The sequence below is a fragment of the Bos indicus x Bos taurus genome, chromosome 1 (assembly GCF_003369695.1).
Source record: "Bos indicus x Bos taurus breed Angus x Brahman F1 hybrid chromosome 1, Bos_hybrid_MaternalHap_v2.0, whole genome shotgun sequence".
Taxonomy (NCBI): domain Eukaryota; kingdom Metazoa; phylum Chordata; class Mammalia; order Artiodactyla; family Bovidae; genus Bos; species Bos indicus x Bos taurus.
The window spans coordinates 66,742,149-66,974,574 of record NC_040076.1 but is presented as its reverse complement, the minus strand read 5'-3'; the positions used below and the strand labels follow the sequence as shown (position 1 = coordinate 66,974,574).

The 232,426-nt window shown below is 39.9% G+C and overlaps 3 protein-coding genes across 4 annotated transcripts; 1 reads left to right on the top strand and 2 right to left on the bottom strand.

Annotated features, from left to right (window-relative positions):
• Nucleotides 1-25,523: 25,523 nt before the first annotated feature.
• On the bottom strand, nt 25,524-114,575 carry SLC49A4 (solute carrier family 49 member 4). Its single transcript, XM_027535474.1, has 9 exons — nt 113,780-114,575; nt 103,046-103,139; nt 82,671-82,936; nt 70,572-70,701; nt 63,638-63,746; nt 53,726-53,793; nt 50,182-50,309; nt 33,396-33,578; nt 25,524-26,581 (listed from the first exon to the last, which is right to left on the bottom strand). The coding sequence occupies exons 1-9, from the start codon at nt 114,117-114,119 to the stop codon at nt 26,466-26,468; spliced, it is 1,434 nt and encodes a 477-aa protein (XP_027391275.1). The 5' UTR covers nt 114,120-114,575; the 3' UTR covers nt 25,524-26,465.
• An 859-nt stretch (nt 114,576-115,434) lies between these two features.
• Nucleotides 115,435-171,823, top strand: HSPBAP1 (HSPB1 associated protein 1). The gene is made up of 8 exons (XM_027535408.1): nt 115,435-115,711; nt 134,808-134,993; nt 147,773-147,954; nt 160,631-160,767; nt 162,090-162,261; nt 167,862-167,945; nt 170,694-170,804; nt 170,932-171,823. Exons 1-8 carry the CDS (start codon nt 115,648-115,650, stop codon nt 171,448-171,450), a joined length of 1,455 nt encoding a protein of 484 aa, XP_027391209.1. The 5' UTR covers nt 115,435-115,647; the 3' UTR covers nt 171,451-171,823.
• A 5,630-nt stretch (nt 171,824-177,453) lies between these two features.
• PARP14 (poly(ADP-ribose) polymerase family member 14) lies at nt 177,454-223,965 on the bottom strand. 2 transcript variants are annotated; one of them, XM_027535288.1, is made up of 17 exons: nt 223,442-223,965; nt 217,749-217,873; nt 216,929-216,962; nt 213,638-213,880; nt 210,934-211,170; nt 203,273-205,515; nt 201,053-201,289; nt 200,300-200,521; nt 196,969-197,047; nt 194,711-194,860; nt 194,361-194,423; nt 193,863-194,030; nt 190,071-190,277; nt 186,430-187,029; nt 184,828-184,961; nt 178,289-178,463; nt 177,454-177,947 (listed from the first exon to the last, which is right to left on the bottom strand). In XM_027535288.1, the coding sequence occupies exons 1-17, from the start codon at nt 223,632-223,634 to the stop codon at nt 177,658-177,660; spliced, it is 5,400 nt and encodes a 1,799-aa protein (XP_027391089.1). In that variant the 5' UTR covers nt 223,635-223,965; the 3' UTR covers nt 177,454-177,657. The 2 variants fall into 2 exon arrangements, with proteins under 2 accessions (XP_027391089.1, XP_027391165.1); XM_027535364.1 differs by lacking the exon at nt 186,430-187,029.
• Between the last annotated feature and the right edge of the window lie 8,461 nt (nt 223,966-232,426).

The window sequence follows — 232,426 nt, the reverse complement described above, 5'->3', positions numbered from 1 at the left end:
GTGCTGGACTAGTGCTCCCCGGTAGGGTAACCGGCAGGCACAAGGACCCCCTCCTCTTAACCAGAACTGGACCTTGGAGGGTGAAAGTTGAGTCTTGGGGCCTTGTCCTTTCTTGTCAGAAGAGAGAGTAACATTTGCTTGGTGGAGATTTATAAGAACATCATTACCTGACCATGACTGACTTGCAGAACAAAGGATCTGACACCAAGATGTTTGCTACAACTAACCACGCCTCCCTCACCTTTCCTAGAAAAGGGCTTTGCTGAAAGCTTTGAGGGAGTTTGGGGATTTTAAGGCATGAGCCACCCAGCTCCTTCTGGAGCCCTGCAGTAAACCTTTCTCTGCTCCAAATTCCAATGCTTTGATATTGTTTGGCCTCGCTGTGCAGCAGGCACGCGGACTTGCATTCAATAACATAAATGTGTACTTTTTCATCATTTAAAGCACCCCGAGCTTGTGCCTGAGCTACAGCTGTGGTTAATAGGTTACCATTATATCAATTCAGCTTGTCAACTCTGGTGACATGCACAGGGCACACCATTTAGATTTATTGTTAATAGATCACACTCACTATAAATGTCTAGCTGAATCTTGAAGTGAAATCTCTATACTTCATATGTTGAAATTCAATTAGTCGGTAGAACTATATATGCATATTTATAACTGTAAGAGTAAAATGCTCCAATTATAATGATTGTGAAAACTGCTAATTTTATGTTCAAACACAATTAAGCCCTTTAAAATTAGCAAATGAATAGGGAACAAGAATGAGAGTTTAAAAGAATATTGAGAGACAATGGTAGCTAGATAACTTTAGGAAGAACATTATAGTCTTTGTGAGCTGTGTTCTCAGTCACTAAGTCATGTCCAACTCTTTGCGACCCCCTGGACTGTAGCCCACCAGTCTCCTCTGTCCGTGGAATTTTCCAGGCAAAAACGCTGGACTGGGTTACAATTTCCTCCTCCAGGGGATCTTCCCAAACCAGGGATCGAAACCTGTGTCTCTGGCATCTCCTGCATTGGCAGGCGAATTCTTTACCACTGTACCACCTGGGAAGCCCATTAATTTCAAATAATACAAGGCAGAATAATAGAGATTTGATTAAATCATAATTCTAATATTTGCCAACTGGCTTGGTGTCTATCATTCATTATGTTAAACAAAATAATCTTTAACCATTATGTTTAAATGTTGGTATTTAATTCCATTTTGGTTATGAGCCTTTCAAGAATAAAGTCTATTTGGGAATTCACATCTTATCAAAATCGATTTTTAGAAAAGAATGTCAGTTTTTCAACTTCAACATTTTGTAGACAGAAAATATTACCAAAGTGTTTATAATATCCATGGCACATCACCTTTAATCTAGACATAATACAGAACATAAAAGGAATGGAGAAAAGAAAAAAGTCCAGGAAAATATAATATCCAAAAACATCCCTGGTTTCTCTACTGTTCTTAGTGAAGTGAGCATCTATTTAGCACCACAAAACTGTAGCTGACCACACCGAGCAATTATTAATATTCTTCCTGCACTGTGATGTCAAGTTTAAATATATAATATTAATCATTTAATTTAATTAATATAATTTTAATAGCAAAATTATAAGAATAATTGCATTCTTTGTGATGAGATTTTAGATTAATTCCTAAAATCCCAGATGTGATCACACACATCTCAGAGAGGCACACATCTCCAAGGTGCTCCCTTCTCTCTGCCCCTCATTGTAGCCCTGTGCCCCAGGTACCTGGTCAGACCCCTCTGAGGGCCCCCACCACTCCTGTTCCTTTTTTGTCATCAAACCATGTCTGCTCAATATCCAAGGTTTCCTGGGTCTCCATTCTCTTAACTGGATGAGCAGAATCCAGCTTCAGTGTGACTGGTTGACACTGCCTTATAATTAAGGCTAACCTCAATAGAAGAAAGGAGCAGACCGCAATGCCAGAGAAAGTGGCTGAGCTGGCTGGGAGGGTGGGATTCTGTAAATGGAGGGGCACACTCCACTCTCCAGCTGTTGTTCTCTTCTGCCTCCTGCCTCCTCCCAACTACCGTGCGGAGGAGATTCTCCACCCACAGGGTGTAAGACTGACTTGGCCTGTGACCTTCACCTTTAAATTTCCTTTCAGAGAAAAGAGGAGTTTGAGATGTTTGGTTTGCTGCCTGGGCCCCTCCAGGAACAGTCAATGTGGCAAGGTAAATCCACTTTCTGAGCACGGTGTCTCCGTCTCCCAGGAGCACGCCCAGAACTCAGCCAGCACTGGCCTCCACTGCTAGTTCTTTTGTGAGAGGTGGCGCGGTGGCTGTAAGTAGTAGTGAGTGGTAGCATTGCCTTTAAAAAAAAAACAACACATACTTCCTGAAAGAATTTTGAAAACTTTAGTTACACCCTTATAATTTTTACGTTGACATCTAAAAGTTTTCATCACAGCTTAAAGTGCTACAAAGGATGTAATTTCTGGCATATTGCAAATACTGCCATTTAAAAATAAAACCATTCTTTTAAATGTAACTAATAGCATCTAAGGAAGGGCTTCCCAGGTGGTGCTTGTGGTAAAGAACCCTCCTGCCAACACAGGAACCATTCTCTGAATGTCTCTATGTCTGAGACATAAGAGACGTGTGTTTGATCCCTGGGTGGGGAAGATCCCCTGGAGGAGGGCATTGCAACCCACTCCAGTATTCTTGCCTACAGATCCCATGGACAGAGGAGCCTGGCGGTCTACAGTCCATGGGGTCACAGAAAGTCAGACATGACTAAAGTGACTTAACAATAGCATCTAAAAAACAAAGCATTAAAAAAAAATACAGGAAAAACTATATTTTTAAGCTTGAAAGTCTTTTATTGTTCACACTATCATACTTCTTTGCAACTAAAACATATCTGTGAAAAGAAATGCTAGTTTTAAAAAATATAAGTTAAAAATTATTTGGGATCAAGATACCATGATTATTACTAACATCAAACATAGAGATACTTGAATTTTGACAATTATTAAATGTAAAGTTAAATTTTAGAGGGCAGCAGTTTAGAATTTATCACTAGAATGAGAAAGATTAATAGCAGAGAGATAAAGTGAGTGTGTTAGGGCTTACAAAGCATGCATCAATAATTATTGTCAAGTGCGTTATTTACAGAAGAATCCACAATATACTCCTGGTAGAATGTGGACATTGAAATCTATGGTAGGAACTTAGAACAATAGAGAAGGTGGCAATGATAACAAGGAAGTGATGATATTCATCTTTTGCTTATAATCAAGTAATGCATCAACGTAAAAGATGAATTGGAGAAGGAAATGGCAACCCACTCCAGTGTTCTTGCCTGGAGAATCCCATGGACAGAGAAGCCTGGTAGACTGCAGTCCATGGGGTCGCACAGAGTCGGACACGACTAAAGCGACTTGGCAAAAGATGAATATGGATTTATGGTATTTGGTAATGTTTTGACAAAATTTAATAAAAACCAATAAAGTGTTTAGAAGAAAGAATAGGAGAAAATCTTCATGAGCTTGGGGTAGGCAAGGATTTTATATGACACTCAAAGCACAGTGATCTCTGGTGATCTAGTGTAGCACTGCATGCTTCACTGCCTAAAGTGTGGGTGCAAACCCTGGTCAGGGAACTAAGATCCCACAAGCCACGTGGTGTGGCCAAAGGGAAAAAAAAGGAGATAATCCACTGATGAGGAGAAAACACTGGTAAATCCAGAATATATAAAGAACTATCAAGGTGCAGTAACAAGAAAACAAAGAACCCAAGAATAAATGTGCAAAAGTCTTGAAAGACCTTTCACCAGAAAAAAATGATGAATGCCAAATAAACATGTGGAAACATGCCATTTGCCATTAGAAAAAAACGTGAATTAAAACCACAGTGAGGTACCATAACAACTATTAAAATGGCTAAATTTGAAAGGACTGATCATACCAAGTGTGACGAAGATGTGGAATAAGGGAAACTCTCCTACACGCTGGCAGAATGTAAAATGGGACCACCACTTCAGAAAATAGTTTGGCAGCTTCTTAAATAAACATATATTTATTGTATAATCCAGTCATTCCACTCCTAAGTATTGACCGAGGAGACAGGAAAGTATACTTCCATACAAAGACACAAATGTTCATAGTACTTGTATTTGTAAGGGCCAAAAACCAGATACAGTCTAAATATCCATTACCAGGTGAAGGGATAAACAAATTGTGGTACATTGATACAATGGATACATTCAGCAATAAGAAGGAGCAAAATATTGATGCATGGAGCAAATGAATGAATGAATGAAAGGAACCAGAGAAAAAGAAAGAATATCTACTGTATTGTTCCATGTATATACAATTCTAGAAAATGAAACATTTGAAATGGCAGAAGGCAGATCAGTGATTGCCTAGGGATGGGATATGGTTGATAGGGCAGGTGGAGGGAAGGATGTTAAAGAGGCAACAGATAAGTTCATTTATCTTGATGGTGGCAGTGGTTTCATGGGTATGCACATGTAGCACAGAGCTTGTGTCATATACTTTAAATACCCGAGACTAACTGCATGTCTGTTCTATCTCCATAAAGCCGTTAAAAAGCGTGAATACATGCCCAAGAAAATATAAAATACTAACTTAGTTCTTAGAATGTTTCCTTTACTTGAAGGTGTACTATTTAGCTATCTGAAGTACACAGGGAAACACCTTCCTCCCCCTCCTTGAGAGGCTCTGGATTTTGCCCACAGGGAGGGCTGGGTGACAAAGGACTCTCTTAGAGCTCTTCCTCCAGCTGAGAGTGGGGAAGAGACAGGAGGAGGAGCTTCCAAAGCCCCGTGCTTCACTGCAATCTCAAACATTCTGAGATACAGTTAGGTAAGGCTGCAGCCCTGACAGGCACGCATCACATGGGAGAAGTCAGGTCCTGCCACCTTGACCGCCTCTCACTGATCTCAGCCCTGACCTTGAGTCGGCAGGTACTCTCTGATGGTCTGAGGAAAGGGAGTGCTTGGTTTCCTTAAATCTGTCACTCTGTGAAACTCTTGTGCTCGTGTGCCCTGGTCTGAAGACCCCTGACACAGAGGGATTGTCACTAACATGGGTCCCTGGACTTTTTCTTTAGTTACTAGAAATTGAGGCCAGATGAGAATTCCATGCAAGGCTTTATTGGGGTTGGTGCTGCAACACTAGGCAGTGAAAACAAGTAACAGCTGCCCTTGTGCACTCTGGGACAGGAGCAGCTTGGGTCCTTAAAGGGGTTAACAACAGGTGGGTCCATGGGCTGGTCCAGGAGACATAGCTTAGGTGGTCTGCCCACCCTCTTGGTGGTGTCATGAGTGGGGATCATGGATAGCGTACCCTGCTTTTGCTCTTGGGACCTCAGAAATGGCAGTTGGTTTGTGGCCTTTTTTGTATCTTCTTGTCCATAATTTGTCCCACCTGCGCTCTGTGCAGTTATGTTTAATCCCTTATAATTTCTTTGTATTCCATTGCCTGAGGAGATGTGTGTCCAGGGCCAAGCACTCCAGTGTAGGTCCCAGGTTCCAGCCTAACATGATGACCCTGGACTTTCGAATTCTAGACCCAGCATTTACTGTGATATGTGAGGTAGGAGAAGGCAATGGCACCCCACTCCAGTACTCTTGCTTGGAAAATCCCATGGACGGAGAAGCCTGGTAGGCTGCAGGCCATGGGGTCACTAGGAGTCAGACACGACTGAGCAACTTCACTTTCACTTTTCACTTTCCTGCATTGGAGAAGGAAATGGCAACCCACTCCAGTGTTCTTGCCTGGAGAATCCCAGGGACGGGGGAGCCTGGTGGGCTGCCGTCTATGGGGTCGCACAGAGTCGGACACGACTGAAGTGACTTAGCAGCAGCAGCAGTGAGGCAGGAACAGTGACACTTACCTTGCAGGTCTGTTGTGAAGAGTAAATTGACTCTAGAACAGGGCCTTGTACAAAGGCTGGCCATGCAAATACACTGCTCTTGGGAAAGCTCCTTTACGTGTGGGTGTGGGTGTGGGTGTGGGTGTGGGTGTGTCACACAGCCTTGCCCAGGACCTACTTCCTCCTGGTTGGAGCCCAGAGCTCTGTAGCCACAACCTGAGCTCAAATACATCCCTGGCTCATCACCTATTTGACCTTGGGCAATTTGTTCTTATGCAAAATGGAGCTAATAATAGAACCTACCCTGGGTTTGCTATGAGGGCTGAAGCCTGGAAAGTGCTTACAGCAGGATCAGGCACTTAGCAAGCACCCAAAATAGTTATCATTGTTACTGAGCTAAGCATGGGAGTTAGGTTGTTTTTGCAATCTGAGTCACTGGGATGTCAAAGTAAATATGTGTTGACTGAAAAATGCACAACATAAAAGTTTGAGAATTATGTTTTATTTGGTGAAACTTCTGGAGACTTAAGCCTGGACGACAGTTTCTCAGATAGCTCCAAGGGACAGCTCCCAAGATATAAGGGAGGAGCCAGGATATACAGGAGTTTTGCAACAAAAACCAGATAGTCAAAAGATTGTTGTTGTTTAGTCACCAAGTTGGTTCCTACTCTTTTGCAACCCCATGGACTGTGTAGCCTGCTAGGCTCCCCTGTCCATGGGATTTCCCAGGCAAGAACATTGGAGTGGGTTGCAAATTCCTCCTCCAGGGGATCTTCTCAACCCAAGGACTGAACCTGTGTCTCCAGCATTGCAGGTGGATTCTTTACTGCTGAGTCATTGGGGAAGACCTAGTCAAAAGATTACCGTTAATTAAAGAAAATCAGACATCTAAAGTTAATGAATTTAGAGTTTTTCTGTGTATGAGAAGATGCAAGAGTAGGCTTATTGAAATCATTTGTATGCACCTTAACTATCTAGGGCCAGTATCTCAATTTTCTCCATCTTGAATCCCCTCAAAGTACACAATTGGGGGCAGCTGCAGTGGCTGCTGGCTTGATGGCCACAACATCATGAGTTTACTGATATGGTAGCAAATATAAAAGTATGGAAAATATGATTCTGAGCTTCTCAAAATATACCCTAGCTTTCTTTGGGGAACAAATGATACCAGCCCAGTAAATTACGCATGAAACAGTTCTGTAAGACACCACTTCTGGAAAAAACCAAAGTCTCCCATATAGGGCCCTCCCACCTCCATTTATCTAAACTTGAGAATTTCCACCCTTCCCACCACCCCTTCTGTATGATCAGGCCACCCAAGATGGCTGTTCCCTTGCTCTCTGTACATCCCCTGCTCAACCAGTGCCTGCTTCACTCACGCCCCACTCACATGACTGACCTTCCTACATTCTTGCCCCTGGCCCCAGGTAATGATTGTTCTAATCTTTAGATCAGAACCTCTCCCACCAGACAGCTTATCAAAGGGGCGGTATGGGGCGTGCTCCCTGGCTGGTTTCCCAGGTAACCAATGGGCCAACTTGACTTCAATTCCCCTTTAATTAGTAATCTGCCCCTGCCCCGGAGCAAAGCCCACCGCCAAGTCCTGTCTGCTGTCTGCCACAAACACGGTGGGGTGTTGCTCCAGGACCTTGCTTCATACATGCAAGCTCCCCCATCCATTAAATCACTGATGTCTCTGTTGCTGACTCTGGGCCTTTTTTTCAGTCTTGAAGTTGGACAAGCACTGGGTTTGCAGGCCTGTGGGGTGCAGCCCAATACCTTCCCGCATCACTGCCTTCTTTCTGCCTCTTGCTGGAATTCAGAATTGATCAGGCCTTTAAAGATCATCAGGTCCAGTGTTTTAATGGAAGAAACAACTAATGGGTTGAATCAGGGCCCATGCCCAGGTGTGTGGTTTATGAGAAGTGAAGAAAGAACAGAAAGGAAGAGCGGCCTCCTGTTGCCTCTCCTTGTTATTTTTTCCACCTGAGCAGAATCCCTGAAATTAACTCATTTGCTGGTGGACCTTAATGGGGCTTATGACACAGGAAGAAACAGAATTTCGTCTCTGCCTCTGCTTCCTGATACACACACCCCAAAACCCTTGGAATCTCTGAAGGACATGTCTTTTGTATGGTATGGATGGCTATGGGCTGGGGGCTCCTGGATAGCCTCTGAATGGGGGGGTGGGTGGTTGCCAGGGGAACCAACCAGCTGATTAGAGGGCTGGCCCATCGGCCCCAACCTCCTGGAAAGGTTGAGCTAATCACTAAGGGCTAACGATGTACTCAATTGTGCCTGTAATGAAACCTCCATTAAAAAAACAAACAAACAAAAAAAACACCTCTAACCAAAAGGTTTAGAGAAAACACACTTCTGAGCTGGTGAACACTCAGAAGTGCTGAGAGAACAGTATGCCTAGAGGGGTCACGGAAGCTCTGTGCCCCTTCTCCCATGCCCTAGCCCACTCATCTCTTCTAGTGGCTGTTCCTAAATTGCATTCTTTTATAACAATGTAGTAATCTGGTACAGAAACTGTTTTCCTGAGTTCTGTGAGCTGTTATAGCAAATTATCAAACTTGAGGAGGGGTTATGGAAATCTCTGATTTACTTTTTTAATTGAACTATAGTTGATTTACAATACTGTGTTAGTTTTAGGTGTACAGCAAAGTGATTCCATTACACACACACACACACACACACACACATATATATATAACATTTTTATATTTATACACATAATCTTTTTCAGACTATTTTCCATTATAGGCTATTACAAGATATTGAATATAGTTCCTTGTGCTCTACAGGAAATCCTAATTGTTTAGCTATTTTAGAGATAGTGGTATGTATCTGTTAATCCCAAACTCCTAATTTATCCCTGCCCCGCTTTCCCCTTTGATAACCGAAGTTTGTTTTCTATGGCTGTGAATCTGCTGCTGTTTTGTAAATGAGTTCATTCGTGTTGTTTTTTAGATTTCACATGTAAGTGATATCACATAACACTTGCCTCTGTCTGACTTCACTTAGGGTGGTAATCTCTAGGTCCATCCATGCTGCTGCAAATGGCAATATTTCATTCTCTTTTATGGCTCAGTAATATTCCATTGTGTATGTGAATATATACACACACACCACCTCTTAAATCATCTACTGATGAACATTTAGGATGCTTCCATGTCTTGGTTATTGCAAACAGTGCTGCTACGAACAGCGGGGTGCATGTATCTTTTCAAATAGAAATTTTAATCTTTTCCAGATATGCCTAGGAGTAGGACTGCTGAATCATATGGTAACTCTGTTTTTAGTTTTTTTTTTTTTTTAAGGAATTTCCATACTGTTTTCTATAGTGGCTGCATCGATTTACATTTCCACCAACAGTGTAGGAGAGTTCCCTATTCTACACATCCTCTCCAGCATTTATCATTTGTAGACTTTTTGATTGGAGAAGGCATTGGCACCCCACTTCAGTACTCTTGCTTGGAAAATCCCATGGACAGAGGAGCCTGCTAGGGTGCAGTCCACGGGGTTGCTAAGAGTCGGACACGACTGAGCGACTTCACTTTCATTTTTCACTTTCATGCATTGGAGAAGGAAATGGCAACCTGGAGTGTTGCCTGGAGAGTCCCAGGGACGGAGGAGCCTGGTGGGCTGCCGTGTATGGGGTCACACAGAGTTGGACACGACTGAAGTGACTTAGCAGCAGTAGCAGACTTTTTGATGATGCCATTCTGACCGTTGTGGCTTGCTACCTCATTGTAATTTTGATTTGCATTTCTCTAATAATTAGGGATGTTGAATGTCTTTTCAAGTGCCTGTTGTGTGCCTTCTTTGGAGAGATGTCTGTTTAGATCTTCTGCCTATTTTTTGATTGGGGAACCTGTGATTTATATCCTTTCAAGGGTCAGAAGCAGAGGTGACAACTTGGACTTGTAACTGGAGTCTTAAAGAGGAAGGAGGAGAGGGGAACTCCTATGAGACTGAGCCCTTAACCTGTGGGGTTTACCCTATTCCAAGTGGTTATTGTCAGAGTCGAGTTCAACTGTTGGTGACTGCTGAGAATTAGAGAATTGCTTGGTGTGGAGAAATTCACACATTTGGTGTCACAAGTGAGTGTAGAGAAGAAACAAGTTTTTCTATTGTTGTTTAGTTGCTGAGTCATGTCCAACTCTTGTGACCCCAAAGACTTCCGCCCACCATGCTTCTGCTCCTCTATCCATGGGATTCTTAATACTGGAGTGGGTTGCCATGACCTCCTTCAGGGGATTTTCCTGACCCAGGAATCAAACATGTATCTCTTATGTCTCCTGCATTGGCAGGCAGGTTCTTTACCACTAGCGCCACCTGGGAAGCCCATGGGAATACTTGTCAGGAGTTAAAAGTCTTCATAACTGAACCAAGCAATTCTCCTTCTAGGTATCTTTTCTAAGAAAATAATCAGAGAGTAGAAGGAGGATAAATATGTAACAACAACTCCAGAAACAGCCTTAATGTCCAACAATAAAAGTAAATACTTTAAATTATAAAAGCTTCCCTTGTCATGGGAAAATGTCCATGATATGTTAAGGATATAAAACAAAAATACAGTTATGATCTGTTCTATACTAAAATCATTTATAGCAAGATGTAAATAAAGCATGATACTTTTCCATATCTCAAAAAATGAAGACTTTGGAACCTTCAAGAAGAGAACAGGACTATTAATATTTGATAACTACTCCAGGAAGGCTAAGAAAACCTATCCTTCCAAAGTCTAAAGGGTATGTATGATTCCAAGTTTTTCCAAGAACAGTCTCCTCACCACCTAACCTGGGAAGCGCTTGCTTTGAAACTATTAAAGTGCTTCCATGTTTTTGTGGTGACTCCAAACCTATCTTCATAGCTTTTGCTGCTTGTTCTTTTGTTTTAAATGCTGCAAAGGCAAATCCCTTTAGATCACCAGTAGACTTTTAATGCAGTGTACTTATGCAAACATTGCCACACTTCTAAACACAATCCAGTTGTGATCAACATTTTTGGGAATTAACTCCTATGACAAATTAGAGACAGTATTAAACATGTAAGGATTTCATAACTATCATCTTACTCAGAAGGTCAATACATTTTTAATTTCGAATACTGATTTTTTTTTTTTAAAGGAAGACTCTGAGAGGGATTTAAGGAAGGAAAGGAAGAAAGCAAATAACACTTACCAGGCAATCCATATGTGCCAGGTCCCTTAGGTTCATCACTTTATCCCATCATCACAAAATGCACAGGTAACCCTCTCTTTTACGTTAGCTCTCTTTTTTTTAATGGATGAGAACACAGGAGCTCCAAAAGTGCTGAAGGAATTACCAAAGTCTCGGGGCTGGTCAGTGAAGGATTGGCCCATCCTGTCCTGCTCCCAGACTTTTGTTTTGTTTTGCCACCACATCTCGCTGCCCAAATACTTAGGGAGCTTTGGCTCCACTTCTATTGCCATTTGGAGTTTGATTAAAAACAAAATGCAGACCATGTTATCACAAGTGCTTTCAATACACATTTATTTCAAAACCACAGCACAGTAACTATAATGTCAACATAACCATATTTCCACACTGAGCAGGAAATCACCATTCTCGTGTGCATCTCCCAAGAAGTGGGGGCTGGCTCAGAGGCTCCGTACTGTGAGTAATGACTAGAACCCCCATTCTGAACTAGGAGTTCTAAACCATTAAACATTTAATTACCACTCTGGCAAAGCAATGCACATTACCATTTCTAAAATGTAGCAGCACAGAGATTTTAAATGCATCTTTATTTTTCAGAGTCTTCAGTATTCACAATGTGTAAAATGAAGCGGAGTTTTAAATAAAATGCTATGCCAAAACACAGTTCCTTAAAAAGACCCGATGGAGAGGAAGGAAAATCGCATATGAATAATATTTATCAGTGCTTACAGTTGACATTAACTATAGTTTGAAAAGAATAAAAATACTCAAGACTTCAACATTCCCTTACAAAAGTATACTTGGCAATAAAATAAAAATCTATAAAACCCCAAATATTACAAAAGTAAAATGCAAAAAAAAATCTTTTTATTAAAATGTAACATATTTACATGGTAAGAATTATTTTAAACTGCACAGAACACTCAGAAGTTGCGATGAGTGTCAGAGGGGAATTTATCACACACACTCAATGTTTGGACAGTTGTATAGGCCCACCAGGTCAAAGAGCCAGGTCAGCAGATACACACATCCCCTGGCATGACAGTTCAGTGAGGGCAGATTTTAAGCCTCCTCCCTGCAACCTGTTTTTGCTGGAGAAGGCAATGACACCCCACTCCAGTACTCTTGCCTGGAAAATCCCATGGACGGAGGAGCCTGGTAGGCTACAGACCATGGGGTTGTGAAGAGTCGGACACGACTGAGCAACTTCACTTTCACTTTTCACTTTCATGCATTGGAGAAGGAAATGGCAACCCACTCCAGAGTTCTTGCCTGGAGAATCCCAGGGACGGGGGAGCCTGGTGGGCTGCTGTCTATGGGGTCGCACAGAATTTGTGCACTGTGTCTCATGCTAGGAGAACATCTTCCCAGGTGCATGGGGTGTCATGTGAGGAGGAGTACCTCCTGGCAGGAAGCCTGTGTGTTAACTGGATCTTAGTGTTGCTATTTAAAAGTCAGGTTCTGGGAGGAATCTCAAGAGATCATCTGGTCTATCCTCAGTTCTTTGGGACCGCCCCTGCCCCTTCTCTAAATTAGAACCACAGAGGCAGGGAACCTGCTGAAGCCTACTGGAGGACTCATTCACGCTGACAGTCAGAACTTCTTTGCTCAACTGCAGCCGTTTCAGCCAAAAACCATCCTCAGGGTGGACCAGATTTCAACAGGCAGAGACTCTGCTCTTCCACAGAATGAAAGGGAGTCAGGGGCCTCACTGCAGCCTGGGGCTGGGAGGAGGGTCAGGGAGAGCAGGGACGGTAATGAGACTCAACCCTCCAGGAAACCCAAGGAATGGGGGAAGATGAAGCCTCTACGGCACACCAGGACCCCAGTGTGGGTTGTGATGGCCATGGGACTATTGCTCCCATGCCAGCAGCAGCCTCTGCTCTGTGTCTGCAGCCATCCTGCCTCTGCTTGCCTTCCTGCTCTGACAGTCCTGTGTTGCAGAGCCACGAAAGCCAGAGAACTATAAATGGAGTGAGATCAGACCAGACACACTGTGCCTTGAAAACAGAGGGAGAATAAAAAAGCACTTAGGCTTTCAGATTTTTTCAGTGATTTTTGTTGGATGAACTTTCTGGTTTGCTTCCAGGAATGTGACTGAGAGGGTGGAGGCAGATGGAAAAGTCTGAATGGAGTAGGGCTTGCTGATGTCCTTTACCTGGATCTATGTCCACTTGGACCTCATGTCCTTTACTTGGATCTAAGGCCACTTGGACTACCCAAGATTTCTCTGCATCCAAGAATTGGTTTGAAAAGTAATGACTTGTACAAAGCACGTAGAATGCAAAAGGGTACTGAAGACATGAGAGACTGCAGATGTCTAGATTCCCACTGCTTTCTTGGAGAGGAACAGGAACCTTCACTCTGCCAACCAGGGCTTCCGTGAGGGTGGTTCCAGATGGTGGGCTCCCCCTTCCAGTGTTCCCACCGCCCTGGAGTGTGAAGGAGGGTGATGTGCGAAGACAGTTCCTACCTCCAGCTCCCCTGCAAGTCCTCTGCCCTGACTTGCTCTGCTTGTCTCCCCATTTTTGGACCACCTCTCTCCTGCCTCCATTCTTTAAAAGCAAAAACTTCTAAGTGCCAGGAGGATGTGGTTCTGGAACAGATGACAGGGTAGGTTGTGGAATATCCATCCTTGGAGAGCTGAAAGAGCAGCTGGTCAGACAGTGCAGGCAGGATATGCTTGGAGGCAGGAGGTTGGGTCAGATGACTCTGAGAACAAGCCGGTTTCAGGGTTCTGTATTTCAGCATCTGCTTCCACCACAACTCCTTGTCTCCACAGCTCCTCTTCCACCTTCACTCAGCAGACATATTAACAAATGCCTGCAGCCTGGCTTCTAACTCCTTCAGTGGGGTCTCCATGCTTCCATGACCCTGGCTCCCTCTTGCTAGAAGGCTTTTTCATCTGCCTGATCCCATGTCTGAACACTAGTAGATCTGAATGCTTTTGGAGCTTGGTAGTTTTCCCTAAAATTCTTCCATTTCTTTTCAAGCCATCAAGACAGATTTCTCTGTCTATCCCTTCAAAAGCTGTTTAGAGGGACTTTTTTACTCTATGACAGTTACACATAACCATATACATTGATCAGGGACAAGTATGGGTTTCTAATGGCCCAAGAAAACAGGATTTAAAACATATCTTTCCAAACAGATTTAAGATCCCATAGACAGTCATAGAAATAAGCTACAAACAGCCTTTAGGGGGTATTGCTAGCTTTGAATTACCTTTGTTATGAATGAACTCATCAGAATATGAATCTCTGTGAGGGCCAGGATGCTGTCCTATTTGTTTCTGTATCCTCAGAGCCTAGACCAGCACTCAGCATGCAGCAGAAGCCTCAAATATACTGGTTGAATTATGTGATCCAGCTTCCTCCATCCCAGCCCTCCTTCTATCTTTTTAAAAAATACAGTCTGCCTCTCCCAGCATTTAAGTGGTTAGGATGAAATCCCTGCCTGGCTTTATTTTAGAATGTTCTATTATGTTCAAATTGTATTATAAAGTACTCAGAAGCAAAAAGATCACAGTCTGCTATAAGATAAAAGAAGCAATTTTGTAAAAAAAAAAAAAAAAAATTAAATCTTAAAAAAATGAAATAAATTTCAGGATCTAGATAACAAAGAATTTACCGGTAAAGGTATACTGATAAAACAGTGAATAGGTAAGGGAATCAGTAGCTGGTTCATTAGAGTAACCTTTCCCCCAATTAGAAGGAAGGACAATTACAGGCTTCAGAATGCAGCACGGAACTGCATGTGCCTGGGGATCTTTATTAACCTTGAGTAAAAAACACAACAAACGCAAAGGGGTTTCTGCATTCTGAGATAAAAAAGGGTGAAATGTCAGGGCTAAGATATCAATCAGTGTTTTTTCCCCTGAAAAGGACAAGGGTAGCTGAATTTCTCTGGGACGTGGGGCAAGGATTCTGGGGCACAGACTGAAAGGACAGTGGGTTATGGAGGGGGATGGCTCCACTGGAGACATTTACGTCACGTACTGAAATGATTTCTCAGCAATAACTTATTGATCTGGAAGAGCAGTGCAGCATGAACTAGTGAGTTCAGGGAAGGACTGAGAGGAAAGAGACCACCCCAACACACACCCTCCATTTTAGCTGGAATCCAGCAGGACCAGACACCTGCACCGACTCTTCCAGGCCCCTTCTCCGAGTCACAGACCTTCCTTGACCTTATATATGTGAAGGTCAAGGAAGTGATTTTTGGGACTTGTGGATGCAATCTTGTAGATGAGGGAAGAATTTTCCTAATACTTAATTTTCATAAGCCTCCAAAAGATTTATTTCTGGTGAAGAGGAAAGTAAGCTTGGAGATGGAGATACTGGCAGTAAATAAACCCATCTGCAGAACTGAAACTTGCCCTTTGGAGCATCTTTGGGTTTCTGAAAGGCCTTAGAAGGCAGGACTGCACTGTGATGTCATTCAGTCGTGTCTGACTCTGTGTGACCCCATAGACTGTAGCCTACCAGGCTCCTCTGTCCATGGGATTTTCCAGGCAAGAGTACTGGAGTGGGGTGCCAGTGTGGCTTACATTTACTCACAGGTGGACACATCCGAAGGGCCCCTACAGAGCCTCCTGCCCCCAAAGCAGCCCTTCTCTCTCTCATGGGCTGATGTCCCAACTTCTATCATTAGAAACTCTTTGTTTTGGGTGTTTAGTCTTTGTTCTCTGTTGAAACTTAAATTCCTTTTAGAAAGGAAATGCACAAGGTCTTATGAGAACTGTATCTTGGTGTGCTTTTATTTGTTAAGTCTTATTTTCGGAGGAAGGTAAAGGTGCCAACAATCCTCTCAACCTTCTAAAGGAATAGTAACCCACTCACCAGACAGGGATGATGAGAAGGTTTGGGATTCCTCATGCAAAAGTTGATTCAGTGCTCCCAGAGAGATCCAGGTTCTGTAAATTCCAACCGAACAGAATACCTTCCCCTGAAACCAGTCATGGTTAATGATAGTATGAGAAAAAAAATTTAGGTTCCAGATACTCATAATTATTTGGGAAACTCTCGTTGGTTTCTTTTAATTGCTAGTTCAGGAGATTATTATTATTATTTTTTTTAATCTTTCTAAAGTGTCCTGAAAGGTGGAAACATCCCTTGTTTTTCCGATTCTCCTTCACAGGCACACACGTAATTACTCTGTATACAGAATGAATAAAAGGGTGAATGAAGGAAGAGCAGATATGTCTATGGCCTGAGAGTTTCTGTAAGTGCCTGGCACCTATAACATATGACTAATGGGACTTTCCTTATAGAAGATCCTTGTTTGTTTGAAAAGGTAATGTGTAACTGAAAGGACCAGTGGAAAGGTATTGCATGCCTGTTGTCGTTTTCTACTTTCTGTTTGGTCTGTGTGTGACCAAACAGGTGCATATCAGAAGCTATAAAACTCTTCAGCAAATAGGACCATCTACTTGACCCTTCTATTTTAGAGGTGAGGAAGCCAGGGTCCAGAGAGAACAGGTGATTTTTCCAAAGCCCCAAGGTTCTCAGCAGCTGCCCTGAAGAGAGAGACTGAGACCCAGGCCTCCAGACCCCCTGGACTTTTGGTTCATTTCCCTGAAAGCTATTGTACCCTTGTTACAATCTCAGTGAAGCCTGGTTTCCTAACATCTGGATACAGATCAGACCTGACCTGCTGAACCTCCATGCTCACCCTATAAAAGATCCGCCCAGCTTTCCTGGCAGAATCTGGCTGTTAGAGATGACACTGTTGCAGAGCAACTTACAATTCTCCAGTGCTGCAACTCTAGAAATATCAGTTCAAGGATCAACTTTACCATCTGATCTGACAGTTTGATTTCTACAGGTGCAAACTCACTGCTGACTCACAATGAATCAAACCAAACCAAAGGATGGGTTTCTGGTCTGGCCTGATTCTGGTGAGCAAATGCAGTACTCTGACCTGGCTCCTAGGATGCTATCTCAACAGCAGATGAGATTTTCTCTTATCGCATTTGATAAATTTAACAGTCCTTGGGTTTTATATATAAAGTCCTTTGGGGAAATAAACAGCACCTATAGCTTATCTTCTAGCAGAGACAAAGACAAAGCCATGTCTTCTTGTTGCTGAATGTGTGGTCTGTGTTCACGTATAGGGACTCATAAAAGGAGGACCACTGCACACACAGGTGGGTGTATGTCAGTCACTTCCTAATACTTCAATAGAAGGGAACTGAATTTCCAATAGAAGGGAACTGAACTGGAAGAGACCTCAGAGAACACCTCTGTTCACTCTGTCACTTCAGAGCTGTGGGTAAATGAAGGGACTTGCTCAGGGTCAAACAGCTGAAGATACCAGGCCTGGCAGCAAGCTGGGCCCTGGGGCTTCTAGGCCAGGGCTCTTTTTCTGTCCTCTCTAGTCTAGTTCATGATGAAATGGCTCTCTTCAATAATAGTGACAACTCAGATAATGTGGCTCGCTTCCATGCACAGTCAGAAATAAGTAGGAAGATACAATCAGAGAGGGAAAAGCTGGATGGGGAAGACAGCAGGAAAGAAAGTGACTGAACAGAGCTCAGATCTCGTCCTGCTACACTCCGATTTTACTGGTTGCTTGAAAGTTACAACAGCTAAGGGAGGTGACAAGGAAAACACATTACCAGAACCTTCATTAGCTATTATGATTATTTTTAATGGGATTGTATAGGTTGTCCTCACAACTTTCTGCTTTTCACAGCATGGCATGCTTCTGCTGAGATGGGGGCCAAGCAAACTGTCAAGAAAATCTGTTTGGATTTTGGGGGTGGGTCATTCATTTTCTTCTCTCATGAGGCATGGACCTGAGTTGGTGGCATTTAAAACTGACTATATTTCCAACAAGAAAACCAATATTGCACATTGAAATTCACCTTTTAACTTGAGAATATGATAGAGCTTGATGGCACATAACCAGATGGCACAAAACCATGAAATGTCTGTTAACCGCTGCTACGTTTGACACAGATTCGTCTTAGAGAAAAATAAGGAGCTCAGAAGCTCCTGCCTGAAGTGTTAATGCCAACATGGTCTCAAGAAATAGTTCCCAAGATGACTTGATTTTAAATCCTAAGTTTTTATACTTATGTATGTAAATGCATAGAAAATTTTCTGAAAGGACTCAGAGGGATTACTTCTGAAAAGGAGAATGGATTAACCAGCATGTGTTTGGAGGTAGACTTCACTTTATATTTTTGTATTGGGTATTTTACAATGGGTATACACTCATGTGTATTAATTTTCAAAAATTTAAAAAGAAAGAAATTTTACTTATTTCTGGTTTACACATTGATCACTTATGGAAGGAATGCTGGTCTAGGAGTCAAGTGATCTGCTAAAACTGAGCTGTGTCATGTAACCTAAGGGATTCTCTATTTACTTATTTGTAAAATGGAGTGGTTGGATTACATTATCTCTCTGATTCTACAGTTCTTCCAGGTAAACGGGAAGAAAGCCAGTCTGAACTAGAGGAAGTCTAAATTAAATGATAGTTTTGAAAGTATCATTTTCTAACATTAGTAAATCAAGTGTCTCCAAGTCATTCTTGCTGTTTTGATCAGGACTACAGAAGCCTTGCTCACAAACTAAAAGAGCTGGTGTGTGTGTGTGTGTGTGCTCAGTTGTGTCTGACTCTTTGCAACCCCAAGGACTGAAGCCCGCTGGGCTTCTTTGTCTGTGGAATTTTCCAGGCAAGAATACTGGAGTGGGTTGCCATTTCCAGGGAATCTTCCCAACCCAGGGACTGAACCATGTCACTTGCATCTCCTGCATTGACAGGTAGATTCTTTACCTCTAGCACCACCTGTGGGGAGCCCCAAGAGCACTGTACTGTAGGGCTGATCTGGTATTCCTTCTGGAGCCTCATAATGCACCAAATATAGCATGTTTAGAGCTAAAATGAACTCTGTTCGTTTTCAAGGCAAACCATTCAATATCACAGTAATCTAAGTCTACGCCCCAACCAGTAATGCTGAAGAAGCTGAACCTGAACAGTTCTATGAAGACCTACAAGACCTCCTAGAACTAACACCCAGAAAAGATGTTCTCTTCTTTATAGGGGTCTGGAACGCAAAAGTAGGAAGTCAAGAGATACCTGGAGTAACAGGCAAGTTTGGCCTTGGAGTACAAAACAAAGCAGGGCAAAGGCTAACAGAGTTTTGCCAAGAGAACGCATTGGTCATAGCAAACACCCTCTTCCAACAACACAAGAGACGACTCTACAATGGACGTCACCAGATGGTCAATACTGAAATCAGATTGATAATATTCTTTGCAGCCAAAGATGGAGAAGCTCTATACAGTCAGCAAAAACAAGACTGGGAGCTGAATGTGGCTCAGATCATGAACTCCTTATTGCTAAATTCAGACTTAAATTGAAGAAAGTAGGGAAAACCACTAGACCATTCAGGTATGACCTAAACTAAATCCCTTAAGATTATACAGTGGAAGTGACAAATAGATTCAAGGGATTAGAACTGACAGAGTGCCTGAAGAACTATGGATGGAGGTTCGTGACATTGTACAGGAAGCAGGGATCAAGACCATTCCCAAGAAAAAGAAATGCAAAAAGGCAAAATGGTTGTCTGAGGAGGCCTTACAAACAGCTGAGAAAAGAAGAGAAGCAAAATGCAAAGGAGAAAAGGAAAGATATACCCATTTAAATGAAGAGTTCCAAAGAATAGCAAGAAGAGATAAGAAAGCCTTCCTCAGTAATCAATGCAAAGAAATAGAAGAAAACAATAAAATGGGAAAGACTAGTGATCTCTTCTAGAAAACAGAGAAGGAAATGGCAACCCACTCCAGTGTTCTTGCCTGGAGAATCCCAAGGACGGGGGAGCCTGATGGGCTGCCGTCTATGGAGTCGCACAGAGTCGGACATGACTGAAGTGACTTAGCAGCAGTAGCAGCAAAGGAACATTTCATGCAAAGATGGGCACAATAAAGTACAGAAATGGTATGGACCTAACAGAAGCAGAAGATATTAAGAACACGTGGCAAGAATACAAAGAAGAACTATACAAAAGAGATCTTCACGACCCACATAACCATGATGATGTGATCACTCACCTAGAGCCAGACATCCTGGAATGTGAAGTCAAGTGGGCCTTGGGAAGCATCACTACAAACAAAGCTAGTGCAGGTGATGGAATTCCAGTTGAGCTATTTCAAATCCTGAAGGATGATGCTATGAAAGTGCTGCACTCAATACGCCAGTAAATTTGGAAAACTCAGCAGTGGCCACAGAACTGGAATAGGTCAGTTTTCATCCCAATCCCAAAGAAAGGCAAAGCTAAAGAATGTTCAAACTACCACACAATTGCACTCATCTCACATACTAGGAAAGTAATGCTCAAAATTCTCCAAGTCAGTTTTCAACAGTACGTGAACTGTGAACTTCCAGATATTCAAGCTGGATTTAGAAAAGGCAGAGGAACCAGAGATCATATTGCCAACATCTGTTTGATCATTGAAGCAAGATAGTTCCAGAAAAACATCTACTTATGCTTTATTGACTATACCAAGGCCTTTGACTATGTGGATCACAAGAAACTGTGGAAAATTCTGAAAGAGATGGGAATACCAGACCACTGTACCTGCCTCCTGAGAAATCTGTATGTAGGTCAGGAAGCAAGAGTTAGAACTGGACAGGAACAACAGACTGGTTCCAAACTGTGAAAGGAGTATGTCAAGGCTGTATATTGTCACCCTGCTTATTTAACTTATATGCAGAGTACATCATGCGAAATGCCGGGCTGGATGAAGCAGAAGCTGGAATCAAGATTGCCAAAAGAAATATCAATAACCTCAGATATGCAGATGACACCACCCTTATGGCAGAAAGCAAAGAAGAAAAAGAGAGTCTTTTGATGAAAGTGAAAGAGGAGAGTGAAAAAGTTGGCTTAAAACTCAACATTCAGAAAACTAAGATCATGGCATCCGGTCCCATCACTTCATGGCAAATAGATGAGAAAACAGTGGAAACAGTGACAGGCTTTATTTTTTGGGGCTCCAAATCACTACAGATGGTGACTGCAGCCATGAAATTAAAAGACGCTTGCTCCTTGGAAGAAAAGCTATGACCAACCTAGACAGCATATTAAAAAGCAGAGACATTACTTTGTCAACAAATGTCCGTCTAGTCAAAGCTATGGTTTTTCTAGTAGTCATGTATGGATGTGAGAGTTGGACTATAAAGAAAGCTGAGCACCAAAGAATTGATGTTTTTGAACTGTGGTGTTGGAGAAGACTCTTGAGAGTCCCTTGGACTGCAAGGAGATCCAATCAGTCAATTCTAAAGGAAATCAGTCCTGAATATTCATTGGAAGGACTGATGCTGAAGCTGAAACTCCAATACTTTGGCCACCTGATGCAAAGAACTGATTCATTTGAAAATACCCTGATGCTGGGATAGATTGAAGGAGGGAGGAGAAGGGGATGACAGAGGATGAGGTGGTTGGATGGCATCACTGACTCGATGGACACGAGTTTGAGCAAGGTCTGGGAGTTGGTGATGGACAGCAAAGCCTGGCGTGCTGCAGTCCATGAGGTTGCAGAGTTGGACACGACTGAGTGACTGAACTGAACTGACAGTTAAAATGGATTGATGTGTTTTTATCATTTCTCCAAGTATGCTGAAATGAATTCCATGTTTTGTCTCATTTTTTAGCTGTTTTTTAAAAAATTATTTCTCCCTTGTTGCATGAGCAGAACAGCCAGGGTATTGTGGTTTTATGCTCTCTTTCTGAGTGTTGGCTGAGATGCAAAGCTACTGTCTGAAGTGTACCAGGTTCAAAGGCACAAGAGAAAGACTACACGCACGAGCTTAGTCCACATTCTAAAAGTACAGCAAATAATAACTAGGGAAACTTGTGAGAGATCGTTGTAATTCCCTTCCCATTGCAGGAGAATATTCTAATTTCTAAGATCTGGCTGTGAGAAGAACTGTTAGGTTTTTCTGGATTTGCCTGTGTTCTGATCATGCTATCATCCTGTTCAGGAGAGGACAGCCTGGGTATCTGGCTTTACTACTAGCCAGGAAAGAGATTGAGTTTTTAGCTCCAGGTCTTAGGGAGGGGTTGAGGGTAAAGAAGCTTGTGCTAGGAAGTCAGCTCAAGGAAGCAGAGACCATGATGGAGCTGAGAGCAGATTCGTGCAAGTGTTCAGAAAACTGAGGTACAGGGCAGTGAGGACAAGTAAAGAGGAGCCTCAGGAAACTTTTACGTGAAACAAGGGGTTGGTGTTTCAGTCCTGACCAAAAGCAAACTAAAATTGTTTATAAAAGAAGGGTGGTTTAGGGGAGAGATTTAGGGCCATGATGGAGGATGAGCTGGCTAGATAGTATCACTGACTCAATGAACATGAATTTGAGCAAACTCCGGGAAACAGCGGAGCACAGAGGAGCCTGCATGCTACAGTCCATGGGGCCGCAGAGTCAGACATGACCTGGCGACTGAACAGCATTCCCTGTACTCTGCCCACAGCCTCTATCATTCCCATCCCCTCAGAGGTGACACTCTCAAGGGTCTCTTAAGGGCTTTGGTATTAGTCCCTGGAGGCCATCCCCTAAGTCTGAGGTTCCAACTGAACCAGGAGGTGACCTGGAAGGACATGAGTGTTCAGAGTGGCCAAGATGTCTGCCTACTGAGCAGAAACTCATCACTATCGAGCACAATGGATGCTACTAAAAATGCACCTAACTCTCCCTGTTAAGTTTTGTTACGGGATAGGCCAACACTCTCCCACCTCAGTATTGTTTATATTTCCCAACAGACTAGCAAACTGTTGATAATATGGAAATAAGCTTTTATACCATTCTTTTCTGTATGATTATAATCCTACAAAGTGGAATTCTATTTTTCCTACATTTAGAAATAGATCTGATGAAATATCCTCATAGTTTTCTATATGTTTCTTTTTCAATGGGACACTTTCTTCATATCGTAGCTTTTGCATTTGTATAGTAACAGTATTTCCTGTATTTACTTTTTCAGGGACAAATGTGAAATTATTGTGATTTTTAACATTAATTTAAAGCAAATCTACTGTGCATTTGCATTTGATCTTGTTTAAAATGAAGCTTGTACTTATTCAAACAGCAAGATGAATGCCTAGATTTTAATAAAAATAGTAAAAAAAAAAAAAGAGAGAGAATTAAAAGATGAGATGGGAATTCAATTCCTCAATTTAAAATCTCTTAGTTTGAATCTCTCATTAGAAAGGCTTCATAAAGACAAGCTTTAAGCATTCTCAATAATTAAACATGAATGTATGATCTATGTTAAAACATGGCCCTGAGGCTATATATGCTTAAATACACAAAATGGTGCTTGACTCCCTCTTGTTAGCTTATTAGCTCTGTCCTCCAGTGAAATGCATTTGTGTATCTAATTGCTCTGTATCTCCACTACATACCATATTTAAAAAATGCTTCTTCCCATAAACTGAAGTATTCTCTGATAAGCCACGGGGAACTTACACTATATTGTAACATGTCCTTACCAATTAATACTGCTACTGACTTTGTTTATGAGGACTGAATTATTCATCAGAAACTTCAGATCCTGTCACTTACTGCAGGCTAAGACTTTAGAAATGTTAGAACACCAACAGGATAGCGAGAAAGAAAATAGACAGATTTTACTTAGAATCAAGCAATCACCTCATTTTAAGGGCATTTTACTCTTAAGCCCCATCGTTTCTGAACATGAAAGTGTATTCATGAATATCCCGAAGTGTATACAAATTAAGCTCCAATTCTGTGAGGCAGAGAAAAACACTACTTTGGGAGTTAAAGATGAGGGTTATAGTTAGTTTTACTTTTGTCATTAACTAGAATTGTGACCTTTTGCAAGGCCCTTTATCTCTCTGGGACTGTTTCTATAAATTATAAAATGAGTGCTTGGATTAGTAGAGGGTTAAGATTTTTTTAATTATAAAATTAATTAGGACTCTTTAATGTTTGTTTATAAAGTGCAGGGATAACAGCTATTCTTCTGATGCATGTGAGAAATACAAAAAGTAAAAAAAAATTTTTTTTGGAAATACACAGGTTAGAAAATAATGTGTAATCCTCCCCCTACCCCTAGAGCCTTTTGGTGCTCTATCAGGTTTGGGATGTGAAATTTGATCACTTAAAAACACTGCTGCAGTTTGTGATTAGAACAATTATCTGCCGGAGGGGGTAAGCAGAAGTAAATGAGACAGACCCATCTCATCTCATGTCACATATGCTAAAAACAGTGATTGGTGCCTGGTACAACAAAGGGATTTAAAATCACCGCCCATTTGGGGTGTCTTTGAACTAATCAGTCTTTTAGGCAATACTTTTAAACGCTATTTTTCACTTTGTGTTAAAAATAGAATTAACCATAATTAAAATGCTCTGCATGAGAAGTCTTATAGCTAAATTTTATATAGGAATGCCCTGAAACACAACAAATCTCACTAAAACCAAAAGCATCATAATTCTTCCCTTGCCTTTCTAGCCTCATTCTAAACAGGAGGGGGTGGTGGTTATTTTAGCACCCGGGTCACGGCCTGGGTCTTGACTGGCTTTCAGTTATACTGAAGAATTCTGCTTTCCTTTCATTTTTAAGAAGAATTACCAAGTTAAAGGGAACTAAGCCTAGCTTTCATAGGTTTTCTTCTCTTTAGCAAGTTCCTTCAGTTCTGGCTGCTGAGTTACTAGCAGGGAGGTTATAAAGGGGGATGGTCTAAAGCTGACTGAAGACAGATGTTAAATTTGAGGATTTCCTTACTTTCCAGGTTGCACAATTTAGGATCTTAGAAGGCTGGCGGTAATAGTCTCTTCCTCTAGGACGGAGGTGAGTTAATGCATAGCCTTCAACTTATCAAGGGGGAACGGAGGGAGTATATGGGACTATGTGTGATGGTGTGCGCATGTGTGCCGGTGAGTCGATCAAATGCTGACCAGGTTCCCTTAACCTTACTTCAGCACCCCGGCTAATGGAAGGAGCTGGCTTACACTCTGCCTGTCCAGGAAAAGACAAATAAAATAGATACTTAGCTGACAAAAACTGTACTCACATCCTCAAAAAATAATAAATATATATATATATACATATACATATATATATACATACATAGTTGACAATGAAGATACGGTTTTAAGTGAGGAAAAAGGAGAAGGAATTGGAGGAAGCTGAAAACAACGAAGGTAAATATTATTTTGGACTTTTTGAGAGATTATTTGATTTTCTTGCATGAGGAGAATTATGTAAATCTGAAGAGTGGTAATACCATAACCCCACGAAAGCATATTACTTTATGTCATAGTGAAATACATGTCTAAGAGCTGTCCAATGGGTGTTATTTTTGAAAAAGCTGTCATTTACAGTAAGAAGGCAGGAAATGGCAAAATACTGCCCTCTCCAATATACTGACTCCATATAGAACTGAATATTTTATACCCTGAATGGAGATACAAGGAAGGAATTCAGAAATCACTCCACAGATTTGAAAGTTTCAAGGCTATAAATTGTTATTTTCAAATAAGGGTTATTTAATAAAATGCAACCCTGGTAAATAACAGCTGGTGCTGGATTTCCCATCCCATGCCACCACACATATATCTGCCCAAAGACACAGGATGTAATGTGGGATTTGTCATTTCATTTTTCACAAAGTGCTAAATCGGAACGGAATTACATTTTTTCATACAGCATTTAATGCAACTATATTAAACATTTAGTCACCTTCAATATAAACATTTAAGAGCCTAGTAGATGAAACTGTATTTCACAGAAACAAGGATAAGTTAAGATCGAGATACAAAGTATGCGCTCTGAGGTCACTAGAAAGCAGCTGGCCACCATAATTAAGGTGGCTGAAGCTTTCCAGTCTAATTACAAATCAGGAGTCACATAAGAAATTGCTTTATTAGAAAAAAAATGTAGTGTACATGTGGCTAATTTCTATCATTGAAACACCTCTTGGCTATTTTATAATTAAAATCTGATATAGGGTTTAAACTTCTTTAGAAGTTAGTGGCATTTCTTCCTATTCTGATATGTGGCTTAGGGAAGGAGCTATCTTTATGTGATAGGCACCCTTTATTCCTTTTCATAACTAAAATGAACCAATCAGTAGCTTAGCACTGGCACAAAACATAGAGGGAATTACCTAGGTAGTGCTTTCTGGGTAAGCCCACACTTCTAACCCGACTCCGGCACAGGTATGTCACTGATGCAGTTTTAAATCCACTATTATCACTCAAGTTCCACATTATTATGACCTAGTAGTAATTAAATTAATGTGGTCACCTATAACCTAACAAAACCTCTGAATGAAGTTTCTTTCTTCTCCTTTTGATTTTTTTTCCTGTGCAATTCCAAGCAAATGTGCAGTAGGCAGTGTTGATTTCCAGTCTCCTTTTAAACTCCTTCGAGTCTGTGCTATTAAACTGAGACAACCACATCAAGATACAGTCTGTCATAGGATTCCCTGAAGCACAGAATGAGAAGGAGACTGAGCAAACACGACCCGGGAAGGCACCAGTTGAACCAAGACAACTCTGCAAGACAAAAACATGCACTTGTAAGCATTCACGTGTCCCCAGCAGAATGCCACTTGTATGCTGGCTGCAACCTGCTTGCTTTGCATTCAAAGGCACTTAAAATAAGCACTTACAATAAATGTGCCCTGGGACGCCTGAAAACCGGCTTTCAATAAACAGTGACAAATTTGGAGTCTAAGTGATGCATGGAATATGTTACAGGGCTTTCCTGTGGATATTTTTAATCAGTATTGCTTATGACTTTTCATCAGTTTAATCCACCTTGGCTTCAGTGGCAAGACAAAACAAATCTTACTTCAAAGAAAAAAAATCAATAACCTTTAAATGTTAGTTTGTTAATTATATATAAAGTGCCCTCTCTCACCATCACTCTTATCCTTGTTTTGAAATATCTGATGGATCAGACAGACAAACAAAATCACCTGAATTAAGATAAAACTTTTATATTTTTGGGGAAAGACATACCTAACTCTCAGCAAAAAATCATACAGTAATCACAGTAAAACATATTATATATATATATATAATAAGTAAAACATTATAAAATGAATCCTAATTCGACCCTGTGAGATACTACTTGAGAATACTTTGGCTTCTTTCTAGTCTTTTTTTCCTACCATCAGAATGGTTATGTATGATGCCAATTACCAGAAAATTGACAGAAATCATCTAAACAGGCAATTCAAATAATGATGTTTTTGATTTAATGGAATTGAGAATGCGCTTCTTCAAAAATGCTCATTCATGAATTCAGAACTCTCCGACAGGCCAATCTTGGGTCTCTTGTTACCAAAACACACATGCTGCCCAGCCCACTGTGCTGTCTCTGGCTGCTTCCTCTGGCTCCAGGGGCCCTGGAGCCATGTATCTGTTCAGCTTCCTTCTATCCCGACCCCTCTGTCAGTCAGTTCTGAGGTTTTGGTGTAGAAGTGAGCAGTTTCTTGGCACAAAGAATCTGGTGGTGGTGGTGATGGAGGGTGGGTGGGGTGGTTAACTTCTCTAGTTTAATATCCATTCAGCAATTTCAATTTAAAAAACAAAAATGAAGGAAATATGTTTCCTAGTACATTTTTTCCTTTGGGCACTGCTATACATTTTATATTTTCCCTCTCTGTTTCTACAGAATGCTAATACTGCCTTAATCTTCAAAAATCATCCAAAAGATTCTATGCTGCTGCTTTAGATTAATCCATAATTCATATGGCCAAAAGAGCAATTTATGCTCAGGAATGGAAATCAGAAAACCAACCGGTAAGAAAAGGTGCTGTAACACTTTTTTTCCCCTGGAATATGTTCACAAAAGCAGCCTCCCTAACCTCTCCATTTCTACATTTTAAAAGTCAGACATGCTATTCTACAGCACGCAACAAAGATGTGTATTTCAATGGTATTTTTTACACAAAGCTGGTTTCTGTCCTTTATTTGGACTGACTATAATCTAAATACTCAGAAAGGCTGTGATCTTTGGGATCTTGTCTTTATTCTAATATTCCCTGAAATGGCATACCCAGCATTTTCTGCTTTTATATTAACCAGATAGCCTCTGGATTTCTGAAGATAATTTTAACAGGCAAAAAGAATCAGTGGAAAAATAAGAGAAAAAAAAGCAGCAAAATAGAGATAACAGCATAGCATTTATACGAAAAGTGAGCGTTTCTGACTTTAAAGTCAAATTTAAAATTTGCTTAAAGCAGTAGCTCAGGAAGTACATCACTTGACAAGAAATCTACATCAAGGACATTTTCTAAACCTTAGAGACTGTATTTCATGGGAGCTAAGGTAACACACATGTAACAACGATCAACTTGTCCTAGCTCTCATTAAACCTAGAAATTAGTCAAATATTGCCAAAGCAGACCTTTGTTTCATCAGTATTGTAAAATGATTCCTTCTACCTAGGTTTAGATGAAATTTCTAGAAATAACTTGAAAGTGCTCTTCAGTGTCATGGTTTGTTGGTTGATGTTCACTACTGCACACACCTCTCACCAAAAAGCCAAGTCCATTCTACAGTGAGTTCATCTGGCTTACCCAACTACCAGTGTTCTGAGAAATTATTGTTTAGAGAGAAGAAGGTCAGGGAGGAAAAATTCTGCATTTTCCACTGAAAACCATTCACATACACCACAGCTAAAGTGGCTCTGATGTGCAGGAAATGGCTTTGCTTAAAAGTTTGACTTGACTTGGCAGGAGTGAAGTGAACTGTGGTTCTCTGAAGTCCAGGGTCATATGACATGATTAAACCAACAGAGTCCTTTTCCGTCAAAACTGTCTTTGTATCTTTTAAAGTGAGCACGGTTTTCCAACACTCCTTCCCTTTGCCTTTCACTAGAGAGCATATAAATTCCTACTCCAAGGCTCATGATTTGCTTCTACATTTCTGCTGGTCCTTGACCATCTCCTGTGCTGCAGCCTGAGGACTCTGTCAATTTACAAATTTACAGTGAGACACATATTATGTTTCAGGGCTCTGCACAAAATGCTGAGGCTCTGTTGGGACTGAACTAATTAGGATGAACCATTCTACTTCTCACCTCATCTTTCCCTGCAGTGATGCCACACTTTCAGTTTCTACCACCTTCAACTTATTTGTCTGATTCCAAATAACTTGGAATAACACACTTTCCAAAACCAGCCTTGGCTACTTACTTTGTTGATTTAGCCAAAATATGGTGATTTAACAAAACTGTCTTCACTATATCTCAAGAGAACTAGCTGACACCATGATTTCACAGTGTAATACTCCCTTCACCCCACATTAATTACCTAATAGTTACATTAATTACACATTACCTAATAATTACTGTCACATTGTGTTTTTATTCTTAGATATAAAATTACTTCTCACTAGTACACATCTGTTGAACCTGTTCTCCTGGTAACCACCAGACAACACCTCCCTCGCAGCCTCAAATTCATGGTTGGCTACTTCAAAATGAAAGACTGAATTAAAAACCTTTAATGCTTTTAGCCAAAACTTGTTGCAGAGCTTCTAGAACAACAACAAAACCCAGACAATACAAACTACAGAACGAGCTACAAACTATAAAAATAGAACATTAGAATACATTTTAGAGCATATAAAGAATATAACAGCATTCTCAAATGGATTTTGTATGTGAAGTCATTAGGATAAAACATCACTATGCTATCTGAAATAACTCACTGAGATTTGCAAAGCAAATATTATAGAAAGCAACTCAGTTTTGCAAATATGATTATATTAAGGAGCAAGTAACGTTTTTTGAAAGTGACCCTGAAAAACCCAAGTCAGACAAACTCTAAGAAATCTTTGATAGGGTCCCAGGTTCCAAAGCAGAATCAACACAGAACAGGGGAAACTCTGTGACCTAGGGCTCCACGTAAGTCAAGTGGCATTGGTATAGGAGCCCATGTGACATTCATCATCCATGATGGCAATGGCTATAATCTGCAGGCAAATCTATACTAGAGCCTATCTTGCCAGGCAAAGCACTCTAATGTGGTCATTTTGGGTTAGTCTGTATGGCTCTGAAAAGCCACATCTGATGTAGTCATCTACCAGATAGCACATGGTGGGGAAACAAGAACTCCGCTCAGGAAGTTTAGTACTGCCTTGAGAAGTGATCTAAAAAACCACCAATCTTTATGATGATTAAAAATCAGACTCTCCAATCATGTAACTAATAGCTGAATTCTGACATATAACTAACTTCTGGGTGAGTTTTTCAAATTTAAAATGACTAAATTATGACATTCAAACACTGGTTCTAATGGAAGGGAATTTATCATATTCAACATTTAGCATACCACGTTGTGGAAATAAAAGTTTAGGAAATAATTTTACATAATTGTTTTCAGATTTGTCATTTCTGTATCATCACACCCAGGCTATAAGGCATGTTGAATTTTGCTGTGGGACTTCTGGGGGCGGAGATCAAATAAACATAAGGGAAAGAATCTCAACAGAGTTTTCATACTTCTAATAACTTTTTAGCCTTAGAAAGTTGTGGGGTGTGGGTTTGTTTGTATTCCTCACACACATTGAAAAATAAGCATATAAAAACATTTTTAAAAAAATAGAAGCCTATATGTTTAAATTCCTATCATCACCAGAAAGAAAAAAAAAATTATCCACAAAGGAAAAAATTATCCAGAAGGAAAAAAAAACATTTAGTGAGTGCCAGTCATGCCCTGGTTAAAGCTCTTTCACACTGATTTTCTCATTAACTCTAAAATGTCAAAACATACTGAGATTTTTTTTTTTGGTCCTGAAAATCATCCTGTTTGGTTAATTTTTATTTAAAGTTTTATTTTTCACAGTAGTCATGGAGTTTAGGTAGAAACCTTTAACCTCTATCTATACAGATATGTGTAAGAACATGTGATCAGAAACCAACCCAAAAGAGGGAAGCTTTCTTCCCCCAGCTAGATAAACCCTCGATCATATCAGTGAGATAGGAATTAACAGAAATGGTGCTGTTTCTAACACTGCCTATGACAAAGAAACACAAATGTCTGCTTGTATCTGGTTACCAAGAACCTGCAAAAGAAGGAGTGAGCACTGACTGACTGGAACAAATCGGAGGCTGCCACATGCAGGAATCAGGAGAACGGCAGAGACTCTCTTCCGGCTGAGCACAGTGGTAGGAATGCATTGGCCTCCTCCACAGTCAGACAGCGCAGGAGTGGTTCCTGCCTTAAACTGACCAATAAATACATGTCTCCTATATTCTATAGGTCATGTGCAAGAGGTCTGTTAAGGGTAACATGATCTGGCATCTACTGTTGATGTTTTTAAATGCTGGGAAGACACAGCAATTTCCATTCTAGAGGAGAATCCGTGCATGCTCAGCCAGGCTGTAAGGACTACTCAGCCCACCTGTGTCTGCGAGCTGGAAAACCACTGCTAAGGGCAACAGCCATCTCTGTCAACTGTGACACTACTGAAGTGGGTTAAAGCTGATAATGTAATAATTGTTAGATGATTCCATTTAGAAAACTAACTGGGGGCAAAGACTTTACCCTGACACCTGGTGATGGCATTTCCTCTAATGGAAACACACATTTCCAGGAGGACAGTGAACAGTGGTCTGACCTTATTAAGATCGCCTTCGAAAATATTACTGTCGTTCATAGGGCAAACCAAATGGATATCAAGTTTAGCAAAGCTGAAAACTTCTTTTCCTGAATTACTGATTGACAGAAATGATCTAGTTTATTGTTAATTATAGTAAGAAATTAATATAGCATTTGGATTTTGCTGTGAGGTGAAAGTGCTCTGCCAAAAGCTGTCCAAAGCTCAGGGAGATTTTATTTCATCAGCTGTTAAAGTTTCAAAAATTTGTTTTTGAGTCAATGATGTTATTGTCACTATTATTTCAATTACAAGCCTGTGAGGATTCCTGAAAATAATTAGGTTTCTTGAATTGTCACATTTCAGAGCATTTCTTATATTTGAGTCCTATAAATTAGATTCTTACATGTTCAAATTACCCATATTTACTGGTATCTGATAAGTAGTTAAGAAAACATCAACCAGAAAAAAAAAAAGGTGGTAATATTCATTTGTTTAAGATGAAATAAAATGGGACAGAAACCTCATAAAAATTAATAAAAGATTTATATTTACAACTCACAAGTACAAAATAAAAAACAAGACATGTAGAAGTATAAAATAAGTATAAATCTTTATTTTAACATGCGAAAAAGAAGCCTAAATAATTGGGCCCCTAATTTCTAAACCAGGGAGACAAAATCTGGACTGCAGAAAAGACAGTATCAGAGAAAGCCAAGCAACTGCAAAGCAGAGTCACTACAAAGCTGCCAACCCCAACACCGTGGGGTCTGCCTTCAACAAGCCCAGTGAGCTTTGCAGCTGTTCCTGCAGCAGTTCTTCCCACCCCCTCAAAAGCTATTTCATTCTCTCCTTAGGCCCTTTCTCCACTGTCTTCCCACAAGCTCATCATAGATGAACTGGCTTCTAAGCAGAAAAGTTGATGACATCAAGAAGGAACTCTCCCCGAGCAATGTGCCTGGCAGAGATGTCTGCTTCTAAGGCTTGTACACTGCCTTCTCTCCACCTCCTCTGGTCCAAGGCGAGCTCCTCCATGTGGGTTGAGGACCCTAATCCTTTCTTTTGTGAGGACCTCCCTCTTCTTCAAAGGCATACCCCTGGACTCTAACTTTAACCTTCTTTGCACATTATACCTGCACTGACCAATTCGGCAGGCACATGTAGCAATTAAATGTAAATTTAAATTAATCAAAATGAAATAAAATGAAAAACCCAGGTTGGTAACTGCATTAGCTTCGTGGGGTTAGTGACTACTGTGTTGACAGCATAGACAAAGAGCACCTCTGTAATCATAAAATGTTCATTGGACAAGCTGTCCTATACACTGGATCTGCTCTTTGAGTGACTTCTCATTATCCATAAGGCTTTAAACTACATATATATCCCTGACCTTAATTTCAACCCTATGTTAAGACAGTAGAGTCAAAGTAATTTTTTTTAAAGCAAGATATCATTGGTTCTCAATGAGAAATAGCATGTTAGAATTACCTGGAGGGTTAGGTAGAAATGCTGGGCCCCTGTCCAAGTTAATTAAATCAGAAATTCCAGGTGTGTGCGAGGGGTTAGGGTACATTACATTTAGGCTAGGATGCATTTCAAGAAAAGCAACTGAAGATATTTTCTTTTATTGGCACGTGAAAGCTCAAATAAAGTGATTTACCTTAGAACTCGTCACATAATTGTCTATACATTAGCACCACAAACCTCGCTCCTAATGGACACATTTAGATAGTAAATGAAGAGTCAAATTTCTTACCTGTGTGATAAAATGTGAGAAAAAACAAAAGTACTCCCATGAACATATTACTTAAAAAAGTGACAACTCCACAAGTAATTCCTTCTGGAACTGGGTAGACAGTTTCCACAAAAAGCTCAAAAAATATAGGTATACTGCTATTCAGGAACACTCCCAGGAGAATACAGGAGGCGTACAATGTCACTAAAATAAAAACACAAACATTTCAGTTTCACAGGAGTGGCAGTGAGTCATATCAGATGGATGTTTTGGTGTCTCTTTCATGAGTATTAACTCTGGAATTTTACCTCTTCTCAGTGGCAAGTGATGAAGTTGGATAAAGCTTCACACATCTGTCAGCTCTTCGCTCGGGTTTTGGGGAGTATATAGGAAAAGGTTTTATAGCTGGAATGATTACCAGTTTATTTGCTTTATGTTTTTGGTGGATTACTCTAAAGCACAAAAACAATTTTAACTGTTACAATTTAAAGGGTTCTTTCCCCTGAGTCACACTCCTGGCATATTGAGGGACAGATAAAATATAGCAACTTAACACAAAATCTAGACTCATTCTATAATTTTAAAGAAAACTTAAAATCTAAGAAAAGATGTAAGCGACATTAATTATTACTGAAAATTACATATTTTAAGACTGTTTAATAACAGCCTTCAAACACAAAATAAAAGTTATCTACTATGTAATTCCTGGAGAAACACTTAAAATAGAAATAGTCCTCAATTTTAGAATGAGTTTCAGGTCAAGAAATTTTTTTAAATACATGACATTTTTGGAACATAGAAAAAAAATGTCACCTAGAAATGTATAATTAATAGTGGCTGGGATCCCAGATTAGCCTATAAATAGCCTATGAACTCAATCTATAGTGAAAATTTTGAACAAGGCCACTGTTCTTATTCTTAGAGGAATGGTTAGAGAAATGTGCCCCACTCCAAATAATTATATTAATGCTACTGTCTGCATACAAATCTTCAAAAATGTTAATTTGAAGGTGAATACAGAATCAACGGGCTTTCTTGGTAGCTGGTCGGTGAAGAATCTGCCTGCAGTGCAGTAGGCCTGGGTTTGATCCCTGGGTTGGGAAGATCCCCTGGAGAAGGAAATGGCAACCCCCTCCAGTATTCTTGCCTGGAAAACCCTATGGACAGAGGAGACTGGTGGGCTACAGACCACAGTGTCACAAAAGTCAGAAACGACTTAGCGACTAAATCACAGAATCAATGAGGAAAGACAGATATCCTATTTAGAAACCTAAAACATCTCCCATTGGACTAATAAGTATATCATGTCCACTGATGATAGTGAGTAGCAATTATTTTAACCTTAAAGTTACCAGGAAAATATTTTTAATAAAAATATTTGTTAAGGAAAAAATTTCTATTGAGGAACAGAAGAAAGTGAGGGAATTACTCTAAATCTGTTATGTATTATTCATAGAACTAATATCAAATTACCAGAATTTACCATACTCAATTGCAATCATTAATAATCCCTAACGTTGTTGGAGAAGTTAAAAAAAAAATCTGCATCCACTGTTTCCTAACAGCATTTCTCTAATTAATCTCAACTCATACTTCCTCCTCCAATTACACTGGCCTTTCAGGACTAGAAGATATTTTTCACATTCTACTATCACAAATAGTTGGTGATTACTTAGGCTTTCTTTGATTAGAAGACACATGGAAATAGAGGACAAAAGGATGATGGTGAATAAAGGACACACTGCTGGCTAAAGTGATGACCAGATTAGACACAGGATTAAATGGGAAGCATCTAATAGATACAATAAACATATTTAAAACATAATGCAATTTTCAAGAGTTTCTTAAAACCCAACACCTCACACTTATTGTATGTTTGCTGGACACGGATCACACAAATCAACAACACATTCTCCTTACACATGACTCATTAGTGTACATTAGGAAATCTAGAGATGGAATATCACTGGTAGCTTTATAGAAGTGTATTCTATCTAAAAAACACTTTATACTAACTTATGGTTAGTCATGGTAATCAGAGCAGAGACCACTACTGACCCCAAAACAGATAATCCTAGATAGTAAAGATGATAAAACATTGACTATAACACAGAGAACTATATTCAATATCCTATGATAAACCATAATGGAGAAGAAGATTAAAAAAGAATGTATATATATTTATAACTGAATCACTTTGCTGTACAGCAAAAATTAACACAACAATATAAATAAACTATACTTCAATAAAAAATAAATAAATACAATGATAAAACACTGAAATAAGTGATAAGAAAATGCAAACGCTTAAGAACTGAGTGCAACTTCTAAGAAAGAGTTCACAAACCACTAATGGAATTAGCTGTTTTTAAAAAATATGCTTAAAAATAATCCCTTTGACATTTATATTTCTGAAGGAAATATACCCTCACATGCAATTTGTAATCAGGAAAATTTAAGTGTGATAACTGAAAAGTAATCATAATCTAATAAAATAATTGCATGTTGGAAAGAAAGAATGATAAGGTGAAATGAGGACACAGTCAAAGGGTCACAGTCAGTAGAGTCTTGAAAAGAGATTTGATTTTACTGATTTTTATCAAGCATGGTGTGGGGGAAAAAAGAGGCATGAGATGTCTCAGAAAAGTAGAGGCTGATGAAGCAGGGAATCCTGTCTGAAAACCACTGTGAATGAAACTGTAAACAGTTCATCTTGTAGTGGGTAATTTGGGAACATCTATCAAATAATGCACTTACTCTTTGATCCAGAAACTCCACTTCTAGGAATTTATCCCACAGCTATGCAGTACACATACATACAGAACACTCACTGCAATATTGTTTGTAGTATGAAAACATTAAAAACTAGCTTGATGTCCACCAATTGTGAGTTGGTTATTTAAAAATTTATCAAACATCCAAACAAAGGTATCCTACGCAACCATTAAAAATGAAACAACTGTATTTGCTGATGGTAATGACAGCAAAAATAAATAAATGAAAAAAGTACAGAACAGTGTAAGGTATACACACACACACACATGCACACGCACACACACACACACACATTTATTTATAAATGTATAGAATTTTCTGGAAATACCTAAGAAACTGACATTCAGGGTTGCCGCTACAGAGGGAAATTGGGGGCCATAGGATAGTAGACATTTTTCATTGTAAACCCTTTTCTGCTTTTTTGAACTTAGTTTTTACTATGTGTCTATTTTACCTATTTAATAAAATAAAAAGAGGAATGTCATTGTAAACTAATTAACTGGCAGCTGATCCAACTCCACTTTATGCAGTTTTGTTAGCTCCTTGACTCAGAAATGGTTATCAGTGTGAGAGCCGACTCACATACCTGATGTCTACATCCAGGATCCATATAATCCAGCCTTGGTCCAGGATCCTTGACATAAATATTCCCACTTCATTTATTAAAATTCTTGTTATATGTAGGATAAGTGGGCTAAGACTGCTGATATAACTTCAGAGGACAGAAATAAAAAAGAAACCAAGTACGTTCATTCAATTCTCTCATTCACAGTGTTTGCTTCTTGAATTACTATAAATATGTTGATCACGAGATTGCTTTATGCTAAATGGATTTGTGAAATAACTTGTTATCATAGAAATTAAAGAATCAAAATAATTTACACAGGAAAGGGTTAAATTAAGATCCTCATAATCAGAATGAGGGAAAACTATCTGTGTCAGGATTGATTTAATATTCTCCCCAGTATTCTGGGACATGCACAAAGTAAAAGCTGATTATTATGAGTCTGAATTTGACTTCCATTTGAATTTTCAGTTTAGAGTCTGATACAGTATCTTTACACATTAGTTTGGCAGATCCAGTGGGTGAAAGTCATCTATTAAAAGTCGGGCAGACAAGATAATTTGCTGCTCATCAGAGGGTTCAAACTACATGATCATTAAATATTTCCATGACTTTCTATAGTACTGATACTAAAATTAAAATAAACTGCCTATCAATTAAAAAGTCAAGGTAATTTAGTAGAACAAAACACAATGCTGATGCAGAATTTTTCTCCAAGAAGTTAATAAAATTTCATAGGCTTGTAATTTACATTGCCAAAAACAAAGACCTGTGTACCACCAAATAACTTCAGTTCAGTTCAGTCGCTGAGTCGTGTCCGACTCTTTGCGACCCCATGAATCGCAGCACGCCAGGCCTCCCTGTCCATCACCAACTCCCGGAGTTCACTCAAATTCACGTCCATCGAGTCGGTGATGCCATCCAGCCATCTCATCCTCTGTCGTCCCCTTCTCCTCCTGCCCCCAATCCCTCCCAGCATCAGAGTCTTTTCCAATGAGTCAACTCTTCGCATGAGGTGGCCAAAGTATTGGAGTTTCAGCTTTAGCATCATTCCTTCCAAAGAACACCCAGGACTGATCTCCTTTAGAATGGACTGGTTGGATCTCCTTGCAGTCCAAGGGACTCTCAAGGGCCTTCTCCAACACCACAGTTCAAAAGCATCAATTCTTCAGCGCTCAGCTTTCTTCACAGTCCAACTCTCACATCCATACATGACCACTAGAAAAACCACAGCCTTGACTAGACGGACCTTTGTTGGCAAAGTAATGTCTCTGCTTTTGAATATGCTATCTAGGTTGGTCATAACTTTTCTTCTAAGGAGTAAGTGTCTTTTAATTTCATGGCTGCAATCACCATCTGCAGTGATTTTGGAGCCCCCCAAAATAAAGTCTGACACTGTTTCCACTGTTTCCCCATCTGTTTTCCATGAAGTGATGGGACCAGATCCCATGATTTTCATTTTCTGAATGTTGAGCTTTAAGCCAACTTTTTCACTCTCCTCTTTCACTTTCATGAAGAGGCTTTTGAGTTCCTCTTCACTTTCTGCCATAAGGGTGGTGTCATCTGCATATCTGAGGTTATTGATATTTCTCCTGGCAATCTTGATTCTAGCTTGTGCTTCTTCCAGCCCAGTGTTTCTCATGATGTACTCTGCATATAAGTTAAATAAGCAGGGTGACAATATACAGCCTTGACGTACTCCTTTTCCTATTTGGAACCAGTCTGTTGTTCCATGTGCAGTTCTAACTGTTGCTTCCTGACTTGCATACAGGTTTCTCAAGAGGCAGGTCAGGTGGTCTGGTATTCCCATCTCTTGAAGAATTTTCCACAGTTTATTGTGATCCCACTTAAATGCATGTTTTTCAAGAATACTAAGATCATAACCCTGAAAGAACTCTTCTCTCCACCCATTTCCAATGACAAACTAAATTACTAGACTTTTGGGAAGTAAAACTATGTGTGAATACATTTTTATTAGCCAAGACACTCAAATCTTAGGTGATTAGCAGTTATAAAGCAAATCATAAAATTTCAGAGAAGAACTATTTCTACGGAACATTTAATAAGATTCTCAAGATGTCATCAAAAACAATAACAACTTCAAATCTTGGATTTATATAATTTCTGAAACACCTTTTAAAACTGCTTTTAAATATACTGTCATATTTGACCATCCTATTAACTCTTCAAGGCAGGTAAAGTAAGACAAAGTAACTGAATTTCTGAGAGTCAAAATGATTCTTTACAGAATGAGCCATCAGGGAGACCCAATGTTAGGTTAGCAGTGTTAATAACAATAGTATAATTAAATCTACAGAATCAAGTGTACTTCCCACCAAGCCACTGTATCAGACTGAAAAAAGTAGTTTTCTCTTATTTCTTTTATCCAATGGTATTGACACAAAAGGAATGCTTCTCAAATCTGTGTTCCACACAAAAAGCTGGAAGTGACTGCACAGAAGACAGATAACAGAATCAAAAACAGAGCACCAAAAGGTTACAGAAAAAAACAATGAACTTTAATCATGATAAATGTAAAATGGGCTCAAGAATTATTGCTTAGGTATATAAAAGGGAAAACTTAGCTTAAGCTTTTCTGCAAAATCATTTATCAAGTGCCTTGTATATGCAAGCAGCTATGCTGGAACAGTAAATAGGACACTAACCTCAAATCATTCCTAATCTAAAGGAATATGACGGACACCTATGGGCTCAGCAGCCATTTATACACACAGCATTAAGATAATTCTACTTCATTCTCTTTAAAAGAAGCAAAAAAGGCAAGGAGAAGCCACAGCCTCCTACCATTGGGTGCCAAGTGCAGCCATGGACAGAGGAGCCTGGTAGGCTCTAGTCTACAGGGTCAGAAAAGAGTTGAACACAATTAAAAAGACTAAACAACAACAAAAGCAGCAGGGAAAGTGCTAAATTCTAGTAATACTGTTTAAGGAGGGTCCCGACAAGCTATGGTAGGTTTAGAAGGCAGTGACTATGCTGGTTAGTGGTATGGAATCCATGTATGAGGAAAGGTTGTGAGAATTGGGGAGTGTTTAGATTAACGGCTAACGGAGACATGACCGGTATCTTCAAGTGTTCTGAGAGCTGCCAGTGGAAGTAGAATGTGGCCACGTTGCTCTGTGGGAGATGTGTTGCTCCAAATGAGTTACAGCTGGATAGGAAGAAAATTTCCTAGGATCCAGAGCTGATTAACAAGGGAGGTGTTTTTTTTTTTTGAAAAACAGTATAATCCCATTCATAAAAAGACAAAAAGGAAACCAACTGCTAAGCCCTTTGTAGAATATGCACTAGGATTTCTTTAGTATTTCTGGTGCTCACTTTATTTAGCAGATATCTATGATACTGTAATACAGCTTTCCCATGAGAGCTAAACAAGGCTTTAGCCATATACTTAAAGATGAACGTTCAGAACCCAACTTCTTAATTTTCCTGTGTTGTTGACAGAAGTGTGGGTTTTCTGGGTACAAGGGAGGTTTTCAAGCAGCTAATGCAACTCAATACCAGAAAAACAACTCAGTCAAAAAGTGGGCAGAAGACCTAAACAGACATTTCTCCAAAGAACACATACCAATAGATAATAAACACATGAAAAGATGCTCAACATAGCTCATTATTAGAGAACTGCAAATCAAAACTACAGTGAGATATTACCTAGCACTGGTCAGAATGGCCATCATCAAAAAAATCTGCAAACAATAAAAGCTGGAGAGAGTGTGGAGGAAAGGGAACCTTTTTGCACTGTTGGTGGGAATATAAATTGATGCAGCCACTATGGAGGACAGCATGGAGATTCCTTAAAAAACTAGGAATAAAACTATCATCTGACCCAACAATCCCACTATTGGGCATATACCCTGAGAAAATCATAACTGAAAAAGACACATGGACCCCAATGTTCATTGCAGCACTATTTACAATAGCTAGGACATGGAAGCAACCTGGATGTCCATTGACAGATGAATGGATGAAGAAGCTGTGGTACATATATATATATATATATATATATATATATATATATATATACAGTGGAATATTACTCAGCCATAAAAAGGAATGCATTTGAGTCAGTTCTAATGAGGCAGATGAACATAGAGTCTATTATACAGAGTAAAATAAATCAGAAAGAGAAAAGTAAATATCATACATTAACACATATATATGGACTCTAGAAAGATGGTACTGATGAACCTGTTTGCAGGGCAGCAGTGGAGACACAGACACAGAGAACAGACTTGTGGACCCAGTTGGGGGAGGAGAGGGTGGGATGAATGGAGAGAGCAGCACGGAAACATATACACTGTCATATGTAAAACAGACAGCCAGTGGGAATTTGCTGTGTGACTCAGGGAGCTCAGACTGGGGCTCTGTGACCACCTAGAGGGGTGGGATGGGGTGGAGGTCGGAGGTCGGACTAGACATTTTCCTGATTAAAAAAAGAATGACTCTGGCTAAAAAAAAAGAAACATGAATTTGCCATCACTGACTTGAAGGAGGGGACATATGTATACCGATGGCTGATTCATGTTGATGTATGGCAGAAACCAACACAATACTGTAATTATCCTTCAATTGAAAATAAAATTTTTAAAAAGGGAGGTTTTCATTAAAGTTGTGGTCATATGAACATATATCTAGGTTGTAATGGAAGAGCTCATTTATTGAATAAGTTATATCAGATGATGACTAAGGTTCATTTAAGCAGATCAATAACAAATTTAGATACATGTAGGTAGAAAGCTTAACTAGGATATTAAAAATAAAATCTTAAAGGTGCTTCATAGAGGATAATAACAGAAACTTTTTTACAGTTTTATTAAGAAGCATTATAAATATGAAACAAGGATTATAAAATAACAATATTTCAATCATAAATTATTTTAAGGAGTAGAGTCAAGAAATTTCCCTAAAGAATAGGTTTATTAACATTAATATACTTTATTGGACAAATTTTTAATATTGTGCATATGGACTGAATTTTTACTTCATGATAAATGTTAGGAAACTTAACTAGGAATTATTATAGATTAGACCTTTATTAAAAATATTTATAAAAACTAAAACTTGACATTGCAAATGAAAATACTCCTTTTGGAAATAAAGATATATATGTAAAGACACAGGGTAAACATTCAAAAGTTTGCTAACTATTGTTCCTCATACATTTTGAGCATATTGTATATATAGAATACATATGTACATTTATATATACACACATACTAATACACATTTCTATATCACTGAACTGTGCCTTTCAACTCAGCCTCACTTTTTCTTCCTAAAAATGACTGCTGTGGCCTTAATGACCCATCACTAATTTAAACATGCAATACCTGAAAGGGTTTCAAAAGAGGAGGGGGCATATTTTGCTGCAGTATTCATTCATGGTGATGGTTTTCTTTCTGCATGTTATTAATTTGTGCGTGTCTCTTGTTTAGACCCTTTGTTGGCAGAATTCAGTCCTATAAAGACTGTTATGTTTACAGTCCCTTATGGCTGGAAAGCATAGTTATTATCTTGCAGAAATGAAGCACAACTAATAATCCTCTGAAACAGTGGGCCCAGAGTAGACTGGTTGGGAAATGAGACATCATAGGTCGAGGTTTATCAGCAACTCTTAAGCTCCCAAAGAATGACATACGGTTCTGCAGAAGGCAATGTGCTATTAAATCATGGAACATGTACCATCTGGTCAAACCCTCCACCTTCAAGAAACACAGGTTCTACCTGAAGACTTGTTTCCCTTGAAAATCTCTATGGATGAATATTAATTACAAGACCTTCTTCAGTAAGAAGCATTTCGCTGAGCCTTTCATAAATCCATTCTCGTCTTTTAATCCCTGTTCTATTTTTGCCCCTTAATCAGTCACGAACATGAGTAATTCACTCTTAGTTCATAAAACTGAAAATAATAATTGACTACTTAGCCTTCTTTCTTTAAAGTTTAAAATCTCTAATTTCCATAATAATGTGCATTTCTTTAATTATGCTCATCACCCTTTCTGAGTTTTCTCATTTCCCCTCATTTTTGGGCAAGTGTTTGTTTTTATCTCTTTGCATGCTATTAAAATTGGACATAATTATCTTAACAAAGGTAAAATGCATGAAAATATATTAAGAGGATACTCTCTAGTCTATACATTTCACAGGATTTTCAATACAAACACATATATCTCCTTTCTTTAATTACCATTTGAAGTCAGCTTTTAATGGGCTATCACCCTCAAGGGATTTCTGTCTAGCTAATCATCTCCCTCTTATGCCCCCCTACCCATCATCACCACCGTGGCATTCTAGGAACTTGCATTAAAGAACCTCTCCCAAAGCATCTTCTGTTAAACAGTTAAATTACATTATTTCAACAAACTCAACACCAAAGTGCTAACATTTTTCAAAATGTCATTTTCAAAGTACTCATCTGTTCAGTGAAAAATGGCATGTGAATCGTGGCTAGCAAGGCTAGACATCTATTTCCCAGATAAGGTGAATAATGTATTTTCATAGTTTTGTTTTAGCATAAGAGTCAAGATTTTGAAACATGTCTAATCATGAGTTTATTTATTTCCCTATTACAGCTAATTCAATTAATGAAGACATAATACAATATTAAATATTGAGTTTCCCTACAGAAATATTAGGAGCATACCACTGAGAACCTTCAAGAGGATGTTTGTACATATATGAAAATAGAACACCTTGAGATAGAATGCAATAATCCAGTTTTTCTTCTGAAGAGATGGCAACAGTAATATCAAGATCAGTGAACTACAAAAAAATTGCATTAGAAGGTTCTAGCAGTAGTAGCACTTATAACACGTGGGTTGAACAAAATTAATAGCTTTTAATTTATTATGTTGTTATAATTAAGGTGTATATTTTCAAATACTTTTCACGCAGATTCTTCTGATTTATAAAAAGTAATAGTAGAAACATTAATTTTGCTAGAAATTGGGAAAAGACTAGACATTTTCCTGATTAAAAAAAGAATGACTCTGGTTTAAAAAAAAAACCATGAATTTGCCATCACTGACTTGAAATATCAGCCTAAAGGTCTAGATGTGTCTATAATTAGATTTTGTACTAAGTTCCCTTTCATCAAACCTTTTTACTTAAAAGGAATTAGGTCAGACTTTTACAAAGGCAGTAAGAAAGAGTATCTGTGACAGATTTATTCAAATTCTCCATTGTTCTATTAAAATGTGCCCTTTGACCTTCCTATAGCTAGTGCTGAATAATAAAGAGTGGCCAAGCTTCCCGACTATTATTGGCAATAAGTCATACCTATTGAGATTCAAAATGGAGATAAAATATACTTCATTCACTCATTCATTCATTACTCAGGGCTTGCGCTAGGTACTAGGGTGGAGCTGGTGTCAGAATTTATAAGGCAAAAGTCCATGCTCCATATTTCCAGGCTGATACGAAGATAAGACATATACTACGTAATTACTAATTGCTAAGTACTGGGAAAGAGAAAACAATACTCTGATAATTCAGAGAATGTATGTGAACAAACCTAGACCTTAATCCAGTGTATTTGTAAGTTAAAAATGTATCATTCGGGAGCTTCTAAGTGACATTAATAAACTGACATTTGAAAACAGGAGAATTTATTAATTCAGTGGTTAGGACATCTACCTCAAACTCAATTTCTCAATTCTAGCCTTGGTTTATTTCAGAATTCTGCTTTCCTTTCTGTCCAACATAATTATTTTTAAGGACAGAATGGGAAAATAAGTCTTGACTGGGATCAATTACATCAATTTCCTTTAAAGATTTAAAAAGATGCATAGTTTTCAAATATATTAATATATATGCTTTCTGATTATAAAAGTAAAACAAGCTTATTGTTACAAGTCCAGACAAAAAAGGAGGTGAAAACTAAATTTATAATGCTGCCATCCAGAGATTAAACTGTTAATTTTATCAGGTTAAATAGAAAATATAGGATATTCAATGAACATATACTATCTTATAATGAATATTCTACACTTAATTCAAGGAAAAATGTCTGTTAATCATGTACTCATGACTGTGTTCTTGTGAAATCTAACAGATGAATACTTGACATGCAGTATCACAAAAAACTTTTGAGTGTAATGCCATGAACAAGAAGAATTGTAAACTAAAACTGTTCCACCAGAATGTTGAATAGCTGTTAAATTTGAAACTACACCAGAATAAAAAAAAAATTTTCTGGCTCAGAATACTTGCCAAAATTGCTCAAAACTCTAATGAAGGAATGTTAGTATATTAAAAGGGTGAAGTATCCAAAAAAGATTCCTTTGGACAACTGGGATTTATAGACAAAAAAATAAACACTGAAAAGAGGGAATACTAGCAGGATGTACAGAGCAGAGGTTTCCAATCTTCCTTCTCAGCACCATTTGTATCTCAGTAATTTTTTAGTGTTGCCTCAAAGTCAAAGAAAATAGCTAACAATTCTGTTATTTACATGGTTCAGTTCAGTTCAGTTCAGTCGCTCAGTCGAGTCTGACTCTTTGCGACCCCATGAACCTCAGCACGCCAGGCCTCCCTGTCCATCTAGGCTCAAACAATTTAATAAATAAATAAATAAATATATATATGTCTTAATAATTTAGTGGCCATTAAAAAAATAATATCCACCTATTAAAAGAAATGGATTTTTATTTCATTTTTAAATAGCCACAGCTGGGTTGGTACAGTTTGGTAATGCTGGGTATATCTTATCCCACTGCCCTATTGTCACTACACTCACTCCTAAATAAATGGTTGTCTTTGAAAGATTTGATGCCTCTGATGTGCAAACTTCTGATCTTTTTATTACAGAGCATGTAAATCCAACTTGGGATATATAATATACATTAATTACATGCAGCCAAAAGGAATCATCCTCTTATACAGGGAGTCTCATGGAACATCCATGCCACTGGGTAACAGGTCCCCATAGAGCCACTCTCAGACTCTCCAAATTCCTATCCATATAAGTGCTTGTTACATTAAATAAGCCTACAGTCTACCTTTATAACAAATATTCCCATAATTAAACATATAATCTAAAAAGTAGCTGAATATTACTTGCAAATGGAATAAAAAATCTGCATTTTAAACAATCTTTTGTTAAAGCAAAGAAGCAATAACAGAGCCCTCTTGGCTTATAAAATAATCTGTCAAAGTAATTCTAAAAAGATCCTGTGGCAAGCAGAATAATGTCCCCTCCTTCCCCTAAAAGATATTCATGTGTGAGATCCTAGAATCTGTGAATATGTTATACATGGCAAAAAAGGATTCAGGCTGCAGATGGAATTAAGGATACTAATCAGCTGACTTTAAAACTGGAAGATTATCTTGGATTATCCGAGTAAACCCAATGTAATCACAAGGAGCCTTAAAAGTGGAAGAAGGAGGCAGAATATGATGTTCAGAGGGAAGGAAGGAACCAATGATGAAGGAAGGAAGGATGTGTAAGGAAGAAACAGATGATGTAGTATGAGGACCTGACCTGCTATTGCTAGCTTTACAGACAGAGGAAGGGAGCCACAAGCCAAGGAATGTGGGGAGCCTCTAGAAGTTAGAGGAGGCAAGGAAACAAATTCTTCCCTAGAGTCTGCCCACATTTTGACTTTGGCCTAGTGAGATTCAAGCTTACTTCTAACTTACAGAAATGTAAGATGATAAATTTGTGTTGTTTTTTAAAGTCACTATATTAGGGGGTATGGTTTTTCCAATAGTCATCATGGATGTGAGAGCTGGACCATAAAGAAGGCTGAAGGCCAAAGAATTGATGCTTTTGAACTATGGTGCTGGAGAAGACTCTTGAGAGTCCCTTGGACTGCAAGGAGATCAAACCAGTCAATCCTAAAGGAAATCAACCCTGAATATTTATTGGAAGGACTGATGCTGAAGCTGAAGTTCCAATACTTTGGCCAGCTGATGTGAAAAGTTGACTCACTGGAAAAGACCCTGATGCTAGGGGAAATTGAGGGCAAGAGGAGAAGGAGCGACAGAGGATGAGATGGTTGGATGGCATCACCGAATCAATGTACATGAGTTTGAGGAAACGCAGAGAGTTAGTGATGGACAGAGAAGCCTGGCATGCTGCTGTTCATGCGGTCGCAGAGTCAGACATGACTTAGTGACTGAACAACAACAACATTTGTGGTAACTTATTAATAGCAGCCATGGAAAGATTAATATAGATTCCCAAATGATACTAATAACAATCAAAAACAACTGCAGTTATAAATGTTTCAGGTCAACTGGATGAGCTAATAATATGTAAATTGCCAATATTGTATTCCTTGGCTAACCTCACCAAGAAAAAAAAGAGAGAGGACTCAAATAAATAAAATCAGAAATGAAAGAGATGTTATAATTGATATCAGAAACACGAAGGATAAGAGACTACTATGATACAATTATATGCCAACAAAATAGACAACCTAGAAGAAATGGGTAAATTCCCAGAAATACACAATCTACAAAGCCTGAATCATGATGAAATAGAAAATCTGAACAGATCAGTTGCTAGCAAAAAGGACTGGATCAATAATCAAAAACCTCAACAAACAAAAGTCCATGACCAAAAGCCTTCACTAATGAATTCTACCAAACTTTCAAAGGAGAACTAACACAATTCCTTTTCAAACTCTTCCAAAAAATAGAAGAGGGGGAAATTTCTAAATACATTTTAAAAGGCCAAAATCACCCTGATACCAAAACCAAACAAGGATGCCACAAAAAAGGAAAATTACAGACCAATATCCCTGCTGAATATAGATGAAAAAACCCTCAACAAAATATTAGTAAACCAAATTTAACAATAAATTAAAACAATCATAAACCATGGTCAAGTGGGATTTATTTGAAGAATCCAAGACTAGTTCAACATCTGCAAACCAGTTAATGTTAACCACCAGGTTAACAAAATGAGGAGTGAAAAACCATGTGGTCATCTCGAGAGAGAGAGAAAATGCACTTGACAAAATTCAACATCCATTTATGATAAAAGCTCTTAACAAAGAGGGTATAGAGGGAATGTATCTCAACATAACAAAGGCTATACATGACAAGATCACAGTTAACATCATACTCAATGGTAAAAAGCTGAAAGTTTTTCCTCTAAGATCAGGAACAAGACAAGGATGCCCACTCTCCCCACTTTTATGGGCAAGGAAAAAAAAAGGCATCCAAACAGGGAAGGAAGAAGCAAAACTGACACCATTTGCAGATGACATGATATTATACATAGAAAATCCTGAAGACGCCATCAAAAAACTGTTAGAACTAATAAATTTAGTAAAATTGTAGGCTACAAGATCAACACAAAACCTTGCATTTCTTTATACTAGTAATAAACTATCTGAAAGAGAAATGAGGAAAAAAATCCCATTTACAATTATAACAAAAGAATAAAATATCTAGGAGTAAGTTTAACCAAGGAGGTGAAAGGTCTGTATACCGAAAACTACATGACATTAATTAAAGAAATTGAAGAAGACACAATAAGTGGACAGATAGTCTGTGCTCATAGATTGGAAGAATAACTATTGATAAAACATCCATACTACCCAAAGCAATGTACACATTCAATGCAATAGCTATCAAACTTCCAATGGCATTTTTTACAGTCTAAATAGAAGAAATAATCCTAAAATTTGTCAGGAACCACAGAAGACCCTGGATAGCTAAAGCAATCTTGAAAAAAGGAACAAAGCTGGAGGCGTCACATGCCCTGATTTCAAACTGTATAACAAAGCTAGAGTAATTAAAATAGTATGGTACTGGCATAAAAATACAGACACAGATCAGTGGAACAAAACAGAGAGCCCAGAATAAAACCTGTACACTTACAGTCAATTAGTTTACAACAAAAAGGCCAGGAATATACAATGGGGAAGAACAGCCTCTTCAATAAATGATATTGGGAAAACGGTACAACCACATGCAAAAGAATGAAACTGGATCACTATCTTACACCATATGCAGAAATTAACACAAAATGAATCGGAGCCTTGAATCCATAAAACTTTGAAATCATAATTTGAATCCATAAGACCTGAAACCATAAAACTCCTAGAATATAAAAGAGACAGTAAGCTCCTTGCCACAGGTCTTGGCAATAATTTTTTGATTCTGACACCAAAAGAACAACAGTGAAAATTAACAACTGAGACTACATCAAATTGAAAAGCTCCTGCAGAGCAAAGGAAGCTATCAACAAATGAAAAGGCAACCTACTGAATGGAAGAAAATAATTGCAAACCATTTATCTGATAAGGGGCTAATATCTAAAATATACCAATAATTCATACATTTCAGTACTAAAAAACAAACAATGCAATAAAAAATGGCAGAAGATCTGAATACTCATTTTCCCAAAGAAGACATACAGATGGCCAACAGACACGTAAAAGAAACGCAGTATCATTAATCATCAGAGAAACATGGATCAAAAATCACAATGAGATATCACTCCACACCTGTCAGAATGGCTATCACCAATAAGATAAGAAATAACAAGTGTTGGTAAGGATGCGGAGAAAGGTAAACCCTTGTGTACTGTTGGTGGGGATGCAAATTAGTGCAGCCACTATGGAAAACAGTACTTAGGTTCCTCAAAAAACTAAAATTAGAACTACCATTTGATCCAGCAATCTCATTTCTTATCTGAGGAACGGATATCATTAGCTCAAAAGGATATCCACACCCCCATGTTCACTGCAGCATTATTTACAGTAGCCAAGATATGGAAGCAACCTAATCCTAACAATGGGTAAACTGTGGAATATATATGCAATAGAATATTACTCAGGCATAAAGAACAAAATCTTGCCATCTGTGACATGTTTTGATCTTGAGGATATTATGCTAAGTGAAGTAAGTCAAGATACAGAAAGACAAATACTGTATGATCTCACTTACATGTAGAATTAAAAACAAACAAAAAACCAAAAACCATAAAAAACCAAGCTCATAGAAACAGAGAACAGATTGGTGGCTGCAAGAGGTCAGGGGTGGGAGAAATAGTGAACTTTTTTTTTTTTCTGTTTTTAGTTTATATAGATTGAATTAAAAGTTTTTAAAAGCCTAAATATAAAATAAACCTATAGTTGCTCATTCAAAGAATTTTACTGGTGTGTACTTGAAACATAGCTTTTTGCCTTTGTTCATTTTCCTTCCTATTTAACAATGATGTAATGGCTATACAGAAGATAAAAATTTTTGTATTATGCTCTGATATGATTTTCCAAGCTATGTAAGCTTAGGCAAAATATTATACATTTCCATATGCAAAATACCAATGGGAATATTTTCAGTTGCTTCTTAGATGGGATTATGGTCTGACAGCTGGACAAGGGAGACCTTTTTTGTATATATAACAATTATGGAAAAAGCCCTACTGTCAGTGTATATATGCTTTTATAAACTGAAAATATTCATTCAAAATTCAAAACAGTCTGTGTTTACCTGTGGTTAAAGGCAGGTGTGTGATGCTGTTCAAACAGGTCAGGGTGAACCACGTGGATGACAGCGTAGCCCCAGAAAACAGGAGGAGCAGAATTAGTTTCAGCATACCCCTGATAAAATCTGCAAACCTGAAAAGAAACAATGTATTAATCCTAGCTGGAGTTTTAAAATACTCTTTACATGAATGACACACTTTGATTAAACAATAATATCTTGAAAAATTTCAATGCATTCTTTTAAAAGCAAGTTTTTATGTTTTTAAAAACTGATACATTTTATGTGTTTGTGTGTATGAGTATCTGTATGTGATAAGTGTTGCTCTGTGATTTTTTTTTCCTTTTACAAAACACATAAAATATGATCTCTGTTATGTATTTATTAATATAATTACAGGATAGATTCTTAGTTTTTAATTGCCACTTTTACTTTCTTTGTATATTTTTCTATAATTTCCAAACATCCTATAATGAGCACATAATGTCCTAGTCTTAGAAAATGGGCCAACATTGATAAAAACTTACAAAGACAGCTCTCCCAAAATTCAGTCACTTAGAGCCAAATATAAATCCTTACATCAGAGCCTTTGGGGTCCTTCCTATATGATCTGGTTTCTGCCTCCACTTTCCCTTTGTCTTACTATTCTTCACTCGCACAGCCCTGCTTCTGTCTCTCCTACATACTAAGGTTGTTTCCCATAGCGCCGTAGCTTCTGCCCCTGTCCTGGAATGCTGGCATCTCCAGACTGTCACGTGACTTACTCCTGCTTACTCCTTAGGTCATTCAGGTCTCAGTTCAGGAATGCTCTCCATGCTCATGGCCCTCCCCACCCCATTCTCACACTCTTGAAATATCTCTTGCTTTTGCATTTATTGTTTTTCTTCCCTATCAGACTGTAAGGTTTGTAAGAGCAAGAACATACCTCTAGAATACTGAATTTATTCTACAAAATTTGTTCATAATGTTTCATAGCACTTTAAGTTCTCAAAAATCCTGCTTTGTCTTGAATTAACATGCAACTCCTGGTAGAGATACTTTCTATTTAGTCATGACCAAAAACCTGCCCATTTGCCAAACGTTTTTCCTCATCTGCTAATGAACCACTGATTGTATAAACACAATTGTCTGGCTCTGCCTGTACACAACTTACTCTGTCCTTCAGAATTGTTTCTATTGTAGAAAAACTGATCCCATCACAAATATAACATTTACCATGTTTTCTCTTTGTTTTTGTAAAATAGATTTTAATTTCTATTGTAATGATATGACTTGCAATACTCTTTCATTTTGCACTTATTTGACATGATGTGGTTAATCACGTTTGTAAAGTGTTATCTAGACTAAAACGACTGCCTGTGAGAGCTGATGCCATCTTTTGGTGGGAAAAATGGATGCACCTTTGCCCAGTGACTTTGGTTAGTTCTCTACTATGAAAGTTGACAAAAAGAAAATTCTTATGTACTCTGAAAAATGTTTCACAGCTTGATGGAAATGCTCCTCAAGAAAATCCAAAAGCTTTGTTTTAATTCTATGTTCATTACTCTTTTGGTTTATATTAAGTGATGTGGCATGAACTTACTGGTGAGATACGCAGATGGCTGGTATGAGAGAATAAAACAGTTTTCTGGTACAACCAGTTGAGTGAAGTTGAACAGTTAGTAAGTTTTTCAGGGCCTGATCACATAAGACTAAATTGACCACTCTGGTCCACCAATTTTGGAGACCTAGTCCTTTCAAATGGGCCAATACTATCAAAGTGTACTGTTAAGACCAAAGTAGTACATTTAGTAGTAACCTTGAGTGGTGTGTGAAAATGAAAGTGTTAGTCACTCAGTTGTGTCTGACTCCTTGCAATGCCATGGACTGTAGCCTGCCAGGCTCCTCTGTCCACGGAATTCTCCAGGTAAGAATACTGGAGTAGGTTGCTAGTCCCTTCTCCAGGAGGATCTTCCCTACGCAGGGATTGAACCTGGGTCTTCTGCATTGCAGGCATACTCTTTACCATCTGAACCGCCAGGGAAGCCCAACCTTTAGTAACATAATCACACGCATGAAAAAACAACCAACCACCTAAAGCACTCACGTCTATAAGGAGATTCCATTCTAGGGACCCCAAAAAGGCTGTTTTGAATATAATTTAAAAACTTATTTTAGGCTTAGAAGATATTACAATTGACTTTGGATTCCAGAGTAAGGGTTGTACTTTTTAAAACTTCCATTTCAACAATTTAAAAACAGACATGTCCTCATTCTAATTTTTCCCTCTAGTTCTATTTCCATAAAGTTAAAATTAAGGGTTTGTAGAAAAAATACAGAGAAAGGCCCAAATAAGATGTCATTTCTGATACATAATGTGTCCCTCTTTGACTGATGTGATGCTCAGAAAAAGATTTGGTAAATCATGACTCAGTATCATTGGTTTGGAGATTAATTAGAAAAATTAGATAGGATTCTTATCAAAAGTGATAGTATCAGTGCAGTGATTTCATACAAATAGCTGTGCTCATATTTTTCTTTAGCTTTTTGATTTTATTATATTTCCTAATTTATAAAAACCTCAGAAAAAATGATTTAGAAATAAGTGTCAATTTATTCTTTTATCAGCCCAGAAACACTATGCAAACTATAAGGTCTAGTTATAGTATTATCCTGTGTCAATTATGTTTAAGTATTTAGACAGTTAGGTACTTCACATATCTTACTTGATCTCCCCAAATATGTAGCTATATTCTTCCCTTCCTGGTAAAGTTGATTACCCAATTTTGTTTTTGTTTAAATAGGATAAAATGATTTGGAAAGTGAATGAATATTATCTCACTGGAAACACCAAGAGTAGTTTTATAGGTAGCCACCTACATGAGTGACATTTTCATTCTTTTCTTTTTTTTAGAATAAATGAGATTTTCCCTTATTCTGACTCATTCTAAAAATGTGTTGTCATATTGGGTTAAGAATTAAAGAGACAAAAAAAAATAAAATAAAAAAATAAAAAATAAAAAAAAGAGACAAAAAAAAAAAAAAGAATTAAAGAGAGTTTGATGAAACTCAAAGTCTTTATGGGCATTTTTCATCAAAATGGGATAACCATAGGGTCATACCTGTCAAAAAAGACCAGAAATAAATATTTGCTAATCAGGATACTGACTTTTCATGGAAAGTTCTAGATATGCTCTTATGAATGATTCCTTTCAATTCTTTTCTACTCCCGGTAACTATCAATCTGCCTTTATTATTGTATCATCTTTCCTTGAGTCCAATTTGTAGATGCTGTTCTTTAAAAATATGGAGAGAGGAAGCTTAATACACTGGAAATACATCTCTAGTCTCCAAGAACATTTTACAGTGGACTCCTGAGAAGGTTTCTTGTAGCAGCAAATTCTACCTACTGTGTGTGGATTTTCTTATAGCCTGAACAAGTGTCCTTTTTTTGACTTTTGCCTGTTTTACTTTTCCTTAAATGTTAATGGTTATCTAGAGTAGCTGAGTTTCCCTTTGGGCTCTTTTTTTGATTGTGCTTACTCACATGTTTACCGTAAAATATTCTCACCTTGCCATAGCTATTCCAACAACACAGCCTCCAACAATGGACCAAAATCCAATCCAGCCAGCATCTACCTGTTAAGAAAGTGGCAGACACATTTAATACAAGATTATCATGTTGCAGTTTAGAAGGCATGGAAAAAATTGTCTTTAATCAGTATGTTAATAGCTAAATGGCATAAAATTTAGGAAATACTATTTAAGAAAATGAATCAGATGAAAGGATTCATGTGTGACTAGTTAATACAAACTTATCTAAATAAATACCAGGAAAGTACTAGGCAATAATTAAGTGCTAAAATGTCCGGTACAAGTCAAAAGAGAATGTATTAAGAGAACACAGATGAGTGGGGGGAAAAGAGGGTTGCGGGTGGGAGAGAGAGAGAAAACAGGTTGAGTACCTGAGGAGACAAAGAATTTGAGCTCGACTTCAAATGGACAGCTCGTTCTACTCCTGGAGAAAACATTTCCAGCCCTGTCATTTACTAGCTTTGTGACTCTGTGCAAATTAGGTCTTCCTGCCTATAACATGGACGTGAGACAATTTCCACACAAACCTTAGATCAGCAGTCAACATACAGGAAGTGCTCAATAGAGGTTAGAGCTGTGGCTGTTACCTGATGATGTTTCTCCATCATCTAATGTCTCGTCTCTTCCCTACCTTCATGGACAAACTTGCTCAGAACAATCTACAAACGCTGCCTACGTTTCCTCATCACTCATCCTCAGTTAAAGAGTAGCTTTAACTCTTACTATGACTTGGCTTCTGTTGCAACACGCACCCCATGTCTCAGTTTTCTCATTAGTAGGATGGGGATTCGGGATAGTGAGGGTTTTTCTGAGAGTTAAATAAGTTATCAATACAAACTGCCCAATACCTGTTAGTTAACAATACTTGACATTTCATGTGTTGTGAACAATACTGGTGCATTTTGTCTTTTCTCTTTCCCTATCACGGGCATCACAATTGCTTATTTTCTTATTTTGTACTTCTGGACTCCTGTAGTAGCAATCTTTTTGCCCACTATTTCCAGAATAATTATTTCAATCATTCCACTTCCCTGCTCAGAAACAGTTGTTGGCTTTCTTTGTGGTTATAGGACAAAGTTCAAACTTGCCCTGGCACTTGGGAGCTACCCAAACTAAATTCTATCTCTTATTAGTTTTTTAGTCATATTTTTCATTACAGAAGTGATAGAACTGGTCAGCTGTCCACCAAAATATATTATATCTTATCCTACCAGGGCATTTAGCTAGTTTACATGTTCTAGCCCATATTCAGCCACATGGGACCACATGACTAAGTTCTCATTAATGGAAGTGGAAAAAAGTGAGGTGTGCCATCTCTAGGCTAGAACCTAGAAGGCAACTGTATGCCTCCGCCAATGCTTTCTTTCCCTCTCTGCCAGCTGGAATACGGATAGTCAGCCATCTTCACCCATGCATATAATGACAAGGCCCTAGGAGACAGAAGAGCTTCAAAGAGGAAGCAACCTAGGTGTCTAAATCAGTGTAAGCAAGAGAGCAATCCAAACTGTGGACAACTGTTCTGGATTATTAGGCAAACTATCCTAGATACCTGTGTGAATGAGAAACTAATGTCTTCTTCAGTCTCAGAATTTTGGCATTCTTAGCCTACTCTTAGTATTACAATCAGATCAGATCAGATCAGTCGCTCAGTCGTGTCCGACTCTTTGCGACCCCATGAATCGCAGCACGCCAGGCCTCCCTGTCCATCACCACTCCCGGAGTTCACTGATACTCACGTCCATCGAGTCAGTGATGCCATCCAGCCATCTCATCCTCTGTCGTCCCCTTCTCCTCCTGCCACCAATCCCTCCCAGCATCAGTCTTTTCCAGTGAGTCAACTCTTTACATGAGGTGGCCAAAGTACTGGAGTTTCAGCTTTATTTAGCATCATTCCTTCCAAAGAAATCCCAGGGCTGATCTCCTTCAGAATGGACTGGTTGGATCTCCTTGCAGTCCAAGGGACTCTCAAGAGTCTTTTCCGACACCACAGTTCAAAAGCAGCAATTCTTCAGTGCTCAGCCTTCTTCACAGTCCAACTCTCACATCCATACATGACCACAGGAAAAACCATAGCCTTGACTAGACGGACCTTTGTTGGCAAAGTAATGTCTCTGCTTTTGAATATGCTCTCTAGGTTGGTCATAATTTTCCTTCCAAGGAGTAAGCGTTTTTTAATTTCATGGCTGCAGTCACCATCTGCAGTGATTTTGGACCCCAGAAAAATAAAGTCTGACACTGTTTCCACTGTATTACAAATTCCAAAGTATTACAATAACTTTACACAAATCTTGCTCTACCAGTGTCTGGTGCCAGAAACAAAGATAAATGTTCTCTGGAGAAAAATAACACCAGAAATTTAAATCATCTCTACAGTTTTTCTTTCATACTATTGGCATGTGGGGCAAGAGAATTCTCTGTTCTTCAGAACTGCCCCTCTTCTTGCATTTAGCGTTTATTAACACTATGGACTGAGGCCTATTATACTATGAAGTCCCTATAAACATTCTCATCTATCCTGTAGGTCACTGGGGTCCTGCATCAGGTGAAGAACACTGTGTATCTGACTATACTAACCCTGGTCCTTTCAGGCCATTTCTGCTTTCTCTATTCATGATATTTGCTTTAGTTAATAATATTCTCCCCAATAATTAATTTTTTTCTTTGCTTGAATTTAATTAATTAATTTGGGAGTATCCAAATTAATTGGAGGGTATCTATGTGTCTACCAACCCAGAAGATCTGTTCTTATTTAATTTTAAATTTCATTTTATTTAATACCTGGTATGACTCATAGTGTCTGTATCTCTTAAGAGTTTGTACAGAGAGACACTTGGAAGGGATTCTCAGGCTTTGTAACATGAATCGTAAGATCTACAAAATCAGCATCATCTGAATGGGTGCTACACTTTTTCTTCCTGAAGTTGAGTATGCTTGGAATATCTGCCATCTAGAAAAACAGGAAATTAAAAGGTTTTCTCCTTATCGTAAAGATACACTAGGTAATTTGGGTTAATTTTCTGGTTGCAAAGCAGAAAATCTGGAGTGGGAAATATGTTTGAAGGCAGTAGAGAGTCAAGAAAGTAATTCATAATTCTGGAATCATAAGATGAGAAGGAAGCCTGGGTATTTGGGGGCACTTTTTCCTTAGGAGTGTGTCTACTGATTTCAGAAAAGGTAGCTAAGGGGCTGTAAAACTACTGACAGCCTCATGAATCTAGGAAGAAAAAAAATACGAGTTTGAGGCCTGCTCTTAGGTGGCTGGCCCTTGTAGAAAACTCCAGGCTTTAGCCAGGGACTATACCTAAGAGCGACTTCACTTTCACTTTTCACTTTCCTGCATTGGAGAAGGAAATGGCAATCCACTCCAGTGTTCTCGCCGAGAATCCCAGGGACGGGGAAGCCTGGTGGGCTGCCATCTATGGGGTCGCACAGAGTCGGACACGACTGAAGCGACTTAGCAGCAGCAGCATACCTAAGAGCAGGCTTCCCTGGTGGCTTAGTTGGTAAAGAATCTGCCTGCAATGCAGGAGACCAGCGTTCAATTCCTGGGTCAGGAAGATCCCCTGGAGAAGGAAATGGCAACCCACTCCAAAATTCCTGCCTGGGAAATCTCATGGACGGAAGGAGCCTGGCAGGCTACAATCCATGCGGTCGCAAGAGTCAAATACGACTTGGCAACTAAACCACTACCATGCCTAAGAGTGGTATAAATGAGAAATGGAACTTTAAAAAAAAAGAAGAAGAAAGAAATGGAACCATATTCTGAGGGACTAAAACCTAGTTTTAAATGATCTCAATTCTTAAAACTGGATTAAGTGATCCTTAGACTCCTAAGAAAAAACATAAGTACTTTCTAGAGGAAAAGAACACCATTTCAAGCTTAAGTTATCACTACAACTTTTCATATACTATGTTGAGCACTCAGTCAAAAATAACTGAACACATAAGAAAACATGAATGAATATCACAAATATAAAGAGACCCACAAGGGATCTAGATAAAGGGATTAGGAAATATAGATTTCAAATAACTATTTTTAATAGTTTCAAAAACAATAAAAGACAAGATCAAGCATTTCTACAGAAATTTGGAAACTACGAAAAAGCATTGAATAAAAATTTTATAACTTAAGAACATAATAGTTGAAAGTAACTCATAGATGAGTTTAACAGCATATTAGAGCAGAAAACTGAAATTATAAGTTGGAAGAAAAGCTAGGTAAAATATTCAGTTTGAACAGAGAAAGGCAAAGGATAGAAAATTCAGAACAGAGAGTAAAAGACATAGGAAAGAAGTGTGAAAGTAGAACACGTATGGTTAGAATTACTGAAGGAAAAAGAAATAGAGAAAATGAAACATAAGCTTTGAAGGGACATTGGCTAAGAATTTTCTGAAACTGAAGAGACATTAAGCCATAGATTCAAGAAGTCCTACAAACCTTGAGCAGAATAAATGTGTTTCATTTTGAATTGTTTTTTTCAGTTCAGTTCAGTTCAGTTGCTCAGTTGTGTCCGACTCTGTGACCCCATGAACCGCAGCATGCTAGGCCTCCCTGTCCATCACCAACTCCCAGAGTCCACCCAAACCCATGTCCACTGAGTTGTTGATGCCATTCAACCATCTCATCCTCTGTTGTCCCCTTCTCCTCTTGCCCTCAATCTTTCCCAGCATCAGGGTCTTTTCCAAAGAGTCAGCTCTTCGCACTGGGTGGTCAAAGTATTGGAGTTTCAGCTTCAGCATCAGTCCTTCCAATGAACACCCAGGACTGATCTCCTTACTACCTATTCTTATTTTTTAAATTGAAGCATACTTGATTTACAGTATTATATGAGTTTCAGGTGATTCAGTATTTTTACGGATTATATTCCACTAAAAGTTATTGCAAAATAATGGCTCTAATTCCCTGTGCTATAAAATATATCCTGTTGATTACCTATTTTATACATAGTAGTTTGTATTTCTTAGTCCCATATCCCTAATTTGTTTCTCCCCATTTTCTTCTTCCTTTTGGTAACCACTAGTTTGTTTTCTCAGAGAAGGCTATGGCACCCCACTCCAGTACTCTTGCCTGGAAAACCCCATGGATGGAGGAGCCTGGTAGGCTGCAGTCTATGGGGTCGCCGAGGGTAGGACCTGACTGAACGACTTCACTTTCACTTTTCACTTTCATGCATTGGAGAAGGAAATGGCAACCCACTCCAGTGTTCTTGCCTGGAGAATCCCAGGGACGGGGGAGCCTGGTGGGCTGCCGTCTATGGGGTTGCACAGAGTCAGACATGACTGAAGTGACTTAGCAGCAGCAGCAGCAGTTTGTTTTCTATATGTGAGTCTGTTGCTGTTTTGCATATACATCCATTTGTAATATTTTTTTGATTCTCCATGTAAGTGATATATCTGACTTACTTCACCAAGCATAATATTCTCTAGGTATATCCATGCTGTTGCAAATGGCAGAATTAATTCTCTTTTATGGCTGAGTAATACTCCATTGTGGGCCTCCCAGCTGGCTCAGTGGTAAAGAATCTGCTTGCAAAGCAGGAGCTGCAGAAGACATGGATTTGATCCCTGGGTCTGGAAGATCCTCTGGAGGAGGCAATGGCAACCCATTCCAGTATTCTTGCCAGGATAATCCCATGGACAGAGGAGCCTGGTAGGCTACTGTCTATGGGGTCGCAAAGACTGAGTGACATGACTCAGCAACTAAGCATACACACACAGTTGAGGCTTAGATGGAATGAAAGGGTTCTGAGGACCTTGGACAGTCCTGGTAGAGGTAAAAGTTCTAATTTATAATAGATGTTAATAAGTGAAATGTACATTCTGTACCCTCTAGGATAACCACTAAATAATAAGAGACTAAAACTACCAAGCTAATAAAAGGGGAAAACAGAGTAGTAAAAAATACTTAATCCAGGAGAAAGAAGAGAAAAAGGATAGACTAGATTGGAAAAAAAGGAAACCAATAATAAGGTGGTAGATCTAGACTCAAATCTACCAATAATTGCATTAACTGCAAATGGACTAAATGTTCCAATTAAAACACAAAGATTATCAGACGGAAATGAAGGAAAAACAGTATCACAAGAAAACTAGATGGCTTTATCAGCGAAATCTACCAAATATTTACGGAAAAATAAAATCCCCACACCATCAAACTTACATAAACTCTTTCAATAACAGAAAAAGAGGAAACATTTCAGAAGTTCTTTTCTGAGACTAGCAAAATCTTGATACTAAAATTGAAATGGTAGGACAAGATAAAAAAAATTATAGACTAATCTCATTCAGGAACATAAATGCAAAAAATCCTAAACAAAATGCAAGCAAACTGAATTCAGTGATACATAAAAACTATAATAACTCACTGACAAAATGGATTTAGTACAGAAATGCAAGGTAGTTCAACATTTTATAATCAACAAATGCAATTCACCATATCTGCAGTTTAAAAGAGAAAGACCAGATGATTATCTCAGTGTTAAATTTTATTATATGTATTTTTCTCCATCTAATTGTCATTAGTTACAACTGATATGAGATGTATGCAGAGAGGTAAAAATATCTATGGATAAATAAATAAGTGAATTTAATAAGGTTGCTGGATATAAGATGAGCTATACTTCAATCATTTTCAAAAACCAGCTATATTTCTACATGCCAGCCAACAAAAAGTAAGATTTTTAAAGTTACCAATTATAATAGCTTCAGAAAACATCAAATACCTGGTAATACATCTAACAAATATATAGAAGGTGTTTTTGAGAAAAGAGATTCAGAGAGACATTAGGTAAGTAGATGAGAGATATAATGATCATGATTTTGAAGACTTACTATTACAAAAAGTTAATTCTCCAACTGACCTAGAGATTCATAAAATTCTAATCAAAATCTCAAAGAGTATTTATTCTACTACACACTAAAACTTATTATAAAACTAAAATACTTGAGACAATTTGGTATTGGCAAAGAGACAGATAAATAGACTAGAAGAAAAAATAATTTAGAAACATCCATGCACATAAGGGCATTTCATTATGACAAAGATGACACTGGAGAGTAATGGGGAAAGAACGATCTTCTCAAAAATTGGTGTTAGGTTAATGAAGAACTATCTGGGATAAAAGAAATTTAATCCCTACCTTTTAACAAGCACACAATTCAATTCTAGGTTTAAATGTGACTGGAATAACAATAAAGTTTCCAGAACAGCACTGTTCCACAGAACTTTCTATGATGATGGAAATATTCTATGTCAACACTGTCCGATATGGTACCTGTAAGTTGCATGTGGCCACGAGCACCTGAAAAGTGGTTGGTGCTATTGAGGAAGTTAATTTTTCATTTTAATTTTATTTCAACTAGTTTAAACTATTCACATTAAATAGCCACATGTAACTAGTGGCTACTGTACTGGATAAGAGAGTTCTGCACAATAATATACGGGTTGGTGCTATTGAGGAAGTTAATTTTTCATTTTAATTTTATTTCAAATAGTTTCAGTTCAGTTCAGTCGCTCAGTCATGTCCGACTCTTTGCGACCCCATGAACCGCAGCATGCTAGGCCTCCCTGTCCATCACCAACTCCCGGAGTCCATCCAAACCCATGTCCATTGAGTCGGTGATGCCACCCAACCATCTCATCTTCTGTCGCCCCCTTCTCCTCCTGCCCTCAATCTTTCCCAGCATCAGGGTCTTTTCAAATGAGTCAGCTCTTCGCATCAGGTGGCCAAAGTATTGGAGTTTCAGCTTCAACATCAGTCCTACCAATGAACACCCTGGACTGATCTCCTGTAGTATGGACTGGTTGGATCTTGCAGTCCAAAGGACTCTGAAGAGTCTTCTCCAACACCATAGTTCAAAAGCATCAATTCTTCCGTGCTCAGCTTTCTTTATAGTCCAACTCTCACATCCATACATGACCACTGGAAAAACCATAGCCTTGACTAGACGGACCTTTGTTGACAAAATGTTGTCTCTGCTTTTTAATATGCTGTCTAGGTTGGTCATAACTTTCCTTCCAAGGAGTAAGCGTCTTTTAATTTCATGGCTGCAATCACCATCTGCAGTGATTTTGGAGCCCAGAAAACTAAAGTCAGCCACTGTTTCCACTGTTTCCCCATCTATGTGCCATGAAGTGATGGGACTGGATGCCATGATCTTAAACTATTCAAATTAAATAGCCACATGTGACTAGAGGCTACTGTATTGGATAAAAGAGTTCTACATAATAATATATGGGAATAGATTTATGAATTTGGAGCAAGAGAAGATTTCTCTCACTTTCTCCTTTGCAATATCATTTCTGCCTGCTAAATCCAACACCTAGACTATCTCCAAATTGGTTTCTATTGACCACATCTTTTGTTTGTTTTTAAATAAGAACCATATTTTCCTAATTGTTTATATGTCTAATTTTAAAAAAATTGTCTACTATATGCTGTGGATGATACAATATAGAGATTCTGGATTATCTTTTCTAAGATAGTTGATTTTTGAGTTCATATGCCATTCAATTAATGGCAGATCACCTTGAACTTGTGTAAGCTCAATTTTGCACTTTACTAGTGAAGAAGATTAGAAACCAAGTTGTTTCTCAAGTTCCTTTCACTTGGCAGGCTTCAATCTCCAAATCATGTCCTCTGCAGATTTTTGTCAGGGCTTGGTTTCAGGTTTTGTTCATGGTGGGTCCAAGAACAATAGGCTTTCCTCTATTGAGGGCATGGTCCGTGATTCTAAAGTTTGTTCTTCCTGGTGTCTCAACAGAAGCCTAAGATGTTAACAAGTTGTTAATGAGGTCTTACACTCTGGCTGGGCCAGAACTCCAAGGGTCCTGCATGCTTGCCCTCTGCTATACTTGTCCTAGCTTTGCACCCCACAGCAGTCTCTGTACTAAGTCTGCGGTAGCTTTGCCTTTTACATGTGCAGTCCATTCCTCAGCCAAGCCTTCCTGGGGAGACCACTTTCACAAAGCTCTCCTCTTTACAAAGCAGTAAGAAAAAGGCAGCCAGGCAGTGGGCAAGAATCTTGAACAGGTGTGTCATAAAAAAAGGATGCCACTTAAAAAGCTGTCATGGAAGTCACTACAAGGGCATACAACTGCACAGTCATCAGCACATCTAAATTTAAAAAGATTAACACTGCCAAGTGCTGGTAATGATATGCCGCAAGGAGAAATTTCATGTACCGCTGGTAGGACTATAAACGAAAACAACTACTTTGGAGGAGTTTGGCATCATCTATCAAAGCAGGCACACCCTGTAACTAGCAATCCCATTCCTTGATAGATATCCAGTAGAAATGTATAAGGGATGAAAATATCCATACAGCACTGTTTATGACAGCCTAGATGTAGACATTCCAAAAGTTCCTCAAAAGAAAATTGGAAAAGTTGTTTATTCATGCAACGGATGAGTGTGCTAGATTTCTTCCATCTGACCTTCCTAGTCTCTCGACCCCTTCCTACCATGCTATTTGGAAGCAAGGAGAAGGAATGGACGTCATCAAGCATGTAGATGAAATGGTTATTTTTAAGGAAATGAGATACTGAGACTGAAGACAAAGTGAGGAATTAGATGTATGAATTGCCTTATATTTAATGATGGGATCTTCATCTTTATAAACCAAGAATCAAGGATCCCAAGATTTTTTCATTCTTTATTTTTCTTTTATTAGCATCATTAATCATAAGTGAAATTCCTGGTGGTTAACAAAATCCAGGAAGAAAATCAATATTGTTTATAACTATTTCATAAAGATCTTCCTTTAGCAGCAGTGGTACAGGACAATGCTTTACCTAGGCACTGAAGTCAAATGTAAGAACAGGCAGACAATGTTCAGAACTTCAGTGAACCAAAAATACCTACAAGATATAAAGAAATAAAACACTTACTTGGCTGACATGCACTGGTGTTAAAATTAAGTCCAGAACTCCAGACCAGCCAGCAAATACACCAAGTGGTATGGCATATGCTAAAGCAATCATCAAAAATCTCAAATTGCTGTAAAAGAGAAGAAAAAGAAAATATTATTACAAGTTCAAAATCTAGAATTTAAACTCTTACTCATGAAAAAGTAAGTCATTTGGAAATTGGAATACCAGAATCAGAAATAGAAAATATTTGTCAGTTTAATAAATTTAAAGTTCCTTAAATTTTTTATTTTATATTTATAAGAATAATGTTTTTTGCTCACATTATTTAAAAATGTCACTGTTTATTATATAGATGAATTACCAACAATAGTTCATAAAATGAGTAGGCACCTTCATTTTTTTTGAAAGTTCTTATTTGTAAAGATATATTACTGTTTCTTCTGATGAACAGGTGGAGGGAAAAAAAGATTAATGAACATTTAAACAAACTGTCTACATCCAAATCACAGAATGCAACTGAGCAATAAAAAGGAGTAACTACCAATACACAAAACAACCTGGATGAATCTCCAGAGAATTATGGTGGATGAAAAAAAAGCTAACTCCAAAATTTTATGTACTATATGACTCAATTTATATAACATTCCTGAAGTGACATTATGGTAATGGGAAACAGAGTAGCTGGTTGTCAGCAGCTACAGAGTGGGAGGGAAGTAGGTGTGGCTATACAAGGGCAATAGGCGGGATCCTTCTGATGATGGAAATGTACTGTATCTTTACAATACGTGTGAATTTTCTGGTTGTGATACTGCACTATAGTTTTGTAAGATGTTACCACTGGGGGAAACTGGGTAAAGGACCCATGTTATTTCTTTGTATTATTTCTTAAAACTGCATGTGGATCTACTATTATCTCAAAGTTTAATTTTAAAATGTAATAAGAGTTAGATATCATTCACAACAGCTTTTTTAAAATTTGTAAACTATAAAATATTTAGGAATAAACCAGAAAGACCCAAGATCTCTACGGGTAGAGGGGGGAACACAGGAGGGCACAGACGATGATTTAAATAAACAGAAACAGAGTCCATGCTGTCAAGTTACCACCAATTCATCTATAATTCACTGCAGTCACAATTAAAATTCCAGGTGAATTTTTAAAAGAAATCTAAGAATAAAGTTCATGTGGGAAAATAAAAGTCCTTGGAAGGCTAACTCATCCTTGAAAAATGTGAAAAAGGAAGTCTTTGTCCTACCAGATATTAAGACAAACTGCACATCCAGAGTAATAAATATAGCATGGTATTTGCTCAAGAAGAAAGAGAACAATGAAGGAAAAAAGAGACCCAAGACACAGAAACTCTACCTACAATAAAGCTGGCACTACAAAAATAAAATGGATGAGGACTGTTTAGTGAATGGTACTAGATCATTTTACAGAGAGGGAAAACCTCCCGGTATTTAACACCATATACTAACACAGAGTCTAGGTAAATCCGTAAATGTGAAAGAAAAAGATCAGGAAGTTATAAATAAGACATTCACTGAGAAAATTAGTAAACAGCTGATATAATGGGAATAGATATTTGAACTTTTAAAAATCAACAGGGAATTTATATCTAGAATATGTAAATCATTAAGAAAAAGACAGAAACTACCACTGAGACACGGGTAGAATCTATGAAGAGGAATTTACAGTAGATGAAACCTAAATGGCAAACAACTACATGAGAGTCTCAAACTTACTAACAACCAGAAAATGCATATTAAACAAAAGATAGATTTATTTTTACCCACTGGACTACTGAAAATTAGAAAGATGGATAATGCCAAGTTTGGCAAGCATATAGGAAAATGGGCATTGCTGATGAAAGTGTAGACAAGTGTAGGCATTTTTTTAGAGCAATTTGACAATACTTGGCAAATTCAGCTTAAAATAGCTGATGATCCAGCAATGCTGTGTGAGGTCTGTTTTCCAAAGAAGTCTTGTCTACAGTGACGCATATTAGGATGTCACTGCAGTGGTATCTGTGGTGACAATGAGTTGGAGGCAGAGTACACAGTGGGAATGGGTATAAAAAATGTGATGGTTTCATACCACAGAGTACAGAGAACTAGGTATACACAAAGTACAGAGATTTATCTCGAGAACAGAGCATGGCTACCACAAAATCAGAGTTATCCAGATATCATGTGCCTTCTGATGGAAGAAGACAGCAGGAGGTAGTTCTGTAAAATCAAAACCAAAACCTGAATCAGAATGCAGTTCAAGCTAACAATTTACAGGAAATACAGAGGGCAGAGGGGCAAACTACTCTACAAAGAGATGATCAACATGTTCCAGACCTTGGAGACAGAGAGCTGGCTCCTCAACAAACAATTACAAAGAAAAGAGAGGGAGATGGAAGGAAACCTAGAGATTATAAGGCATTTGAGCCAACTGCAATGCATGGTTCCAATCTAGATCCTGACTTAAACAAACAAAAAGCACTTATGACATTTATGAGACAATTGAAACACCAATTTGATAGTAGCAAACTACTGCTAAAATGTTTTCAGTGTAACAATAATAACGTATTTACGTTTAAAAGAGTTCCTATCTTTTTAACACAAACATGTTAAAATATATATGGATGAAATGATTTATCATTTGGGATTTGCTTCATGATACAGGAAGAGGGAAGTGTACAAATGAAACAATATTGGCCACAAAGTGGTAATTGTTGGTATTTGGTTATGTGGATATGGAGGTTATACTGTTCTACCTTCCTATTTCCAAAATAAAAAGTATTTTATAAAAACCACATAGTGTTTAGTGAAAAAAGCCAAACAGAATGAGATACAAAATATGTCACTGTTTAGATAAAAATAGAAGCATACAAAACAATACAAATGTTACAAAAGCACAAAGAGATACACATAAAATGCATTTGAAAGGTAGCCTAGGTAGGGAAAAGGGAATGGGAATGAGAAATATAAAGAAAAGAATGAATGAATGAATAAAAGTGTTCATGTATCCTGAAGCAAGGAACATGTTCAACTTAACACTCTTTAAGTCTAAAAGTCAAAAACAACCACCATCAAACATTAAACTGATACATAAAGAGAGAGAAATGTTTACACTAGGTCACACAGGTTATATACATCTGAAGTGATGGGAATCATGTGGACAGGAAGTAGACAATGGAAACTTTGAAGCATAACCAATGATTTTTTTTTTCCTGCCTAGACAATGGAATTAGAATCTAGAGAAGCAGTTATTCCGATTAATCTAGGAAGCGATGATTTCAGAAGTTCTTTGAAGGACCAGGGATTTGAATTACACAGGTAGGTTAGGGAAATGGACCACGGCATGTCCAAAGAAGTCCCCTGGAGAGCCCAAAGGGGCTTTAATCGAGAAGAAAGATCTTATACTTATACTCTCTAGTTTAAACAGAATAAAGATCTTGACTCTAGGGTAATTAGAAGCAAACACAAAGTGGTTTGTTGTGGTCAAAGTGATCATCATTTTAAGTTGTTTTTTCCTTCTCGAACAGAATTTTCCGTAACTCCTTACCTTAAAACCCTGCCATGACTCCTCACTTCCCACAGAATAGTTCAAATTATTAGGATGGCGTAATCTGACCTTAATCTACCTCTCTAGCTTACCTATTGCTCTCTAACCTCTAGCTTTGCATGGAGAAAAACTTGGTTAAATAGCATTAGAAAAAAACCAAACCTATCATTTTAACTCTCAACTTACAAATGTGTGCCACTGATCACAAGTCAACTGAACTAATATTATTACTTTGCCTATTATGTGGAAGGCAATTTACTAGATGCTGTAGATGTGGTTTTCAAAACTTTTTACTATATTCCAGAGTAAGAAATATTTACTTAGTGACTTAGTACACAGAGATTCAGTATGTATGTACTGAAACAAAAGTATCACTCCAAAATATGTATCATTATTACGTGTGATATAATAATAGTTTCTGTTCTATTTTATTCCTTTCTATTCTGTTTAAGAAAAAAAGGTGGTCAGCCTACTAAATTAGCTGGCTATGAATCAAAGTTTGAGAAACAGAGTTACATAGCTATGCTACCTACCATGGTAGGCACTTGTGCAATGTGGCTATTGAGCACATGAAATGTGATTAGTGCAACTGAGGAACTAATATTTAATTTTATTTCATTTTAATTAATTTAAATTCAATTTAAAAACACAGTGAAGAGAAATTTTCCATTACTTTTTGGCAGAAGTACATTCCACTTTAACTGCCGACTCTTTGCGAATCGACTGTTTGCGACCCCATGGACTGCAGCAAGCCAGGCCTCCCTGTCCATCACCAACTCCCGGAGTTCACTCAAACTCATGTCCATTGAGTCGGTGATGCCATCCAGCCATCTCATCCTCTGTCGTCCTCTTCTCCTCCTGCCCCCAATCCCTCCTAGCATCAGAGTCTTTTCCAATGAGTCAACTCTTCGCATGAAGTGGCCAAAGTACTGGAGTTTCAGCTTTAGCATCATTCCTTTCAAAGAAATCCCAGGGCTGATCTCCTTCAGAATGGACTGGTTGGATCTCCTTGCAGTCCAAGGGACTCTCAAGAGTCTTCTCCAACACCACAGTTCAAAAGCATCAATTCTTCGGTGCTCAGCTTTCTTCACAGTCCAACTCTCACATCCATACATGACCACATGAAAAACCATAGCCTTGACTAGACGGACCTTTGTTGGCAAAGTAATGTCTCTGCTTTTCAATATGCTATCTAGGTTGATCATAACTTTCCTTCCAAGGAATAAGCATCTTTTAATTTCATGGCTGCAATCACCATCTGCAGTGATTTTGGAGCTCCAAAAAATAAAATCTGACACTGTTTCCACTGTTTCCCCATATATTTCCCATGAAGTGATGGGTCCAGATGCCATGATCTTCATTTTCTGAATGTTGAGCTTTAAGCCAACTGTTTCACTCTCCTCTTTCACTTTCATCAAGAGGCTCTTTAGTTCCTCTTCACTTTCTGCCATAAGGGTGGTGTCACCTGCATATCTGAGGTTATTGATATTTCTCCCGGCAATCTTGATTCCAGCTTGTGCTTCTTCCAGCCCAGCGTTTCTCATGATGTACTCTGCATATAAGTTAAATAAGCAGGGTGACAATATACAGCCTTGACGTACTCCTTTTCCTATTTGGAACCAGTCTGTTTTTCCATGTCCAGTTCTAACTGTTGCTTCCTGACCTGCATATAGGTTTCTCAAAAGGCAGGTCAGGTGGTCTGGTATTCCCATCTCTTGAAGAATTTTCCAGTTTATTGTGATCCACAGTCAAAGGCTTTGGCATAGTCAATAAAGCAGAAAGAGATGTTTTTCCAGAACTCTCTTGCTTTTTCCATGATCCAGCAGATGTTGGCAATTTGATCTCGGGTTCCTCTGTCTTTTCTAAAACCAGCTTGAACATCTGGAAGTTCATGATTCACGTATTGCTGAAGCCTGGCTTGGAGAATTTTGAGCATTACTTTCCTAGCGTGTGAGATGACTGCAATTGTGCAGTAGTTTGAGCATTCTTTGGCATTTCCTTTCTTTGGGATTGGAATGAAAACTGACCTTTTCCAGTCCTGTAGCTACTGCCGAGCTTTCCAAACTTGCTGGCATATTGAGTGCAGCACTTTCACAGGATCATCTTTCGGGATGTGAAATAGCTCAACTGAAATTCCATCACCTCCACTAGCTTTGTTCATAGTGATGCTTCCTAAGGCCCACTTGACTTCACATTCCAGGATGTCTGGCTCTAGGTGAGTGATCACACTATCGTGATTATCTGGGTCATGAAGATCTTTTTTGTACAGTTCTGTATATTCTTGCCACCTCTTCTTAATATCTTCTGCTTCTGTTAAGTCCATAACATTTCTGTCCTTTATCGAGCCCAACTTTGCATGAAATATTCCCTTGGTAACTCTAATTTTCTTGAAGAGATCTCTAGTCTTTCCCATTCTGTTGTTTTCCTCTATTTCTTTGCATTGATCACTGAGGAAGGCTTTCTTATCTCTCCTTGCTATTCTTTGGAACTCTGCATTCAGATGGGTATATCTTTCCTTTTCTCCTTTGCTTTTTGCTTCTCTTCTTTTCACAGCTATTTGTAAGGCCTCCTCAGACAACCATTTTGCCTTTTTCCATTTCTTTTCCATGAGGATGGTCTTGTTCCCTGTCTCCTGTACAATATTGTGAACCTCAGTCCATAGTTCATCAGGCACTCTATCTATCAGATCTAGTCCCTTAAATCTATTTCTCACTTCTACTGTATAATCATAAGGGATTTGATTTAGGTCATACCTGAATGGTCTAGTGGTTTTCCCTACTTTCTTCAATTTAAGTCTGAATTTGGCAATAAGGAGTTCATGATCTGAGCCACAGTCAGCTCCTGGTCTTGTTTTTGCTGGCTATATAGAGCTTCTTTGGCTGCAAAGAATATAATCAATCTGATTTTGGTGTTGACCATCTGGTGATGTCCATTTGTAGAGTGTTCTCTTGTGTTGTTGGAAGAGGGTGTTTGCTATGACCAGTGCGTTCTCTTGGCAAAACTCTATTAGCCTTTGCCCTGCTTCATTCCGTACTCCAAGGCCAAATTTGCCTGTTACCCCAGGTGTTCCTTGACTTCCTACTTTTGCATTCTAGTCCCCTATAATGAAAAGGACATCTTTTTTGGGTGTTAGTTCTAAAAGGTCTTGTAGGTCTTCATAGAATCGTTCAACTTCAGCTTCTTCATTGTTACTGGTTGGGGCATAGGCTTGGATTACTGTGATATTGAATGGTTTGCCTTGGAAACGAAGGTTGCTCAGACGGTAAAGTGTCTGCCTACAATGTGGGAGACCTGGGTTCAATCCCTGGGTTGGAAAGATCTGCTGGAGAAGGGAATGGCAAACCACTCCAGTATTCTTGCCGCCCCCCCCGCAACCAAAAAAAAAAAAATATTTACCTTAATAATCTACAAAAGCTCCGTCGATAACTCAGCCGCTGGCTAGCTGCAGCAACACTGGGAGGAAGAGGTGGCCGAGGTGGGAAATAAGCTAGAGTTGCAGAAAATAGTAAGCAGACACCTCCAAATTCTGAAAAACGAAACAAAAAAAGTAAAATGTTAATCAGACAACACAAAAAGTTCAACATTTCAAGTATTTCTTTAACAAATATTTATTGAGCATCAATGCAGCTTTAGATATATTGTTGTTGTTGCTCAGTCACTCAGTTGTGTCCAATTCTTTGCAATCTCATGGACTGCAGTATGCGAGGCTTCCCTGTCCTTCACCATCTCCTGGAATTTGCTCAAACTCATGTCCATTGAGTCCGTGATGCCATTCAACCGTCTCGTCCTCTGTTGTCCCCTTCTCCTCCTGCCTTCAATCTTTCCCAGCATCAGGGTCTTTTCTAATGGGTCAACTCTTCCTATCAGATGGCCAAAGTACTGGAGTTTCCGCTTCAGCATCAGTCCTTCCAATGAATATTCAGGATTGCTTTTAAGACTGACTGGTTTGATATCCTTGCAGTCCAAGAGACTCTCAAGAGTCTTTTCCAACACCACAGTTCGAAAGTATCAATTCTTCAGCGCTCAGTCTTCTTTATGGTCCAATTCTAACATCTGTACATGACTACTGGAAAAACCATATCTTTGACTATGTGGACCTTTGTCAGCAAAGTAATATCTCTGCTTTTTAATACACTGTCTAGGTTAATCATAGCTCTTCTTCAAAGGAGCAAGTGTCTTTTAATTTCATGGCTTCAGTCACCATCTGCAGTGATTTTTGGAGCCCAAGAAAATAAAGTCTGTCACTGTTTCCATTGTTTCCCCATCTATTTGCCATGAAGTGATGGGACCAGGTATCATGATCTTTGTTTTCTGAATGTTGAGTTTTAAGCCCGTTTTTGACTCTCCTCTTTCACCTTTATCAAGAGACTCTTTAGTTCCTCTTCGTTTTCTGCCATAAGGGTGATGTCATCTGCATATCTGAGGTTATTAATCTCTCTCCCAACAATCTTGATTCCAGCTTGAGCTTCCTCCGGCCCAGCATTTTGCATGATGTCCTCTGCATACAAGTTAAATAAGCTGGGTGACAATATACATATATAGATATATACAGATATATCTATAAATGTATATACAGATAAATATAGATAAGCAAATAGTTATATACAGGTAAGCAAAATATAGTACTTGCCTAGACAAAACAGCTCAGTCTTGTGAGAAAGATTGATGTGCAAAGATATAACTTCCAGCAGGTAAGAAGTCATACAAGGAAATAAGTATGGCAGACTTATGGTATGGTACACTACATAAAAAGAGGACTGAAGCAGTAAACAAATGTTCCTCTATGGAGAAAGCCCATTAAAAGCCAACAGTATTATCTATAACAGAGATCTTTAAACAGGCCTAGGATGACTGTTTGATAAGCATGGCCCTCAAAAATAAAGACTAGGCTAGAAAATTGGTAAGACTAGGACAGGAAAAAGTTTATTTGATCAATGATAGGATATTCTAATGCTTTGTGTAGAACAGACTTAATATATAGGCTTTATGGAAAATCTGAACATGACAGGGAAGCATCCCCAAAAAAAGAAACCAAGGGACAGAGAGCAAAATTTAACAAACACAAGACCAGCTAATGTAGGCTATTAAACAATCAAAGGGCTTCCCTGGTGGCTCAGTGGTAAAGAGTCTGCTTGCAATGTAGGAGCCACAAGACATGCAAGTTTGATCTCTGGGTTGGGAAGATCCCCCAGAGAAGGGCATGGCAACCCACTTCAGTATTCTTGCCTGGAGAATCCCATAGACAATGCAGCCTGGTAGGCTACAGTTCACAGGGTCGTAAAGACTCAGACATGACTTAGCACACACACGCTCATGAAACAATGAAAAGTAAAATGAACATCTGATCAATCTTAGTTTGGGCACCATTATAGAAGGAAAAGTTCCTAGGAGTCCTGATCTTTCCCTCCAGAATTCTGGCACATGGAAGTCCCAGCTTTTAACTGTGCTCAATTTAGTAGAAAAGCATGACTCTAATAGAAAAGTCAGGAAACCTTGGAGTATAGACCAGTATATCCCATTAATTAACTTATAAACTGAATGAATTCCTTACTCTTTCTGAGTCAATAAAGGGAATAGACTAAGTGATTTCTAGATGTTCTTTCAGTAGGATAATTCTAAGTCTATGGCTATATTCTTAGCAAAAAGGTACAATATTTCTATAAGACACTAACCACAAACAATGTTGTTATTTTTTATCAATCTTAGGAACAAATTTAATGCATTGTTTTACTTTACAGTCCTTTTAATTATGAGTAAAAATGAATAAGCATCTTCCATATGCTTAGTGGCCATTTGTATTTCTTCTGTGATTGCCTTATTTGTATTCTTTGTCCATCTTTCTACCAGCATTTTTGTAAACAGCTTCACTGAGATATAATTCATAAGATATAGAATTCACACATTTAAAGTCCATAATTCAGTAAGTTTTACAATCATCACCACAGGTTTAAAACTTTTCCATCATCCTCCAAAGAAACTCTGTCAGTCAGTTCAGTCGCCCAGTCATGTCTGACTCTACGCGACCCCAAAAACTGCAGCACACCAGGCTTCCCTGTCCATCAGCAACTCCAAGAGCTTGCTCAAACTCATGTCCATTGAGCCAGTGGTGTCATCCAACGATCTCATCCTCTGTTGTCCCCTTCTCCTCCCGCCTTCAATCATTCCCAGCATCAGGGGCTTTTCCAATGAGTCAGCTCTTCGTATTAGGTGGCCAAAGTATTGGAGTGTCAGCCTCAACATCAGTCCTTCCAATGAATATGCAGGACTGATTTCCTTTAGGATGGACTGGTTGGATCTCTTTGCAATCCAAGGGACTCTCAAGAGTCTTCTTCAGCACCACAGTTCAAAAGCGCCAATTCTTCAGTGCTCATCTTTCTTTATAGTCCAACTCTCACATACCTACATGACTATTGGAAAAACCATACCTTTGACTAGATGGACCTTTGTTGGTAAAGTAATATCTCTGTTTTTTAATATGCTGTCTAGGTGGGTCATAGCTTTTCCTACAAGGAGCAAGTGTCTTTTAATTTCATGGCTGCAGAGCCCATCTGCAGTGATTTTGGAGCCCCCCAAAATAAAGTCTGTCACTGTTTCCATTGTTTCCCCAACTGTTTACCATGAAGGGATGGGACCAGATGCCATGATCTTAGATTTCGGAATGTTGAGTTTTAAGTCAATTTTTTCACTCTCCTCTTTCACTTTAATCAAGAAGCTCTTTAGTTCTTCTTTACTTTCTGCCATAAGGGTGGTGTCATCTGTATTATTTGAGGTTATTAATATTTCTTCCAGAAATCTTGATTCCAGCTTCTGCATCATCTGGCCCACCATTTCACATGATGTACTCTCCATATAAATTAAATAAGCAGGGTGACAATAAATAGCCTTGACATACTCCTTTCCTGATTTGGAACCAGTCTGCTGTTCCATGTCCAGTTCTAATTGTTGCTTCTTGACCTGCATACAGATTTCTCAAGAGGCAGGTATGGTGGTCTGGTATTCCCATCTCTTTCAGAATCTTCCAGTTTGTTGGTATCCACACAGTCAAAGGCTTTGGTGTAGTCAACAAAGCAGAAATATATGTTTTTCTGGAACTCTCTTACTTTTTTTATGACCCAGTGGATGTTGCCGATTTAATCTCTGGTTCCTCTGCTTTTTCTAAATCCAGCTTGAACATCTGGAATTTCACAGTTCATGTACTATTGATGCCTGGCTTGGAGAATTTTGAGCATTACTTTGCTAGTGTGTGAGATGAGTGCAACTGTGCGGTAGTTTGAACGTTCTTTGACATTGCCTTTCTTTGGGATTGGAATGAAAACTGATTGTTTCCAGTCCTGTGGCCACTGCTGAGTTTTCCAAATTTGCTGGCATATTGAGTGCAGCACTTTCACAGCATCACCTTTTAGGATTTGAAATAGCTCAACTGGAATTCCACCACCTCCACTAGCTTTATTTGTAGTGATGCTTCCTAAGGCTCACTTGACTTCACATTCCAGGATGTCTAGCTTTAGGTGAGTGATCATACCATCGTGGTTATCTGGGTCATGAAGACCTTTATTGTATAGTTCTTCTGTGTATTCTCGCCACCTCTTCTTAATATCTTCTGCTTCTGTTAGGTCCATACCATTTCTGTCCTTTATTGTGCCCATCTTTGCATGAAATACTCCCTTGGTATGTCTAATTTTCTTGAAGAGATCACTAGTCTTTCCCATTCTGTTGTTTCCTCTATTTCTTTGCATTGATCACTGAGGAAGGCTTTCTTTTCTCTTCTTGCTATTCTTTAGAACTCTGCATTCAAATGAGTATATCTTTCTTTTTCTCCTTTGCATTTCATTTCTTCTTTTCACAGCTATTTGTAAGGCCTCCAAAGACAACCATTTTGCCTTTTTTGCATTTCTTTTTCTTGGGAATGGTCTTGATCCCTGCCTCCGGTACAATGTCACGAACCTCCATTCATAGTTCTTCAAGCACTCTGTCTATCATATCTCATCCCTTGAATCTATTTCTCACTTCCACTGTATAATCGTAAGGGATTTGATTTAGGTCATACCTGAATGGTCTATGGTAGTTTGAGCATTCTTTGGCATTGCCTTTCTTTGGGATTGGAATGAAAACTGACCTTTTCCAGTCCTGTAGCCACTGCCGAGCTTTCCAAACTTGCTGGCATATTGAGTGCAGCACTTTCACAGCATCACCTTTCATGATTTGAAATAGCTCCACTGGAATTCCATCACCTCCACTAGCTTTGTTCATAGTGATGCTTTCTAAGGCCCACTCGACTTCACATTCCAGAATGTCTGGCTCTAGGTGAGTGATCACACCATCGTAATTATCTGGGTCACGAAGATCTTTTTTGTACAGTTCTTCTGTGTATTCTCGCCACCTCTTCTTAATATCTTCTGCTTCTGTTAGGTCCATACCATTTCTGTCCTTTTTCGAGCCCATCTTTTCATGAAATGTTCCCTTGGTATCTCTAATTTTCTTGAAGAGATCGCTAGTCTTTCCCATTCTGTTGTTTTCCTCTATTTCTTTGCATTGATCGCTGAGGAAGGCTTTCTTATCTCTCCTTGCTATTCTTTGGAACTCTGCATTCAAATGGGTATATCTTTCCTTTTCTTCTTTGCTTTTTGCTTCTCGTCTTTTCACAGCTATTTGTAAGGTACAAAATTCTCCAAGCCAGGCTTCAGCAATATGTGAACCATGAACTTCCAGATGTTCAAACTGATTTTAGAAAAGGCAGAGGAACCAGAGATCAAATTGCCAACATCTGCTGGATCATGGAAAAAGGAAGAGAGTTCCAGAAAAACATCTATTTCTGCTTTATTGACTATGCCAAAGCCTTTGACTGTGTGGATCACAATAAACTGTGGAAAATTCTGAAAGAGATGGGAATACCAGATCACCTGATCTGCCTCTTGAGAAACCTATATGCAGGTCAGGAAGCAACAGTTAGAACTGGGCATGGAACAACAGATTGGTTCCAAATAGGAAAAAGAGTACGTCAAGGCTGTATACTGTCACCCTGCTTATTTAACTTCTATGCAGAGTACATCATGAGAAACGCTGGGCTGGAAGAAGCACAAGCTGGAATCAAGATTGCCAGGAGAAATACCAATAACCTCAGATATGCAGATGACACCATCCTTATGGCAGAAAGTGAAGAGGAACTAAAAAGCCTCCTGATGAAAGTGAAAAAGAAGAGTGAAAAAGTTGGCTTAAAGCTCAACATTCAGAAAACTAAGATCATGGCACCTGGTCCCATCACTTCGTGGCAAATAGATGGGGAAACAGTGTCAGATTTTATTTTTCTGGGCTCCAAAATCACTGCAGATGGTGACTGCAACCATGAAATTAAAAGACGCTTACTCCTTAGAAGGAAAATTATGACCAACCTAAATAGCATATTCAAAAGCAGAGACATTACTTTGCCAACAAAGGTCCGTCTAGTCAAGGCTATGGTTTTTCCAGTGGTCATGTATCAGTGTGAGAGTTGGACTGTGAAGAAAGCCGAGCGCCAAAGATTTGATGCTTTTGAACTGTGGTGTTGGAGAAGACTCTTGAGAGTCCCTTGGACTGCAAGGAAACCCAACCAGTCCATCCTAAAGGAGATCAGTCCTGGGTGTTCACTGGAAGGACTGATGCTGAAGCTGAAACTCCAATACTTTGGCCACCTCATGCAAAGCGTTGACTCACTGGAAAAGACCCTGATGCTGGGAGGGACTGGGGATGGGAGGAGAAGGGGACGACAGAGGATGAGATGGCTGGATGTCATCACTGACGCAATGGACATGAGTTTGAGTGAACTCCGGGAGTTGGTGATGGACAGGGAAGCCTGAGGTGCTGCAATTCATGGGGTAGCAAAGAGTCGGACACGACTGAGTGACTGAACTGAATTGATACCTGAATGGTCTAGTGATTTTCTCTAGAAGAAACTAGGGATTGTGCAATAAAGAGTTCATGATCTGAGCCACAGTCAGCTTCCAGTCTTGTTTTTGCTGCCTGTATAGAGCTTCTTCATCTTTGGCTGCAAAGAACATAATCAACCTGATTTTGGTATTGCCCATCTGGTGATGTCCATGTGTAGAGTCTTCTCTTGTGTTGTTGGAAGAAGGTGTTTGATATGATCAGTGCATTGTCTTGGCAAAACTCTGTTTGCGTTTGTCCTGCTTTGTTTTGTACTCCAAAGCCAAATTTTACTCCAGGTATCTCTTGACTTCCTACTTTTGCATTCCAGTCCACTATAAAGAAGAGGACATCTTTTTTGGGTGCTAGTTCTAGAAGGTCTTTAGGACTTCATAGAACCATTCAACTTCAGCTTCTTCAGCATTACTGGTCAGGGCATAGACTTGGATTACTGTGATATTGAATAATTTCCCAGCCCTATGCAATCATTAATCTTCTTTCAATCTCTATGGATTTGAGTACTATGGACATTTCTTACAAATGGAATCTCATAATACATAGTCTTTTGTGATTGGCTTCTTTTACTTAGCTTATTGTTTTCAAGATTCACCCATGTTGGAGCAGTACTTTATTTTTTTTGCCAAACAGTATTCCATTGAATGGATATATCACATTTTAAAATCCACTTAGTTAACTGACATTTGGATTGTTTCTACTTGGTGACTATAATGAATATAGTTACTATGAATATTTGTGTACAAATCTCTGCATGGATGTATGTTTTCATCTCTTTAGGCATATACCTGGAAATGGAACTGGTGGGTCATATGGTAATCTATGTTTAACATTTTGAGAAACTGCCAAACTATTTCCAAAGTGGTTGTACCCTTTCATATTCCTACCAGCAATGTATGAGGGTTCCAATTTCTCCACTTTCTCAACACTTGTTACTGTATTTTCCATTTTATTGATTATAGTCACCCTACTAGGTTGTAAAGTTTATCTCATTACAGTTTTGATTTGCCTTTTCCTAATGACTAATGACAATGAAGATCTTTTCATGTGCTTGTTGGCCATTTGTATATCTTCTTTGGAGAAATGTTTATTTCAAGTCTTTTGCCCATTTGTTAATCAAACTGACTTTTTGTTGCTGGATTCTAAGAGTTTTTTAAAATATATTCTGGATACAAGTTCCTTATCAGATATATGATTTATAATTATTTTCTCCCATTCTGTGGGTTGTCTTGTCATTTTGTTGATGGTATCTTTAGAAGGACAAGATTTCAATTTTAACGAAATCCAATTTTTCTATTTTTCTCTTTTGCCATTTGTACTCTCGGTGTCCTTTTAAAAAAGGATTCACCTAACCCAAGTCATGAACACTTATTCCTATGTTTTTTCTAAGAGTTTATAATTTTAGTTCTTACATTTAGGTTTATGATCTATTTTGAGTTAATTTTTATACATGGGGAAAGGAATGGATTCAAATTGATTCTTTTGCATGTGGCTATCCAGTTATTTTTTGGGACTCCAAAATCAGTGCAGATGGTGATTGCAGTCATGAAATTAAAAGACGCTTACTCCTTGGAAGGAAAATTATGACCAATCTAGATAGCATATTCAAAAGCAGAGACATTACTTTGCCAATGAGGGTCCATCTAGTCAAGGCTATGGTTTTTCCAGTGGTCATGTATGGATGTGAGAGTTGGACTGTGAAGAAAGCTGAGTGCTGAAGAATTGATGCTTTTGAACTGTGATGCTGGAGAAGACTCTTGAGAGTCCTGTGGACTGCAAGGAGATCCAACCAGTCCATTCTAACGGAGATCAGTCCTGGGTGTTCATTGGAAGGACTGATGCTGAAGCTGAAACTCCAATACTTTGGCCACCTCATGCAAAGAGTCGACTCACTGGAAAAAACCCTGATGCTGGGAGGGATTGGGGGTGGGAAGAGAAGGGGACGACAGAGGATGAGATGGCTGGATGTCATCACTGACTCGATGGACATGAGTTTGAGTGAATTCCAGGAGTTGGTGATGGAAAGGGAGGCCTGGCGTGCTGCGATTCATGGGGTCGCAAAGAGTCGGACACGACTGAGAGACTGAACTGAACTGATCCAGTTATTCCAATATCACTTTTCTTTTCCCTTTGAATTGGCTTGGCACTGTTGTCAAAAGTCAATTGACTTTAATAAAAAAGTTGAAAAGTCATTTCACTATAAATGTAATGGTTTATTTTTTGGAATCTCACTTCTGTTCTGTTGATTTATATGTCTGTCATTATACCAGTATCATGCTGTCTTGATCAGTGAAGCTTTGTAGTAAGTTTTGAAACTGGGAATTGTGAATTCTCCAATGTTATTCCATTTCAAGGCTGTTTTGGCTATTCTGAGTCCCTTGCATTTCCATACAAATTTTAGGATGTTTGTCAATTTCTGTAACAAAGGCAGCTAAATATTAATTGAGATTGTATTTAATTTGTAGATACATGTGGGTAGTATCACCATCTTCAATATTAAAACTTCCAAAACATGAACAGGATGTCTTTCCATTTCCTTAGGTCTTCTTTGTTTCCAACAGTGCCTTATAGTCTTCAGAGTGCTGGTTTTATGCTTATTTTGTTAAATTTATTCCTGAATATTTTATTCTTTTTGAGGCTATTGCAAATGCACTGTTTTCCTAATTACATATTTGGACTGTTCATTACAAGTGTATCAAAATAGTTGATTTTTATATATTAATCATGCATCCTAAAACTTTTTTTTTTAGGATGAGCTTGTTCGTTTTTGCTGAATTTGTGTTTTAGATCTATTAGTCTTTTTTAGTAATTTACAAAGGATTTTTATATATTCAAGATCATGGCATTTTCAACAAAGATAGTTTTACTTCCTCCTTTCTGATCTAGACGACTTTTAGTTCTTTTTCTTACTCAGTGATCCTGTTCTCGGGGCGGGGGGGATGCATTTAGTCTTTGACCATTAAATGTGATCTTATCTATGTGTTTTTCATAGATGCCCTAATATTACTAGGTTGAGGGAGTTCCTGTCTATTTCTAATTTGGGGATGTTTTTATCTTGAAAGGGTGCTGGATTTGTCAAATGCTTTTTTTTCCCCCCATCTATTAAGATGATCACATAGCTTTTCTCCTTTATTCTATTAACATATTATATTAATTGGATTTTGAATGTTAAACCAACTTGTATTCCAGGAATACAACCCATTTGGTGGTGGTGTATAATCCTTATTATGTTACTGGACTTGGTTTGCTAGTAGTTTGTTCAGGACTTATGTGCCTATGTGTATTGGTCTACAGCTTACTTATAATGTCTTTGTTTGCAATAATTTTAGTTTAAGAATCATTAATCTCTTAAGGTCATGATTCTAAGCAAACTATTTTTTAATGGAAAGAAGGGTCATGGGACATTACCTCAGGAAAACAAATGGGAAAATATGAAAGCACTGAAGCAATAGCTGGAAGCTTTGAATAGGGATTTCTGCTTGACAGCCTTGGAATCATTAGCCAGAGGATGTAGAGCATTAATACATGCCCAGTAGTGCCTAAAATCCTTTCATTTAAAAGACACAACAACTGCCTAAGCTATCAACAAAAAGAAATGATATAACCAAAATAAAGTTCAAAATTTGTTTTACCTACTTTTGGTTTTATTATTCTTACATTTCAGCTTCTTTCTTTAAAAGGAGTGAGTCGTCTACAGGGAGCTTTATTTACCACCACCACCTCTAATTTCACTTTTATCCCCTCCACATCAGATTTCTGAGATATAAGTTCCATCATATAGCTCTCTAGTGTAGAAGTCCCTGGAGTGTGGTCTCTGCCTACAATCTGGTGAACTTCAAACACTTTACCTCTGCTTAGGAGGCTTGTGTGGCCTGACTTACCTCTCTAGCTGCATCTTTCACCACTCTTCAGCTGCTTGATTGTAGCAGGCTCTCCCCTCTTACTGGAGGTTTCTCCTCCATGGTTCTCTCTCTCTAATCTGTTCTTCCTTCTCCCCATTATATTTGGCTAACGCTCTCTCATTCCGTAGGTTCCAAATTAGATTATGTGCCTTCAGGAACTTCTATTCGACCTCCAGAATCTGGTTAGGTGCTTCTCCTCTGAGCAATCAAAGCAATTGTAGGTCTTTCATTTTAGCCCCTAGCACCTTGTTTTACAACTGCTTGTTTGTCTATATGCTTTGCGACACTAAGTTCTGTCTGGGCAGGAACTATGTTTACCTCAGTGCCTAGAACACTTAAAGATAGATAGGAGCTCAAAATATATTTGTTAAATTAATGAGCAAATACATGAACTAATACGAAGTTCATCATAATCTGCTCCTTTACCTTTTCAGTCTCATTTTCTGTCACTTGCTACCTACACCCAAACACATACTCACACTACTCTTGCCATACAAAATTACATGCAGTTCCCTGGACATACTGAGCTCTCATATACCTTGTCTGCCCTTCTATGAGGGACACCTTAACCCACGTGAACATTCAGTGAACACCTGTGAAGTTCTTAGCTTTAATTATCACATTCCTAGTGAAGTCTTCCCTGACTCTTCAACTTCTCTCCAAAGCCAGGTCAGTTAGGCTTCCCAAGCTCTGTATATCCTTATTTGTATTGTAATGATCTCATCAGTCATCTTGTCAATTCCCAGTGCTTACCATGGTGTTTGGTACATAGTGAAACACTTACAAAAAGTGTTCTGAATACAGAAAGAAATAATGAACAGGTCTACGGGGAGAGGCAATATACTTAAGATTTAAGAGTGGACTAGGGCTTGAGTCTAAAATAAAGAGAAAGGACCTAGAAAATGTTTTGAAAAGGTCAACATCCCTTATTAATAGAATAAACATACAGAGAGTAGGAAATGAAAATCATGGGTGATCTACGTTTATGAAGTTAGAGAACATGGCCAACAACAGGAAACTACAGGGAGAAAATGGACTTAACACCTACAGATAGAGGCTTAACAAATATGTATCATAGATTGTTATGTTCAGTTTTTTACACGATATCTAGAAAAGACACTAGACAAGGCGTTATACAGTTCTTAACTGTAAACGGATGGGAAGAGTAAAGTTAAGAAATAACCTTTCATGTAGCAATAATACATTTTAAACTTACTACACTTCCTAGAAAGGGTAAGTTTTAAATAGGCATCTCCATACTATATGAAAGGGAAGCACACATATGAATATGTATGGATTAGTTGGAAATGGCACCCCACTCCAGTACTCTTGCCTGAAAAATCCCATGGATGGAGGAGCCTGGTGGGCTGTAGTCCATGGGGTCACTAAGAGTCAGATATGACTGAGCGACTTCACTTTCACTTTTCAGTTTCATGTGCTGGAGAAGGAAATGGCAACCTACTCCAGTGTTCTTGCCTGGAGAATCCCAGGGATGGGGGAGCCTGGTGGGCTTCCATCTATGGGGTCGCACAGAGTCGGACACGACTGAAGCGACTTAGCAGCAGCAGCAGCAGCAGTCCTCTATTTTATAAGAAGTGATCTGGTATACAAAAAGTAGAGTGAAAATGCCAGTGATAAAAGACAAAATATAACAGGAAGAAAATAAGCTTTAAAATACCTGCGTATAATACAGTCTCTATGAGATCTTTAATGTGGGTCCTGCTATTCTCTGAAGCAAGAAGAGGTGCTGTCCCATTGGGAGCTGGGACGACAAGCGGTCCAACTAAAAACGCACAAGCTCCCCCGAGGTAGCTGAGCATCGACGCGATAGCTGTGGCAGTGGCCCGCTCGTCTGCAGAGAACCATGTTGTGGACAGGAATGGAGCTGCGTTCATTACAGTTGGACCTGCCAATCCATTTAACAGCTGTCCTCCATGGATTAGTCTGGAATCAAACAAATTAAAAGGCTGTGAGGCAGCTAAAATAGGCATCTTCTAGACAAAAAGAAGTTAGCCAACAGTGTTTACTACAGCAATAAGAATACATATCTATAAAGAACAAGAGACACCCGAAAGGTAAAGTATGGTGACTCTCTGCGAGGGAAATCAAATACACCAGTCTGATTCTCCAGGCAAGAATACTGGAGTGGGTTGCCATTTCCTCCTCCAGGGGATCTTTCTGGCCCAGAAATGGAACCTGTATCTTTTATGTCTTCTGCACTGGCAAGCAGGTTCTTTACCACTAGCGCCACCTGGAAAGCCACAAACACACCAACAACTGCATATAACCCTAATACACCGATGGTCACCCCTTAGTCATTTCACAGATACTTACTGAAGCCTGTGATCTGTGCCATGTACCAAAGTAAATACTTTCAGTAACCTTGTTTTACTTATTATCACAACATAATGTGCAAGATATTATCATCTCCATTTACTGAAATGTGAAAGCTTTGGCTTGGAAACATAAAAAAACTTGCCCAAGTGCTAACAGGCAAAGCTAAGATTCAGACCCAGGTCTGAGTCCCAATTCCATATCCTCTGAGACTGCCACTTATAGAAACCTAGTAAGTGCCTCCAGCCCTACAAATAACACAAATGAGCTCAACATTTCACATCTACGCTCTGCAGGATAATGGAAATACAAAAAAAGGAAAAATAAACATTAAAGAATCTTCTAATGGAAGAGGAACTGGTCAAGGAATCAGAGGATTTGGTCTGCACCTGACTACTTTAATGCTCCTGGGTAATATGTCTTTGTGGGATTCCATTCCTTCTCCCATAAAATGAAGAGATTAGTTTAATTTCAGTCTGCATGCCGTGAGTATTTGTTAGGTGAAGGTACTATAATTACAGATCCCTAGGTCCTTTCCAGTCTCAGACTTTAATTGCAAGGCTTAGTGAAGAGTAGTTCCTTGCTTCCATTTCATTTGTTCTTGAGCTCACCCTTCCTCATTACCATATTCTGTTCAGCGCTCTGTCCTGTTCCCTGATGAACATGGAACCTGAAAACCCTTTTCCCACACTTCTTTTTCCACCCCCAACACAAACATTCACATTTAAAAGTAGCCTTGAAGGAGAAAAGAAGTCAGAAGTTCAAAAAGCACAGACCAAAAAAGGGAAGTGAGTCAACCTCTTCTGCTTTGGAGGTAAAGGAAATGAAAGGAACAGTATACATGTCATATATATGATACTACTTTTTCTTTCTGCTCCTTTTGCTTTTTAACCACCATGTAGGTGTCAGATCTTCCTTTTAACAAGTACCACCTTGATAAAAGTTTTTTGAATGTAGAAGGGAAAATAAACAGGCATGTGGGTAAAAGTAGGGCTCTTAATGTAGAAGCATAAGTGAGTGGGAAGTAGAATATGTGAATTACGTCTGCTCAAACCTTTGTACATGTTGGAAAAGTTATTTGAAGGCAAAATAGCTTCCAGAATCATTAATATTACTAAATTTAGAGAACCAAAGACATTTAAAAATATGTTCATGTAAGGGGAACTATTTTCTAAATGACAAACACAATTAAACTGTTTATAAACCAAATACCTCCTCCAAATGCCAGAGGATCCTCAGCTGTCACACAGCAATTTCATCATAGAAATATTCTTGAAACACTGTCATTAAGTGGTTTTAATCATGACTCCCTTAATCATGACTCGTGACGGTACAACAGTCAAACAATGCATGATGGCTCATAATGGCAGCTACTGTGATGTTTAACACTTTTAATGAGGTGTTCCTGAAAGACTCATCCCATCTAGAAGGAGAAGCATTGGAATGAGCAAGTCTTATTATGCCTAAATAGGTTAAGAGTGGAAGGAGAACATGGAAAGATATCGAAAAAAAAAAAAAAAAAAAACACTTGCCTGGTGACCCCAACTCAGGGGAACCAGGCTCAGTCCCTGGTCGGGGAACTAGATCCCACATGCCACAGCCAGGAGTTCACAGGCCGCAACTCAAGATCCTGTGTGCCAGAACTAAGACCCAGTGCAGCCAAACAAATAAAGAAATATTTTTTAAAAACCACTTGATAAAACAGAATGCATCCTGAAAATTAAGGTGTAAAACTCAAATAATTGCCATGGCTCAGCTTTTGCTACCTCTCAGTGGAATCATGAAAAGATTATTTTCCAAGCAGCAAATGTACGTGTCATAGAACATGTGAGCTTGAGATAATATGAGGACCATCCTAGTCCAGTTTACTCAATGCACAGATCTGGATATTTCTAACACAGGTATACTTGCTAAAGTCGTATGGTACTAAGGACAATTCAGATGGCATATAAGTCTAAAAGGTCACCAAACTTGGGATTGCTGGGGTCTTTGTGCATCTACAACATGGATTATCAAGTGAAAAATTACAGTGAAAAACATGCTGATTTGGTGTTTAAAAATTATTCTAATTTAAATAATTGTGTGCTTTTTTGTGTGTTGTTTTTTGTGTTTTTTTTTTGCATTAAAAGTCATCATACATAAATGCACTCCTCATAAATGAGTTCAGTAGGAGAACTGGAACCTACAGGATTGGGGGTTATCTTCTGAATTCGTGGGAAATCTGGCAGGGAAATCCAGTCCCTGCTCTTCCCAGCATATTTAAATCTTCCAGAACTTAGTTCTCTTCCTTCCTGAATTTGTATCCTACAACCCCTCAGGACTTGTCACTTACTAATTGGTTATAAGCACTGCCATCTGGTGACCACGGCACAACACCAATCTGTAATGTAAAGATTTTCATGTTTGTCTGACATAGGTTTCTGTCACCTACCATTAACTTACCCTATTTTAAGAAGTTAATTTGTTTGTAAAAATATATTTAGAAATAAAATTGTTACATATATATATACACACACACACATATATATAGTTTTTCCATTTAATAGTAATGCAAAATTAGAGGTATTTTTTTCCTGAAAAAGTGCTGACCCTAAGACATAATAAAATCATACAAAACATTACCATAAATTCTTTAAAAATGACCATTAAGAAGAGGAAATAATTATAAATTCTTCAATACAAACTGTGTGTTGTTTAATTCATTCAACCAACATGTACTGAGTATTCATTGTGTATTGGGTAGGGACTGTGATAGCAATAGGTGGATGGGAATTTAAAATTAAAGTTAAAACTCTTTAAGTAGAGTAGCTGAAGTCACTTACCAGCACTATATCAGGAATATAAAGAAAAATAAGGCAATAACTAGTAAGCTTGTCAGGCCTGTGACGAGAGTAAGGCAAGTGGTCCGCCTTCCTTGTCCTCTGACCTCTGACTCTGGTCTACAACACAGGAGCTTCATAATATTCGCACATGGACCTGAAGGTCCAATCCCATCCAAGCTCCATCTATCCTCTTCCAAACAGCTGCCCCTTAGCTACCCTTTGGGCCCAGGGAGCACACCCAGGGATGCAGTTCATCCTCAGAAGAACAGACCTGGGAAAGAGGCAGTGCAGGGACTGCTGGGGTCTTGTGTAGCTAGAAAGTGGTGAGGGGCAGGGCAGACACGCCTCTTTGGCCCTACAGACTCCTCACCACATAGGGAATGGCAAAGCTGAAGGAAATCCAGAGTAGAATCCCCTCAGGCATGGAGTCTAGGGCAAGGGCTTGCTGGCACTGGCAACAACAGTGGGTACAGAAAAGGGATGGTTCGGAGGGCTGTTGTGGTGGTACAATAGGTATGGTTACAAGAATGACTAGATGTGGGGGGTGACATTCATAATTCTGTAAAAATGTCCAGTAAGTGCTTGACTACAGGTCACAGGCTAAGGAAAGAGGTCTGAGATGAGACATATGATGGGGTTGAGGAAGAAACTCTGGAGAACCATCACTTTTAAACAGTCAGAGGAAGAGGAGTCTAGAAAGACGATTGAGAAGGAGCAATTACAGAGGTAGAAAAAAAATGAAAAGCAAGAAAGGCTGGTGTCATAGTAACTAAGAAAAGGGTTTAAAAAAGTGGAAAGTGAGGGGCCAATGGTTTTAAATCAAACAGAAAGAGGGTTTAACTGAAACATAAGCTCCTCGGTAACAAGGAGGTCTTCCATGATCTGAGCAGGGGCAGTTTTAGCAGACTGTTGAGGATGGAAGTCAGACGTTAAGAAAATGGAAATTTACATTTAGACTCTTCATTACAGTTGTTAAAAACAGATGCCAGAACAAGAATTAGGTACATAAGCTTAACAGTGTGAAAAGGAAAAACACGCAGCTCAAATGAACAGTTTGAACAGAAAAGTCTCTCTGCCTTCATGTGCTGAGAGAGAAATGCAACTTGTTGTGATTGTCCTAAAGCTTTCAAGGCACTCCTGAAAGAAGATGGCTTTCAGAAATTTGTAACTATTGATCTGAGTTGGGTGTTAAAAAAAACACAGAAAAACAAAAGAGGTGTTATCCACAATTTTCTGTTAAGTAGATATCATAACTTAATGTTAATTTTTCTGGATCACCACTATGTGCTTTAGTTTTGTTTTGCAGTTATCAGCTAAGTTCCTTGTGGGTCAGGACTCTGGTTTCTAAACTCCCCAGAGTGAGAAGAGAGTGGGGATGTTCTCTAGGATCCAAGAACAAGGAACTGGGATCACGCGGTTCAAACCTCACAAGGTTCTACCACATACATCACATCAGTTCCACTTTTAGGTTTTAAAAAGCTTATAGTCAGCAAAACAAAAAACAAAATTTCCCCCAAATTTGGGAAACAAAACTTTTGGAAAAAGACACTGAGGGCGGTAAGAGCAAGGTCAAGGCTTCAGCACTGTCTCAAGTGTCGTGCACCACAGGAGGGCAGGCAGAAATTAGCAGAACGAGGACGTAGTTTTGTCTCCTGGGCAATAAGCTCGGGAGCATAAGGGAGCTTCTGAAGGAAGCGGACTGGTTAATTCGAGGGGTCTAACCCTGGCTTCCTCACCTGAAACTCTGCGCCTGATGAAGATGGGTAGTCATACATTGGTTAGGAGGCTGCAGGTGTCCTGACCTCTGCAGCTCAAGCTGTGACAGTTGTGCAAGGCTTTCCTTCATCCCAGTCTCCTCTCACTGGCCCCTTAATTTACTCCCTCTCATCTCTCCCCCTAGCCCACCGAACTTCCTTTTCTTCCCTTCTTTCTCAGGTCTTTTTTCTTGTCAATTTTGTTCTCTTTACCTAGCTTCTGCCTACTTGAGGCCTAGTTTGTGCCTTCCCCACAGGCCAGGTGGAAAACAGGGGAATTTCCTAGTGGGCTGAGAAGATTAGATCAGAGCTTTGGGAGTTTCTCCAGCACTGGTAGAATCGGGTGGTAAAGGCCAGGAAGTGGGCTAGCAGTCCAGCAGCGTCAGTACTGCTGAGCCTGGGGACCCCTGCCATGGCTGGGCTGTTTGCCTTGGTCCTGTGCACATCAAACACTGCTCCTGTTGTGGAGAGGCTGGGGCTCAGAGGGACATGGTGTAGCATTTATGCACAGCTGTATTCCTTTTCATATGATTCAATATACTATAGCTTTTCAAAGAAATGCCAACAGCTAAAGTTCAAACTGAAGACCTCTAAGTTAACGTTTTCTCACAAACTCGACATTTTAGCTTGTATGTAATGATATTTTGCATCCCAATCTTCTGCTTTCTGACATTCTGGAACAAATACCTAGGATTCTTAAATTATTTTCTACTTAGAATAATATGATGTTTCAGAATTAGAATTTTTATAGTTGGAAGAGACTTCAAACCTCAGCAAGATAACCTATCCTCTTCATTTTATAAAAAAAACCCTGAGTTCCAGAAAAGCTAATAATATATTTTAAATCACACTTATTTTATAACTTATTTATAACATTCTTTCTCCAGAAAGTATTAGTGGGGGGAGTTCCAAAGTCATACTAGCTAATGGTTAAGACAAGACCAGAAATCAAAATTAAACCTGATTTCATCAGTCCACGAATCTTTCTACTCTTCCACATGGCCTCATTCTGAAGGTTCTCTGTAACTAACAGTGATGATAAAAATCATTGATTATTGAAATAACCCAAGGTTCTCAGATCTAAAGGCATGCTGCTGCTGCTGCTGCTAAGTCACTTCAGTCGTGTCCGACTCTGTGCGACCCCAGAGACGGCAGCCCACCAGGCTCCCCCTGGGATTCTCCAGGCAAGAACACTGGAGTGGGTTGCCATTTCCTTCTCCAATGCATGAAAGTAAAAAGTGAAAGTGAAGTCGCTCAGTCGTGTCTGACTCTAGCGACCCCATGGACTGCAGCCTACCAGGCTCCTCCGTCCATGGGATTTTCCAGGCAAAAGTACTGGAGTGGGGTGCCATTGCCTTCTCCAAAAGGCATGCAGTAGCTAGCATATTTTTATTATGTGCAGAGAATCATAACTAGCACTGGGGATAACATTAAAGAGTCAACATTTTAGAAACTGAGCAGCTATTTCCTTACCGTTAAGTCCAGTACTCTTAACTTAAATTCAATGCATTTTTATGATTTAGAATCCATAAAAATACTCATCTCTAACACTTAACATGCCAGTGGTTCAGAAGCTTTCTCTCAACTTCCAATTCTTAATCATCTTTCATGAGAATAAACTCTTGTGTTAAAGAATTTCCTGGATATTGACAATGGTTCAAAGTGCTAGTAATAGCTTTCCTTTATTAGTGTAAGAAGATAATAAAAAAGGTCAGAGATGTTATGAATTAATTACAGGAAAAAGAAAGGAAGGGAGAAACAGAGTGAAATGGTGAAAAAGAATGGGCTTTCTTAAGATTTTTACCATAGCCTCAGTTTCTTTTATGAAAATCTATTTCCCTTTTGTACCCTTTAGTAATTTTGGCCAGTTATGAGTCAATTAAAAGTATCTACTGCACATCTACTATGGTCAAGGCATCTTCAGATAGACATTAAAGGTAATATAAAAATAAATACTAAAGTCTTGGCCCTAAAGAAGCTTATAATAATAACTTCTCACGAACAGTTATAGAAAGTTCATAAAAACACACGATAAAAAAGAATATTGGTTAGATATCAAAAGACATCTTCTAGCCTTAGCTAAATTTATTAACTGTATAATCTTTGGTGAACCACTTACTCTCTTTCTGTTTCAATTTCCCAAAAGGTACTTTATTTCACAGGATTATTATTAAGGCCAAATACGATAATCTCTCAGCAAGGCATGGGGGAAAAACGGACTTAGCCCTGGTCTGAGAGACCTACTACTTCCCCCTACTTGGGCTCATAACATTTTCCTTGTCTCATAACTTTTATTTTATTCTCTTAGTTTAAAAGTATACTAAATAAGTGTATAGAGAAGAAAAGAATCCATACGTTCAATAATTCAGTAACTCACATAATCACTACTAATCTTGATTTTTCAGTCTTTTTTTTTCCTTTTTTAAATGCATCTCCCACTTAAGACTTAGGCACAGGTAATCATAGATATTATATTGAAAATACAGTTTTATGTACTAAATCATTTTAACTTTATACTCTACATAAGCATTTTTTCATTTCATTCTTTACAATCATAATTGTTAATGGCTCCATTGATAGTGTATCATACAGATGTACGAAAACTCACTTGACATTTTCCTAATGTTTGTTACTTATTTGCTAATATTAATAGTGCAGTTGTGATAATCTCTGTATGAAAATATTTGCCATTTCCAAATTGTTTCCTTAGGCTCAACAGGTTGGAGGGTATGAAGATTTTCTTGTTGTTTAGTCGCTAAGTTGTGTCCAACTCTTTTGCAACCCTATGGACTATAGCTCACCAGGCTCCTCTGTCCATGGAATTTTCCAGGCAAGAATTCTGGAGTGGGTGGCCATTCCCTTCTCCAGGGGATCTTCCCGACCCAGGGATTGAAACTGTCTCCTACACTGGCAGAGGGATTCTTCAGAGCCAACAGGGAAGCCCCTTATGAAATATACTCCAAAGTTGTATTTCAGAATAGTCTGAAGTAATTTACATTCCCATCAACAGTGGTCAGCAGTGTCTGTCCCACCAGCACCGAGTACCCATATTTTAAAAATATGCACATAAAAATAAAAATATTTTTTTTCAATTTTAATAGAAAAATAAACAATACCCACACACACAAATTTGGTGTGTTAGTCTTCTATTGATGTTTTAACAAATTACCACAAATTTAGTGGTTTTAAGACAAGACTCATTTATTCTCTTACAGTTCTGTAAATCAGGAGTCCAACAGGGGTCTCACTGAGCTAAAGTCAAAGTGTGGCATGGCTGTGTTCCCTTCTGGAGGCTCTGGAGAAGAATTTGCTTCCTTGCCTCTATCAGCTTCTGCCAGATGCCAGCTTTCCTTGGTTCCTGGCCCCCTTCCTGTATCTTCAAAGCCAGCAACAGGGATTTGAGTTCTTTTCACATTGCATCTCTCTGACATCCTCTTCTATCTCTTATTTAAGGGCTTTTATGATTACACTGGGCACACCTGGATAACCCAGGATACTCTTCCTATTTTAGGGTCAGATGATTACCAAACCTAATCCCATCTATAATTGAAGCTCTCCTTTGCCATGTAACAGAATACATTCACAGGTTCTGGGTATTAGAAGGTGGACATCTTTGGGGGATGGGGTCATTATTCTGCCTACCACACTTGGTAAGGCCAAAAGGCAACTCCTTATTTTAATCTGTATTTCTTTTTTGACTACTGTTCTTTTTTTCCATTGGTATACTACAATTTTTCTTATTTTGAATGAGTGCTTAATATATTTATATATATTTATTTACCTGTTCTTGCCTTTATTTTGACAAATATTTTTCCTTTTGGCCAATTCTGTTTTAAGCTTAACAATCTGTACATTTAATTTTTTTATGGTGGATAAACGTATGCTTTATTTGAACAAACATAAAAGAGAGCTCCTAGCACATTTCAGCAACACAAAGTTGGGCAATCCAACAAAACATTAATACAGTTGGCCCTGTCTATTCACAAGTTCTGCATGCCAGATATGGAAGGCAGGCTGTTCTATACCATTTTATATAAGAGACTTGAGTGTTTACACTTAATAATTAATAAATGGCCACATCTATCAATTTTTCTCTTTATAATTTTCCTCTGTTTTTCATACTTTAGAAAAAAAATTTCTATGTAGAGATCAGATAAATATTCCTATATGTTGTTTTTCAATTAAATATTTAACCATTTAGTTCATCTGAATTTATTTTGGTGCGTGGTATGAAATGAGGATCTAATATGATCTTTTTCTCCTAAATAGACAGCCAGATTGCCTGTGGTAGAGACAATAAACTATTTCTAATTTCCTTTTAGGTACAGAACACCCCAAGTTTGTGCTAGGGTAAGTTACAGTCTGCATTTCCAAGCTCCCCTTGCAGCGAGGTGGGGCCTTATTACCAAGTCTGGGCCAATGTGATGAGAGTAGGAGGATTTCAAGGTCACTCCCATGAGAACAAAATGCTCTCCCTGGTCCCCCTCTCCGTCTTCATATAGGATGAAATGTGACTACAGTGCTGATGCATTGCTCTGGACTGTCCTGCTAAGGTCATCTCCCTAGGGGAGCAACAAGATAAAGGAACTTAGGTCCCTTTGTAGGACAGAGCTGCCTATGCCTAGGCCTCCCTGCCAACTCTGGACTATCACATTAGAAAGAAATACTATCTTGTTTGACTTACTATATTTTGAGACACCTCATTATAACAGCTTAACTGTTCCTTGATTGAGAAATTAGCTGCAGAATAGGATTTTGCATTTGGAAAGGCATAACATATTTGGCACTGGCTTAGTGGTTAGGCTGCAGGCCGAAAAGGCAGGTGATTTGTGAGATACAGCAAAACCACTGCTTGTGATTACCTAGAACTGGGTGAAAAATATCAGAAGACTACTCTGTTTCCCACCTCTTGCTGATTTTAGGATGGCACCACAAGAGAGGAGGAGGCAAACAAGTGTTGGCTGGTTTGCCAGCATAGACAGAAGGGACAAGAGCTCTGCTAAGACAGTTTCTCTTTGCCCAAGGCCTGCTATCCAAATTTAATGAGAATCTAGGAATTTGAAGCCTCAGGTTACTTCTGTATCTTTAAATGGCAGGAAATAATGTCTTTCAGAGCCTGTCTAGCAGCAAAGATCGAATTAAAGGTGTTATTTTCCAACCCAGGCCTAACTTTTTACAGACGGCATCCACGTAGCCACCATGAAATTGAGGGGAAAGGGATAAGCTGAGCACAAAAGGCGTATAGGAAAGGAGATTCAGCAGGAGTAAGAACCATAGCCTTAAGTAAAAATCTTTGGGTGTGGCTACATTTACATGAACCTACTGGATATAAGTAGCTGTTGCTGCTGCTAAGTCGCTTCAGTCGTGTCCGACTCTGTGAGACCCCACGGACTGCAGCCCACCAGGCTCCTCCATCCATGGGATTTTCCAGACAAGAGTACTGGAGTGGGGTGCCATTGCCTTCTCTGGGATATAAGTAAAGAAGAAGCCTACTAAGTGTTTGAGGGAAGTGTGTCACCAAAGACATCACAAAATGGTTCTACCAAACTTAAAGATTGCTTGATTCCTAAAGCAATCCTGAGGTCCCCAAATCAACATCAGCAAACACAAAAGACACAGCCCCTAAGAATGGCATATGTTGCAACTGCAGGTGTATTCTCTAAGAACAATGGACCCAAAAAGAGCCTTCCCAAGCTCAAAGCCAAAAATCACAGAGAACAATCAAAGGAGTTACTCCCAGAGAACCATGAAGACCTGATAGAAGCCAGAGATTCTAGTTTTCAGGCTAGATGCAGCGACTGGACAGAACTGTGGATTTTCTCCTTTGAGGAAGGACGAACATGTTTTCTGTATAGGCAGAGGGGGCACATGAAGACATTAGATAGCAGAGACTATTAACTATCTTTTTACATCCATTTCCCCTTTCTTTCGTTATAGTAGCCATGCATTTGTAGTTGTTGTTGTTGCTATTATTTCCTAAATTAATTTACAAACCAACTTTGTTACATGGGACATAGGACAAATCCTCCCACTTCTACAAAAAGAAGCCAAATATGACATTCCATGGGGAAAATGAGGCTTCCATAATCTTCAACAGGATGTACTTGCTTCTGGCTTAGATTTCCTACCCAGAAGAGCACTGCTTAATTGAGTGCTTTGTACCACTATCTCTGTTTACACTGTGATCAGTTCAGTTCAGTCACTTAGTCATGTCCGACTCTTTGTGACCCTATGGACTGCAGCACACCAGACCTCCTTGTTCATCACCATCTCCTAGAGTTTACTCAAACTCTTGTCTATTCAGTCCATGATGCCATTGAACCATCTCATCCTCTGTCGTCCCCTTCTCCTCCTACCTTCAATGTTTCCCGGCATCAGGGTCTTTTCAAATGAGTCAGTTCTTCACATCAGGTGGCCTAAGTATTGATGTTTCAGCTTCAACATCAGTCCTTCCAATGGATATTCAGGACTGATATCCTTTAGGATGGACTGGTTGGATCTCCTTGCAGTCCAAGAGACTCTCAAGTCTTCTCCAACACCACAGTTCAAAAGCATCAATTCTTCGGTGCTCAGCTTTCTTTATAGTCCAACATCCATACATGACTACTGGGAAAACCGTAGCCTTAACTAGATGGACCTTTGTTGGCAAAGTAATGTCTTTGATTTTTAATATGCTGTCTAGGTTGGTCATAACTTTTCTTCCAAGGAGTAAGCATCTTTTTATCATGGCTGCAATCACCATCTGCAGTGATTTTGGAGCCCCCTCAAAATAAAGTCTGCCACTGTTTTCACTGTTTCTCCATCTATTTGCCATGAAGTGATAGGACTGGATGCCATGATTCTTGTCTTCTGAATGTTGAGCTTTAAGCCAACTTTTTCACTCTCCTCTTTCACTTTCATCAAGAGGTTCTTTAGTTCTTCTTCACTTTCTGCCATAAGGGTGGTGTCATCTGCATATCTAAGGTTATTGATATTTCTCCTAGCAATCTTGATTCCAGCCTGTGCTTCCTCCAGCCCAGTGTTTCTCATGATGTACTCTGCATATAAGTTAAATAAGCAAGGTGACAATATACAGCCTTCACGTACTCCTTTTCCTATTTGGAACCAGTCTGTTGTTCCATGTCCAGTTCTAACTGTTGCTTTCTGACCTGCATACAGATTTCTCAGGAGGCAGGTCAGGTGGTCTGGTATTCCCATCTCTTTAAGAATTTTCCATAGTTTATTGTGATCCACACAGTCAAAGGCTCTGGCACAGTCAATAAAGCAGAAATGGATTTTTTTTCTGGAACTTTCTCACTTTTTTGATGATCGAACGAATGTTGGCAATTTGATCTCTGGTTCCTCTGCCTCTTCTAAAACCAGCTTGAACATCTGGAAGTTCATCGTTCATGTATTGTTGAAGCCTGACTTGGAGAATTTTGAGCATTACTTTACTAGTGTGCGCTGCGGCTGCTGCTAAGTCGCTTCAGTCGTGTCTGACTCTGTGAGACCCAATAGACAGCAGCCCACCAGGCTTCCCCATCCCTGGGATTCTCCAGGCAAGAATACTGGAGTGGGTTGCCATTTCCTTCTCCAATGCATGAAAGTGGAAAATGAAAGTGAAGTCACTCAGTCATGTCTGACTCTTAGCGACCCCATGGACTGCAGCCTACCAGGCTCCTCCATCCATGGGATTTTCCAGGCAAGAGTACTGGAGTGGGGTGCCATTGCCTTCTTCAACTAGCATGTGAGATGAGTGCAACTGTGCGGTAGTTTGAGCATTCTTTGGCGTTGCCTTTCTTAGGGATTGGAATGAAAACTGACCTTTTCCAGTCCTGTGATAGCTGTATCTTTTTTTTTTTTCTTTAGCATCCTTGCATTTTAACTGGGGGCATGGCTGCTGAGCTACATGTCTAGCTCCTCTTGCAGACAGGTGTGGCCATATGACTAAGTCTGTACCAGTGGGGTGTGATTAGAATTGATACATACAGCTTCCTGGTCAACACCTAAAGACGTAGTCACTTGCCCTGGACGTCCTATTTTTCCTTCCTGTGGACTGGAATGAAAGCATGATAATGAGTCAGCTTTGACCACCTGGACAGGAATATTACCACAGGGGATGTTAGAACAACAGAAAAGGAACTTGAGTCCCTGGAACAGAGCTGCCTACCTGGTCTGGGGCAGCCCATTATCTTTCAGACTGTTCTTTAGGAGAAAAATAAATTTATTTATTGAACTTGTGTATTTTTTATCTTTTTACACAGCTTAGCCTATCCTTTACAAATAAATAGACTGTCAATAAAAGTTGACTCCCAAGTTTTGATTTAAATAATGAAATCTAGGAACCAACATTTGTTAAGTATATGTATTATGTCCATTTTCTTTCATAAGTGCTTATACTTTTAATATTATTTTAGGTTAGATATATTTACAACACATATTTTTGCTAGTTTGTATTTTAATTTTACAACTTATCTTAGAAGCATGAGGGTTCAGGGTTTATATAATCAAATCTACACATCTTTCCCTTGTGATTTCTTTCATTGTTTTCACACTCAGAAAAGCAGTCTCTTATCTTTCTTTCTCTTATTCTCATTATTGAAGATCTGATGTGATCATTTTAGATTCTCTTAGTGTTTTCACTCCAAAACGTAAGATTAGCACAAGGTAAAGATATTCTCAAGCAGAGTTAAGAGTATAAAATAAAAAGTAACTCTCCTTTCCACCGCAGACTTCTAGGTTCCCAGGCTTCCTCCTTAGAAACAACCAACAGTAATGGTTTCTTTCAGCAACAGTCCTGGACAAATACATCCCTCCCACTTTTTTTCTAAGTAGGAATATATTAACATAATATTATAACTTTGTCTTTTCTCAAACTCAACAATATATCTTGGAAATATTTCCAAATCAGCACTTAACAGAACTTTTACTCCCCTTTCACAGCTACGTACTATTTCACTGTATACTTCATCATCACTACCCCTCTGCTGAAGACATTTGGGTTGTAAACAGCATTTTGCTATTACAAGCAAAACCACACAAACATGACTGTCCTTCCAAAATGATATAGCTTTATATGTGGGCTAATTTTCTAGAAGGACAACTATTGGGTTAAAGGACATGTACATTTTTAATTTAATAAATACTATAAAAATGCCCTCTAAATAGAATTCTCCAAATTACTTGTAACACCTATTTTTTCCCCTATACCTCAGGCAACACAGCACATTATCATACTTTTTCATCTTTGCTAATAATCAGACATACAGTTGCTTTTTCAATTTTCTTTAACTATGATGAAGTTGTTGCGTATCTTTTCTTAAGATTTGTATTTCAATTTCTGTAATTACTTGCTCATGTCTATCACTCATTTTCCTACTGACTTGCTATTTTTCTTATTGATTTGACGGAGTTCTTTTCAACTAAGGAAATTATCCATTTGTCTTATTGTTGCAAACATGTCAGTTTTTTTTTAAATTTTATTTTATTTTTAAACTTTACAATATTGTATTAGTTTTGCCAAATATCGAAATGAATCCACCACAGGTATACATGTGTTCTCCATCCTGAACCCTCCTTCCTCCTCCCTCCTCCCTCCCCATACCATCCCTTGGGTCGTCCCAGTGCACCAGCCCCAAGCATCCAGTATCGTGCATCGAACCTGGACTGGCAACTCGTTTCATACATGATATTACACATGTTTCAATGCCATTCTCCCAAATCTTCCCACCCTCTCCCTCTCCCACAGAGTCCATAAGACTGTTCTATATATCAGTGTCTCTTTTGCTGTCTCATACACAGGGTTATTGTTACCATCTTTCTAAATTCCATATATATGTGTTAGTATACTGTATTGGTGTTTTTCTTTCTGGCTTACTTCACTCTGTATAATAGGCTCCAGTTTCATCCACCTCATTAGAACTGATTCAAATGTATTCTTTTTAATGGCTGAGTAATACTCCATTGTGTATATGTACCACTGCTTTCTTATCCATTCATCTGCTGATGGGCATCTAGGTTGCTTCCATGTCCTGGCTATTATAAACAGTGCTGCGATGAACACTGGGGCACACGTGTCTCTTTCCCTTCTGGTTTCCTCAGTGTGTATGCCCAGCAGTGGGATTGCTGGATCATAAGGCAGTTCTATTTCCAGTTTTTTAAGGAATCTCCACACTGTTCTCCATAGTGGCTGTACTAGTTTGCATTCCCACCAACAGTGTAAGAGCGTTCCCTTTTCTCCACACCCTCTCCAGCATTTATTGCTTGTAGACTTTTGGATCACAGTTTTGGAAGTTTTGGCCACAGCAATCAGAGCAGAAAAAGAAATAAAAGGAATCCAAATTGGAAAAGAAGAAATAAAACTCACACTATTTGCAGATGACACTATCCTCTACATAGAAAACCCTAAAGACTCCACCAGAAAATTACTACAACTAATCAATGACTATAGTAAAGTTGCAGGATATAAAATCAACACACAGAAATCACTTGCATTCCTATACACTAATAATGAGAAAACAGAAAGAGAAATTAAGGAAACAATTCCATTCACCATTGCAACGGAAAGAATAAAATACTTAGGAATATATCTACCTAAAGAAACTAAAGACCTATATATAGAAAACTATAAAACACTGGTGAAAGAAATCAAAGAGGACACTAATAGATGGAGAAATATACCATGTTCATGGATTGGAGGAATCATTATAGTGAAAATGAGTATATTACCCAAAGCAATTTATAGATTCAATGCAATCCCTATCAAGCTACCAACGGTATTCTTCACAGAGCTAGAACAAATAATTTCACAATTTGTATGGAAATACAAAAATCCTCGAATAGCCAAAGCAATCTTGAGAAAGAAGAACGGAACTGGAGGAATCAACCTACCTGACTTCAGGCTCTACTACAAAGCCACAGTTATCAAGACGGTATGGTACTGGCACAAAGACAGAAATATAGATCGATGGAACAAAATAGAAAGCCCAGAGATAAATCCACGCACATATGGACACCTTATCTTTGACAAAGGAGGCAAGAATATACAATGGATTAAAGACAATCTCTTTAACAAGTGGTGCTGGGAAATCTGGTCAACCACTTGTAAAAGAATGAAACTAGAACACTTTCTAACACCATTTCACAGTTTTTAACTTTTCTTTTGACTTTGTTATATAGTGTGTATATATATATATATATATATATATATATATATATATATATGTATTTTTATAGTATTTTTAATCATGCAGATATTCTAAACTTTTATGTAGCCAAAAGTATTATACTTTTCTATGGCTTCTGAGATTTGTGTCTTAGTTGGAAGGTCTTTGCCCTTCTAAAATTAGTCTCATCTTCTAATATTTCTATGGTTCATATTTTATACTTAAATGGTTGATCCAACTGGAATTTACTTAAGTGGCAGGACAGATATAGGGCTCTTCCTCACTTTTTTTTTCAGATAGCTAAGCAGTTATCATAAAACCATTTACTAAACAACTCATTTTTTTCTGCTATGATCATTTTAAATTTAAGATTGTCAGCTGGAAAGCATTTTACAATGGAGTATATTTATAGAAAATCTACGTTTACTAGAACCATACTATTTAACTATTTATCATATGTTAGTAATCTATTATTAATGTTAATAAAAATTACACTGATTTGAAAGATAATATGTCATGGTAATTATCGGATACACCTACGATTAAAAGCAGATATAACCTACTGTAAGTTCACCTTCTGGAAGTCTGTAAATTGTTTACTGGGCATGCCATATTGCATTTCACACTATAGAGTAATGACATCTAGTATTTTTTTAATATATGATTTGCTTCCCAACCATAGAAGAAATACTTTATAGTTCATTATTCTAAGTTCCTTATTTATTTGTGGTGTTAATAAGAGAAAAGTGGCGTATCTATATGTAGATAAAAGAAATTCTGATACTATGAAGAGGTAAAACACCATTAGGAAGGTGGTATTAATAGTTGTGATTGAAGAAAGGGCTGATTAGAAAGCTGCTTCTCACATGTCTTAAGACTCATAAAAGCTAAGATACAGGAAGTAAAAGGTACAGGGTCACTATTCAGAAGGCTGGGTCAGAAGCTCAAAAAGCTTCGCGTGAAACAGGGGCACAGAAACAGATTGCTAAATACTTGTTTCAGTGCTGGCCAAATGCACAGAAGGTCTTTATCCCTTCCGGTTCAGTGTCAAGTGGGAGTCTTAAGCTTAAAAGTGGTAATTTAATAAGGCTTCTAGTCAAAAATAAGCATTCTAACTATAGCATTTTCATTGTAACAGCTGCATGTGTGTTGTTGATAATATTGCTCTAAAGAAATATTGCATGGACATAAATGAAGTCTCATTTCAAGGGGATAATATTCCCATATTCCTTATATGATAGGTGAACACACAAAGGATGAGGAATTCAATTTATACTTTCTTTTTATGAAAGGTTCAATCTCTGAGAATTCTTTCTTTCTTCTCTTTCCTATCTTTGTTTACATTTCTTTATGAGCTCTATTTATTTTTCATACCATTTTCTCCACCACAGAGTCAACTCTTTATTATTCCTATAATTTTATATTTGGAAAGGATATGAAGGGATATAAAACTAGAGAGAAGCAATAGAATAGATGGCCCAAAACAGAAGAAAAGCTACCAGAAATACTAGGAAGCATTTTTAAAGAATACTTTATTGAATTTCAGTTTATACTGAAGTTTGTACTTAAAAACTGTAGATGTTCTAAAAAAAAAAACACCTGTATATTTGAAAAAATTAAGAACATTTCAAACACAATGAAACTCATCTGTTAAAATCTCACTCAGAAGGATAGGATATGAAGACCAGCATTCCACAGAAACCCAAATGATATCTGCCTTTAAAAATATGGAACACTTATACTCTCAATTTTCTGGAAAGATAACATACTTTGAAAATCTGAAAATGAACAGCATTTACTTTGAAAATGAAAAATTCTGTTCCAAATAAAAGTCAACATCTTGTACCTAAAATCCACTCCTTCTCCTCCTGGGTCCCGTGTGTCTGTTAATGGATCAACAATGTCAGAGTCTCCAGAGTGCAACCTCAGTCATATCACCTCTGATGTCTTTCTCACATGTTCTCTCTGACATCTATGCTATCCTTTCCATTCCCACAACTTCTCAGGGTAAGACAGTCATTCTGGACTCCTCACTTCCTGTTATTCCCTTTATTCAATCCATTAGCAGGTCCTTCAAACTATAATCAGATTTGACCACTCCTCACCACAACCACTGCCACCACTATGGCTCAAGTCAGCATCATCCCTCATGTGCTTTATTGCACTGATTCCCTACCTGGTCTCCCCACTCCTGCATCCTCAATAAAGCAGCCTGTGACCATGGTTCTCTTCAGCTCACAGCTGAAGAGATTTTCTAGCTTGAAAAAAGCTGAAGTCCTTACGAGGTCTTGAAGGACCTGGTCTCACACTCCCGTCGCCACCCATGACTGGTCTCATTTCCCAGCCCTCTTCCCATAAAGTCTCTGGTTTGGCTCCAGCCCTGCCAGGCTCCCTGCCAGGTTGCTCTTCTCTTCCCATCCTTTATACTTGCCGTTCGCTCTGCCTGGAATGCTTGCCCCTTACATAACACATCATCCATCCATTCATTCCTCCAGGCTTCACCCTCAAAAGGTATCTTCCCAGTAACCATTTTTTTCCTGAAATTTTACCATCCTTTCACTTCTGTCCTATTTCAAATCCTTCTTCCCTATTTTTTTCCCACAGCACATACTATATATTTAACTTATTTATCTAGTGCATTGCCAGTCTCCCCAGCTGGAATGTAAACTGCACAAGGCAGAGATTTTCCTACCGTGTTTTCTGCTGCATTCCCCATGTGCAGAAACCAGCTTGGCACACAGGAGAAGTTCAGTGAATTTTTTCGAATAAATGAACTAATAAATGAATAAACAAATGAAACAAAAGGATGACTCCAGCTTGGAGTCATGACCATGCAGTGGTCACTGCATCCTTTCTGGTCTCCTGCTAGCACTCTTAACCCTCTGTAATCAATCCTACAGTTCAGTGCTACAGTCTTCAAATCAACAGTTTACGTAATATAGGTCTGACCCTACTGCTGCTCAGATTAAGAACCTAAGTGGCTCCCAACTGTCCAGTGAGCGATTATGGTTCTAAGGGATGGCGTCAATATCATGCATAATCAGGATACCCTTTTCTAAACTCCATCTCTACAGACTGCTTTCTTATGCTTTATTCTGTATACCAGTGTCTCTCAAACGTCAGTCATTTACGGCTCCTTGTTAATGGGGAAAATTTCCTCAACGGCTCTTCAGGTCAAATCCAAGGATCTCAGTTTGATAAACACTAAGAAACTGACATCTGGTCAATAAAAATGTTTTTTTAAATTACAGATTATTATTGGTTAAAAAATCTTTTAATATTATAACCAAAAGGAAAACAAATTTCTAAAATCTTCCTATATTCAGTATCCCTTGAGATAAATCCATATACCCCAGGTACAGAAATGCTGCTCTACAGAAAAGAAGCTCCCTGCCCGTCCCAGAAGAAACCTGTGCTTACCTGCCTCTGTGCCTTCGTTCTTGTTATTCCTCTATACCCTGGAATATCCTTCCCCTAACTATAGTTATCAAAATTCTATTTATCCTTCAATGCTTACTTTACTTATCACCTTCTTTATGAAATCTTCTTTTTGAGATCCTCAGCCAAAACTTCTCTCAGTCTCTTGTGGCAATGTTATAAATCTTCTATGGCATTATCTATTAATATATTATTCTTCCTTTTGTTATACTATTATTTTCCCATGGTTATTATAGCTCCTGGATAGCATGAAGAAGATTAACTTATTCTCTATTTATGTACACAACAATTAGTACAGTATCTTCCAATATGACAACTAATAAATGTATACTCAATTATTTACCAAGTCAGGGGAAAAAAATGCTACTATAAATATGACCCTCTGATTTTAAAAACAGAACTGTTTACTAAAAGCTTATAACCAAGCCTGGTGGGCTGCCATCTCTGGGGTCCCATAGAGTCGGACACGACTGAGCGACTTAGCAGCAGCAGCAGCAGCAAACATATATAATACACTCAAAAAATGTGGGAAAAAAATTTTAAGTTATTTATATGATTTACCTTCTTTTAAGCGTTAAGTCTGATACAGGTATGCACCTTAGACCAGTTCCCAAAACCATAAGGAAGGATGTCAGAAGCACAGTTATCCGAAGACCTAAAAGAAAACAAAAATATCTGGATTATTTTCTATTTTCTCTTCAAGTAAGTCAATGTTAAGAAGAAAGATTTTTTTACTCAATCATACTGGTATTATATTCTAACATGGCTTTTCTCTATAACTCCCAACACTGGGAAGGGAGAACTCTACATGCTGAATATGAAATGATTTTAACTTTAAGAGAAAACCTGAATGATCACATCAAGGATTGAGTAAAAAGTTCTATGAGCTCCAGTTTTTTGAAATGAATGGCTAATAATGCTTTGTTCAGATATAACACTAAAATATATAGAAAATAATTTTAAAAGATAAGATATTTTAGTTTTACATCTCAAATATAAAATTTCCAAATTTCAAAGGCAAGCTGCCCCCACAGTTTTTTTTTTTTTACATGATAGATTATTGCTTTAAATTTTCTCAAAAAATGACAAGTGGCCAATTACTTATTTTATCTTATAATCAGGATAAATTTGTTATAGGGTCTTAAGAGATAGTCCATTAGAACCCTTTGATTATTAATACAATAGTATTTAATGTTATTGATTTATCAGATGGCTTTCAACTTATAGAATGATGTTGTTTAAAAAAAAGAGAAAGCATGGTTTAGGGTTTTAGAAGATAATGTGGATCAGATAGCTCTTCCCTTTGTATCCCAAATATGATCAACTATTTTGAAAATGTGTGCCAATGGTCAGTTATGTGGATAACAGGGCAAAAGAAAATATAAAATGTAAAAACAAAGTAACCAAAAACAGATATAATAGTCTGGCTGTGGCTGAATAATATAACAAGATTCTATCTTCTTATTGTTGGAATGCTGCACTTTTCTTAGCACTAAATTAATGCTGCCTTACTGTTCTGTAGCAGCCACACCACAGAGGTGGCTCATATGGAGTATGTGGCAAAAGTAGCAACATTTCTTCCAATTTTTCCCAGACCCAACACCCTTGAAACCATTTCACAGTGAATAGACTTAAACTGTTTAATGCAAATTTTCTCTCTTTTATTTCCCCCAGAGTTTTCTTTTCTTGGCAGAAGGGAGATGGTTAAATGTTTGGTTTCCAAAGGGCTTCTCTGCTTGAAGGAAACTGAAAATCAACAAAACTATAATTATGCAGATTAAACACAGCAAGGAAAATAAACTTGAGATTCAGATCAGGCACACACACGCTACATTGAAGATAATTTGCGACATGAACTGAGTTAGCTTTATATGATCTGAATATGATTAATATAATTTGGCAGAAGGAATAACATAGAAAATTGTGCTGCTCAGGAACAAGTAATGCATACATACTGCTCATTTACTGCTTCTACTAACAACATAGATTTTAAAACCACATTACAGCCACAGGAAATAAAATATAATTAATAAAAAGTACATTCATAGTCATAAACATCCTAAACTTGCAAACTGTTGCTCTTATAAGGTCATACTGGGTGCCTTATGAGATAGTGGATAAAATTTTATCAATTTGGGTCTATAAGGCTCACATTCTACATTATGTTTATTTCTTCCTGGTATTTGGTTTGTAATTAAGGTAAATAGCCACCAAGTGGGCAGTGGGGCATTGTTTATAGCCCTAGGGTCCAATAATTGGTTTCCTATTACTACTGCTCAACACTAGCACAAAACAGTTGATATAAACTTTCAAGAATAAAGAAGTTGTGAAAAGCTGATTACATAAAGCAATCTTACTGGCACAACTTGTGGCTTTCTTATGTTTAATTGTTACCAAATATTACCCAATCCACCTCAACTGATGCTCAGTTTTGAACAGAATGTTTTCTTGCTTTCTTAATCTCATTTGAATTTTGACAAGGCAGGACTCTGTAGTTCCATGTACTCAAAAAGACAGCAACTGACTTTGGCAAGAAGTATGAATTCCCCAAGAAAAATATGCTTATGAGACATCTAGGACCTTCGCATAAATAAATCCCAAGTGATTACAGTACTAGGATGTGAGTGCAAAAACCATCTGATGAAAGGTACAGGAATAATTTTGGAAAACTGAACATGATTGATAATAAGAATAAATTCTACTCAAATATGGCATCCAGACTTTGCAGGAAGCCCCTTTCCAATGGATGATGGCGCCTTTGCTGGGAACCTACTGGGTACAGGAAGACAGTGTCCACAATCGGTGCCTAAATATCATGATACAAAATTGAGTGCCAAAAAAAAAAAATCCAGCCCCTCTCCACCACACACACACACACACATACACAGTGGATGCATGGAAATAAGTTTTATCTGGTAAAACTGTCCTTCTCAGGCTCCATCAGCTGGAGTGAAAATAAGCTCTGATTGCTCCCGGTATAGATCACTTGTCCCTATCCCCCATAACCAGAGCCTCGCCACCTGGATCTGCCTCCGAGACTATGAGGACTAATTACATTGTGCCTGTTTTTCCTGTTTACACTAGTCAAAAAAGACCCAAGATTCACAGGTCATCCTTATCCCAATATGGCTTCACACATCCTAAAATCTGACCTCATCTCTGCCAGGGCCTGAACTCCCAACATCTTTCCACTGTGCCTTCTGGAGCTCTCAGAATCTGCAGATCAGTGGAATCCCTACATTATCAAGCTCTTTCATAAACACTGTCTTCACCTTTTTACTCCTCTGAAACCTCTTCCCTGAGGACACTGCTTCCCCAGCCACTTTCAGATCACTGTTACTCTCTCCTCTCTAAATAAAGCTCGCAGTCTCTTCTCTCTTGATGCTTTGATTTTCTCTGGTTGAAGCAGTATGATAACGATGTGCCTTGCTGTAGTTTTATTCAGGCTGCAATTTGTTCTGTGTGGTTTTGTTTATGCTGTTTCTTCTACTAGGATTATTATATTTCTGGATTTAAGGATATCAACAAATTTGGAAATTTTTTTGGCATTATTTCTTCAATCTCTCCCTCCTACCCCATTTCATCTTACTCCATGCCCTCTTCCCTTCAGTTCACTTCAGATCAGTCGCTCAGTCATGTCTGACTCTTTGCGACCCCATGGACTGCAGCAAGCCAGGCCTCCCTGTCCATCACCAACTCCCGGAGTTCACTCAAACTCATGTCCATCGAGTTGGTGATGCCATCCAGCCATCTCATCCTCTGTTGTCCCCTTTTCCTCCTGCCCCCAATCCCTCCCAGCATCAGGGTCTTTTCCAATGAGTTGACTCTTCGCATGAGGTGGCCAAAGTATTGGAGTTTCAGCTTCAGCATCAGTCCTTCCAATGAACACCCAGGACTGATCTCCTTTAGAATGGACTGGCTGGATCTCCTTGCAGTCCAAGGGACTCTCAAGAGTCTTCTCCAACACCACAGTTCAAAAGCATCAATTCTTCGGCGCTCAGCTTTCTTCACAGTCCAACTCTCACATCCATACATGACCACTGGAAAAAATATAGCCTTGACTAGACAGATCTTTGTTGACAAAGCAATGTCTCTGCTTTTTAATATGCTATCTAGGTTGGTCATAACTTTCCTTCCAAGGAGTAAGCATCTTTTAATTTCATGACTGCAATCACCATCTGCAGTGATTTTGGAGCCCCCCAAAATAAAGTCTGACACTGTTTCCATTGTTTCCCCATCTTTTTGCCATGAAGTGATGGGACCAGATGCCATGATCTTAGTTTCTGGATGTTGAGGTTTAGACCAACTTTTTCACTCTCCTCTTTCACTTTCATCAAGAGGCTCTTTTGTTCTTCACTTTCTGCCATAAGGGTGGTGTCATCTGCATATCTGAGGTTATTGATATTTCTCCCGGCAATCTTGATTCCAGCTTGTGCTTCTTCCAGCCCAGCTTTTCTCATGATGTACTCTGCATATAAGTTAAATAAGCAAGGTGACAATATATAGCCACGACGTACTCCTTTTCCTATTTGGAACCAGTCTGCTGTTCCATATCCAGTTCTAACTGTTGCTTCCTGACCTGCATATAGGTTTCTCAAGAGGCAGGTCAGGTGGTCTGGTATTTCCATCTCTTTCAGAATTTTCCACAGTTTATTGTGATCCACACAGTCAAAGGCTTTGGCACAGTCAATAAAGCAGAAATAGATGTTTTTCTGGAACTCTCTTGCTTTTGCGATGATCCAGTGGATGTTGGCAATCTCTTTTCATCTGGGACTCTAATTATACATGTATTAGGCCACTTAAAACTGTACTGCTCACTGATACTAGTGGGGTTTTTTAAATCACTTTTTTCATTTGTGTTCCACTTTAGATAGTACTTATCACTCCATCTTAAAGTTTGCTATCTTTTCTTCTATAATGTTTAATCTGCAACCCACTCCAGTGTTCTTGCCTGGAGAATCCCAGGGATGGTGGAGTCTGGCGGGCTGCCATCTATGGGGTTGCACAGAGTCGGACACGACTGGAGCGCCTTAGCAGCAGCAGCAGCAGCAGAGCCTATCTAGCGTGTTTTTTCTGGTTTCAGACACAGATTACATCCTCATCTCCAGAAGTTTAACGTTGGTCTTTTTTATGCTTTCCTGTGTCTCTCCTTAACATGCTTTCATCTATCTTCTTGAACACATGTAGTATATCTATTTATAGTAGTTGCTTTGATGTCCCTGTCTATTAATTTTATCATCTGTGCCATTTCTTGGTCTGTTCTACTGATTGTTTTTCTCCTTTTGAAATGTTATATTTTCCTGTTTCTTTGCATGCTTGGTAACTTTTGATTTGGATGTCAGGCATTCTGAATTTTAACCTGTTGGGTGATAGATTTTTTTCAACTCCATTAAGCATTTTTGAACAATGTTTTGGGATATAGTTACTTTTGATCTTTTCAAGGAGTACTTTTAAGTTTTATTAGGTGGAACCAGAGCAGCCTTTAGTCTAGAGCTTGTTAGTCATTACTGCTGAGGCAGCACCCTTCTGATCATTCAGTCCAACCTCCTATGTATTATGAGGTTTCCCCATTTTGGCTGTTGGGAATGGAAACTATTCCCAGACTCGCATGAACTGTGAGAATTGTTCTGCCTGCTCCTTTCTGGTCCTTTTCTCAGACTTGAGTAGTTTCTTCATGTGTAAACTGCTAGTCAGTGCTCAGCTGAAAACCCAAGAACAACTCCCTACAAATCAAGAACTCTCTCTGTGAACTCTTTTCCTCTCTGGTATTCTTCCCTAAGAATTCTGGCTATGGTGGCCTCTTACACAGCTCAACTGTCTCCTCGACTTAGGAAAACTGTGGGGCTCTGTTTGAACTCCGTATCTTTGGGTGAAGCAATTGTAAGGATCACTGTCCTGCTGTACCTATTGTCCAATGTCTGAAAACCACTGTTTCATATACCTTGATTTTGTTTTCTGCTTTCAGTAGTTTAAGATGGAAGAATAAATCCAGTTCCTGTTACTCCATCATAGCCAGAAGAGCCATTGACCCAATTCTGACTGTCATGCTCACCACTCCCAGCTGTGACTGTCTACAGACCACCACATACCTGCCTCCACATCATTCACCCTCCAGGCTTAAACCTGTTTCGGCTCATTAATACCTCTGAGGACATTATATCTTTCACAAATCTGGTGATTTCAATGCAAGAGATGACCTTTTCAATACCCAGGCCTCTCAGTCCCCTGACTTCTTATTCCACGATCATGTCCTCTACCCTACCTTGGTTGTCCACTCTTTTGGTTAAACTCCAACCTTATCTTTACCATAACTGCATCCACAACACAATCCCAATTTCAAGCATCCCATTCTTCAACCATGACCTTCTCTCCTTCCCACTCATTCCTTCCAGTACTCTAAATTCTTCATCCACTGGGAATAACAATTTTGGAGCCTACTACTTTTTTTCATCCATCTTATATGTTTCTTTTTCTCCTTTACCTAGTTTAGAGTCCGTGGTCCATGGTTATATCACTCTCTACATAATCCTCTACTCTTTGCCTGCACTTTGTTAGTCGTACACATTTGGCAAACTGCACCTCTGGTGATCTCTCTCTTTGCCAACTCTGCCCATGCATGTGCTTGCCCAACAGAACAGGCTGGAGGGAGACACACATCCATGCTAACTGGTCATACTTGAAATCAATGCCCAGTCACTTAAAGCAGTCCCTCTGAGCTGTCCAACAATCCTACTACAATTTCCTAGTCTGCGTATTCTCTCCTTTCCTAGGAAATAGTATTACAATTTATCACATCTCTTCAATTTTCCAAGAATTGTTCTCCTAGCTTCACTGTCAGGTGGCAATATTGTTTCTTATTTTCTGAGAACTATAAACAAAGGTAACTCCCACAAGCTCCTAGCACCCACCATCTGCATCTGTAATCTATATGCTCTTATCATTTCTTCCATTACTATTGAAGAATTAGCTGTCAATACTTCTTTCTAAGGCCAACCTATCTACTTGTGCTCTTGAGGACTGCATCCCATTTTGCTTATCCAAGGATATGGCTACAGCAGTTCCTTCCCCTCCCTCTAGCATTGTCAATTTCTCCCTTTTTTCTGGATCCATCAGGACACTGTATTCCAGAGAAATGCTTTAATATCTCTTATCTTTAAAATACCTTCTAAGTAGTCATATTTCCCCCTGGCTACTCCTTCATTTCTCTGCTGCCCTTTACAGTGTGTTTAACATAAATGTCTATACTCTTGAACTTATCCCCACCACTCTAATGAGACTATTCTTTTAAAAGACACCAAAGATCTCCATGTTACTAAATCTAAGGCTCTACTCTCAGTCCTCACTAGCTCGTTCTTCCTTAGTCTCTCCAAGCTCTAAATGTTGGAATGCCCCTGGGCTGTCTTCTTCTGAAGCAACATCCCTCTCCACAGGTGACCTCACTCAGCTCCAAGACTCTAAATACCATTGCTGCTGCTGCTGCTAAGTTGCTTCAGTCATGTCCGACTCTGTGCGACCCCATAGACCGGCAGCCCACCAGGCTCCCCCGTCCCTGGGATTCTCCAGGCAAGAACACTGGAGTGGGTTGCCATTTCCTTCTCCAATGCATGAAAGTGAAAAATGAAAGTGAAGTCGCTCAGTCGTGTCAGACTCTTAGCGATCCTATGGACTGCAGCCTACCAGGTTCCTCCGTCCATGGGATGTTTCAGGCAAGAGTACTGGAGTGGGATGCCATTGCCTTCCCTGACTAAATATCATTCCAGGATGACAAAACACAAATTTATTGCTCAGGCAATAAACTGACAGTTTCAGGTCCGTTCAGTTCAGTCACTCAGTCATGTCCGACTCTTTGTGACCCCATGGACTGCAGCACGCCAGGCCTCCCTGTCCATCACCAACTCCCAGAGCTTACTCAAACTCATGTCCATCGAGTCAGTGATGCCATCCAACCATCTCATCATCTGTCGTCCCCTTCTCCTCCTGCCCTCAATCTTTCCCAGCATCAGGATCTTTTCCAATGAGTCAGCTCTTCACATCAGGTGGCCAAAGTATTGGAGTTTCAGCTTCAACATCAGTCCTTCCAATGAATATTCAGGACTGATCTCCCTTAGGATGGACTGGTTGGATCTCCTTGCAGTCCAAGGGACTCTCAAGAGTCTTCTCCAACACCACAGTTCAAAAGTATCAGTTCTTCAACTTAGCCTATCCTATATCAAATACGCATTTCAAATTCTTGATCTGCAGGCCAGATTCATGATCTACCCCCAAAATGCTCCTCCCAGAATCTTCTACATCTCAGTAAACTGCAGCTTGATTCTCCCAATTACTAATGCTAAAAAAAGTTGAGAAGAATCTTAGAATCCTCCAATTTCCTCATACTTCACCTCTGCCTATACTGGTAAGTCTACTTTCAACATGTATCTAGAATCCAACCACTTCTCAAATCCTTCACTACTTTCACCACAGTTGGAAGTCATCATGAGCCCCATCTAAGTTGGTCCATTACCCTTACAACTGGTCTCCCTGCTGTGGCTCTTGTTCTCAAGATATTAACAGAGTCATCATTTTACCCTTCTGCTCAAACCTTCCAGTAGAGTGAACCCTCCTCACATCATCACGACCAGCATTCTTACAGTGGCCTTAAGGCTCAACTCAGCTACAACTCAACTCATTTGAAATTAATGCCCAGTCACTTAAAGTAGGCCCTCTGAGCTGCCCAACAATCCTTCTACAATTTATTTCTCTACTATGTATCTTTTTCAGATATGCCTAACAAGTTTATGACCTTTGTCTTTGTCCCAAAGAGTCTTGTCCAGAATTGCCAAGGTGTGTTTCCTTTTTCCCTCAGGTCTCTGCTCACACACACATGATCAGTAAGGCCTTCCCTGACAGTCTAGAGAAAGTATCACCCAGTCACATCCCCTTTCTCCCCTGCCTGACTTCCATTTTTCTCTAAAACATTCATCACCATCTGACACACTAAGCATTTAGTTTTACTGTCCTTTGGTGCCTGGATCTCCTCATTAGAATGTAGGCTCCATGAGGGCTATGTCCCCAGAGCTCAGCACACATTTGGGTGCTATCTCCTTCTTGAAATTTTCTTCATTGGCTTCCAGGGCACACACCCCCTTCTGGCTCTTTCATTATCTCCTTGCTGGAAAATGAAAAGTGAGAGTACAAAAGCAATTTCAGGAAGATAACTGGTCTTCTACTAAGTTGGGTGGGACCCATGACCACAAGACCAGACAACTACCTCCCCTCTGGGGAGAAAGATACCCAGGGATGCCAGGAACTCACTTCTATGTATGCAAATAGGACTTGTGCAGCAGGACAGCCAACATATGAAAGCAGAACTGGCTTTTTTCTACTGAAAAGCAAGGGAATTTTAAATCTGTTTTTTGTTGCTCTAGCCAACATAAAACATAAAATAGAATTCACCATATAGTCACAGAAACGCTGAAAGAACTCCTAAAGTAACCTATTTTATAAAGAGAATGTGTGTGTGTGCTCAGTCATGTCTGATTCTTTGAGACCCCAAGGACTGTAGCCTGCTAGGCTTTTCTGCCCATGGAATTTTCCAGGCAAGAATACTAGGGTGGGTTCCCATTTCCTATTCCAAGGGATTTCCCGAGCCAGGAATCGAACCTGCATCTCCTGCATTGCAGGTGGATTCCCTGCAATGGGGAATCCCTATAAAGAAAATAGGAAGTCCCTAATTTATCTGGCCAAGAATAGTAGATGTAATTTATATATATATATATGTAATTATCATATATATATATAGTGAATATAATTATAATGAAAAGGACAAAAATTAGCATTTTTCCACCTTAAAAATATAGTTGGCTAAATTTATGGAATAATATTGAAAGATGCTCCTGATAAAAAGTTAAAAGAAACAATAAAATAGTATTTCCCCTTAAGTTATCTAACCTGGTAAAGAATGACAGAGGAATTGTCACAGATTGAAGGAGATTAACAAGAAATAACAACTAAATGTAATTAGGGACCCTCGACTGAATCTTAGAACAGGGCAAAAAAAAGAGAGAGACATTCATGGAAAACCTAGTAAAATCCAAATAAAGTCTAATGTAGTTTAAAACAAATAAATCCAAACAAAAGAAAAACCCCATTCAGTACAAGAAACTTTCTCGGCAACTAGCACATATCTCTCTGCCTGGAAGTTCCACACTTTCCAGGGCTCGATACTTTGATTGTTAGAAGGTTCTTTCCTGTATCCCTTTGGGTTACAGCTTCTTGTAACTTCACTCAGTTTAGTTCTTCCTTCTAGAACTAGGCACATTAAGTCTAATTCCTCATTTAACACATATTTATATCCTGCCTCAAGTTTGTTTTTGAAGCTTGACACACCCAATTCCTTTTATTTGACACATTATGATTCTTATACCCTTTATATTCTTGTCACACAACTTTTAAAGGACTCCACTTTGCCAATGGCCTTTCAAAAATTAATGCCCAGAACTGAACATTAGAAGCATGTCAAACTATTTCTCTTCTTTTAGATACTACACTTCTGTGCCTAAAATTGTCCTCTACTTTTTAGCAGGTACATCACATTGGCCATGAATCATTTATCCATACTTGTGTGGTATAGTTCGACGTCTTAACATTCAATCCTATGACCATTTTTCTCCTCACAGAATCACACTGGCAAGTGGGAAAGTGAGATGTTTGTCCAGAGTATTCTCTATGAAAAGAGAGTCTTCATTCAACTGTAAGCTTTATCTGAGAGTTAAAAATCTCAGCTGACACTTGCAGCTGGTCACATACACACACTTTAAAGCTGCTGTGCACCCTTTTCCAGAAACCAAAGCGTCAGGTCCTGAGTTCCCCAACAGCTCTTCCTGGGCTGGAGTCATCTATTACAGAAAGCCAACCCATTACTTCCTTGTATCTGGGCATCATCATTCTATTTTCTGACCTGTCACCCTCAACACCCCCAAACCCCTTTGAAGTCAAAGCATCAGTCATTTTTGTCAGATGTAGAAAACACACAAAGCATGTGCATGGGATGCTCTTATATCCACACATGCAGAAACTTGAACATCCAAAGGTCGCCTAATCCCTGCTGTTGTATAATGGGCCTTGATTTAAAAACAAAACAGTATCTGCAAAGAAATCTTCCCTTATTTGTCGCTTTGGGGACGGAGGGTTCCTAGTCAGGCATGGGATGCCAGCAACACTCGATCAACCTCATACAACCTCTAAGACGAAGCCGAGGGAGGCGGCTCCCCCAGGAGTAACATCATCGGCCGGGGCTCCCGGGACCCCCCTCACCTCTCTTGTCCAGAAGCCACATGAACGCGAAGCAGGGCAGGAAGCCGATGGGCCCCCACAGCACTAGGAGAGCGATGTCCCAGCTGGAGAAGCCGTAGGCCTGGCGCGCCGAATTCTGGATGGGGCCCCATGTGTTCCAGACCAGGCCCTGCGCGAACCCCAGCAGCGAAAAGAGCAGGAGCACCAACCAGCGGCGCCCATACACGCGTCCGGGACTCGGGGCTGCCGCGGGCAGTGCCGCCGCCGCCTCCCGGCTTCTCCAAGCAGCCCCCGGCGCAGGCCCGAGCCCCGGCGCTAGCAACGGCTGCCGTTCCTCCTCGCTGCTCCAGCCCGAGCCCATCTCGACGCGCGGCCCGCGGGGCCACAGCCCCGCAAGGTCCTGAGTGCCGCCGACCAGCCCCGCGCGGATACTGCCGGGCTAAGCCGCGGCCGAGGTTGCTTTGGTCGCCCTGGGCCTGCCGGCCGCGTTGCTGCGCCTGCGCCGCGCTAGCCGGCCGCGGGCGGGGAGGAGGGGCAGGAGAGACCGGAGAGGAGGGGGCTAGGGTGCGGGACCCGAGGTGCTCTGTCTCCCCGGGATGAAGAGGCAACCTGGGCGAGAGACGGAGTGGAGCCGGGGTCCCAGAGCGCGGACCGGGAGGAGCTGGAACGACCGGGAGGAGCGCCGCTGAGCCTGGGGAAAAGGGAACTCCCGGACAGGCTGTAATAAAGGAGGTTGGGCGAGGAACCTGGATTGTTGGAGGAAGTGTCCAAGTTTACGTCATGTGCCCAGTAAACTCGAAGATCTCCGGTCACTTAAGCTAATGCTTGTTTCTATATTGGGTTAATTCTCAATTCTGAAGGATTTATAACTTCAGAATTTAGAGCGGGAGATAGAATAAGACTGACGCGTAGTAGGAAGGATTGCCGCATGAAAATTGTTTTTTATGTACAGTAAGTACTGTCTTATTTAATCAGACGTTTTTTAGTGCTTTACATACCAACGAGGAAATTATAAACGAATCAATTTAGTTCATATATAGAAGATATAGATCTCTTTCTACTCCTTTGCCTGTCATTATTAGGAGAGCAATAAAGATATATTTATTAAACCTGAAAGATTTTTGCCCCCAAATGAGCTAGATCTATCTCCAGTTATTATGATTTTGACTAGATGAGTAAACGAGAAGACGGGAAGTTGTCGATCTCTTGATCAAGCAGCCAACAGTTGCATTTATTTTGATATACAAATCCAAAGGTCTGACAGCTGTCGGTTAGTGTCCTGAAAATCTAAGTCGCGATACGGCTTGATCAGGGTTGGAAATGAGTCACAATGAACGCAATTAAAGCACGTTAGCCTGAGGCTCACATTCCCGGCAGCCACGAAAACCAGGTGGAGTCTTGTTGCTGCCAGAGGGCAAGAGAGATGGGGAAGAGAAGCGTGAACTCTCTTATCCAAGGCTGTTAAGAGTGCCTGCACAATAAAGCAAACGCAGAGCCACCTTCCACTGCCTTGAGCGCCACAAAAAACCAAACCATCCCCTGAAACTCCAATACCGTTGGGAGGAGGAAAGTGCCAAGGCGAAAACGAAGGACCTGACTAGGAAACGAGGAGAAGCAGAAGCGAAGCCAAGAAACGTCTTCAGTAAAAGAAGACAACCGTTTGAAGAAGGTAAGAAGGGCCACAACCGAGACCACGTGCATACATATCAAGCGCCCCTGAATCAAAACAAACCTGCGTAGCCCCGCCCATTCCCCGTCACGTGACGTCCACGCTCTTGCAGCTTCCGGAAGAGCCCAGTAGCAACCGCTTCACCGCCAGAGTTTTGGTCTATCTCAGACCGGTACCCGCTCCGTTTCTCTTTTGGTTTGGGCTGAGCCCGCGGCTTGCCATGGCAGCACGCCCCGGGGCGATCACTAATGCGGACTCTGCATCTGGAGGTGGAGAGGAGGAAGGTAGGTACTAGGCGGGTCAGACCAAGAGGTTGTGACCCTCTGTCTTGTTGACACCTCTCATATGACCGTTTGTCTCTACGGCCTAGCAGTAAACTATGAGTAAAAGTATTTATTTTCTAATAAACGTGATTTTGTTCCAGTTGTGGCACCCAGCTTTTAGATCGACTGTTCCAGTTTCCCTCCATCCTACAAGTGTTGTTTCACCCATGAGGATGTTGTGAATGTTATCAGTGGATTGAACCACACTTGAGACACATGGAGTTATCTTGGACTTTTGTGAACAGGATTATGATTTCAGTGGAATCCTGCTTTAGAGAACGAATGTGAGCCTGAGATCCCTATTAGGATTTATTGAATGATTGCTCCATGCCTGGCACTGTTCTGGGTACTGCCACGGGATCCAGAGACATTTGACTGTATATAACAATGGCTTTTCCCAGTTGAGTAGAGGGGTCTGGAAGGGCAAAAGAGTGACTAATGCTTGGTAAAATGAATACTGTCAGTAATGCATACTGAGTGAGGATTGTCATCAGGAGAGATGCCAGTGGGGGAAAGATAAATACTTCAAGGAGGGAATAGTTTGAGGTGGACCTTTATGATTTGATGAAATAGTGACAAACTTAGGTGGTTATGCTGGGGTGGGGGGTGGTGTGAGTCGTGGGAAGACAGGGAGCAGAAAAGCATAAGATGGATATGATTGATGATCAAATAGTCATGTTTGTCTAGAGGAAGAGATGACCATTGCAAGCAGAAGCAGCAAATTACAACTCCTTACTATCTGACCACAATCTCCTGCCTTTATAACTCCCTTGTTTATGTTACCCCAAAGAGACAATTCCTGAGCTTCATCTGTACCTTCAGTCCATTGTTACATTTTCTGTCCAACTGTATGCCCTTATCTAGTTTGGAGTGCATGTCATAGTTTATTATTCTGATCTTTCTCTTGAAAATACACTTTTCTCTTGTCCTTGCTTGCCTTTTACTCCTCTGACAAAACCTATATTCTGGATGAACCCAAACTTTTGCCCTCTGCACTTGCACCTATATTGCTGAACTTTGCTGTGAAAAGCCCTGGGCAAGTTGATGTGATGTTATAAAATGAAAATAGTCAACCTCTTGAGTATTCACTCAGCATGAACCTGAGACCTTGTCATCCTCTATTCTTGTAGTAACCTTGTTTTCTTTTATCAGTGAAGATTCTCCAACTCTATATATCCTCTTTTCATCTCTTCATCACTCTGAGCTGATGACTTTGCAAGTCAGGCCAGCTCTGCATCTGATCTGCTCTTTTCCTCCTTCACTATCACACTGTTGTCCAAATCATCCACAATTCTCATCTAAACCACTACTGTATCTTCAGGCCATGTGTCCCCATTTCTTCTCTTGTGCCCCTCCAATCCCTTCTCTATTCGGTGGCAAAAGTGACACTGTCTTACTTAAAAGTCTTCAATGAAATCCACTGCAGTAAGAACTTAGATTAAAATCCAAACTCCTAACCATGACCTACAAAAATCTTTGATCTGGACTCTGCTGATGTCTCTAGGAGCACCTCTTGTCACTCATCACCTCTTCTGCTCTTACCTGCTTTTCATATAACTGGCTTCTTAGTCTTCATATTTTAAGGTATGTCACCACCTGAAACCTTACCATATTAACCCATCTAAAACAGTTATTTCAGTTTTCCCCTGATCCCTAAGTGTGTTTGTGTTCTGTAATACAGCATCCTGCTTCCTGCACTTAGCATAATCTGTAACTACTTGTTTATTATTGTGTCTTCCCTTAGACCTTAAGCACCTTGAGGGCAGTACATATATCTGTTTTAGTCACAATGTTGCCCAACTAGAAATACAATGTCAGGCTCCTGAAAGTGAAAAGAAAGTGAAGTCCCTCAGTCATGTCTGACTCTCTGCGGCCCCATGGACTGTAGCCTACCAGGCTCCTCCATCCATAGGATTCTCCAGGAAAGAATACTGGAGTGAATTGCCGTTTCCTTTCCAGGAGAGCTTCCTGACCCAGGGATTGAACCTCGGTCTCCTGCATTGGAGGCAGACACTTTACCCTCTGAGCCACCAGGGAATGTCTACAATGTCAGACTCCTAGTGAGCTCTTAATACCTATTTGTTGAGTGAACGAGTAAGGGAATCCAGAGGCAAACCCAGAGGCAGAAGGAGAAAGAGCCACTCAGAGTCCAGGAACTCAAAGTTGGTGTAAGAAATGTTAAGAGACAGAGATCCTGAAGGCACCTTATACCAAATTAGGGACTCTGGACTTTGTGACAGAAGCTTTTAAGGAGCTTTAGGTAGGGGATCACTGCTTTAAGGAAGATCACTGCAGCTAAAGGATGGAGGATAGATTGGAGGTAGAAACACTGAAGGAAAGGTACTTAAATCTCCTTAGCCACAGCATTCTCCTCTGTAAAATGCATAACTGTTGTGAAAATTAAAGATACTTGTAGATCATCTAGCATAAATGTCTGACAGGAATTACATATTCAACAATATGTAGTTTTTTCTTGGGGAAAAAAAAAGTGCTGGCATTGGTGACTGACTGATATTCAAAGAGTTTGGAGGTGTCTCTGAAATTTTCTAGCCTGAATAACTACATGTGAATTAGGAACCTGAAGTAAAAGGAGGTGGTTGGGAGCACTGTTGAGTTTTAGTGTGCATGCTTAGAGTTTAGGTTTAGAATGGTGACGTGAAAGATGTCAAGCATGTTGCTGGGAAGGAGGAAGTTCTTATTGTTTATTCAAATACCACAAATTCACCCTTCTAAAGTTTTTCAGTATGTTCACAAAGTTGTGCAGCCATCACTAATGTAATTCCAGAACGTTTTCATCATACCAAAAAGAAACGTAGTTCCCATTGGCAGTCACTCCCTATGCACCCTCTCTCCATTCCCTGGCAGTCACTAATGTACTCTGGCTCTGTGGATTTGCCTATTCTGGGCATTCCATATAAACTTGGAATCATACAACAGGTGTCTTTTTGTGTCTGGCTTCTTTCACACAGCATGTTTTCAAGGTTCATCTGTGTTGTAGCATGTGTCAATACTTCATTACTTGCTGTGGCTGAACACTGTTCTGTAGTATGGATACGCCACACTTTGCATATCCATTCATCAGTGGGCATTGTTTTGTTTACACTTTGGGGCTTCTATGAATAATGCTGCTATGAACATTTGTTTACAAGGTTCTGTGTGAACATATGTTTTCCGTTTCTCTTGGGCGTATATCTGAGTGGAATTGTTGGGCTATCTGGTGATTCCATATTTAACGATTTGAGGAAACTTGTCATTCTTAATCTTGAAGTCCTAAGGAGGGAAATAAATCTGATTAAAGTATGGATTTGCTCCCCTGAAAAATGTAGCACGTGTACACATTTTTGCAGGTGACTTCAAATATTTGTATTAAAGGATCGATTCTCTGAATCCCATCTGTGGAGCTTTCAACCCTATTTTTAAACTGTCATCTGCCCCAGAAAACACCACTTTGGGGTGACTGCCTATTACCATTACAAGTAAATGGGCAGAATCCTCCTGAAAGAGAAGACTTTGCTTTCAGTTAGATAATGCTTGTGTGAATAAAGCGTAAGCAAAATACAGACATTCAATAAATGCATGTGAAAGGTTCACTATGTTTAGTATAGTAACAAGTATTGTGGGGGGTCATAGAAAAGTTAGTTTTTGAGCAAACTTACTACCACTCCATTATCAAAAAATATTTGAATGTCACTGTAAATGGGAGACTCTTCCATCTGGGGAGACTCTTCCATCTGGGGAGACTGAAGACAGTTCCTGCCCTAAAACAGCCTATAAATATAATTTGGGGGGAAGAACACAGATAAAAAGACTTGAAGGATAATGCATATTCACACCACAGGAGGCACATTACATGCTTTGCGGGTGAGAGGAGAATGAATACGAGTTGTATTGGTCTGTGCTTCTGTGCATAACTTGAAGGTTTGTTATACAGTCCTCACTCTGCACGCAGCCTTGGGTGCCACAGGCCCACTCTTAGAAGACTTGAGCACCTAAGAATTTTAGAATCCTCAGGGTTCCTGGAACCAATCCCCCTCACAAACTGAGGGACAGCTGTAGTGTGAATATGGAAATGAGTGAAAGAAGTCGTTTCTGGTGAGGAGGCCAGAAGTAGAAGTGAGTGGAGAAAAGCCCAAGGCACATAGAGGGCAGAGAGTGGGGAAGAAAGTGAGGAATCAGACTGGTTCTACTTGGAGTGGAACGTGGTAGGGCAGACAGGTGACAAGGACGATTATGTCCTTGGAGACCTGAGAGGAGCAGGGTGAACCAGAACATTGAAGTGAAGAAGAAAATCATAGGTTTCAGTTTTCTCAGAAAAACAGGGTAAGGCACCACACTGAGTGAGGGAGTGGAGAGAGATATTGGGGATTTGACAGTGAAGAAACTTTATCAAGTTGCTGTAGAGGCGAGGGCGATTAGGAGTTCCTTGGTGGCGAATAGCGTGTTTGGGTGCTGGAGAGGGAACGGTAGAAGTGAGCATAAAATCCTGGAACTGATTGATCCCTTTGTTTTGAGAGTGCTTGTGAGTTTGCTCAATAGTTCATTGTACAGAAGTGGAGAAAACAAATGGTTAATTTTAATAAAGTTTTATACACTTAAAAATGAGCTCTGATTTTACAAAACATTTCTTTGGTGTTAGTTTATGTCAAGCACTGTACTAAGCTCTATATGGACGTAATGGTTTACTTTCAAGATTGTGATTTTTTTAAAATTGTGGTTGATTTACAATATATTATTTTCAGGTATATTACATAGTGATTTGATATTTGCATACATAATGAAATGATCACAGTAAGTCTAGTAACCATCTGCCCCATACAAAGTTGTTACGGTATTATTGACCATATTCTTTATGCTGTGTATTATGTCTTCATCATAGCTTGTTTATTGTATAACTGAAGGTGTGTACCTCTTAATGTCTCCTTTACCTTTTTCACCCACCCACACCTTCCTCCCTGTTTGTGCAATGTGTCTGTGAGTTTGTTATTGTTTTGTGTGCTTGTTTGTTTTTTCAGAGTCCACATTAAGTGACATCATATGGTATTTGTCTTTTTTCTGTCTGATTTGGAATAATACCCACTAGATCCATCCATGTTGTTGCAAATAGTAAAATTTCTCTTTTTTTATGACTGAATAAAATTTCATTGTATATATACATACCACAAGGATGTGATATTTGTTGTTTGAAGTAACAGCTTGGAAATTATTAAAACAAACATGAATAAGCAGAGCACAGAAGGTTTGTGGGACAGTGAAAATACTTACTATGATATTATGGTAGTAGATATATGTCATTATACTACTGTTGTTCAAATCCATAGACTACACAACACCAAGAGTAAACCCTAAGATACACCGTGGACATTGGGTGATTACGATGTGCCAGTTTAGGTTCATCTTTGGTGAAAAATGTACCCTTCTGGTGAGTATTGCTGATAAAGGGAGGGGCGTATACGGGAACTTTGTGTACCTTCCTTCTAATTTTCTTTTAAACCTAAAACTACTGTTGAAGAAATGGGTTTAAACAAACATGAAACTACTTATTGTTAACAATTGACTCAAGTGCTGAATGTGAGATGTTACTTCTAAGATCATACATTGGTTGAAGTGTTTCAGTGAAATTAAAAATTGTGGTATTTTGAATTTGAATCTTTCAGAGTAAGATTGTATTTGTTTCCATTGGACTCTCAGTTTAAAATTTTTTCTGATTAATTTTTTTTAATTGAAGTATAGTTGATTTATAATACTATGTTAGTTTCAGGCATATAAGATGATTCACTATTTTTACAGATTATACTACATTAAAAATTATTACAAGATGATGGCTATAATTCTGTGTACTATATGGTATTTCCTCGTTGCTTACCTATTAATATTTTATACATAGTAGTTTATATCTCTTCATCTCCTACCCCTAATCTCATAGTTGGGGCTTTCCAGGTGACGCTAGTGGTAAAGAATCCCCCTGCCAGTGCAGAAGATACAGGTTCTCGAAGAGCTGGACATGACTGAGCACACAGCACAGCAATCTTAAGTTATAGCCAAGTTTATGCCTTGATGAAGTGAAGGATTAAGTATTACTCACTCAGTCATCTCTGACTCTTTGTGACTCCATGGACTGTAGCCCACCAGGCTCCTCTGTCCATGGGATTCTCCAGGCAAGAATACTGGAGTGGGTTGCCATTTCCTTCTCCAGGGTATCTTCCCAACCCAGGAATCAAACCCAGGTTTCCTGCACTGCAGGCAAACTCTTTACCGTCTGAGCTATCAGGGAAGCCCTGGTGAAGTGAAGGATGCCTCCTTTCTAACTTCCTCCAGTCCTGCCCCAGGAAATAGCTCATTCCAGAGCTGAATGCACTTTAGTTCCATTAACAGCTGACACTCATACATAATTAGATTTATTCCTTTTCAGTGAGAGGCACCATACTCTCCATGTCATTGTTCTAATTTTTCTAAAGGGCAGGAGGAGGCAGGGAAACCTGAAGGAAAATGAGAACCTATGTGATCTTAAAAAGGAAAAAATTCTCTTGCTAGAGCACATGTGTAATTCACATGTGGCTACAGTACTTCATATTTGATAATGATTAATATTAGGAAAGACTAGAGATTGCTTCAAGAAAATTAGAGATACTAAGGGAACATTTCATGCAAACATGGGCTCGATAAAACAGAAATGGTATGGACCTAACAGAAGCAGAAGATATTGAGAAGAGGTGGCAAGAATACACAGAAGAACTGTACAAAAAAGATCTTCACGACCCAGATAATCACGATTGTGTGATCACTGACCTAAAGCCAGACATCCTGGAATGTGAAGTCAAGTGGGCCTTTTGCATCATTACGAACAAAGCTAGTGGAGGTGATGGAATTTCAGTTGAGCTATTTCAAATCCTAAAAGATGATGCTGTGAAAGTGCTGCACTCAATATGCCAGCAAATTTGGAAAACTCAGCAGTGGCCACAGGACTGGAAAAGGTCAGTTTTCATTCCAATCCCAAAGAAAGGCAATGCCAAAGAATGCTCAAACTACCGCACAATTGCACTCATCTCACATGCTAGTAAAGTAATGCTCAAAATTCTCCAAGCCAGGCTTCAGCAATACGTGAACCGTGAACTTCCTGATGTTCAAGCTGGTTTTAGAAAAGGCAGAGGAACCAGAGATCAAATTGCCAACATCCACTGGATCATTGAAAAAGCAAGAGAGTTCCAGAAAAACATTTATTTCTGCTTTATTGACTATGCCAAAGCCTTTGACTGTGTATATCACAATAAATTGTAGAAAATTATTAGAGATGAGAATACCAGAGCACCTGACCTGCCTCTTGAGAAACCTATATGCAGGTCAGGAAGCAAGAGTTAGAACTGGACATGGAACAACAGACTGGTTCCAAATAGGAAAAGGAGTATGTCAAGGCTATATATTGTCACCCTACTTATTTGACTTATATGCAGAGTACATCATGAGAAACGCTGGGCCAGAGGAAGCACCAGCTGGAATCAAGATTGCCGGGAGAAATATCAATAACCTCAGATATGCAGATGATACCACCCTTATGGCGGAAAGTGAAGAGGAACTAAAGAGCCTCTTGATGAAAGTGAAAGAGGAGAGTGAAACAGTTGGCTTAAAGCTCAACATTCAGAAAACTAAGATCATGGCATCTGGTCCCATCACTTCATGGGAAACAGATGGGGAAACAGTGGAAACAGTGTCAGACTATTTTTTTGGGCTCCAGAATCACTGCAGATGGTGATTGCAGCCATGAAATTAAAAGATGCTTACTCCTTGGAAGGAAAGTTATGACTAACCTAGATAGCATATTGGAAAGCAGAGATACTACTTTGCCAATTAGGGTCTGTCTAGTAAGGCTATGGTTTTTCCAGTGGTCATGTATGGATGTGAGAGTTGGACTGTGAAGAAAGCTGAGTGCAGAAGAATTGATGCTTTTGAACTGTGGTGCTGGAGAAGACTCTTGAGAGTCCCTTGGACTGCAAGGAGATTCAACCAGTCCATCCTAAAGGAGACCAGTCCTGGGTGTTCATTGGAAGGACTGAGCTGAGGCTGAAACTCCAATCCTTTGGCCACCTCATGCAAAGCGTTGACTCATTGGAAAAGACCCTGATGCTGGGAAGGATTGGGGCAGGAAGAGAAGAGGATGACAGAGGATGAGATGGCTGGATGGCATCACCGACTTGATGCACATGAGTTTGGGTGAACTTTGGGAGTTAGTGATGGACAGGGAGACCTGGCGTGCTGTGGTTCATGGGGTTGCAAAGAGTCGGACACAACTGAACAACTGAACTGAACTGAAATGAACTGAACTGAATATTAGGAAAGCAAAACTGTTTAGATTTTTAAAATTGTGACAAAAAACAAATAACAGAATTTATCATCTAACCGTTTTTAATTTAGGGATTTGATTTAGGTCATACCTCAGTGGTCTGGTGGTTTTCCCTACTTTCTGCAATTTAAGTCTGAATTTGACAATAAGGATTTCATGATCTGAGCCACAGTCAGATCTTGTTTTTGCTGATTGTATAGAGCTTCTCCATCTTTGGCTGCAAAGAATATAATCAGTCTGATTTCGGTGTTGACCATCTGGTGATGTCCATGTGTAGAGTCTTCTCTTGTGTTGTTGGAAGAGGATGTTTGCTATGACCAGTGCATTCTCTTGGCAGAACTCTATTAACCTTTGCTCTGCTTCATTCTGTACTCCAAGGCCAAATTGGCCTGTTACTCCAGGTGTTTCTTGACCTCTTACTTTTGCATTCCAGTCCCCTATAATGAAAAGGACATCTTTTTTGGGTATTAGTTCCAGAAGGTCTTGTAGGTCTTCATAGAACCATTCAGCTTCAGCATTACTGGTTGGAACATGGACTTGGATTACTGTGATATTGAATGGTTTGCCTTGGAAACAGAGATCATTCTGTCATTTTTGAGACTGCATCCAAGTAGTGCATTTCGTACTCTTTTGTTGACTATGATGGCTACTCCATTTATTCTAAGGGGCTCTTGCCCACAGTAGTAGATATGATGGTCATCTGAGTTAAAATCACCCATTCCAGTCCATTTTAGTTCGCTGATTCCTAAAATGTCAATGTTCACTCTTTTCATCTCCTGTTTGACCACTTCCAATTTGCCTTGATTCATGGATCTAACATTCCAGGTTCCTATGCAGTATTGCTCTTTACAGCATCGGACCTTGCTTCCATCACCAGTCACATCCACAACTGGGTGTTGTTTTTGGTTTAACTCCCATCATTTCTCCACTGATCTCCAGTAGCATACTGGGCCCCTACCGACCTGGGGAGTTCATCTTTCAGTGTCCTATCTTTCTGCCTTTTCATACTGTTCATGGGGTTCTCAAGGCAAGAATACTGAATTGGTTTGCCATTCCCTTCTCCAGTGGACCACATTTTGTCAGACCTCTCCACCATGACCTGTCTTGGGTGGACATACATGGCATGGCTCATAGTTTCAATGAGTTAGACAAGGCTGTGGTCCATGTGATCAGATTGGTTAGTTTTCTGTGGTTGTGGTTTTTAGTCTGTTTGCCCTCTAATAGAGGAGGATAAGAGGCTTATGAAAGCTTCCTGATGGGATAGACTGACTGAGGGGGATACTGGATCTTGTTCAGTAAATCCTTACTGAATGGGGGGCCATGCTCAGTAAATCTTTAATCCAATTTTCTGTTGATGGGTGGAGCTGTGTTCCCTCCCTACTGTTTACCTGGGACCAAACTATGGTGGAGGTAATGAAGATAATGGTGACCTCCTGCAGAAGATCCCATGCATGTACTGCTACAGTCTGTGCCCCCAACCCTGCAGCAGGCCACTACTGACCCACGCCTTTGCCGGAGACTCCCGGACACCCACAGGCAAGTCCGGGTCAGTCTCCTGTGGGGTCACTGTTCCTTTCTCCTGGGTCCTGGTGCACAAAGTTCTTTTGTGCCCTCCAAGAGTCTATTTCCCAGTCCTGTATAAGTTCTGGCAGGTCTATGGTGGGGTTAATGGTGACCTCCTCCAAGCAGACTTATGCCAAACCCACACCCAGAGCCCCTGTCCCTGCGGCAGACCATTGCCGACCCATACCTCTACAGGAGATGCTCAAACACAGTTCTGTCTCAGTCTCTGTGGGGTCCCTGGGTCCTGGTGCTCAGAAAGTTTGTTTGAGCCCTCTGAGTGTCTCTGGCAGGAATGGGGTTTGATTCTAAACGCAAATTTGCCCCTCCTACTGTCTGGCTGGGGCTTCTCTGCCGGGGTCCAGCCCCAGCAGGATCCAAGGGTACCCTCAGGATGGATGGCGTCGGCGAGAGAGATGACATGGGTCTTATAATGGACTGGAACCTGATGGTCCGGGGTCGAATGATAAAAGAATAAAGGAGAAAGAATAAAGAAGAGAGAAAGAGGCTGATATTCCTTGGTTTACACAGAAAGCCAGTAAAGCCCCTGACACGGGACTTGCTCTGTTCACGGAGGCCTCAGGCACCCTCTTGATGGAGCAAAGATGCAGAGCACCTTCTCAATTGGGTCTTAGAAGCCTGGGCAAAAAGGTGAACTCAGAGAGCCTCTGTGCTCCAGGGAATCAGCCTGAAAAAAAAGGAGAGTGACAGAGAAAGAAAGACGAGAGAGAGAAAGACACAGAGACCAGAGCTCTGGTGAAGTGGAATCCATAGCTTTATTTTCAAAAGGGGCTTTTATACCCTGAGTTTCACATTTGCAGAGTCATGCAGACTCAGCTCAACATTACTCAGCTCAATTTTATCTTTATCGAAACCAGGACATTTTTTGCATAGCTATTCATAAACAAAGGTCTTATATACATTATCTTCTGGCGCTGTGGGCTGTTAACATTTTGTAACTCTTTCTTGATAAAGGTTGGTCAACCAGAAAACTTGCTTTCCCTTTATCTTTCCAATCTGCAGTCCCCCTCAGGAAACCCAGCTACATTCTTATGGAGCAAAGGGGCAGTGAGTTACGACAAAGAAAGAACTTATTAACTCAAGGGTCTTATGTTGCTAATGCCAAGGCTACTGCTTGTTTTTCTTGCATACCAACTATACCAGCTAATGCAGTCCCAGACGCACATTGGGTAAAGGGCAAGGAAACTTGGTAGCAAACATTGGCTCAACAATGCAGTATTATTCTAATAAAGCTTTTTTATCGCTCGAAGGTTATGCTTGGGGTGTTGTGAACAATCATGTGCGTTAGTTGCAAGAGTATGGATAAACCTGCCAAGCAAGCTAAAATGGTGACAGAGGGGTTAGAATTGAAATACTCCTTTCAAGCCCAGGAGACTTATTAACTAGAGCCCTAAGTTGATTTTCTTCAGAGAAAGGTGGTCGGGGATAGCCCCCTGTTAATGTCAGAAGAGTTGGTGAAAGGCATAATATAGTAAACAGTAGACAGACAGATTTTGGTTTTGGGGTAGATGCTCGAGCAGGTCCAGGGAATCCCTTGAGTCCTGGTCCGCCTTTGCCTGTCAGGTCTTCTCTACATGACCTTTGTCATAGGTGGGATCTCCCGTGGTGGCTCCCAGCACTTCTCCTTTGCCCTTGGCTGTGGGGTATCTCCTCACAGCCGCTTCAGTGCCTACCATCTTACTGGGGTTTCTGTGACCTTGGACGTGGGGTATCTCTACACAGCCCGTCCAGTGAAGTGCAGCCGCCGCTCCTGACCTTGGACATGGGGTATCTCCTCTGAGCTGCTCCAGCGATGAGATGCAGAGTTCCAAAAAAGAGCAAGGAGAGATAAAAAAGCCTCTTCAGTGATCAGTGCAAAGAAATAGAGGAAAACAAAGAATGGGAAAGACTAGAGATCTCTTCAAGAAAATTAGAGATACCAAGGGAACATTTCATGCACAGATGGGCACAATAAAGGACAGAAATGGTATGGACTTAACAGAAACAGAAGATATTAAGAAGAGGTGGCAAGAATACACAGAAGAACTATATAAAAAAGATCTTCATGACCCAGATAATCACGATGGTGTGGTCACTCACCTAGAGCCAGACATCTGGAGTATGAAGTCAAGTGGGCCTTAGGAAGCATCACTATGAAAAAAACTAGTGGAGGTGATGGAATTCCAGTTGAGCTATTTCAAATCCTGAAAGATGATGCTGTGAAAGTGCTGCAGTCAATATGCCAGCAAATTTGGAAAACTCAGCAGTGGTCACAGGATTGGAAAAGGTCAGTTTTCATTCCAGTCTCAAAGAAAGACAATGCCAAAGAATGCTCAAACTACCGCACAGTTGCACTCATCTCACACGCTAGTAAAGTAATGCTCAAAATTCTCCAAACCAGGCTTCAACAGTACGTGAACCGTGAACTTCCAGATGTTCAAGCTGGTTTTAGAAAAGGCAGAGGAACCAGAGATCAAATTGCCAACATCTGCTGAATCTTTGAAAAAATCAAGAGAGTTCCAGAAAAACATCTGCGTTATTGACTATAACAAAGCCTTTTCCTGTGTAGATCACAATAAACTGTGGAAAATTCTGAAAGAGATGGGAATACCAGACCACCTGACCTGCCTCTTGAGAAATCTGTATTCAGGTCAAGAAGCAACAGTTAGAACTGGACATGGAACAACAGACTGGTTCCAAATAGGAAAAGGAGTCCGTCAAGGCTGTATATTGTCACCGTGCTTATTTAACTTACATGCAGAGTACATCATGAGAAATGCTGGGCTGGAGGAAGTACAAGCTAGAATCAAGAATGCTGGGAGAAATATCAATAACCTCAGATATGCAGATGACACCACCCTTATGGCAGAAAGTGAAGAGGAACTAAAGAGCCTCTTGATGAAAGTGAAAGAGGAGAGTGAAACAGTTGACTTAAAGCTCAGCATTCAGAAAACTAAGATCATGGCATCTGGTCCCATCACTTCATGGCAAATAGATGGAGAAACAGCAGAAATAGTGGCAGACTTTATTTTGGGGGGCTCCAAAATCACTGCAGATGGTGACTGCAGCCATGAAATGAAAAGACACTTACTCCTTTGAAGAAAAGTTATGACCGACCTAGACAGCATATTAAAAAGCAGAGACATTACTTTGCCAACAAAGGTCCATCTAGGCAAGGCTATATTTTTTCCAGTAGTCATGTATGGATGTGAAAATTGGACTATAAAGAAAGCTGAGCGCAATAGAATTGATGTTTTTGAACTGTGGTGTAGAAGACTCTTGAGAGTCCCTTGGACTGCAAGGAGATCCAACCAGTCCATCCTAAAGGAGATCAGTCCTGGGTGTTCATTAGAAGGACGGATGTTGAAGCTGAAACTCCAATACTTTGGCCACCTGATGCGAAGAGCTGACTCATTTGAAAAGACCCTGATGCTGGGAAAGATTGAAGTCAAGAGAAGGGGACAACAGAGGATGACATGGTTGGATGGCATCACTGAGTCAATGGACATGAGTTCAAGTAAACTCCAGGAGTTGGTGATGGACATTGAGGCCTGGCATGCTGCAGTCCATGGGGTCGCTAAGAGTGGAACATGACTGAACAACTGAACTGAACTAAACTGAACTGAACCATTTTTAAAAGTACTGTTCATAGTAAGTATATTCACATTAATTTGAAACAGATCTCCAGATCCTTTCATTTTGCAAATCTGAAACTTTGTACCCAGGAAACAACTCCCCTTGTTCCTCTCTCCTCAGCCCAGGTAATTGCCATTCTACTTTCTGTTTGAATTGGGCTGTTAGATACGTCATATAAGTGGAATAATACCATGTTTGTCTTTCTGTGACTGGCTAAGTACTTGCATAATTCTATTAGAGTTTTTCTGACCTGGTCTAAATGTTCATTATTTTTTACCCTGATATATACCATTCTAGCAGAGAAGGCAATGGCACCCCACTCCAGTACTCTTGCCTGGAGAATCCCATGGACGGAGGAGCCTGGTAGGTTGCAGTCCATGGGGTCACGAAGAGTCAGACACGACTGAGTGACTTCACTTTCACTTTTCGCTTTCATGCATTGGAGAAGTAAATGGCAACCCACTCCAGTGTTCTTGCCTGGAGAATCCCAGGGATGGGGGAGCCTGGTGGGCTGCCTTCTATGGGATCACACAGAGTCGGACAAGACTGACGCGACTTAGCAGCAGCAGCAGCATACCATTCCAGATGATAGATGAATTGTGTGTATATACAGTAGTCATCAGATTGATGAAGCCATCATGGACTTACATAGTATATATTTAGAAATAAATTAGCTCACAATACTAGGACCCAATTCTTTGTTCTTACTGTATCACTATGGTGAGTCTCTGTATTATAACTTGAGGTTTACCCTTATATCACCCTCTGAAATTTTTAAAATGTGGAACTATTAACTTCAAAATTCATAGTTATTAAAATTATACCTGACATGAGAGGTGAGCTAATTTCAATTTCAGGATCTTTTTCTATGTTGTGTGTGCTAAGTCACTTTAGTCGTGTCTGACTCTTTGCCACCCTGTGGACTGTAGCCCACCAGGCTCCTCTGTCTAGGTAAGAATACTGGCGTGGGTTGCCATGCCCTCCTCCAGGGGCTCTTCCTAACCCAGGGGTCAAACCCACATCTCTTATGTCTACCTGCACCAGCAGGTGGGTTCTTTACCACTAGCACCACTTTCTGTCAATTAATATTGACAGAAGCGTATTCTGGAAACTTGGTAAATTTTCCATATTCTTGTCTTAAATTTTAAATTTCAAATACAAATCCAAGCCAAATACTAATTGACTGAAGCCAGATTGCTAGCAGATTCAGAGAAATTAGGTTTCAACTGATATTATACTTTGCATTAATTAAAAAAAAAATTAACTGAAAACAAAGTAAATTGCTTTTTGATGGTGTTTAACTATCTCCAAAGAATTGTTACCAAAGCTGTAATAAATTGTCCAAATAACATGCTACATTTAGAGAGAGAAAAGACTACTGTGTGATACGTAGATCACTAATCTGTTTTTTCAGCAGTTTCTAAGTCATCTGATTAGAAATTGCTGCTTGCTGCAAGTTTAGACCTAAATACACTTATCCTTTAAAGGCTGTTGAGGTTGCTTCAGAATTTTTATAGCTCTTTGCAGACATCTCTTTCATGGAATGACTGGGTGCATCCCTAGGCTATTTAACTAATACAATGCAGATTGCATTCTTCTTTAAAGAAATTATAACACTTAAATTTGTTAATTTAACAGCCCAGTTCATTGTTGATTAAACTATCAGAAACCAAATTAGTTTTATTTCACAAGCAGCTGATTGTTTTATATCACTGATAGGCTTGAAATTCTGTAAATATGCTGATTTCCTGTTATGGTGAACAGTCTACTGATCTATTCTGCATATGCTGTATGGCACTTTTCATTCATTTAGCAAATGTTTGAACATTTAATATATTCCAATCACTGGGCCTGGTACTTTCTCAGCAAATTTTAGTTTTTAGGATCTCTTTTAAATAACCTCCGAGATGTTTGGAGTTTTTTCTTATGAGATCATTAGATACGTTTTTAAAAAAGTTAATGTTATGTTAGAGGGAAAAGTATTTATTTACTTATTTAAAACTCTTCTGTCCAAACATTACTCATGTATTACTAATGTTTCTAAGACTGCTTTCAGTTCAGTTCAGTTGCTCAGGTATGTCCGACTGTTTGCAACCCCATGGACCGCAGCACGCCAGGCCTCACTGTCCATCACCAACTCCCGGAGCTTACTCAAACTCATGCCCCTTGAGTCAGTGATGCCATCCAACCATCTCATCTTCTGTTGTCCCCTTTTCCTCCCACCTTCAATCTTTCCCAGCATCAGGATCTTTTCTAACGAGTCAGTTCTTCGCGTCAGCTGGCCAAAGTATTGGAGTTTCAGCTTCAGCATCAGTCCTTCCAATGAATAATCAGGACTGATTTCCTTTAGGATTGACTGGTTGGATCTCCTTGCTATCCAAGGGGATGTACTTAGTTGTAAAAATATGAGGACTGTTTTGAGAACATTCAAAGCCATGTGATCTATTGGCTCTGATTTAAGATAAGCAGAGTAAATAAATCCTCATCCCCAAAGGGCTGATACTTCTATTTTTCTCTGTCGTTTAAAGTTCTGGAAGCAAGATGTTCAAAGCTTGAGATTTTACAACCTTAAAGCTGAAAGAATGTTACAGTGGGTCACACTAGCCATGATTCATTCAGCCTGTTACAGAGCACTCTAGGGAGAATACGGTTGTCCTTGAAAATCACAGCCTCAGAAGGCAAGGTGCTATACCGGTTATGAACTAATAACAGAGCCCTGACTACAAGTTAGTTTTATGTGAAAGGATTCGGAAGGTAGAATTTTGCTGGCTTTGGTCCAGGGGCACAAAGATGGACATTCTTTGCATACTGTCAGCTGGTGTGCACTGTTTCCCTGGCCTTTGTTTTATCTCTCAAGATGGTAACCACGATACCCGTTTTCCAGGCAGCATGTAGGAGAGGAGGATGAGGTGGGGAAGGGCTGATTCAGCAACTTCCAGATATATCTCTGGTCACTCACATCTGCAAAGGAGTCTAGGAAATGTAATTTTTCGGCTACTCTCCTTGCCCAAAGTTCTGTTAGCAAGGAAGAAGGGAACAAATACTGGATAAGGTAGGCAACTAGCAGTCTCTACTACAGGATTAACTACTCCCCCCAACACACATGCATACAAATGAGAACATCCCTCTGTCCCCAACAGCACACATGTATCTGTTACCTGTGAATCCATCTGAAGTTTCCCTTCACCAACTTTCTTTAGGTTATACTGTCTTTATGAGTTTTTAGTGCTAGTGTAAGTCCTATGGTTTTAATTCTTTGGAAGCAGGATTATGTGATAGAAAGAGCACCAGACTTGTAACTGGAGAACCTGACCTGTAGTGCTCTCAGCACTGGTGTTTTGACCTTTGACATCTGAACTTTCCTTATCATTTGGATAATGGAAATGAAATACCCTCTGTAGCTGTGTTTTACAGGCTTCTTAAAGGATCCAGTGAGCACTTTTCTTTTAATGTCTGTAAAAATTTGTGGCAAATAGTAAAGCCTTACACAAGTAAATATCTGGTATCCAGGTGTCACAGTGGTAAAGAATCCACCTGCCAATGTAGGAGACGCAAGAGACATGGGTTCAGTCCCTGGGTCAGGAAGATCCCTTGGAGGAGGAAATAGCAACCCACTCCAGTATTCTTGCTGGGGAAATCCCATGGACAGAGGAACCTGGTGGACCACAGTCCATGGGTCACAAAAGAGTCAGACATGACTAAGCACGCACACACCCATTGTTACAATGATGATGATGATGATGTTCAAAACCAAACTCTCATCTTCCCAACAGAAGATGTTGCTTCTGACTTTTCTCTCATGGCAAGTCAGAAAGTCTGGAAAACTGTCTTCCTCATAGCTGCATCTGCCTTCCACCCCACACTCTGTGGTAGTAGTAGTCTTTAATGTTATTCTCCTAGTATTTCTCCATGTCTTCCATCTCTACCTTTCTCACTGCCACCCCTTGTTGTTCAGGGCCTTATTACCACACTTCTCGCTTGGCTGTTGCAATAGCTCTCTGAGTCAACTCTGGTCCCTACAGCTCTACATATTTCCATAGAGCCCTTGTTTTTATTGTTAATGAACAGAATGTACCAGGGGCCTGTACCATGGGAGAAATATCTAGTAAATTATTTTTCTATTTTTGAGACATTAGATTGTTTATATTTTCAGTTTTTTAATTATGGTAATAGATGTTTTATGCAAATGTGTATGTTTTATTTCACTGATAGGCCTGATGGTCATATACATGTTCATAATTCACATATATATGAATATGTATATGGCTTATAATTACCTATTTTATTAAAAGCAAATTTCTCAAACATGAGTTGTTAAGTTAATAGGTGGTTCTTTGGGACTTCTACTTCATTTTCCCAGTTTTTTTCCAAAAGGTAGTTCTAATTTATATGACACAAACAACAGGTACTATCATGAATGTATTGTAGCTTTTCAGGGTCTAGCAAAACTTTAAAAATATATAATTGAAACTGTGGCTTGTCTATTTTCATACACAAGGAATCCAGGCACTCCCAGTCCAGGAAGATTTGGTACAATGCAGTGTAGGTAACCCTGTACTTTTATAGGCTATACATTTATAAGTCAGCATTTTTTAAAAAAAATTCCTGGTTACAGCCTGTTTTCCTTAACAGGCTTTTCAGTACATAAAGGTCACTTAAAGATAAACCTGGGGCTTCTTTTACATAGAGACCTAAGAGGGTAAGTGTATTAACAGATCAGGTAACTGGAAATAGAGGGTTTCACTGATTGTACTAGAGAATCAAAAATACATGTTTTACGGATCTGAGTATGAATCATTTTTTAACTTTCCCCCCACCAGACTTTCATCTTAAGATATCTTTAAAGAGAAACTTACTTGTTCTTTTATTTAATGCATGTCAATCTTTACTGGGATTAACATTCTGTGATTGAAATTTATGGACGTCCTCAGTAAATCAGTGTTAGGTTGTGCATATTCGCCTGTACAGATTATACATGCAGTCAGAATCAAGGGTTACCACCGATATCCACCCTAGCATATCTTTTATCTTTATAAATCTTTCAATAAAATAATCCCCTCTCCCTACCTGCCCCTCCCCCCCAATCAACTGCTGTATGAGTTCAGTAGTCTTTTTGGCATAAACCTGTGCTATATCAAGTAGAATTGTTGCTGACTCCAGCCACTCTAGTTGTGCAAGAGTAATTCCCATCAATATTTCTTACATAATTCTCTAGGAAATAATATTTTCAAAAAATTGCATCTTTTAAAATGTGTGTCATACTTGGAAAGCCTTTAAAAAATTTTTTTGACGTTGAAAATTGTAAATATTTTCCAACATCTACAATTTAATATTTAAGAAAATTCACTGAATAATTATGGCTTTTGGGGCCCAAATATTTATGTAAACAGTTAGAAGTACAGTGTAAATGCAGTACAATTACACCAAAAGATTTGCCATAGTAGAAACAATAGTAGCTGTTTATACTTCGTATTTTCTTAAATAACTTTTTAGTTGTCTATATAGTTCTCTTATTTCTCTCCCTAGGTAAACATGTCAAACCTTTTACACCAGAGAAAGCAAAAGAAATCATAATGTGTTTACAACAACCTGCAGTCTTCTGTAACATGGTTTTTGATTGGCCGGCACAACACTGGACTGCGAAACATCTTTCTGAGGTCCTTCATGGCAAGCAGATACGATTTAGGATGGGAACGAAAAGCACGGACACAGGTAGGACTACCAGGAATCGTCATCATAATGTCTCTTCATAACGTTCCCATATCTCAGCCATGGTTTCTTTATCTCTGGAGAATCCTTTTATTTCTAACCCTCTTTTTGACCATTTGCAGATGGGGAAACTTTATTAGAAGTTTTCAAAGGAAAATTTAAGACTTTTTTTAGGCTAAATAACCTGTAATTTATAACCCCATGTAAAATATATTTGTTCATATTATCATAGTTCATTGATCATGGTAGACACTTAATAAATATTTGTTAATTGTGCTATTACTTACCTGACTGAAAGAGACCAATACTAATCTGACAGTCCCCTCCATTTTTGTCTCATGTAGAATGTGTCCTTTTATTTGTAACTTCAGTCACTATTTATAGTGCTTAGTCTTGGTGTAATTTTATCTCTCTGCTTTATCAGCCGTCTGACCTCTGTTGTGTTGTATAAATGTGAAACATATGTGAAGCTGTTTTTTTCATCCTCTTAAGCAACTAGATTTTGCCAGCTCCCCTTTTTTCCCTGAAGACTTGTAACTGATTCTTTTTGCCTTACAGTCAGAGAAAGCAATTACCATTACTCTGAAAATAGTTAATTTAAAGGAAAAAAAAAAAAAACAGTTCAGGTTAGAAATGTTCCTAATCTAAAGAAGTCCATGATCATGGTCTGGCTTCAGAATATGTGTGTATCTTCTATTTAAATATGGACAGATTTGATGGTCTAGAAATTCATAATGTTTTAAGCATTGCTGTGAAGTGGCTCTGTGAAGATATTAAGGATATTAAGGATATCTATTAATAACCCCAAAGGAACTAAAAAATGCTCAGTTTCTCTTCCAGCTTCTCTAAGCTTCTTTCTCTCATGTATATCTGGGTTTTTGGTTTCTAGGACCCCTTTATACTTCAGTGACAGGTAGAGCAGTATTAACATAAACTCTTTGGCTCCTCATTGTGGTTCGTTGTATTTTTAAATTAAATGCTAGACCAGCAGCAGCCATGTGAAAATCAGCCTGTGCTCTTGTTTTCTTGATTTTAGTCACATAAATCTTGCACTCACTGAAGTTTCTGTTAAAAAGTAATTTGAAGAAAAATAGAAATTTTAATTTTTTTCACCTCCTGGTTAGACTCCAAATACTACTACTAATATCTATTGACAACTATTGTGTCAGACACTGTTCTGAGTGCTTTATACATATTAACTCTCTTAATCTTCTTCAAGCCCACTTAGAGTGGAACTATTATTATTCTGTTTTACAGAAGAACTAAAAGTAATTTGACATTTTAAACTTAGTACTCATGCAGAAAAGAAAAAGGGAAGCAGAAAGTCTCGTAGAAAGATAATCTGTTCTTTGGACAAAATTCATGTAAAATCCACCACTTAAAAGTACACAATTCAGTGCTTTTAGCATCTTCATAATTTTGTGCAATCACCACCACTATCTAATTCCGGAACATTTTCATCACACTGCAGAGAAATCTGGTTCCCACTGGTGGTCACTCTTCATTCACACCCTTCTCCACCCCTGGCAACCACTAATCTACTTTCCTGTTTTTATAGATTTGCCTGTTCTGGACATATAAAAATGGAATTGTTTGGTTGTGGCCTTTTGTGTCTAGCTTTTTTTCATGTAGCATGTTTTTAAAATTTACCCATGTTGTAGCATGTATTTGTATTTTCTTTTTATTGCTGAATAATGGGCTAGAGGAAGCACAAGCTGGAATCAAGATTGCCGGGAGAAATATCAATAACCTCAGATATGCAGACGACACCACCCTTATGGCAGAAAGTGAAGAACTAAAGAGCCTCTTGATGAAAGTGAAAGAGGAGAGTGAAAAAGTTGGCTTAAAGCTCAACGTTCAGAAAACTAAGATCATGGCAACCAGTCCCATCACTTCATGGCAGATAGATCGGGAAACAGTGGCTGACTTTATTTTTCTGGGCTCCAAAATCACTGCAGATGGTGACTGCAGCCATGAAATTAAAAGACGCTTACTCCTTGGAAGGAAAGTTATGACCAACCTAGACAGCATATTAAAAAGCAGAGACATTACTTTGCCAACAAAAGTCTGTCTACTCAGAGCTATGGTTTTCCCAGTAGTCATGTATAGATGTGAGAGTTGGACTATAAAAAAAGCTGAGCACAGAAGAATTGATGCTTTTGAACTGTGGTGTTGGAGAAGACTCTTGAGAGTCCCTTGGACTGCAAGGAGATCCAACCAGTCCATCCTAAAGGAGATCAGTCCTGGGTGTTCATTGGAAGGACTGATGTTGAAGCTGAAACTCCAAAACTTTGGCCACCTGATGTGAAGAACTGACTCTTTTGAAAAGACCCTGATGCTGGGAAAGATTGAGGGCAAGAGGAGAAGGGGATGACAGAGGATGAGATAGTTGGATGGCATCATTGACTCGATGGACATGGCTTTGGATGGACTCTGGGAGTTGGTGATGGACAGGGAGGCCTGGCATGCTGCGGTTCATGGGGTTGCAAAGAGGCAGACACAACTGAGCGACTGAACTGAACTGAACATTCCTTTATGGATAAACAGTGTCGGTCCGTTCATCAATTGATGGATGTTTGGGTTATTTCCACTTTTTCACTGTTACGAATAATGCTACTATGAACATTTATGTACAAGTTTTTGTGTGGACATATGTTTTCCCTTCTCTTGTGTTAAACCTAGAAGTGTAACTGCCCAGTCATACAGCAACTATGTTTAACTTTTGAGGAACTGCCAAACTGTTTTCCAAAACAGCTGAACCATTTTACATTCCCACCCCAGTGTGTGAATGGTCTAGTTTCTCTCCATCCTTGCCAATACTTATTTCATTTTTCATTCTGGCTATCTAGAGTGTGTAAAGTTTTATCTCATTATAGCTTGATGCATTTCCCTAGTGACTAACGTTGTTGAGCACCTTCCTATGGTCTTATTGACCATTTGTATATCTGATTTGGAGAAATGGCTATTCAAGTCCTTTGCTTGTTTTCTAATTGAGATGGTTTTTGTTTGTATGTGCTTTTGTTTGTTTTGTCTTTTTGTTCAGTGGTAAAAGAGACCTTCATATATTCTGAATACTAACTCTTTATCAACTATATGACATGCAGATATTTTCTCATGTGGGTTAATAATTTGTTCTTTTTAAGTTATTCCTTTGCATATGAATACACTACTTCCACAAGCACTTTTGGGTCGTGTTCTAAGAGAGCTGATTCAAGTCGGCTCGTGTGGGTTCAAATTTTGCTTGGAGCAATTCAAAGTTAAATGTGTTCATATTCATTATACATTTAGAATAGTGTCTGGCACATAGTAAATGCTCAACAAATGTTATTTTAAAATAGAAATAATTTAAAAATAAAAAATATACCTTCCTCATTTTAGAGAGCACTGGAAAAATGGGAAGACCCAAAGAAAATTAAAAAGACTTATTCATCTGTTACCAAGAGGCAATCACTGATTACATTGTGATGTATATTCAATGCAAGCCTTTTTATATTTAAAAATAAAGTTGTATAAATTTTAACAACCTGCTTTTTTTTCTTAACATATTCTGAGTAGCTTCTTTTGACATTAAATATGATTTTTAAACGGCTACCTAATATTCCATCGTATGCTAGTATCGTTGTTATTATTGTTGTTTAGTCGCTAAGTTGTGTTAGACTCTCTTGCAACCCCAGGGAGTGTAGCCTGCCAGGCTCTTCCATCCATGAGACTTCCAAGGCAAGAATACTGGAGTGGGTTGCCGTTTCCTCCTCCAGGGTATCTTCCTGACCCAGAGATCGAACCCATGTCTCTTTGCTCCCACACTGGCAGATGGATTCTTTACCATGAGCCACCAGGGAAACTCCGATAGTATCAGAGTTTTAATTTAGTTTTAAAATTCTAATTTGATTAGATTGCTTAGAGGTTTTAATTTATAAATAAGACTGTAGTGAACATGTTTGAAAGTAAATCCTGCCCAAATTTCTGATTATTTTCCTAGGAGAATGACTGGGCCAAAGGGTATGAGCATTATCACCAGGAGCAGCACTACCCATGGAACTGCTTACACCAGAAACCTCTGAGTCACGCTGATGGCCTCTCTAAGTGGTGTCTGGTGACTCAGTGAGTTACATCCTAAGTGTCCAGCATCTACCTGCTTCTCACTCCATGGCCATCCTCCAGTTGGGATTACCCTGCTGTCCCTTACCTCCGTGGTTGCAGTAGCCTCATGCCTAGTCCCTCTTCACCTGCTCTCCTCTCACCCCAGCCATTCCTCATAATGAAACCAGAGACAGTTTTTTTAAAAAGAAAAATCTCATCTTCTTTATCTGTTTAGAACCCTTAGATAGCATCCCATTACCTTTAGGCTAAAGACCAACATTTTTGTTAATGGTTTAAAAAGCTCTGTTTGCCTCTTCTTTCTGAGCTCAGGGCAGATAAGCTTTTAAGATTTTGTGTTTCCAGAGATTTGCTTCTTCTCACGTCAGGGCCTTTGCATGTACAGTCTAGTGGTTCTTCTCTCTTTTCCCACTTCCCCTAACCCCAGCCTTACCTAGTTGGTTCCACTGCTTCCTTCAGATCTCAGCTCAGAGGTCGTCTTCTCATGGCAGTCTTTCTGACCACATTCTCCCTCCCTCACCCCCCAAATCAGGTATGACTACCGAGTTAGCTCGGAGCACCTTGTATTTCTTAGTAGCACTTAGCGCAGCTCTGATCACATGGTTAGTTGTGTAAGCAGTTAGCAGTTTAAAGTCTCTCTTTGCCTCAAGAGGGTCCCCTCGTGAGAGCCAGGGCCATGTCTCATCATTGGCTGAACACCTGATATCTGGATAGTCAGACATCTGTGGAGGGAAAGAATAAAAGACCTTTGATACCCGAGGCCAAGTGCTTTGCAGAAGGGTGGTTTACATTTACTCTCCTCTCGGAACATACAAGGGTACCTGTTTGGCCACTCCTTTGCCCTAACAGAAATTTATGTTTTTAAAAGAATACCTTGTTGATAGGTGAAAGATGAGTGCCTCATAACTTTAATTAACATTTCTTTGTTGGTGTTGTTCAACGTGTGTTCATGTTTATTAATAGTTTGTATTTTGTCTGGTAATTTTTCTTTCAGTTATCCTTATTAGGGTTTCAGGTTTGGGGTTTGTTTTTTTTTAATAAATAAAGTACTTATATTTAAAGAATACTGTGTTTGTTACTAATGTACTAATTCCCAGTTTATTGTTTGCCTTTTGATTTTGTTTCATATCTTTATAGTAAGATCAAATAATATTTAATTAATATTTTTATTCTTATTTTATTTAGAAATTCCTTCTGTATCTTGACAATAGTAAATGTTCTAATATGTTCTTTTAATAGCTTGATTTCTTTTTCACATTTTACTCTTTATCCATTGCATATTTATTTTGGTATGCTGTGTTCACTGACTTTTTTCCAAATAGTTAAGTTGGTAATAGCATCTTTATTGTAGTACCATGTACTGCATAATCCCTTCTTTTCCTACCAACTTTGAAACTACCTTTATTATATTACCATATTCTTATATATTTCAGCATCTGTTTTTGGACCACATACTGAACTATCAGTTTTGGGGCCAGTAAAACACTTGCTAAAAACTATTTTTTACAGCTGTTATGTATTTTAATATTTGAAAGAACAACTCATCTTCCCCAGTCACTCTTCTGTCTCAGCATTTTACTAGATACTGGTGGCGCAGTGGTAAAGAATTAACCTGTGAGTGCAGGAGACTTAGTTTCAATCCCTGGGTCAGGAAGATTCCACTGGAGAAGGAAATGGCAACCTACTCCAGTATTCTTGCCTGGAGAATTCCCTTAGACAGAGAAGCCTGGCGGGAACAGTCTGTGGGATCACAAAAAGTTGGATGTAAGTACGCATGCATGCATATGCACAGTTGAACTTTACTCCTCTAAATGAAACTTAGAAAAAAAAATGAAACTTAGAATTAAACAGTGTTCAGTTCAGTTCACTCGATCCATCATGTCTGACTCTTTGCGACTCCATGGACTGCAGCATGCCCGGCCTCCCTGTCCATCGCCAACTCCTAAAGTTTACTCAGACTCATGTCCATTGAGTTGGTGATGCCATCCAACCATCTCATCCTCCGTCATCCCCTTCTCCTCTAGCCTTCAATCTTTCCCAGCATCAGGGTCTTTTCAAAAGAGTCAGTTCTTCACATCAGGTGGCCAGAGTTTTGGAGTTTCAGCTTCAGCATCAGTCCTTCCAGTGAATATTCAAGACTGATTTCCGTTAGGATGGAGTGGTTGGATCTCCTTGCAGTCCAAGGGACTCTCAAGAGTCTTCTCCAACACCACAGTTCAAAAGCATCAATTCTTCTGCACTCAGCTTTCTTTATAGTCCAACTCTCACATCCATACAGGACTACTGGGAAAACCATAGCTCTGAGTAGACAGACCTTTGCTGGCAAAGTAATGTCTCTGCTTTTTAATATGCTGTCTAGGTTGGTCATAACTTTTCTTCCAAGGAGTAAGCTTCTTTTAATTTCATGGCTGCAGTCACCATCTGCAGTGATTTTGGAGCCCCCCAAAACACTGTTTCCATTGTTTTCTTATCTATTTACCATGAAGTGATGGGACTGGATGCCATGATCTTAGTTTTCTGAATGTTAAGTTTTAGCCAACTTTTCACTCTCCTCTTTCACTTTCATCAAGAGGCTCTTTAGTTCTTCGCTTTCTGCCCTAAGGGTGGTGCCATCTGCATATATGAGGTTATTGATATTTCTCCTGGCAATCTTGATTCCAGCTTATGCTTCCTCCAGTCCAGCATTTCTTATGATGTACTCTGCATATAAATTAAATAAACAGGGTGACAATATACAGCCTTGACGTACTCCTTTCCTGTTTTGGAACCAGTCTGTTGTTCCATGTCCGTTTCTAACTATTGGTTCTTGACCTGCATACAGATTTCTCAGGAAGTAGATCAGGTGGTCTGTTATTCCCCTCTCTTAAAGAATTTTCCACAGTTTGTTGTAATCCACACAGTCAAAGGCTTTGGCATAGTTAATAAAGCAGTAGATATTTTTCTGGAACTCTTTTGCTTTTTCAATGACCCAACCAATGTTGGCAATTTGATCTCTGGTTCCTCTGCCTTTTCTAAAACCAGACTGAACATCTGGAAGTTCATGGTTCACGTACTGTTGAAGCCTGGCTTGGAGAATTTTGAGTATTACTTCGATAGTGTGAGATGAGTGCAGTTGTGCAGTTTGAGCATTCTTTGGCATTGCCTTTCTTTGGGATTGGAATGAAAACTGACCTTTTCCAGTCCTGTGGCCACTGCTGACTTTTCCAGCAGTTTGCTGGCATGTTGAGTGCAGTGCTTTCACAGCATCATCTTTTCACTTTTAGTAAACAGTGTATTCACATTAAACAAGACATGTTGCCTGCCCTCAAGCCATCAATCACTGCAGCTACTTCCCCCTTCATAATGGTGCTTCCTCAGGGGCATTAAGGATGGAGAAAAACCGGATATTGGTCCCAGATAGTTAAGATGCATATCAAATAATTTTTTTTGTAATTAGCTGTAATCTTTTAAATGTTTAGTTACCTGTTTTCCCCTCCCCCCACAAAAATTCTTATATATCCCAGCTCCTCCCTTACCTCTTTGAAACAGTACCTCAGAGCTATTTTAGCAGCTGTTTCCTAGGCTGTATTCCTCAGTAAGATCCTCCGAATAAAATATAACTCACAACTTTTAGGTCATGTGGTTTTTTCTCCTTCAGTCAACAAGATTTTAAAAAAATATTTATTTATCTGCACCAGGCCTTACTTATGGCATGCAAGAACTTTAGTTGCAGCACATGAGATCTAGTTCCCTGGACCAGGGATTGAACCCAGGCCCCCTGCACTGGGGTCATGGAGTCTTAGTCACTGAATTAACAGGGAAGTCCCCAGTCAAAAGGATTTAAATGAAAATTCTTGAAGTACTATGAATTACATAATTTGAAAAGATCTACCATGTGACAGTACTATACAATCCTACATAGGAACATGAAATCTTTGCTTATTAAGTTTTTTTTTTTTTAATCTCAGTAAAAAGATTTGGGTAAAAAAAGTTTTCATACAAGTCTACAAATTTCTTCAAATGTTATAAATTTTTTATAGCTGTTAGGAAGGAAGTATTTTTGCCTATTCTGTTTTTCTAATTGTGATTGGTACACAAATAAATGCCATTTATTTTTTCTATGTTTATTTTTTTAATCTTTAATAGTGTACATAGTTTTTTAGTTTATTCTTGTGGGCTTTTTAGGAAGACAAGTATTTGATCTTACAAGCAACGATAACTTTTTTACCTTTCTATTGAGCATATTAATTTCTATTTTAGGTCTTGGTTAGAATTTTTCTAGAATGCTTGAAATAATATTTGATTGTAATGTATCTCAGTTTATTTTAGGAAGCAGATTGTGACATCACATCGCTCTTTGAAGCCATTTTGGATTGAATTCATTTGCTGACATATATTCTCAGTGACAACACTATAACTTAGCTGGCAGTAATTTGCCAAGCAGATGTATAAATAAGCCTAAACATTTGTAGATAGGGAGTGGAGTAACAATCAAAAGTCATACTCGGTACCCACATTCCAAATGTTTCTTGCTTGTGAGATGATGAAATCTTAACAAAATGAAAACATACTTGTTTCGGTGCTATGCACAAAAATACTTTAGGACTCCCTTTATAAGAATTAAAGCCTAACTCAACTTTTACACTATTTCCAAATCCTAAAAGCAGTTGAGCTGCTTCTTACCTAAAATTTTGTTGGTAGGATGAAAGTTTCAGCTGCCTGAAATATTAAAGAACAATAACAATCAAATTAGAAAATAACAATTCCATTGCACAGAATAAACTAAGAAAAACAACTGTAGTACCCAGAAAGAAATTGTCATGATGACAGAATGAAAACAGTTCCTTTGGTGCTGCTAATACCAGGAAGGAGTAAAAAGATTCTATTTTGAAATCACTATGTAAATAAGTCTATCGGTTTTGTTCATTCCATTCATTGTAGTTTTCCCTGACATTAACAGTTCTCTGTTACTGTCTTTCCCTGACAGTAACAGTGTAATTTTTGCATTTGTAGGTTTTCATTTTTTCAAGTACAGAACTTGCTGTGACAAAATGATGAGGCTGTAACACAAATGTGCATATGAAAACTGGTCATAACTGAAAAGTCCTCCTCAGTCTACCCCAGAGGCAGGTGGCTCAAGTATGGCTTTAGTATTCAGTTGGATTTGTTGGACTGAATTCTGTGAAGTGAAAACTCACATGACAGTGGAAGGTCTTCAGGCTCACATTGGAGCTTAATGAAATGATTTAGAAATGATTCCAGCACCATGTAGCTTTCTTGTTTGTTTTTTTAAAAGTGTTTTCCAGTGCTGTTATGGTAAATTCTTGATGATGTTGATGATTAAGAGCTCATATATATTGATGGGTTACTATGTACCAGCCACTGTTCTAAATGTTCCTCAAAAATGATCAAATTTAAACAGTTCTTAAATATGCTGGTTTTTAGATAAATGTCCCTAGTAAAGTTTTCCTGCTTCTCAAAGTCAAGTGACAAATTGATGAAATAGGTGAATTAGGGGTGACACACACCCTCCCCTCTATTATTTCTCTGCAGTTCTGAGGCTTTAGGATAAAGAAATGAGGAAAGGTGATTGAGATAATCCTGAACCATTTGGGAGGAAATGGAAGGAACAGATAAAAGCTCTTTGAATACGCTTTTCTTCCTAGTACTAATTCAGCTAGTTTTTAGGTGCCCCAAGTCATGGGATGACAAGGAGTCAGACATGACTTAGCAACTAAACAAGTAAATATATAAGTAAATAGTAGGAAATTACTAGTAATTGTGCCTATGGCAACCTACTCGAGAATTCTTGCCTGAAAAATCCCATTGACAGAGGAACCTGTTGGGCTACAGTCCATGGGATCGCAAAGTTGGAAATGACTGAGCGACTAAGCACAGCACAGTACTAGTAATAGTGCCTAGCTTTTACTAAGTATCTGTCTTGTGTCATGCACTGTGCTGATTGAATTATATGTGTTAGATCTACATTCCCTCTTGAAAGGATTTCATGCTTGCAAAATAGATTGTCATCAGATTACTTGAATATTAACATTCCAGTGTACATTTAGAGTATTCTGCTAACTGCAAAAGAGAAATTATTTCATCACTATTTAGAATAATAATTCTTGTATAAATAAAACAGTTCTACCCGTAGGAACAAACCACTCTGGACACACAGCAGACTTTGCTTCAAGCTTTCCTGATCAACCCTCATCTCCGATCTTTGCCTTTTCCTAGGTTCTCTGTGGCACAGAATTTAGCATCTAATTATATGATGCCTCACATTCCCTGTTATTCTGGTTAAAGTTTTCTTTTTGTCTAAATATATTCTAAATTCAAGAGTATTATTCATTTCTTTTATGTTCCTGGAAACCTGAACACAATACTAGTTACAAATTAGGTACTTAATAAATCGATCCACGATACTGGATGCTTGGGGCTAGTGCACTGGGACGACCCAGAGGGATGGTATGGGGAGGGAGGAGGGAGGAGGGTTCAGGATGGGGAACACATGTATACCTGTGGTGGATTCATTTTGATATTTGTCAAAACTAATACAATTATGTAAAGTTTAAAAATAAAAAAAATAAATAAATAAATAAATGATTCTGAAATAAGTGAGTTAATGAATAAATAAACAGACTTTAAATTGCCATTCTCCACTTAATGGACAGATTCTAAGGAGCTCTATATGATAAATGTACAGTATAAAGTCAAAAAGCTTTCAAAAGATAGTGTTGCCATTTTTATTTTTTTAATTTGCAGAAGTAGTTCTCAAACTTTTTAGACTCAGGATTTCTTTATACTTAAAATAATTGAGGGGACTTTCCATTAACTAAAATTCTATGCTCCCAATGCAGGGGGCCCAGGTTCCATCCCTGGTCAGGGAACTAGATCCCACATGCCACAACTAAGACCCGGCACAGCCAAATTAAATAAATAAAAAACGATTGAGTACCCCAGTGAGTGAGCTTTGGTTGATGTAGGTTATATCTCATGATGGAGAAGGCAATGGCACCCCACTCTTGCCTGGAAAATCCCATGGATGGAGGAGCCTGGTGGGCTGCAGTCCATGGGGTTGCTAAGAGTCGGATACAACTGAGCGACTTCACTTTCACTTTTCACTTTCATGCATTGGAGAAGGAAATGGCAACCCACTCCAGTGTTCTTCCCTGGAGAATCCCAGGGACGGGGGAGCCTGGTGGGCTGCCGTCTATGGGGTCGCACAGAGTCGGACACGACTGAAATAACTTAGCATTAGCATTAGCATATCTCGTGATACTTACCATTCAGTTCAGTTCAGTTGCTCAGTCGTGTCCTACTCTTTGAGGCCCCATGGACTTGCAGTACGCCAGGCCTCCCTGTCCATCACCAACTCCGGAGTTTACTCAAACTCATGTCCATTGAGTTGGTGATGATATCCAACCATCTCATCGTCTTTCGTCCCCTTCTCTCACCTTCAATCTTTCCCAGCATCAGGAACCTGAACACAATACTAGTTACAAATTAGGTACTTAATAAATGATTCTGAAATAAATGAGTTAATGAATAAATAAACGGACTTTAAATTACTATTACTAATTAAAACCGAGATATGTCTAGTTAAAGAAAAGATAGCTATGAGTTTAAGTTTTATTGGGGGTCTTAATTCCTTAATAGCTCAGTTGTTAAAGAATCCAGCTGCAATTCAGGAGACCCCAGTTCGATTCCTGGGTCGGGAAGATTGCTGGAGAAGGGAAAGGCTACCCACTCCAGTATTCTGGCCTGGAGAAATTCCATGGACTGGACAGGACTGAGCAACTTTCACTTTCTTTCAATGAGAACTTCAGCACAGGAGAGAGCCTTTCAGGAGCTCTGAGAAAACTACTCCAAAGAGTAGGGAAGAAGCCTGTATATATATATGAATTTGGGCTAGGGAACATCTGAGTCAAGCAGACATCTTGGTAGTCACAAATAACCAATATATAAAGTTAATGATATTAGTGCTTTTCTTTAGGAAGATGCAAGAATCTGGTCATTGAAGTTCTTCCCAAGATATACATCTAACTATCCAAGAGGCCTGCTCGTCCGAAGCACAGAGCACCCTGTTATGGTCTTAATTTCTTCTATCTGAACCACAGAGTGCTTCATCCTCTTATGGTCTTGGTTTCCTCTGAGAGTACACTGTTGGTGACTGCAGTGGGCTACCACTTAATCCTTGTAGAACTGGTTGGTGAGCAGTTCTCTTTGTTTTTGTTTACAGACATTTAAAAATATAAGAATATAAGCGCATACTCTACTAGCTGTCACAGCAGTGACATCAACACGTCATGTAGCCCCTCGAAAACGCCATTGTATTCTTATGAGAGAATAAGCGTGAGAAGGACAAATACTGTCGTAGTATTATTATGAAAATAGTTCAGACCTCACAGCTCCCTGAAAAGGTCTTGGAGAATTGATAAAGTATTCCTCTGGATCACTGCATCAGGCTATAGAAAGAGTAGTCTTTAATCTAAAGATTAAATTTGTGTTTTTTTACTTTTAAATTTAATCGTGAATATTGTTAAGTGTTATATATGGCTCTAATTATTTAGCAAGTACATAATTAATTTCTAATTAATGTTAAATAGTAATTTCTTGGTTGAAATGATCTTCATTTGAAAAAGCAACAATATTTGGAAACTGTGTTCTGTATGCATTTAAAGTTGGGTTCTCTTCTGTTGCAGCTCCTCAGTTTGAAACCACATGTAATTATGTAGAAGCTACACTTGAAGAGTTTCTTTCCTGGAACTCTGACCAGTCTAGTATTTCTGGAGCATTTAGAGACTATGATCATTCCAAATTCTGGGCTTATGCTGACTATAAATATTTTGTCAGTTTATTTGAAGACAAGACAGATATTTTCCAGGTAAGTCAGTATATTTCTTTTAGTCATGGTATAATTTATTCTTGAGAAAAGTTCACAAATTAGAATCTTCAAGGTACCCTTTTCCTCACTGTCTTTTTCTCTCAAAAGTCACAGTGAGTCTTGCGTATTCTGTCCACTCACGCCCAAAGACTCACTCAAAGGAAGTGTAATGTTTGGCCTACCAAGGTCAACAGCCTTCTTATTGTTTTCCTAGTTGCCAGACTTCCTGCACAGTCTCTCCTTTGCCTTTTAAACAGCACCTGAATCAGTTTGGAGTATGTCAGAAACATAGATTGTGTATACAACTTCATTTCCTCCTGACCTTCATCTAAGTTCTTATTCTATCAGGCAGGCAGATGGAGGTGCAAAGCTGGTTACGTGAAGAAGCGTTCAAGCATTCCTAGGATCCTAGAAACCCTCCTGGCTACTGCTGCCTGCTCTCATTGCTTGGGGGGTAAGGGGGTGGGGGGTGCTTAATGCAGGTTTATGGCCTGAGGCAGAAAGTGCTGGGCTCCCAGAGATTCACTGTAGAAGTCCTACAGAAGTGTGCAGGCACTTGCAGGAGTAAGAATGTGGAAATCCTTTGCTATGTGTTGACATAACCGACAGCAGTTTGCAAACTACGGTATCCTCTTTTCGAATGCTTTCTACCTCAAACTGCCAGTTCATTTTGTGGGGTGATTTTGCAAACTCCCTGCTCTAGTCTCTGTCTTAGGCACATGGGCCAGGAATGGGAGTCTTCCCAGGAAGCTGTCTGAATGACTCTGCCTTGCCCACCATCAGGTCGAGGTTCTAGAGTTCTTCATCCTGCCCTTTCGGGATGTATTTTACCATCACAGCAGGCTGTTTACACCTCCCCACCCCTACCCACTGCTCTCGCCTGTCACCACCACACACCCTCTGGACTCTCCTCTCATACAGGCTGATAGTCCTTGGACTCTCGAGTCATTCTGCATTGAGCTTACATTTTTCTGTTTCACCTTGAGTCAAGGTTTGAATGCTGGTGTTTTCACAGTTATAATACGGCAATCAATAATACTTTGTATCTTTCCTTTATTAACATTTTAAATGTTTTTTTATAATAAAGTATCCTTTTTGTAAAAGAAAGGAAAACGTGTCACTTGGCTCATAATTGTTAGCTGAGGATACTTTTTTTTCTCACAACCATGAATGAAATGCATTGATTTTGAAAACATTCCGTAGATGCTTTCTGAATCCAGTCTATATCAATGTACTATTTACTCATTTTTAAATGATAATTTTGAGGTAATACTTTAATAACCTTAATTGTGATTACTCTATGGAACTTTAATCCTAGACCTTTCAGAAATCATACTTAAATTTTAGAGTATTTCATTATATTTCTCATACCCTAACCCATCCTACATATTAGACTAGTATTTGTTTTTAATTTATTATTTACTTTGGGCTGTGCTGGGTCTTCGCTGCTTTGCATGGGCTTTCTCTAGTTGTAGTGAGCATGGGCTGCTCTCAGTGTCCGGGCTTCTCATTGTGGTGGCTTCTCTTGTAGCGCATCGGCTCTAGATGTGTGGGCTTCAGTCATTATAGCTCTCAGGTTCAGTAGTTGTGGCTTGCGGGCTCTAGAGCACTGGCTCAGTAGTTGTGGCACACAGGCTTAGCAGCTTCAGAGCATGTGGGATCTTCCTGGATCAGTGATCAAACCCATGTCCCCTGCATTGGGAGGTGGTTCTTATCTACTATGCCACCGGGAAAGTCCTAGACTAGTATTTTATTATTCTATATTTCAGGTAAAACATAATAATAATAATATTTATCAATACTTGGTCAGTTTTCATTCCATTCCCAAAGGAGGTCAATGCCAAAGAATGTTCAAACTACCGCACAATTGCAAAGTAATCCTAGCAAAGTAATCCTCAAAATTCTCCAAGCTAGGCTTCAACAGTACATGAACTGAGAACTTCCAGATGTTCAAGCTGGATTTAGAAAAGGCAAAGGAACCAGAGATCAAATTGCCAACATCTGTTGGATCATAGAAAAAGCAAGGGAATTCCAGAAAAACATCTGCTTCATTGACTATGCTAAAGCCTTTGACTGTGTGGATCACAGTAAACTCTGGAAAATTTTTAAAGAGATGAGAATACCAGACCACCTTACCTGCCTCCTGCAAAACCTGTATCAGGTCAAGAAGCAACAGTTAGAACTGGATATGAAACAACAAACTGGTTCAAATTTGGGAAAGGAGAATATCAAGACTCTATACCATCACCCTGCTTATTTAATGTCTATGCAGAGTACATCATATGAAATTCCAGGCTGGATGAAGCACAAGCTGGAATCAAGATTGCCAGGAGGAATGTCAATAACCTCAGATATGGCAGAAAGCAAAGAGGAACTAAAGAGTCTCTTGATGAGTGAAAAAGCTGGCTTAAAACTCAACATTCAAAAAGCTAAGATGATGGCATCTGGTCCCATCACTTTATGGCAAATAGATGGGAAATAGTGGAAACAGTGACAGACTTAATTTCTTGAGCTCCAAAATCACTGCAGATGGCGGCTGCAGCCATGAGATTAAAAGATGTTTGCTCCTTGGAAGAAAAGCTATGACCAACCTAGACAGCATATTAAAAAGCAGAGACATTATTTTCCCACAAAAGTCTGTATAGTCAAACTATGGTTTTTCCAGTAGTCACATATGGCTGTGAGAGCTGGACAATAAAAAAGGCTGAGCCCTGAAGAACTGATGCTTCCGAACTGTGGTGCTGAAGAAGACTCTTGAGAGTCCCTTGGACTGCCAGGAGATCAAACCAGTCAATCCTAAAGGAAATCAACCCTGAATATTCAGTGGGAGGACTGATGCTGAAACTCCAATACTTTGGCCACTTGATGGAAAGAGCCAACTCATTAGAAAAGACCCTGATGCTAGGAAAGATTGAAGGCAGGAGGAGAAGGGGACAACAGAGCACAAGATGGTTGGATGACATCACCAACTCAGCGGACATGAGTTTGAGCAGGCTTCGGGAGATGATGAAGGACAGGGAAGCCTGGCATGCTGCATTCCATGGGGTCGCAAAGAGTCAGACACAACGGAACAACTGAGCAGCAACAGCAAAGTGCTTTACCTTTGTAGTCCTCACAATAAACCTATGATTTAATAATATCCCTGTTTTAAGAAAAATGAGGCACCAAGACGTTAAGTAAACCTTTTTTTGAAATTGTACAGCTAAGAAAAGAATAACCTAAGCAGCCTGCCCCCCAGGCTTTAACTGCTGCTCTGTATGCCTGCAGAAGGCTCGGATACATGACTCCACAGCTAGGATGAAGGCCTTCTATCTGTGCTGAATCTTGTCTCACTCTGCCTTGAGTGAATCTCTAAACTGACCCCATCAGTTGTTCTGTCTCAGCCCAGGCATGGCAGCACTGTGCAGACATGTGTCCTTCCCTTAAGCGTGGGTATAAAAGACAGTCTTTTGGTAATGTGCTGGAATTCTATTTGAGCCCTTATACAATCTGATATTTTTAGTTGAATGAGTTTTCTGTCAGCTCACATTATGGTGATTAATTCTCTGGATTAGAACAGGCAAATCTGCTATGAACAGCCAAGTCCATTAAGATTATATCATTTTTTTATCTCAGTTTTCTGAGCACAAAGTCTTATATTTAAGATATCTAAGTTGTTTTACTTTTACCACTATAATTCAGTCACTAAATCTGACTACTTTTGTTTCAGGCTTTCTTCCATCTGTCTTAAAATGGTGGGTAAACATTAAAACTGATAAATTTTTAAATGTTTATTTAAAATAAACTCATTGTGAATATAAATGACATTTTTATGAAAATAATTATATTCACCAATATTTTAATGTTAGGAGAGGAGTGGCATTGCTTTACGTTCTTGTAAGTCTCTTTAATGTCTGGCATGGCAACCAACTAGTCGGACACAACTAAGCACAAGAGTTGAATAGAGGAAAGCTGATTTTTTCTATCTGCGTCATTCAGTCTGTTGCGATTTGTTGGTTTGTTTGAAGTGTATGAAGAATATCTGGTTTCACATACATATGCAGCTGAAAAAGAGAGGAGCATTTTGGCAACCTTTCTAGATAATTGTGGATTTTTTTTTTTAATACTCCACCAAATTTGAGTTGTTTCTACCTCTAACGAGTAGTCTTTTAAAGGTTCATTAGTTACAGTAATCTGAACCCATAATCAATGAACCCTTCGTAGTAAAATCCATTGGTCTATCTTTCCTGGAATGGATCTTCAGTAGTGGTGTATAGATCTTCCAAATGTTGATGCATTTTTATTTACTTCATTATTTCGAAAAGTGACATTTGTAAATAGCATCACCATTCTTATCAGAAAAGTCTTTTAAGTTTTAGGAAGCTTTCTAGCTCATGTGTTTCAAGATACAAGTTTCCAAGATCATTTTTATTCTGTTCAGAATATTTTCTAATTTCCCTTGTGATGTTTTTCTTTGACTTATGGATTACTTAGAAGTGTAATGTTTATTTTGCAAATACTTGGGGATTTCCAGCTGTCTTTCTGTTATTCATTTCTAATTTAATTCCATTGTGTTCAGAGAACATACTTTGATGATTTCAGTCCTTTTAAATTTATCGCTTTACAGCCCAGAATATAGTCAATCTTGATACATGTCCCACGTGCACTTGACAGTAATGTATATTCTGCTGTTTTTGTTTTATGAATGTCCATTAAGTTGATTACTCATGTCTCCCGTATCTTTACTGATTACCTGATACTTGTTTTACCCATTATATAGAGATAGATATTGAAATTTCTCAACTCGAGTTGTATATTTGTTTCTTTTTCATTTTAGGTTGGTCAGTTTTTGTTTTGTGTATTTTGTAACTAGTAACAGTTTAGGTTCATACACATTTAGGATTACTGTTTCCTCTTAATGGATTGATATTTTATCAAAATGTGATGATCCTCTCTTTTCTGAGTTCTTCCTTTTTCTGATGTCTGAAATCTACTTTGTTTAGTTTGCCTTTGGATAGTGTTAATAAGAAAAAGGGGTACTTGCACTATGATTCCATTTATATAAAATTGTGCTAAGTTGCTTCAGTCATGTCTGACTCTGAGACCCTATGAACTGTAGCCCTCCAAGCTCCTCTATCATGGGATTCTCCAGCAAGATTACTAGAGTGGGTTGCCATACCCTTCTGCAGGGGATCTTCACGATCCAGGTATCGAACCCATATCTCTTAGTCGCATGCATTGGCAGTCAGGTTCTTTACAATTTATAGTGACAGAAAATAGATCTAAGAAGGAGAGGTAGAGAGAGGTTACAAAAGGTTATAGGAAAACTTTTGGACATGACCGAAATGTCTGTCACCCTGATTGTAGTGATTGTTTTTCAGGTGTATATGTAGGTGAAAATTCATAAAATTATGCACTTTAAATATACACCGTTTATTGCACCTCGATTATACTTCAGTAAGGCTGTTTTTAAAAATGCAGTGCTACTAGTACTCTTTGGTTCCACAGCCTGACAACGACACTTTGATCACCATTGTTTTTGTGCCTTCAATGCAAATGTCAACACAGTGAAATAAGAAAATACCTCACAGATCACCTGAAATGGTCTCAGGGGTCCCCAAGAGGTCTGTGATCCTATTTAAGAATCTCTACATCGTCCCTTCTGAAATTACTCTCTACTCTTCTAGTTCTGACTCCTCCTGTAATTAATTCTAAAATAGTTTCTTATGAAAATATTGAAATTATATTCACAACCATTTCATGACTTGAAATTGAAAGTGAAAGTTGCTCAGTCGTGTCTGACTCTTTGCGACCCCCATGGTCTATACAGTCCTTGAAATTCTCCAGGCCAGAATACTGGAGTGCGAAAGCCTTTCCCTTCTCCAGGGGATCTTCCCAATCCAGGGATTGAACCCAGGTCTCCCACACAGTAGCAGAAGCTGCTCTTTACCAGCTGAGCCACAATGGAAGCAGCTTTAAATTGTGTAAGGGAAATAGCATTGAAGACTCTCCCCAGTGTAACCGCAGCCTGTCTCCTCTGCATCTCCTTGCAATGCTGGACCACAAATGTGCTCTGTCTTCTGGCCTTTGCTCACGCTCTTCTCAATTTCTGCCTGTTAGTATTTAACTTCTTAGGGCCTGGCTCAGATTCACCCTTGGCTCAGAAGTCTTCTCGGCCACTCGTACTTACATCCATCTGTCCCTTGCCTTCATCCCTGTATGTTTTATTTGGATTGTTATTTAAACAGTGCATGACATAGATTGCCTGTATCTTGTTCCCCTAACAGCATTGTAAACTCTTTGGAAACAAAATTTTTTATTCCTCCAGACTGCTAACATAGTGCTGAATATATAATGAATATTTGAATGATTACATAAGTGTGTTTTTTCCCTAGTCTTACCATTTTTTGTTTTGCTGTTTCTTTGGTCTTTAGGACCCTTCACAGAATGTTTTAACTTAAACCCCAAGTTCACCCTCATCCAGTTTTCTGTGGCTTCTAGTTAATCAATTGTAGCATTTGTCAATTTTGATAGGAAATTCTTAGCTCTCTTCAGCCTTATAACTAGCTTTATAAGTGTTTACTTATATCCTCTACTTATTCTTATTCCATGATAAATATATGATATTTATATACTGATAAATACACTGGCCAAAATGTTGGTATTGTTGGAAAATATCCTATAGCCTTAAAGGTGGCCAAAAATTATGATTTTGACACTTAACTAACTCTCATTTGGCACATAAAATTGGTCTGATTTTTTTAGCTGTACATCACATCATTGACTGATCTAAGCAATGCATTTTTTGGAACATTTTATTCTCTACTTTGCAAGGAAGGGAAGGGATTTGTGACAGTAACAAAATTTCTTTGACTCATTAGGTAAGAATGGCAGATGTTACATTTTATAGCCACCTATGAGTATCATTGTAATTGAAGCTATTGTGGACTTCCTTGGTGGCTCAGTAGTAACGAATCCACTTGCCAATGCAAGGGACACAGGTTTGATCCCTGATCTGGGAAGACCCCTGGAGAAGGAAATGGCACCTGCTCCAATATTCTTGCCTGGGAAATCCCATGGACAGAGGAGCATGGCAGGCTAGAGTCCATGGGCTTACAAAAAGCCGGACACAACTTAGTGACTGAACAACAACAACAATTGAAGCTATTAAGAATCAACATATAGCAAAGCGATTTGCCCCAAGAACATTTCCCAGGTGGATTCCATTTTATGTTGTGATTCAGATTGACTGTGGAGTCAGGAGCCTTGTTAAGTCACCAAGACACAGAATCTCAAAATGCAACACAAGGAAGATTAGTTCTAGCCTGTCTTGGGCTTCATAACATAGTTAATGAAAGTATGTTGAAATTGAGCCAGGTGGTTTAGTCATGTTCAAAGGGACTTGATGGTCAGTGATGCTTTCTAATGAGGCAAATTGGATGTTAGAATTTGGGTATTTATCCAAGCCTGTCTATAGGTAGAGTTAACTACCTCTTTTCTGTTTATGTTATGTATGGTAATTTTTTCAAGGAAAAAAGAGCCATAAGCACTTGCTAATTTATAGTGTTCATCTAAGGGGCTTCAGACAATAAAAAGAATCTGCCTGCAATACAGGAGACCTGGGTTCGATCCCTGGGTCAGGAAGATCCCCTGGAGAAGGGAATGGCTATACCCATTCCAGTATTCTTGCCTGGGAAACCCCTCTGGACAGAGGAGCCTGGAAGGCTACAGTCCTTGGGGTCTTAAAAGAATGGGACACCACTTAGAGACTCCACAACAGCATAGTTAATAATACTGTATTGTGTAATTGAAATCTGCTAAGAAAGTAGAACTTAAATGTTTTCACCAAAAAGAAAAAAAAGCAAGTATCAGGTGAAGCCTGGCCAGTGAGATGGAGAGGGTTAAGGTGTCAGAGAGATGAGAAGGACCTGGTCATTCAGGCCCATGATAGAGGGCATTTGGATGTAATTCTAACTGCGGAGCAAAGGAGGGGACAAGACTTAATATTTTAAGATCATTCTTTTTTTTCTTAATTAATACTACTTTTGCTGCTTTGAGGAGAAGGGGTCAGACAGACAAAGAATCAAAGTTCTTTGAGAGAGAGAGACCAAAAGAGAATAACCAGGTTGCATGTGGTAGGAACAGGGAGGGGTGTGTGTGGAAATGTCCAAAGAATTGACATCTGCATTGGGTCTCAAAAGAGAAATGTGAATTGGAGTGTGGGTAGTAAGTAGACTGGCCATGCAGAGGCAACAGCAGGAGCAAAGGCAGGGAGATGTGTGGTCCCTGATGGGAGAGCAGTAGAGAATGGTGGAGCATGGTCTCATATCCTGGAGAAGGGAATGACTGCCCACTCCAGTACTCTGGCCTGGAGAATTCCATGGACTGTATAGACTGAGCGACTTTCACGTTGCTTCCCTGGTGGCTCAGCTGGTAAAGAATCCACCTGCAATGCAGGAGAACTGGGTTTGACCCCTGGGTTGGGAAGATCCCCTGGAGAAGGGAATGGCAACCCGCTCCAGTATTCTGGCCTCATATCAGAATCTGTATCCCCTTTATGGTTCTGAAATGCAGTTTTCGGGTAATATAATTACCTCTACAAATAATTTTTTAAAACTATTAAAATACATGAGAATTTAAGAAGTGTGTGATTTAATGTGTCAATAATTCAATCATGGCTATACTAGAAGACATAATGAATTAATCAGATGTTTGTACCTATCTACAAGGAAAAGGTTCAGTTTTGAAGAATTAAGATAAAATTCCAGTGAATATTTCCAATATTTTATATTTAACATTTTGAAATGAGGCTAAATAAGTGTATTTGTATCTCTACACATACAGTCACCATGATGAGACAGTACCAGCACAGACTGATATTGGAGTATATATTTCCAACCCAAATGTCATATAAGTTTCAGTGCTGTTGGTGACTTATATTTCAAAGTGGTGAACTGCTCTGGATAAAGCTGCAGAAACACAAAAATACAATCCTTCCTCAACTTACTTAGTAATTGTGTTTCTGAAATTCAGCATGTATTAATACCATGCAGAAATCCTTTTGTTTTTGAAAGGATTATGTGAAATTAGAATTGGAACTCTAGTCTCAGATAACTGAGACAAGATCAGTTTTTCCAGTGTTATAAATGTTATACAAAATAAAACTTTTTTATATTGTGTTGAGCTGCATCCCTCATGCCCATTCACTGAATGCCAAGGCACCCCTGTCCTGTTTATTATGACAATCAAAAATGTCTCCACATTTTTTAACAATATTGTTAAAACGACAGAACTGCCCCGTAGTTTCCACATGCATAAAGTGGATATAACTACTTTCAGTTTCTTAGGATTAAATGAGATGATGCATATAAAATGTTGTGATTTGGGCCTGTCCAACCATATGGATTCAATAACCCCAAAGTGATAGCTTGTTAGCCTTTGAATATATAAATTTAGTGGTAAATAGAAGAGAATTCAGGACTGGAGATGAAAGTTTAGGAGTCGTGTATGTAGCTTGATTTAAACATTATAAAACAGCAGGCAGAAAGTTAAGATTCATTTTAAGAGGGATAAAAGTAGGGTTCCATGGCTTCCTAAAATCTACAAAGTCAAGAATAAGGAAATACGGCTAGGCAACAGTTCATAAGAAAAAGGCAAGAAATTCCCAACTCTGAAGAGCCTGAGGGGACAGTCAAAATAGGTACACTCAGTGTTGTCTGTTTTTTGACAAATTTACTTTAACTTACTCTCTCTGCCACTTTGCCCCAAACCCTCCTCCGTGTGGTTTTGCTCCCAGACAATTTGCAGCTGAATTTTAGGTAGTTTAGGTCACCCTGATGTAATCATTTCAAAATAATTTTTCCTTGTTTAGTGATACTGTGTTAGATAAGAGGTACGGGAAGCCTTGTGTCAGTTTTTCGTATGGTCACCCCCACACACACACCCGGTAGAACTTTCCCCTCGTGGTTTTTTCTGAAGCAGTGCTCTAGAACAGTCTCACCTGGGCTCAGTCCACTGACCCCCTGAAAGTGCATGTGAGAGTGTGTGTGTGTGTGTGTGTGTGCGCGCACTCATTTCTCTGAGAAAAGGGGTGTTGGTATTCCTTAAATTTCCAAAGAGGTGTATCTATAAGAAGATTGAGTGACTTAAACCAGCCTCTTCTTAGATGAGGCAGATCCCTGTTTTCTGTTTTTGTACTGCATGTCTTTCAGCTGCCTTTAAATTCCAAACTGAGGTATGATGAATTGTTCACCAAAGACCAGGTTTTTGGGACCTTCCCTAAGCTCCCTGCTTGGACCGGGTGCCCTTTTTCGGTGATCTCAGCATGCTTTCTGCTCACATCTGTCAAAGCAGTTCTTCCAATCTATGGGACGAGTCCATTTATGGGACTATCTTCCATTATTAGATTTAAAAGGAGGGCCTGTATTGTATTAATTTTTTGTATTCCAGACATTCAGCATTATACTAGATATGTAGTATGCTGTTATGTGCTTAGTTGCCCAGTCGTGTCCAACTCTTTACAACCCCATGGACTGTAGCCCTCCAGGCTCCTCTCCTGGGGGTTCTCCAGGCAACAATACTAGAGTGGGTTGCCATGCCCTCCTCCAGGGGATCCTCCCAACCCAGGGATTGAATCCAGGTCTCCTGCATTGCAGGCGAATTCTTTACCATCTGAGCCACCAGGGAAACTCAGATGCTCAAAAATGGTCTCGACCTGAACCATTTACAATAAGCCAACATATTCTTCTTTCCCTCCCAAGCAACCAAGATTTTAAGCACTTAACCTGAACCAGGTATTCCAATAGGCATTAGGAAATCAGGTAAGCTCCCTGCATGGAGTGTATGTGCTGTGTCCAGAGGGGACGTGACTTTTGCCAACCCCAGAGATGCTGCATGGAACCATATGCATGTATCATAGTGCTGACTTTTCAAAAACTCTGCCTTTAATAACAGATATCAGTTATATGCACATATTCTGCTGTCTTCATCACGGAAAACAAAAATGAAAATGGTTTTTCTAGTCTTCCTTAAAACCATCTATTAAAATGTCTCTCCAGAATCCTTTCTTTTCGAGTAATGTTAATGTTCTGCCTCTAAAAATAAAAAATGCAGATTGAAGAAACTGTTAAAGTAGTGTCAGTATTTAGGACAATGTTCTGCACCTAAAAGTGTTTTTTACTTTGCTTTATTCCTTAAAATTCAATAGGAAAAATTCATGATTCAGAAAATAAATAAAGCCAAACCTTTCTATCTGGTTCATTAGGGTGTCCTTTTCAGCTTGTACATATTTTAAGTTCCATGGATTTGAGTTTATGTCAAACTACATTTGTAGTTTTCCAACTTTTATTTAAAAGCAAGAACATTCTTTCTTTAAGCCTAAATAAAATCAAGCAGAGCAGTTTGTTGAAAGAAAGAGAACTAGACATAAGGAGTGCCAAGTTCAAAGTGCTGTCTCTGTTTTAAAGTTCTTTACACTTAGAGTTCATGACTAAGGAGCATAGCAATAGTGTTTCAAAATATGTGCTGTGTCTCCCCCACCTGGACACTCTGATTTAGTAGGGATGACCTAACGTTCCATAGTAAAGGCATCTATAGTTTTAAACAACTACACTAACCTAGGAGACAAACCTAGACAGCATATTAGAAAGCAAAAACATCACTTTGCTTACAAAAGTCTGTATAGTCAAAGCTGTGGTTTTTTCAGTAGTCATATACAGATGTGAGAGTTGGACCATAAAGAAGGTTGAACGCCGAAGAATTGATGCTTTCAAACTGTGGTGCTGGAGAAGACTCTTGAGGGTCCCTTGGACTGCAAGGAAATCAGATCAGTCAATCCTAAATGAAATCAACCCTGAATATTCATTGGAAGGACTGATGCTGAAGCTGAACCTCTAGTATTTTGGTCACCTGATACAAAGAGCTGACTCATTGGAAAGGACCCTGATGCTGGAAAAGATTGAATGAAGGCAGGAGGAGAAAGGAGCAACAAAGGATGAGACTTTTGGATGGTATCATTGACTCAATGGACATGAGTTTGAGCAAACTCTTGGAGATAGTGAAGGACAGAGAAGCATGGCATGATGCAGGCCATGAGGCTGCAAAGAGTAAGACACAACTGACCAACTGAACAACAACCTAGGAGAAGCCTTCTTTCATGTGGTCTTTGAAGTGCAAAAAGTTAATGTATTACTTATACCTCAAAATATCTACACTGTTTAGAGGGAATATGCCTTTCTGGATTCATGAGTTGAGCTTCAGAGATTAAAAAAAAAACAAAACTGTTTGCATCTCAGTCACTGTTCCTACTGCCTGAGTCACTTCCACCAGATATCCTCATTACTCCGTCTAGTGTTTATTGTCCGTCTCCAGCCTCTAAAATGTAGGCTTCATTTGGGTGGGCATTTTTGTCTATTTTGTTCACTGATTGGTCACATGCTCTAGGAGAGTGCCAGGCGTGTTGTAGGCAGACATTAAATATTTGTTGAGTAACTGCTATTAGTGAGGTCATTCAGATATGTTGTTGGTTAAAAAGACTTCTTGGACTGCTCTGGAAACCTAAGCTCTTCCATCTGTAGTGCTTTCTATAAGAGAGTGGTTCCCATTGCCCCAAACCAGATGTGTAAGTGGAAATGTGTAACACTACTATACAGCAGAGTTGGTTGTTTCCTGATGGACTGTAACTTTATTTTCATAACAGGATGTGATATGGTCTGACTTTGGGTTTCCTGGAAGAAATGGACAGGAGAGTACATTGTGGATCGGCTCCCTGGGGGCCCATACACCCTGTCATCTGGACACCTATGGTTGCAACTTAGTATTCCAGGTACAAGGAAGGTAATGCATATGTGCATAGGCATGCAGGAGGGAGAGAGAGAGAGAAATGTATGTGTGCGTGTGTGTGTGTTTGTGTCTTTGTGTGTTGTACAGGAAAAGCAGTGACTATTGGGTAGGCAGCAGGACTCCCTGCTCCATTCTATCAGCCTGTCTCATGACCAGGGCAAATCTCTTAATCTCTGGTTCAGTCTCCTCCTTTGTGAAATAAGGGGAGCAGTATATATGGTGGTTTCTGTGTGCTGTGCCTCTCAGCCATGATCAGGATTGTTCTTAGAAAGCTCATCCAGAACTTCCAGGCATCCACTCCCAGTTCAGCTAGGCAGTTGTCTGCTTAGCTGGCTCCTTCTTCCACTTCTTTGAAAATAAAATTAGACTGATAAGGTCTTTCCAGCTCTGACATTCTAAACGTATTCTCCAAACGAGTCCAGGGGAAGGGAGCAGCTTTATCATCTCTAAGGCAAAATAAGACTTTATACTTCCTAGTTTAAGAAGAGCAGTCAGCTATCTTGAAAGGACAAGATAGCCCTACTGTAACTGCCAGGGGTCACTGGAGGGCTTAAGGACTTGTCTCAGAACTTGGTTCTTTTCTCTCTCTACTTCCCCATCTGTGGATTTCTGTATGTGTCTCTTCCCTTTTCACTTCTCCCTTCTTTGCCTCAGGTCCTCCCTCTGTTGGCTCCAAATATTGGTGTGTCTAATGTTTTGTGAGTTAAGATTTATCACTTCCATTTTCCAAAAAAAATAAATTTTAAAGTGACGAAACCATTTTACAGTTTTCTCTTTTTGCACATCCCTATATTATACTACTTTTTATTGTGTGGCATCATTTGTGCATTTCTCTTCCTTAATGAATCAATTTAACAAATGTTTAACTTAAGAAATTCACAGTCCAAACAGGGAGAAGTCTGAAAATTTAACTTGATGGACAGAACCCTGACAGGTTACTCTGGATAAGATAAGAATACAGAGATTTGAAAGAGTGGAGGTTATTCTAGGTAGCTCTAGCTATAGGAACGGAAACAGCTTATGAGGAGACTGACTTTGATTTGAGAATTATCTTACAAAGTAGATCTTGTCCCTGCAAAGGGGCTACTTAGGACATCCTTAGATACCCACTAGTTGCTACCCTACCTCCACCAGGTGTCTGCAGAGGAGATTCCAGAACTGAGTGAGAGATGGGCCAGGTGACCCCTGAGGTGGCTCCTGTATTCCTCGATGGATTGAATGAAAATGGGTGAAAACCGGCACTTCGCTGCTGCCTTCTTACATCTTTTGTCTCAAGTCTACAATACTAACTTGTATCTTTTTTTTTTTTCCATTAGGAAAAGATGGCATCTCTTTCCTCCTGAAGATACTCCTTTCCTTTATCCAACTAGAATCCCTTATGAAGAATCCAGTGTGTTCAGTAAAATCAATGTTGTCAATCCTGATTTAAAACGTTTTCCTCAGTTCCGGAAAGCTCGAAGACATATGGTCACTCTGAGCCCAGGACAGGTAAAGTGGGAGCTTTAAAACACTGGTGACCTGTCACTGGACACCCCAGCTATAACTTCTTTCAAGTCCTATGTCACGTGCCTCCCCACCAGTACAAATGACGACAGTGGTCCCTTCCCTGCTGCTCTGCTATTGGATGCCAGCTTCTCCAGCTGTAGGCTTCACACAGTCCCAGCTTCACAGGTCATGGAAGGGAAATGAGAGGAGGGTGCATGGCTCCTCCTGGTGGTGAAGAGGAGAATGGACTATGGACGAAGATCCAGGAGCTCAGTCATTTTTGTTTAGGTTAAGAGGAGGTGTCAAGGCATGAGTACTTGAGCACTTCTGAAACATTTATTTACAGTTAATATCTGTTCAACTACGTTAGAATCCAGGCACACAAACACAGGTTCAAGTGTATCCAGTTAGTGGGCCAACAACGGCAGATTGAACTAAGAATGATTTAGGGATTTAAGGGGTTTTTTTATTTTTTATTTTTTTTTAATTTTATTTTATTTTTAAACTTTACAATATTGTATTGGTTTTGCCAAATATCAAAATGAATCTGCCACAGGTATACATGTGCTCCCCATCCTGAACCCTCGTCCCTCCTCCCTCCCCACACCATCCCTCTGGGTCGTCCCAGTGCACCAGCCCCAAGCATCCAGTATCGTGCATCGAACCTGGACTGGCGACTCGTTTCATATATGATATTATACGTATTTCAATGCCATTCTCCCATATCATCCCACCCTCTCCCTCTCCCACAGAGTCCAAAAGACTGTTCTATACATCAGTGTCTCTTTTGCTGTCTCGTACACAGGGTTATTGTTACCTTCTTTCTAAATTCCATATATATGTGTTAGTATACTGTATTGGTGTTTTTCTTTCTGGCTTACTTCACTCTGTATAATAGAAGTATAGTTGATTTACAATATTGTGTTAGTTTCAGATGTATAGCACAGTGATTCAGTTATATATTTTTTCAGGTTATATTCCATTATAATTTATTACAAGATATTGAATATAGTTCTCTGTACTATACAGTAAATCCCTGTTGCCTGTATATTCTGTGTGCAGTAGTTTGTGTCTGTTAATCCCCTGCTCCTAAATTACCCCTTCCCCCATAACCAGACGTGATACCCATAAGCTTGTTTTCTGTGTCTGGGAGTCTGTTTCTGTTCTGTATATAGATTTGTTTATCATTTTGTAGAGTCCACATGTAAGTGATATCATATATTTGTTGAGAATGATTTGCTTTTAAGCAAGAATGGATGCTGCTTTTGTGACTGACTGTCTCTGAAATATCTCCAAAGGTTTGGTGCTTAGTGCTTCTACCCAGTGGGGAAAATCAGCTCTACAACACTGGCATTTACGGTCAGATATTTTATTAACATTTACCGGGTTTTCTTAGTCTCTTAAGATTTTATTCCCTTGGTTATCCCTCTTACCTGCCTGTGTTCCTTCCTTTGCCCCCTTCTCACTGGCTGTTCCTGCCTCCTTTACACTCGAGTGCTCCAGCTCACACAGTCTGACTGTTTCCTCGTCTTGTCAGCAGTCACTCCCCATTCACCTATCCCCCCAGACCCTGACAGCCACTTCTCTGTTTTCTTTCTTTATAGATTTACCTATTCTGGACGTCTCATATAAGTGCAGTTGTGCAATCTGTGGTCTTTTATGTCTGGCTCCTTTCACATAGCATAATCTCCACACTGTAGAATGTTATTGGCTCTTCATTCTTTTTTTGGATGAATATGTTCCATTACAAATAGCTGAGGGAAGAAGAGAAGCTAAAGGCAAAGGAGAAAGGAAAGCTATACCCACTTGAATGCAGAGTTCCAAACAATAGTAAGGAGAGATAAGAAAGCCTTCCTCAGTGATCAATGCAAAGTAATAGAGGAAAACAATAGAATGGGGAAGACTAGAGATCTCTTCAAGAAAATTAGAGATACCAAGGGAACACTTCATGCAAAGATGGGCACAATGAAGGACAGAAATGGTATGGACCTAACAGAAGCAGAAGATATTAAGAAGGGGTGGCAAGAATACACAGAAGAACTGTACAAAAAAGATCTTCATGACCCAGATAACGACGATGGTGTGATCATTCACCTACAGCCAGACATCCTGGAGTGCAAAGTCAAGTGGGCCTTAGGAAGCATCACTACGAACAAAGCTAGTAGAGGTGATGGAATTCTAGTTGAGCTCTTTCAAATCCTAAAAGATGATGCTGTGAAAGTGCTGCAGTCAATATGCCAACAAATTTGGAAAACTCAGCAATGGCCACAGGACTGGAAAAGGTCAGTTTTCATTCCAATCCCAAAGAAAGGCAATGCCAAAGAATGTTGAAACTACCGCACAATTGTACTCATCTCAGATGCTAGCACGGGGCTTCCCTGGTGGCTCAGAGGTTAAAGCATCTGTCTGCAATGTGGGAGACTGGGGTTCAATCCCTGGGTCAGAAAGATCCCCTGGAGAAGGAAATGGCAACCCACTCCAGTATTTTTGCCTGGAGAATCCCATGGACGGAGGAGCCTGGTAGGCTACAGTCCATGGGGTCTCAAAGAGTTGGACATGACTGAGCGACTTCACTTTCACTTCACTTTCAGATGCTAGCAAAGTAATGCTCAAATTTCTCCAAGCCAGGTTTCAGCAGTACAAACCATGAACTTCCAGATGTTCAAGCTGGATTTAGAAACGGCAGAGGAACCAGAGATCAAGTTGCCAACATCCATTGGATCATCGAAAAAGCAAGAGATCCAGAAAAACATCTACCTCTGCTTTCTTGATTATGCTAAAGCCTTTGACTGTGTAGATTACAACTAACTGGAAAGTTCTTCAAGAGAGGAGAATACCAGACCACCTTACCTGCCTCCTGAGCAATCTGTACGCAGGTCAAGAAGCAACAGTTAGAACTGGACATGAAACAACAGACTGGTTCCAAATCAGGAAAGGAGTATGTCAAGGCTGTATATTGTCACCCTGCTTATTTAACTTATATGCAGAGTGCATCATGCAAAATGCTGGGCTGGATGAAGCACAAGCTGAAATCAAACCTCAGATACGCAGATGACACCACCCTTATGGCGGAAAGTGAAGAGGCACTGAAGAGCCTCTTGATGAAAGTGAAAGAGGAGAGTGAAAAAGTTGGCTTAAAACTCAACTTTCAAAAAACTAAGATCATGGCCTCTGGTCCCATCACTTGGTGGCAAATAAATGGGGAAACAATGACAGACTTGGGCTCCAGAGTCACTGCAGATGGTGACTGCAGCCATGAAATTAAAAGACACTCTTGGAAGAAAAGCTATGACCAATCTAGACAGCATATTAAAAAGCAGAGACATTTCTTTTCCGATGAAGGTCCATGTAGTCAGAGAATGGTTTTTCCAGTAGTCATGTATGGATGTGAGAGTTGGATCATAAAGAAAGCTGAGCACCAAAGAATTGATGCTTTTGAACTGTGGTGTTGGAGAAGACTCTTGAGAGTCCCTTGGACTGCAAGGAGATCCAACCAGTCAATCCTAAAGGAAATCAGTCCTGAATAGTCATTGGAAGGACTGATGCTGAAGCTGAAACTCCAATACTTTGGCCACCTGATGTGAATAACTGACTCATTTGAAAAGACGCTGATGCTGGGAAAGATTGAAGGCAGGAGGAGAAGGGGACAATAAAGGATGAGATGGTTGGATGGCATCACCGACTCAATGGACATGAGTTTGAGCAAGCTCCAGGAGTTTGTGATGGACGGGGAAGCCTGGAGTGCTGCAGTCCATGGGGTCGCAAAGAGTCGGACACGACTAAGCAACTGAACTGCCTGTTGTTCCATTATGTGAATATACATTTTATTTATCCATTAAACACCTGATGGGTATTTGGGTTGTTTCCACTTTTTTGGTTATTATGATAATACTGTTATAAATATTTGTGTACAAGGTTTTGTAAGAACATATATTTTCAGTTCTCTTGAGTATTTATGTAGGAGTGGAATTGCTGGGTCATATGTTAATTCTGTGTTTTAACTTTTGGGGGAATTGCCAAACTGTTTTCCATAGCAGCTGCACCATTTTACATTCCCACCAGCAATCTATGTGGGTTCTAATTGCTTTACATCCTCTCCAACACTTGTTATCTTCCTTTATTATTATTACTATTATTATATTACTACAACTGTAGCCATTTTAGTGGGTGTGAAGTGGCTGCTAATTCTTTTTTTTTCTTTTACTTTAATAGCCAAATTCAATGAGTATTTCTGTCCATTGTATCAGTTTTTCACATCATTCTCTTTCCTGAATCCACCATAAACTGGGCCCCCTCCTACCTCTGTACTGAAAGTAAACTCTGTGATAGGAGATTCGAGGCCTCCTAATGACTAAAGCCAGTGGCTGTAGTGGCCATTTTCAGTGCCTGATTCTCCTGAAAGGAGCGCTCTTCCCACCTCCACCTTGTCTGTAGCAAGTGCTACCATTTTCTAAATCCAAACCCAAAAGTTTCTACTCTACTTGGCCTTTCACAGACTCTTGTAGTGAGTCTGGACAAATACAGTCCTTCTTGGCTCTGCCCATTGCTTTCGTTTGCTATTCCTTCCTGTTTAAATCTAAACATTTACTAAGTGGACCATTGCAGGACTCTCTTGTCCTTCCAGACTTTCCCATAATGTCACTATTTTAACCGTCCACTTACTCAGAACTCAGGAACTTGTAATGCCTACAGGATATAAAATCCAGATTCTTTATTCTGAATTCAGGGCCCTCCACTGGCCCTAACCTGATTCTCCTACTTTATTCCCCAGTATTCCTTCTGCAGTGGTAAAACCGGCCTGCTTGCTGTCCCTCGACAGTCCCGCCTCCCTTGCCCATTTCCCCTCCTGGCACGTCCTCGTTCTCTCCCAGTCGTGGCTCAGATCACACTTCCTTCATCCAGGTTGCCCCTGACCTCCCTAGTTTGTGCCTGCTTCTCTCACCTCTGAACTTCTCTACCACCAGTGTCCACTCCTCTGATTTACCCTTATATAATGCCGCTGTTCTATATATTATTTTTTCATTGGCTAGATTTTATACTGTGAGAAGTCAGAAACTATGTCCTGTATTTTTATGTACGCCCTTTCTCAGAACTCATACAATTCTTATGTGATGGAAAGGAGGAAGAGTTACAATCTTAGAATCCTTTACCAAGATTTGGATGCAGACAAAGACGGTCCAGCATAAAGGAGAGTAGAGACTGGAGAAGCTGGTAATATCCTTTGTGAAAAAGTGAAAGTGTTAGTCGCTTAGTCATGTCCAACTCCTTGTGACCCCATGGACTTGTAGCCCGCCAGGCTCTTCTGTCCGTGGAATTCTCCAGGCAAGAATACTGGAGTGGGTTGCCATTCTCTTCTCCAGGGGATCTTCCCATCTGAGCCACCAGGGAAGCCAATATCCTTTATAGAACATGCAAACTTGTTAATTTTTTTTTAAAGGAATAAAAGGATTATGGGAGCTTTTTCTTACTTTTCCCTTTCCTATTACAATATTGCTCTAAATTCATTTGAATTTTTTTTCCTAGCAGCTTCAATTTAGATCTGATTCTGACATAAAAGTAAAATGTCTTGGTTTTGTGCTAACCATTTTTTGTTTGGTTTTCAGGTTCTGTTTGTTCCCAGACACTGGTGGCATTATGTGGAATCCATTGATCCTGTCACTGTCAGTATAAACTCGTGGATTGAGCTGGTATTTTCCTTTTCTAACAAATGTCATCTCCTTGCTTTTAAGATACACAGTGCCTGTCTTTATAACTTGATGATTAATTTTAACCAACACTCCCGTGCTACCTTGTTTGCTGTGCTATGGGTTATGGATTCTGTGCTCTGTTGGTGGGTGGTGAGGTTGGAAATAGGGTTTTTGTGACACGCTGTCCTCTTTCTTCTCGGGGCACAGTGCGCCCTGAGGTTGGTGTGCCGGGCCTGCTCCCTTGACTGTTAGGAGAACTGTGTTGGGCCTGGCTGAACCTGCCACACACGTCCCATGGTGCTAGTCCCATCCCACACCATCTGGGCTGGAAATATCTGCTTCTTGGCTCAGTGTCCTCATTACTAATTGCACAATTCACAGTCCTGAGTTACACATCTTTTCAGAGCAGTCTTTCGGTGCTAGGTTTTATCATTTTATTTCTGCCAAAGGCTTTTTCCCTCCAATATGCTATGCTTAATCCTGGTTGCCTGTTCCACTTGACAATTAGAATGGCTACCATTATGGTTCAAGTCTGTCTCTCCCACCTGAAGCATTGTTGCATCTGCACATGCTTTAACCAGAGACTTTGATCACAGCCATGGCTGGCGTCTTTCATTTAGCATAATGTTTTTAAGAATCATCCTTGGAGTAGTGTGTATCAGTACTTCATTCCTTTTTTTATATAGCTAAAAAGTACTGTTTAGACATACCACATTTTGTTTATCCACTAATCAGTGATGGACCTTTGGATTGTGTCTACTTTTGGCTCTTATGAATAATGCTACTGCTGTCATTTACGTACGTGGTTTTGTGTGGATGTATGTTTCCATTTCTTTCGGTATATACCTGGGTGTGGAGTTGCTGGATCATATGGACATCAGCCGGGCAGGCCAGCAGGCTGGAAATTCAGATGAGTTCAAGTTACAGTCTAGAGTCCAGAATCTGTAAGACAGGCTGGCAGGCTGTATGTAAACTGGCTTAGGATTTCTGTTGCAGTCTTGAGGCAGAATTTTTTCTTCTCCAAGAAACCTTAAATTTTGCTCTTAAAGCGTTCAACTGATCAGATGAGGTCCACCTGCATTATTGAGGATAATCTGCTTTTACTTAAAGTCAGCTGATTATAAATGTTAATCACATCTATGAAATATCTTCACAGTGACATCTAGAATAGTGTTTGACTAGACAATTGGTCACCATAGCCTACCCAAGTTGACTCATAAAATTAACCATCTGGTAACTCTAGATTTAATTTTCTGAGGAATTGCCAGAAATTGCTATTTTCCAAGCAGTGCACCATTTACATTCCCCCAACAAAGTATGAAGATTCTGATTTCTCCACATCCTTATGAACATTTGTTATCTGTATTTTTTATTATAGCCATCCTAGGAGAAGTGGTATCTCATCTTGAGGATTTGCTTTTTTTTTTAAATTTAATATTATGTTTCTAATATTCATCTGTGTTTCTAATATTCATCTCTGTTGTCACATGTAGCTGGTCATTCATTTTCACTGTGGTATAATAATATCCTCTAGTGTTAATATACCACAGTTTATCGATTCATTTTTCTGTTGATGTCTAATTGGGTTGCTTTTAGTTTTTTTGCTTTTATAAATAGAATATTCTTGTATACATGCGCAAGAGTTTCTCCAGAGAATGTGTATATATCTAGAAGTGGAATTGCCATCTGTAGGGTGTACAGTACTCAGGTTTATAATATAATGCCTGCATATTTTCCAAATGTCTGTCAGCATACATTCCCGCCATCAATGTATAAGATTCCTGTCAATTATTTGACATTTCTCCATCATTTGGAATTATCAGACCCTCTTTTGCCAGTCTCATGGGTTTCTTGATTTGCATTTCCCTGATTATTAATGAGGCTAAGCTTATTTTCATGTGTTTATTACTCATATAATTGTTCTTTTTTTGACATGTTTGTCTTCGTGGCTTTTGCCCATTAAAAAAAAAATGGGTCATTTGTCTTACTGATGTGTGCAGATTCTTTATATATTTTGCAATCAGTTATATATGTTACAGACATCTGGCTTCTTTATTTCCTTTATGGTGTCTTTTGATGAACAAAAGTTACTAATTTTAATGTAGTTTATCATGATTGCCATAGTTTATACTTATTGTATCTTAAGATACAATAGATAGATAGATATTTAGCCTTCTCACTCTTGTGGCCAAGAATGTTGTTGTTGTTCAGTCACCAAGTCGTGTCCGACTCTTCACAACCCCATGGACTATAGCACGCCAAGCTTCCCTGTCCCTCACCATCTCCTGGAGATTGCCCAGTTTTATGTCCATTGCATCAGTGATGCCATCCAACCAAGAATGTTTATTAAAATTTTTTTCCCATTCCTCAAAAAATTAGCTTGTCAAAATAATCCTCTATTGGGATTATTCATTTTCATGTGATACTTTTTAAAAGAAACTTTAAACATGTCAGAGACTGGAAAATGCTGAAGAAAATATCACAGGTGATTCATACTTAAGGCCTATTTCTTACAGAAAGGACCCATACTTAAATTTAGTTGGCGAAATATTCTGCAACTCTTTCTAGGTGGCAGAAGATAGTTAACACGTAAAAATCGTGGTCTGCCAACAGCATATTCATTCCTTTAGTAACAAAGCTTATGTTGATGAAAGAACAAAACAGCAGTTAAGAGACTCTCCTCTGTTTTAAGCAGTGAGACCCAGAGACAAATGAAACACTGTGTCTTCTTTTTTAACCTTGACTTAGGAAGAGGACCACCAAACCCGGGTAGAAGAGGCAATCACCCGCATGCTTGTGTGTGCCCTGAAAACTGCAGAGAATCCACACAATACCAGAGCTTGGTTAAACCCAACTGAGGTAGGTCTCTTCCACTTTTCATCATGGCAGTTACTATCCTGTGATAAACCAACTCTGACAAGAACGCTTGTTTTCCAATTTATGTAAGTATGTATAACCATTTTAAGGAGTTTTTCTTTTTCCCTAGCTTGAGGAAACATCCCATGAAATCAATTGTCACTACTTAAATGGGGCCATCTCTGCTTTTTTTAATCATTATGGAACGTCTGAAGTAGTAGAAACCCAAGCACTGAGAACCAACAGAGAGTACACGATAAAGGAGGAGTTAAACATGCACAGCCACGTGGGGGTAAAACAAGCTGGTGGCCACAACTTAAGCTCAGAAACAGTGAAACAGGAGGCAGCAAGTCCTTTTGGCCTTGATCTGGTACCTGTCACAGCAAGTTCCGAAGAACCATCCTCAGAAAGAGGAGGCATATTTGAAAACGATGGTGAAGACTTTGTCAGCAAAAATGGAAAATCCTTTGGAAAGAGGCAGCGAATGATGAGTGAGAGTGAGAATGCAGTTGTGGAACAGATTGCTTCAGATAGGACTGTGGCCGTTTCCCAGACATTCGTTTCTACAGATGACTTGCTGGACTGCTTGGTGAATCCACAGGTAACCAGGATAGTGGCACAACTTCTGATTCAAGGAAGAAGTACGTGATTCTAATAGAAAATGATTTTCTAAATACTGTTTTAAGAATATCTTTAAAATAATGTAGTTTTTAAATAAAAGATGAACCAGCAAAAGTTCAGTTTGCACATGCTTAAAATGTACTGTTCTCACCTAATTAAATTTTAGTCTTTTGCCACCTTCTGGCATACACATTGCTCTTTGGACAGCCTGGCTTTTTGTTGTTTGTATGCCTCTTTCCTCAGTGCCTTTGCCTTGCCTCTCCCATCTCATACCTTCAGCCTGTCTCAAACACAAGCTCCTGGTGTTCTCAACAGGAAGTGGTCTCTGCATCAGCCTCAAGCAGGGGTCAGCCTGCTGCTTGTTTTTGTAAATAAAGTTGTATTGAAACACGGCCATACCATTCATTTACATATTGTCTGTGGTGGCTTTAGGGTTACAGTCACAGAGCTGAGTCGTGACAAAGGCAGTATGACTTACAAAGCTGGAAATATTCACTGGAACTCCTTATAGAAAAAGTTTGCTAACTTTTTAATGGATCAAAGGCATCCATTGGGTGAATTCTATCTTTTGTTATTTTTGGCAGGGGGAGGGATTGCAGTTGCTCGTTTCAATAGGTATTTTGGACTCTATGTAGTAAGGTGATGTGGGACAATTTGTGATTGTACTAGGTTGCCAACCTCTTAATTCAAATGCAGGGTGAATTCTCGCCTTGATCTGAAGTGACCACACTTCTCACGTGTGTAGGATTCTCACTGGTTAACCCCTGTGCTCCAGAGTAGAGTACCCATCAGGAGAAAAGTAGGTGGGGCCTCTTTGTGGAAGGAGCTGGGACAACTAAGGACAACAGCCCTGCAATAAAAATGACCAAATGCTGCTGACTCCTGAAGCTAACAGAAAGCTTGTTTCGTCAACTTAATCCCACTCTCGTTACATTTGCAAGATGTGGGGATTATTACTATCGTTACTGTTCAAGTACGAATTTAAAAACCAGATTGATCTCAGTAACCATTCATAAAAAACACATAGAAAAGATATACAAAGTCACCTTTTAAGAAGATTGACTATTGGTCTCATCCTTCTCACTTTTCAAACTGAGGGTATCAATAAATCCCAAGAGAGTGCTGGCTTTCTGGGAGAAAGGAGGAAGGGAGGTGAGCATGCCCAAGAAAAGAATGGTCTGAAAAAAGATCCTTCTGTAGGGTCTTTGGCCCATTTTTCTTATGTACATGTTTCAATGCTATTCTCTCAAATCATCCCACCCTCACCTTCTCCCACAGAGTCCAAAAGACTGTTCTATACATCTGTGTCTCTTTTCCTATCTTTCATATAGGGTCATCATTATCATCTTTCTAAATTCCATATATATGCATTAGTATACTGTATTGGTGTTTTTCTTTCTGACTTACTTCACTCTGTATAATAGGCTCCAGTTTCATCCACCTCATCTCTTTAATGGCTGAGTAATATTCCATTGTGTATATGTACCACAGCTTTCTTATACATTTGTCTGCTGATGGACATCTAGGTTGCTTCCATGTCCTGGCTATTATAAACAGTGCTGCAATGAACATTGGGGTACACGTGTCTCTTTTCCGTTTTGGTTTCCTCAGTGTGTATGCTCAGCAGTGGGATTGCTGGGTCATATGGCAGTTCTATTTCCAGTTTTTTAAGGAATCTCCACACTGTTCTCCACAGTGGCTGTACTAGTTTGCATTCCTACCAACAGTGTAAGAGGGTTCCCTTTTCTCCACACCCTCTCCAGCATTTATTGCTTGTAGACTTTTGGATAACAGCCATTCTAACTGGCGTGAAATGGTACCTCATTGTGGTTTTGATTTGCATTTCTCTGATAATGAGTGATGTTGAGCATCTTTTCATTTGTTTGTTAGCCATCTGTATGTCTTCTTTGGAGAAATGTCTGTTTAGTTCTTTGGCCCATTTTTTGATTGGGTTATTTTTCTGGAATTGAGCTGTAGGAGTTGCTTGTATATTTTTGAGATTAATTCTTTGTCAGTTGCTTCATTTGCTATTATTTTCTCCCATTCTGAAGGCTGTCTTTTCACCTTGCTGATAGTTTTTTTCATTGTGCAAAAGCTTTTAAGTTTAATTAGGTCCAATTTGTTTAATTTTGCTTTTATTTCCATTACTCTGGGAGGTGGGTCATAGAGGATCCTGCTGTGATTTATGTCAGAGAGTGTTTTGCCTATGTTTTCCTCTAGGAGTTTTATAGTTTCTGGTCTTACATTTAGATCTTTAATCCATTTTGAGTTTATTTTTGTGTATGGTGTTAGAAAGTGTTCTAGTTTCATTCTTTTACAAGTGGTTGAACAGTTTTCTCAGCACCACTTGTTAAAGAGACTGTCTTATCTTTATTGTATATTCTTGCCTCCTTTGTCAAAGATAAGGTGTCCATAGGTGCGTGGATTTATCTCTGGGCTTTCTATTTTGTTCCATTGATCTATATTTTTGTCTTTGTGCCAATACCATACTGTCGTAATGACTGTAGCCTTGTAGTAGAGCCTGAAGTCAGGCAGGTTGATTGCTCCAGGTCCATCTGGAGGATGCACTCACCACTATCTCACATTGTATATTTACCTAATTATTTGATTGTTGTCTGTCTTCCTACAACTAGAATGTCACTGCATTAGAGCTTGGTTTTGATTATTGTGTATTTGCAGAGCCTTGATCAGTGCCCAGCATATGGTAGGTGCTCCTTAAATATTTGAGTAGATTTTTTTTAAAGGAGGCTTTCCTGGTGGCTCAGACAGTAAAGAATTTGCCTGCAGTGTGGGGAGACATGGGATTGATCCCTGGGTTGGAAAGATCCCCTGGAGAAGGGAATGGCAACCCACTCCAGTATCCTTGCCTGGAGAATCCCATGGACAGAGAAGCCTGGTGGGCTATAGTACACGGGGTCACACACGACCGAGCGACTAATACTTTAAAAAGGAGACCTTGTTGACCGATACTGCATCAAAATCACTGGGGCAGAAGATGTTGTGGCTAAGTATAAGATGTCTGTTTTCTGTAGCACGACATGCATGCTCATTCACTCAGTCATGTCCAGCTATACTGGAGTGGGTCGCCATTCCCTTCTCCAGGGGATCTTCCCAACCCAGGGACCAAACCCATGTCTCCTTGGTCTCCCACATTTGCAGGTGGATTCTTTACCACTAAGCTGCCTGGGAAGCCCCATCTATAGTAGATATATCCCTATTGCAGAAATAGACATGTCCTGGTCTTCAGATCCCTTTTTTTTAACACCTCCCTACACTGAGAGCTCCCCCACACCCTCCTTCACTCAAAATTCCCTCACCCCTTCCCTCACGGGCTTCCCAGGTGGTTCAGTGATAATCCGCCTGCCAGTGCAGGAGACGTAAGACACACAAGTTCAACTTCTGGGTTGGGAAGATCCCCTGGAATAGGAAATGGAAACCCATTCCAGTATTTTTGCCTGGAGAACTCCATGGACAGAGGAACCTGGCGGGCTATAGTTGATGGAGTTGCAGAGAATCAACACAACTGAGCACGCATGCACCCCTCCCTCACCCAGAATTCCCACATAGCCTTCTTCACGGAGATTTGCCTCACCCCCTCCCTCCCAAATATTTTGCTATCTTTGCTACTTCTTTGAGCATTGTTTTTCAAGTTGTAGATCGTGACCCATTATTGTTCACTCACTAAGTCATGTCTGACTCTTTGTGACTCCATGGATGACCCATTGGCAAGTCATAAAATCAATTTGGTGAGTGAGACCAGGATTTTTTTTAATGAAAGAGTACATAATTTCAGTGAATTTGGTAGTCAATGTATTTTGTGAAACTGTCCAGCGAGCATTTTTTTCAGGGTAAGTATATTTCATAATATTTTCAGTTATATCTGTATGTATACTAGGCCTGACATAAAATGTACTTCTTAGTGTATGTTGGGGTTGGAAAAGTTTGAAAGCTGTTCTCAGTCAACGTACTGAATTCTGTTAAAGGTCTTTGGCATGCAGAGACCTGGGTAGAGAGTTAAGACATTGATGTGAATGGATTCTAAATGTAAATGGGTGTTGGGAGATAATATCTTAATTTTATAGAGATAGAGATTATGACACAGAAAGAGATCCTGGCTATCTGCAAATTGGGATTATAAGAGGGAGAAAAGATAATTGAAAGGGGGAGGTTGTCAGCCACCAAGTAGGGGTCCATTTCATCCTATATTTCCCAGATAAGCATGCCCAAATGAGTGAAATCAATTATTAAATAAATACTTTGATTCTCCAGGCAGGAATACTGAAGTGCGTTGCCATGCCCTTCTCCAGGGGATCTTCCCGACCCAGAGATTGAAACCGCATCTCTTACATCACCTGCATTGGTGGGTGGGTTCTTTACCACTAGTGCCACCTGGGAAGCCCCATCCAGAGGTTAGGGGGTTGAAGTTGTTACACCTAAAGTTACAGTATCCAGGTATTAGCAGGGTGGCCTATCTGGTAGGCACAATGGCTGGGGCCCCTGAGCTTTTAAGGTCTACAAAAATGTTTTAGTTTCTTAAAAAAAAAAAGAATCCAACTTCGATATATTCATGGTTATACCAATGCAGTAGCAACTTTTCCTGGAGTAAGGGGCCCACAAAGGTAAAGGTGCCTACTTGGATGGTAGGGGTCCTGAGGCCAAGAAAGAGTGCCTTTATCCTCCTGGTGACCCCTACCATCCAAGTTCACCATCTGTCCTGGCTCCCCACGGGCATAGCTCTGGCCTCTTGGCCTTCAGAACTTCAAAATGAAGAGCCTCTACAGTGAAAACCAAAGCCAGAAAGGACAAGGCCATGGAAATATGAGGATAATGTACACATTGTTTGAGATGTTCCTGAGTCAGTAGCATTAACCTAGAGGCCATGTTCTACAGTAGGAAGATCAAGAGGCTTGAAGACACAGAGACCCAGATTCAGTCGCTGGCTCTCAGGGCTGTTATGCAGGGGACCTCAGGCAAGGAAGCTTCTCATGCTCTAAGCAGTAGTTTCCTCAATTTTAAAATGGGGATATAATTCTTTAAAAAGTGTTGGGGGAATGAAATAAACACTGTATGAAGGCACCTATTATACTACGTGGTACAATTTAGGCACTCAATAATGTTTGAATCTGAAATTAGGGAAATTATAAAAGAAACTTGCATTACTATCCAATAGATAGGGGGTTAGCAAATTAGTAATATGACTGCTTAATTCCTTTGGTTTATTTATGCCCAAGGGTTTAAAATCATCAAAAGCTAGGCTGCCAAGGAAAATAAGCTATTTAACACACTTAATATAGGGTTTCATGCTGAAGACACAGCAGGCATTATCCCTTTTTCTGCTGGGCAGAACTAAGACCACGAATAGAAGTTACAAGAAGGCAGATTTGGGTTCATCATGAAAAAGGACCAGTTGGAGACCAGGCTGCTATACTGCACAACTCCATGGGACATGATTCACCTAGTCCCCAAGCTAGACCCCAGCCCCTGGCCTGTGCAGGGCATGGCAACACTGCAGTCCCAGAGCCCTGACCAGAGCACTGCCATGTGCCCCAGTGGATTTGAGAAGAATACAGTTCCCTGTGATGGAATCTCTTCAGCTTGCAGCAAAGCGACAATAAGTCAAGGGTGTTGAAGAGATGGTTCCTGTTGGTCAGGAGTCTGACTGGGACTTCTTCATTTTAGTTTATGAAACACTTGTAGAGCATCCATTGTACATTAGGCATAGACCTCAGCCCAGGGATAAAAAGAATTAGACACCATTCCTGCAGCCAGGTAAGACAGCAGCCCCACCCACTTAGTAATACTGTGCTCCCCACAGCAGTATGGGGTCCTGACATGACACCATGTATGGGGTGTAATACTGTGCTCCCCACAGCAGTATGGGGTCCTGACATGTCAGTGGCAGCTGAAACTGTGTCACCGTGTCCCCTGCCTTTAAGATTAATGTTATTCTCTCCTTCCTGGAAGGAAATGACACACCTGTACTTCTACAGATTCGATGTCCATGATTAAGGACACACAGTGCTAACAGTTATCAGATTTAAATTCTCAAATTTATTGCTCTCAAGATAGGTTTATTCCAGTTATGAAAGAGAGGCTGGAGAAAGTCTGATTTCAGTGACAAAGGTCCTTTGATCTTAGAAAAAGCTGTTAGAGAAAAAAAAAAAACAAACTACTACTTGCTTTACAGTTAGATATGTATAGATAAATAATATCTTCTGCAAAGGTTACCAAAATGTTAATATCTAAAAGTAATGAGGTACTCTGGGTAAGCCTGGTAGTCATAAAATACCACAAATAAATTTGGATTTTGCAGACAATCTGTGACAGTGTCATATGAGTCAGTAGGATTTTGGTGGTCCTTTGGAGGAGGCACAATTAATGATCTGTTTCCAAGTGTGTAGCATCCAGTGAGTACTCGCACATAATACATATGCTTCTTCCCATTTATGTCTGGTCTGGAGTACACATCACTGGCGGAGTAACTGGCATTGACAGCAAAATAGGTTCCCTTTCCATATGCTGTAGCTGTGACAAGAAAAACAAATCATCCTTAAGGATTTCCAATCAGTCCATAATTTGACACACTGATCCAGTATGTCAAATAATGTTAAAAATAATGTTCGGTTCTTTCTAAAGCCTCTTTTAAAAAGTTTTGTGTGTGTTTTTAATTTTTAAAAATCATTCCTCCACCCTGGAGGGCCAGTCAGCCCCTTTGGGATGAAATATACTGAGTCTAACCTAAAACTTTGGTTGTCGTATAGCCCCCAACCATGAGAGAACACAATGCCATCCACGCTGTCCCCAGCCAGCTTGGACTCTCATGGCTGACACCTTCTTTGAAGCAGCCAGATTACATGCTTCCTTACCATTCTTTCCAGCGTAACTGCGGTTAAAGCCTTTTCCGTTGACAAGTGCCACTGAGTCAGCATCTGTCCCATGGAAGAGCAGCTTCTCATTGGTCACCTGGCCATTCTTGGCATCCATACTGTTTTTCTTTGTCTGATAGTGTTTCCAGAGCTCTGGATTCTGAATCCTCTCAATCTGCAAGTCAATAAGGAAAAATTTCCTGTCACTGCTAAGAGCCCTTGGCAAGATGCAGGAGATGAAACATGACCACTATTTTTCTTAAGTACAGATTACAATGAACAGCAAATTCAATGCCAGATGACACATTCTGCATTCAGAAATCTTTTTAGGTCTAGAGTTTCAGAGAAATAGGCCTAGATAAGAATATTAATTTAATTTTCAACATCTTTTATGCACCATATGAGAGCAGACAACGTTTAGGATCGTAAGTCCTCAATATATGAACTTGGCTGACCAAAGCCTCTCCAGCTTCTCACTGCTCCTGTTGCCATCTATCTCACTTTGTCACTTTGCTGCACTCGTCCCCAGATCTGGGATACTGGTTTATCTAGCCATGTTCTAACAGGAGGAGAAGAACCAGAGTGTCTAGGCAAGAAGGAAATTTTAATTAGTGAAAATTAATCTCTGGTCCAGTTGGAAGAGTGGAATAGGAGGGGATCTGGTTATAGACCACAGTGGCCATGCTTTGACCATACTCTTTGGCCTCCAGGATCATGGTGGAAACTCCTTGAGCCTTGGATTTCAGATCAGTTTCTACATTCCCCTAATCACCAGGCAGTGGCAGTTTCATAAGGTTGACTTGGGAAAGAGTGAGGGGCGGGCGAAGGGGGCCAGGACCCTTATGACTAGGCACAAGGTGAAGGTTCTATGTGGTCAGAATCTTCTAGTTCAAAGAACTCTCAAGTCTGACACCATTATTACGTGCCTTAATCTGTTTTATTTTTTCAGTTTTAGTTTCTTATTTAAGATAGTTTGCCCACTAGTTCCAAGTCTCAGCATTATCATGTATTTTGTTGATTCAATTTATAATCTTAAATTTTATTTTTCCTTTTGCCTACAACTAACTTTTTAATCTTCAAACTGTCCACTTCCATTTTATTTCTATTTACTTTAAATTTTACTCATTTAAAAAATAATTGTATTTATTTATGGTTCTGGGTCTTTGTCACTGTAAGGGCTTTTCTCTAGTTGTGGCGAGTGGGGACTACTCTCTGGTTGGGGTGAGGCTTCTCATTGTAGTAGCTTCTCTTGTCACGGAGCACAGGCTCTAGGGCATGCAGACTCAGTAGTCGTGGCACAAGCGCTTAGCCACTCTACAGCATATGGAACTTCCCAGGTCGGGGATCAAACTCATGTCTCCTGCATTGGCAGGTGAATTCTTTACCACACTGGGCCACCAAGGGAGCCCTATTTTACTCATTTTTTAAAGCCTTAAAATTTTATTCATACAGAGTTTTGAAACATTCTTTTAAAATTTGTTTATTTTTAGTTGAAAGATAATTATTTAAAATTATGCTCATAGTTCAATAAAAATAAAAAGTTTGATACATTACCTGCAAAAAATATTCTTGCAAAAACTTATCTGAATTTACCCAAGACTTTCAACCTAACTGTAAGTTTACCAGAAATAAAGAGGACAGGGAATAACTTAAATGATTCCATGAGGAATCAAACAAATTAGAATCTATAAGAAAACTGCATGGATTCTTAAAGAATCTAGGCAAGATAGAGTCAGAATGTGGAATATTCTATAAAACAACTAGCTTAAACTCTTCTAAAGTTTCAGTATCATGAAAAATAATGTTTAAAAATGCAGGAGTACTGTTCTAGATCAGAAGAGATGAGGGAGATATTAATATAATGACCAGGTACAATGTGTGAATCCAGATGGAGGCAGGGGTTGAGGGGACATTCTAAGAAAGCTGTTTTGATTGGGGAAATTTGAATATTGACTCTCTATTGGATATTATTAAATAAAAATGCAAACTTTCTTACATGGGATAATGATATTTGTGCTATTTAGGAGAATGCCTTTATTCTTACAAGACATGTGCTAAAATATTTAGGAGTATCATGATATCTGCAACTTACTTTCAGTTGTTTCAGGAAAAACAGCAAGGGGGTGCAGGGAGCGAGCTCCGCCCCTGGCAAAGGTCGTGAGGAAGGAGGCTTGGCATACGCAAAGGCAGGATCAAGCCTCAGGAGTCTCCCTGGAAATTCTCGAGCAATCTACCCCCAAAACCAGAGTCTGCCTACTTTCTGCTTTGTGCTTTCACCTACACCTCTGACTTTACGGGGGGCTGTCCCCCACTACCTCTGTCTGAAAAAAGAGTTAGCTTACAGCTCCAGTTAATAATTCCTGGGTGTGACAGTGTTTCAACCTACAAACTCCCTTGGAAGTCCTCTAGCCTGCCTGAATAGGTTTTTCCGGCCACATGTGATTGCTCAGAGCCTCCAAACTGTGAGAGGCACGAGATGTTCTAAACTGTCTAAATACAGATTCCTTTGAGCAGTTAAAAGATTGATTAGAAATTGTATTGGTGAAGGGATTTTCACTTGTTGGGCCAATGTTTGCTGCTAAGTCTCCATATCCCTTACCTGCTGTGTCCCTGGCAGTGTATTGATTAATATAATTGGTGTAAATAGTAGCTTTAATGTTTGTAACCTGGGACCCTTGAGTTAATTCTTTTTCTTGTTATAGCCCACCACACCTTTGCTCTGTAGGAATGCAACTTTATCTAATGCTTTTTGGAGGCTGGCGCCTGACTTTAGAATAATCACCTTTAGAGAAAAATAAGTTTCTTAAAATGTTAACAGGCCTCCGGGCCAGAAGATGATGCAAATCACCTAAACTTTTGCATATGATAAGTTTGCAGGAAGAAAGCCTGGCTTACTGCATGACTCTACCCCTTCCCCCATTATCCTCTATGCATAACTTAAGGTATAAAAACTACTTTGGAAAATAAAGTGCGGGCCTTGTTCACCGAAACTTGGTCTCCCCATGTCATTCTTTCTCTTACCTTCTGGCTGAATTATTCAGCCTCTTTTCTCCACTGAATTTCCTCACTGAGCTATCCTTATTCTATTACTCTTTATATCCTTAATTAATGTTTAATTAAGCAATTGTTTCCTGATCCTCGCCGACGCCGTCCCCGCTTCGAATTCCCTGGTTCCACCGGGGCTGGACCCCGGCAAGGGGGAAGAAAGCAAATGTTACAAATCTTAGTCACAGGACATGACAGTCATGGAGGATGACAGACCACCCATTTTTCATGTTAGTGTTTTTGTACTACAGATACCTCCACAGAGGTGCTTTTTAGGTACAATCTAAAGCTTTGCTTTTACTGGTGTCATAGACCAAGATTTCACATAAGATTTTATTTGAGGGTTTCCCTGGCGGTCCAGTAAGTTAAGAATCCGCCTGCCAATGCAGGGGACTTGGGTTTGATCCCTGGTCCAGGAGGTTCCCACATACGTGGGGCAACAAAGCCCATGTGCCACAAGTACTGAGCCAGAACTCCAGAGACCATGAGCTGCAACTACGAGCCCGTGCACCACACCTACTGAAGCCCGTGCGCCTAGAGCCTGTGCCCCTCAGCAAGAGAAGACACTGCAGCAAGAAGCCAGCACGCTGCAACTAGAGCGTTGCCCCCACTCGTCGCAAGGAGAGAAGACTTGCAGCAACGAAGACCCAGCACAGCCAAAAATAAATAATAAATATATATATTTTTAAAGATTTTATTTGAAAAAAGGGTTCCACTACAAAAGAGTGAAGTCATTTCTCTAGTGAAGGTCTGTCAACACATGGTAAGCCTTCAGGGCCTGCTGCAAACATTTCCGGTCACCTGGGTAATCCTGCTCAATCCAGAATTGGCATCTCATCACTTTTGTGCCAGAGCCCAACCCCCAGAGGACTGTAATTGGTATTTTGAATGAAACTTCTCCCAGAACCAGATCATCACTGAGCTGTGTACTTGAATTATGTTTTCTTGGTACCACATAGAATTGTTCTGCTCAACAGGTTTATATAGAGGGATCTATCTATCTATCTGGCAAGCTTATTTTTTCTTCCAGTTTTATCGAGATATAGTTTTCATGCATATAGCCCTGTATAAGTTTAAGGTGTACAGCATAGAGATTTGACTTAAATATATCATGAAACAACCACCACAAGTCCAGTGAACACCCGTCATTTCATAAAGATATAAAATTAATGAAATAGAAACAATTTTTTTCCTTGTGATGAGAACTCTAGGATCCACTCTCCCAACAACTATCACACATGACATAGTGTGTGAAAGCAGTGTTAATTATATTTATCATGTTGTACATGACATCCCCAGGACTCCTTTATCTTATAACCACAAGTTTGTACCTTTTGCCTACCTTTCAACCCATTCCCTCTCCTGGTACCCCCTGCCTCTGGCACCCACAAATCTTGTCTCTTTCTCTATGATGAGTCTGTTTACTTTTGCAGTATAATTGACCTACAACACCATGCTAGTTCCTATTATATAACATAGTGATTCAATACTTCCATGTATTTCAAAATGATCACCATAATAAGTGCAGCTACAATCAGTCATCATACAAGGATGTGACATAATTACTGACTATATTCTCCACACTGCACACTTCATACCTGTGACTCCACTACTGTGCAACTGGAAGTTTGTACCTCTTAATCTCTCACCTATTCCTCTCCTTCCTATATTGAGAGACTAAAACAAAATACACTGGCACAAACTTTGATACTGAATTCATTGTGAGTATGACTATGAAGATATTCACAGGAGAACTCTCTCAGGAGTCAGTCTCAGTATTGTGAAGCATTAAGTCTCTTAATCAAATGCTTGCTCTTTGATTTATAGACATTATAAAACTTAAAGTTGAGCATTTACTTCTATGCATTGTCTACTAGGAAGCACAAGAATGAATTTGAGGGCCTCTTCTAGTAACTATCTGCTGCTAAGTCGCTTCAGTCGTGTCTGACTCTGTGTGACCCCATAGACGGCAGCCCACCAGGCTTCCCCATCCCTGGGATTCTCCAGGCAAGAACACTGGAGTGGGTTGCCATTTCCTTCTCCAATGCATGAAGGTGAAAAGTGAAAGTGAAGTTGCTCAGTCGTGTCTGACTCTAGCAACCCCATGGACCGCAGCCTACCAGGCTCCTCCATCCATGGGATTTTTCAGGCAAAAGTACTGGAGTGGGGTGCCATTGCTTTCTCCGAGTAACTAGGACCTGATAAAATACATGTTATGTATTTTTGTAAACTAACGGTACTAACAGTATTAGGAAACTAATTTCCCTACCCTCTTTTTTTATCCATTTTCTTCATTTATTTATGTTATTTGAAGGACAGCTTTGTAGGACACTTCAAATCTTTTTTGAATTATTATTATCATCACTTAAGTACATGAATAACAGAGTGGTGGCAGTGCAAAAAGAGAATAAGAGAAAATTTGCAGAGAAAGAAATATAGGCCTTATTGAAAGACTTGTTATTATGGATGAAAGGAAGGTACTCAAAGATCTCTAGTTTTCCTCAGAAAGTGATGGAATCAAGGACAGAAAGTGGGAAGGAAGGGGAAATGATGAGATAAGCTTTATGGAGATTGAGTTAGCAGACAGATATTCAAGCGGAGATATTTTTTAGGCCATTGGTGTGTTCTAGGGCTTGAGTCAAAGATCTAGATTGGTGATGTTGATTTGAGAACTATCAACTGAAATAATAGCTGCAGGTGAGAAGAGTAAAAACAATCCTTGGTAAAGCGCAGAGACAGAATGGTGGTACTGGTGTAGTTGCTCAGTCATGGGCAACTCTTGCAACCCCATGGACTGTACCTGCCAGGTTCCTCTGTCCATAGAATCTCCCAGGCAAGACTACTGAAGTGGGTTGCCATTCCCTTCTCCAGCAGAGACAGGATACCAACATATAAATCTGTGGGTAAGCTAGGATTAGGGGTTTAGAGGAGAAATACATACCAGAGATAATAAAAGGAAAATTAGTTAAAAGAAGGAGAGGAAAGCATCTAAATATTGTCGTACAAATCCAAGGAGAAAATAATTTCAAAAAGCAAACTTTTTAAACTATTTAAAAGCAGAAGATCCAAAATAAAGGAAATGAACAAGGAAGGCACCACTGGATTATCAAGGAAGAGGGCACTGCTGACCTGTGAGTGGTGGTGCAGAAGCATACAACCCTGATCTGAGGAGCCTCCCTGTGTCTCTCTGTCGTGCTTGCTAGTTATCCACTCCAATTCAGGAGCCATATTTAGGCATTTTTGTTACCTTGCTTCACAAAGTAAATATATAGTGTTATAATATTGTATTATAATCTAATATGATACTGTAATAACACAAGAAGCTCAATGACTCAGTAATCATAGTGACAGGAGTAGGATCTAGAATTTAAAACCTAATTACCATAAAATATTCTAATTTGGGATAAAACAAATGAGAATGAAAATGTATTTATCCAGGACCATGACAGCCCTTTTTCTACCATGGAGAATCCCCATGTCCGCAGAAGGCTTACCCTCTCTATTTTGAAGTGTGCACAGGTCTCTTGAAACTTGCTCGCCACAGTTCTGTATTCTGGATGATCAGGCTGTAGCTCAACCACACAGACTTTCTGCTGCTTCATATCACTCCAGTATGGGGGCAGCTCAACTGCAAAACAGACATTTGAAAACTCCCTTGCACCTGAGAAGCCTCATCTACGTAGTCCATATTCCTGGTATGCTTTGAAAAACTGACTACATTTGTGCTCTTGTTTTACAATCTCCTAATTTGAAGTGTACAAGAAGCCTCTTATCTTTCTAGAAAAAGGTTTCCAAAATGTGAGCCACAGATAACCCAAATCAGAACCAACTATAATGCTTGTTTTAAAAAAAAAAAAAAAAAACCCTCACAGAGACTTACTTGGTGGTCCACTGAATAAGACTTCATCTTCTAATGCCAGGGTACACGGGTTCAGACCCTGGTCAGGGAACTAAAAGCCCACATGCTGCAGAGCAACTAAGCCCACGAATTGTAACAAAGAGCCCCCTCACCTCAATGAAGACCCAGCGCAGCCAAAAACAACAACAAAGACAGACAAACAAAACGCTCTCACAGATCTACTGAATCAAAATCTGAGGGTAGAACCTGCATCCTACAGGTTTGATCATGCTCAGATTTGAGAACTCTTGGTGCAGTATAACTCAGCCACATATTCTGCTCAGTCTCTAATCAGTCAGAATTTAATAATTTTGCAATATAAACAATTTTCCTACAATGTTTGCAATAAATAGTCATTAATGTTTTGCTTACAAATGCATGGCTCTTTGCCAGAACTCAACACCACTACCACATCCTTCAGATCCATTCTCCCAATATTCCTCACAGCACCCTTAAGAGTTGGGTGGGCGGCAGGTTTAGCTTTGTGGCAGGCTGGCGGGGGGCAGCTCTGTCTCCCCTTCTGCTAAACAGACTGCTGTACTTGTCATTTCCCCAGGGTTGCTCAGAGTCTGAGGAATCTGTCACATTGATCTCCCAATGTACTGAAAGCCATTTAGTAGTTTTCAGTGGGGGATTTTTGTGGTTCAAAGGCAGGAATAGCTGTCTACACAAGACGAGCTTTCCCTTCTCGGGAACCTTGAAGGCTGCTTCCTGATGTTTGTGCCAAGGATTCTTATCCTCAGGCAGGGGAGAAAGTGACTTCTGGGAGACCCTACAGGCTCCCCATGCTCTCAGTCATTAGTCACAGACTCCAAGGGCCCACTCTCTGTTCTCCTTTTGTTCTAGAAAGCCTTAGGCTACTTTATAGCCCATGGCATCTCCTTTCCTGACTGAAGCAGCCATTACCCCCAACCCCCGCCAGCAAAACTGACTCAGGGAAGCTTATAAACCGCAGAGATAAGAACAAATGCAACCTTTGACTATTGCTACCATGAAGATAATGATGATCAGCTGTTGGGTGCACCCATGCTGTATTTTCCTGGCCAAAGTGTAAGCTCCTTCAACCCAGAGACCAAGTTTTCTATTTTCTTCCATGAGGGTTACTTGGATTCTATCTACTTGAACAACATTCTGATGTATGTACAACACACAACACAGGCATAAAGTAATGGACAGCAAGCATGAAAGTTTGAGTCACCTTCAGATTTTGTATGGCGCTGAACAGATAAGCTGTTTCCTTTTGCATCTGTAGCAATGTATGTCTTCAAGTCCACTGTGTAGCTCTGATTATTGATTTTGACATCAATTGTCTTTCTCTTTTGTTTCTTTGCATCCTCCAATTGCATGTTGGTTATTTTGTCAAAACTATGAAATATATTATTATAGTCCTCATATTGCCATTCTACAAAATCACTGGTACGGTCTGCCAGAGATTCCTGTTCTTTGGACAATCTAACTCTCTTGATCATGTCCTCAATTGCGTTTCTAGCCTGTATCACATCTTTGATAATTCCAGAGACCTCAATCAAAGGTCTTTCACGGTTCAAGGAAATGGAAATATTTAGCTTCTTCTGAAGCTCATTCAATTCTTTATATTCATTTACATCAAAGTTTTTGATACATTCATCTTCATTGCTGTAGGGACACTGTTCCTTTTGAATGAGGTCCTGTATCCACAAGAGAGCATTTTCCACATTTTTTACATTTCTACCACACACCTGAAAAACTGCTAATTCTGTTTTCTTTTCTAAAACCAGAGTCTGTTTTTTGGGAGATTTACTCGAGAAGCCCAAAAATGCTAAAAAAGAAAAGAAAAGAAGATTAGCTATTTCTCTTTCTTTCTCTCTTCCTTCCTTCCTTTCCTTCTCCCTCCCCCTCTCTCTTTTACTTTCTTTCTTTGTCACCATGCTGTACATTACCTTCCCAGGACTTGCTCATCTTATAACTGGATGTTTTTACTCTTTTGACCAATTTTACCCATTTCACCCACCTCTCATTCCCCTCTGCCCACCATGACCACCAACCCTACCTCTGGCAATCATCAGTCTGTCTTCTATGAGTTCAGTATTTTTTTTAAAAGATTCCACATATAAGGGCTATCATTGAGTATTTGTCTTTCTCTGTCTTATTTCACTTATCATAATGTCCTCAAGGTCCAACCATGTTGTTGCAAGCGGCAGGATTTCCTTCTTGTTTATGGCTGAGTAATATTTCATTATATATATAATATTGCATTATATATAATATTTTATTTTATATATAATATTGCATTATATATATATGTACATATATATACCTCTCCCCTCCCTCTTGAGAGTACTGGTGTCTTAAAAGCTACTTTGAAGGTGGGAAAAGCCTAGCTTTCAAATAGGGACAGGATGAGTAATATTTCATTACATATATATTTAATGAAATACATATATAACATCTTCTTTATAATCCAGCTTTCAAAGATTCCATGTTGTGGCTACTGAAAACAATGGTGCAATGAACATGGATTCAAGGAAGTGATTTCATTTCCTTCAGATAAATACCCTGAAATAGAATTGCTAGATCATATGGTATTTGTATTTTTAATCTTTTGAGGAACCTCCATACTGTTTTCCACAGTGGCTGTACCAATTTACATTCCTACCAAAAGAGCACAAGTTTTCCCTTTTCTCCACATCCTCACCAACAATTATTATTTCTTGTCTTTTTTTTTTTTTTATCATTTATTTTCCCCTATGTTTTCTTCTAGAAGTTTTATGGGCAGGTCTTAACATTTGAGTCTTTAATCCTTTTTTTCTTTTTTGCCATGCCACATGGTATGTGGGATCTTAGTTCCCCAGCCAGGGATTAAACCTGTGCCCCCTGCAGTGGAAGAGCAGACTTTTAATTTCACTGGACCACCAAGAAAATCCCTGGTCTTTTTGCCAGTAGCTGTTCCTCATGTGAGGTGGTCACTCATTATGATTTTGACTTATATTTCCCTGATGACTAATAATGTTGAGCACTTTTCCATATACCTATTGGCCATTTGTATATCTTTTTTGAAAAATGTCTATTTAGATACTCTGTCTTAAAATCAGATTGTTTGCTTTTTTTTTTTCTATTGAGTTGAATGAGTTCTTTATATATTTTGGATGTTAACACCCTACCAGATATACAATTTGCAAACATTTTCTCCCGTTCAATGGGTTGCCTTTTCATTTTGTTGATGAATTCCTTTGCTGTGCAGAAGCTTTTTAGTTTGATGTAGTTACACTTACTCATTTTTGCTTTTGCTATTTGTAATTTTAGTGTCAAATCTAAAAAGAAATCATTGCTAAGACCAATGTCAAGGAGCTTACCTATATGTTTTCTTCTAGGAGTTTATAGTTTCAAGTCTTATGTTCAAGTCTTTAATCTGTTTTGATTTGATTTTTGTGTCCAGTGTAAGATAGTGGTCGAGTTTCATTCTTTTGCATGTGGCTGTCCAGTTCATAGGCTTCTGAAGCAAGCACTCAACACTGTTTATTGATGAGACTATCCTTTCCCTACTGTATATTCTTGGCTCCCATGTTGTAAATTAATTAAACATATGTGCATGGGTTTATTTCTGGGCTCTCTATGGTGTTGGTCTCTATTAATCTCTGTGTCTATTTTTATCAGTACCAAACTGTTGATTATTGTATCTTTGTAATATAGTTTGAAATCAAAAAGTATAATGTTTCTAGCTTTGTTCTTCTTCATCAAGATTGCTTTGGCTATTTGGGATCTTTTGTGGTTCCATGCAGATTTTAAAATTGTTTATTCTACCTTCTGTGAAAAATGCCATTGGGATTTTGATAGGCATTGCATTGAATCTGCAGTCTGTATTAAGCAGTATGGCTATTTTAACAATATTAATCCTTCCAATCCATGAGCATAAACTATATTTCCATTTATTTATATCTTTTTCAGTTTCTTTCATCAACATTTTATAGTTTTCACAGTATAAGTTTTTTACCTCTTTGGTTAAATTTATTTCTGGGATTTTATTCTCTTTGATGCAATTATAAATGAGGCTTTCTTAATTTATCTTTGTGATAGTTCATTAAAGATTAGCTAATTTCAAATCAGACAGAGAGAGACAAACTGATAATGAGGAATTTGAAAAGGGCAAGGGTTGAAGGTGACTAGAGAAAGGTAGTCAAAAGATACAAACTTCCAATTACAAGGTAAATAAGTACCAGGAATGTAATATACAGAATGATGACTATGATATTGTGATTTATCAGAAAAAATATATTTGGTCATCTGAATGGCCAAATATTTTTCCCAAATATACAGTATTTGGCTTGTGACTGGCATTGAAAGTGGAGGGCCATCTTGTTACACTGAGAGCCCTTTGCCTGTGGAATCTGATTCCATCTCTGAGTAGATGATGTCAAAACCAAGTTGAATCCTCAGACACCCTGCTGGGGTCTGAGAATTGCTTGTGGCTATAGGAAAGCCTCCACACATACATTGGAATTGGGTCCAAAAACCTTCTTTAATGACTGCAGTTAACACTACTATATGCTGTATATGAAAGCTGTTAAGAAAGTAAATTCTAAGAGTTCTTGTCACAAGAAAAAAAATTCTTCTTTTCTTCTTTGTTTTCTTTTTATTGTATCTGTGTGAGATGATGGATGCTAACTAAACTGATCATGGTAATCATTTCACAATAATATAAGTCAAACTATTATGTTGTATATCTTAAACTTATACAGAGATGTATATCAACTATATCTCCATAAAACTGGAAGAAAGCTAATAAACTACCAAAAAAGGATAGCTGTTTCTCATGTAACATCAATATTAGGAACATGTATTTCATAAAAACGAACAACTCACATGCAATTTTAGATATCACAGACTGTTGGAAAGAAGCCTGATATCCTTCTCTTTTTGTCATGTTGGCACGAAACACATCCAGTACTTGAGGCTGAAAGATAACAACTTTAACTTTTTTCATAGACTGGACTAATCTTTTCTGAATAAATTCTTCAATGGCATCAAGTATGGCTACTGCAACCTTATCTGGGTCTTGTTTGGCATTACCTGGAAAGGCAAATAATAAAAATAATTAGGGGGAAAAGGCCCAACTGGAAAAGAGTGAAGAATAAATTAGGAATTCCAATTCTCAGAATAAATTCCCACTCTTCAACTCTCATCACCATGGACTTTACTAACAAGGCATCAGTAAACACTCCTGAAGTCCTGGATGCAATGGGGACTTTTTGTTCCAGGACGTCAGGAACAGCCCAACAATGAACAATGAAACATAACTTGGTGTCTGATGTTCTTATTTGCTCTATTCAGCTGATCCCAGCTCACTGTGTCCCTCTGTTACAGAGCACAGTTAACCTCTCTTGGCTCACTAGTGTCCTTAAAAGACCCAGAAAAAGTAAAAGATGATAATGTATGTTGACATATACTGCTATTTAAAGAGAACAATGATTACTTTTTGTTGAGTCATTTCTTGACTTTATGGATATATTCTTTTCTCTCAGATGTCTTTGGGTACCTGATTTAAAATGAGCTAATTCTGTAAGACACCTAAATCCATAAGCTATTTGTTATAATCTGTAATTCTTGGCACACAAATTATCCATGAGCCTCCAAGAAGTTTTGTCTCCTCCAGTCAGTGCAGTTTTAGCTGAGTTGCAAGGTTCAAGGCTGCCACCCGAGCAAGATCTTTTCCTATATTAAACATGCTTCATATCTTGATTTCCCAAGCCTACTGCCTAAATAAGAGTATGAAAGTTCCTTGAAAAGACTCATGAAAAGTCAGGGAAGCAGTTCCATATGAATAGCAGCTATCATATTGAGAGAGCTGCTGCTGCTGCTGCTGCTAAGTCGCTTCAGTCGTGTCCGACTCTGTGCGACCCCATAGACAGCAGCCCACCAGGCTCCCCCATCCCTGGGATTCTCCAGGCAAGAACACTGGAGTGGGTTGTCATTTCCTTCTCCAATGCATGAAAGTGAAAAGCGAAAGCGAAGTCACTCAGTCATGTCTGACTCTTCGCAACCCCATGGACTGCAGCCTACCAGGCTCCTCCGTCCATGGGATTTTCCAGGCAAGAGTACTGGAGTGGGGTGCCATTGCCTTCTCCGATATTGAGGGAGGGAGGCAGGCAATGTGAAAGTCCCCTGGGTCGCTTGGTGTGATAGATGAAAGGCCCACTTGGATTATCCCTGTTCATTGTGCCCACTATTATTGCAGACAGGAGAGCAACCCTCTCTGACCTGGCTATGGAGACAACTGTAGTAATGTAGACAATTCCCATATAAAACAAACCTAGAGGGTTTGTGCACGGTTTTTTGATTACATGATCAGAGGAAGAGAGAAACTCTCATTGTAAAGCTGTAGTTATTCCATGATATTTGGAAGGATCTAAATGGTAGTGTTCAGATACATTCATCCACTCTCAACAATCTAAGCACTTCGGACACAGAGGATGTGACATGTGGGGATAAATAGGTGTTCAACAGGTAAAGTATGGGAAACTGAGGGAAAGGCTATGCCAGATAGAACAATGTAAGGGGTGTGATACGTTGAATTTGATGTGTTCAGGGGAACAGATCTGGTTTTTAGAAAGTTAAACCAGGAATAGAGTGGTGAATGGAGGAAGCGCTGGAGCAGGGAGCCCAGTTCTAAAGTGGAGTCTATAAGTAAAGGTTTAGGCAAAAGATAAGAGCTGAACAAAGAGAAGAGGCCAGAATGAAGAGCTGGGTATCAGGGTTGAGGAAATATTCAGGAATTAAAGTCAGCAGGGCCAAGTGACCAACTGGCTTTACACTTGCCTCCTGTCCTTTGCCACCCACATCCTTCATGTGTGTTTCACACGTCACACTGCACTGTGGTTGTTTGCTAACATGTCTGTGTCTCATAATAGGTCAGGTGCCTCTTCTGAACTGAACCTTTTTCTTAGTCATCAAACTAATTAATAAGCTAATGCACACAGGAGTGGTGAAGAGTGTAGAATCAAAGATTCTAGATAGAAAGTGATATTTTTAACATGCTTGGGGTTATAAGAGGAAGGGCAGGTGTGGGGAGAAGACAATGAACTGGAGTTCAGAGTTTGCTTTCAGCTTGAGATGCCTGCAGATAACACTGAGTGCCCGTTCTCTCCCCTCAAGCAGGTGCCTGTGAGGAACAGGGAGAGGGCTTCCTTTACTGCCAGCAACCGTCTCAATTACAGTCTCAACTCATAAACAGCACTAGGGAAGCAAACTCATCCATCTTTTAGTCTAAGGGCCTGCTCAGGTGGGGATAGTGACAGGGAAAATAGACGAGCAAGAAATTGCTAACCTTGATTTACTTGTGCAGACCAGCAATGCAACCAGGTCAGTGGAAAATACAACAGGTTTGTAGTAACCCAGAAATATTTATACAAAACCAAAACTGCCTCATTTCCTTATTTCTTCTCTGACTCTACTCAGGGACTCCCTCGGGAAGGTAGTGCCACTCTGAGGCTGTCTGCTTTCTTGGCACAATTAAAGTTAAGGCAGAAACACAAGACTGGAGCTCAGAGGAAAAAGCAGTTGGAGGTAGAGACTAGAGAGTCATTAGTGGGTGTCCATTAAAAATGACAGAGAGCAGGACAGCCAGATAATACATTGGCCAATCTGCTAGGACTGAATGATACTACAAAGAGAATGGAAGAATAAAGGGTATATAAATCATACTTTCAGACATAGAGAACCAAAGAGACATAACATTCTATGTGGGAAAATTAAGAAGAATGAAAAATATAAGAGAAATCAAAATATGGGATAGAGGATAACAAGAAGGCCCTGAAAGTAACAAGGATGGTTAGGTTTATGAAGCTAAGCTTTTGGAGGGCCTAAAATGCCAGTATGAGACACTCAAACTTGGATTCCTGAGCAATGGGACGTTTAACCCAGTGCTGTGCCTTCTCTCTCTGGGACCAGTCATCTCCAGCCACTTCAAGCCTGAGCAGCTCCCTTAAAGGAGACCAAGCAGGAGTACCTGATTCATGCACATGACTCAGATTCCTGGGGAAGCAGCTCAGAGAGCATCACCTTACAAATGATAAGCCCAAAGCACCATCCTTATAAAAGAAGACTCATAAAATCGTTGTACAGTTTGAGGAAAACAAGAAACTCCAAAGAGGCAGGCAGGCTGCGGAAGGCCTAGATTTTCTGACTCATTAGAATCCACCGAGTTCTGTTGACTGAGAGGCCGAGACGCCCCGTGACCAGCCCCTTGTTGAGGAGGCAAGAGAAGGGGATGGCCATGCTGTCTGGAGGAAGCAGAAGTCCACGCACTGGTGTTTCAGTGAAGAGGGGTAGAGGGGAAGTTGAAGACAAACAATGGGACATGTGTAGGGGATGAAAAAGAGAAAAGAGTGGATAAAAGTAATGAGAAACGGACTTTTTCTCTCCCTTCCCTTCCATATTAGAAAGCAAATGTCTACTGTGCCAATACTTTCTTCACTTTTCTTCATTTTTCTCTTTTACTTAAACTACCCTCAGGCTTTGCTCCTTCCCTCAGGGGCTGCCCTGAGTTGAGGAAACTGACTGATGCTGACTCAGCGGTAAGTACATTAACCATCAGCACCAAATCCCAGGGAGAGTGGTCGCCTTGGGATTCAGCCTTGACAGCCAGAGGCCACAAACCTGTCCCAATGGCCGGGAGGCAAACAGACGAGTAATGGCGTTTTTCACACTCTTGCAAAACACAGGTGACTGATCTCTTGACATCATTTCCACCAATGACGTGAATGATATTCTTGCACTTCAAATCCCCACCTTGAGTAATTATATAATCACTGTGGCCCTGTTGAGCTGGGAAACATGAGACAAAAAGACACAAAATTAGAGGCTGAACCCACTCTCTGATTGTTTAAAAAGGAAAATGTCTGAATTGGAAGATGAAGTATTCTCTGTGAATAAGAAACTCCTGAAATACTAGCTCTGATGAATCTCACTTCTCTTATTAACTGGGAGATTACTTTTCATTTCTAATTCACTGCAACAGGAATTCTTCAGTAAAAGGCATGATTTCCAGATCAATATGTTGTCTTCCCAACCCCACGACTTTCCTCATCCTCCACAGCCTCCCATATTCAATCTTCCACTTAAAACTTAGAATCAAAAAATAGCATTGTGCCTTACCTTGGCGAGAACATTCTATTTCCACATTTCTCCCAGCTCTTCCTAAAATTGCTTTGGAGACCCCTGCATGAGAAAATCAAGATATTTACACACATCAGAATGATTGCCTCACAGTCTAAACGCTTTCACCATCATCGAAGGAATCCTATAACTAGGGTATTTCTGATAACAAAGAAGAAAAATTCATAAAAGAACTGTTCCCAATTATGAGAAACCATGTCAAAACAATTTAAAAATTATTAATTAGTATTAATAAGACAGAGTTGTAGAAACCAGTTTGGCTATAGGAACCCTACTTCATGGGCTCTACTGTGACTATTACACTAGTCAAAATTCTGTAAGTCAAGTACCTGCTTTGAGATTAAATGACTTTGATGTTGAATTTACGATCACATCTGCCTCTTCTTTGCTGATATCTCCAGAGGCTACCTGGAAAATGATGGGCCCAATCTTCATTTCATACACCCCTAAATCAGGGTTAGAAATAGTTCCATAGAAATCTGACAAGGGGAAAAAAAATGGAGTCAGTAACAAGTCAGCAATAGCAAGAATGACTTAGGTTTCCTGGTCCTCACCTGTGCCCCGCTCAACCTTCTCTTTCCCTCTCTCTGCCCCTCTATGTGATCTCTGGCATTTAACTTGGCCCTGCCTCTGAGCCCTGATGGTCTATTTCTGGCAAAGGATTATAAAATATAATATATATCGAACGTGGACTTCAGTTGCTGATCGAGGTGAATCAGTCAACTTGAGCCTTTCTTCTCCACTGATTACAAGTGAAAACATGGGACACACACAAAAAGCCACTCTCGGAGAACTGAGACATTCACAACAGCAGGCAAATTGGGGAAGGGAGTCAGAATTGGAAGAAGCAGCCTTTAGTGCTTCCCATTTTGTTTGGTAATTTTTCCTCTTTTATCTCCCAGCCTTGACCCAAGCATGGCCCTCATTACAGAACTACACAATGAAGACAGGCAGCAAAACTCTCAGAGAATGTCTATCTTGTGGCCAGAGGACTAAGAAAATGGGTCCCCGTGAGCTGAAGAGAATAGCAGAGAAGCCTCATTTTTTCCCGTACTTTTCCTTTCTAAATCTAGACCCTGTATAAGGTGCCCTGGATGTAGAACTCCACAGTGACACCACGGGGAGCTAAAACTGAGGGAGATTCTATATTCCTGTCCAGAAGAATCAGGGAAAAAAAAAAAGGGACTTGTGGTCTGAAAAGTGTCTATGTGCTATACGAGAAATCCTTGGCTTTTTGTTTGTTAGGTCCCCTCCCTACCCCCTCTGCTTTGCCCAAGGGCAACTCTGATCTCTCAAAATTATAAGGCAACAGAACTTGCAGCTTCAACTCTGACAGAACCTTGTCCTTCTGGCCAGAAGACCTGGAGAATAGCCTTCTGCAAGACAATGTAAGGGGAATGCTGGGGCAGTGAGCTGGAGAGGGTGACCCCCTGTTCTCTGTATGACCGCACATGGGTAGACCCAAGCTGCACAGCAAAGGCTTTAGGAATGGAATTGATCTTAACCACTGCCCAAACATAAGGTGAGGCAGAACTTGTAGAAGGAAGCTAACTGACTGGCTGCCTGCTCAAACAAAGGAAACAATGACCATTTTCCAGAGGATTTTAACAGGACCCTAGTCGTACAGCATAATGTTTAAAATGCCCATTCTATAATCCAAACTTGCTTGTCACCCAACGAACCAGGAAAATGTGATCAATTCTCAAGTATAAAGACGCTCAATATAGATGCTAATCTTAAAGTGACTCAGATGTTGGAATAATCAGACAGTTTTTAAAGGCTCTACTATATCTACTATAACTCTCTGAGGGCAAAGTAAACACATTTGAATGCATGAAAGTAATCTGGAATGAAAGGAAAAATAGGGATCTCTACAGAGAAATATAAACTATAAAATAATAATCAAACGGACATTTTAGAACTTAAAAGACAATGTTTGAAATTAAAAGTTCACTGGATAGGCTATATATAGTATAGTAGACAGAAAAAATCAGTGAATTTGAAGGTAGATTAATAAATGTTATCCAATCTGAAGAACAGAGAGAAAAAAGATGGAAATTTAAAAAAAAAGAACAGATCTTCAGAAATACTATCAGAAGGCTTACCATTTGTGTTATTGAAGCACCAGAGGGAGAGGAGAGAGACCAGTGCAGAAAAATATATTCGAAGAAATGACTGAAAAATTCCCAGGTCTGACGGAAGCCATACATGTTCAGATTTAAGAAGCTTCAGCAAACTCCAAACAGGATAAACTCAAATATACAACAGTAACTTTGACAGAGGAGAAGCATTTGGTTGGTTTTATTTCTTTAAGTGTATCTATTTTTGAAAACACTTATCACATCATCCTTAGTAGCCTCATCACCACTTAAAAACCGATTGTACAGATTACATTTGGCCAGCCTACTCTTTCACCCCAGATCACATAAATATGACCAGTGTCTTGCATGCTTAGGTATATGGAATATAATTTAATATTTTATTTATCACAAATTGACTTTTTCATAAAAATCATCCTGTTTTACTTCTCACTGAATAGTTATTTAGCAATTATAAATAATTCCTCTATTTAAAAGCTTTACTGAACCTTGTGTACTTTCAGCCTTGGAAACTTTGTCACTGATGAAATTTCCATTAGCTCTTCTGGCAAATTCATCTGAGAATGCCTAGAAATACAAATACAGTTTTAACCACCACAATTCTCAGTAGATAAATCAATCTGATTCAGACATTTTGATCCTACATGCACATTTATGAGAGAACAATTCTCTAAGTATTATTTATTTTCATTATAGATTTTTAAGTTACAAAAACTCATAAACTCTATTTTTAGAAATATACACTATGAAAATTATCAAAGATGTGAACAAAGATATAAATATAAGGATACTGATTACAATGCTGTTTGCAACTGAGAAAAAACTAAAGTTTAAAACTCCAACAGGAAAATGGTTAAATAAATTTTTGTATGGCCATATGCTGTAGTATTTACTTCCCTGGTGGCACATATGGTAAAGAATCTGCCCTCAATGTGAAAGACACAGGTTCGATCCCTGGGTCAGGAAGATCACCTGAAGAAGGGCATGCCAACCCACTCCAGTATTCTTGCCTGGAAAGTCCCATGCACAGAGGAGCCTGGAAAGCTACAGTCCATGGGGTCACAAAGAGCAGACACGACTACACAACTAACACTTTTACTTTCATGCTGGAGTATTTGGCAGCCATTTTAAATCATATTTTTAAGGAATAGTTAATAGAACAGGGAAAAGCTTATTTTATACTATTAAATGAAAAAAGGATGATATTAAAATACATAGTCCCACATTTAAAAGTCCACATATATAAAAGAAGACTGGAATGAAATACAACTAAATGAATTTATGCATTTCTTATTCGGTTTCTACAATGAAGATGTATTATTTTCATAATCAGTAAAACCAAATATTTGCTGTTGTCAAAAATACAGTGTTAAGAGAAAGACAATCACAAGGACCCAGACACTTCAGTGTTTAACTTATTTGTACCAGGAGAGAAATCGCTAGGGGAGTAGTTTCTTGGGAGTTGGAGGCTGGAATTCCATTTCTTTGCCTGGTAGTGACACACCAATATCATCACTTTCTTCCTCCTTATTAGAAGCAACATGAAATTTTGTTGGAAATGAACAAGTAACATCTTGACTAAAAGGCTTATACAATAATGGGAAGAGGACCAGACAGAAGTGACTATAGAGCCAAGGTCTCAGGCTTAAAGACTACTACAAGCACCAGGCAGGTAAGCTACAGGGGGAAAGGTGGACAGGGGGAAAGGTGGACTGGTTTGACTCTGGGGAACTAGAGAGTAGCTGCCATTCAACCACAGCAAATTGTTCAGGCTCGTATCCATGTCCAATGTGCCAGAATTCTTGAATTTTTAGGTCACAGTGGACATCTGGAGCTTAATATGACATGTTTGATTCTTAAATGCCAGCAACAGAGTCAAATTGTTTAAAAAAAACAGCCCAAATAAAGCATATCTAGAGGCTCCATTCAGACCGCAGGCTTCTGTTTGCAACCTCTGTTATAGTCTCCACCTATAAATATTTCAATAAGTTTTGCTTATTTGGGGGCAAATAAAACCAAAGCTTAACTCTCTTTACAAGTCTTAAGAGAAAAAGTGTCACAGCCATGTATGGAAAAGCAATACTATTTCCAGTGGCAATAACAGTGTCTGTCTAGGCTAACCCCTTTATCGAATACTTGAAGAATTTGAATCTTTAGGAAAGATAATGAAGGGCTGAGATTGCACAGAAATAGTGAGTTTTGAGGGTTCAGATCCATGTCATAGGACTCACTTCCTTCAATGAACCTGGCCATTCATTCAAAAACTCAGCATTTCATCTCTCTAGTTCATTTTATGTGTACAAATCTTAGCTCCCCAAGTAATTATGATTTGTAGGAGGGAGAGTACATGCTACATACCCATTGTGTAATCCATACCACTTTGTACAATGCAAGTCATAGGGAGACTGTTCAAAAAGCATTTATTGACTAGAAATGACTGTAGTTACGTGGGCCAACTAAATGGACCACATATACTGCTCAGGGGGGTTAGCTGTCTGATTAGAATTTAGATTTGCTTGCTTCCAGAGTATTTAAAGGTAGTAGCTAGAAAGAGGAAAAAAAAAGTATGACCTAAAAATTCAGTTGGTCCAATGATATATGGACATCTCTTAGATAGCTAGCCTTAATCTGTTATTTCTTGCACTATTATGGAACTTTTCAAACATTTAATATCATCTACTCTCCTGGACTCTAAGGACTTGGGGGGCAAGAATAATGGCCTCTTATTAAATGCTTCTTGTTCTCCCGTAATGCAGATTCCAGCAGCTTACTCACAGCTGACGTTCAGCAAATGTGAGCTGGTTGATGAACTCTCTATGACCAAAGATGGTTCTGGTATTTCTGGTCCCAACCTTCTTACTCCTATGGGGATGTGCTGAGTCCTTCAGTTGTATATTATTTTGACATTCTCCTATTTGTAGGACCACACAGTACTTTTATATTATGTATTAAAATTTCTATGTTAATATGGAAGGAAATTCTATAGATTAAAGAGGTTTAAGGGATATGTCAACTCCATTGCAATACTGGGGCCTTATTTGAATTCTGATTCAAACAAACAAGCTATAAAAACAAAATAAAATATTTATGAAATAGTTGGAAATATGAACATTGACTTGATAATTGATGAAATAAAGGAATGATTGCCAATTTCTTTTAGGTGTGAAATAGTATTGTAGTTAGGTTACTTTTAAAAAGAATCCTAATGTCTAAAACAAATACTGAATCAATTATGGATAAAACGTATATATGGGATCCGCTTCAAAAATAATATGGAAGGAAAGGAAATAAATGGAGATAGAGATGAAACATACTGGCCATAAGTTGTTAATTATGAAGATGAATATGGATAAAGGGATTTCATTACACTACTTTGCCTAGTAGTAGTAGTAATTTAATCGCTAAGTCATGTCTGACTCTTGCGACCTCACAGACTGTGGCCTGCCAGGCTCTTCTGTCCATGGGATTTTCCAGGCAAGAATACTGGAGTGGGCTGCCATTTCCTTCTCCAGAGGATCTTCCTGACCCAGGAATCGAACCCAGGTCTCCTGCATTGCAGGCAGATTCTTTACCAACTGAGCTATAAGGGAAGCCAAATATTTTGTCTATTTTTGTATATGTTTCAAATTTTTCTTAATAAGTCAAATTTTTTCTATATGCATACATTTGCTTGAAATTTGCCATACTACAACTAGTCCACACTACTCTTTTACTTTCTTGTGTGAAAATACATGAAAGAAACAACCTATCAAACCAAGAAGACACTTGAAAATGTTAGGGCTCAGTTGACAGAATAACCAGCAATGAGCAAGACCATACCTGAATAGTTTCATGATCACTTGGATGCAACAGAAACCAAACCTCTTGTAAAGTTCTGGGTTGATTCTTTCTACTGAATGTGAATACTTCTGAGATGATTAATTCAGCAAAAACGTTTTTAGGAAACCCCAGATTTCCTGTTCCTATTGCTGGAAATGCAATTGAGTTTAAGGACAAACTCTCAGTGATCTCCAAACATTCTCTGATTATGTTTTCCATGATCTGAAAAGAACAAAGCACATTCTTATACATTTTTGCCTAGAAATTAGAGTTCAAACAAAAAGAACAAGAATTTAGCTACTATGGGATCTCTGCTTACTCCTTTTTGCTTTCAACAAAAGGCAGGTTAAGGGCAGTGAGAAGGGGGAAGGAAAAATAGAGGAGTAAACGAGGAAAAGGAAGGAAGAACATGTGAGACCCTCCAAAAAGATTCAAATGCATTCAGCAATGATGGAAAGAAGCAAAGCAGTTACTGTTCTGACCCTTCGTTCTCTTCCATTCTTCATGCCTTCACCTTGCCTTCCTCACTAAAGAGTATCTTCAGCAACCCTTCCCTGAGTCCCAGCAATGGTTGAGAACCACAGTAAATTTATATTATTAACTGGTCCTTGGGAGAAGTCAGCTATAGCTCAAAGAAATGGCTCTGAGAATGTGATGTTATTACAGAACAGAGACAGGCAGAGTCCAGTCTACTTTACATTGAGAGTTCAAAGAGCTACCCAATTTTCTGGAGAATTGAAAACCAGGTTCCACCTTCTGTGATGACGGTCTGTCATTTCTCCAGTTCGGAGCCACCACGTGAAGCACATGCTGGCAGTGCAGATTGCAGCCGCTGGTTCGGAGAACAGTGCCCACATCAACAACAACCCCTTGTCCAGCTGTCTTCAATTCCTCCTGGAGCTTTTGTCCTGCTTTTTCCAAGAAGGCCTTGGAAAGGGGCCCTCTATCAAGCTCAAGATCCGAGGAAATGGAGTTGACAACAACATGGGTCTTAAAAACAAAACCAACAATTTGTTTCAAATTCTAAGAAAAAGCATTCATCCAGGATTACTATATTTAAGCCCCTGGGCTTGGCACGGTGGGAGACAACTAAGATGATTAAGTTTTCAGAGATTAAAATACCACCTCAAAAGAGAGATACTTATTTAAATAACACTCTAGGACAAAAAGTAGCTGTCAAAAAGCAACACATAAATGGTAGGGACTCACCAAAGGAGTCCAGAGGAAGCGCCTTCAGAGGTCAGTGAAGACAGTATGAGTGACACGGTGTCTGAGAAATGGGAACAGTTGCTGCAGGCAGAGAGAGATGCGGAATTCCTTCAGGAGGGGCAACAGCATGGGCAGAAGCAGGGTAGGTTGTGAGCAGCAAGCAGATTAGTTTGACCTGCTAGAGAGCTTTCACAGCAAAATGGTAGCAGCCAGGCTAGGAATACTACACAGCAGGTAGACTGCAGGGCCTTGAGTCCCAAGTCAACGGGGCTTCCAGGCATCAGTGAAGAGCCATGGGATCTCTTCCAGCAGGACAGTTAATATGAGCAGATTAATCAGGCTTGACTAAGACACCAAGAGAAGACGGGAGAGGGAATGGAACCAAGTGGTTGTCAAAGTTACCCAACAAGGGTCACCGAGAAGTGATGCAAAGCAGATCTGTGGCAGCAGAAGCCACACACCTATGGGAGTGGAAGGCATGGAAGGAATGTCTTACTACTCAGTGTCCAAAGTGAATGAGCATCGGAACTCATTCCAGTTACCGACCCCTGGCTGAAAGAGATTTCTGTTTATTTGCTTGGTTTTTTCAATGAGAAACAAAACTACTTCTATATTTTGAAATACAGCAATGTACATTCCAATCCTAGCTCTATCATTTGCTTGCTGTGAGACTTGGGCAAAATACTTAACCCCTCTAAATCTCATTCCTTCATCTATGAAATGAGAATAATAATCCTGGAATCTGCCTCATAGCAATGAATGAGAAAATGAACGCCAAGCACTTGGGAGAGTGCCTGGCACATAGGACACAGGCAGTGTTAGCTATTACTCTTGTAATTATGATTTACGCTAAGTAAAAATCAAAATTTTTACAACCTCTTTCCATATTTTAAGCTAAAATGAAAAATATTTTAAACAAAATAACAACTTGAACAAAAAAAGAGGATGAACCCACAAGATGGGAGAAGATATTTGCAAATCGTATATCTGTTAAAGGACCTATATACAGAATATACAAAGCACTCTTAAATTTCAGTAATAAAAAGATAATTTAAGTGGGCAAAGGTTGTGAATAAATTTTTCTCCAAATAAAGTATGCAAATAGCCTTCCCTAAGAATCTCTGCCCCAAGACGGCTCACAACTCCCCATTTGGGGAAGCACAGCAGGGGACCTTCCAGCACTGCTTGGATGTTACAGCCTGTGTTGAAAAAGTTGCTAAATACAGTTTTTAAAAACACATCACTCCCTGACAGATCTACAAGAACCAGCCCCACATAATACCCAGACCTTCCCCAGATCCACTTTCTACCTTCCTCCCCATATTTTCTTACTGACGTTGGGAGTTGAGAGCCCCTCAGACTCAGTACACTCCAGACTGCTGTCTTCTGTCCCCATCTTATGCTCTAATTTTTCTGTATCTGCTATCAAAGAATTTGACAGGAAATTAATCTTAGATTTGCCAAAGTATGACAGGTGTAAAAGCACTGAAAAAGTATAGAGAGTCACGTAAACATTAGCTATTATTGTGGATTTTCACATTTGCTGGAAACTAGTGATCTGAGTACATTATCAGTTCTCACAAATAATTGACCAGTCTCAATTAGTGAGCACCTTGGTGAAGTAGCCCAGTTTTCTAAGGAAACCTATTTCAAGGCAAGGATGGAGGACATGGGATTCTCCCCTTGATCCTAATCTCCATTTGGCAGTAGGCTAACTGGAGTTCCCAGCACCCTGGGGGTTATTCTGAAAACAGGGGCACTCACTGTAGCATTCTGCACATCTTCTTTCACCAGGTGGATCCTCAGGCCTTCTGGGGTCAACAGACTTGATCCATTTCCATGATCTTTTCTCAAGTCGGGCTGGGCTGCTGCTGGTAAACTGGGCAGGGAAGCAATATCAGGCAGGGTGTCTTTAAATACACTTTTGGCACTTTCAGCAAAGGCCTCAACAGTCTTCTCAGCTATATCCACAAGGTAAATCTCTTTCAAGGTGCATCCATCCTTTTTACACTGGAACCATTCCTTGATCGCCAAAACAATGGCCTCCACACACTGGGATAGAGGAAAGCTTAAGGTTCTGGAACTAATAGCAGGGATGGCTATGGATTGGTACTTGTGTTTTACAGCCAAATTGAGACTTTCTTTCACAGCATTCTTTAGCTGCAACACACATTTCTGGGCCTCATCACTCTTCCACTGGGGCCCCACTGCGTGGATCACATGTTGGTATGGGAGCTTTCCTGCTTTCGAGATGACGGCATAGGGAGGTGAGAGCTTGCCCCTTTTCTTCAATATCTGGTCACAGTCTTCTTGAAGCTCAGGGCCAGCCGCTCTTAGAAGAGCAGCAGCCAATGCCCCCCTGAGCTTGAGTTCCTCATTGGCCGCATTCACCACCACCTGGACGGGAAAGTGCGTCAAGTCGCCTTGCTGCACAATTAGCGAGACTCCAGGAGCTAAATCTGTCCGAAAAAAGCACCTCTGCCCACCAGTGCCGCGTCCCTCCTTTTCTTCATCTTTCTTCAGTTCAATAAAACAACCAAATAATCTTCTGACCTCACTTTTATAATACCGTGCTTTATCCTGGAAGAACTGACCAGCTCCTGGTTTATCAGTATGGACGCTTTTAACACACACCGAATCCAAGGCTTGTCTGACAATTTTCATTCCCTCCAGGACTTTGGCCTTTGGGCCAATTAGTGAAATGCTTTTTTGCTTGTTCTCAGGATTAAAATTTACCTGAACATTCATCCCCCTTATATTTGACCAGATTTGCTTTTCTGCTTTTAAATAATCAACAATTAAGGAACTCTTTACTCCAGTCCATCTCTCTATTTTTGAGTGCTTTTCCACGAAGTCAGAAAGCAAGCCGTAGATTTTACGTACTTCTCTTTCACAGCCTGCAATGATGACCTGGGCTGCAGTTCCTGAAGTTACCTCCTGGATTACTACAGTCTTTGAGGAGGAATTGTGTTTCTTACACAAATTTCCAGTGAGCCCTTTCCAATTCTTGCCATTAAGGACTTCTCTGTCCTCAATATCAATGCAATTACAAATTAAGGTGCTCTGCATTTGCTTTTCAGCTTCTGATAGGACTTCAGAAGAGAAGCCAGTTAAGAGGACAGTTGTGCCCTCTAGCTCGTAAACTGCAAGAATGTTCTGTGCTGTAAAGAGAGACTTAGAGAATTCTGCACAGTCAACCTGTTGCAGAAACTGGAAAACCTCAGGGTGAACATGAATGTTTCTCTGAGCCATGGTGTATACCTTTTCCTGGATTTCACACTTTACTTTATACACTTCTGCAGGGAGTCCTTTGAAGCACATGTGTTGAGAGGCTTCATCATAATAAATTTCCACATCTGGGCACTCCGTGTGGAGCTGCTCTTGTATGCCACTGTGCAAAAGAAGTGAATACTTGCTTGAATTAATGGCCAGTTTTTGTTTCAGACTTTGCTCTTCTCTTTTAATATTTTGAATGGTGCTTTCTATTAAGTCCTTGATCTGTGGCTCAATGTTTTGTACATCCTCTGACTCCCCCACTAAGGTTACAATGCTTGCAAGTGCATCAAATTCAATCAAAATTCTATCATCTTCTAAACTGTCTTTAATGGTGTCCCACACTGTTGGATCCACTTTAAATGAGGTCACTGTATATTCAGACCTGATGTCAGAGAAAAGTGTGGAAGCATCTTTCCGCCAAGTCTTGACTCTTAGTCTTCCTTGATTGACTAATGTGGCTGCAGGTCTGATGATCACTTCATTGCTGAGCTGGCACCATGTCAACTCACAGTGACAATATCTCATTTTATCACGTATCTCCTCAGTCAGATGATTCTTTTTCTGCAAGAATTTCCATAAGGAAAGATCCAGTGGTTCTCTGAATGATGCCGGAAGCTTGATCAGAGGTTTCTCCTCCCCATACAAGGCTGTGCCCAAAGAAGGATAGTATGGGAACACAGAGAGTGGCATATTATTGAGGTCAAGTTTCTTGGTCATGATGGTGTCCATCACTTAAAGGAAAGAAATAAAATAAACTCAGTATAATGTTTCAGAAGCAAAAACAAGCAAACAAATTTTCCTATTCTGGAGAAAAAAAATCCTAATGTTTGTAAGAACTTTGATGTGACAACAGGCTTTAAAAAGCAACACTACTCCCAGAGTGCTCAAATATACATTGATATGTATTAATACTACACAGGTATTCCTTGTGTCATGAAATAACTACTTTCCAGCCAAGAGCACTCTATGCTGAAATTCTGTTAGGTAAATTCTATTCTGTTAAGTAAATTCTATGATAACACTAATATATATGATCACCGCCAGGTTAAGAAAGAGAGAGGAGTTTGGTCACAAGCATGAGGAGGGTGTTTGCTCCAGTGTGAAGAATGTTTTTGTTCTTAAAGCAAAGCTCATCTAGGAATCATGTTATTTCTTTCTTTCTATAATTTCTTCCTGTACAGTTGCAGAAATTTAGATTTCATATATGATTTAGATTCCATTAATACTTCTAAGAGGTGGTGCATAATAATAATTATCATAATTTACTATGTGTCAGACAATATTCTATATGTATATAACCCTCACAACAACGTTTTGAAGTAGAGACACTATTGTTGTCATCCTTATTTACAAATGATAAAACTGAAGCTAGGAGATGTTAGGTAACTCTAATAGGGTCACATAGGCTGAAAATGGGGCTTCCAGGTGGTGCAGTGTGAAGAATCAGCCTGCCGATGTAGGAGACTCAAGAGATGCAGGGTTGATCCCTGAATCAGGAAGATTCCCTGGAGTATGAAATGACAACCTGCTCCAGTATTCTTGCCTGGAGAATCCCATGGATAGAGGAGTCTGGTGTGCTACAGTCCATGGGATCACAAAGAGTCGGACATGACTGAGCACACACGCAGACTGTAAATATTTGAGCTAAGATTCAAGCCAGTGTCTTAACCCCAAAGCCCATACTCTTGCCCCTCTTCCAAACCAAGGTCATCCTCATGGTCATCCGACAACCCAGCCCCAGAGACTGATTCAGTAAGTCTTGCATCTCCCTTGTCCCTGCTCTAATGCCCTTCCTGTCACATTTACTGGGACACCTATTGGGGGATGTGTGTGTGTGTAGAGGTACTCTTCTCCCCCATGCCCCTCCTCACTTTGTGTTTAGTTGTTAGACAGGTACAAGAGGTCTAAGCAGGAAGGGAATTAGAATGAACTCCAGTAGCAACTTGGATTAAAGCAGTATCTTGTGAAAAGACGTCAAAAATAACTTCACCTTGTGCACAATTGGCTCCTAAGCCTGAAGGCAGACCTAATGAAAAGAACATGACCTTTGCAGGCTCAGATACATGGCTTCAACTTCCCACCATGGCCTGCAACAGGCTCTGAGTACCAGTGAGTACCCCCATGCCAAGCACTGCACAGATACAATTTAATCTGATGCTCACAACATTCCTCTGAGGTAAGTAGTAATGGGAGCCCTATATTATAGATGGAAAACAGAGACTTTTGTGGGTTAAAGTAACTTTCCCAAGATCACAAAGCTAGTAAGCACCAAAGCCAAGCATTTGAAGTCAGGTCTGTCTGGCCCAAGAACCATCAAAGATGTCACCTTTATGTGCCTTAAGATCGCTATACTGTTTTCCTCCTCTGTTTAAAAAAAAAAAAAAAAAAGTAACTATATAACCACAGATTCTTATGAGGATTCAGCAAGATACTATTACAGAAAACACAGCAAAAGATCTCATGTACAACAAGCATTCAGTAAAAGTGCCCTTCCTGACAGGGTAAGATATATGGAGAGAGTAATATGGAAACATACATCACCACATGTAAGATAGATAGCCAATTGGAATTTGCTGTATGACTCAGGGAACTCAAACCAGGGCTCAGTGACAACCTAGAGGTGTGGGATGGGGAGGGAGGTGGGAGGGAACATAAGTAAGCCTATGGCTGATTCATGTTGATGCTTGGTAGAGTATATGATACTGTAAAGCAATTATCCTTCAATTAAAAAAAATATTTTTTTAAAGAGTGTCTTCCTTAAGGTTTTGAGAATTGAATTCTGTGAAGCTGAACAAAATAATTTTAGATAAATAATAACATAATTTTAAATCCAGCTTTATCTACAGTTTGTCTCATTATTAACTCTTTGTAAATGATAAAATATCCTCCAAGAAAAACTGATGTTCCAGATGCAGAGGCGACTGGGGCAAAGTGGAGAAGTTAGCACAGATTATGGTGCCAGTACAGTTCAGCTCAGTTCAGTCGCTCAGTTGTGTCCAATTCTTTGTAACCCCGTGGACTGCAGCAGGCCAGGCTTCCCTGTCCATCACCAACTCTCAGGGCATGCTCAAACTCATGTCCATCGAGTTGGTGATGCCATCCAACCATCTCATTCTCTGTCATCCCCTTCTCCTCCTGCCTTCAATCCTTCCCAGCATCAGGATCTTTTCCAATGAGTCAGTTCTTCCCATCAGGTGGCTAAAGTATTGGAGCTTCAGCAACAGTCCTTCCAATGAATAATCAGGACTGATTAGGATTAACTAGTTTGATCTCCTTGCAGTCCAAGGGACTCTCAAGAGTCTTCTCCAACACCACAGTTCAAAAGCATCAATTCTTCGGCACTCAGCCTTCTTTATGGTCCAACTCTCACATCCATATGTGACTACTGGAAAAACCATAGCTTTGACTAGACGGACCTTTGTGGGCAAAGTAATGTCTCTGCTTTTTAATATGATGTCTAGGTTTGTCATAGCTTTTCTTCCAAGGAGCAAATGTCTTTTAATTTCATGGCTGCAGTCACCATCTGTAGTGATTTGGAGCCCAGGAAAATAAAGTCTGTTTCTGTTTCCATTGTTTCCCCATCTACCGTGCCAGACTCAGATTCAAATCTGGCTCTGTTACTTACTAGCTATGTAACCTTGGTCAAGTTATTTGACCTTCCTGTGCCTCAGTATTCTCAGATCACAGTAATCTAATAGCAGTGCCCATTAGCAGTGTCTATGAATGCACTTGGTAGCACCCTGTAGAGCTATGCAAACATAAGTCATAATCATAAGAAGGCACAGCCAGAGAAAGGGAAAATCAGTGTATCTCAGGCACAGAAAATGGGAAATGAGTGAGTTTTGAACAGGAGGTGTGGTCAACATAGTCAGATGTTGCAAAGAGGTCAGGGCAAAGAGTAACCTTTGAGAGTGCCCCTCAGATGTGGTCTGATGCTGCTACCGCTGCTAAGTCACTTCAGTCGTGTCCGACTCTGTGCGACCCCATAGACGGCAGCCCACCAGGCTCCTCCGTCCCTGGGATTCTCCAGGCAAGAATACAGATGTGGTGTAGCATAAAGTAAACCTGAATAAAACAGTTCCCAATATTATACATACATATGTAGAATAGACATTCTGAGGATACACGCAAGATGCCCTCAAGATGCTTGAAAGCTTCATAGCTGTCAACTCCCAGCTTACATGAAGTTAACTTGTCAAGTAATACCTTTATGTAGCTTTCTCCCTGGGCCCAAGGCCAGACTGAGAGAGATTTAAAGCACAGGCAACAGAAGCTCGTCTTTTGTCCCTTTGCCCAAGGAACACTACCTCTTCCACTCCATTTTAATCCAAACCATACCTTAACTGCAATTTCCCAACACATAAAAGCTAAAAGGAGTTTCCACCAAGTACCCGCCATGAAACAGTTTAAGTGGAAAATTCTGAAAGAGATGGGAATACCAGACCACCTGATCTGCCTCTTGAGAAACCTGTATGCAGGTCAGGAAGCAACAATTAGAACTGGACATGGAACAACAGACTGGTTCCAAACAGGAAAAGGAGTACATCAAGGCTGTATATTGTCACCCTGCTTATTTAAATTCTATGCAGAGTACATCATGAGAAACGCTGGGGTGGAAGAAGCACAAGCTGGAATCAAGACTGCTGGGAGAAATATCAATAACCTCAGATATGCAGATGACACCACCCTTATGGCAGAAAGTGAAGAAGAACTAAAGAGCCTCTTGATGAAAGTGAAAGAGGAGAGTGAAAAGTTGGCTTAAAGCTCAACATTCAGAAAACTAAGATCATGGCATCCGGTCTCATCACTTCATGGCAGATAGATGGGGAAACAGTGGAAACAGTGTCAGACTTTATTTTTCTGGGCTCCAAAATCACTGCAGATGGTGACTGCAGCATGAAATTAAAAGACGCTTACTCCTTGGAAGGAAAGTTATGACCAACCTAGACAGCATATTCAAAAGCAGAGACATTACTTTGCCAACAAAGGTCCATCTAGTCAAGGCTATGGTTTTTCCAGTAGTCATGTATGGATGTGAGAGTTGGACTATAAAGAAAGCTGAGTGCCAAAGAATTGATGCTTTTGAACTGTGGTGTTGGAGAAGACTCTTGAGAGTCCCTTGGACTGCAAGGAAATCCAACCATTCCATCCTGAAGATCAGTCCTGGGTGTTCATTGGAAGGACTGATGTTGAGACTGAAACTCCAATACTTTGGCCAGCTGATGCGAAGAGCTGACTCATTGGAAAAGATCCTGATGCTGGGAAAGATTGAAGGCAGGAGGAGAACGGGACGACAGAGGATGAGATGGTTGGATGGCATCACCGACTCGATGGACATGGGTTTGGGTGAACTCCGGGAGTTGGAGATGGACAGGGGTCCTGGCGTGCTGCGGTTCATGGGGTCGCAAAGAGTCGGACACAACTGAGCGACTGAACTGAACTGAAGTGGCATTCCACGTGATTCTGTTTCATGCTCCCTCTGTTAATCCCAAGCATAACATCCTTTCTTCCCCTAAAAAGTCTGGCTCCCTAATTCCTACTCCTCAGCCTTGATCTCTGAACATCAGCAAAATCTCCTAGCTGACTTTGCACATGCCTTAGAGAACTGGCAATCTATGTCTAAGAAACCCTCAGAAATGCTTCCCGAAGGTTCAGCGGAATGAGGTTTTCAGAGTTGCCACAAAGAACGATCCTACAGGCATCCACTGAGCATGTGATACCACCACTGTTAATTTCTGAATGATGACACTGACAGGTGAAAAGGGAAGTAAAGATACTTTATAGAAACTGTATGTGTTTCTGAGTATATCTTTACTTGTTGAAATTAACTTGAGAATTTCTATCAAATGTACAGCTAAAACATAGATCACCTCTTTAAAAACAATATCTCAAAGACTCTAAGAATTATATATTTTTATATATTTTTCAGTCTATCGTAAGTAGAGACTCATGAGAGAATCTCCTTATATCTTTCAAAAACTTGACATTGCTTCTCCAAATTTTGAATCAGTGGTTTCACCAAGTATCGGATGTACAGGATTACTACTTGGATTTCCGAGAAAAAATAAAACTTTTAACTGTTAAGATCTACTACAATATTTTCAGTTATGCCAGGTATGGTTTACAAAATTAAGATTAATAGATATTACCTTTTCTGTCAAAAAATTCAATCAGTGCTGAACTCTCCTCAGGGAAATATTCGATGCTGGCAACTCTTCCCCCTCCATTATGAGGATTTTCAAATAAACATTTTAAATCATGGTCATGAACACCAGGTGGCAGGTTTTCAACTCGAATTGTTTTTGTCACTTCCAGAAGTCTTGCAGAAAGCTGAAGTCTTTTCACTGAATTGTGCTTGGGACATTCACCGACAAATTTCAAGGCATCTACAAACCATAATCAATAAATCAATCAAAAAATTATATCTTCATATTGTATAGAAGAAATTGAATATTAATTGAGAAAAAGGAAGCAGGCTAAGCACTCAATTTTTAAATGCAAGATTTTAATCCCCACAGGAGAATCTATATGCCTATAGATTCCATGGAAGCTTCTGAAAAATAGTGCAAACAGGAATGTCTTACCGGTATTGCTGACAAGCATGTCCCTGCCTTTAGTCACAGCTCTCTCCACCTCCTTGACATCACTACCTGAATGCATCTCTACAACACAAATCTTATTTCACTCTTTCCTCAAGTCCTGAAATGGCTCCCCATCACTTGCAGGCATGAGTTTAAGCTCCTTAGTGAGGCATACAATGCCCTTGGCTGCTGCTGCTGCTAAGTCACTTGGCTATCTAACCCCAAACTAATTTCTAAACATCACCTCTGTTTATTACCTCCATTTATTTTATTTTCCATATTGACACACAACCCAGTCATTCTTTCAAAAACTCCATTCTCTCTTGCCGTTGTATATATAATTCGCTGCGCCTAAAATGCCCTTCTCCAATGTTTTTATCCTGCTCCTGTTCCTCCTTCTGGACTCAGTCCAATTATCTCTTTCAAATTAATAAATATTGACAGTGAGTCCGTGATGTACAAGATACCCTGCTAGGATCTGGGGATACAGGGATGAATGTAACATGTCCTTGAAAGCTCACCATCTAAGAGGGAAGAAGTCTTGAAAGCAAACAAATGGCCTATTTGGGGATCAAATGAGGTGGGAAAACTAAGACTGGGAATCAGACAAGGGTTCTCAGAGTAAGCAGTCACTGATCTGAGTTTTGAAGGACAAAGAAGACTTTATCAGGGAGATAAGGGAAGGAAGGGGCTTTTCAGGTGACTCAGTGGTAAAGAATCTGCCTGCCAGTGCAGGAGACTGGGGTTCAATCCCTGGGTTGGGAAGATCTCCTGGACCCACTCCAGTATTCTTGCCAGGATAATCCCAGGGACAGAGGAGCCTGATGGGCTACAGTCCATGAGTTTGCAAAGAGTGGGACATGACTGAGCAACTGAGCACGTAAGGGGAGGAAACGTTTCAGGCAGAGGGACTAGTAGGGTGTATAAATAACACAGCATATCTGAGATCTGATAGCCTGTTACTTCTGCAGTATAGACATCAAAGAAGACCAAGTCACCATGTTGGGTCCCCTTTCCTCCCATTCCCCACAGCCTGCTGTTCACAGCTGAGAAAAGCAGCTTTTCCTCCTGCATCTTCATTACTGACTTATGAATGGGTTTCTTCCTGCCCCATATGAGTTCCTCAAGAGCCGTAAGCAAGAATCATTCACCTTTGTACCTACAGCCCCTAGACTAGTACCTCACACCTAGTAGGTATGCAAGATTTTTGCTCAGCGAACAAAAGCAAGTCGACTTAGTTTTACCTTTATAAGAAATAATCATAAATTGAACCTGTGCTGGTTGATTAAGATCAACCATTCCACTGCCATGACCATGGAATAGTGAGGGCTTGGCATTAGAAAATTTCCTTGTCTTCTGCAGATAGCTCTTCCAATTTCAGAAACTGTCCAGACTCCCCACACAGACCTTAAAGAGCATGCACTTTCTGCAGCAACTGCATTTACTCATCCCTGCATATGTGATAACCATGCAAGTACTAACGAAATATATGGTAAAGAGAATAAGAGAACAGGCTCTATAGAGATTGGCTGCCTCGGTTCAAATCTAGCTCTTCCAGGTACTAGCATCTCTGTCTCCCCAACTGTAAAATGAAGGACAATAATAACCTCAGAAGGTTGTTGAAATGAACAAATAAATTGATACATGGAACAAACTCAGCATAGTACCTGACTTACAGTAGCACTAAATGAATGTTTACTGCTATTACTATTACTCTCCAGTAAGTCCAGTTAAGTAACACAGATCAGTATTTACTCATCTCAGTGAGACAACACACAGGAAACACTGAGTCCTCTGCTCAGAATCTCTAATAACCTGAGACTTTAGATTTCTATTTGGGTGTGTTACTTCTGTCTCACTTCTCTCTCAGTCTCTGTCTGTTTCTCTCTCACACACACGCACACCTACACACAACTCATACAATAAAGTCTGTTTATTAAACATACCAGAGTTTGGTTTCAAGATGAATTTGCTTCTCTTTCAAAATAAGAAATTAATATTAACTTACGAGCTACTAGAGAGGCTGCTGCGGTGGTTCAGATGATAAGGAATCTGCCTGTAATTCAAGAGACCAGAGTTTGGTCCCTGGGTTAGGAAAATTCCCTAGAGAATGAAATGGCAACCAACTCCTGCCTGGAGAATTCCATGGACAGAGGAGCCTGATGTGCTATTAGAAAGAATGAAGCTTTCAGAGACGTTCCATAAGCTAGGTGTTCCAAACCCCAAAGTGTAGTGCAAGAAGGCTGACAAATGGAGCATCATTTGATCTTACCAGTATACGTTTGAAAGGTAACTACAGCCACATTAAAGTCTCGTATGATTTCCAATTTAAAGTTATCATTCGTCAGGCCACTTATATTCTCCACTAAAAAGATTAACATCTCATCAGTCACATTTGCCTTGAGATTTTCAAATGCAACCAAAGAGGAAATATCTTCACACTCTTTTGGGGTGTCTTCCTCTTTTTCTGATCTTCTACTGAGAGAGAGGTCTTCCTCTAGTTCTTTTGATGCATCTGATTTTAGGGAGACAAAAGGGTACAAGATGTTAGATTTATCTTTCATGTTCTTAGCAAAATAAATTATCATAGGCTAATATGTAAAATAGATAGCCAGTGGGCATTTGCTATATGACTCAGGGAACTTAAACCAGGGCTCTGTAACAACCTAGAGAAGTGGGATGGGGAGGGAGGTGGAAGGGAGGTTCAAGAAAGAGGGGACATATGGATACCTATGGCTGAGTCATGTTGATGTTTGACAGAAACCAACACAATACTGTAAAACAATTATCCTTCAGTTAAGAATAAATAAATGTAAAAAAATTATCACAGGCTAATTACACTGCCTGCTTCCTTTCCTGGTTTCAAAGTTGACGTAAGTTACACAAGTAACATGCCAATTATGTCTCAATAAAACTAGAATAAAGAAAGATTAAGAATTGGGGGAAAATGGATCTTAGAAGACTTTCAGCTTAATTTAGTTAAAAATAAAAAGTATTTGATATGATGCTGATCATGATTATGTTCAATTTTATTACACTCTTTTCTGCCTTGTTTCTCTGAGGAACCTGCCTTGCTTTTCATAACACTTGACATATATTTCTATCAAGCACCATATTACAGTTACTGAACCAAGCTTCTCCAAAGCAAGGGACACATTTATTCACCTTTGTATTTCTGGCTCATGGTATACAGCTGAAGCTCAATAAATGTCTGCTGAATTGAAGATTTACTGCTTAGATTACCAGAGGAAAGCAATATTATCCAATGATGCCCAAACATGGGAATCACCTAACATATTATGTTCTGAAAAGCAATAATTTCCAATCACTGGGGGAAAAAAAAGGATTCTTACAGCGAATGACTAAGGAATGCACATGGAAGATAAAATGGCACAGAGAATTATGTGTATACCTCAAACTTATGGAATAGCAACCACCCCAGTCAGGTGCACCTCTCTACTGTGACCATAAAGAGTTGCATGTACACTTGACCCTTGAACAACATGGGGATTAGGAGCCCAAACCCCTGCACAGTCAAGTATCTGTGTATAACTTTGACTCCTCAGAATCCTAACTACTAATAGCCTACTGTTGACCGGAGGCCCTACCAATAACATGAACAATTGATTGACACATATTTTGTATGTTATATGTACATCTACATATATTTTATGTGTTCATGATATAACTAATTTTTTCTTAATTTGTTCAGTATTTCTAAGCTATGTGGTTCATCTGTGAATTTCTTCCAATTGTCACAAATTTCCAAAAATTTTTCAAATATATTTATTGAAAAAAATTCATGTACAGTTTGATCCACACAGTTCAAATCCAGGTTGTTCAAGTGTTAACTGTATACAGAAGATCAGTCTCACACTATGCGTGTGCCCTGAAGCATGATGAGTATGTCACGATCTTTAGACATTCTGTGAGCAACTATCCCCTTAGAGCCCTATGTTTATGGCACTGGTTGTGTGGTGATGGGTACACACAAAAAATGTTGGAAAAGGAAATTACCAATTTTCTAAAGGAGGTACACAAAAAATAAAAATAAGAAAGGGAGCTGACATTATTATGGCAGAGTAAATGCTATCTGCTCACCAAACCCATTTTGTTTTCATCCTGGGCAATATTTTTGAAAACTATTAACTCCATTCCAGTTAATTTCAAGAGTCCTGGCCTTAGGGCCATTGTCAAGATTCAGTGTGAAGCAACTATTCAACAAAGAACCTCTTCTTCCAACTCTTAAAGGGGTCAACTTAAGTATCTTGTTGAAGACCACCCCAATTCCTGGCTGGTTACTACAATTAGAGTGAAGCTCAGGTTACAACAGGTTTAGTAAATGCATCTAAAATCTCCAGGACATTGGTGGAGGCTGATTGGCTCTCCCTGAGTACATACTTGGAGCATTAAGCAAATCTGAAACAGTGCTAACAAATGTTATGACAGGCTGAAATCTATAAAACCATAAGAAACACAGACTTGATTAATTCCAAAAACGGTACAGATATAAATGTACTACAAATATAAAACCACTTTCTGGTACAAAATTGAGCTTGAAGGTACAGCATGCAAAGAATCTTTCAAGAAACAGATATGGGTTTAGGGAGTCACAGTGAACAAATACTGGGAGTTGGGCGAGACATATCTGAAGAAGACAAAGCAGAACTTCCTCTAAAGAGACAAAAAATTCTTGTCTCATAAGCAGCAGGAGCTTCTCAACCATGCATACTCTATTCTACAGTTTAATGGTACATCCATATTAGGCAGAAACAACCTATACATCCCTATCCAGGCATTTTGCCAAGTTAAGGCAGATCTCATCCCAGAGCTATTTTCAGAAAAGGAAAGCTGCAAAAATCTAAACATGTTCTTAAGAAAATTTCAATTTTAGAGGACAATATTTAAACTTTTCTTGGGAATTCCTCTTCCCTAAGCTTTGTATATATGGATCACCTTCTCTTTCCCGCTTGGCCATTCAGCCCAGTCCATCTTCCTCCCATTTAGAACAGCATGCTTAGCCAGGAAAACGCGTGTCTTCTTTAACAAACGTCAGGTGGCACGCAGGCCAACACCCAGACACAAGTCAAGTAGCAGAGTCCACAACAGCTACTGGATTGTTGGCTGTTTCCTACAGCAGATGGGATAAGTGCTGATCTGGAGGGCTGCATTCATATCCTGCACCCAGCGCTCAGAGAGCAGTGTCAACTGACTTAGCTGCACACAGCTCCCACTGTCACGTCATGTCCCTGCTTCTCAACAGGTGATTGGGCACAGGTAGAGTCTAAAGGTCACTTCATCCACCTACAGGTACCTCTTTATCCTCCCATCAATTGCAAGGTACTCTCAGTCCCCACAGAGAGAGTTGTTCCCATCCTTCTGATCTGAACCCTTAGAACTCAAGAGGCAGCCGTTGAGCAGATGGCTGAAAGGATGGAGATGATGCAGCCCAAAGCATCTCTCAGCTGAGCAAACCCTGCCTTATGAGGTCAGGAAGAAAAGGGTGACCTCTGCAATGCAAAGTGTTTAGTAAAAGCAAAACTGCCTGATAAATGGAAGTTACCTGATTCTTCAACCTGTTCTTTGGTCTTGGATTCCTGAAATCAAACAATAAAGTCGCATTAATAAATTACTAATAATTTATTTACATTAAGAAAGTGTCCCTAGGGCCAGCCTAAAGATGTAGGGTCTACAGAAATGATAACTAAAAACTCAGGCAATAATGCTATTGAATATACCTCACATTTCATAGCATATCCACTTAGCACACAATCACCAGTAAAAACAAGTCACAAAACTCCAAAGGAACACCAAATGTTCGTGGTAAGACCTAAATCAGAGAAATAATGCAGCTCATGTTCTTTTCCCCATTTAACAATGAATGTTTTTTAATTCAATACTAAATATTGAATGTTTAGTATTAACAAGCACTAGGCCAAGTGCTTTCTTTACTAAGACTGTATCATTTAATCCTCACAACAATCCAATAAACCAAAGAGGTCAACACTATTACTATCCCATTTTACAACTGAGGAAATACTTAACATATGGAGTATAGATCACTCGCCCCTCTAAACCATGTGAACATAAAACAAATATGGCAAGTTCCAGGTTATTAAGTACCTACGATGAACAGACCCAAGATTTTACATCTCAAACCATCATTATGGTAGCCCCTCAATCTTGAATTTTCATAACAACAAAAAGTGCTTTCTCTCCCATTACCCCATCACCACTCTCACTCCCTCCACATCTATAAATTGCTTTTCTCACCCCAGTGAGAGTTATACTTCTCATTCTACTATGTTTTCCTTGTCGTGGTTCCCATCCCCACATACCTTGGGAGAACACCCGACTTCCCTTGTAATCACCGTTATAATTACCTTTGTGGGAATTTTCCGCTCCTGGACTTCATCTGGGACTGTGGGAATCTGGACAGTTAACTTGAATGTTCCTTTTCCTGGCCATTCTAACTCATGGCTCTCTCTCTCCAGAACTTGCTGCCGAACTGAAATTTTTAAGAAAAGCTGTTAAGCAATCTTTATTAACAAAATTATTCTATGATTTCCATAAATTTCATCATCATCTGTCAGTGGCTTGGTCAACTTCTCAAGAGAGGCTGTGTATGATGAAAAGAGGAAAAATTTAGCAAGCACACAGATATGAATTCTATCTTTAAATTTCCTTTTTTTTTTTAACCCTAAGCATGTTCCTGAATAAGCTTTACTGACAAAATCTCAGTCTTCTTGTCTGTTAATTAATGAAGACTGTCTTATGTGTTACATGGATTAGACTGAAGAAATATTATAAGGAACTTAGTACAGTACCCTTTGCTCAGTGGGCACTCAGAAAGGTAGAAATATTTATTCTACAATGAAAGGAAAGAATTAAAGCATCTCTCACTGTAAACTACTGATACTAAGATATGACATTATGAAAGCCATATTTTAGGAAACTGGCTCAGCTGACAAGAGCAGAATGGAGAGCAGCCCTCTTAAAAAGGTATTTCAATCAATTATTTAACCTGTGAAAAGAGCCTTACATAGGATAGTAAAAGGAATAGCAAAGGAGGGATGGGAAAGATTCTTACAAAATACAAAAAAGAATTAGCACATTTGGTAGCTGAGCTGTAGTGCAAAAAAAAAAAAAAAATGAACAGTGGACATAAGTTTAAAGACCTTGATTCAAATTCCAACTCTGCCATGAAGGAACTGAGTCACTGAGAAAATATTTTAGCTTCTTGAGTCTCAGTTTCCTCAAGTGAAGCAGTGTCTGTGAATGAATTTTGTGATACTCATAAGGGCTATGTAAATGTAAGTTACAATAATAAGAAGGAGCAGCTAGAGAGAGAAAAAGAAAATCAGAGACCATGGTATCTGACGATGGAGAACAGGGAGTGGGTGAGTTTAGAGGGGAAGGCATGGCTGACACAGTCAGGTGGCGCAAAGAGGTCAGGGTGAAGGAGAACCTTTGGGAGTGCCTTGCAGGCACAGGTGTGGCTCTGTCGTGGGTGCTGGGCTGCCGTGTTGTGTTTTGATGTGGTTGCCTGCCGAGGCCAAAGATATAAGCAGAATCTTTCATCAAGAAGGGTTTGAGGGATGTCCCTGCTGGTCCAGTGGTCAAGAATCTGGCTGCCAATGCAGGGAACACAGGTTTGATCCCTGGTTTGGGAAGATTCCGCATGCCTTGGGGCAACTAAGCCCATGTACCACAGCTATTGAGCCTGAGCTCCAGAGCCCTGGAGCCACAACTGCTGAGCCCACATGCTTCAATTACTAAAACTGGAGCACCTAGAGCCTGTGTTTCACAGTAAGAGAAGCCACCGCAGCTAGAGAAAGCCTATGTACAGCAATGAAGACCCAGTGCAGCCAAGAAAATATATATATATATTTTAAAAGAAGGTCCTGAGTAGCTTTCCCACTCCAACCATCCATGGAGAGGATGAGGGAGGTGATGCCCTCACTGGATGCCACTTCAGAAACAGGCCCCAAAACAATATGAGATGGAATGCCAGACTCTAATTTCACTCTTTATGAGATGGAATGCCAGACTCTAGTTTCACTCTTTATGAGCAGGGTGAGTGTTTTTGCATGGACTCATAATGGGCTGTCCTAAGCTGAGGTGAGGACTAAGGACTGGATAAGACCCCTGAGCTCAGACAGCAGGCTATTTTGTAAGCCAAACTATCTAGAGCCATGGACCTCTGTGTTGCATTCTGTATATTTTGGAAGAGTCCTGTCCAGGCACCTACATGTGTCAGCCTATTCTGAGATTGTGTGTAATATGTATAGGTACGACTATTTCAAGAGAACAGATGGCAGCAGTATCAGTAAGTGATCCAAAACAAGAAGGTGAATCTGGGAGGAAAAGAGATGAAATGGTGACGTCTAACCACTCTTGGACTTCCTGGTAGCTCAGTGATAAAGAATCCACCTGCCAATGCAGGAGACATGGGTTCGATCCCTGGGTTGGGAAGATCCCTTGGTGAAGGAAATGGCAACCCATTCCAGTATTCTTGCCTGGAGAATCCCATGGACAGAGGAACCTAGAAGGCTACAGTCCATGGGGTCACAAAGAGTCAGACACAACTTAGCAACTAAACAACCACCACCACTACCTTTACCCATGTGGACAGGCTCTCTTGTGCATCAATCTCAGACCATCCATATGTAATTATATTTAAGAAGTTGGGTTCCCTTACCTCAAAGAAGCTGACAATAATAAGGAGCCAAATAATGACCAAAAAAAGATGACAAATATGCATATCTGAAACAGAATTTTAAATCTCACAAGTTAATTTACACTTGACTTTCCAGAAATTCAGCCAATTATATAAAACAATAGAGCTTCCAGATAGTTTGTTTCCTATCCATTCATTTCTACAGAGAAGTGCTTTGGGGCTCGTGCTTATGTAAATGATAAGGCCCAAGTTGTGTTACACTATGGGCCTGCATCTGTTGGGGCCACTTCCTGTTGTGGAGGGCAGAGGGCATTCCCGAGAGAGAACTCTACCCTTGGGGCAATGATGGGGTAAGTCATTCAATGTTATCAAACTCCTGACTGCTGAGAAAGCCATTCCTCTGGTAGGAAATCAAAACTAAAAGGGATTTTCCACTCCCAAGAACTTTGACCATACAAGGATTTGAGTTGAACTCAGTTTGAGTGTCTGTGCAAGAGGTACTGCAAGAGGGACATTCAAGAAGTCTAGGGCTGGAGGAAGGGAGGAAGTGGGCTGGGAGGTAGGAAGGAAGAAACCCGGCAGGGAGACTGAAATCATTTCTGCTTTGAGGACTAGAACAGAATGATATTATCTTCACACAATTATATTTTTGCTGTTTGTATTTTTATGATGTTTGTATTTCCTACAATCATTTCTTTTTGTTCCAGGTCATCAACAAACAACAGGGATTCTCAAATTTTAATGCTGTGCTAAGTTATTTCAGTCACGTTCGACTCTTTGCGACCCATGGACCGTAGCCCACCAGGCTCCTCTGTCCATGGGATTCTCCAGGCAAGAACACTGGACTGGGCAGCCATTTCCTCCTCCAGGGGATCTTCCTGACCCAGGGATTGAACCCATGTCTCTTATGTCTCCTGCATTGGCAGGTGGGTTCTTTACCACTTGCACCACCTGGAAAGTCCCAAACTTCAGTGAATTGGGGTTAAACATGCAGATTCTCACCCACTCCACCTTCAGGGTACCTGAGTCTCTAGGACAAAGTTGGAAATGTGCCTTTTAACCTGTTGTGATTTGGATGCAGGGAGTCTGTGGCCCCAGTTTGAGGACAACTCTTGAGGATAATGGGATTCTAAAGAAGAAAGAAGTGTCCCTAAGGGCCAGGCCGGTGGTGATGTTGACAACTGGAATCAAAATGGTAAAACCCTGTGAGGAAAAGTGAAGCCCGAGGGGGAAATGACTTACATTGCACAGATACCCTTTAAAGCATTTCTTGGTGAAATTAATCCTTGGAAAACTTTATGACATTGTTTTAAGGGCTCTGAGTCAAGCTCATCTCCTGATCCATGCCTACATCTCCTCTGTCACACTTCACAGGGATTCACCTGTGAATCCCTTTCTATTTTGGGGTTTTATTCTTTCCTTTTTACATCCCTGCCCTAGAGCATTCCAATTGTTCTCAGGGCTTCCTAAGCCTCTAAGCTTGAAAGTGAAAGTCAGTCGTGTTCGACCCTTTGCGACCCCACGGACTGTATAGTCCATGGAATTCTCCAGGCCAGAATACTGGAGTGGGTAGCCTTTCCCTTCTCCAACAGATCTTCCCAACCCAGGAAGCAAACCAGAGTCTCCTGCATTGCAGGCAGATTCTTTACCAACTGAGCTATTAGGGAAGCCCCGCTCAATTGGCTATGGGGAGGGAATTTCCCTCTGAAAACTCAATCAACTTAGAATATCACCCCTTCCTTCCCCATCTAAAAAGTAAGAGATACAGAAAATGTCTGTATAAATTTTTATTTAAGTTGGATGATTTTGAGATCTCCTCTGTAAAGAGGAGAGAAAAACAAAAACTGCAGTTCCCCATAAGTTTTTAAAAACTGTATACTATATTTGCAGTAATATTCTGAATGAACTGTAAATAGGAGGTAGAAGAATAATGCTTATGTCAAGTCCTAATACTACAGTAGAAAAATGGAAGCAATGCAAATAAATTTTTTTCCAAAAAATAAATAAGTAACAGAAAGCACAGGGGCTCTCTCTCTCCATCAAGTGAACACCTATTATTCCTGTAGAATCAGCTACAAAACCCAGAACAGTAGAAAACACGCATCTTTCATTCACACGCTGAGTCTCCTTATTCAAGGCCTCACTGGTCCTCACTTGGACATGGCATGATCTTCTTCAGATCTAATGTCCAAGGTCTCTCCCAACAGAAATCATTGTATTATTTGCATCCAAATTTATCTCCTGAAAAATGTATATGGACATGGCCCTTCACTGCCTACCTGTGGGGGAAAGTTCATACTCCTTAGCATACCATGCAAGGCCCTCTCTCATCTCAACCCAACTTTCTAATAGCCTTAATTTGCACTCCACTTCTTTTTTAAAAGGTTTAATAAGAGAAGGCCTAAGATTTTTTAAAATTACAAGCATCCTCTTTGTAATCTTATAAAATTGCCCAAACCTCACATGTTCATTTCATGCAGGTCTCCAGACCTCACTTGCATGTGCATATGGAGAAGGCTCACTCCTCAAACCAAAGCTACCCTCAGGGAGCCCAGCACTTCCCTGGGCACTTCCCTGGAGAGCCTTTGCTGTCCTGCCCCCAGCACTGCCACCAGCTCCCATCTGAACAGCCCTCCCCAACATCTCACCTATCAAGAACTGAATTCACTCTCAGGAGTCAGTTTAGACGAGACTCTCCCAGGAGACTCTCTTTCCTTCAAATTGTGTTCAGTTGCTCAGTCGTGTCTGACTCTTTGCGACCCCATGCACTATTGGGGCCCTCCAGGCTCCTCTGTCCATGGGATTTCCTAGGCAAAAATACTGGAGTGGGTTGCCATTTCCTTCTCCAGGGGATCTTTCCGACCCAGGGATCAAACCACATCTCCTGCACTGGCAGGTGGATTCTTTAATACTTGGACCAGGGAAGTCCAAGGGTGGTTAGACATCGGCATTTCAGCTCTTTTTCCTTCTCCTTGTTTCGGATCACTTACTTCAAATTGTGTTCCCATAAAGCTCTGGAGTTTCAGAACTGCTGCTTTCATAGGAAGAAGACAATTGCAATGGCACTGCAACTCTGCCACTAACACAGGATGCCACTGCACGATGTAGCCCTGTAAAATGTCCACCAGCTCTCCGGCAGCCCCCTTCAGTCATACCGTGCCAAATGTTTGTTTAACTCACCTGCGCTGGCTGCCGCACCTCCAGCAGCGCCGGAAGCGCAGCGCGGGCGGAACTGCTGCGCCCTAGACCACCTCGTCTATTCCGCGCCTCCCACCCCATGCGCTTCTCTACAGTTGCTGCCGGAGCCGGGCGGATTCTCCCGCCGTGCCCTCGAGCCCCAGGTTTCCCTGGAAGAGCCCAGCTTGCCCTCTCCTCCGCAGCCCTTGCCCCTCTCACCGTCGTCCGGGTAGAAGAGCACTAGGAAGCGGTTCGAGCTCCCCGGCACCGGGCAGACCTCACATTCCCCGCCTCCGGATCTCTTCCGGCTCTGGAAGTACATCTGCAACTTGGTGCTCAAGTTCTTCGGGGGCTGGGAGCCCCAGGACCCTTCGACCAGCAGCGGGAAGGAGCCAGGCGCGGCCATCCTCATCTGCTGGCCCAGCTCCGACTACTGGTTCCTCCCCGACTCCCAGCGGTTAAGCCTCTTTCGCTTTCGTTTCCCAGAATACTCCTCCTGCCTTTGGTTTCTGCCTTTGGCTGTAAACGGTTGGCCCAAGTTAGACTAGAAACCACCCTGCCCCTCCCTCCACCTCCCACTCTTCACTTTCATCCGTGGACCACGGCAGAAGCTGGCATCGCTTTGGGGCTTCCCTCCATCTTTATGCTCGCGACCTTAACCTCAGGCACCATTTGCTATTCACCCAAGCCACAGATGAAGTCAGCCGCGCTGGGTCACTAGACCTTGTACCAGAAAAAAAAAAAAAAAGCTTCATTTTTGCCCTAGGCCGCCATTTTACAAACTGCGATTCTTTAGAATTGTTTGGGGCCCATTTTCAGCCTTCTTTCAACAATTAATTAATTGTCAGAATTTTACCTTGCTTCCCTACTTTTGCATTTTGTTCCTTGACCTGTTAATATTCTACATCTAGAAATGGGGGGAACAGTACATTCACAGCTGTTTTTTAATAGAATATTTTCTAGGTGCCATGCACTCTGAATGGATTTGACAGGCAGACACAACCTGTGCCCTCACTGAGGTCATGAAACCGTGGGTATACAAGGACTTAGGACGCAGTGGAGTAAGTGTTATGGGAAGGAATATACAGGTGTTGCCAGAACAAATCAGGGGAGGCTCCTAGCCTAGGTATGGGGGCTCAGGCAGGGTTTCTGGGGAGGAAACATGTAATCTGAAGCCTAAGAATGATTACAGATAGCCTTGGGCATTGGGCAAGAGGGGAGTTCCACGTGATCTGCTTGTATGGGATCCCTTGAGCTGCTCTGTGGTAACCAGGGTAGAGGCAGGAGGCCAGCCAGGTGGCTGCTGTAGTGTCAGGTGGGAGATGAGGGTGGCTGAGACCAGGGTGCTGGCCGAAGAGGACTGAGAAGGGCTGGGGTTCCAAACTGATACTGTAGGATATGGGCAACAAGAGAAGACACTCAGGCAAGACTCCATGTTCCTCCATGCATGGCCTGAGCAACTGACTAGATAAAAGTGGCATCTATCTGATGGGAGCATTAAGGTGAGAGAGAGGCTAGGATTGTGTGTATCCTTGACCCGTAATGAAGGAGTGTTTCAAATACAAAGAAGGAATCATCATTCAAATACAACTAGTACATCAGGTGAGAGAAATGTCTATTGGACCCTGAGGACCTGGTAAGCACTGTCTTCTGGTGGGGAGGGAACACAGGGCGGTGGACAGAGGACCGAAAGGAAGGGAAGAGATTGGAGACAGTAAGTGTGGTCAGCTTTCTCCGGATGTGTGACTATGAAAGGGAAGAAGTTAGACAGCAGCTTACGGGTTTATAGGATCAGGGAGTTGTTATTTTTGTTTTTTGGCTTTTTAAATATATTTAAGATGGAATTTAAGAATCTTAGAAATGTTTAAATATAGTTAGAAAAGTAAAAGGAAGATCGAGGACACAGGTTGTGGGAGAAGGTGGGAGGGGATCCTAGAGCCACTAGCCCAAAGAGGGGACCCTTTTACTACTGCACCGGGAAGGAGGAGCTAGAGTACAGAAGTTATATTGTTGTTAGTGGCTAAGTCAGTTCGATTCTTTGTGACCCCGTGGACTGTAGCCCACCAGACTCCTCTATCCATGGGATTTTCCAGGCAAAAATACTGGAGTCGGTTGCCGTTTCCTTCTCCAGGGGATCTTCTTGACCCAGGGATCGAACCTGCATCTCCTGTGTTGGCAAGCTGGATTCTTTACCACTGACCCACTAGAGAAACACGGAGTACAGAAGTAGGTGATTCTGAATGACTCCTGATAGGAAGGTCTGGAAATTCTCTCCTGATGGATTTTGTTTTATCTGTGAAGAAGGTGATGAGGCCTCTTAGAATCTGCCAAAAGTAGAGCTTCTATTCCCTGCAGGGCTGGACCTTATATATTGTCTCTTATCATAGTGAAACTAAATTTCAGGAAGAAGAGAACCAGAGATGGGCCAAAGAGCGTTTGTGTTAGTCGCTCAGTCGTGTCGACTCTTTTCAATCCCACGGACTGCAACCTGCCAGGCTCCTTTCTCCATGGAATTCTCCAGGCAAGAGTACTGAAGTGGGTTTCCATTTCCTTGTCCAGGGGATCTTCCCGACCCAAGGATCAAACTCAGGTCTCCTGAGTTGCAGGCTGATGCTTTACCGTTCAGTTCAGTACCATTACAGGGCTTTTATTTCTGATCCGTAGTAATGCTAAACAGTATTCAGATAGTTTCTCCTACTTCCAGCTTTCCTCCTGCAGGTGGCGCTCGTCATCCAGTCCAAACCACCCTGGACCCCAGTAGGAGGAAGTGGAGAGTATGCAGAAGGGTCTGTCAGGGTTCAGACACACAGTCATTAGAGGAAGCACACTGAGTGAAACCACCCACCCTGGCCAGGCACCATAGTAATCATCTGCATGAGTTGTTTTACCATGGGAGGTTCTGGTAAGGAACACGGAACTAGTAAACCACCAGCAACCAGAAGAGTTCAGGAAAGGGCAAAAGGAGACACCACATGTCCAACCACCTCCCAGAATCCTCCTCTCTGCCATCCATCTTGGCTGAACAAGGTGTGCACCACCAGGAAGGACTCTGAGTCAGAATGATTGGCTAAAGACAACCAGGAAACTAATCCCATCACCATGAAACCGGAGACTTTGAGCCACGTGGCAGAGCAGTTCTCTTAGGTTCCCTTACCCTACTGCGCTCTGCCCAGGCACCCTTTCCCAATAAAATCTCTTGCTTTGACAGCACATGTGTTTCCTCAGACAATTCATTTCCAAGGGTTAGACAAGAGCCCAGTTTCAGGTCCTGGAAGGGGTCCCTCTTCCTGCAACACAGTGGTGACTGTTTCCTTTCAGGGCATTGGCAGCTTTCACTCCAAACCATAGCTCAAATTAGCACCCTCCTCTAACCAGTTTGGGAATCCAGAACTGGGCAAACAGTTTTATCTTTTTCCTTACACAATCTTTTTACAAAAAATAAAAACAGAGTGAAACTGAAACTGTAGTAGAAGTTGTGGTAAGCCATTTCTGGATTTTTTTCAAGAATTGTTTTAATTATCAGCAGTATATTTTGTCACACAAGGTCTGCTCAGCGTTCCTTCTCTATCATCACTGGAAAAAATCTATCAGAGGAATTAGGATGTCAGATCTTAAAAGACAAGGAAAAAAGTAATTCTAAGAGTAACAACTTGCAAACATCATTAGCCCCTGAAGTACTTTGTCTTTTCTCCTCAGTTGTTTTGCCCACTTCCACTTGTTGAACCCACAGCCTCCCTCCTCCAGCAGTGTGCTTGCTGCTGCTAAGTCACTCTTACTCTCTCTCAATTCTTTGTCCCCATGGGGTGTTTGCTTCCTGAAACTCACTTCCTTCCGAGAAAGCAAGCATCCTGTCAGGGCTGCAGACTCCAGCAGAGATGTGGCCACATTTACATGGCTGTTCTTTGTTTCTCTTGCCAACCAAGAGTCACAGATGATCTTAATAGAACAACCCATATCTGCATTTTGGGCTGAACTTCCCTTTCTCTGCTTCATCTAAGTTCCCACTTTCAACTTCTCTACAAACTTATATAATCTAAGGTCAGCCTCCCCTTTCAAGTTCTCTACAAGCCCGCAGCAGTTCCCCCCGCCGCCCTGCCACCCATTTCTCCCACTGAAGTATATACTGGGAAATGGGTGGCATTCCCATCTGTCCTGAATCAGAGTTGTGAGCACCTCATACCCAACTCTTTGCCTCACTTTTGCTCCCAAAAATGCTTCTCTAAAAAGGATGTGACCTGAGAAGTGAGGTAAGCTACCTTGCCTTCTACCTCTTCAATTTCAGTCCTCAGAGCGTCACCTGATGGACACACACCAGGTGGTGGACTTACTCCCTGTGCTCTGGTCCCTTGTAGAAGTTTCATCTTCAAACTTACACAGGGATGTCTCCAATGCCCCCACTCTCTCAGTATAGTAATTCCTAATGTATATTTTCCCCAAATAAAGTCATTTAAGGAGATCAAGGGCTTCCCTTGTGGCTCAGCTGGTAAAGAATCTGCCTGCAATGTGGGAGACCTGGTTTCGATTCCTGGGTTGGGAGCATCCCCTGGAGAAGGGAAAGGCTACCCACTCCAATATTCTGGAGAATTGGACCGTATAGTCCAATTGGAGACCAATTTGAGACCCCAATGGGGTCTCAAAGAGTTGGACCCTGCTGAATGACTTTCACTTGACTTGAATGGCTAGACCAGTGAAGCTAAGCTCTGCATGCCAGATTGGTGAGGGATACACTGAGGATACACTTCAGTTCAGTTCAGTTCAGTGGCTCAATCATGTCTGACTCTTTGCGACCCCATGGTCTGCAGCACGCCAGGCTTCCCTGTCCATCACCAACTCCCAGAGCCTACTCAAACTCATGTCCATTGAGTCAGTGATACCATCCACCCATCTCATCCTCTGTCATCCCCTTCTCTTCCTGCCTTCAATCTTGCCCAGCATCAGAGTCTTTTCCGGTGAGTGAGTTCTTCGCATCATGTGGCCAAAGTATTGGAGCTTCAGCTTCCGCATCAGTCCTTCTGTCAGGTGAGTGTATGCTCCTCAGTTTTTGTCTTGTCACAACAAAGATTTGGAGTGATGGACATTAAAGCCCCCTCGGCATGTCATAGCTCTCGGGGCTTGGACAGACTGTGTTATAGCTCTCAGGTCTCAAACAGACCATGTTATAGCTCTTAGACAATCAGTGTTACAGCTCAATTTTATTTAGAAGATAGCAGGAGAATCCATCCTAGAAGCGTGAAGTCATGCCAACCCAAAGACACGAAGAGAAGAGAGTTGAGGAGTGTGCCAGTGTGCGTGGGTGGGGGTTGGGGGGGGGAGGGGGGGGGGAGAGAGGGAGAGGGAGAGAAAGAAAAAGAGCGCATGCACACAGTTGGGGGGTAGGGGGGGAGCCCTTTGGCTCCTCTTTTTATATATGTTTTTCTTCCCCCTGGGCCTGCCCTATGCAAATTGGGCTTAGTCAGGAGTACTGTTCTACCTGAAGTCCTCACTCCAGTCCTCGGACCTTTCTTTGACCTTCCTCTGTTCTATTTTTGTGGGCTTTTCCCTTCTTTGTCTTTAGCCACCACCATTTTGGACTCCTTTTCCCTATTCTAACTACCTAACACTTCCAATGAATATCCAGGACTGAGTTCCTTTAAGATTGACTGGTTTGATCTCCTTGCAGTCCAAGGGACTCTCAAGAGTCTTCTCCAACACCACAGTTCAAACTTATGTGGTCCAAATAGCAAAGTGTGATAGTGAGGGTGTGAGGGGGAAATGGGATCTCTCATGTGGTGGGTGATATGTTAACTTCCCCTTGTAATTTTGCCACTTTTCCCTTATCTTCTTTTGCTTTTGCTTAATTTAAGGGTATATCAATTCAAGACTTTATATCATCCAAGTAAAGTGTTTCTTTTTGTCATTAATGTGTGCTGTTCTTTCTCCTTTATTAATTCTCATTGCCTTGAAGTCCATTTTGTCTTATACTATAACCACTTTAATTTAGTTAGTCCTTGCTAAGCGTTACAGACATTTTGAGTAGGTTGGCTGCTTTCTCAGAGGCAGTCTCCCCTTCCTTGTTAGGAGCAAAGTGCTTAGGTAAAGCAAATGCCCTTTCAGACACACACTTGACTCATGGTTGGGCTAAGTCAATTTTACTCATCTTATTCCCTTCTTATAGAATTGGTTTAGGCATGACCATTTTATCCAGTTCTAGGCAAAGAGATAGAAAGGGAATTCTGCTTCTAGAAAATACTTTTTTCCCCCCTCCTTATATAGAGACACAATGGGAAATCCCTTGTAAGGGAATCCCTTACATTTTGGGGGATGTAATCAGTTGGGATATGTTGATGGGAGATACTGCAGCCATTTTGTAACCATGAAGGCCAATGCCTCAGAAACACTGAGAATGGCAAATTGGAGAGAGAGAAAGAGTCCAAATCCTTGACGGTGTAATTGAGGTACAGAATCAGCCCTAGAACCACCTACCTCCAGATTTCTTACTGAGTCAGTAAATGTCCTTGTTGTTAAAACTTCTTTTAGTTTTATATTCAGTTGCCTACACCTGAAAACATCACCTAGTCTTGGCAGAGGCAGTTCTCTGCAGGCTCAGATGAACTTCCAGTGAGGGATGCAGCTGTGACCTGTCAGCAGCAGATGTTTCTAGCAACTGAGAGAAAGGTTAGTCATTCCTAAAATGGTGTCTGGATAGACACTCTTGTATCCTCTTCAAGATATTGATAGTTAGGGCAATATGATAATTGAGACCTGGGTCAGACAGACTTGGGTTAAAGACTTATTCTGTATTTTACCAGCTATGTGACCTTGGACAAATTAATAAAAATCTACAAATCTTGGTTTTTTCATCTTTAAAAAATAAATTTAATAGTACTTGCCAGTAAAATTTATTTTCAGGGTTATATAGGATAAAAAGATGAATATATAACCAGTATCACATACTGTCTGACTTCATATGTTTAAATTATGCTGTTATATAGTAAAAAGAAAGGCCTATTAATTTATTGATATTTTCAAAGAACTGGCTTACAGATTTATTGATTTTTTCCTTCTACTCTTTCTATATTTTTTATTGCATTGATTTCTTCTTTTATCTCTATTATTGTCTTTCTTTGGTTTGTTTAAAGAGCAAGGTTTAACTTGCTCTTTTTCTAGTTTCTTAAGACAGAAATTTATACCATTGACTTGAGACCCTTCTTTTTTTATTATAAGCACTAATGTTATGTTATAATTTTCCCGCTAAGCACTGCTTGAGCTGCATCCCATCCTTTGTTTGATGGAGAAGGTAGGGAGAGGGTGATGAGGAGAGGTGAGGTGAAGGCTTCCTTCTGGGGTTCCCTAGAAAATACACTGGCTGGTCCAGTGGTTGACACTTGTTGCTTTCACCACTGGACCTGGGTTCAATCCATGGTTAGGGAACTAAGATCCCACAAGCCACAAAGTGTGGCTGAAAAAAAAAGAAGAAAAGAAAGAAGAAAATGCACTAGAAATAATGGTTACCAACTCTTGCTCCAAGATTGTATCAGTTATATGCAAATGGTTAATAGTAGATTTTAGCCCTTAAAAGTCTATCCTTTGTCTTCTTGATAAATCACTAAGTTTTCATTCACTTAACTTAATGAGTAAATATGGCTACTTCTGGCTTTAAATAAGGAAAGCATGTAATTGAGAACTGCAGTTTACAGGTGTAGACCATCAGACAGAAGTAAGCACTAGTAGTGTCAGTCATGTCTGACTCTTTGCGACCCCATGGACTGTAGCCTGCCAGGCTCAGCTGTCCATGGAATTCACCAGACAAGAGTACTGGACTGGGTTGCCATTTCCTTCCCTGGTGGCTCGGTAAAGAATCTGCCTTCAGCACAGGAGACTGGGATTCCTCTGGCAAAGGGGATGGCAACCCACTCCAGTATTCTTATCTGGAGAATTACATGGACAGAGGAGCCTGCCCAGTCTATGGGGTCACAAAGAGTCAGACAAAACTGAGCGACTAACACACACACACACACACACATAATTGGGTATGACATTTTGAAGCATCTTGTCATTCCATTGAATGAAGGCAGATCAGCAACTGGGAACAAGAGCCGTCTGCTCAATCAATCCATTGTCTTTCATAGCCCAACTAGAGAGCCTTCTGAAGAAATCCGTGGTGTCCTTCCTCCTTGCAGTATCAAATTCAAGGTATTTGGGTATTACATTTTCATTGGTCTGAAAGTACAGTCTTGTGAATTAGTCAACATACAAGAAGGTGTGTATGTTAAAACCCTTACATTCTAGAAGTCTTTGTTCCATCGAACAGGTTTGGTACATTTTTTATTTCTGTTAGTCAGTCATACACCTGAATTAAAATAAATAAAAAATCTCTATCTTCCATATCCATCTTCCCTAATTGACATAACCAGTGAAATCAAGGCACGAATGTAAACAAATGTCAGTCTGTATTACTCCCTTGGGAATTACCTGGTGGTCCAGAGGTTAGGACTCAGCACTTTCACTTCTGAGTGCCCAGGTTCAACCCCTGGTCAGGGAACTAAGATCCCACAAGCTGTGCAGTGTAGCTACAAAATTACTCTATTTTTATATTCAGCAATGAACCTAACTTTTAAAAATTCTTGGCACAGTGAGTGCTGAGTACATTATTCTAGTTATCTTTTGCTGTTTGATAACCCTCCCCAAAATATAGTGATATAAAACAATGACGATCACTTGTTACTATCATCTTGCAAGATTCTGGACTCAGGTAGACAGTCTTCATCAAGGTCTCTCATATGATTGTGGTCAGACTGTGGGTGAGGCTGGAGTCATCTCAAAGGCTGTTTTATTCACACAGGTCTGGTCCCTGCTGCTGCTACTGCTAAGTCGCTTCAGTCGTGTCTGACTCTGCGACCCCATAGATGGCAGCCCACCAGGCTCCCCCGTCCCTGGGATTCTCCAGGCAAGAACACCGGAGTAGGTTGCCAGTTCCTTCTCCAATGCATGAAAGTGAAAATTGAAAGTGAAGTCGCTCAGTCGTGTCCAACTCTTAGCGACACCATGGACTGCAGCCAACCAGGCCCCTCCGTCCATGGGATTTTCCAGGCAAGAGTACTGGAGTGGGTTGCCATTGCCTTCTAGGCTGGGATAACTACAAAACTGAGGCTCCTCTGGCATCACCATGAACACGTGATCTCATTACGTGGTCTCTCCGGCCTGGCAGCTTCAGGATCACTGGAC

Excerpts from the sequence above, each read along its gene's own strand:
- SLC49A4 (XM_027535474.1), bottom strand. The coding sequence starts at position 114,119 with ATGGGCTCGGGCTGGAGCAGCGAGGAGGAACGGCAGCCGTTGCTAGCG. Across the intron at positions 63,747-70,571 it reads AGCTTTTGTAGATTATTAAG|CAATTTGAGATTTTTGATGA; the intron begins GTAAATATTTTT and ends TCTCTTTTACAG. Across the intron at positions 33,579-50,181 it reads ACACCTGCCTTTAACCACAG|TGACATTGTACGCCTCCTGT; the intron begins GTAAACACAGAC and ends TTTTTATTTTAG.
- HSPBAP1 (XM_027535408.1), top strand. The coding sequence starts at position 115,648 with ATGGCAGCACGCCCCGGGGCGATCACTAATGCGGACTCTGCATCTGGA. Across the intron at positions 160,768-162,089 it reads GTATTCCAGGTACAAGGAAG|GAAAAGATGGCATCTCTTTC; the intron begins GTAATGCATATG and ends TTTTTCCATTAG. Across the intron at positions 167,946-170,693 it reads TAAACTCGTGGATTGAGCTG|GAAGAGGACCACCAAACCCG; the intron begins GTATTTTCCTTT and ends ACCTTGACTTAG.
- PARP14 (XM_027535288.1), bottom strand. The coding sequence starts at position 223,634 with ATGAGGATGGCCGCGCCTGGCTCCTTCCCGCTGCTGGTCGAAGGGTCC. Across the intron at positions 213,881-216,928 it reads AGAACAGGTTGAAGAATCAG|ATGCATCAAAAGAACTAGAG; the intron begins GTAACTTCCATT and ends CCCTAAAATCAG. Across the intron at positions 211,171-213,637 it reads TACCTTTCAAACGTATACTG|ATGCCTTGAAATTTGTCGGT; the intron begins GTAAGATCAAAT and ends TATGGTTTGTAG.